Here is a 288,358-nt window from a genome sequence, read left to right as displayed (position 1 = left end):
AACAACAAGAGCAACAACCACAACAGGTACTTATACAGGTACATACTGAGAAAATCCATTTAAAAAGCAACTGTATCAAAAGGAATTATTGTGAACAGGCGCACCAACTCTAGGGGGTGGCAGTGTCTTCAGCCTCCTCAATATCTGTCTGAATGGGGCCCAGTCCCCACAATGTTGAGGGGGCCCAGCACCATGTCACAGAAGGCCTGTACAGTGTCGAGAGATGTGTGTGCTGTTACGCATCGCATGCGTGATGTCACACACATGCGACGCATGCCACTGCCCCGCAATCTTAGGGGTAAACCAACACCTCTGATTGTGAAAATAATAAATATTTTTTGAGGAGGTGCCCAATTCTGTCCTCGCTCAGGGCACCATATTACCTAAATCCACCCCTGTTTCCTTATAGGTCTTGGTCTTCATTGCCTTCCCCTGGACACGTTCCAGAACAGAGTGTTATTGTTAATTTTTGCATTCCGAGTGCTATGCAGCAGAGAACTGCATCCTGTTTTTTATCTTCTGTGCCTCTAGGCTGACTCATGCTTAGCTTGTGATCTGCTAAAACCCCTTTTTTTGACATGTGCTTCCAGGTATCACCTATCCAGCACTTGTCCATCCACAGTGGGGACATAGGTTTCTGGACGAGAGTTGATCACGGTGTGGATTTGCCAAGCGTGCCTTCCTCTTAGCACGTTTCTCCCTTTCATCCTGAGTTTAAGCATCTTCAAAGCCCATGACACCTTTGGTGAAGGCTGTTCTCCAATTGGAGCGCTTGCAGGCCAGTGTTTCCCAGTTGTCGGTGATTATACTACATTTTTTAAGATTTGCCTTGAGAGAGTTTTATTCTGTTTTTAATATGTTGAGAGCCACTCAGAGTGGCTGAGGAAACCCAGCTGGATGGGCAGGGTATAAACAAATAATAATAATAATAATAATAATAATAATAATAATAATAATAAACCTCTTTTGTTGACCAGCAGCATCACACTTTCTATTTTTAAGTTCAGAATAGAGTAGTTGCTTTGGAAGACGATAATCAGGCATCCGAACAACATGACCAGTCCAACGAAGTTGATGTTGAAGAATCATTGGTGTCAAAGACAATGGTGATCTTTGCTTCTTCCAGTACACTGACATTACTTCGTCTGTCTTTCCAAGTGATGTGTGAAATTTCTCAGAGACACCGTTGATGGAATCTTTCAAGATTGAGTGTCATCTGCAAATCTAGTTGTGCCACTTCAGATTCTGAAGTGGTTTTATAATTCACAAACTACAGTGGACACTCGGGTTGCGAACGTGATCTGTGCGGGAGGCACGTTCGCAACCTGCAGCATTCACAACCCACAGCACCAGATCTGCGCACACGCGGGTCGTGATTTGGCGCTTCTGCGCATGCGCAAAGCACGATTTAGTGCTGCTGCGCATGCGCAAGCACCAGAATGCGGAAGTAGCCCATTTCGGTACTTCCTTGTTCGGTGTGGTGCGCAACCCAAAAACACCCAACCTGAAGCGTCTGTAACCCAAGGTATGACTGTATTTATAACATAGATATCATGTGGTTTTATAAATCGCAGGCCATTGTTTATTAAAATAAGCAATACCGCTCTCTTACTGGCTAATGATTAATGTAGCTAACGGGAGAGTAAATTACATAGCAAGGGCTCTTGTTTGTTCACAGCCATTAATAAACATGGCGGTCATTAAATGCTAATATCAGTGGAGCTGGCTGAATTTATTAAGGCTCCCTCGAGAAAAAAATGTAGTAATATCTGCCTTGCTGGTCTGAAAGGACCTTTTTCTCAATCTCATTTAGACTCCTGTGTGTTCCAAAATGTGACTGATATCACACGGCAGAACAGGATATGAGATGTGCTGATCTCATTTGAACCTCTTTGCTGGATGCACGAGTGCTCTGTTAAAAGGTACTCGGCATGTTGTGGCCACAGACACATCACCTAAAAGGAGAAAACATAGCACCAAAAAGAGATCAAAAGGTTTGCTGGCATAACATTTGCATATGCTAATTTACATGCACATTAGAAATTATGGGTTGTATCCAACGTTGCCTATATTCAGAGTCGACCCCTGGGCTCCCTTAAGTTCACTGATTTCAATAGATCTACTCTGAGAAGGACATCAGCCATTTTCTCCTCCCAGAGCTACAATTCCCAGAGTTCCCTGTGAAAAGCAATTGATTGTAAAACCACTCTGAGAACTGTGGATCTGGGAGAACAGGGGTCTCGAAATTCTTCATATTTTGCAATTCTCTGAATTTTTCAATGCAGTCTTCCAGCCATGTATAATGTGCATAAAAATGCTAGGGTAACTAGCACTTCTTAAATTTGCATATATCGCTGCAAATAACATGCAAAGGCGCATTCTCTTGGGGAAATCGGCTTTCCAAAATGCAAACGTTAGGCAAAATTTCACACAAATGTGTGTTAAGTAGGAGAAAATCACACTAAAACGCCGATGAATTTTCATGAGGACTTTTTTTTTTCAAAAAAGAAAGAAATCTGAAAACTGATGTGTAAATGCAGAGAAAGGAACTTAAATTTGGAATCAGCAGAAGCTGAGATAGACCAAAATCCAGCAATTTGCCCATTCCTGCATTTGACAAAGTAAAACATTGTTGAGCAGCTCTGTAAAACAAAATACTGAACGGAGGTTGACGCGTTGACATGAAATCTTTCAACTCCCACCCACTCCCAGCTTTTATGAGCCACTTTGAAACCAGTCATTCCAGACTAATTATGTAGCCGAAAAGAATAATAATAATAATAATAATACTCTGCCCTAAATAAGAACAGGAAAATCAGGACAGTGGTGATTGTACACGTGGATCTGAAGGTGCCAGTGTAGGTGTGTTGCTGTGAAGGTGGCATTTGGAGTCGGGCCATTATTCCCTGCAAGGGTTTCGCAAGAACGCATGATTCTAGCCTGTGGTTTTGATAAATACCACTAGATGGAGATGCCAGACATGATTTGAAGCAAAACTGAGGCAATGGCCAGTTCCAAGCAAAGGTCAGGGAAAGTCATACTTTTCTGTTTGGGTGAAGCTTTGTTCATTCTGATATTTTTTTATTTTAAAAAATCTGCAATTTGGTATTATACTGCAGCACCTTCTTAAGGCCGCATGCTGAAGCAGCAAAATCTCAAATACCAAGCATGGGTTCAATAAGGATGAAAGAGTAATTTTCATTTAAGGAAAATCTCTATCTGGGAAATACAAATTCTTTGCTAAGATTGGCTGGATTCTGTATCTTCTATGCATCGTGCAAAATTGCAGAAATGTTCTTGTAAAATTAAGGAATGTTGAATGATGCTGGATTGAAATTGAGTGGTTTCTAGCTGTAATGGTATAAAGGAACATGAAAAAATGGTTGGATAGAAAATAAGGTGTTTTTATAAGCTGTAATGCTTTGAGTTAAGGATTTGCTGAACAAATAATTTGAAATAGAATACAAGAAGGGGAGGTATGAGGAGGTCAGAGAAATAATAATAATAATAATAATAAATTTATATCCCGCCCTCCCCAGCCGAAGCCGGGCTCAGGGCGGCTAACAACAATCAAATAATCAAACAATCAAATAAACCAACATTCTAAAAATATTTCATTATAAAAATTAATTAAAATCAAGTTGATGGCAACCATTAAGCAAAACTCTGTGCAGGTTGCCAGAGGAGGGAGTCAGGCTGCGCCCTGACCAAAGGCCTGGTGGAACAACTCTGTCTTGCAGGCCCTGCGGAAAGATGTCAGGTCCCGCAGGGCCCTAGTCTCTTGTGACAGAGCGTTCCACCAGATTGGAGCCGCAGCCGAGAAGGCCCTGGCTCTAGTTGAGGCCAGCCTAACCTCTCTGAGGCCTGGGACCTTCAGGATGTTTTTATTTGCAGACCGTAGGTTTCTTTGTGGGGCATACCAGGAGAGGCGGTCCCGTAGGTACGAGGGTCCTAGGCCGTATAGGGCTTTAAAGGTTAAAACCAGCACCTTAAACCTGATCCTGTACTCCACCGGGAGCCAGTGCAGCTGATATAGCACCGGATGAATGTGGTCTCGCAGCGAAGACCCCATAAGGAGTCTCGCCGCGGCATTCTGCACCCGCTGGAGTTTCTGGGTCAGTCTCAAGGGCAGCCCCACGTGGAGCGAGTTACAATAATCCAGTCTGGAGGTGACCGTCGCATGGATCACAGTGGCTAGGTCAGGGCGAGAGAGATAAGGGGCCAACTGCTTAGCTTGGCGGAGATGAAAAAATGCCACCTTTGTTATAGCTGTAATCTGCGCCTCCATAGAGAGGGAGGTATTGAAGATTACACCCAAACTCTTAACGGACGGTGCTGGCACTAACTGCACCCCCGCAAGAGATGGGAGTTGCCCCCTCAATCCCATATCGTCCCGTCCCAGCCAGAGGACCTCTGTCTTCGAAGGATTTAACTTCAACCGGCTCCCACGTAACCATCCAGCCACAGCCTCCAAGCATCTGGTCAGTGTGTCTGGGGCCGAGTCAGGATGGCCATCCATCAACAGATAGAGCTGGGTGTCATCGGCATACTGATGGCAACCCAGCCCAAAACTCCGAACAAGCTGGGCGAGGGGGCGCAAAAAGATGTTAAAAAGCATCGGGGAGAGAATCGCACCCTGAGGCACTCCACACACCAAGGAGTGGCGCGATGACAATTCCCCCCCAAGCGCCATCCTCTGTCCCCGACCAGAGAGAAACGAGCGCAGCCATTGGAGGACTGTGCCCTGGATCCCCACGTCGGCAAGGCGGTGGTCTAGGAGTTCGTGATCAACCATGTCGAAGGCTGCTGACAGGTCTAGAAGAATCAGCAGCCCTGACCCGCCTCGATCCAGCTGCCTGCGGAGATCATCTGTTAGGGCGACCAGAGCCGTCTCGGTCCCATGACCAGCGCGGAAGCCGGACTGGAATGGATCGAGAGCCGATGTTTCATCCAGAAACCTACCAAGCTGTTCAGCAACCGCTCTCTCAATCATCTTACCCAGGAATGGGAGATTCGAAACCGGGCGGTAATTGGACAGATCTAAGGGATCTAATGATGTTTTCTTTAAGAGCGGACGCACCACTGCCTCCTTCAGTTCCCCTGGGAATATCCCGGTGCCAAGGGACAAATTGATGATATCCCCCAGGGGGGCCCGCACCTCATCTGGACACGCTCTAATCAGCCAAGACGGGCACGGGTCAAGAGGACAGGTGGTGGGCTTTCCAGCTTGGAGGAGTCTGTCCACATCGGCTGGAGATATCCGGTCAAAGTGGTCCAATACTGGACCCGAGGACAGTCGAGGGGCCTCCAGTTCATTTATTGTGTCCAAATTGGCAGGAAGGTCATGGCGGAGCAACAGGACCTTCTCCGCAAAAAAGCTCGCAAATGCCTCACAGCTGTGTGTCAGATTGTTATTTAAATTTGGCTGTCCTTCAAGGGACGTTAAAGACCTAATTATACTAAATAATTGCGCCGGGCGAGAGCTAGCGGATGCAATGGAGGCCGAGAAGTAAGACTTCTTAGCGGCCTTCACTGCCATCTCATAGGTTTTCATAAAAACCTATAGGGATAAGATGTTCTTGAGGCTCCGTCACGAGCACCCCGCCATACTCGCTCTAGCCGTCTGAGATCCCGCTTCATTTTCCGAAGCTCCTCGGTAAACCAGGGAGCCCGGTTTCTGTGGGGTCGCAGAGGGCGCTTAGGTGCGATCTCATCGATGGCTGCCAGGAGCTGGGTATTCCAGCCCTCAACAAGCTCAGTCAATGAGTCGCCAGGGGGAGCAAGGTCCCGCAAGGCCTGACGGAATCTATCAGGGTCCATCAGCCTCTGCGGGCGAGCCCAAATCGGCTCGCCACCTAAGCAGGGTGGGGGTGGAAAGTCAATCCTGGCTTTCAGAGCGTAGTGATCAGACCATGGCACTTTCATCAAAGGAGACATGATCACATCTATACCGGCGCCAAAGATCAAATCCAGCGTGTGGCCTGCTTGATGTGTGGGGCCCGAAACAAACTGGGAGAGCCCTAGTGTTGCCATGGAAGACACCAGGTCCAGAGCCTGTGAGGAGGGAGTGGCATCAGCATGGATGTTGAAGTCCCCCAATACCAATAGGTTAGGGAACTCCAAGGCCCAGCCAGCCACCGCCTCCAGCAGGCCTGACAGGGTGGCTGCTGGTGCGCTAGGTGGCCGGTACACCAGCCAGACAGCCAAGCTCACCTCAGAGCCCCACACTAGGCCAACACATTCAATGCCGGGGATCAATGGCGATGGTAGAGCCCTGAAAGAACAATCTTCCCGGATTAATAATGCCACCCCTCCCCCCCGGCCCACAGTCCGTGACTGGTGGAGGACGGAGAAACCCGGGGGCGCCATCTCTCGTAAGGTAACAGTTTCCCCTTCGCGCACCCAGGTCTCCGTCACACAAGCCAGATCGACCCCCTGCGAGGTAAAGAAATCTCGCAGGGTGGCGGTTTTGTTGCCTATAGACCTGGCATTGCACAACACCAGTGACGGAGGTGAGTAATCCTTGCTCACCCTACCCTCGTTACTGAATATGTTACTGAAAACTACGTATTATGAACTATATGTCTTTTTAACTTTTTTGTTTGTTTTTTGTTTGCATAAAAAATTTGAAAACTTTAATAAATATCTTTTTAAAAAAATTGCAGAAATGTTCTTTCGTTTAACTGCAATTATAATTATAACACTTGTATCTCAGCGCTTTCTCAAACGAGCTCCTCTTTATCCTCACAACAGCTCCATGAGGCAAATTAGGTTGAGAGTGGCTAGCCCACTTTGACCTTCCTAAGGCAAAACCGTGCCACGTGGCTTTGCAACTATTTTGCATGTTTGCTAGCTGTGTTTTAAAATATGGTTCCAAAGCATCTACAGTGGTACCTCGGGTTACATACGCTTCAGGTTACATATGCTTCAGGTTACAGACTCCGCTAACCCAGAAATAGTGCTTCAGGTTAAGAACTTTGCTTCAGGATAAGAACAGAAATCGGGCCCTGGTGGCGCGGTGGCAGCAGGAGGCCCCATTAGCTAAAGTGGTGCTTCAGGTTAAGAACCGTTTCAGGTTAAGAACGGACCTCGGGAACGAATTAAGTACTTAACCCGTCTTAGCGACAAACTTAGTTAGTTAGTTAGTCCGTCAGCTAGGTAAAGGGACCCCTGCCAGTTAAGTCCAGTCACGAATGACTCTGGGGTTGCGGCACTCATCTCGCTTTACAGGCCGAGGGAACCGCAGACAGTTTTTCTGGGTCATGTGGCCAGCATGACTAAGCCACTTCTGGTGCAACGGAACACTGACACCAGAGCAGCGCACGGAAACGGCATTTACCTTCCCGCCACAGGAAGGTACTTTTTGTGTGCTTTTGAACTGCTAGGTTGGCAGGAGCTGGGACTGAGCAATGGGAGCTCACCACGTCGCAGGGATTCGAACCGCCAACCTTTTGATCAGCAAGCCCAAGGCTCAGTGGTTTAGACCACAGCGCCACCCACATCAGCTAGTTAGACTTTAAAGTCCCATGGCAGATACCTAGCTCGGCTATGAAGTTAGTTATATTTTAAAGTCCCCTAGAAATTCAGCTACTTGTCTCAGCTACAAAGCTAGTTGGTTAGCTAGCTGTATTTTAAAGTCTCCTGGCAATTTATAGATCTGTCTCAACTACATAATATGCACTCTCCTCCACCAACACCCCCCCCCCCTGAGCTGGCTATGGTGTTTCTTGCTGCTATTATGAGTCGTGCCTTTAATGTACAGTTATTGCTTTTTAATTGCCTTCCACGGCCCACTCCATTTGTCAGTAAACAGAAAGAGCAGATCTGCCCCTCCAAAGCCCTTACATCTGGTTCTCATATTGCTTAGCCACCCATGGTGTCCTAAGCTATCCCCTACTGCTAGCCAGGCTACCAGTTTATTGCACGGTTTTCTCCCAGTGCCCTTTTTTTTAAAAAAAGATGAAAGTTCCTAAAAGCTTTGTGTGTGCATGTCTGCATTTGTGGCCGGGTTAGGTTAATGAACTTATCTGGAGTCCGGGGGACGGGGGCGTGGGGCAGGAGATGGGAGGCGGAGAACATGCCAGAAATAAATTGCTTTGGGGTAGGAAAACTTCCCTGCCGGAGAGCAAGGCCAGCGATTACTCAGCGATTAAATATGTGGTGACACCATCTTAAAGATAATTAGTTGACAATGAGTTGTGAGTCTGTGAACCCCTTTAACACCTCCTGCCTGTTTTACGGGCGGGATGGAAATGTTTTGGGACAGTGCAAGATGGATCTGAATTTCTCTACTGAGAACATGGGCCTCGAGATAAATAAATAAATCGCTCGGGGTTAGGGAAACCTCCCTGGCAGAGAGCGATTACTCAGAAATTACTCAACCTGATTTCTTTTTTTGATGGAATTACAAACTTGGTGGATCACGGAAATGCTGCGGACAAAGTATCGTATTTTTTGCCCTATAAGACTCACTTTTTCCCTCCTAGAAAGTAAGGGGAAATGTGTGTGCGTCTTATGGAGCAAATGCAGGCTGTGCAGCTATCCCAGAAGCCAGAACAGCAAGAGGGATTGCTGCTTTCACTTCGCAGCGATCCCTCTTGCTGTTCTGGCTTCTGAGATTCAGAATATATATTTTTTCTTGCGTCTTGTGCGTCTTGTGGTATATCTTGATTTCAGTAAGGCTTTTGACAAGGTCCCCCATGATATTCTCGCGAGGAAGCTGGTAAAATGTGGGTTGAATGAGGTAACTGTTTGGTGGATTTGTAGCTGGTTGACTGACCAAACCCAAAGGGTACTCATTAATGGTTCCTCGTCATCCTGGGGAAAAGTGACAAGTGGGGTGCCGCAGGGTTCTGTCCTGGGCCCGTTGTTGTTCAACGGTTTATAAATGACTTGGATGAAGGAATTTTCTCATCAAATTCACAGATGACACCAAACTGGGAGGGGTAGCTAATGCCGCAGATGACAGAATCAGAATTCAAAATGACCTTAACAGATTGGAGAACTGGGTCCAGGCTAACAAAATGAATTTCAGTAGGGACAAATGTAAGGTTCTGCACTTAGGCAGGAAGAACCAGGTGCACAAATATAGGATGGAGGACACCTGGCTTACTAGCAGTACATGTGCAAAGGATCTAGGGGTCTTGGTGGACCACAAGCTTAACATGAATCAACCGTGTGATGCAGCAGCAAAACAGGTTACACTATTCTAGGCTGCATCAACAGAAGTCTAGTGTCCAGAACAAGGGACGTACCACTATTCTGCCTTGGTCAGACAACACCTGGAATACTGTGTCCAGTTCTGGGCACCACAATTTAAGAAGGGTGATGGCAAGTTGGAACATGTGCAGAGGAGGGCGACCAAGATGATGAAGGGTCTGGAAACCAAGCCTTATGAGAAGTGGTTGAAGGATCTGGGTATGTTTACCCTGGAAAAGAGGAGACTGAGAGGAGATGTGATAGCCATCTTCAAATATCTCAAGGGCTGTCTCATGGAGGAGGGAACAAGCTTGTTTTCTCCTGCTCTGGAGGGTAGGGCTGGAACCCATGGCTTCAAGTTGCAAGAAAAGAGATTCCGAGTAAACAAACATTCAGAAAAACTTTCTATGAGATTGTGGGAGGGGCAACATCCCAACCACCCCAGCTAACATTCTGCATCCACCTCCAGCTTTTATTTGCTCCCACCAGAGCAAATAACCACCTTGGGTTACAGATGCTTCAGGTTACGTTTTTTCAGGTTACGGACCCGCCAAAACCCAGAAGTACCGGAATGGGTTGCTTCCGGGTTTCGGGGTCACGCATGTGCAGAAGCGCTAAATAGCACTTTGCGCATGTGCAGAAGCCCCGAATCGCAACCCATGTGTGTGCAGAAGCGCCGCTGCAGCTTGCGAATGTGCATCCCGCACGGATATCATTCGCAACCCGAGCGTCCACTGTAGATGCCACAACAAGCATGAAGTCGTAAGGACCTGAGCAGAGCCCTGCAGGATCAGGCCAAAGGCCCGTCTAGACCAGCATCCTGTCTTCATAGCAGCCAACTGTGGATGCTGGTCTAGCCCCAAATGCTGCCAGAGAGCATTTTTCTATTTGAAGGGCTGTTCGGTCCAAGCCCTGTTTAATGAAGAAGAACCCTGAGTAGGAAACTGTGCAAGCACACAAGTCAGCTGCTGCCCACAGCTTCCCCGCTATGGCAGGATGTAGGTGTGTTTCTATTTAAATTGCACAGCTATTTTTAAATCTGCATATGCAAATCTTATGCAGAGCAGGGCTTTCTTTTTGCTTTTGCATTTCCTGTATTTTGGCAGTGACTAAACAGCCACCCTTTTGCATACGTATGTATTAAGTCACTAATGTCACTAAACCATCGCCATCTTTAGTTATGAATGCCTGGGATTAGTAACAGTCCTTCGGGGAGTTATGGACACCCACCAATATTCTGGATATACGCTGGTGAATATAGACGCATGCCAAATCAGATGTCGTCACTCATTAATGCTGACAGTCCTAGAGAAGTGTGTTTCTGAAACAGTTGACGTTTGCCAGTGCAAAGCTAAGCAGAGAAAGCTGTGCCTGACATCTACTAGGGTGTTTTGGTACATGTGTGGCAGGGCTTTGCTTGGGCAGGGGTTGTTCCGCTCACATTTAATGCAAACCAATGAAGTTCACGCTTAGGGAACTCATCTATGAACCGAAACACAGCTGTGCTCTGAAATTCACACTTCTCCGAATTGTCATTGCAGTTCTTCAGTGGAAGAGTGTGTGCAAAAAAATGTGTTTATTAGTGCAAACAACATACCGAAATGCATTCATTTAAAAATGTGCATATGCATGTGAATATGCTGGTGAATTTTCACAAGGACTTCACATTCAACGTGAAATATGGCAGACTGCATTTCTAAGGTGGTGAGACAGAGAGAAGCAAAAAAGAGTGAATTGTATCCAGTGCTCACACTGGCATGGAAAAGTCAGATGAGCACTTTTAACTGGTGGTTCCCTCACTGCGAGAAGCCAAGTTACAGGGAACCAGGCAGAGGGCCTTCTCGGTAGTGGCACCCGCCCTGTGGAACACCCTCCCATCAGATGTCAAGGAAATAAACTATCTGACTTTTAGAAGACATCTGAAGGCAGCCCTGTTTAGGGAAGTTTTTAATGTTTGATGTTTTATTGTGTTTTTAATATTTTGTTGGGAGCCACCCAGAGTGGCTGGGGAAACCCAATCAGATGGGCAGGGTAATTATTATTATTATTATTATTATTATTATTATTATTATTATTATTATAATACAGTGGTACCTCCAGTTGCGGACGGGATCCATTATGGAGGTCCAGTCAGATCCCAAGGTTTCCACAACCTAAGCAGCACTTTTGCGCATGCGCACGTGGCGGTAGACTGCTTCTGTGCATGTGCAGAAGCGACCTACCACTTCTGCTCATGTGCGCGCGGTGAAACCTGTCACATACTTCTGGGTTTGCCACTTTTGCATCCTGAAGTTTACATAACCAGAGGGTTACGTATCTGGAGGTACTACTGTATTTGTACCCCGCTACCGTGAGCAGCTTCCATCATACAGTGGTACCTCAGGTTAAGAACGTAATTCGTTCTGGAGGTCCGTTCTTAACCTGAAACTGTTCTTAACCCGAGGTACCACTTTAGCTAATGGGGCCTCCCGCTACTGCCACGCTATTTCTGTTCTCATCCTGAAGCAAAGCTCTTAACCCGAGGTACTAATTCTGGGTTAGCGGAGTCTGTAACCTGAAGCGTCTGTAATCTGAGGTATAACTGTATATAAAAACATAATAAAACAGTAAACATAAAAAAAACTTCCCTTAACAGGGCTGCCTTCAGATGTCTTCTAAACGTTGCATAGTTATTTATCTCTTTGACATCAGATAGGAGGACATCCCTCATGGAGGGCACCACTACCGAGAAGGCCCTCTGCCTGGTTCCTTTGTAACCTCACTTCCCGCAGCAAGGGAGCAAATTAAAGAAATACCAATATGCTTATGATCCTGTATCCTTTCCCATCTCCTTTGCCTGAAAATATGCATTCCATTAGAAATGCACACCCAAGATGCCCCTAGCACACGTAGGATGGATGTAGGAGTTCCTGAGAAGGTAGGGCAAGGGCTGCGGAAGTTTCCATGAAGGGGGCGTCAGGCATAGGATCTCGCCCTCCAAGGAAACACCTCTGACTCTCCACCCTTGGAGATCTCATGCTTCCCAAGCACTGGTGGTGGTGGGGTGTTTGATGCAGGGTGTGTGTGTGTGTGTATTTCTTTTGTTCCACCACCACACAATAGGACCTTCACAGGAGAAATGGCATTCAGATGTGGGCATCAGCCATTGCTAATCTCCTCATTATAACTGTAACGTATCTGCTGGCCTCTCTGCCCGCCTATAGACACAAGATGATTGATAAGCGAGGGAAGAAGAAAGGGGGGGGGGACGAGAATGCGAGGAACAAGAGGACTTGAAACATAACCCCGCAGTGCAGCAGATATATTTCCAGGATGCTATAACATGATTTACTGCAAATAGTTCCACGGCATTAAAACAACTCTCCTTTTTTTTATTATTATTTTCTGTGTGTGCCGCTTCAAAGAGGAACGCTGCAGGCTCATAAAAATGCAAAAGAACAAATAAGGGGCCTCTAAGCCCAATTTATATGCCATGCCCACTGTGCGGTGGGACACATATAATCTGTAAAATGTCAGCTTCAAAGTTCTGCAGAGATTGGTGTTAGCCTCGAACGCTGACCCCGGCGACTCTAGCTGGGCCTGCATGCTCTTTCGCCCAGCTGTTTTAAATAAACGTCCTCCATTTTTTACAGAGATTGTTCTCAAGAGCTCGACACAAATAGCAGTAATAATATTAACTCTCATTGGAGACAGCAGGAGGGGGGGGGAGAGAGAGATCTCTAACTTTGTGGAGAGTCTTTGCAAAAATTTTTTTAAAAAAAGCCAATCAAAGAGTTACCTCATGGAGAGGGTGGTGGGTTAATAAATATGTCATTGTGCTTGAAAATATTTAAACAAGATTGAGGGGGGAAAGAGTAAGATATACAACAAAAGGAAAGCATATTACTGGGGCTTCCTGTCAAAATACACAAGGGAAGTACTTCGCTTTGACCATTTTCCTCATAAAGAGGCACAGTAGGCCAAAACAAACAAAGCGAAGGAATCTGGTTTATTCCACCGCTGGATACTGGAGTCTCTTGACTTCAGTGAAGTCAGGCGAAGAGGCCAAACCCGGTTCTCCATGACAAGAGTTATTCACTGAGTGAGGCCAATATGCTCAAAGTGACCCTGTCTTCTATGGCTCTGTAATGGCTCCTTTGGTTGCCGCCATATTGGATATCGTCCTCTGCATGATGAAGGCTCACGGCCATCAGGAACCCATTCACACCATACAATTAAAGTGCTACCATACTGTTTCAAACAGTCATGGATTCCTCCAACGAATTATGAGAGCTGTAGTTCCAAGGCCATACCCTCCAAGATTTCTCCGATGAAAATGCATATGTTCTTTTATTCTATTATTAGTGCACAACCCGAAGCAGAAAACCAAGAAACACCCATGTACAGGCCCTCCAAATTTTCTTTATTACATCTATATCCCGCCACATCTCCCCAAAGAACCCAGGTCCAAGGAAGGGATGGTTGATCTGTCAATTAGGGTTTCTCGTTTTTCCAGTCTGAAGTTCCTTTCGCCATAGCTGCACATCAGTTTTCCTTTTTTTAAAAAAAAAAGTTATTGTGAACATTAACCAATATTTTGGTGCACATTTTGCATGCAATTTTTCTCAACAGATGTAGATTTGCAAGCAGTTTACAACCCTAGAGTACTAGGGTTAGAGTACTAAAAGATATTAAAAGCCCTTCAACTTTCTAAGCATTTGAGTAGGCTCGTCTTAAAAAAGGATGTTTTCAGCAGGTGCAGGAAAGAGTACAACGAAGGCGCCTGCTTGATCACAATGGGCTGGGAGTTCCAAAGCTCAGACGCTGCTACACTAAACAATTAGGTAAAGGTAAAGGGACCCCTGACCATTAGGTCCAGTCGTGACTGACTCTGGGGTTGCGGCGCTCATCTCGCTTTACTGGCCAAGGGAGCCGGCGTACAGCTTCCGGGTCATGTGGCCAGCATGACTAAGCTGCCTCTGGCGAACCAGAGCAGCGCACGGAAACACCGTTTAATTTCCCACCGGAGTGGTACCTATTTATCTACTTGCACTTTGACGTTGGCAGGAGCAGGGACCGAGCAATGGGAGCTCACCCCGTCGCTGGGATTCGAACCAGCAACCTTCTGATCAGCGCCACCCGCGTCCCATACACTAAACAATTGGGTTCTTACAAATGTGGGACGGGTATTATGTGGCATCCGTAGGAGTGCCAATTCTGCCAATCAGAGCACACATGGAGTAAGGTTAAGGATGCTGAGGACTGTTAGGGGACCCCTGTTCCTAGGTTTTCCCAGTAGTGATGGATGGAAGTGAGAGCTGGACCATAAAAAAGGCTGATTGTCAAAGAATTGATGCTTTTGAATTATGGCGCTGGAGGAGACTCTTGAGAGTCCCGTGGACTGCAAGAAGATCAAACGTATCCATTCTGAAGGAAATCAGCCCCGAGTGCTCACTGGAAGGACAGATCGTGAAGCTGAGGCTCCAATACTTTGGCCACGTCATGAGAAGAGAAGACTCCCTGGAAAAGACCCTGATGTTGGGAAAGATGGAGGGCACAAGGAGAAGGGGACGACAGAGGACGAGGTGGTTGGACAGTGTTCTTGAAGCTACCAGCATGAGTTTGACCAAACTGCGGGAGGCAGTGGAAGACAGGAGTGCCTGGCATGCTCTGGTCCATGGGGTCACGAAGAATTGGACATGACTAAACAACAACAACAATTCCCCTCACATTTCTCCAGTGTTTCTAACCTTCCCCTCAGGGAACTCTGAAAAATAGTAGCTCTGTGAATGGACTAGGGGCCTCCCGACAACTCTCAGCCCCCCTTGGAAACTACATTTCCCAAGATTATTTGCAGGGGAGCTGTGACTATTTGTACTTGTGAACTGCCCTGGATCTTCAGAGGAAGGGCAGTATAATCATCATCATCACCTGTTACAAAGTTGTCACGCAAGATTTATAAGATTTATACTGAAGAGAAACCCGCAAAAGCCTTCAGGGAAATGATTTATAATGAGTTGAAAGAAATGGTGAAGATAACTTTTGTGGGGGGGAAACCCAGAAGTTTTTCTTTTCGGTATAATTGGTGGAGAAGTACCCAGCAAACAGGGGAAAAAATATGTTTATGTATGCTACTACAGATGCTGGAATGATTTATGCCCAAAGATGGAAGAAAGAAACAGTTCCCATCAAGGAAGATTGGCAATTAAAATTAATGGAATACGCAGAAACTGAGAAACTCACCGGAAGAAGAAATCAAGAAAAGAGATTTTTTTAAAATAGAAGGTGGGAAATTTATTTACTATTTGAAGACATGCTGTAAACAAATAAAAACATTAGCAAAACTGATATAAACACATGCAGTAAGGGACAATTAAAAGAAGGATAAGGGTAAAAGTGTAAATATATTTAAATAGGATATTGGATAATAAATAAAAATATTTAAAATAAATAACCACAGAAAGGAGGGGAGGGGAGTTGAGGGGAAGGTAAATTAGATTTTGTAAAGATTCTGGGTTTTGGGGGGGGTTTGTTAAAATATTTGTGAAAGGTGAAAATGAAAAATAAAATTATCAAAAAGCAAAGTTGTCGTGCAGATGGGGGCTTGAGACAACCAGGATTCCCCTCATTATCCTGCAGAGGGCAGCATTGCCCTCCAAACTTCGCCAGTTGCAAGGCAAGGAAGTCTTTCCCTGGAACAGAGAAGCTGGTATTTGGACAAAGGGTCATTCCCTCCCTCAAACATGTGGACAGAGAGCATCTAAACTGGGTTATCTATGTCCCAACACAGTCTTGCACGCCAGTCCTAAACCATAGGGCATAAAGTTAAAGGGACCCCTGACCATTAGGTCCAGTCATGACCGACTCTGGGGTTGCGGCGCTCATCTCGCTTTATTGGCCGAGGGAGCCGGCATACAGCTTCCAGGTCATGTGGCCAGCATGACTAAGCCGCTTCTGGCGAACCAGAGCAGCACACGGAAACGCCGTTTACCTTCCTGCCAGAGCTGTACCTATTTATCTACTTGCACTTTGACGTGCTTTCGAACTGCTAGGTTGGCAGGAGCAGGGACCAAGCAACGGGAGCTCACCCCGTCGCGGGGATTCAAACCGCCGACCTTCTGATCGGCAAGTCCTAGGCTCTGTGGTTTAACCCACAGCGCCACCCGCGTCCATAGGGCATACCTGGTACAATTTCTTCCTACTGATCACTTTCAGTTTCCACTCTGATCCCATCTGCTTTCGCTGTTCTTTATTGGTTAATTCTTGCCTTGTTTTATATATATATATATATATATATATAAAAACCTTAGTATCATGTCCTGTATTGTGATGCTTCATTGCTGGTAGGGCATCACCAAATACAAGGATATATATCACCCTACCCCCCTACCCCCCCCAAAAAAAGGAGGACAAAAGAAGGCATTTTCCTACATTGCAGGGGTTGAGCTAGATGACCCTCAGGGCCCTTGTATTTATGGGACCACCTCTCCTGGTCTGCCCCGCAGAGGACCTTAAGGTCCATGAATAATTTAGTTTAGAGGTCCTGGGCCCTAAGGAAGTCAGATTATCCTCCACCGGGGCCAGGGCCTTTTCAGTGATGGCTCCGACCTGGTGGAATGCTCTGTCCCATGAGACCAGGCCCTGCAGGATTTAACCTCCTTCTCTTGGGCCTGTAAGACAGAGCTATTCCGCCTGGCTTTCAATTTGAACTTAGCCTAATCTTTTATTCCCCTTCCCTTCCTTCCCTCCCCGTCCCCTTTTTATGAAGATTACCCGCTCTGCGATCCCTCAGCTAATTCTCCCCTGGTCTCCTCGCTGGCCCAAATAGGACTAATTTAGCCAGCTAGCCCTGGTGATCATCTAATGTTTATTGGATGGCTTTCCCCCCCTAAATTGATTTTTGAATTCTGAATTTATTGTTATTCACGTTTTATACTGTATTTTATGCTGTTTTTTGTTGCATCAACTGTTTTAAATTTGTTGTTAGCCACCCTGAGTCCAGTTTTCTGAACCAGGAAGGTTGGGGTATAAATAAAAAAATATTATTATTTATTATTCCAACTCTACGATTCTAGGTCTGGGTCTATGAACCTCCATTGGGTGAAGTCGAGCCAGCCACAGCCTCCTAGCCTAACCTACCTCGCACGGTTGTTGTGGAGTTGGAAGAACCTTGAGTGGGAAAGGTGGGATTTAAGTTCAATAACAAGGATAAAACTGTGAATTGTGTTAATGGATCAGAAAGATGCTGTAACAGTATAGGCAGTCTGTGACTTCCTGCGTACCATTGATTTGCAAAGTCTTGCTCGTTCTTTTCTTTCTTTCTTTTTAAATAGCTGCAATTTCGTAGCACCCTTTCCAAACTTTCTAGAAGTTAAATCCCTTGGATTTTGTGCTGGAATTGTAGGAGATGTATATCTGTAAGGGGTGGGGGTGGGATTGCTACCCCCCCAACCCTCCACCCCTCGCTCTTGGTGATTATGTCTCATTACCCCTGTCTGGCAAACCCATCGTCTCGCCTTGATTCTTCAACTTTTTCATGCAATAACACTTGTAAATGCTCACCACAAGCTTAAATATTTCTGCAGTGACTAATAAAATCCATAAACCAGATGCAGACACTTGCAATGCGGGATGAATCAATCCGTTGTGTGTGCGAGCGAGGGCAGAGAATATGCTGTGGGCAGCTAAAATACCGGGATGGGGGGCAGAGAGAGAGAGAGAAGGAGAAGCAACAGCTGATTTTAAATGCCTACATCCTGACTTTCTCCCCAGATACCGAAATGGGCGAGAATGTTTGCGGAATACATATAGAATCCTTGCCAAAACAGAACGCTTTAAATTAAAATTGCTTTGTTTCTTACTTAATGAAATGGGGGGGGGGCATTCCATTGTGAAATAATTTTTAAATATTTTCAGTAGAAAGATTAGATGTTTTCTTTGGGCGAAAAAAAAATCCAACCCCCAACCATTTCTGCTTAAAAACCTCCAAGGAAGGGGAGTCCACCATTTCTCTTAGGGGTCCATTCCACCGCTGAGCAGCTCTTACTGCCAGAAATTTCTTCCCAGTGGTGTAGCATGGGGAGAGGCTGGGGGGGGGGCTGTGGCCCCCGGCACATTTTTGGGATGGGGCGAGATCAGGCACCCCTGTGACAGTCTCCCTCGTTGAAGCCTGGCTCCGGAGCGCAAGGGAGGTGCCACGGAGCAGCTTTCTGGCGCATGACCGCAGCATCTCTGCCCACCTCTGCTGGGCTGCGGCATGCGAGGGACAGTGAGCTCCCTCTCTGCCCCCTCATAAGGCTTGGTTTCCAGACCCTTGACCACCTAGCCAAGCATCCTGTCCTCACAGTGGCCAACCAGATTACGTGAGCACAAGAGCGTCACTCTCCCCTCTCGTGGTGTCCAGCCACTGGCATTCAAAGGCTGTTGGGAAGTAGCCACCATGGCAAGTCGTCATAGATAATCCTGTCCTCCGTGAATTCGTCTCATCCTTTTTTTAAAGCCATTCACGTTTGTTGGCCACCACTGCCCCTTGTGCCAGTGAGTTCCACAGTTTAACTATGTGCTGTGTGAAGAAGTGTTTCCTTTGCCCCAAATCTCTCAACAGTCAGCTTCGTTGGATGCAGTGGTATAGCTTGGGGGGGCACAGGGGTGGTTGCCCCGGGTGCAAAATTCTTAGGGGCGCAAAATTTCAACACCCGGTGCTGCACGCTTCATTGAAAATGGCTTCTCCATGTGAACCAGGAAGTGACATCTCCAGGCAATGGCTCTTCTTTCCTTATCACTGCGGCTGCGATCTCCTGGATGACACAGATGCTGTTAGGCAGTTGAATGCCCATGCACACTCTATTGGTTTCCCTCCCTCTTTGCGGCCCCGGGCCCTGGCAACCCACGCTATGCCACTAATTGGATGCCCACGGGGAACAGATCATTGGCCATGCTGGATAGAATCACAGAATCATAGAATTGAAGAGTTGGGAGGGACCTCAAGGATCATGTAGTCCTGGGATCAGCAAACTTTTTCAGCAGGGGGCTGGTCCACTGTCCCTCAGACCTTGTGGGGGGCCGGACTATATTTTTTTGGGGGGGGGAATGAACGAATTCCTATGCCCCACAAATAACCCAGAGATGCATTTTAAATAAAAGCACACATTCTACTCATGTAAAAACACGCTGATTCCCAGACCGTCCACGGGCCAGATTTAGAAGGCGATGGGGCCGGATCCAGCCCCCGGTCCTTAGTTTGCCTACCCCAGATCTAGTCCAACTGCCTACAATGCAGGAATACGCAGCTGTCCATTTCCATTTCCAGCTGCAAAATGTAAATTAAAAGATGGTGAAGTTTTCCACATGTGGTGGACATGCAAAAAAATGAAAAACTTTTGGGATTCAATATATAACGAAATGAAAAAACTGTTTAAATATACATTCCCAAAGAAACCAGAGGCTTTCTTACTAGGGATAATAGGAGATGAAGTAAGAAAAGAGGATCGTAAGTTATTTATGTATGCTACGACCTCCACTAGGATTCTCATGGCCCAGAAATGCAAAACCCAGGAGATCCCAATGTTAATGGAGCGGCAGATGAAAATGTTTGAATATGCTGAGTTGGCAAAGATGACTAATAAGATTAGATACCAAAAAAGTAACAAAGTTTGAAGAGGAGTGGAGTAAATTTGTGGTGTATATACGGAATAATTGTAGAAGCTTAAAAACTGTAGCAGGGTTAACTTAAATCTTTTGACGTGGGTGGAGTGTAAATAAGAATCTGTATGGGTGGATGTTAATTTGGGAAAGCCGAAGCAGGGAAGGAAGGAAGTCCCAGCGCGACAAAGCGCAACGTAAATAAGAAAACATTAAGATGCTGAATGTAAGAGTATAACACCAGTCTTGAAAGACCTACATTGGCTCCCAGTACATTTCCGAGCACAATTCAAAGTGTTGGTGCTGACCTTTAAGGCCCTAAACGGCCTCGGTCCAGTATATCTGAAAGAGTGTCTCCACCCCCATCGTTCTACCCAGACACTGAGGTCCAGCACCAAGGGCCTTCTGGCGGTTCCCTCAACTGCAAGAAGCCAAGTTACAGGGAACCAGGCAGAGGACAATCTCGGTGGTGGCGCCCTCCCTGTGGAATGCCCTCGCACCAGATGTCAAAGAGAACAACAACTACCAGATTTTTAGAAGACATCTGAAGGCAGCCCTGTTTCAGGAAGCTTTTAATGTTTGATGTATTACAGTATTTTAATTTTTTTTAGGGTTGAATTTCTTTCTTTTGAAAATCCAGCGCTTGCCCTGCAAGCTCGGGGCTTCGTTTTCCGGAGATAGCTATGGCTTCCCTCAGCCCGCTTCTCCCCCTATCGGGGGAGTTACCTGACAGCCGGGAGGTCCGCGATTTCGGCTCTGTGGGAACCAGTGTGTCTGGACACCCTCCAGATACTTTTCAGGGGACCACGGCGCCCTGTGGAACCCCTATTTTTCTCCGAAAAACACGGGATTCTCCGCTAGGAAAAATCCCCGCTTGCGTCGGGATCGCGCTGAACCGGAAGTTGAGGCCGTTTCAGTATTTTAATTTTTTGGGGTGGAAAGCCGCCCAGAGTGGCTGGGGAAGCCCAGCCAGATGGGCGGGGTATAAATTATTATTATTATTATTATTATTATTATTATTATTATTAGGGGGGAGCAATAGGCAGCTGTCCCATACGTGGATCAAACCTGCAACCTTGGTCTAAGCAACTGATGGCTGGAGCTGATGTGAGCTGCTCTTCAGCAACATTTGAGGGTCACCAGTTCCCCTACCCCTCTGTCTTACAGAGTCTCCTCTGAACTCCTCAGAGGAAAGACCGAGCACACAAGCGCATGTGTGCGCATTCAGGGGAGGGGAATAATGCTATCTTTTCAAAAGGCATCTCCCCGTCCTGCTACCCCCCCCCCGGGAGCTGTGTGAATTCGTGGCCAGATCAAAACGAAGCCCTTCTGTGTGTGTGGTTTGCATTTTCCCGTATGGTAGATAGCAGGGAGGCCATTAACAGAATTAGCCGCAAGCCGGCTGCCCTGCCAGCCCATCAGGTTTACCAGCATTCTTAAGCTTGCGCCTGAATAATAAAGGTAGCCGGTGTGGTCTGCAGCCTCTTAAACATTCCTTGTGTTTTCGTTTTATTAGCATAACCCCTGTTAGCCTGAAAGAAAGAAAAAAGGCACCCCCAAAGACTTACCAGCAAGTTGCAATGTTCTCTATTTAACACTGAATTGGACTCCGGGGAGCATGAAGGACATTTTGGCAAGAGGGTAGGGGTTGGGGGTGAGGTTGGAGGAAGGAGCTTTAAAGCATTTTACAAGAGGGGCCTGCTAAACTGCAAAACTACCTGGTATCTAAGCGGCGGTTGAGACTGTGCCTGTCGCTCTCAGAAAGGGCTCAGGCATACGCTGGTACCCACCGCCGTGAAGTTAGACTTAACCTGCATGAGAAAATCCCCAACTGAGTGCAACTTTCTGTTTCTGATGGTGGGTGCTTTCAGGAAGCCCACAAGCCACCCTCCAACGTCCCAATTTTCCTGGGACAGTCCCAGAATTACGAGAGCCATCCCGGCTTCCAATGTGATCCTGCAATATCCTCGTGCTGCCACCACTGAGCTCAGAGAGGAGTATGAGCTGGTTCTTGTCCAGAGCAGCAGCGGTGAGGGAACGTCTTCTTGCCTCCCCATGGCCACTGCTGCCAGCCTCCTTCTTGTGGGCAGCTTGCAGCAGCTCTGGACAACAGGCGAGGAGGAGGAGAGGTTGCCACGACTGCCAAGGCCCAGCCCTGCATGGTGTGCCAGCTCTGAGGGGCAGACAGAGGGCAGGGCTGCCCTGGATGGGTAGAAAAGGGGAGCAGAGTGGAGCACAAGAAGTCTTGGGGGGAACCACTCTGCGTCCATCTAGTAAAGGTAAAAGGACCCCTGACCATTAGGTCCAGTCATGACCGACTCTGGGGTTGCAGCGCTCATCTCGCTTTTTTTTGGCCAAGGGAGCCGGCTTACAGCTTCCGGGTCATGTGGCCAGCATGACTAAGCCACTTCTGGCAAACCAGAGCAGCGCACGGAAACGCCATTTACCATCCCACTGGAGCGGTACCTATTTATCTACTTGCACTTTGACGTGCTTTCAAACTGCTAGGTTGGCAGGAGCAGGGACCGAGCAACGGGAGCTCACCCCGTCGTGGGGATTCGAACCACCGACCTTCTGATCGGCAAGCCCTAGGCTCTGTGGTTTAGACCACAGCGCCAACCGCATCCCTATAACCATGGTACCTTTTCTGAATTAAAGCTGGAACAAAGCATTCAGAGATGCAGCGGGCAACCTCCTCGGTGCACGGGTATGCTGAGCTCACAAGAGCCTCAGATTATGTAACTCATTCATTCATCCACCTGCTCTGGCTTTAATTCTCCCAGTTAGAGAATGACTAGCTCAGGGCCAAGCTACACCAGCCGTTAAACACACAGTATTGCATCACATTTTAACGTCGCTTTCATGTGTTTCTTTATCGCTTAATTTATGCATCACTTCCTGCGAAGCACCTTGAATCGATTTCATACCATGATGAAAGCAATGCACGAAACAATTTCGTATGTAAAAAAGTTAAAACAATTATGCACCACACACACATGTGCACACACACAAATGTATAAACTGTTACGTACTGAAGTTCTCACCCTGGGCCAGCAGGGGGATACTGTAGATAGTTATGCAAATGAAGGCTCGAAAGTGACGTTCAGTGATTGGATAGTTTTAGAAAGTTGCTACAGTTACGTTGTTCTGGAGCTCTATATAAGCAGGCTGACTGAGCTCTTCAGTTCAGTTCTGTTCCAGCTTACAAATAAAGAGCTGCTTTGGAAGAATCTCTGTGTCGTCTGATATGTTCACCCACAACTTAACATAAACATATACAGAATTCAAATAAATTCATATACAGAGTAGCATAAGAAATTCCACTTGGAAGTAGGTCTGATCTGCTGTCTCCAGGTTTGTCTGATCCCCTCCAGGTGGCAGGTGGAGGGATTGACTATCCAGGTAGTTGAGAAGGCCTTTAATAATCATGTTATTGAGAAGACAGTGCATGAAGTTTATAAGCTTAGGCCTGGCAGAAGCTGGCTACAGATAGACACCTGAGGTGGGAGGCTGCCCTCCTCCGCTCCTCTCTCCCAATTAACCTCCATCTCCTGGGCTCACTCTGTAATGTGACTACGGGCTTCCCCCTGTGACATCATTGGGCCTGGGGCCTGAAACTTCATGGGCTGAGAGTATTCAGGGACAGCCCCGAATTTACAGAAGCCATCCGGGTTTCTGGTTTGATCTCGGAATGTCCCGCTGTTCCTATTTTCATCAGAGGGTATGGAGTTGTGCAACCCCTGGGCCAAGCAGATAAGTAACTATACAACCTTTAGAAGAAACCTGAAGGCAGCCCTGCATAGGGAAGTTTTTTGAAGTTTGAAGTTTTTGAATGTTTGAAGTTTTTTTAAAAATGTTTAATGTTTTGTCATGTTTTTATATATGTTGGAAGCATCCCAGAGTGCCTGGGATGACCCATTCAGATGGGTGGGGCATTAACATTACAGTGGTACCTCGGGTTAAGTACTTAATTTGTTCTGGAGGTCTGTTCTTAACCTGAAGCATCACTTTAGATAATGGGGCCTCCTGCTGCCACCGCACTGCCGCTGCACAATTTCTGTTCTCATCCTGAAGCAAAGTTCTTAACCCGAGGTAATATTTCTGGGTTAGCAGAGTCTGTAACCTGAAGTGTATGTAACCTGAAGAGTATGAGTGACCAGGGAGAAGAGTCGGCAGAAGAAGAATGGAAGAAATTCAAGGACTATTTACAGAAATACAGCAATACTAATGAATGTTGAACGATGTTGGATTGAAATTAAGTGGTTTCTAGCTGTAATGGTATAAAAGAATATGAAAAAATGGGGTTTTTTTATATAAGTAAAAGTTTAAGCCACAATAATTTAAGATGTTGGATAGAAAATAAGGTGTTTTTTAGCTGTAATGCTATGAGATAAGGATTTGCTGGACAAATAATTTGAACTGGAATACAAGAAGGGGAGGTATGAGGAGGTCAGGGAAATATGTTACTGAAAAATAAGTCGTGAACTTTATGTGTTTTTATTATTTTTTCTTTTTACTTTTTTCTCTTTGTATAAAATGGAAAACTCTAATAAATATCTTATAAAAAAACCAGTATGTAACCCAAGGTACCACTGTATTATTATCATCATCATCATCATTATCATTAATTATTATTTAGTATGTACCTATTTTCATTGGAGAAATGTTGGGTGGTGTGTTCTCCAGATCTGGCAACCCTAGTTAGAAGGCTTATTGCAACTTAATTCCATTTTTAAACTGCAAATGCACCAGTTTGTGGGGCAAAGGAGTGAAAATAAGAAGATCAGAGCAGGAGAGGGTTATTGAGAGGTGGTAGACTTCAACATGTGTTGTTTGACTCTTAAACTAATGTAAAAACACAGTGCAGGCGGGTCCTTGTTCCTGACATTACTTTGCTTAAAATTAGACTGATCAATTCCTGCCGCCTGACCTCATGGGCCAAGTGTTTCCGAGTGAATTTACCTGTTGAGGTGCCAGTAACATTAATAGAAGCTGGAGCGATGAATAACTGGGCACTTCACTTCCCTCATCTCATCACAAACACATCCCTCTGGCTCTCAACCCTCCACAGATTATCTTGCACTCCGAAGGGCTTTGACGTCCTTTGTGCCAAAGGGGGCGGGGAGAATGATGCCAGCTCTGGAGGACATACCCTGGCAAGTAAATTGATTACCACTTGGGACTTCCGGGTTAGCGCCATCGACTAATGGCGGATTCCCTCCGAGCTCCGGAGGGAATCGGCGCCGCAGGATTTGGGTCTTGCCGCTGCGGCGACGCGGGGACCCTCAGAAATCACAGGCACTGAAGCCTGTGAACCTGGTGACTCGGCGGGCACCATTTGCGCCCCCCGACCCGCGAATGAGCCTTTTTAAAGGCTTCAGAACTTTGTTACAGTTACATTGTACTGGAGCTGTATATAAGCAGGCTGACTGAACCCTTCAGTTCAGTTCTGTCCTGGCCTGTGAATAAACAAGAGCTGTTTGAAGAATCGCTGTGTCGTCTGATATGTTCACCCATAACTTAACACTAATGGTCAGGGGTCCCTTTACCTTTACCTCTAAGCTTGGCGAGCGCCAGCCTGCTGCAGACTTGAAGCGAATCCCTTTCGCAGCAATCCTCTCTCTGCAAGCCTTGCAAGACCTCAGCGTAAGGAGGCGGCCTTGCTAGACATCAGCTGCTAAACGGCCCCTTATTTAACGGGGTTCAAGAGCGACCTCAGCTTGAGCAGGACATAGGAAGGGGGGAAATGGGGTGGGAGAGAAATGAAAAGAACTGCCTGTCTAGTGTGGCACTTCTCTCAAGCTTGATCTGGGAGCTGCAGTTCGTGCTGAATGCTGCAGCACAATTGCTGAGGGAACTGTGGAACTCCCTGCCTATTGACATCAGGCAGGCTCCTTCACTATGCTGTTTTCGGTGCCGGCTTAAAACATTTTCATTTAGGTAAGCCTTCCAAGACTAGTAGAATGCTGGCCTATGTTTCAGTCTGCTTTTAGTTTATTGCCGATTTTATCTTCTGAATGTTTCAAAGAATTGCTTTCGCTGGTAGTTTCATTCTTTTCTTCTCTTTGAAAGCAGCTTTGAGGGTGGTTTTCTTTTTTCCAATCAAGCAGTGTATAAATTTTATGAAACTAGTAATAAAATAAATTACGGCTTCACAGGCCAGATTGCAGACCCTCCAAGCGTTCCTATTTTCCAGGGACGTCCCTGATTTAGAGAAGCCGTCTCAGTTTCTGATTTGAACCTGTAATGTCCCACTTTTCCTTAGGACGTCCCTATTTTCACCGGAGAAACGTTGGAAGGTATGGAGTTATCCGACTCCTGAGCCTTCCGAATGCAATCCTATATAAGTAAAGGTTTTTTAAAAAATGTTTGTTTTATTATGTTTTTATATATGTTGGAAGGGACCCGGGTTGCGCTGTGGGTTAAACCACAGAGCCTAGGACTTGCTGATCAGAAGGTCGGCGGTTCGAATCCCTGTGACGGGGTGAGCTCCCATTGCTCTGTCCCTGCTCCTGCCAACCTAGCAGTTCGAAAGCACATCAAAGTGCAAGTAGATAAATAGGTACTACTCTGGCGGGAAGGTAAACGGCATTTCTGTGGGCTGCTATGGTTCGCCAGAAGCGGCTTAGTCATGCTGGCCACATGACCTGGAAGCTGTGCACTGGCTCCCTCAGCCAATAAAGCAAGATGAGCGCCGCAACCCCAGAGTCAGCCACGACTGGACCTAATGGTCAGGGGTCCCTTTACCTTTATATATGTTGGAAGCCTCCCAGAGTGGCTGGGGCAACCCAGTAACATGTGTGGGATATAAATAGAAAAATTATTATTATAGAATGGGACGTCCCTATTTTCATTGGAGAAACGTTGCAAGGGTATATTGGAGAGTTTTGGACCTATAGCAGGTGCTGTGACAGGATTGATCCTCTAAGACCACCTGATTTGGAAGACCAGGAAGATTGCGGTCTCCATTATTTGCACCACAATCTGAGCAGTTTACAGCGATGTCCTCCAGCCACTGGCCTAGCAGAGAAGAGCACAATTTTCGGGGATTTTGGCTGGGGCATGATGCCCAAAGTATTAATTGTGCAGACTCGGCTGGCCAAACTCTGAGCTCGGTGGCTGGCGGGGCCTGATTCTGCATAGCAATTCCTAATGTTCTTAAATGCAAATCTGTCCTATATTTTCCCGGGGCGGCTGCTTCTGCCATGCCTGCCTCGGTTACCTCACTGCCCTGTTTTTAGCTCCTGAAGACTCTGCACTCTGAATGGCCTGGGACGAATTTACGAAGCCCATATCTGTATATGGGATAAACGGTAGTAACTGGTCCAGAATTTTCCCCCTTCCAGCCAGAAGCCGGAGCATAAATCTTTGAAATATGTGTTGAGCCAGCTGCCGCATCATTTAAAAATAGTTAACTTGGTGCCAATAAGACAGATCACTCAACATGGGGGCCGTAAAGAGAAAATCAAAGGCATGTGCTTGTGTCCTGACGGAGGCAGAGCCTTCCAACCCCCCCAACCCCCATTGCAACCAGCCCCCTCCCGCTGAATACTTTACGGTGTTACACATCCCCCCCACCCCCGAGGAATTGTCTGCTGTCAAACATTGATTTCTCCCTGCCCAGGAGGGCACAGACAGCTTCATGTTGCACTGAAGTCTGGTGGCATCCGTCCCAATCCCTTTTGTCTGACATTATGCAGAGTCTCTTCTACAGCTTAACAAAGGCAGGAAAGTGGTTTTGAAGAGTTTTTCTGACAGTAAGAGCTGTTTATGAAGAGTTTTTCTGACAGTAAGAGCTGTTTGACAGTGGAGGCGGTGGGCTCTCCTTCCATGGAGAGTACTTTTAAGCAGAGGTTGGATGGCCATCTGTCATGGGTGCTTTGGTTGAGATTCCTGCTTTGCAGGGGGTTGGACTAGATGACCCTTGGGTCCCTTCCAGCTCTAAGATTCTACAATTCTGTGTAATGTAATAATAATAATAATAATAATAATAATAATAATAATAATAATAATTCATTTATTTATACCCCACCCATCTGGCTGGGTTTCCCAGAATATTAAAATACAATAATCTATTAAACATTAAAGCTTCCCTAAACAGGACTGCCTTCAGATGTCTTCTAAATGTCAGGTAGTTGTTTATCTCTTTGACATCTGGTGGGAGGGCGTTCCACAGGGCGGGTGCCACTACCGAGAAGGCCCTCTGCCTGGTTCCCTGTGACTTGGCTTCTCGCAGCGAGGGAACCACCAGAAGGCCCTCGGCGCTGGACCTCAGTGTCTGGGTAGAATGATGGGGGTGGAGATGCTCCTTCAGAAGCGTACAAAATAATAATACTGAGAAGGAGGAAGATTAGTAATTATCACATGAGCATAAGGTGAGCCTTGCTCCCAGTGGTGAACTTAGAACCTAGCCACTGCAACTAGTAGCCTTGTGCTTCCTTGATAAATAATATTTTTACGTAGCCACATAAACTATTTGCCATAATGAAAGGGGGGGACTCCCACATGATATTCATGCAAACTAAACTGCAATAATAATTATTCTATCTATTCCCCCAAAGTAATTTGGCTGATTGTGTCTTGCACCTTATTATTCCAATATTTTATAAATAACGTTTTGACAAATGTGTTCCATCTTCTTGGCATATAAGCTAAATTCACAAATTCTTAATAAAAAAAAATTATATTGTGGCTGCCCCCTTCCCCATCACAATTCCTCATATTTGAGCAGCTGCTAATGAATTAATACTCTTTCTGAGGCCACATTAAAGACAAGGAAGTATTAAGGCGGCATTTGGAATGGGGTCCCCCTGCCCGCGACACAGAAAAAGGATTTTGGCAACAGGAGGGTTCTCTGATTTTTAATGCATAGCTTTGTGGCACTTTCCCAGTTTGAGCCACTGGGATGATTTATTGGTCGGCAGCAGAGCCAGCAGAGACACTGTTCATGGCTCAGGGCAGCAATATCTCAAGGACCACCTTTCCATATGAGCCTATCCAGACCCTGAGATCATCCTTTGAGACCATTCTTCATGTGCCTCCTCCGCAAGAGAACCAGAGGGTGGCAACGGGACCTTTTCTGCAGTGGCTCCCCATCTGCGGAAGGCTTTCCCCAGGAAGGCTCACCTGCAGACCCTCCGAGTGTCCCTACTTTCCAGGGATGTCCCTGATTTAAAGAAGCCGTCCCAGTACCTGATTTGATCCTAGAATGTCCACTTTTCCTTTGTTGTTGTTGTTTGTTGTTTAGTCATTTAGTTGTGTCCGACTCTTCGTGACCCCATGGACCAGAACATGCCAGGCACTCCTGTCTTCCACGGCCTCCCGCAGTTTGGTCAAACTCATGCTGATGGCTTCGAGAACACTGTCCAACCATCTCGTCCTCTGTTGTCCCCTTCTCCTTGTGCCCTCCATCTTTCCCAACATCAGGGTCTTTTCCAGGGAGTCTTTTCTTCTCATGAGGTGGCCAAAGTATTGGAGCCTCAGCTTCACGATCTGTCCTTCCAGTGAGCACTCAGGGCTGATTTCCTTCAGAATGGAGAGGTTTGATCTTCTTGCAGTCCATGGGACTCTCCAGAGTCTCCTCCAGCACCATAATTCAAAAGATAAATTCTTCGGCGATCAGCCTTCTTTATGGTCCAGCTCTCACTTCCATACACCAGGAGCCACTTTTCCTTAGGACGTCCCTATTTTCATTGGAGAAATGTTGGAGGGTATGGAGTTATCCAACCCTCAAGCTGTATGAAGGCAATCCTGTATGGGGATTTTAAAAAAATGTTTTATGATGTTCTTATATATGTTGGAAGCTGCCCAGAGTGGCTGGGGCAACCCAGTAAGATGTGTGGGGTATTAATAGTAAAATTATCATTAAGAAATGGGACATTCCTATTTCTATTGGACAAATATTGGAGGGTGTGCTCTCCTGGTGCCATCATTATACACCTTTAGAAGCCAGGCAAAATTGTTCCACTTCAACCAGGCCTTTCATTGATTGACATCTATAGCCCCTTTAAATGTGTTGTAGGAGGGGGGGTTATTGGTTTGTTGTTGTTGTTGTTGTTGTTTACTATGTATCTTGTTGTTTTTATATTGTGATCTTATGTTGTAGAGCACCCTGAGATCTCTTTCTTTTAAGGCTATTCCTTTGGTCTCAATTATGAGGGAACTCACAGGCGGAGAATAATACTTTCATATATATATATATATATATATATATATATATATATATATATATATATAAAATCTGTGAAGGGAATTTTCCTAGGAGCTGATATTTTTATCATTCCCTTTGGAGCTGCGTTGTGCCTTTGCCCTTTTGTCCTTGTGGGCTGCTTATGGTTAAGTTTTTTTTATTCTTTCCTTTCTTCCTTTCTGTTATGTTTGCACTTCTTAATTTTTGTTAACAAATCTATAAAATAGCTTTTAAAGGAGTGTCTCCAACCCCATCGTTCTGCCCGGACACTGAGGTCCATCTCCGAGGGCCTTCTGGTGGTTCCCTCACTGTGAGAAGGGAGGTTACAGAGAAACAGGCAGAGGGCCTTCTCAGTAGTGGCACCTGCCTTGTGGAACACCCTCCCATCAGAAGTCAAGGAAATAAACTACTCTCTGACTTTTAGAAGACATCTGAAGGCAGCCCTGTTTAGGGAAGTTTTTAATGTTTGATGTTTTATCATGTTTTTAATACAGTGGCACCTTGGTTTAAGAACAGTCCTGCTTACGAACGATTCGGTTTACGAACTCCGCAAAACTGGAAGTAGTGTCCCGGTTTGCGAATTTTACCTCAGTCTATGAACAGAATCTGAACAGTGGAAGGGCACCGGCAGCGGGAGGCCTCATTAGGGAAAGTGCGCCTTCTGGAACAGATTAAGTTTGTAAACCCAAGGTACCACTGTATTCTGTTGGGAGCCACCCAGAGTGGCTGGGGGAACCCAGCCAGATGGGTGGGGTATAAATAAATTATTATTATTATTATTATTATTATTATTATTATTATTATTATTAATTATTATTATTATTATTATTATTATTATTATTTATTCAATAGGATGCCTGCATTTGCAGGGGTTGGACTAGATGACCCCTTGCTTGGGGTACCTTCCAACTGTGTGATTCTATGATATGGCGTTGTTATATAGCATTCACTGACAGATAGATCTGAGGTTGGCTCTGATCTCTCCCCTTCCCCCCCCTTCACCGCAGTATGTGCCATTTGTTTCAGCAGTCCTGATTAAGTCATGAATTTACAAGCAAGCGTTCCATCAAGACTGAATCAAAGCAGATGTTTGGGTTTCCTGCAGTCAAGAAGGCATCAGTCAGAGAGAGCCTTGTGCATGTCTGGTTGGGTATAGCTCCTCAGGCCCACCCCACTTTTCGCAGCGCTTCAGGAGGTAAGTTCACTGCTGCAAAAGTTTAATTTCAAATCAGGCTCCTTAATAAAAAAAATGCATATAGTCTTTGCATTCTGTCACACAGCGTCCAAATTTGGTACCAAACTCTTTTCTATCCTGTAGATGGGGAAAGAGGCAGAGTGGAAAAAGTTTAATAATATTCTGTGGTAGGTTAGGAGACCAACACACACACACAAAGGAAGGCTGTTGCCAATGCTCCGGCTTTGGGAATTTTCTAACAGCTGCTGCTGCCAAAAACATAGGCAGGGAAACATTTTTTGACGGGAATATTTATGAGGAGAGTAATAGATTTGCACAATCTTAGGAATAATGGAGTGGGGTAGAGGAGAGAAAGGGACGCGGGTGGCGCTGTGGGTTAAACCACAGAGCCTAGGACTTGCCGATCAGAAGGTCGGCGGTTCAAATCCCCATGACAGGGTGAGCTCCCGTTGCTCGGTCCCTGCTCCTGCCAACCTAGCAGTTCGAAAGCACATCAAAGTGCAAGTAGACAAATAGGTACCGCTCCAGCGGGAAGGTAAACGGCGCTTCCGTGCGCTGCTCTGGTTCGCCAGAAGCAGCTTAGTCATAATGGCCACATGACCTGGAAGCTGTACGCCGGCTCCCTCGGCCAATAAAGCGAGGTGAGCGCCGCAACCCCAGAGTCGTTCACGATTGGACCTAATGGTCAGGGGTCCCTTTACCCCTTAGAGGAGAGAAAAGACATATAAAGTCTACTGATACCAAACCATTGGTCCATGTTGTTCCATCCTGCCTCCTGCAATTGGCAGAAGATGTCCAAACTCTCAGGCAGGGGGAGAAAGATCGTTCCCAGGCCTCTAAGTAATGGGAGACACTCCATTCAGTTCACCTGTAAAAGCAAACCTACCAGATTAGCATTTTTCTAAACTACATACAAACCAAAACACAGCCATCTGCCCAAATCTGCAATGCACAAAGCGGTTCCCCAGCCAAGCAGGTTAAACAGTCCTGGTTTCCCTGAAAGATTCTGGGATCTGTAGTATGTTAAGGGTGTGAAGGTTGTTAGCACACCCGTTGCCCCTCTCTGAGCTGCAATTTCCAAAGCGATTTACATATCCTCCAACATTTTGCCGATAAAAATAGGGATGTCCTATTCCATCATCATCATGTTATTATTTATACCCCCACCCATCTAACTGGGTTGCGCCAGCCACTCTGGGAGAGTTCCAACATATATAAAGGTAAAGGGACCCCTGACTATTAGGTCCAGTCTTGGCCGACTCTGGGGTTGCGGCGCTCATCTTGCTTTATTGGCCAAGGGAGCCGGCGTACAGCTTCCGGGTCATGTGGCCAGCATGACTAAGCCATTTCTGGCAAACCAGAGCAGCGCACGGAAACACCGTTTACCTCCCGCCGGAGCGGTACCTATTTATCTACTTGCACTTTGACGTGCTTTCGAACTGCTAGGTTGGCAGGAGCAGGGACCGAGCAACGTGAGCTCACCCCGTCATGGGGATTCGAACCACCGACCTTCTGATCGGCAAGCCCAAGAGGCTCAGTGGTTTAGACCACAGCACCACCCGCGGCCCTCCAACATATATAAATACATAATAAAACATCAAACTTTATTTTAAAAAAAATCAAATCCCCATACAGGTCTGCCTTCAGATATCTTCTAAAGGTTGTATAGTTACGTACTTATCTCCTTGGCTCGGGGGGTCACATAACATTTCTCTGATGGAAATATATAGTAGTAGTAGTAGTAGTAGTAGTAGTAACAGTAGTAGTAGTAGTAGTAGTAGTAGTAGTTGTTTTATTTCTACCCTGCCCGACAGAGTGGGTGGCTCCAGCTACTCTGGGTGGCTTCCAACATATATAAAAATATAATAAAAGTGTAAACTTCCCTATGCAGGGCTGCCTTCAAGATGTCTTCTAAAGGTTGTATAGTTACTTATCTCCTCAGCTTGGGAGTCACATAACTCCATGCCCTCCAACGTTTCTCCGATGGCAATAGGGACATCCTAAAGAAAAGTGGGACATTCTGGGATGAAATCAAAAACAGGGATGGCTTCTGTAAATCTGGGACTGTCCCTGGAAAACAGGGACACTTGGAGGGTCTGGGTTTAACCATCCCTCTTCCCAGGGAACTTTGAGACTCTTCCGAAGCATTTGATTGTCAGCAGCTGGAAACGGCATCCGGTCCAGATGGGCTTTACCTTGGTCAGATCCAGCAAAGCATTATCAGGCCAGGAATCTGAACAGCTTTAATTAAATTGCTTTAAGAGCAGACTTAACCCTAAGCAGGCCATGTCTCCCAGCCGAGAAGCATTTTAAGTAGATGTGCTGGCCGTGCCGTCCAAATAAACAGAGCTTCCCCTATGTTCCGAGCGCATGGCCCCAGGGAGTGCGCCAAGCAAGCACGCCCGATGCTGAGATGGCCTCTTGACTCGTAAAAAGGCTAATTGAAGCCACTGCGTGCTGCTGAAGGCCGAGATGGCGGGCTTACATAGGGACCAGGAAGCGGAGAAGTGGGCGGCAGAAGGGGAGGGCAGGGGATCTTCAGGGCAATTTAACAAAAACTGCCTTCCAGGTGGTCCGCAGGCCAGAGGCATGACCCAGGAAAGAGCAATTGGGAGCTGTTCACCTGCAATCAATCGGAGGGGGGCTGAGCTGCCAAGGCTTCTGATGGTGAAGTAATCCAGGTTCCAGTTATTAATTTGGAGCCGGCAATTTAGGACTGTTCCACTAAACGGTTTGGAGAAGAAAGGGGGAGAACAAAACAGAGGAAGCAGCCCAGATCCGAGGGGGAAGCCCCGACCTCTCGGCTGCAGCAGCTTATGCGCCGTGGCTTAGAAATAACAGAAAGCCCAGGGCTCTCGCTGACACACCGGCAGCTAAACCAAACAGGCATTAGGGAAATGAAAACATGTGTGTGCCGTGCAGATTCTTAGCCCACATTTTGTGCAGATCCATATACCAATAGCTATCAACTATTTTGGGACGTGGGTGGCACTGTGGTCTAAACCACAGGGCCTAGGGCTTGCCGATCGGAAGGTTGGCGGTTCGAATCCCAGCGACGGGGTGAGCTCCCGTTGCTCCTGCCAACCTAGCAGTTCGAAAGCACATCAAAGTGCAAGTAGATAAATAGGTACCGCTCCGGCGGGAAGGTAAACAGCATTTCCATGTGCTGCTCTGGTTCGCCAGAAGCTGCTTAGCCATGCTGGCCATATGACCTGGAAGGTGTACGCCGGCCAATAAAGCGAGATGAGTGCCGCAACCCCAGAATCGTCTGCAACTCAACCTAATGGTTTTACCTATCAACTATTTTATTTATTTGCTGGGTTAAGGACTTGCCCTTTTAGGAGATGTTCTTTCTTTAACATGTAACTGGCCTTCTGCAAGATCCCATGTGTGAATCATCCAACCATCTAAGGAATTAGTTAAGTGCCACAAACATTGGACAGGGAGAGGCTGGGTGAATCCTCTGTCTCTGTAAGATAGCCTTTCCCAAGCTGGCGCCCTCCAGTGTCAAAGTGTGAGCTGGCAGTAAATCACACTGTTCAAAGTTGGAGTTGTATTTTTCGCCCCATAGGGCGCACCGGCCCATAGGGCGCACCGGCCCATAGGACGCACCTAGGGTTTTTTTGGGGGGGGAATAAAGAAAAAAAATTATTTCCCCCCCAGGCCCGAGCTTGCCCCCAGAAAAGGCAGCTCTCCACAAGCCTTGGGAGATCGGCGTGACTTCCCGCCAGGCTCCCATGCCTTGCGGATATCTGCCTGAAGCCCAAACCAGGTCGGGGAACAGCGGGATGGCGGCGCTCTGCCTTCCCGCTGTCCCCCAGCTTGTGGGGCTGGCGACGGGGAGAAGCACTCTCTCCAGGCTTCAGCAAAAGCCTGCATTTGCCGCATAGGACGCACACACATTCCCCCTTCATTTTTGGAGGGGAAAAAGTGCGTCCTATAGGGCGAAAAATACTCTTTATTAGGAAAAGCACCCTCTTCACCGATTTTGCTGAGTGTCAGGCCTGATGAGCGCAGCGGCTCATCCCCAGTAAGTCTGGCCACATGAATCAGTTGCCGAGACAAAGCTCCTGTCTCCCTAGGGCCTTTTACAAGCGATCGGAGACTGTACCTGCATGCAGCCAATCTCTCCGCTGCGCTCTTCATGCCTCTTCCGGTTCTGGGAGAGAAGGAAGAAGGGGACCTTGTAGCAGTAGGAGGGGGAGACAACTGTGACCCTTCCCCAGCCTGACTCATCTCTGCCTCTTGGCCTCCCTCTTCCCCTGCTTCAGCTTCTGCCTCTGATTCTGGACTGCTCTCTGCCACAGGCTCTCCCCGCTCACTAAGCCCAGTTAACATGGAGTCAAAATGGAGCGAAGGGGAATTCCCCAGCAAATCTAAAATTGGCCTGCTCCTTTGATACATTTCCCCCATTGATATATGGATACAGTGGTACCTCGGGTTACATATGCTTCAGGTTACATACGCTTCAGGTTACAGACTCCGCTAACCCAGAAATGTTACCTCAGGTTAAGAACTTTGCTTCAGGATGAGAACAGAAAATCGTGCAGCAGCAGCGCGGCAGCAGCAGGAGGCCCCATTAGCTAAAGTGGTGTTTCAGGTTAAGAACAGTTTCAGGTTAAGAACAGACCTCAGGAACAAATTACTTAACCTGAGGTACCACTGTATTTTTAAAGTTTTATAAGGAATTGAATAGTTAATTAAATTTATTAAAAAATATAAAAAGTATTTTGCGGGAACTGAAAGAAGTATACAGTCGTACCTTGAAAGTCGAACAGAATATGTTCCAGAAGTCCGTTCGACTTCCAAAATGTTCGTAAACCAAACCGTGGCTTCTGATTGGCTGCAGGAAGCTCTAGCAGCCAATCAGAATCTGTGGAAGCTCCATCAGATGTTTGGCTTCCAAAAATAGCTCACAAACCGAAACAGTCACTTTCAGGTTTGAGGCGTTCATTAGCCAAAACATCTGAGAACTAAGCTGTTCGAAAACCAAGGTATGACTGTACAACTACTGGATGCTAGTCAGAAGAAGAAAAGGATACAGTCCTTTCAGGTATTAAAAGTTGCAGTTATCTCAAACTTTTGAGTATTTAGTGGTTAAACAAAAATGAAAATCCTCCCCTCAAAAAATATTGAATTCTAATGCTTATGTTCTGCCAAATGTCTGCCAAATGTTGTCTCCCCTCCCCCTCCATTCCTTTACTCAACTCTACGAACACAGCAGAATCGGACAAACAAGAAAGGAAGCAATCAGAATTGCTGGCACCTTCATTCCAGAAGCCAATAATAAGGTCAGGGAAGGTGGAGTCCTTAAAAGCCAAAGGGTAAGAAGCCTCTCCTCCCCTCTCTCAATGACTTTTGTTCTGCTCTTTTGTCTACCAGTCAATTAAAGCCCACTTCAAGGTGACCCGGCCAGGTGTGCTCTCAAAGGGACTTAAAGATCCTTTTCACTCTAGGCTTCCATTGGTTGGCCTTTTTTTAAAAAAAGTATCAATAAGTCCTTTCATGCTGAAACAAGGACCGGAGAAATGCTCTCCAACGAAAACACTTGTAACCGAGTGCAAAGTTACTGGATATATCAGCAAGGCAATTTTTACGTCAGGAAAAAATATATGAAAGCAGGAGTCCTTTAGGCTAACTGAACAATGCAGATGGGAGAAGGGAAGGAAGGAAGGAAGGAAGGAAGGAAGGAAGGAAGGAAGGAAGGAAGGAAGGAAGGAAAAGAAAGGAGGAAAAGGAAATGAAAAGTCAAGTACTTGCAATGTTTAAGTGTTATTCTTATATTGACAATATGGGCACATGCAAAGGCACACATATGAGCAGGGTTTGAGCCCTCCAGATTAGGGTTGCCAGACCTCCAGAACTGATCTGGTGGCAGACTTGAATTTCTAGGTAGGTGGGAGCACCTTAAAAAAAAAATTAGGAAGACTATGCATGCAGTTTTCAAGCTTCTATCCCATCCTCCCATTCTGTCCACAAATCATTCGAATCCACTGATGGCTGTCCTGTTTGAGAGAGAAGCAGCAGCAGCTGCTGCTGCCAGTTTCAACTTTGAAAACAGGAAAAATCACCTGTGCCAGGAGTCCTGCGGTTACTCTGAATTTCCACTCCATCTGCAAACTTGAAAAGCACAGGCTCAGATGCAGAGCAGCCTGCAAGATCAAAGGCCCTATTCATTTAAAAAAACAAAAAACAAAACCAAAATTGCTTGCCAGGGTTTCCCCTTTCCTAAAATCTTCAGGCATGTGAGGCACTAGAAGCAATGCTTTTATACGAAAATGCACTAGATGCACAATACACTTGGGTAAAAGGTAAAGGTAAAGGGACCCCTGACCATTAGGTCCAGTCGTGACCACTCTGGGGCAGCGGCGCTCATCTCGCTTTATGTGGTCGGCATGACTAAGCTGCTTCTGGCGAACCAGAGCAGCGCACGGAAATGCCGTTTACCTTCCCGCCGACCTTCTGATTGGCAAGTCCTAGACTCTGTGGTTTAACCCAAAGTGCCACCCGCGTAATACACTTGGGTACCAGTGTGAAATTTAGGTGCCAGTTTTCCAGTGTGCTCATGGCATTCAGCTAGGAGACAATAAAATACAATTGCATAGGGGCATGCGTCCTCATAAAGATTATATCCAACGGTGGATCTTTAAGTGAAAACAGGTGTTTTGCAGGGCTATTCCTAAACTCTGCTTAAATGATAATCTGCAGCTTTGGGGGCATCGAGACTGAGTGCTAATTTAACACGCTTGGGGGCAGATACGGGGAGCCTGCTGAGATGAGCATGCAAGTTCTGCATCCATCACCATTGCTGTCGGTCTCTGTAAGTTGGAAGGTGAGTTCCTGAAACTGGGAGCCTCTTGTGCCTGTGGAAAATCATCATTCCAACACACGTGAGGTGCCTATACAGAGTTCCCCCATCCCCTTCAACTCGCTCAAGATGCAACCTGAACACCTGAAGAAGGCAGAAATCAGAAGTGTGCTTAATGCAGGATGCTTCCAGGCTGGTTTTTTTAAAGAAGTATTTTTTATTGAATTTTTTCCATATTGTTGTTGTTGTTTAGTCGTTTAGTCGTGTCCGACTCTTCGTGACCCCCTGGACCAGAGCACGCCAGGCACTCCTGTCTTCCACTGCCTCCCGCAGTTTGGTCAAACTCATGCTGGTAGCTTCGAGATCACTGCCCAACGATCTCGTCCTCTGTCGTCCTCTTCTCCTTGTGCCCTCCATCTTTCCAAACATCAGGGTCTTTTCCAGGGAGTCTTCTCTTCTCATGAGGTGGCCAAAGTATTGGAGTCTCAGCTACAGGATCTGTCCTTTCAGTGAGCACTCAGGGCTGATTTCCTTAAGAATGGAGAGGTTTGATCTTCTTGCAGTCCATGGGACTCTCCAGAGTCTCCTCCAGCACCATAATTCAAAAGCATCAATTCTTCAGCGATCAGCCTTCTTTATGGTCCAGCTCTCACTTCCATACATCACTACTGGGAAAACCATAGCTTTTACTATACGGACCTTTGTTGGCAAGGTGATGTCTCTGCTTTTTAAGATGCTGTCTAGGTTTGTTATTGCTTTTCTCCCAAGAAGCAGGCGTCTTTTAATTTTGCGACTGCTGTCACTATCTGCAGTGATCATGGAGCCCAAGAAAGTAAAATCTATCACTGCCTCCATTTCTTCCCCTTCTATTTGCCAGGAGGTGATGGGACCAGTGGCCATGATCTTTGTTTTTTTGATGTTGAGCTTCAGACCATATTTTGTGCTCTTCTCTTACACCCTCATTAAAAAGTTCTTTAATTCCTCCTCACTTTCTGCCATCAATGTTGTGTCATCTGCATATTTCCTAAGAGGCTTGTGGAAGAGGCAAATGTAAAGTTTCCCTTTTTTTAACGTACAGTGGTACCTTGGGTTAAGAACTTAATTCGTTCTGGAGGTCCGTTCTTAACCTGAAACTGTTCTTAACCTGAGGTGCCACTTTAGCTAATAGGCCTCCCACTGCCACCGTGCTGCTGCTGTGTGATTTCTGTTCTCATCCTGAAGCAAAGTTCTTAACCTGAGGTACTATTTCTGGGTTAGCGGATTCTGTAACCTGAAGTGTCTGTAACCCGAGGTACCACTGTATTCCCACCAAACTGAGACCAACGAGGTTACCTTTGATTTTCCTTTAAAAAAACCCGGTGTGCCCAGTAAGATTTTCATGCACTGTAATTTTCCATATATTACTCCATCATAATGAGGTGTTAATTTCAGATAATGTTTTCCACCTTTGGACAATTGATAGACACCCAGCAATACAGAGGTAATTTTACGAACTTGCTATTTTTTGTGGAATCAGTACTTCCTGTGCATGCCAGTTTCTTGAGCATGCAAGATGATTGCAGCATTGGCATCAAGACACCAGCCAGTATCCTGCCACCAAATTTAATCTGGATTTCCCCTTTCTCTAGGAAATTTGATTCTTAAAATATTTTTTTATTAAAAAAGAAAAACCTCTGTTGCCAATGACCCATTTGCGGTATCCCTGGGACCCCTTTGGAAATTAAGCCCCTACCTGGAAGCACCAGTTGATTACGGGTGGGGTGCTGTTGTTTTTTAACATTTTTAACAATACTTCCAGATCCATGGGTAACAGGGACCTCTGTAGATGAGGATTTCCTCTTCCCCACTCTGGTCTAATCAGGGCTCCCATCTGCGTTTTCCTTGTCTGCACATGGCTTAGCCCTGATTGGTCCATACCAGTTGTGTCTGCCATGTGTCACGTCTGGAAACGACTCTGGCAATTCTTCTGCAATGCATAAAATATTAACCAAAACATAACAAAACACAGAGGTAATAGATGTGATCTTATCCTCTGCTGATATTATCTTTGGGAAATCCAGGATTTCTGACAGATAGATGGATAGATAGACATATAAATTTTCGCCTTGCCACTTTATAGGCAGAAAATCACTAATTGATTTCACACTCTCCAAAAAGAATGGCTTGCGGCAGCGTTGGCAATGGGGAAATATTCGTACATATCTTAGGAGTCATTCCCGGCACGAGCAAAACTATGAATAGAAACTGTGTCGAGTTAAGTTTCCTCCTCCGATGCTCGTTCCCTGCCCACCTCTAGCAATATATCATCGTAATAATGGAACCAAAAACCTTGGTGTAATGCACTCTGAAGCATGCACTGGAGAAAATGTTGTATTTCCCATTGATTTCCCATTTGATCCATTATCTTTCACACTGGGGCATAAGAAAATGCCAGTCGCCGGAAATCTCTTCACATCTCTGTTGATCGATGGTCAACCGGCTCCAATCTCTACGATGCCTCACTATCTTGGAGGCCGTTCCAGTTTTGGTAAGAAGCTGCCTTATAACAAGTGAAATCGTCTACACTGACCGGCAGTGGCTCTCTCTCACCCCGCCCTAACTGGCGATGTTGGGAACTGAACCTGGGATAGTCTGCATGGAAAGCAGGTGCTTTAACCAATCAGCTATCCCTTCCCCTAGTTAAGGATGGAACAAGACGTGACACCTGACACAGGGATGTCCCTGAAAAAAGGCATCCTTTGTTGCTTTCTCGCCTCCTGTATCATTTAGTTAGATGTACCCATGCTGTTTCCCTGCAACTTCCTGAACAGCAAAAGCCAACAACACTGAATGGAGTTGGAGAAACAACACAGAAATGTTAAGCTAAATGTAACAGGACGGTAGGAAATAATTTGACACAGGGCTACCATTTTTGGTGTCAGATCTGTGTCAAGTCTAGTCCCCCCCCTTAAATTTAAGACTGCGTATCTCCATCTTTTTTGGGGACGCGGGTGGCGCTGTGGGTAAAACCTCAGTGCCTAGGACTTGCCGATTGTATGGTCGGCGGTTCGAATCCCCGTGGCGGGGTGAGCTCCCGTCGTTCGGTCCCAGCTGCTGCCCACCTAGCAGTTCAAAAGCACCCCTAAGTGCAAGTAGATAAATAGGTACCGCTTTATAGCGGGAAGGTAAACGGCATTTCCGTGTGCTGCGCTGGTGCTGGCTCACCAGAGCAGCTTCGTCACGCTGGCCACGTGACCTGGAAGTGTCTGCAGACAGCACTGGCTCCCGGCCTCTTAAGTGAGATGAGCGCACAACCCTAGAGTCGGACACGACTGGCCCGTACGGGCAGGGGTACCTTTACCTTTACCTTTATCTCCATCTTTCACTCTTCTCCCATCCCTGACTTTCTCTTTCTTTCTCTCTCTACTTGTCATGAACTGCCTGGATGCTGAGGAGTGGTGGGAGGCCCAGCCAGGGAACATTCAAGAGAACCCACAGGGGAAGAAGACTCAGAGCCAGGGGACTGGTGGTGGGACGACAAGGAGCAGTCAGAGGGAGAAGAGGGAGCAGACTGGGAGGAGGAGGTGTTGTAAGCTGAAGAGGTAACAGGTCTTAGTGAGCTGGGAGAGTCTGTGGCAGAGAGCAGTCCAGAATCGGAGGCGGAAGCAGAGGCTGGTGAGGAGTGGGGCCAAGAGGCAGCTGCTGAAGAATCAAGGGAGTCTTCCCCCGCTGCTGCAACCAGCTCCTCTCCCCGCTGGTCTCCCAGAACTCACAGAGAAATGAAACTGGCAGAGCAGAGGGTGGTTGTGTACAGACACAGCCTGAGACTGCATGGGAAACACCCTGGAGAGGAGGAGTTCTAGAGGACACTGGGAAGGCAGCGTCAGGCTTCGGGGAATCTGCTTTCTCCCCCATGGCCATAAATGAACAGATCAAACGAAAGGGAATTCTTACCAGTTAATTTCTTTAATGAACACAGTGAAGGACAAAAGTAAGCCTCTAACCAGAATGGCGGTGCTCCCAATTAAGGTTCTCACTCTTCCATCCCTATTAATCTACGTCACTCCTACGTCTTGTAATCTGAACTTGTAGCCACTGTGCTTTCTGTTCTGAAACTTTCTGAGCTCTCCAGGACTTTGAGGAAGGGGGTTGGATACTATCCAGAAACTGAAAATTTGTTAACTCTCTTCTAGTGTTTCTTCTGCTAGCTTTCCCCCCCATCCAGTATTTCCCAGCTTCTGCCTTCTGAATTATGCCCCTCTGCAAACCACTGTTCCAAATCTATGCTGTCCTCCTCCTCCTGGGAAGGTTCAGGATCAGGATCAGGACCAACATTCTTCCTCAGTGCAGCCCTCCTCAGCACGGTCCCTGACATGCGGGGACCTTCAGTCCTTCATCGGGACTCCTACATCAGGATGAGACCTCCTGGAAAGGGTTGCTGAGACCATTAGGCCTGGCTGTGGTTTGTTTCCTTGAACAAAGCTTTAGCTTCACTGGCCTCGAGTGAGCTATTCTTTTTGCTGCTGACTCCAACCATTACAGCGTTTTCTTGTCTTTCTGGTAAACCGGGTGTGATGGCCTGGGATTCGGACTCGGAGGCTGAACCTGAGGAATCCCAGCCTGCACAGGAGTCCCCGCCTCCAGAACCAGCTGAGCCGGGGCTGGGGCTTGAGTCTGAAGGGTCCTCACCTGTGCTGGATCCTCAGATGCAGGCACCAGCTGAGTCTGCTCTGGCTCCTGAGGTGATGGAGGACCCATTGCCTGCAGGTGCTCCACTCTCAGCCCCGTCAGGGGAAGAGGAGGTTGCCTCTGGGTCCGGGAACCCTCCAGCCTCTCCTGAGCTGCAGAGGCTCAGGGCAGAGAGGCAGAGGGAACTAAGTTCCCGCAGGAGGAGTGCTCGCCTCCAGGCCAGGAGAGACAAGTCACCTGTGGACTGGGGCCACCCTATGCCTCGGGGCAGATAAAAGCCAGCCACCCCCCAGTCCCAAGTTGTGGGAGCAACGTTGTCGGTAGCCAGTTCTTGCCTGCACCCTGTCTTGCCGGATCTCCTGACCTCGCCCGACTCCCTGCTTTGGACCCAGCTTCAACTTTGACAGACGGCCTCAATACTGCACCCTCAACCTCGGAGTGGACTCAGACCTTGCCGCACGGAAACCCCTGGGACCAGCACACTGGGGCATCTGGTTGGCCACTGTGAGGACAGGATGCTAGGGTAGGTAGGCCCTTGGCCTGATCCAGCAAGACTCTAATGCGCTTACAGGGCTTCAGGAAGGATTTCTGAGCTGATGTCTGCTCCAAACACTCAAAAAGGGTTGTACAAAATGCAGAGTCTGCATGTTGCTGAAACTATCTGTGTGCATAAATTCAAGCCTTATGAGGGAGGGTCACGGAGAACTGCAAGGCCGGGTGTAATTTTAACTCTGCAGCCGGCCAATGGAGAGCCCTTCTGCGATGCATTATTGCATTCAAGATTCCTCCCTAGGACAGGTGACCTCTTCTTCTTCTTGTGACCTTTAATACTTTTGATACTCTTGCTGACATCTGTGACTAATGGATGATCTATGAATCCAAGCTGTGACCAAGTCAAAAAATCTTCATGAAAAATTCTCCAAGTGCATTAACCTGCCATGCTGACCTGTCGCAGAGGTTTGATGTAATAATAGCCCGGCACACACAGAGAGGCACACAGATCGGTTGCATGTGCCCCTCTTTGTTGTCGTCTGCACATTTAACCATTTACTTGGTGTTGGTGCAAGGAAAAAAACCAGGGATAAATATAGAAGAAGTCCCTGGATGCAAAGATCTAGGTCTGGGGCAAGTACTCTTGGGTGAGAGAACTCCGCTAGAGAATTAAAATCACAAAATATGCAGCAAGGTAAAACATAATATAGATTGTTAAACCTTTAAAATATGCCTTTGCGAATTCCAAAACTTCCTTCTTCCCTAGCATTGGAAAAGACCACACGTTTGGTAAGTTAAAATTTGGTTTACTTACAAACTCTTTAAAAGTCAGGTTCATGTGCTTTTCCATACATCATTCAGAATAGGTTGCACAGGCAGTAAAACTTTGCTTAGTTACAGTGGTGAAAGTTCCTAAACCATTGGTATAGGAACTCAGGAGTGACTTGCAAGAGCCATGCAGTCAAAGCTTGGAGCATCTAGCTCAGACCTGACACATTGAGCTTCTCAGGTAGACTAAGGTGCAACAATAGGCTTGATTACCTCCCTCCTAAGGTGAGGGGGGATGACCTAGCTAAGGCTGGCAGGACAGCTTACTCTATGGAGTTAACCCCTTCAAGCATTGATTAGACTTAAGCATGTTGGTTACATCAAGCTCAACATGTAAAGCCTGAGCTGGTTGCTGCAAGCACAGACCGCATGGCGCTTACAAGCCACTAAAAGGAACAAACAAGCCAGATCACATACGGCCTCCATAACAGCATTCTAAGAACACATTCCTGAACACACCTTTCTGAAACTTTCAAAGGGTGTTGCTTATGGGGTAATCCTGTTGTTGTTTGGTCGTTTAGTCGTGTCCAACTCTTTGTGGCCCCATGGACCAGAGCAAGCCAGGCACTTCTGTCTTCCACTGCCTCCCGCAGTTTGGTCAAACTCATGCTGGTAGCTTCGAGAACACTGTCCAACCATCTCGTCCTCTGATGTCCCCTTCTCCTTGTGCCCTCCATCTTTCCCAGCACCAGGGTCTTTTCCAGGGAGTCTTCTCTTCTTATGAGGTGGCCAAAGTATTGGAGCCTCAGCTTCAGGATCTGTCCTTCCAGTGAGCACTCAGGGCTGATTTCCTTCAGAATGGAGAGGTTTGATCTTCTTGCAGTCCATGGGACTCTCAAGAGTCTCCTCCAGCACCAGAATTCAAAAGCATCCATTCTTCGGCGATCAGCCTTCTTTATGGTCCAGCTCTCACTTCCATACATCACTACTGAGAAAATGGGGTAATCCTATGGCACCACTAAACTTCTTGCAAGGCTTCCATATCTGCAGGTACCTGCTCCTGTTCACCACTACTCTAATAACTGGGTAGTGGGGATTTGAGAGATCACGCGAGTGGTAGGTGAGAAATCCTAGCTCCCTTGTTCTGAGCAGTAAATCAGAACACATTTTACAACTGAGTGGTCTTATTCCTTCACTTTCCTCTCTGTTGCTGTAAATCACCGAACCCTGTAAAAGACAACAGGTGGTGAAACTGAGGTGTTTTCACTTGGTCTTTGAAGGAGAACATTGTCTCTTGTCATCCTGATGGATGGTTTTGGTTTCTAGCAGTTAGTAGAAAGGAATGGGGATTGTGTTGCATTATTACATAGATTGCCAATGAGTTGGAGCTACTACAATGTCTTGCAGTGTGGAATGCTCCTGCTCAGGGTTCCAGATTACTTAGCTTGGTGGTTTTGTTCCCCACAGTGGCTAAGCAGGTACCTTCAGGAAGCCCACAAGAAAGTCATGGAAGCAAGAGCCTTCACTATGTTGTTGTTGTTGTTTAGTCGTTTAGTCGTGTCCGACTCTTCGTGACCCCATGGACCAGAGCACGCCAGGCACCTCTGTCCTCCACTAGCTCCCACAGTTTGGTCAAACTCATGCTGGTAGCTTCGAGAACACTATCCAACCATCTCGTCCTCTGTCACCCCCTTCTCCTTGTGCCCTCCATCTTTCCCAACATCAGTGTCTTCTCCAGGGAGTCTTCTCTTCTCATGAGGTGGCCAAAGTACTGGAGCCTCAGCTTCACGATCTGTCCTTCCAGTGAGCACTCAGGGCTAATTTCCTTAAGAATGGATGCGTTTGATCTTCTTGCAGTCCATGGGACTCTCAAGAGTCTTCTCCAGCACCATAATTCAAAAGCATCAATTCTTCGGTGATCAGCCTTCTTTATGGTCCAGCTCTCACTTCCATACATCACTACTGGGAAAACCATGGCTTTAACTAGACGGACCTTTGTTGGCAGCCTTCACTATAATAATACCATATTTACTCGAATCTAATGCTCACCTTTTTTGGCCAAATTACGCTGCAAAAATTAAGGTGCACATTAGATTTGATGGCCCATTTACATTCACCAGCCAATACTTTTTTGGGCTTCAAGGTTCTGAAAACTGAGCTGTGCATTAGATCCGATGGTGCATTAGACTCAAGTAAATATGGTAATAATTTGATATTTATATGCGACCATCTGACTGGCATTAAACACAGTAAAACACCAAATCTTCCCTATACAGGGCTGACTCCAGATATTGCTGAACCAAAGCTCCCATCATCTCTACCCATTGGCCTCTTTTAAATGGAAAAGCCATCACGGGACAACTGCGATTTTGAGAAAAGTAGAAGAAAAGCAACTGCTCAGTCCTTTCCCTTAAACTGTTTCTCCCACTCAGCTGTACCCATCTATTAATTTTTCCCCTTTAAGGAAAAGATAAAAGTAAAGGTAAAGGGACCCCTGACCATTAGGTCCAGTCGTGACTGACTCTGGGGTTGCGGCGCTCATCTCGCTTTATTGGCCGAGGGAGCCGGCGTACAGCTTCCGGGTCATGTGGCCAGCATGACTAAGCCACTTCTGGCAAACCAGAGCAGCGCATGGAAACACCGTTTACCTTCCCGCCAGAGTGGTACCTGTTTATCTACTTGCACTTTGACGTGCTTTCGAACGGCTAGGTTGGCAGGAGCTGGGACCAAGCAACCGGAGCTCACCCTGTTGCAGGGATTCGAACTGCCGACCTTCTGATCGGCACGTCCTAGGCTCTGTGGTTTAACCCACAGCGCCACCTGCGTCCCTAAGGAAAAGATACAAGGAGCTATATTCTTTTCCCCAATGAGAAGAGAAGCACCTTGGGGGGGGGTTGAAAGCGGGGAGGGCTATGCAGCCCTTGACCCTCACCTCCTGGTTGCAGCTGTTTTGAAAAGAAAAATCTGGGGAAGCTATGCACAACCGTCTGTAGCATGTCATTTTGGCCCCCAGGCAGTCTTTCCTCGAACTCCCAGCCGGATCAAAATCTTCTTAGTTGGAGCTTCTCCATACGCCAAGGAGATCTGCGTGTGCACATGTAGATGATACAGAATTTCGCCCTTTTCCTGGGGAACAGATGGAGAATGGCAAGCCGAAGAGGCAGAGCAGTGAGGGGCTCAGTTTACAGCCTGAGGAAGTGCTTTAAAGGAGGGAGTCTTAATAACCAGACGCCACCAGGAAACCGCAATTAATTGGCCCTGCTTTTGCGTTATCTCCACAGATGTGGGGGGAGCGGGGAAATAAAAGCAACTCCTGCTGTTGACAACTCTATCTATAGCGTAATCCCCGAGCGAACTCATCCATCACCCTGCTCTCTCCTGTGGCAAACCAGGGCTGTAATCCTGTTTTTCAGCTGTGGAAATCAATCACTGGATTGCAGAAGTGATCATTCGCCATGGGCTGTGTGTGTGCGCACGCCTGTGTGCGCGTAATTTTATTGTGCCAATGGGCAGAACGACAGATTTATTTCTTTTTTATATATGAAGCATTTTGCTTTTAGCAGTGTATTTTCCCACTGGTATGGGGAACGAAACCAGACTTGATCCTGTGTAACAATGGAAAGGTGTACGCTATGCTTTATGGCAGGAGCAGGGAACATTGTTCGGCAGTTAGGGTAAAAACAGGAAGATGGACCAATTGCCTGACTCCGTGTAAGGCATCCTCCCATGTGCTCCTGTGGCTCCTCCGGATGGCATTTGCAGGAGACAATCTTGTTGGCATCCATCTGTCTTGAGAGACAATGGAGTGTGCTTCTGGGGGTGAAGTCAAACCACTGCACTAACCTAAACGACCTTCCTGGGGTGCAAGCCTGGGCAATGTGTATGGAGGTCCTGAACTGCCCAGATGACAAGACTGTTAAGTTGTGTGTGAACATATCAGACGACACAGCGATTCTTCAAACAGCTCTTGTTTATTCACAGGCCAGAACAGAACTGAACTGAAGGGTTCAGCCAGCCTGCTTATATAGAGCTCCACTAGAATGCAACAGTAACCATTTTCTGTAACTATCCAATCACTGAACGTCACTTTCAATCCCTTATTTGCATATGTGGACCTGAGTGAAAACTATCTACAGTATCCCCCTGCTGGCCCAGGGTGAGAACTTCACTACATAACAAAGACTCCCCTGTCAGCCTCGCTGATGTGGTCCAAAGGAAAGCGGAGCAAGACGTTTGGCACCAGCTTGGTTGCCAGAAAGAAGTGCACATCCAGCCATCTTACGGACTCTGGATTTCTGCACGGTTTATGCCTTCGCCTTTTCTTCTTCTCCTGAAGATATCTCACAAGGCAGCGGAGGTTTAGGATCAGTGAACAAGAAAAATGCAAAACACAACTGCATAGAAAAGAGGGAAGAGAGAAAAGACTGCACTTTCCCAAGGGCAGAGAATTCTGTTTCTGTATCACAGAGCCACAGTGGTTAGACCTCGGAGACCAGGGTTCAAATCTGCACTCGGTCATGGAGCTCGTTGGGTGACCTTAGGCCTCTCACAACCTCTTTTAGCCTAGCCTACCTCCCACGGTCCTTGTGAGGATAAAATGGAGAAAGACAGATATCAAGGCTTCTTCAATATAATGTTGTTTCCTTTATTTTACTGTCATTGGGGTTGTTTTAATATTTACTTTAATCCCATTGAGTGAAATGGGGCTCACTCCCCAAATAAGGGCTGCAGCACTAGAGATCTCCCCCCCACACACACCCCTTGCTCCCTGTTGTTGCTTTTTTGACCCAGACTTTCTACCAGCTGCTCACTCATGGATGTGGAAGGCTGCCAGCTGATTGGGCTTGTGAATGTGGTCGCTTGCGGAAGCCTGCCCCAAAAGCTGCCATTGAAGGGGGTTGAAAAGTTGGCAACCTTATTGTCTCTGGTCATTCACCTTGGCTGTTGCCAAGTAGGCCTTTCAACCCTGCGAGTCTGACCAGTTCCCCCCAATACTTGGCAGCAACTGCAGAAATCAGATCTATGACGTGTTCTAAGGTGAAAGACTTCTGGGAAAAGATTTATAATGAGTTGAAAAAAATGTTGAAAAATACATTTATTAGGAAAGCAGAATAAGAAGAATACTAAATAGGAATAATAGGATTGGAATTGCTCAAAAAAGATGTTAGACTGTTTTTGTATGCCGCTGCAGCGGCAAGACTTTTATTAGCCAAAAACTGGAACTCGCAAGAGATACCAACAATAGAAGAATGGCAGATGAAGATGTTGGACTTTTTGGAGCTGGCCGACCTGACTGGAAGAATCCGCGACCAGAAGGAAGAGGAGATACAAGAGGACTGGAAGAAATTTAAAGAATATCTAGCTAAATATTGTAATATAAGATAAATAGAAAATTCTTGGAAGAAATTAATAGGCTTAGGGGTAGAACAAGAATATGTGCTAGTAAATATTAAGGATTAGAATATTAATAAAGGAGAAGAGAATAGTAAATGAAAGGAGTTAATATTATTAGAAATATGAATTTGGAGAACAGTTAAACAGGTGATATAATGAAATTCAGTTGGAAGGGATTTGAGGAAGTCAGTTATCAATATAATGAAATTGGGGATATGAAGTAATAATTCTTTTTTGTGTCTTTTTTTGGTTTTGTGTTTTGTAATGTTTTTCTTTTTTCTTTATGTTAAACGTGAAAATCAATAAAAAAAAAGAAATCAGATCCACGGGTCTCTCCACCCATAGGGCAAGGTGAGCAATTGTCCTGGATCCCACCCATTTAGCGTTAAGCTGCTGGCTTCCTCCTCTACTCCCCACCTTATTCCCCAAGCAACCTCTCTATATTTTGCTACCCAAGCTGCCTCTCTAGGTGATTTTCCCGGCTGGAAGCTTCTCTCTTGCCCTGGTGCTTGGAGAATTCTGGCCATTGCTGCCGGATTCATCTCGGATGAACACCAGATGGCTTTTCAGGGTTCCACAGCTCATGTGCTTCGAGCCCAGCAGCTGTTGGCCGAGAAAGCAGCAGGGCTCACCATGCCTTCAAAACCAGCCTTCATTCTTCACGTGGGGATTAGTGGTTCTCCCTGGCAATCTTGCGTGCCTCGCCAGCTTTGTGTTTCAGCCAACTCTGCCCCCAGCCCTTTGGCAGCCTCTCCACTACCTGTCTGTTAATGGTGCATTGGGGTGTTATCTTGGGAGGAGCAGCCCCCTAGCACACTACAGTCTTTGCCCTGCTGCTATACGCCACAAGCATAATTGACTTTGCTTCTCCTTGGAATATACTTGCATGTGAGCATCCCACTATATGTCATCCAAACTGAAGGCGTGATGACTGAACAGTGGTTCACTTCAAATCTCCTTCCCCCCAATGCTCAGGGTCAGTTGTTGTTGTTGTTATTTAGTCGTTTAGTCGTGTCCAACTCTTCGTGACCCCCTGGACCAGAGCACGCAAGGCACTCCTGTCTTCCACTGCCTCCCGCAGTTTGGTCAAACTCACATTTGTAGCTTCGAGAACACTATCCAACCATCTCGTCCTCTGCCGTCCCCTTCTCCTTGTGCCCTCCATCTTTCCCACATCAGGGTCTTTTCCAGGGAGTCCACTCATGAGGTAGCCAAAGTATTGGAGCCTCAGCTTCAGGATCTGTCCTTCCAGTGAGCACTCAGGGCTGATTTCCTTCAGAATGGAGAGGTTTGATCTTCTTGCAGTCCATGGGACTCTCAAGAGTCTCCTCCAGCTCCATAATTCAAAAGCATCAATTCTTCAGCGATCAGCCTTCCAGGGTCAGTTACGTTGGTTATTTTATCTTTGTTTCTTCCCCCTTTTTTCTTTGGAGGCCTAAGCTTGGGGCTTTTAGTAAGGTACAGAGACTGTATACTCATGAGGATAGTACAGGGTTGATGGAGAACCCTGGGTGAGAGACAGAGAAACGTTAGGCTCCCATGGCTGGGAGGAGAAATGGCAGATCTCAGGTGAGAGGCTGGGAGGAGATGCTTAATCTTCTGTGGGTGGTAAGGGCCAAGAACTACTTTTAAGAGAGGACTCCATATCCTATTTATTTATTTTTTGTAGTTGCTATTTCATTGCATTATGAAAAACTTTATAAAAATCTTATTGCAAAAATTGACTTTGGCAAGGGATGGGAATATAAGAAAGAGAGAGTTTGCATCCTGCTATATCTCTTTTACACTGCAGGCATGATGACTGAGCAGTGATTCCCTTTCCCCAATGCTCAGGGGTGAGTTTCATTCAATTAATTGCTCCCTGAAGTTCTTTCTTCAATGGGAGAAGTCAACCTTTGGCAACCTGGTGGCCTCTGGCTGCTTTAGACTACAACTCCCATCAGCATATCAAGATATCTCTGCAAGAGGAACGTAGTGGCGCAGCTGATCTCTACACGGGGAATCTGGGCTCAGCAGGTGCCGGGAGGCTCTGCAGAAACAGCCTGCTAATTCTGCAAGGGGCAGGAATGTCTTCTGGAGCTCAAAGGTGGACGAGGCCTATTAGGTCATGGTCGGGCCTTCGCCAGAGCCAAGAGCATTCCTTGCATTCTGCTTCCTGTTGATTGTGGACTGAATCCTATGATGGGAATGGGATTGTCTCATTGGCCAAGAGGAGAGACTTCTTGGCTTGCGTGCTGTAGTCATAAAATCCTAGAATTGTGGAGTTGGATGGAACCACGAGGGTCCTCTAGTCCAACCCCCTGCAATGCAGAAATCTTTTTGCCCAACATGGGGCTCAAACACACAACCCTGAGTTTCTGAGTCTCATGCTCTACCAACTGTGCTATGGAAGAAGTTGACCATCCAGAACTGCCAAGAATGGCATGAGAATTATCTCCTCCTTCGCTTTTCTCCTGAAGCTTGGTGGCGGACTCCACCAGTCAGGGGAAGCAATTCAGCTTAGCAAAATGTTTAATGTTATACTGTGCAAGGAGACGTTGTAGCCTCATCCACATGGTTCTCCCACACTCAGGGTGCTGGGTGGCGACAAAGATTTAAGGTGTTGGCTGCTAATTGATCTACTCTATGTTTGGGGAGGGACACGGGTGGCGCTGTGGGTTAAACCACAGAGCCTAGGACTTGCCAATCAGAAGGTCGGCGGTTCCAAATCCCCGCAACGGGGTGAGCTCCTGTTGCTCAGTCCCTGCTCCTGCCAATCTAGCAGTTCGAAAGCACATGAAAGTGCTAGTAGATAAATAGGTACCGCTCCGACGGGAAGGTAAATGGCTTTTCCGTGCGCTGCTCTGGTTCACCAGAAGCGGCTTAGTCATGCTGGCCACATGACCCGGAAGCTGTATGCCGGCTCCCTCAGCCAATAAAGCGAGATGAGCGCCGCAACCCCAGAGTCGGCCACGACTGGACCTAATGGTCAGGGGTCCCTTTACCTTTACCTATGTTTGGGGAAGTTGTTGTCTATTTTGCTCTGCGTTTGGACACCACTTAAGTTATCATCACTGAATGTTGCACAATGGTTCCTGAGATCAAGGAGAATGGTTACACAAATGCATACATTAGGAGAAAGGATGCATTCAAAATGCATTTATTGCTGAAAATAGCACACAGCACTTTGTTGTATCAGGGACGATTGCTAGCAAGAAATATTTATATCAGGTTAAATGCACATTACGTGGAATGAACATTCAACACTGATGAATTTACATCCTATGCCCTCTGTTTTTTGGGGGGGGCTATTGGGTTGTTGTTTTTATTTTTATTATGTATTTTGTGGTTTTATATCTTGATTTTATTCTGTGAACTGCCCTGGGACCCTTCGGTATAGGGCAGTATATAAATTCAACAAATAATAATAATGAATTTTCAAGAGGACTATTTAATTTTAAATTCATTTTTAAAAATTCCATCATAAATTGATGCAACAATGCTGCAAAATGAGACAAAAACTGGAAAAATGTGACACTAAGAAATACCCAAATTTACAAATCCACCCACCCCTCTTAAAACATGCATCAAAATGATGTGTCAAATTCCTAAGACTGAAGGTGGCAGGAACACTATTAATTCTCTTACATATAAAGGTAAAGGGAACCCTGACCATTAGGTCCAGTCGCAGATGACTCTGGGGTTGTGGCGCTCATCTCGCTTTATTGGCTGAGGGAGCCGGCGTACAGCTTCCGGGTCGTGTGGCCAGCAGGACTAAGCCGCTTCTGGTGAACCAGAGCTGCGCACGGAAACGCCGTTTACCTTCCCGCCAGAGCGGTACCTATTTATCTACTTGCACTTTCACGTGCTTTTGAACTGCTAGGTTGGCAGGAGCAGGGACTGAGTAACAGGAGCTCACCCCGTCGCGGGGATTCGAACCGCCAACCTTCTGATCGGCAAGTCCTAGGCTCTGTGGTTTAACCCACAGCGCCACCCGCGTCCCTCCTTCTCTTACATATAGATATAGATTTTAAAAACTGCAAGTGGAAGAAGAGGGGGAAATCAGAATTTGGGGGTTAGGGTGTCCTGAAGTGCCCAGTGCTGGGAGTTTATTCCTATTATTCATTTATTCCATTCATATCCCACCATTTTCCTGCAATGAGCTCAGTGTGACCTGCATCGCTTTCCCCCGCGTCATTTGACGCCAACAACAACCCTGCAAACTAGGTTAGAGTGAGAAGAAGAAGAAGAAGAAGAAGAGGAGGAGGAGGAAGAAGAAGAGTTTGGATTTGATATCCTGCTTTATCACTACCCGAAGGAGTCTCAAAGCGGCTAACATTCTCCTTTCCCTTCCTCCCCCACAACAAACACTCTGTGAGGTGAGTGAGGCTGAGAGACTTCAGAGAAGTGTGACTGGCCCAAGGTCACCCAGCAGCTGCATGTGGAGGAGCGGGGAAGTGAACCCAGTTCACCAGATTATGAGTCCACCGCTCTTAACCACTACATTACACTGGCTCTCATGAGAGGCAGCGACCACCCCATGATCACCCTATGAGCTTTGTGGCCGAGTGAGGATTTGAACCCCAGTCTCCCAAGTCACAGTCCAACACACTAACCACTGCACCTCCCTGGCTTCCCCAAAACAGCGCTTCGGCATAGATGTCCCGGGCGCTCCACCGTAGCCTGCAGATGATTACGGCAAGAGCCCCACAATGGCCCAGTTGAAGAAAAATCACCTGTCCAGCCTTGAACCATTCCAAGCATGTCAGAGGGGAAATTCAAGACTTCCAGAGCGCCCTGGCTTGTGCAATGCCAGCCCACGGGACAGGAGAGGACATTTTCCATCTTAATCCGAACAGGTGACCGGATTGTGCAAGAGGACCGCTTGCCCTTGCAACCCGATCCGCGCCGTCCCTGACAGCAGATGCTATTCTTACTCACCGCAAGGCCTAAGCCTTTTCAGCACCCAGGGATCTGCCACAATCATAAATCCCCAGCAGTAAATTGCCAAATAATTACTCAGTTTACACTTGCATGTCTTCAAGTGATTGTCAGCAACAGGTTAGCAACTTGGGTGCCCACACGGATTACGCTTGTGGGTGTGGGAGAATCTCTCTCCTCTCGCTACGAAAAAGGCTGGGGATTTTCCATAAAGGCAGTCTGGGGAGGTCTACATCCTCTCTGCAATGCATCTAAACAGGGCAGAGAGAGGGGAGGAGGGCTCCCATGCGGCTCCCTGGTCCCTGATTATCCAGGACAGTCCGAACTTTCCCGGTAAATCACTCCTGCTATGTTTTCCTTGCAGAGATGCCTCCGAAAATGTTGTCAACATGAGTTGCTAGAGGCAGAGGAAAAACTTGGTTCGGTTCACGTTTAAAAGTGAACAGGCGAAATCTGCATTTTCTGAAACAATATGCGAACCCAAACACAGCCACCCTTTGAAATCCACCTTTTTTGCAATGAAGTTCTCCAGCCAAGCAGTGTGTAAAGGTAAAGGTAAAGGTACCCCTGCCCGTACGGGCCAGTCTTGACAGACTCTAGGGTTGTGCGCCCATCTCACTTAAGAGGCCAGGGGCCAGCGCTGTCCGCAGACACTTCCGGGTCATGTGGCCAGCGTGACAAGCTGCATCTGGCGAGCCAGCGCAGCACACGGAACGCCGTTTACCTTCCCGCCAGTAAGCGGTCCCTATTTATCTACTTGCACCCAGGGGTGCTTTCGAACTGCTAGGTTGGCAGGCACTGGGACCGAGCGACGGGAGTGCACCCCGCCACGGGGATTCGAACCACCGACCTTTCCATCGGCAAGCCCTAGGCGCTGAGGCTTTTACCCACAGCGCCACCCGCGTCCCTGTGTGTACAGGAATGCATATCCTAGGGGAAAGGGTGCATTTAAAAAATGCATCTGTTGGTGAGAAGAATATACAAAAATGCTTTGGGGGGAAATGTGTGCCATTAGGCAAAAATGCATACAAGGATTATATTGGCTCTATGATGGTGATGAATTTTCATGAGGTCTTTCAAAAATATTGCAAACTGGGGCGGAGAATTGAATCCAAACTTGGGGAGGTGGTTCAACAAAACACTAAAATACAATAACCTATTAAAAATTAAAAGCTTCCCTAAACAGGGCTGCCTTCAGATGTCTTCTAAAAGTTTGGTAGTTATTTTTCTCTTTGACATGGGAGGTAGGAGGGCGTTCCACAGGGCAGGTGCCACTAATCAGAAGGCCCTCTGCCTGGTTCCCTGTAATTTGCCTTCTTACAGCGAGGGAACCGCCAGAAGGCCCTCGGCACTGGACCTCAGTGGCACTGGACCTCAGTGTCCCAGCTGGACGATAGGGGTGGAGACGCTCCTTCAGGTATACTGGACCGAGGCCATTTAGGGCTTCAAGGTCAGCACCAACACTTGGAATTGTGCTTGGAAACGTACTGGGAGATAATGTAGGTCTTTCAAGACCGGTGTTATATGGTCTTGGCGGCCACCCCCAGTCACCAGTCTAGCTGCCGCATTCTGGATTAGTTGTAGTTTCCGGGTCACCTTCAAAGGTAGCCCCACGTAGAGCGCATTGCAATAGTCCAATGGGGAAGCCTGAGTCAACAGCACTCTCCTTATTTGCGATTCCTAGCAAGGGCTAATTTTTTAGTCTGAGAGGATACAGCAACCCGGATGCAGGGCCAGATTCAATTAAACAATTCCTGTAGCAGAAACCAGCACAATGACTCCCACTAGCAGAACAGGGATTTCCCTCCCTCTCCTGCCCCTGCTGTCTCCCCAAAATCTGCTCTGAAGCTTTTGGGGAACCCCCAGATCAGCATATACAGAGTGGGAGAAGTGAGGAGGTTGTTCCATTGGGCAATCAGAAATGCTTGAATTGATGGAATAACTGAATTTCACCCCTAGTTCTCCAGATCCTTTCTGGATCCTTACCGACATGGGATGTTCTGAAAGGTGCTGTGAAGGGGGAACCACAGAATCTGGGGCTAGATTTGGAGTATCTTGAGAAATGATTATCCATGCAAAAAAAGTGCAAAACTGCTTTAAAGGGGTCCGAAGGTTTGCATGTGTCTGCAACGTTCATCTGTGACTGAGAGTGTGTTGCCCCCTTTGGCCACAGGATATTGGTTGCTATTAGGCTCGCTCAGGCAGCAGCTGATCTCCCCTGACTAGGCAAAGCTGGCAGCTGCCAGAGCAAACAACTGAACAACTGCTCTCGAAAGACAGCCACAGCTGCGGAGGAAGGTGGGGCAGTCCTTCTCCTGCCTAAGAATGAGGGACAAGCTGACAGTAAAGGAAGCCCTTCCTGTCTTGGCCAGCTGCCTCGACTGCTGCGGAATTTGCTCCCACAGTGATGGCCACCAATTGGATGGCTTTAAAAAGAGGATTAGATAAAGGAATGAAGGGAAAGGCTGTCAGTGGCTGCTACCCACAATGGCTGTGCACCATCGCTCCTATCAGAGGCAGCATGCTGGGACTCACCAGTGCAGAGCAGGAAGAGGAGTTTGGCTTTGATATCCTGTTTTATCACTATCCTAAGGAGTCTCAAAGGGACGTGGGTGGCGCTGTGGTTTAAACCATAGAGCCTAGGACTTGCTGATCAGAAGGTTGGCTGTTCGAATCCCCTCAACGGAGTGAGCTCCCGTTGCTCGGTCCCTGCTCCTGCCAACCTAGCAGTTGAAAAGCACGTCAAAGTGCAAGTAGATAAATAGATACCACTCTGGCGGGAAGGTAAACAGCGTTTCCGTGCGCTGCTCTGGTTCACCAGAAGCGGCTTAGTCATGCTGGCCATATGACCCAGAAGCTGTACGCCGGCTCCCTTGGCCAATAAAGCGAGATGAGTGCCGCAACCCCAGAGTCGGCCATGACTGGACCTAATGGTCAGGAATCCCTTTACCCTTTACCTTTAAGGAGTCTCAAAGCGGCTAACAATCTCCTTTCCCTTCCTCCCCCACAACAAACACTCTGTGAGGTGAGTGAGGCTGAGAGTCTTCAGAGAAGTGTGAGCAGCCCAGGGTCACCCAGCAGCTGCATGTGGAGGAGTGGGGAAGTGAACACGGTTCACCAGATTACGAGTCCACCGCTCTTAACCACTACACCACACTGGCTCCGAGAGCTCTTGCACCCAGGTCATTATGATGTCAGGTTGTTGGTACGTGGGTGCTTCAACCCACCCGCCAAATGTGGCCTGTGAGTTGTATAATCTGGCGAGAAAGGTTGCCCACCTCTGGGCTGGAACAAGGGTGGCCAACATGGTTCCCTCCTGATGTTATTGGACTACAAGCTCCCCATCCAAAGGAATACACATGCCAGATAATTAACTTCTTGTCAAAGCTGATAGTTGTTGCTATGGCTCCAAATACCCCCCTGCCCCCACACCAATCTAACTTCTAGGCCGCTATTCCCAGATCCGTGCTCTGCAGAGCAGTTGCAGCAATGGACTCCCCGTCCAATTGCTTAAGTAGCTCCCCGTGATGGGCTGCAAGACATGCAGCCAGAGACGATGCCTACATGGAAACTTCCTCTGCTCCTCCCCTTTTCAACCCGCTCCTGGTTCTGGGAGACAGCGGTGCAGGAGAGGGTGGGGAAGTGCCCGACCTTTCACTTGCCTAACCTGCCTCTTCCTCCTCACCTTCCAACCCATATTGAGCTCCACTCTCCAGCTCTGAAGCTTCCCCTGCCTCCGACTCTTGCCTTCCCCACAAATCACTGCCCCCCACTCCCAAGTCAGACTCCAGGCCGCTTCCCCCTGGCCATCAATGTCCTGCCAGTCCCCAACACCTGATCATTGGCAATGCTGGCAGAAGCTGATGGGAGTTGGGCGTCCCAACAGCATCTGGAGGGCCACAGGGTCCCCAGCTGTGGTTTAAACCATACTCTGCTCGGGACCTGCCAAGGAGGAAGCTGAAGGGAGAGTGCTCCGTCGTTGCAGCTCTTCAAACAGAGGGTGGGTAAGAGGTGCTCTAGCCCTGGGGCTCCTGCACAGAGCAGAGGAGCTGCACCCAAGGGTGCCAACTGGAATAAAATATTGTGGGGGCCCAGGTAAGCCCTGCCCTGCATAATCAATCCCATGATGCAGTGCAACCACACCATTTGAATGGCAGTGCCCATCAACTTTGGGGGGCTCCAGCCCCCTCAAATATCTTATTGTGGGGGCCAAAGCCCCCATGGCTCTTATGGCTGAACCAGATAGCCTACGAGGCTGTCTTTCACTCTTGTGAGTCTAGGCAGCTCAACGTAGATTTATGGAGAAAGCACTTTGAACATAAGGGGCAACAAAGCACAATACAGTATGACTGCATCTGATGCACAATTAATCTGTGTGATTTCAACCTTGCATGGTTGAAAGTCGACTCATTGAAATTGTCAAATTACATGCCCGCAAGGCAGAGAGCTTAAAGGCTCTTTTTGCACTGCATTTTCTCAGCGTGCAGAGCTTCTAAGCCAGCCTTTCTCAACCTGTGGGTCCCCAGATGTTGTTGAACTACAACTCCCATCACCCCTAGCTAGCAAGGCCAGAGCTGAGGGATGATGGGAGTTGTAGTCCAACAACATTTGGGGACCCACAGGTTGAGAGCCGCTGTTAAGTCCCGCTCCACACATGGGCTCTGGGATGCTCTTGTGAGAACGCCCTGCAAGATCTCCCGAGAACATCCTGGAAGCCTCACACTGAGCAGGACTTGCCCAGTTAAGCAAGCCGGGAAGTTTAAAACCTCTCTGCATTACTTGGGGGGTGGGTAAGGCCCCCTTGGCATGGAGGATGGTTCCAAGGGGGTGGTTGGGTATATGCATTTTTGTGTATGCCCCATCCCCAGAAGATAAACCCCTGCATGAGATGCAATGGTAAAAAGGTAAAGGGACCCCTGACCATTAGGTCCAGTCGTGACCGGCTCTGGGGTAGCGGCACTCATCTCGCTTTACTGGCCGAGGGAGCCGGCGTACCGGTTCCGGGTCGTGTGGCCAGCATGACTAAGCCACTTCTGGCAAACCAGAGCAGCGCACGGAAACGCCGTTTACCTTCCCGCTGGAGTGGTACCTATTTATCTACTTACACTTTGACGTGCTTTCAAACTAATAGGTTGGCAGGAGCAGGGACCGAGCAATGGGAGCTCACCCCATCGCGGGGATTCAAACCACTGACCTTCTGGTCGGCAAGTCCTAGGCTCTGTGGCCGAGGGAGCCGGCGTACAGCTTCCGGGTCATGTGGCCAGCATGACTAAGCCACTTCTGGCGAACCAGAGCAGCGCACGGAAACGCCGTTTACCTTCCCGCCGGAGTGGTACCTATTTATCTACTTGCACTTTGATGTGCTTTCGAACTGCTAGGTTGGCAGGAGCAGGGACCGAGCAACGGGAGCTCACCCCGTCGTGGGGATTCGAACCACTGATCTTCTGATCGACAAGTCCTAGGCTCTGTGGTTTAACCCACAGCACCACCCGCGTCCCAATGCAATGGTACTGTATGAGATGCAATGATACTGTATGATAAATCCCCACCAATAATACTGACAGGAGCTGAGAACATGCATGCAACAGCTGCACACATTTTCACGGCACCAGCTGACCGCTCCCTGCGTCTCTCCAAAGCCCATCGCCATCTCACGAAACAACCACCCACCTTCCCAGCCTTTGCAATCTCTCAGCCATGACTTTGATTAGCTACATGACATTTGCTACAATTTTCCGACCCGTTTTCCAGAAAAGTAGTTCCACGAGACCAGGCTGATTAGCCTCCGGGCAAGTAGCTCCCTGTTCGGTTTATTATAAATCTCGGGCCTCAGATTACATCATGCCCGAAAATTGAAACGCAAGTCAGATGGTTAAGGCATCAGCCGCGGCGGCTCTGTGGAGACTCAACAATGCAAGCCTTCCCCAAATGACCCATCGCGACCTTCCCTGGGCTGATAATAAAAAAAAGTGACATCATCTGCAAATGAGTTTTAAATGCAAACCAGGTGCATGGCCCAGGAGTATTATGGGCCACAGAGGAAGCTGACAACAGCCCGGGAGCTGGGCTCACTACCTTCAGTATTCAGAAAAGGCTGCCACCAGCCTTGATTTGAAGTCAAGTTCCGGTGGATGCGGTTTCCCCCCTTGAAATCCTATGAATTATGGTGCATCATTTGGACATGCTGCTTGGATGTGGAAAAAGCTCTCTGCATGTAGAAAGCCAGCCTGTCAGGGTGAAGGGCAAAAAAATAAAATGTGGTGGTAAAATTCTGAGACAGTAAGAGTGGGCTGTGCAATGTCCCACTTCAGGCTGCAGGTGGGGGCTGCCCACATTTTGGGATGTTCCTCCACGTTGCAAAAACAAAATCCCTGCAAATAAAAAGCTAGCACATTAAGGAGATGTCCCTATGGCAGTTTCATACCTGCAGGGAGGTGTATTTTGCTTTAGAAGCAGAACCACAGACGAGTTAAAAAGCATGGTTCCTCAACTTGCTGTGTGACCTTAAGTAGCCCATTCTGCAGTCTCTGGCACCCCTTTTCCATCTCGGTGGAGCTCAGCAACAGGTAAAAAGGTAAAGGTAAAGGTACCCCTGCCCGTACGGGCCAGTCGTGTCCGACTCTGAGGTTGCGTGCCCATCTCGCTTAAGAGGCCGGGGGCCAGCGCTGTCCGAAGACACTTCCGGGTCACGTGGCTAGCGTGACAAGCTGCATCTGGCGAGCCAGCGCAGCACACAGAAACGCCGTTTACCTTCCCGCTGGTAAGCGGTCCCTATTTATCTACTTGCACCCGGGGGTGGTTTCGAACTGCTAGGTTGGCAGGCGCTGGGAACGAGCAGCGGGAGCGCACCCCACCGCGGGGATTCAAACCACCGACCTGACGATCGGCAAGTCCTAGGCGCTGAGGTTTTACCCACAGCGCCACCCGTGTCCCCGTGTCAGCAACAGGTAGGGTTGAAATATTGTCACACCTGGCTGTCAGCTGCATTTGGCAGGGGAGGGACCTTGACACATTGGAAGACCACTTGCAAAAGCTCCCAGGTTTAATCTCAGCTAACATCTCCACATAAAAACAAGAATTATAGGGTGGCAAATAATAGAAATGAACCCGCTTGCTGGACCAAGACAGAGTAGGGAAGGCTGGACTCCATGGAGACAAAGGCAGCTGCCTATATGCCTACGGCAGGTGGAAGATGAATGCGCTTAGGCCAGGCCTGGGGAGCCTGTGGCCCTCCAGAATTTGTAGGACCACACCTTCCATCATGCATGGCAATTCTGGCTAGGGCTGATGGGCACTGTAGTCTAGCAAATGCCTGGAGCACCCAGCTACAAAAGCTTGCAATTCACCTGGGAGGTGTGTTGTTGTTTTTTGCAGTCCACGTGAAAGTGTCAAGTCCTACTGTTGCGAGTGGAGCCAGTGGGCAGAGGCAGCACAAGCAGAACGCCCCCCTTCACTTGCAGTCCTAGGGCTTCTATTTAAAAGTGAGGTGCTGTTATGTACTGAGTTGAACAGGAGCCAAAATGCAGCAGTCTGATTGGTCCTAGAATAGGATTCAGAATGCAGCAGTCTGGTTGGTACTAGAACAATGCAGCAGTATGATTGGTCTGCAGGAGCCACCCAATCCAGCTCCAGGTGGGAGTGAATCCGCAATCTGATTGGCCTACAGGAGAACCCTGGAATTAGCCAATCACGTGCGGCCCATTGTGTAAATAATGTATATAAAGGAGATATTTTGAGGAAACTTTCATTCCTTGCTACTATGAGCTGAATAAAGAGCATGAAATTCACTCGACTCAGAGTATATTTCAGGTGCCTTTAATTAATTTATTCTAGAACAGGTCAACTTGGAATCTCATAGCACACCATACTATGCGTGCAGCCTGGGATCTCTCCGCATCTGTAGGCAATGAAGATAACCTGTAAATCAGAATATGTCCCCCGCCCCCTGCCCAGCAGCACGATGGAGATTATATTGCTCCCATGAAGGTGTGACTTGCCTCCATTCCATTTAACAGAGTGTCAACTTCAAAGGCTTAGCCTAACCATTGAAACCAGCAGTTTCTAAAATGCTTGTCTCCCAAGATGCTGCCCATGATTGATTTTCGTTTACTGGCAGTGCCTTGAAATGGTGGGCTTCCCTGCAACGAGGCACTGAGACTATAAAGGAAGCTTCCCAACACTGTGATTTTGAGCCATTTTTACATCCCTGGGTTTGGACATCTAGTTAAGGCTTCTGGTTACGACTGCCAACCCACTGTCCTCCTTTTCTTGCAGGGCCAGGAAGTGTAGGCTGGCGGTTGAGCTTGTACGCCCATTCATGTTTACTCAGAGTTAAGTCCCGATGTGTTCAGTGGGGCTTACTCCCAGGTAAGTGTGCATCCGGTTGCAGTCTTAGCAACGGGGCAGCCTTCTGCCAATTTTGTTGTTGTTTAGTCATTTAGTCGTGTCCGGCTCTTCGTGACCCCATGGACCAGAGCACGCCAGGCCCTCCTGTCTTCCACTGCCTCCCACAGTTTGGTCAAACTCACATTTGTAGCTTCGAGAACACTGTCCAACCATCTTGTCCTCTGCCGTCCCCTTCTCCTTGTGCCCTCCATCTTTCCCAACATCAGGGTCTTTTCCAGGGAGTCTTCTCTTCTCATGAGGTGGCCAAAGTCTTGGAGCCTCAGCTTCAGGATCTGTCCTTCCAGTGAGCACTCAGGGCTGATTTCCTTCAGAATGGAGAGGTTTGATCTTCTTGCAGTCCATGGGACTCTCCAGAGTCTCCTCCAGCACCATATTACTTCCAATTACTCCTTCTTTTAAAGGTGCAGGAGCCAGTGCAGGGGAAAATGGGGACCACAGACAAATCCTAAATGCAACCAAATTAGTACCTTTTATTTCATGTAGTGATGGGAGAGAAATTTGGCTCTGTTTGCGTTTCTAAGCAAACCTAGTTGAACTGAAACACAGCCATCCTTTGAAATTCTCACTTCCCAGAATTTTGCAGCACCAGTAAAGTAATGCGTACAAAGAGCCATATAGTGGGGTGACGTAGTATGCATAAAAATGCTTCTATTGGAGGAAATAGCATACAAAAATGTATTCGGTAAGGGAAAATTGCTTTCAGAAAATGTGTATATTGGGGGGAAATGCACACCAAGATGTGTGCTTTAGGATAAATTTGCACCAAAATGCTGCTGGTTTTTCATTAGTATTTGCTTCTATTAAAAATGGAAACTGGTGTGGGATTGTAAAGAATTGAATATTGGGTGGGGGGAATGGAAAAATATAGAAACTGAGGGAGCTTTGATAAAGCGCTTATGGTTCTTTATCTTCTGACATTTATACCCCACCTTTCTTCCATCACAGAATCCAAAGCTGTGTAAACCCAGTGGTCTCCCATCCAGTCACTGACCAGACCAAGACCTGCTTAGCAGGAATAAGGCTTTGGCATAAAGTGCCTTCAGGCCATAAGAGGTTTTCTTCTTTTCTTCCCTGGCAGGTCTATTTCAATCTTCCAACAGCTGCGTAAGAGGCAGAAAACAGCAGGTTAAGCTTTTTCCCATCGCTGGATCTCTATGCCAGGGAAGCTTCACATCTTGATAGCCGAGAGTTACGCAGCCAACAAAAACAGTGGTGTGGCAGCAGCAAAATTTTGAAGCTCAGAGTGTCAGCACCTCCGGGAAAAAAGAGGGTGCATAGCCACATTCCCCAAGGAAAATCGAAAAATGCAGGCAGCTGTGTCTATCCATTATATATATATCTCCCCTCCCCCACAAAGAACAACAGCACATAGCATAATACTGGTTGTATTAATATCAGCTGACAGTCATAGAATAGTGAGCTGGCAAAGCGTGCTGGAATCTGACCAGCGAGTCTTGGTCCTATTGGGACTGGAAATCTCCAGATTTATCTCTAGATTTTAAAGATCTACAGTCCTACTGAGACTATAGGGGTGGCATCCAGCTAACATATCCCATCAGTGCAAGGATTAACACCGGCGCAACAGAGCTTTCCATCCCTCTCCTCCATCCATGCATGTCCCACACCTTGCAAAATCTGCTCTAAAGGGTTGGGGAACCCCGGATCATATTTAGCGGGTACACAGAGGAAGAAGAGGTGGGGTGGGTAGGGGAAGTCCGCGTGCATGTGTATATCTTTCCTCTAACAGGACACATTAGTTGGATGCCACCCAAGTTCTATAAAATCCATAGCACGGCCAATGGTCGAGCACTGAATCATAGAATCATGGGATTGAAGAGTCATCTGGTCCAACTTCCCTAAAATGCAGGAAGAGCAATGCAAGTCAATAGGAGTCAGGAGTTCATCATCTAAAAAGGTAAAGGGACCCCAGACCATTAGGTCCAGTCGTGGCCGACTCTGGGGTTGCGGCGCTCATCTTGCTTTATTGGCCGAGGGAGCCGGCGTACAGTTTCTGGGTCATGTGGCCAGCATGACTAGGCCGCTTCTGGCGAACCAGAGCAGCACACGTAAACGCCGTTTACCTTCCCGCCGGAGCAGTACCCCCCGCAACGGGGTGAGCTCCCGTTGCTCGGTCCCTGCTCCTGCCAACCTAGCAGTTCGAAAGCACGTCAAAGTGCAAGTAGATAAATAGGTACCGCTCTGGCGGGAAGGTAAACAGCGTTTCTATGCACTGCTCTGGTTCTCCAGAAGCGGCTTAGTCATGCTGGCCACATGACCCGGAAGCTGTACGCCGGCTCCCTCGGCCAATAAAGCGAGATGAGCACCGCAACCCCAGAGTCGGCCACGACTGGACCTAATGGTCAGGGGTCCCTTTACCTTTATGCCGCATGTGAAGGCTGCTTAAAATGTTTCTGTTCAGGCCAGCCTTATCCAGACATGTAGGAGTTGACATGTAATTTGAATGTTTTTAGCTCACTGTTGATTTTAATTATTGTTTGGTTTTTAACACCTGTCTTTTATTGACAATGTTAATGTTCCGTTTTTGTGAACAGGAATAGTGGAGGCAGGGGGAGAACGAGAGCCGCTGTGGGTCTGAAGTGCTGGCTTCCATCTAGGCTGCCAAACCCGAGGCAGATCTCCAGGCTATTTTAAAAGTGCTTTTAGCCCATGGCTAGATCTTGCGCATGCCAAGTCCTCAAGGAGAGGCGCACCTATTGACAGACAGTGCAAGTCCTGTAAGGGAAGCAAAAGGTCGTCCAACTTGGAATGGAGAAATCTCACAGCAGATCTCGGGGCATCGAGGGGGTTTTTGTGCTTTTGGCAGGAAGTACCAGCACGCAGGCAGGAGTGCTCCGGAGGCAGGGATGCTTTTGTAAGCTCTCAGCCAAAATTAAACTCCTTCCATCCATCTGGAAATAATGAGGAACTCCGCACTCTGAATTCTTGCCATTCCAGTATAAGGTTTAATGTCATAATTTCATGTTAAGCTCCTATTTTCTGGAGAAACTCGCTTCCTTTGAGCATACGATTTTCAAGAGAGATGAAAGGCTCTCTCGGTTTAAAATACAAACCATCCCTTGGGATGATTTCGGGGGAGAGAGGGGGAAATGTTGTTGTTTCTACTCCACGAATAATATTGGCTTTGCCCAGAAGTGTTCGCAGCATAGCTAATCTGGAGGTTCCCCCCTTGGCATAAACACAATAGAAGTGGTGTTTACAAATCAAGATAGTTTTCCCACGTTTGTGACATTGTTAATGCTTTTCAGAACTCAAAATAAGAGGCAATATTCTCCTGCCCTCTGGAACACTCTTGCACACCACACACACACACACACACACACACACACACACACAGTGGTACCTCAGGTTACATACGCTTCAGGTTTCAGACTCCGCTAACCCAGAAATAGTGCTTCAGGTTAAGAACTTTGCTTCAGGATGAGAACAGAAATCGTGCTCCAGCGGCGCAGCAGCAGGACGAGGCCCCATTAACTAAAGTGGTGCTTCAGGTTAAGAACAGTTTCAGGTTAAGAACAGACCTCCGAACCAAATTAAGTACTTAACCTGAGGTACCACTGTATATATATGCGTGTGTGTGTGTGATTTTCCAATATCATTCCTATAGCAGCCTCATCATAACAATACCAATTTTATCCAATACTGGCCACAATATTTTGGAGCCAACCACATTCATTTCATGCAGGTATGAGAAGGCAGGACAATACTTCTGACCTACCTTACAGAATTGCTGTAAGGATTACTGAGATAATGTACAGTGGTGCCTCGCAAGACGAAATTAATTCGTTCCGCAAGTTTTTTCTTCTTGCAAGTTTTTCGTCTTGCGAAGCACGGTTTCCCATAGGAATGCATTGAAAATCAATCAATGCGTTCCTATGGAGACCGTCCGGGGACAGAGGGGAAGCGCCGCGCACCTTCCCCTCTGTCCCCGGACCTGTTTTAAAGAAAGGGAAGGGGCAACGGGGAGAATCGCTTCTCCCCGTTGCCGCCCTTGGTTCAAAAGGGGTCCGGGGAGAGAGGGGAAGGTGCGCGCGCCTTCCCCTCTGTCCCCGGAGATTGCGGGGCTGGCAATGGGGAGAAGCGATCTTCTCCCCGCCGCCCCTTGCTTCAAAAGAGGTCCAGGGACAGCGGGGAAGACGTGCTGCGCTTCCCCGCTATCCCCGGAGCTTACAGGGCAAGCTTCATTTTGCGAAGCAAGGCCATAGGGAAATGCGTCTTGCGAAGCGGCTAAGAAAACGAAAAACTCCTTCGTCTAGCGAGTTTTTCGTCTTCCGAGGCGTTCGTCTTGTGGGGTACCACTGTATATGAAAAGCTTTGAGCGCGCTCCCTGATTAAATTCCAAGTACTGCTTCCACCCTCTGTTACGGTGCAGGATCTCTTGTGACATTGCCTTTTCTACAGTGGTCCTGAACTCTCTCCCTGGGGAAGTGCAGCCTGCCCTTTCGCTGCTAGCTTTCTAGGAGCGGGGGGCAGGCTGTATATTTTCCCCAAGTCTTTTTAAGCCTTCTGACTGTGGAGTAGACTTTTTTCCATTCGTCATTAGGCTACCCTTCAGCTCCCTCTTGGGATTTTGGCTTTGCTGCTTATTTGATGGTTGCTGCTTAATTTTTTTAAGTTTGCTGTCTTCAATTGCTGCATTTCTTTTTGTTACCCACCATGAAGGCCCTTTGGCACAAAAGGAGGAATATAAATATTTTAATGAATAAAAGTATTAGGAACACTACCGTATTTTTCGCTCTATAGGACGCACTTTTCCCCCTCCAAAAATTGAGGGGAAATGTGTGTGCGTCCTATGGAGAAAATGCAGGCTCCTTGGCTTCAGCGATAGCAACGCAGAGGGAACGCTTCCTCCGTGCTCCGGAGGCTTCGCGTTGCTTTCGCTGAAGCCTGGAGAGCGAGAGGGGTCAGTGCGCACCGACCCCTCTCGCTCTCCAGGCTTCAGGGATAGCTGCCTGAAGGCCTTCGGAGCGCAGCGCAAGTTCCCGCTGCGTTCTGGAGGCTTTAGGTTCCTTTCGCTTGTCTCCCGACTTCAGCAAAAGGAACCTGAAGCCTGAGGAGCGCAGCGGGAACTTGCGCTGCGCTCCGAAGGCTTCAGGGATAGCCGCGCACAGCCCCTCCGGCACGGAGAGGTTGCGTGCAGCCTGTAAGTAAGATTTTTTTTCTTGATTTCCCCCTCTAAAAACTAGGTGCACCCTATGGTCCAGTGCGCCCTATGGAGCGAAAAATACGGTAATTCTTGGGCGATTCTTTCCCCTTTGTCTTGCTTTGAGCTTCAGGGTGGCTGCTCAGCCTCTATTTTAATAAAATCTTCTCCTAGCCACCACATTGCTTTCTCCAATGGCACCCAATTCTCCCTTTACACAGTTCCTTCTGTTCTCTTCTTTAAAACTGACTCAAAATACATATTCCATTTTGGGCTATACAATTTCAGCCACGTAAATTAAGGGAAGGTCTCAGTGGCAGAGCATCCATTTTGCATGCCAGTTCAATCCCTGGCATCTCCAGATACGGCTGAGACAAAACTCCTGTCCCAAAACTCTGGAGAGCTGCTGCCAGTCAGTGTAGACTCTACTGAGCTAGATGATCTGACTCAGCATAAGGCAGCTTTCTATGTTCCTAGTTCCTAGTTTTCTAAACTTCAATGAATGCAGTGTTTGGACCAAATCGAACTTGGAAGGTTTTGAAGCGATGCAGTCCTAGTTTTGGAACAGACCAGCCTCCCCGAAACTGGTGTCCTCTAAATGTTTTGGATCGCAGCTCCCAAAAGATCTAGCCTGCACCGATTCAAGCTGGCTGATCTTCTAGATACTGTCTAATTGTCTTGCTTGAAAGTGCTCCCATAGAATGACACCCCTTCATACAGAATCATACAAGCTGGAAGGGACACCAGGGGTCATTTAAATGCCCGTTCAACCTCTACTGAAAAATCTCCAAGGAAGGAGAGTCTACAACCTCCAATAAGTTTTTCCTGGTGTTTAGTGGGAATCTCCTTTCTTGAACTTGAAGCCAACTACCTCCCTCCAGAGCAGGAAAAAACAAGCTTGCTCCATACAGTCCAGTATGCCTGAAGGAGTGTCTCCACCCCCATCATCCAGCCTGGACTAAGGTCCAGGGCTGAGGGCCTTCTGGCGGTTCCCTCACTGCAAGAAGTGAGGTTACAGGGAACCAGGCAGAGGGCCTTCTCAGTAGTGGCGCCTGCCTTGTGGTACGCCCTCCCAGCAGATGTGAAGGCAATAAACAACTACAGTGGTACCTCGGGTTAAGTACTTAATTCGTTCCGGAGGTCCGTTCTTAACCTGAAACTGTTCTTAACCTGAAGCACCACTTTAGCTAATGGGGCCTCCTGCTGCTGCTGTGTCACCGCTGCACGATTTCTGAAGCAAAGTTCTTAACTCGAGGTAATATTTCTGGGTTAGCAGAGTCTGTAACCTGAAGCATATGTAACCTGAAGCGTATGTAACCTGAGGTACCACTGTATTTTACTTTTAAAAGACAACTGAAGGTGGCCCTGTTTAGGGAAGTTTTAAATGTCTGGCGCTGTATTGTTTTTAATATTTGGTTGGAAGCCGCCCAGAGTGGCTGGGGAAACCCAGCCAGATGGGCAGGGTATAAATATTATTATTTATTATTATTATTATTATTATTATTTCCAGGTGACAGCCCTTCAGATAGTTGAAGATGATTATCCTATCTCATCTCCAACTTCTCTTTTCCAGGCTAAACATACCCAGCTCCTTTGACCATTCCTCATAAGGCTTGGTTTCCAGACTCTTGATCATCTTAGTTGCTCTCCTCTGCTGCAGAAAGCTTCTAATCCTGCTTTCTTCTCCACCACCCCAATCCCCGAACCACCTTCTCCTTGATGTGTAACATTTTCAAAAGCAGGGAAACTAGAGAAACTAGAGGTATCCCCCCCCCCAAACCTAGTTATATGTGAATTCTGAAGTGCCATAGACGTATGACAGGACTGTACCATGTCAATTTAATACATATGGTTTGAATTAGGTCTGTATTGACATTAAGGATGATTCATAAAATGGGAACTTTATCATTAATTGCACTGAAGTATAAAACGATACATATTTTACAGTTCAGTTATGAAGTCAGGACACGTTGGCAAGGCAGAGTAATTTCACCATCATATTTTACTCCTCTGTTGAACTGTAAATTGTCTCATATGGCAGGCTTTAATCAAACTTAAGACCGGGCCTGGTTTCGATCTGCAAATCTAAGCACTCTGGAAGAAGGCTGCAGAGGGTTTGCAAGCTGTTTCTGTGAAACTGACAGTAACAGGTGTAGAAAGATTTCAGCAATTTTCAACCAACGTTCTGAGAAGACCACCTGTCTTGCTGGATTTAAGCCATAACGATTCCACATTTTGACACGAGACACATGATTATTCACTAATCGGCAAGGAGCAATTCACAAATGATCTTCACACGTTGCAATCTCCACTAGGTCCCATTATGCACCTAAGAGCAGATCTTGTTGTTGTTGTTGTTTAGTCGTTTAGTCGTGTCCGACTCTTCGTGACCCCATGGACCAGAGCACGCCAGGCACCTCTGTCCTCCACTACCTCCCGCAGTTTGGTCAGAAAGAGCAGATCTAGGCAATGTTAACACAATGCCATTGGGCTCTGAGTTTCCTCACTTGATTTCATTAGCTACTGCATGCAGGGGGGGAAAAAAAAAAGAAATGTGGAAATCCTCCATCTTCTTTAGCTCCAGCATAAGTTTGCAGGATCACAAAGGCTGCTTTGGTGAATGAAGAGGTAATTGGTTGGGAGTTTGGTTTCTGGTGGTTTTCAAATCCCCAGACAGTCTCTTTCTGGCATCCAATTGAGTGATTTTGCTTTAGATGTAGCCGAAAATGTTCATTTGGGCTGCTGCAAAGGTGGCAGGGATTATTTCACTGATGAATCCAATCATAAATGATCAGTACTAAACTGACAATACCAAACAAGAGTCCGAGAACTAGCAGTGCACATGCCTGTGAAGAAAATCACACAAACGGTTTAATCCTAAACAGGAGAAACCAGTTTACTCTTCCGTTACACATACAGAGTGGTGGACAGAAAATCGTTTTACCTCTTAGGTGGTAGAGGCTTTTAAATGGTTTAAATCAAAACAAACAGGATAAGAACCTCTCCTTGGTATGCAGACATCACTGAGAATAAGACATCTATTCACAAAAACTGGGTTAGGAAACAATTACACCAAAGAATTTGCCCTTTCAACTGGGTAAGGCTGCAGTGACCTTCAAGGCAGTAATGGCTAGACATAACTGCATATGATCTGCTATTGGATGGGGGGGGGGAGAGCCTTCAGCATTATGATCCTAAACTCCTTGAAATGGCACAAGTCAGAGAGGGCCATGCGCTTTAGCGACTGCTTTAAGTACCTTCCACATTAGCATTCCAAAACAAAGAACTTAGGTTGGCATCTTACCCCAAGCTTCTGTCTGGATATAAAATCCTCTGTGCTAATCTTCAGATAAAACAGCCCAGGGTACACAAAGAGCAAGCAGGTGGATGTGGTTGAGCCTTTAAAAAGATGGGGAGGGGGAGTTATTTAGTCACGGCGAGGCTTGCGTGCAGATTTTTTTAGAATATAGGATTGGGGAAGATGAAAGCACACAAACTTACCAACCACTCCAAAAAGGTGTCTGATGTCAGGCACATACATAGCAATCAAGAAAACTGTCGCATTGAGTGCCAAAGTGACAAGAATGTGGCAGATCAGGGAGAAAGGAAGATGTGAAAAAAACACCATCATCACAGCCTTCCTTGCCTGTGGAATTCAAAGGAGAAAAATAAAAGCCTATCAGACCAGTAATAAATAAATCTGAAGTTCATTGGGTGGAATTCAACGTAGCGCTAAGAGGGGTATTGCATGCATGAAACGAGGTCCACTTGCACAATGCAACTTCCCTGTGCACTCCTTAAGCCTGTTCTGGGTCTCCCCCACCCCCAGGGTACATTTAGGAGAGGCAGGAGGAGTAGGGGGCAAGGCCTGCCGTGCAAGTGGACCTTGCTCCACACTTAACAACTTAATTGAATCCCGTCCATTACTGAATCCCCACAAAACAAAGCAAAACAAAAAGTTGGCATCTGGATTGTTGTTTCACCAGACTGTCGATTTGGACAAAGGACCAATATCTTAACACATTACACATAAATTGTGTGGAAGCCTGATTAGCTGCAGTTCCCTGTTGGGTATATAAAAAAGGTAAAGGAGCCAGAATCAAGCACTAAAAGAGTATTAGAACTGATTCAAGAATTTGGTCAGGTAGCAGGCTTTCAGTTGAATAAGATGAAAACTAAAGTTTTAGAGAAAAATCTAACTGAGATTGAGAGAGATAAGTTTCAGAAGGAGACAGGATTGACACTGGTTAAGAAAGTGAAATATTTAGGGGTAAACATGACTGCTAAGAATGTGAATTTATTTAAGGATAATTATGAAAAATGTTGGACTGAAGTGAAAAAGGATTTAGAAATATGGTCAAATTTGAAGCTATCGCTGTTAGGCCGAATTGCTGTGATAAAAATGAATGTATTGCCAAGAATGTTGTTTTTGTTTCAAACATTGGAAATTTTGGATAAAATGGATTGTTTTAAGAAGTGGCAGAGAGATATCTCTAGATTTGTCTGGCAGGGCAAGAAGCCTCGTATAAAATTTAAGATATTAACAGATGCTAAAGAAAGAGGTGGATTTGCCCTGCCAGACCTTAAACTTTATTATGAATCAGCCGCATTTTGCTGGCTGAGAGAATGGATGCTTCTTGAAAACATTGATGTGTTGGATTTGGAAGGTTTCAATAATGTATTTGGTTGGCATGCATATCTGTGGTATCAGTTACAGATAGGTAGCCGTGTTGGTCTGCCATAGTCAAAACAAAAAAATTTTTTTCCTTCCAGTAGCACCTTAAAGACCAACTAAGTTAGTTCTTAGTTAGAACTAACTTAGAACTAAGTTAGAACTGTGGTATGATAAGGTTAAAGCACATAAAGCGTTCAAAAGCCATATTGTTAGAAAAGCATTGTTTAATGTTTGGATAAGATATAAGGATTTGTTAGAAAATAAAACCCCAAGATGGTTGTCACCAATAGAAGCAAAGGCTCAGAAAAAACTCAATATGGAGGCTAAATGGCCGAAGTATTGGGAAAGTTTGGAACAAGAGGGAGACAGACTAAAATTGCAGAGTTTTGAAAAATTAAAAAACAGAGTGTGAGACTGGCTCCATTATTATCAAATAATGGAGGCATATAATTTGGACAAAAAAATAGGCTTCCAAGTGGAAAAATCAAAATTAGAAACAGAACTGCTAGACTCTAAAGTTAAGAATTTGTCAAGAATGTATAACTTGCTGTTGAAATGGAATACTCAAGATGAAACGGTGAAATCTGCTATGATTAAATGGGCACAAGATGTTGGACATAATATTATGATGGCTGACTGGGCACAGTTATGGACCACTGGTATGAAATTTACGGCATGCAATGCCTTAAAAGAGAATTTAATGAAAATGATCTATAGGTGGTACATAACACCAGTCAAGCTTGCAAAAATTTACCATTTGCCTGATAATAAATGCTGGAAATGTAAGGAGACCGAAGGTACTTTCTTTCACCTTTGGTGGACATGCCCAAAGATTAAGGCATTCTGGGAGATGATCTATAATGAAATGAAAAAGGTATTTAAATATACCTTTCTGAAGAAACCAGAGGCCTTGCTTCTGGGCATGGTTGGCCAATTAATGCCAAAGAAAGATAGAACTTTTTTTATGTATGCCACAACAGCAGCAAGAATACTTATTGCAAAGTACTGGAAGACGCAAGATCTACCTACCAGGGAAGAATGGCAGATGAAACTGATGGACTACATGGAAATGGCGGAAATGACTGGCAGAATCCGAGACCAGGGAGAAGAGTCGATGGAAGAAGATTGGAAAAAAATTTAAAGTATATTTAAAAAACCATTGTAAAATTAATGAATGTTAGAAAGATGCTGGAATGAATTTACATGGTTTTAGCAGAAAGGTTATAAAGAATTAAGTAAAAATGGATTGTTAATGGGTCAAAGTGTAAAATTTAAGGTTAAATTGCGTTAAGATAAATTATGGAACAAAATCTGAGAAAGAGGGAAAGGACTTGCTGAAACAACTAATTGAATTAGAATACAAAAAGGGAGGCGTGAGGAAGTCAAGGAAACAAGTAAATGAAAGATAAAGATATGAAAATACTGGATGTTAGTGTTTTTAAATGTTTTTGTTTTGTTTTTTTTCTTCACTCTTATTGCTTAGCTGTACTGTTTTTGGGTTTTTTCCTTTGTTTTTTTTCTTCTTAGTATTGTATTTTCTTTTATTTTTAAAGTATTGTAATCTTTTTTATTATTATTGTCTGCTTTTCTTTTTTCTGTAATTGTTAAACTTTAATAAATATCATTTAAAAAATATATATATATATAAAAGGTAAAGGGTCCCCTGACCATTAGGTCCAGTCGTGACCGACTCTGGGGTTACGGCGCTCATCTCGCTTTATTGGCCGAGGGAGCCGGTGTACAGCTTCCGGGTCGTGTGGCCAGCATGACTAAGCCGCTTCTGGAGAACCAGAGCAGTGCACGGAAACGCCGTTTACCTTCCCGCTGGAGTGGTACCTATTTATCTACTTGCACTTTGACATGCTTTCGAACTGCTAGGTTGGCAGGAGCTGGGACCGAGCAACGGGAGCTCACCCCGTCGCAGGGATTCAAACTGCTGACCTTCTGATCGGCAAGTCCTAGGCTCTGTGGTTTAACCCACAGCACCACCTGCGTATATACTAGGTTGTAAACAGAGGCAAGGGTGATTTGCCAGGGGGCGGGGCTGACATCACATGTGGAACTTCAGGACGTTGGGAGGAGCCAGGGGACGAGCTGAGCACGGTGGCAGCTTCAATGGCCAGTAGCTCCTCCTCCTGCCGCTGCCACCGGAAATGACCTTCCTTCATCTTTGTGGCAGGAGGAGAGGAAGGAGTCAATCCCTGAAGCCATGCTGTGCTCTGCTCCGCATTCAACCTCTTGCACCCGCTGATTTTTTGGGACACTCAGGGGGGCCTGGCACCCTCCCAAAGTAATTGGGGGGGGGCAAAGGGCACAGCCCCCAGGAGATGGCACCCCTGGTGGGAATCCTGGACTTGTTACTACATAATGTGTGAGCTGGCCATAAGAGCACTTGCACTCTTCTTGCTCAAGAGTGTTTCCTGATCTGCTTTTCCAAACAAAGGGAGGAAAGGTATGCCATGGGGGGGGGGGTTTAAAACAGCTTTCAGGAGTCTGAATAAGTAATGAAGCACAGCATTTCCCTCGGCTGATACTCTAATCAAATGTGCAGCCACCTCCCATAAACGCTTTTTTTTTTAAAAGAGGTTTGGAGCCAATGTCTGTGTGACATCTAGTTTGGCCCCAATACAGCAGGGGATTTCAGAAATGGCTGCGGCCAGCAGCAGTTTTGTGGTTTTCTACAATCCCTGTTAAAAACTTAAAGTAAACTCCATGTCAGGAAGATCAGTTTTGAGCTTGCTTGCAGGAAATCATTAGCAAAGGCCACTTCTTGCTGACTCCTATTTACATTAAAATGCACACTTGCTTGAAAACCAAATATGAAGAAAACAGAAACAAAACAAAACAAAATCAAACCAAATAAACTTTAGGAACGCCACATTCTGCAAACTGCAAGCAATGCTGTGAGTCAGCTCAGATCTAAAACTCCTTAAAAAAGAAGAAGAAAGAAAGAAAGCACAAATTAGCTTAGCGGTTTAGGCCTTGTTCCTTTGCCGCTGTTAACGGAACATACACAAGCACAGCACTCTGATCCACCGCAAGACAAATGGATGAGACAGCCAAGACTAGGATGGCGGAGCCTGCAAATAATTAAGGGAGCCACTTTTGCTGGGCCAGCAATCAGGTCTTTTGCAATACTTACAGGGAAGTGGATTAGGGGCACCGTCAGCAACACCGCAAAGAGGATGCCCAGTTTTACAGTCATGATTACAGTGTCATGGGGCAGGTACGTGCTGTATCCCTGCAACAATTCTGAGTCCACATGGTCTGAAATTTTGGAGGGGAAAGGTTATTAAAATTGCAAGCCGCAATCTGAATTGGACCCCACCCATACAATAAACAGCAGGCTCGTGATTTGCAGGGGTTCTTAAACTGTTTGGAGATTGCTGGCAAGTAAGCAGGGGTTCTTAAGGTGAAGATTAGTCAGGGTATACAAGCTTCCCTGAAAAACTGCCCACTACTGTTTTAAACCTGCAAAGAGTGATTGCAGAAAAGATATTGGCACATTTTAGAGACTTGTTCAAATGGGATAGTAGCACCAGCCCCACTGTTAAGACAGTGTTAAGCCTAGTGGGTCACACAATTGCACAGGCCTGCACCATCACTTATGAAGAAACAGGAATTAATACTTTAAAAACGTACCATAAAAAGTGAGGTATCCAAATAGCGCTGACACAAAATAAACCAGAAAGCTCAGGCTAATCCCAGTGTTGGCTACCTTCTGCATCCTGCTTTTGGATGGACTACAAACACAGAGAGAAAAATAAGACATTATTTAAGGAGGAGTATGAAAATGCAGAAAAGAATTTGCTATTGACTGTTTCACATCTTCCCAATGCGCATATGAAACAGGTTTCTGGGCTGGCCTACCACTAAAACCATGAAACAATTCTGAACCTTCAGGGGATTGAAAACTGTCGAATCTTAATTAGTCAACTGAATGTTACTTTCAAGTTCTCAATAACTCTTTATCAGGGAAGATGTTATACAAAGCGAGGTGGGGGGGGGGAGTAGAGGAAAGAGAACAAAACAAAAATAACAATAACAAAATTGCCTGCATCCAGACTTAGATTCAAGAGGGAGAGTACAGTCAGTCTCTGCTAAGTCCTGCAGGTCTCAGGACACACCTAGAAACGATGGGTGACAGGTAATTTTTTGAAACATAGGACCGGATGCAGTTAACAAGACCCACCAGCAGAAGCCAATGCAAGTTTTTCCACTAGTTCAATGGGACTTTCTCCTCTCTTCCCCCCATTGGCCCTGGGGGGCAAGATAACCCTCAGAACAGCAGGGTGGGAAGAGAGAGGGAATTGCTCTGTCTGTTAAGCTGAAATGCTTATGCTGAGGGAATGATTGCTATAGTGCTACGTTGAATACCTCCCAGAAAGTCTACCAATTATGCAATCTGTTTCCAGCCTTAAGTGAAATACGTTGGTCCCTTGCTGGGCAGAGAGCAGAAGTAAAGAGAAACAAGGCAGGCTTTGTGCTAGCATAGCTAGAGATTAAAGTTAAAGTTAAAGGTAAAGGGACCCCTGACCATTAGGTCCAGTTGTGGCTGACTCTGGGGTTGCGGTGCTCATCTCGCTTTATTGGCCGAGGGAGCTGGCGTACAGCTTCCGGGTCATGTGGCCAGCATGACTAAGCCGCTTCTGGCAAACCGGAGCAGCGCACAGAAACACTGTTTACCTTCCCACCGGAGCGGTACCTATTTATCTACTTGCACTTTGACATGCTTTCGAACTGCTAGGTTGGCAGGAGCAGGGACCGAGCAACAGGCGCTTACCCTGTCACGGGGATTCAAACCGCCAACCTTCTGATCAGCAAATCCTAGGCTCTGTGGTTTAACCCACAAGTTAGGTGATGTTTTATTCAAATAAGGCAACAAATGGGGGGATGTACCTACTGATGGGAGAGAACATAACCCTCAAAAAGCAAAGTCCCTGTTCAAAAACATCTGCCTTGGATCTGAACTGATTTAATGTATGTGTTGTTGTTGTTGTTTTACGCTGTACCCACACACACACATGCAATTGCTTTGACAGGTTTTAAATATGTAACTGCCCTAGGTAAATTGCTTCGAGATATCTCATGGGAAGCAATTCATAAATGAAGCAGTAGTCCAACAATATCTGGCGACTCAAGGTTTGGGAAGGCAGCTTTAGAGGACTGGTCCAGTGTATCGGGAGAATCAGACATATAATAAATTTGGCATTCCTTTTGGACATGAACACTAAATGAAACTGGAAGCTTATGTTTAGACAATGGCAGCAGTCACAGTCAACAACAATTTTTTTTTAAAATGGTAAGCGTTTACAAATCACGTTACCTTTGGAGCTCGCAATAAATTGGCAACACTGATGTATGGCAGAGAAATGAGAAAGCCATCGTTGGAATGGCATATGCACTCTGCCAAAAAAAGAAAAGAAATGCGGAAGAAAAGTCACGCAGCTGAAATGCAACCTATAAATATTTGATACTCATTTCTAAAACCTTCCTGGATGGAATCTAGACACATATTAAAAACATTGTGAAAATCCTTAAAAAAAAAAAAAGTTGTGAAAAATATATTGAATTTTCCGTAGCTCACGATTGCCATCTAGTGCCACATTTTTATAATGCACTTTACAACACACTTAAAACGTTTTATTTGCAGCTGTATCGCTGAGTCCATAGACTATCCCTCAAGAGTTATGATGCTTTAAAAAAACCTGACTGTTTTTAATGTTATATTTTGTTGTTACGTACACCCTGGGCATTTTTTATAGGAAGGTAGGATACAAATGTTTATAATAAAATAAGAGCTGGGTTGCACAGATTCTTAAAGGGCTGCTGAGGAAGGACTACAGCCGAGTGGCAGAGCAACTGCTTTGTATGCAAACAGTTCCAGGTTCACTCCTTGGCACCTCCAGGTAGGCCTGGGAATGTCCCGTCTAAAACTATTCTGCAGAGCCACCGCCTGTCAGGGTAGACAGTGCTAAGCTTATTTTTATCACCAGAGCAGGGTGCAACGCACACGAGGAGACACACAAACTGAGAAACCCTGGCTTAGCCCGATGCTTAAATACATTATTGCAAACTCTTGCGATCTGTTAAGAGGATGATTTAAGATTACCTCTGCGGAAAAGTTAAACAGCGCTGCTTTACAATCTTCAGTAGAATTTGAGACCTGTGTAGGACAGAGAGGCAAGAAATGAGACTCATCGGCTGGCTTCCCACCCCATAATTTTGTAACAAATACTCTGAAATCCATAACTCCAGTTCACAGTAACATTGCTTCAACACTCATGCACCTCCAGTTGTGCACCTTCACTACACCACAACCCAAAACACATCAGAAATGGTTGCAAATGTACGTATGGATGCTTCCTTAACCTCCCGCTTACCCCTAGACAAGCTACTATGGAGGAAGTCATCCTTCCATTATAAGAAGCACAACTTTCTTTGCAAATCACTCAGTGCAGGCATGTCAGCATAAGAACATAAGAAGAACCCTGCTGGATCAGGCTGGTGAAACACACACACCCAGTCCACCATCTTGTTCTCATGGTGGCCAACCCAAAGCCCATGAGATGCCTTCAAGCAGGATCTGAGTGCAACTGCACTCTCCCTTCCTGTGGTTTTCAGCAACTGGCATTCAGAAGAGTTGCTGCCTTTGACAGTGTAGGCAGAACATGGCCATCAGCACCCATGAATTTGTCTAATCCTCTTTTAAATCCATCCATTCAGGGTTATATAAACTTCTGTATGGACTTCTCATAACAGACGAATGTATGCCTCCAGAATAGCCTGCACCCAGATGTCTGTCATTTATTATTTTCTGACATTTATACCATGCCATTCTTGAACATGGAACTCAAAGTGGTATACATGGTTCCCAGGTAGTTGCCCATCCAAACGCCAAACCTGCTTAGCTTCAGCAAGAAGCTGACATTATTGGACACATACTATACACTGGGTCTTCAAGTCTTTCTGGAACCTGAAGCTGTGCAACATTCAGGAGTGGAGGGCACAGACATTTCCTGCAGTGCCACTAATATGTTATTTTTCACAAATACGTCACAGTCATAAAATAAGAGCCTTGGATATTACGACTATAATCGCTGTATGGATCCGAAGTTCCCACTACATCAATGTAAGGCATTTCTGCCGTTTCTGTGAAATTTCAAAGAACGAAAAATAATTGACCAACTTATCACTTTACAGTCGTAAGCTCTTTGGCAATCAAATATTACAGATAAGTCAGGAAAGGTGCATACCTGGGAGAACCCCATAGCGAGCTTTGGTGGCAGAGGGCAAGGAATGGACCACTTTTTAATTATGACCTGCAGAGAAAGAATACAGTTAATACTTTGCAGACAGTGGGCAGGATTCAACTAAGTTGTTGCATGCACAGAATAAGGTCCACTCACATGCTCTGGAGCAGGCATCCCCAAACTCAGCCCTCCAGATGTTTTGGGACTACAACTCCCATCACCCCTAGCTAACAGGACCAGTGGTCAGGGATGGTGGGAATTGTAGTCCCAAAACATCTGGAGGGTCGAGTTTGGGGGTGCCTGCTCTGGAGGGTTGGGGAGGAATCCAGAACAGGTTTAGGGGGTGCAGGGGGATGGAAGGGTGGCAAAAGTCTTATTGTGCAAGCAGACTTCATTCCCAGTGTGCATATTCTGCTCTGTGCTATGCTGAATTGTATCCTGAGGTAGGCAGAAGTATAGCTAAGTCACACCTTAGCTTTAAAATGTAGCAATAAGCAGTGGAAATAATGACTTGTCCAGAGAGCAAGATTGGAGATCTAGAACAATGGTGCTCCATTAGGGAACAGAATGTTGGGCTCTCTACGCATTATTCTAATATGCTAGTGACTCTAGAGCACTTTTGGAGCACAGCTCTGTCATTCTTAGATCATACGTACTCTCAACAACCCTGCAAGGTAGCTTATTGTTACTCGTGTAATAAAGATGGGAAGCAGGCTGCCAAGATCTCCCAGGTGGGATTTCAACCCGCCTGATGGTCTCTCAGGGCTAAGCCTATTTCTGTAGCCAATATTCAGTCTCTCTCTCTCTCTCTCTCTCTCTCTCTCTCTTAGAGGCAATAATCTGAACAGATGGCTCGCCCTAGAAACCAATCACAGAAAATTACAGTAAATGTAAAAGTATTGCTTCCATATGCCTGGTGAAGATTTCCCCTCCGGAACACATTAAAGTGTATCTGCTTGTGACAGCAACAGATGATATGCAAACCGCCGTGTGCATTTCAACATGACATTTTTCCAGCTTCAAAAAGCAAAACAAAAAACACCAACTAGTTTGGAAAACTGAACTGCATTTAATACACCTTCCAGTATTTCAGTGCGGCAAATGGAAATTTTATATAGATGTGGATTTCCAAGCAGCAGCGTAATATATAATGATAAAAAACGGGTGGGTGCCCATACTTGTCTCCTGGTGTGCCACATCAACACTTTAGGATACACAAAATGGCTCTAGATTCATAAGAAACCCCCCTGACTCATTGGGGCCAGAGATAACTTTCTGCATCTGTTTATGGCTCAATGGAGATGGAGATTGAAGATCACCTTGAAGAACGTAATTTTCTTTAAATCTAAAGCTCCCTCCCACCCCCATTTGTAGGTATGGCCTCACTGGTTTGCACAAAGGAGTGTGAATAAGGAGCACTGGATTAATTTCAGATACTAATAAAAATGCTGCATTAAATTCTAAGCAATAAATACAGGCAGACACAAGATCGTGCTCCTGAATCGAACTCCATGCAGACGCATGAATGCTTGAAGAACACATGAGTCTCACTTTACGTTTAAGGTCAGCAACCTTGGGCTCATTCTCTTAGGGCTAAGTTTTCACTGAACTCTGTGGGATTCACTTCTGAGCAATGATTGATAAGGTTGAACTGTTTTCAATAGCATTTGTGGTCTTGACAGTACACTCTGCTCTTTCGTCTCTCGCCCATTCCTTCCTGCAATCTTCATTCTTCATCCTCCATGTTTACCCTTTCCTCTGCCACATGCACACGATCACACCTTTTTAGGCTGCATTCATTCATCAACCTGGAAGAGCTGCGAAACAGGAGTCAACAAATATCGTTGCCAGGCTGCAGGTGGCGAGCTCCTTTCCCCACCCCCCACCCCACCCCCAGTCTAGCAACTGCCTGTCTCCCTATGAAATGAGAGATGGATGTTATCTCCAATCTTCTGCTGGGCTTCTGCTTCCCAGTGACTCTGAAGCTCAGCATATGAAAGATGAGACCCTGCCCCTCTCCTGGGTCCTCTGTGCAGGGGAGTATAGCAGAGGTGGTGGCAATCGCAAGTAATGGTGAGCTGGCAAGGCCAGCCAAAATGTGTGGCACCCCCCTCCCTCCCCTGTGCCTAATCCAGTTCTATACTGTTACGGAAGGGGGGGGCATGTCTTCTTCACCTTCTTCTTCGCTACAATATATCCATTTATTCCCAATTGTCAATGTCAAAAGGGACTAAAATCTATAAAATCCATAGAAAATCAATGTGCCAATTTGCTCAATTTCTCTAGGACTCTATGACACCTCCCCTGTCCTCCATAATCCCTCAAGTAAGGTGCTCTGCCAAGCCTTTCCTCCGGGCAATGCCAGGTGGCAGACTATGCATACATGGACCATTGTCTTCCCATCACCGGCACTCAGGAAGCGCTTATCTGCGCATATCTCCAGCTCTGCATATTCCCCCCTCCCTCCTCCATATGTTAATCCGGTGTAACCCAACCTCTCCTTAATGTATTCATGATGTAACTGGGATGTATTTTGCACTGTATTCTGGGACATGGAGGGAGTTTCAAAAGTTCATGTCACCCCTTTCTCGCTGTTCAATCTCGCCTTGAACCTGTTGCGCAATAAACCTTGGATCTCCGCATCTTGCTCCTGTCTCCGGCTGAGCTCATTTTCTTCCGCAGGGACCCACGGACTTAGTCCGATGAGCTGGGTGGCAGAGTAGCCCCGCACCCAGATTTTAGCCGTAACAATACTGAAGCCAAATGCATCGTATGGCTGCAGTCCTACACCCACTCACTAGGGAGAAAGCCCTGTTCAGCAAAGTGAAACCTACTTCCAAGCAAATGTCTATACGATGCCTTTGTACAATGCCCAGTCGTGCAAGGAGGGAATCCCTTTTAAGCTTCAAAGAACACAAGGTTTGTAAGGAATGCAAAAGCTAAGGATGCAGTTCTATGAACTCATAGAATCATAGAGCTGGAAGGGACCACAAGGACTGCCTAGTCCAGGCATGTCCAACTCCCTAGAGACTGCGATCTACTCCCACTAAAAATTAACTGGCAGTGATCTACCCATTGGATTGACCAAAGTTGTTGTGTTTTTTGGTGGGAGTATTCATCAAAGTTGTTGAGCGATCGACCACGATCAACCAGGGACGCCCCACGGTCGACCGGTAGATTGCAATTGACCGGTTGGACATGCCTGGTCTAGTCCAACCCCTTGCAATGCAGGAATCTTTTCGGCCAACATGGGGCACGAATCCACGAGCCTGGGATTTCAAGAGTCTCATGCTCCACCACCGACTGAGCTATTCTTCTTAACTGAGAATAAGACCGATGAGAGCACAATGGGACTTTCACAGAAGCATACACGGAATCAATAAAAAAGGAACCTTGGAATGCAAACAGCAAACCTGCCTCCAGTGCCATATATTAAGTCGCTTTTGAAACAGAGAGGAGTCTGAAAAACAGACTGACATGGAAAAATGGCTTGTTGTTCTAAGTTTAAAATCTCAAAACAAAACGAAAACACAACCCATTGGGAGAGCTCAAGGAGATGAAACATGCTGGGCGTAAGTAGACCAAAGTCCATATTACTGAATGGGGATTCAGTTAAGAGGAGGCTGATGCTGAAGATTACCACCTCCTAGACCTCTACGAAGTATTTTGGAATTCTTGACAGACACTGCCCTTAGGGAGCTGCTTCGACAGCTTTGAAGTCTGATGTTATCACATGGTTCAGTTCCTTAATGGGTTGGTTGTCTTGCACTCTGCGTGGCATTTTTTTTTTTTTTTTGCTGGATGCCCTATACATGATTTTTATCTTCTTAAAAAAAAAACCTAAGAACAAAATTGGTGCATGTTATCAAAGACCTGCACGCAAGTCAATGCAAGCTAAGGGCATTCCTTATGCTGCTAAAATAACAACACTGAACTCTTAGCACAGAAGGCTTAGGAGTAAGGCAGTTCAGCTCCTATTAAGTGCAGGCATTATTTCATTCATTCATTTACTTTCATTTCTTTCTCAATCCATCCACAGGGCAGGTAGCGGGCTTTTAAAAGAAAGGGGAGGGGGTAACAGAATAAAGCACCCAATTAAGTAACTAACACACACACACACACACACAAACACACATATCAGCCTCTGTTTTAAGTGTAAAAATGCCTTCTGAAATTAAAAAGTATGTTCTCTACAGCGACAGGGCACATGGCACCTCATTACCATGTTGCTCCTTAATTTGAGCCATTAAAAGACAGCCAATCTTCTCCCCTCCCCCAGCAAAAGAAGAAAGAAAACCACAGTAAGTCAAAACAGCAAGTCCAGACCACTCAGCAGGTGGTGATTAATCTCATCCTGGGCCTTAGGCTAGATACCCCAAAGGGAAGAGGAGGGGAGAGGCCATTTGTTAGGGGGTTGTTTACTTTTGGAGAGTCCCAAAATAATGGGGGCAAGGCAGCTGACCTTCGCATTCAAGAGTCTGCGCAGCTGCACAGCGACTTGAGAGATGATGCACAGGCAGCCAGTCTTGCACAAAACTTGGTTTAATCACAAGGCTCAAACTTACACAGAGGACAAAGAAGAGGAAGAAAAGTGTGCCACGCACAAAAAGATGTGAAGGGTGAGGAACAAAGCCACTATTTCACAACTGCTGGTGGACCCACTTTCATCCAGACTGCCATGTGAAAATATTCATTATGCCGATTATCCAATTCAATTAAACAGAAGCAGATTCCTCTGCAGGTAGGGGAATTCCGAGCACATCAGGACTCCCGTGTTTGCAATAAATCGCTGGACTTCTCTGAATTTTGAATATGATTATTATTAATCATATTTGTATCTCACCCTTTCTCCAAGAAGTTCAAAGCAGGGGATTTACAGTGGTGCCCCGCAAAACGAATGCCTCGCAAGACGAAAAACTCGCTAGACGAAAGGGTTTTCCGTTTTTTGAGTCGTTCCGCAAGACGAATTTCCCTATGGGCTTGCTTCGCAAGACGAAACGTCTTGTGAGTTTGTTTCCTTTTTCTGAAAGCCGCTAAGCCGCTAATAGCCGCTAAGCCACTAATAGCCGTGCTTCGCAAGACGAAAAAACCGCAAGACGAAGACACTCGCAGAACGGATTAATTTCGTCTTGCGAGGCACCACTGTACCCATTTTTAACCCCTCAGGTTAGGATGATAAATAGCGACCAGCCTAGAGATTTGAACCAAGTTTCCCAGGTCCAAGTTCAGTGCTCTTACTATGCCGCACTGCACAATGTCTTACAAGTGTTATTGTGTTTTCCTTTAACACCCTCCTCGTTTTCTCTCTTTCTACAGATAAGAAACTGTGCCTGATAAGTGACCAACTGAAGGCCGCCATAGTGAATCTATGGCACAGGTGGAACATGAACTGAGTCAGTCTTCCAGATCCAAATCTAAGCGCTGGCACTTGCCATATGTTCCCTTTGTGGCCTGGGTTGCTGTTTCTGTGTGGCTTCTTCCCACACTATTAGGGAAACAACCTAGAAATATATGCAACATACCAACTCCACACTCCAGTGCTACTCAACCCTGGGAGCTGGTTGCTTTGCAGTGGAAGGAAAAAAATGTTATAGGTCACCTCCAGGTGTGTAATCCTTGCTGCAAGTCACCAGAACCTGTTGGAAGCAGCCATGCAGAAACTGCAATTATGCCAATAAGGTAGCATATGAAGTGCTATAAATTCTATATTCAGTTCTCCAAAATAATGAGCTTCTAGCACGGGGAAATCTGCTTTGCTCTATCATGCTCCAAGGCTCTGTGTTCCCTTTCAGTTGTTTTCCAGCATCAAATCCCTCACCTTTAAAATAAACACCATCATCTTGCATCTTACGTTATGTGAGGGGTTTGCTTATGCTAAGTTTATGGTAAGCCCTGCCCAGCTCAAAAGGCACAGTGGCCTCGCAGAATTCATTCATTTTAATTGTTTTTGAATATTTACAATAATTGCTTTTAAGTGCCTTTATTGATAATCTCATTGCTTTATTCTTATTGTAAACCGCTTTGATGTTTCTTTGTTTTTACTATCAAGCAGTATATGACTTTGGTGAAATACAATAATAAAAGAAAAGAAAATACTCCATGCCATTTGTGGGCAGTGAAACTGGGGGAGGGGGAATTTGCCAAATATTTTGTAGGGAAGTAAAATTCTCAAAGGTTTTCTTTCTTCTTCGAAAGGAGTCTTCTAAGAAATTTCAGCTCACTTAATGTTGAATGAAACTCTGTTGCTGGTTCATCTTGGCAGATGAATAAATCAGTGCAATAAGAGATGACGGGAAAGAGCAAACTAGATCCACAGTTGCACCCAAAATTCACGGATGGCGAAATTCGGGAAACCATTTTGCTGAAATTCCGGGTAGGACTGAAATTCTCCAAGGGAGTCAGAATTCACAAAAGAAAAATCGCACACCGGTCAGGAAAAAAAATATTCTGAGAAATTGGTAGAGCATGAGACTCTTAACCAGAGGGTCATGGGTTCAAGCCCCACTTGGGGCAAAAAAATTCCTGCATCGCAGGGGGTTGGACTAGATGACCCACGGGTCCCTTCCAACTTCACAATTATATATGATTACGGCTTCACAAAATGGAAATCTTGCCTTAGTATGTTACGCTGGGTATTTTACATCGGTTTAGTAATATTTAACATTATATGGTTTTAAAATTGCACTGCGATTACTTGGTGTGGTCAATTTTAAACTACTTTCATGGAATCAGAATTGTAGCGTTGGAAGAGACCCTAAGGGTCATTTATACAAGTTCCTGCAATGTATACAAGTTCCTGCAATGCAATCTCAGCTTTTTAGAGCTTGTGATCAAAAAGGGACTAAAATGGTTTTTTTATTATGAAGTTCTACCTCCACTGTTGGAGGCAGTTATTCCTCTGAATATCAGTTTCTGGGAACCACAGGTGAGGAAAGTCCTTTTGCACTCAGTTCCTGCCTTCAGACTTCCCATGTGCATCTGGCTGGACACTGTGAGAATAGGATATTGGGACTAGATGAGCCTTTGGCCTGATCTAACCAGCTTTTCTCGTGTTTCTAAATAAATACGATCATTTTGGAAATTCTCTAGAAACCATGGGGCAAGGGCTGGTGGACTGCCCATGAAATGCGAGCTGTATAAATTCTCCAGCTCCCTTCTGGAGAGTAACATTACTTACTTACCTATCTCCTTGATGAAATCTGGCGGCAATTTAGACATAATGTACCTCTGGTGTGCAGTGCTGCCGCAAAGGCATTAACATGCTCAGGATGTATGGGCCAGGGACCAGCAAGCTAACCTATGCGCTCTGCAGCATGGATTAAGAACTTCTTAAAAACGTTACGGCACCTGCAAGACCCACCACCGCAGATAGCGGTTTTGTGGGCACCATACATGCCGTCTCGGAGATGGAATCATGCCTAAAATGATTGTGCCTGCTAAAAACACTTCCAAATACTCCCTCATTTGCAGAAACCACTAGCAAAACAAATCCAGACCAAATGTGTTCCAGTACTCTGCTTTCCATATATCATATAGGAATCAATGGCTGCAAATATCAGCACTGAAATGCCCTACTTGGCTCACACAGAGATAGAGAGAGAGAGGAGGGGAGGGAAAGTATTGCTTTCAGATGGAAAGAATAAGGCTTTTGCTATATTAATATATACATTAAATTGCTCAAAAGAGATTTGCTGCGTCTTGTGCTTTTTTACTATTAAGCAAACACGTACATTCAATTTTACTTGGAATATATGACATTTTCTTCTGCACGAATTGCAGTAAATGGTGGTTGGAAGCAAGGACAAAAAATAAAAAAATTCCATTCCACACGTGGAGAAGGGGAGGGGAAAGTGCTCAGGCCAGTATTTTTCATTGCCCTGTCAGCAAAACAAATACACTCCAACTGCATTTTACAGTCCAAACAATTAATGATGGCAAATCTTTTCACATTCGTGACTTTTCAGCCAAACCAACTTACCCAAAAGCAAGAAAATACATACCACCACACTTAAAGGAGAGGAGAAGGAACACTACGTTTGAAGAGGCAAGCTTTTAAAGCACAGACATCCGTTTCAAAGGAACTCTGAGATCCATCAAAATAATAAGAAAACTTAACATAAGCTGCGATCTGGGTTGGGTTGGGTTTTTGTTTTTTTTCAGACTTACCACAAGAGCAAAGTACACCATAAAGAAAAATGATAAACTACTTGTGTAGCCAAGAAAGCCTGTAAAATAACAGTAAAAATAAGAGGCAATTTATAAGGAAAGTGATCCTGGTGCAGGGCGAAAGGAGCTTCATGCTCTAGGTATGTTTTGCATTACCGGGCTCGGTATCTGGGGCTTAAGATTCAGAATAACAACATTCCAACTTGCCTGTCACAGATCATTTATGTAGTTTTGTAGGGCAGAATTAGAACTGGCTTACCACTAATGGCATGCTGTAAGTAAATGCAGCTCTTTAATGTTCTGTTGTAAAGGTTTTATTTTAGTAGAGCAGACACAGGACTACGGCAATCTAAGTAATAGGTTAACTAGGCAAAGCTGGAGGACAGACTAGGTTGCAAATAAACCTGCCTCCCCTCCCAATCTTTCCTCGAATCTTTAAAAAACACACACCACCACCCATTAAGGCTTTCTTTTTAAACTCCTCAATTAAATTGCTACTAAAAGAGAACACTACTGCTAATAGTAATTATGGCAGCAATAATACTCCCTTTAAAATTACTTACCAATTTTAGGAAGAAGTGCTAGAGGGAAGACAATGCAAACTGAGGTAAGAAGCAGCAGCAATCTCCCATCAAGATACCAGGAGCTATTGGAAAAGACAGTAGGGTTTCTGTTATTATCCTTATCGCCCTGGTTTTCTCTTCGTTCTCTTTCTTACATATTTGCTGTTTTGTTTATTGTATGTTGAAAAGTCTTAATAAAATTAGGTTTTTTTAAAGGAAAAGATAGAGACAAACACTATTTAACTAAACACATACAAATCATGGATAATTAAGCATCAAAAAACAAGAATCACCTTCTTTCAGTCTCCCTAATAACTTCCGAAGAGTGGTCTTTTAAAGGCTGCATTTATTTAGAGTTTAAAAAACCCGTGACCCTACTACTCGCAGACTGTGAACAGGTTAGAAGCGCTGTTACCCTGTTAAATAATTCTTAGCTTGCAACCCTACACACATTTACTGGGGAGTAAATCCCATTGAACTTAACAGGATTTACATCTAAGTTAAAACAAGTAAGTTATTAAAATCCCATGCCTAATTCATCAGGGAAATGTGCTTCATGTAGCAACATATAGTTTTACAGTGGTACCTCAGTCTACGAACAGCCCTGTTAACGAACTATTTGGTGTACGAACTCCGCAAAACCAGAAGTAGGTGTTCCGGTTAGCGAACTTTACCTCGGAAACTGAACAGAAGCCAAACGGTGGAAGGGCACCAGCGGTGGGAGGCCTCAGTAGGGAAAGCACGCCTCAGTTTAAGAATGGTTTCGGTTTAAGAACGGACTTCCAGAACGGATTAAGTTCGTAAACCGAGGTACCACTGTACAGTCATAACTCGGGTTGAAGTAGCTTCAGGTTAAGTATTTTTGAGTTGCGCTCCGTGGTGACCCAGAAGTAACGGAGCGCGTTACTTCTGGGTTTCACCACTTGTGCATGCGCAGACGCTCAAAATGACGTCACACACATGCATGGAAGCGGCGAATCGCGACCCGCACATACACACGTTGCGTTTGCTTCAAAATTTGAACGGGGCTCCGGAACGGATCCCGTTCGCATCCAGGGGTACCACTGTACAGTATACTGCAAGCAGTCGAACCCAGGGCAGATGTGAGGACAATTGCGGCGGCACTTTTAACCGATACAGCTCTCAAGTCAGAGGACCTTGATGACAGGTATGGTCTGCTCTGCCGGGGGGGGGGGATCCCAAAAGGGGCTATTTTGACTGAGAGCTACAGAGCCACCAAGAATGTTCTGAACGCCACATTAAGAGCCCTCTCTGCTTAAAACCCCTAATGCTGATTGATGAGTGTCTTATGCATTATCCCTTATGGTTGTTCCCTATAAACACCTTGGCCTTTGGTCTCTGGTTTTATTTAGCCCAGAACATGGTTAGCACCTCGTAAACAGGAAGGGGCATCATGTTACCATTTTAAGAGTGCCAGTAACACTTATGGGCATGTCTGCACTGGTTGTTGAAATTAGGTGGGCAGTACTGACCTGAGACATATATTTACACACGTCTGACCTGCCTGAGCAAGTAACGTATTTAACAGTATATACACACAGTTGATATGAAGGGACGCAGGTGGCATTGTGGGTTCAACCACAGAGCTTAGGACTTGCCAATCAGAAGGTCGGCTGTTCGAATCCCCGTGACGGGGTGAGCTCCCATTGCTTGGTCCCTGCTCCTGCCAACCTAGCAGTTCGAAAGCACGTCAAAGTGCAAGTAGATAAATAGGTACCGCTCCAGCGGGAAGGTAAACGGTGTTTCCATGCGCTGCTCTGGTTCTCCAGAAGCGGCTTAGTCATGCTGGCCACATGACCCGGAAGCTGTACGCCGGCTACCTCGGCCAATAAAGCGAGATGAGCGCCGCAACCCCAGAGTCGGTCACGACTGGACCTAATGGTCAGGGGTCCCTTTACCTTTACACACAGGGCAATAGGCATCAGTGGCAAATTACAACTTGTGTAGCTGCTTCGGTTGTGGTCGCCCTACTTTCTCAATGACCCCCCCCCAACATGTGCACCTTGGCAGAGAGCCTATCAACACAACTCCTAAGTCTGTGCAGATAGGTCCACATTTTTGCACCTCTCAGCCAAGAGGAAACCACTGGTGAAAAGAGGAAGGGAGCAGGGGTGCAAATAGACTATTCTCCCATTGTTATCCAAGCCTACTGCCCCGCTTGAGTTACACAGATCCACCATCCCTACTCCCCTACGTAAGAGCTTGTGGCCTTGCCTGCTCCTCGCATCCCCTGGGTCTCTTCGTAATGCATAAAAGACTACGCTAAACCAACAGAGCCTACATTTATTTGATCACACCATCCCCTGATCCTTATATTCTGTAAACTGCATTCTATGAAGAACAGAGACATAAAAGGAGAGGGGGGTGAGTATTGCTGAAGGAGTATACCTGAAGTAGCATCTCCACCCCCATCGTTCTGCCCGGATGCTAAGGTCCAGCGCCAAGGGCCTTCTGGCGGTTCCCTCATTGTGAGAAGCAAAGCTACAGGGAACCAGGCAAAGGGCCTTCTCAGTAGTGGCACCCGTCCTGTGGAACGCCCTCCTATCAGATGTCAAAGAGATAAACAACTATCTGACATCATTTAGAAGACATCTGAAGGCAGCCCTGTTCAGGGAAGTTTTTAATGTGTGACATTCTAATGTATTTTTAATCTTGGTTGGAAGCCACCCAGAGTGGCTGGGGAAACCCAGCCAGATGGGCAGGGTACAAATAAATTATTATTATTATTATTATTATTATTATTATTATTATTATTATTATTGCTATAACAGGACCCAATTTCCCCAGAATCCTGATAAATGATTTTTCATCTGCTTCCCTGAAAACATGCCTACTCTTCCCAACACACTTTTAAGAGCATCCCTAACCCAATTTGCCCTCTCTCATAAAAACTAGAACTTGTGGACATCCAGCGAAGCTGAATTTTGGAAGATCTGGGGCAGATAAAAGGAAGTGCTTCAAGACACAGTGCATAGCTAGCCTATGGAACTCGCTCCTACACGAGGCAGTGATGGATACCAAGCTGCTCTCTTCTCATGTTCTCGTGGGTCTCGTGAGTTAAGTGTGTTTAGGATTGCAGCCTTAAGAGTGACTGACAGGCAATCCAGCTGGAGTAAAACCATCATTCTCCCACGGAATCTATGGAACAATGGCTTTACGCTAGCTGGATTGCCTGGCACAGATTAACAATGAAATTTTATACTGATCTGGCTCTGTGGTTTCATTTCTTTGGTCTCTGGGCTGAGTATTTTAATTTAATTGTTGTGCTTTTATTTTATTGTGTTTTACTGCGTTTTTCTTGAATTGTTTTTAAAATGCCAATAGAATATAAATAACGTAAACAAATAATGCACGCAGTCCCTTTGGCTCTATATGACACACCCAAGGAAACAAAAAATGAATCCTGTGCACAAGGCTTACAGTGCCTCTGCACTCACCTGCCTGAAATATATGAAAGATGCACTTTACTGTTTCTAAGTGTACTTTTTCTATTTTAATAATTTTTAAACGTAAAATACTGATTAGCAGCCAAGCATATTTAAACCCAATTTATATTGATGAACTATAATTAAATATCATAACCTCTTAATATTATGAACCAACCAATCTGTCATCCCATTTTATTACAAAAAAACCCCCCAACAACCATTACCCTAATATTGCAATTCCTTGCACATTTTGAAGCCTCTCCTTAGATTCAGCGTTGGATTGTATATTTTCCATTTCTAAGCATTTCCTCTACTTTAAAAATCCATTGCAAAGAGGTGCACGTGAAAGTTCTACTCCATCATAGATTAACTTAACGAAATTTAAGGCTCCTGGGAACTAGAATCTCTTTTTAAAATGTTATTTAGGCAATTGGGAATTCTGCCCTATCAGCACTTAGTCTTTGGCTGATGTTGACAAAAGCAGGAAAGATGCTTCTTGCTTATACAGCAATTTAAAAATATTTGTTATGGAAAGAACAATATTATTGGAGAAGGTAGCAGCTCCGAAGGTTGGCTCTATGTTCTCAAACTCGCTTTCAAAATGGCTGTAAATGAAGCAGATTCTCTCTAAAAAGTTCACTATAGGTTAATAATTTGGCTCCTTCAATTTTCAAAGTTGTTTTGGTTTGGCTCTTTTGGTGGGGGTGTAACTATTTTTACAAGGGCTTGAACACTGTTTCTGGTCAAGTGCTTTCTTTGGCAGTTTTGACCATCAGCTGCAGATGACTCCCAAATAAAGAGTTTACTATAGAACTACACAAGTTTTGGCACAGCCAGCTGTCCTCTGCAAACCTGGCACATGCTGCAGGAGCCTTGAGATGGGTCAATGTTCATTATTTTGGAAACTGTGGCTCTTGTTCCATATAGGTGAAAGCAGCCTGAGCAATGTTACGTGTGGCTCCTGTTTGTAAGTGTAGTACGAAGTTATCCAGAGCATCTTGGTACCCACCTGGCTGGAGTGGGCAGATAACAAAGCAGATGCGGATCTAAGAGGTGTGTGTCTAAGGTCCCGTGAAAAGCAGAGCATAAATGCTCAAACTGTGTGCTGTGAGAAATAGATTAACTCCTGTGAGCTCAAAGCATCATCAACAAAGAAGGCTGCCTGCTGTCTCTCTTTCTGATTCTGAAACAGACTGCATTAGAAACTATGTCTGGTTTCAATTCGGCCTCCAGTAGAAGATGGATTCTATCCCGTCTCTGCACTGAATAGATCCAATCGCTACCAATGCAGGTGAAACAGAATGGCCTGTCCTCAGAGCAGGCATGCCTAGAACTGAATGTAACTGAAACACAAGGAAAGGGCTCTGATGAGGGCAAGCGGTTCTCGCTCTTGCATGCCCTAAAAAAACCACAAAGCTTTCTAGCTGTAGGAGCGAAGTTTTACTTCTGAAAAAGTGCCGTGTCAAATATCAGGTTTCCTTAGCTTAAAATGTTTTTTTATCCATGTGCAGAAGGAGACTTCCATTTTTTAACAAAGCCCCTAAAAACAGCAATGAAAATCATTATCTGTAAAACAAAACAAACGGAATAAAAATGTGAAGTGGGGAAGCCCGATGGGATCATGTCTCACCAGTCCTGAAAGCACTGCACTGGATTGCCAGTGAGATGGACCCTGATCAAGGTGTTAGTACTAGTTTGTAAAGCCCTAAATAGCCAGGAACCGATTACCTAAAAGAGCACCAATACCAACCATCTTGGACCCTGTGATTGGCAGGTGAGGCCTTGTTGGTGCCAGTGCCGGGGAGGGGGCTGCCTGGTTGGCATGGACCAGCGACAGGGCCTTCTCAGTGATGGTTCCCCCATTTGCGGAATGCCCTCCCTGGCAAGATGTGTCTGTCTCCCTCATTACTGACATTCAGAAGGTTTACCCAGGCATTTGATGGCTGAGATACTGTTCCTAGCGATCCTGAAATCATTGGCTGAGTGTTTAAAAGGGGAAAGGGGACATTTTCAGAATGTTTTAATATTCTGAAGAGTGTAGTCACTAGGCAAATATTGAGGCATGGTCCTCCAAAACTGGGGCACCACCCATCACCATTTACCACTCATATAACCCACCCGAGTCTCCAGCACTCTCCACAACTCTCTTTTCCTTCCAGTACAGCAGCTGCAAACAAATCCTACAGAGAAGGGTAGTTCGACTTTTTCAGACACAGTGACTTATCTCAAACAACAGCCTTAACATAGGACCAATTCCTGCACCTTTAGCAGTTGTGAAGAAGAGCTCGTCAGAGAGGGATGGAAAAAGGCTAGCCCTGCCAAAACTCTATGCCTGTGTTTCCCAACCTATGGGTCATGACCCAAAAGTGGGCTGCAGGCTTTATAAGGAAACACAAAATTATTGTTGCTTGGAATCCGCAACTGGTCTATGATGCAACTTTTTGTTTCACTGGCAGATTGTAACGCTGTGTGTTGACACACGCAATCGAATGCCAGCAAGATTTACATTTTAACACTCAGGAATTCATGTGACAATTAATCTATGGGTCGCCATCCCAAGGTGATTTTGGACTTGTGGGTTACCATACAGACAAGGTTTAGAACTGCTCTTTTATACAACTATTAAAGGTTCAGGAAACCTGCCTCCCTCAATACTTGCTTTGTTCTAGAAGTAAACCAACAAACTATACTGATGTACATGCTGCAACCTACCTTAGGTTGGGGCACTTGTGGGTCCCAACCAACGAGCTGAACCCCAGTGCTAGCAAAGGTAATCAGGAGGGAAATATCCCAATTGTTTTTACAGCATGGATCACCCAGTGCTAGTGGATTGTGCCCTATTTTATTTCCAAACTTGACTAGAAACTAGGGAGAGAGAATAATGAAAATGGAACAAACGCTTAAGATAAAAAAACTGACCCCCTGCTGCCTCCACCCATAATCAAAAACACCTTTTTTGCTTTTGAAAAAAAGGTCTACTAAAAATGTTGTAGATTAACCTACAGTTCAAGGAGTACGTTTCGTGCTAAGAGTTCGAATTCATGGAAACCAGGAGATTGAAAAGACAGGCAAAGGACGCCCTGGAGTTATTGTAGGAGCAGGGGCAACTCCAGTCTATTCAAAACAAGAACAAGCTATTCAAATGTTGGAACATTTTTCTCAGCAAGCTGAACCACAATTTTTTTAAAAAAAGAAGTTTTGAGTCAGATCTAAAGATGAAGTGAATGCAGCTGCACAGCCAAATTGGAGGAATTATAAAACAAATATGAAAACTGGCACGTTTCCCAAAGACAAGTCCAATAACTACTCAGCGAAAACAAAAATATTTAAAATTTCACTAACTGCCAGATTTTGCTTTGTGGTTAGAAAAAATATGTTAACATGGTAACATGACAGCGGCAGTTTAAATGTTTCAGGGCTCAGGCAGAGGCCTGATTCTCATGCTATAAGTTTGGTGTGATTTCATTGGCACAAAGTGGATTTTACAAGTGACAGAAACCCATAGGAAACTAGCCTGTCTTAGTAAGGTAATACTGGATCCTACCGTGTGAAAAAATATATTCTAAAGTATTTTCTTGTGCAAAAATTAGGCAGTTAAAGCACCTTGTGAAAACGTCACACGTGTAAAAGTAAATGGTGATTTGCAACTTGGGAACGACACCACATGACCAAGGAATCTGTTTGGCTGCTTCTAGGTGGAGTTTGAAAATTCATCTAAAGTGCAACTGATTATAACCACACTCACACCATCCATTTGAAGCACTACTTTAAACATGGCTTCCACTAAAGGAGGCCTCTATTTCCCTCAAAGAGGTACAGTTCCCAGAGTGGTTTAACAATCAATCCCTCTTCACAAGGACCTCTGGGAATTGTAGTTCTGTGAGGGGAAGACGGGCCTCCTAACAACTCTCAGCGCCTTTAACAAACTACAACTCCCAGAATTCTTTGGGGAAAGCCGTGACCGTTTAAAGTCGTAGCATAATACTTCACATGTGTGGTATTAATGTGGCCTAAGGCAGAGTTAGGGAGGTGGGTGGCGCTGTGCGTTAAACCACAGAGCCTAAGACTTGCCAATCAGAAGGTTGGTGAGTTCCCGTTGCTCGGTCCCTGCTCCTGCCAGCCTAGCAGTTCGAAAGCACGTCAAAGTGCAAGTAGATAAATAGGTACCACTCCGGTGGGAAGGTAAACGGCATTTCGGTGCACTGCTCTGGTTCGCCAGAAGCAGCTTAGTCATAATGGCCACATGACCCGGAAGCTGTACGCCGGCTCCCTTGGCCAATAAAGCGAGACGAGTGCCACAACCCCAGAGTCGGTCACGACTGGACCTAATGGTCAGGGGTCCCTTTACCTAAGGCAGAGTTGCCTCAGACCTCTTGTTAGAAAACCCAATTTTCCAGAATTGGGGGGGGGGTTGAAAGGGGGAGGTTAAATCAATGGAATACAGTACTGACAATCAAGTAGGCAGGGCAGTGGGAGACTTGGCTTCAGTATAGCTGCTGTTAAAACCCAGTTCAGCTGCAATTTATATAACAAGCAGAATCAGTTGCTAAAGCTTTGCATGGAGTGCACCACTTCAGAAAAAGCAAGAATATTTGAAAGACCCACAATTCAGAAACTTTCTAAACACGGAAAGGTAGCACTTCAGCATGGCCTTCACCTCAACATTCCAACTTTCTATGTGCAGAGACGTGTGTGTATTTGTGCATGAAAACCTTCCATTTGCAGCCAGAAAATCTGCAATCCAAGAAATGTGTTGCCACTTGGTTCTGCTGACTGTGTAAGCTTTTCTGAAGAAGTATTCCGCATTTGGCACAAAGAAGAAACAACTATTTTTGTGTGAGCTGCAGATGTAAATATGCTGACAGCAAGTTATGATTTTCAGGCTCCTATTAATCACTATGGGAGCAATCAGTAATGAATTACACTTTTGAACAGTAGCACACATCTGCATTGCACAGGTGCAGGAATCTGCAAGGTCCCGTCTCTCTCTCTTTCACCTGGAGAACAGTGGGAAGCATCGTGGCCCCTATGTTTAAGAAGAAATGCCTTTGCTTGCCCTCGTAGGATGCTTTTACGTTTCTCCTTACCCGCTGTGGTCTCCGCTAAGGAATCCTGCAATGGCCCCAGGAAGTTCGGACTTAACAATGAAAAGATAGGTTGACATGGCTGAGAAATAAGAAAACAGGCATTGGTTGAGTTAGAAACTCGACATCTCTAGGCAAAGTGCAATTAGCATTTGTCCCTTTCTTATATTCTGGTGAAAAACTCGTACAAATGTTATTTCATAAGTACTGCAGTGGGTTCATTAGAATTGGGGGGACCTTACACAAAGGAAGGGAAGCGGGTGGCGCTGTGGGTTAAACCACAGAGCCTAGGACTTGCCGATCAGAAGGTTGGCGGTTCGAATCCCCGCAACGGGGTGAGCTCCCGTTGCTCGGTCTCTGCTCCTGCCAACCTAGCAGTTCGAAAGCACATCAAAGTGCAAGTAGATAAATAGGTGGGAAAGTAAACGGCGTTTCCATGCGCTGCTCTGGTTCGCCAGAAGCAGCTTAGTCACGCTGGCCACATGACCCAGAAGCTGTCTGTGGACAAATGCCGGGGCCCTCGGCCAATAAAGCGAGATGAGCGCCGCAACCCCCGAGTCGGCCACAACTGGACCTAATGGTCAAAGGTTCCTTTACCTTCACACAAAGGAAAAAAACGGGGGCGATTTCATTCCATGTTATCCCAGTGTACAACTTGGAGAGTCAGGGATACCTGAAAGAGAGAGCAGGCTAACCTCTTCCTTTTCCTTCATTACTTTCTCCCATGCAAGTGTCATGGTGCTCTATACTCTTATGGAAGGGGGTGGGGTGGGAACTGGCGATGAGACACTGCTGAGGCAGAGGCAAAAGGAGACCCCTGCGTTGGGTGAAGCAGTCTTGACCACTGGGTTTGGTGGGGAGGATGAGGATGCTGCAAAAGAGGTCTTCTCTCTGCCCTACCTGTCCTCATAATAAATTTACTAGTGACCAGATTGCTCACTGGAGCAAGACGGTTTGAGCATATTACACCGATCCTGGTCCAACTGCAATGGCTACCAATTAGTTTCTGGGCCCAATTCAAAGTGCTGGTTTTTACCTATAAAGCCTTAAACTACTTAGGACCACAATACCTCAAGGACCGCCTCTTTCCATATGAACCTACCCAGACCCTGAGATCATCTTCTGAGGCCCTTCTTCATGTGCCTTCTCCTCGAGAGGTCCAGAGGGTGGCAACATGAGAACAGGGTCTTCTCTGCAGTGGCTCCCCGTCTGTGGAATGCTCTCCCCAGGGAAGTTCGCCTGGCGCCTTCATTATACACCTTTAGGCACCAGGCAAAAGCGTTCCTTTTTAACCAGGCCTTTGGTTGATCTGATTGAAATCCTATAAAATGTGGCTTTTGGGGGGGTGTTATTGGGTTGTTGTTTTTATTTCGATTATATATATATTGTGGTTTTTAGGTTGATCTTTTCTGTGAACCGCTCTGAGACCTCCAGGTATAGGGCGATTAATTGCACACATCAAAACGATTCGATTTGTATCCCGCACCATTTATTATTGAATTCTGTTCTGCACCTTGCTCTGAAAAAAACCCCCACCTACATTCTTTTAAATAACCAGAAAGGTATTCCCAACTAATTCACTGAAGTGCATTTCCCCCCCGCAAGAAAACATAAAAATGCAACACATTTCTGTAAGTTTGTTATTCGTATCAATCACAAAAAAGGAGTAGAAAGTTAACTGCAGAATGCTGCAGCCCTGAAACAGTTAAAATTACAATTTTTCAAGCGGAGGAATGTGGCCTCCATAAAGAAAAGTGAATTGCATTAATCCAGAGTGGCATGTACCTACAGCAAGGTTAAATTAAAAACAGTTGTGAGGTCACTAAATAAGGAAACATTCACTTCTTTGTATTGAGATACTCAGGTTTTTCCAATCGACGCTGGCCTTCCCTGTTGACTAAGGCATGGGGAGACATTTTATTTGGTGTCTCCAATTTTATTCCTTTTTTAAAAGGAAATTTGATGGAGTGTTATAAGGTCATGTAATTTGAAAACCACCAGCATGACTGCAGGACAGTAATAACGATGCTGTACTTTCTGATGGTAACCAATAGGTGCCAATGAATATAAAGGAGATTTTTTTTCCCTTTTCCTTTTTTTAAAAAAATCTCTTGCAAAGAAATTCAAACTTCTTCTGTATCGAAACTTAAAATTTCTCTCATGCCCGTTTTGCACATCTGGAATTGAGAGATCAGGCATTTATCTCTTTCACAATTGTTTTTTAAAAGTCACATCGGTTAAATCACACAAAAACCCCAACCTTCAACTAATTTCCAGCTCAGATTTCTTGCTAATATACAATGTGTCACTCTTTCTCATGCATTTATTTTAGCCTCTGGCTAACCATTTGATCATTTTTATCCTTTGTTGTTTGATTGACTCTTTTTGTTTCCTAAATGGCAGCACTACTCCTTTGAATACCATGCTCCAGAGAGAGACCCGATCCCCTGTGCTACATTCGAGAGCTTTTATACAAAAACTAAAATGAAATTAGCACCCTCTCTTCCCCTTATATGCTGTTCCTTTTCTTCCTCTAGGTCATAAGGAAAATGGACTCGAAGCTCAGTGAATCTATTTCTACCCTGAAGCTTCCGTAAGATAGAAATCTCTCTTTTGGCAGCTCGTGAGAAAACAGTACAATTCAGACGTGTGCTTTATCCCTGAGTTTAAAAGGTTAAGCTATGGGGTTGGTCCCCCACCACCACCACAAAATGCTGAGCACTGAAGAGGGCTTTCACATAAAAGCCACCACCAAATAATAGTAATAGCTATTGGAAGAATAAAAAATCAGCCACTGTGCAGCCACTTAAAGCACTGAATTAAAGGGGAAGCACAAGGTCTGCATGTACTTGAAGTGTTTATAGCATGGGTAGGCAAACTAGGGCCCGGGGGCCAGATCCAGCCCAATCGCCTTCTAAATCTGACCCGCGGACGGTCCAGGAAACAGTGTGTTTTTACATGAGTAGAATGTGTGCTTTTATTTAAAACACATCTCTGGGTTATTTGTGTGGCATAGGAATTTGTTCAATATTTTTTTTCAAAATATAGTTCAGCCCAGTGGTGTAGCGTGGGTTGTCAGCACCCGGGGCAAGGCAAGTAATTTGCGCCCCCTAACCTGTGGATTTTAGCACTCGAGTCTCTTCCACTAGATTAGCGCCCCCCCAGATGTTGCGCCCGGCCCCCCCTGCACCCCCCACACTACGCCACTGGTCCAGCCCCCCACAAGGTCCGAGGGACAGTGGATCGGGCCCCTACTGAAAACATTTGCTGACCCCTGGTTTACAGGCACAAATTGCGATGCGCACAGTTGCAGAGTTAGCTACCATGGCAGTGCTTAAAAAAGCAGCACATTACATCTATTGTTAGACCTGCATTACTAGTTGTCAGCTGAACTGTGGTCAGAGAACTTCCTTGTATGCCTTTCCACAGCCACATAACTCAATTTATCAATGATGGAGTACTAACGGCAGAAATTAGCTCCTGCTTAGAGACGCTTAAAACTGATTTACAGCCCTTCCTTTCCGCATGGCTCTTAGACAGGAATTTTACACAAAAGATGCCAGCATGTGGGCATTGCTGGGGCATTTGGTTGCTGCTGGAGACAAGAGCGCTGGGCAGAGTAGCCTCTTGGTCTGGTCTGCAGTCAGTTCTCATGTATCAAACTGCCCTGCTCCCTGCAGATCCCTGACATTTCTTGGTGGATCTGCAAACAAAAAAGTGCCCCATATTTCCCTATCAGATGCCAGACTCATGTGACTACTCTCCCACGTTGCAGGGCTGTTAGGGGAATCAGTTTCTGGTCTGTATCCTTGTGGTGCAAGCGGGGAAAGTGAATTAATGCTTGCAAGAGGAACCTGGGAAATTTTAAGCAGCCTTCACATGCGGCATAAAGGTAAAGGTAAAGGGACCCCTGTCCATTAGGTCCAGTCGTGGCCGACTCTGGGGTTGCGGCGCTCATCTCGCTTTATTGGCCGAGGGAACCGGAGTACAGCTTCCGGGTCATGGGGCCAGCATGACTAAGCCGCTTCTGGCGAACCAGAGCAGCACATGGAAACGCTGTTTACCTTCCCGCTGGAGCGGTACCTATTTATCTACTTGCACTTTGACGTGCTTTCGAACTGCTAGGTTGGGAGGAGCAGAGACCGAGCAACGGGAGCTCACCCCGTCGCGGGGATTCGAACCGCTGACCTTCTGATCGGCAAGTTCTAGGCTCTGTGGTTTAACCCACAGCACCACATGCGGCATACATACATCCAATAGCCCAGTCTTGGTGGAAGTAAAGGCCCTAAAGCCACAGAAAGCCCAACACCCTGTTCCTTTCCTCCCTCCCAGAGTCTGCAATTGGTGCATTCAAATGTTAGGCCCGTTGCACTTCGCTCCTAGCAATTTTGAATAAATTTACCAATCCTGAAGTGGGCAGGAGTCAACCAATCACTATGCCCAACATGGTACCCTATAGACTTGTCTAACTTCTTGTTCCCCAATGTGGTTCAAGGCCAGAAGGCCTGCCTTCCCATTTGCTATTTAGAATACTAAATACTAAAACTAAATACTGAAATGTTTGCTGTTCATGGGGTTGGGCTTCCTGCGCAACTCCCATGAAATAACACACATTATCCCAGCGGAGATGCAGACAGTCCTCCGGTGACTCACTCATGTGGTAATCAGCTTATCATAGGCAAATTGTTTTTGCACTTTTGAAACTGGAGACACTTGACCGGAAGACAAAGCCACTAAGTGCAACCTTCACCCTCTCCAGTCATTCCAAAGTGTTGCAGTTTTAGATGCCTTGTCCAAGTTCCAGAAGCACTGAGGCACTCTTTGGACCCATCAGTGCACTACTGTAACCACCCAGAAAGACTAACAGAGAAAGCTGCGGGTGCCCAATGGTCTCTTTCCACCCCACACTCTGTATTGCAGGTGGCCGGACCCTGCCATGTATGTGGAATCCTAGCTGAGACTGGGAGCAACTCAGAAAAACGATCACATGACATTGGCCAGAAAGGAGGAGGAAAGGTCTGTGAGGTTGTGCTACCGCAATAAGTAACCACACAAATGATATTCATTTGCCGTTACTGGAGAGGCTCTTAGTGGGAGCTAGTTCATGGGTCACATTGTTCAGCCACTGCCAGACTCTGTAGAAAGGCACTAAGCCAGGCATACGCAAACTCGGCCCTCCAGTTGTTTTGGGACTACAACTCCCATCATCCCTAGCTAACAGGACGAGTGGTCAGGGATGATGGGAGTTGTAGTCCCAAAACATCTGGAGAGCCGAGTTTGCCTATGCCTGCACTAAGCTATGGCTGCTTGCTACCTGCCGTAACAATGACAAATTAGAACTGAAATGGAAGAAACGCAACTGGAAATTTAAAAAAACTTTGGGCCGCATCCGCCTAACTCATTTTGTCAGCACAAGGATTCACATTTGCGCAACAGAATCTCCTCCTAATGTGCGTACCCTGTACACTCCCCAAATATGCTCTGGAAGTTTGGGGGAACCCCCAGAACAGATTCAGGGTGCACACAGAGTTCCATTGCACCAGCATGAATCCTTGCACTGACAGAATGAATTACTCTGGATAAAAGCCTGTTTCCTAGAAGGAATGACCACTGGGGGGCGCAGAGAAGAAACCCCATGGTGTATCTGCAGCACCACAACCCAACACCTTCATCTGCCCCATCTGCAACAAAACATGTCTCTTCCGTATCGGTCTCTACAGCCACAGCAGGCGCTGCAACCTTCCATCCGTTTGACTTCACCCCCAAAGGTGCACTCTTCCATAGTCTCTTGAGACAGAAGATGCCAGCAACAACAAATTACCAAACAGAGTGTTAAGGAGACCATGTGGCAGCTTCCTGCTGCTGTTGCTCTGCTAAACTGCAGGACAAATAAAATGTGAATGAGTTTTTATTTTATTTTATTTTTAATGTGTGAATGTGAAAAAGCATGTGCATCATAGGGAGTCAGAATTCCCCACAGCTCCCTGTTGAATGTATCCTTAGTCCAGTGACTGGATTGAATTTCAGTCCAAAACATGGATGGAGAAGGCTGCTTTAGTCAGTGTTTGCCCTGAGTAATGTATGAAACAGGGACGCGGGTAGCGCTGTGGATAAAAGCCTCAGCGCCTAGGGCTTGCCGATCGAAAGGTCGGCGGTTCAAATCCCTGCGGCGGGGTGCGCTCCCGTTGTTCGGCGCCTAGCAACCTAGCAGTTCGAAAGCACTCCCGGGTGCAAGTAGATAAATAGGGACCGCTTACTGGCGGGAAGGTAAACGGCGTTTCCGTGTGCGGCTCTGGCTCGCCAGAGCAGCTTTGTCACGCTGGCCACGTGACCCGGAAGTGTCTGCGGACAGCGCTGGCCCCCGGCCTCTTGAGTGAGATGGGCGCACAACCCCAGAGTCTGTCAAGACTGGCCTGTACGGGCAGGGGTACCTTTACCTTTACCTTTTAATGTATGAAACAGTCAGGATTTACCCTGAGAGATATCTGAAATGATTCTAAAGGCATGTATCTGAAGAAGAAACGAAGAGCAGAGAAATTCAACTTAGACATCGCTTCCCAAACTAATCCCCAAATCATTAACAAGGATTTGCAAGAAATAAAGCACTAAAGAAAGATAGAAATATCTCCAAGTATCTCAGAAATCACAGAAAATGTGCCACTCCACACATACAAGGTGGGTTTTGTTTTTAAAGATTTGCAACCAGAGGCTCCAACTTTTCCTAACCACTCCGTCCACAGACAAGAGACCAGAGCCAAACCATTGGTTTGGTGACAAAAGGAGGATGTGTGTTTGTGAGCTTAGGGAGTTGTCAGAGAGTTCATGGGATCAGCCTTCCCTTGTTGAAGGGCTGGCAAGACACCCTTAGAAATATCCGGTGGTTGGAAAGAATGAACCTCATCCCCTCTGGCTAGATGTTCTTACCCAACCAGTTCAGTTCATGACACTGTTATTAAGAAGGACGCATGTCTTCCTTACGGGGCTTTATGGAACAGGCTAACAGAGCATTTTATAAAAATGCATATGGGCTGAGGGTGCATTTGGCGACTTCTGAAATCTATTTTCCCTACTGATCAACACTTACTCAGCATTTTTCATTTTCAAAGTGCCTTGCCCTCACTGTGGTTACCCTTATAACAAGTCTGTTATAACAATTCTTTTTGCAGATGGGGAAGCGAGGCTGATACTTGCTTGTCCTAGTCCACAAATCACACAGGCAGAGGCATCTACCAATCGTGTGATCCACTAGCCTGAAGTACAAGACAGGCAACTGAGGCTTGCTGGGCTCCTTCAGGAGGAACAGTGGGATATAAATTCAGTTAACAATAACAGCAGCTTTGCAATAATATTGCAACTGGGTGAATCATTTGCAACAGCTCCTGGCCAGGTGCTGTGTTTAACATCCCGTCCCCACCAACCTCACAGGTGGGCCAAGCCTCTCTGGGAACTGTTGCAGATCCTGGGTTTGTTTGAAGTTTACCTGGCCTCAGATTGTGGGACAGGTGGTCACAGGAGCAAAGAAGCATATGTAGATCTCACTGTGTATCTAGAGCAGGGGTCAGCGAACTTTTTCAGAAGGGGGCCGGTCCACCGTCCCTTAGACCTTGTGGGGGGCCGGACTATATTTTGGGGGGAAATGGACGAATTCCTATGCCCCACAAATAACCCAGAGATGCATTTTAAATAAAAGGACACATTCTACTCATATAAAAACACGCTGATTCCCAGACCGTCCACGGGCCGGATTTAGAAGGCGATTGGGCCGGATCCGGCCCCCGGGCCTTAGTTTGACTACCCATGGTCTAGAGCTTTGGAGGCCTTTCATAAGCCAGCACATTTTTTGGGGGGGTCCCATTCATGCCATCAGCAGGTCAAAATGATTAGGCCACCTAGATGCCTTTTGGCTACCACTTTCATCCTTGGTAACTAATTACTTTAACGATTGCACCGAACAACTTAAAAAGTGGGGGACATACACCTATCTCAAGTGTCAAAAGCCAGGGTAAAAATGTGACTTCAGCATTTGCCCAAAGTTGTAAACTGAAGGCACACTTCTCCAGGAACAAAGTTCCACATCTTAGCTTTATACAGTGGTACCTTGGTTCTCAAACACCTTGGTACTGAAACAACTTGGAACCCAAACACTGCAAACCTGGAAGTAAGTGTTCCGGTTTGTGAACTTTTTCCGGAAGCCGAACGTGCTCCGTTTTGAGTGTAACGCATCCGATTTGAGCACCACATTTCCATTTTAAGTGTTAAGTCTGTCTGTTTTTGCTATTTATTTTGCATTTTTGTAACTCTAACTGTGTGGAACCCAGTTCAGCTACTGACTGACTGGTTGTGCGACTGCAGCACATTGTTTATTGCTTTCATTTTATGGATCAATGGTCTCGTTGGAGAGTAAAATTCATGTTAAATTGCTGTTTTAGGGGTTGTTTTTAAAAGTCTGGAACGGATTAATCCATGTTGCACTAATTTCTATGGGAAAGCGCGCCTTGGTTTTGGAATGCTTTGGTTTCGGAACGGACTTCCGGAACGGATTAAGTTTGAGAACCAAGGTACCATTGCACCATCTTTACTGATTTATAAGGTGCCATCCTTAACCTGTAGATAAAGTTCTTTCTTAGTTCAGGTTCCATGGCATTTTTGGAAAGTATACTTCTTGCTGTTATTTTTTGCAGCCCAGTCTCCCCCAGCTCCGCAAACACACACCTGTGAAACTGAACTAGTTGGAATTTGCTCAGACAATTTCCAAAAGTGTAGAAAAAAACCCTCATGAAAGTATGGACAGTGCATATGGTTATGAAAAGCTGGAAATCTTACTGGGAACGATAGGGAAATTTAAGGGAGCCCAATACAAGGATGCAGGTACTCTTGACATTGGCAAAAGAAGAGATGATTTTAACACCACAGGGCACCAATTTGCAGTGGGAAAACACTATGAATTAATTATAAAAGTGGCTGATCCAAGCCCAGTTAGATTACGAGCTCAGAAGTGCTGCTTTTTATTAAGCCCATTCCTTCTCGCATTATTTCCTCTATGCATTCCTGCTAGTCAATATATATGGATGGAATGACACAACCCGCAGGCACATTCATTGTTTCTCTTTTGGAAAGGCCTTCCTGTCCTTAATTTTTTTTCAAAATAAAAATCCTGGACTATTGCCTTAATTATAAAAATAAAACGCAATTGACCTTAATGGGCCTGAATTGTTCAACTAGGACTGGAGATCGCAAGCCTGCCTTTAATTAAAGCAGAGCTGGAAATCGTCAATTTAAAACAATAAGGGTAATTAGCTTTCAGGCCAAACATAAGCTGCTGAAGGGGTGAGCACTCAAATTAGTCCAAATCCCTCTGTAAACAATCTACACTTGCAGCAAATACAGAAGTCACTTAAAAGATTAATTTAGGCAGATCTTTACCAAGAAATGGATGCCGCTTGGCAGGAAATTTGCTCCCACTTTAGGTGTCTGCTTATTTCAAACATGTTTGGAAAGTATGTACTGTGGTGAGAGAAGAAGCTATATATTTCTGGCTTCCTTCCCTGTATTTGCCTTTCTAATTCCTTGGATTAGCACTTTTTGAAGCACACTGTGCACACACGAATACAAAAAAAAATATTTTCTCCATGGCATCCAGGAGTCTGTGATCTGTGCAGAGATTGCCCCATGTCATCCTTTGCAGATAATCGAAGTTTATAAAGATAAAAAAATATTTTAGGTACACACAACATTTTTTGTGCCGTTCCCCCACTTGATCCTGTAGCAATCTTGCATAAAATTTGCTAATCTACTTGTCCTCAGATGGTAGTTTGTTGTTGTTGTTGTTGTTGTTGTTTAGTCGTGTCCAACTCTTCGTGACCCCATGGACCAGAGCACGCCAGGCACCTCTGTCCTCCACTACCTCCCGCAGTTTGGTCAGACTCATGCTGGTAACCTCGAAAACACTATCCAACCATCTCGTCCTCTGTCGCCCCCTTCTCCTTGTGCCCTCCATCTTTCCCAGCATCAGTGTCTTCTCCAGGGAGTCTTCTCTTCTCATGAGGTGGCCAAAGTACTGGAGCCTCAGCTTCATGATCTGTCCTTCCAGTGAGCACTCAGGGCTGATTTCCTTAAGAATGGATGCGTTTGATCTTCTTGCAGTCCATGGGACTCTCAAGATGTAATGCAGATGGTAGTTTACATTACATTAATGGGAAGGGGACAGGCAGGAAGGAAATGTACCCAATTTACAAAAGCTTCCCTACTTGCCATTATGGCAAATCTCACCACAGGCAACCTGGCAAGTGGATATTTACAAATCTGTCCTACACTCCTTTTTACAAAAGAAAAGGAGGTGAGGGAGTATGCAATAGCACAGCTCCCTGCACACAATCAGAAATCTGACCTGGTTTAGTCAAAGACCTTTAAGGATCTGAGTGAAGGTGTCAAAAGGACTTGGCTTCTGTCCTCTCCATCACCCTTTCAGGGCCAAATCTGACAGAAGTCCCCTATCTGTAGCAGGGAGGCTCCTTCCTTCCCATGCCACCAATCTGAGACACTTATGCAGGAGAAAAGCTTGTTGAGGCAACGATTACTCTGGAGTTATGTTGCTGCAATATGCCAACTGTTCTACAAATCCTCCACAGCAGACTGACCGCTTCCAAGTCAATGTAACTTGGCCACTTTCCCCAGGACAGACCCATACACTAGTGCAGATGTTTCAGGAGGGGTGGGTAAAAAAAAAGTGAAATGGCAGAAACATAATTTTGAACTCCTAGATGCCGGCACAAATTTGCATAAGCTGTCTGGGTCCTTTCTAAACAGCTTTTTAAATACAGTCATACCTCGGGTTACAGCCGCTTCAGGTTGCATTTTTTCGGGCTGCAGACTGCCGAAACCCGGAAGTACCAGAGCAGGTTACTTCCAGGTTTCGGCGGTCGCACATGCCCAGAAGCACTAAACTGCACTTTGCGCATGTGCAGAAGCGCCGAATCGCAACCCGCACATGTGCAAATGCGGGTTGCGAATGCTGTGGGTTGCAAGCGTGCATCCTGCACGGATCACGTTCGCAACCCAAGCATCCACTGTACATATTCTCATTGGGGGTTTTGTTTTGTTTTTGTTTTCATATATGCAATTGCTTTGGCTGTTTTTAGATACGTACCTGCTTTATATATGTTTTTATATTGTAAACTGCTTCAGAATGCCTCACTGAAAGGGATTCAGAAGTGAAATAAAATGACTCCCCTTCACCAAACAGCTACATAAACCCTGGCTGCACAAAGAATTCAGAGTTAAAAGGCTAAAACCATAAAAAGAAAAGGTTCTGCAAAGCAGAAAAGCTGCTCTCTAGATTGCTGCAGAGGAAATACAGATTAGACTAATTACAGACTTGCAAATAAAATTAAGCGTGAACCTAGTACAATAGGTTTTAAGATAATCCCCTCTCCCCCAAGGTCAGGATTCACACTGCTCTCTAATTTTTGCTTGTTTGTTATTTTTTGTTGCCTTCCTTCGAGAGAGAAAATCACAAGAGCTTGGCTCCAGCTCTTTCCAGATGCAGCTCTACTTCAAATGACCACCAGATGGAGTGACAACAGCACCGAGGGAACGAAATGTTCTCAAGTGTACCTGGGACTTTTTCTTATCCTCTTCTCAGAGAAATAAACACATGCAGCTCCTAATCCAAGCCACCTTTGGTTTCTTCCTACGTGGAAGGAATCTTGAAAAGCTGGACGGCAGATCCTTAATCATGTCTAAGGCCTAGAGACCAAAGGCTCTGCAGGTAGCCTTGCACACCCATGCTCCCTTTTAAATGGCCTGGTAAAAATGGAACAATATTAAGTGCTTGTTGTCCTCTGTCGTCCCCTTCTCCTTGTGCCCGCCATCTTTCCCAACATCAGGGTCTTTTCCAGGGAGTCTTCTCTTCTCATGAGGTGGCCAAAGTAGTGGAGCCTCAGCTTCAGGACCTGTCCTTCCAGTGAGCACTCAGGGCTGATTTCCTTCAGAATGGATAGGTTGGATCTTCTTGCAGTCCCTCCAGCACCAGAATTCAAAAGCATCAATTCTTCGGCGGTCAGCCTTTTTTATGGTCCAGCTTTCACTTCCATACATCACTACTGTGAAAACCATAGCTTTAACCATATGGAACTTTGTTGGCAAGGTGATGTCTCTGCTTTTTAACATGCTGTCTAGGTTTGTCATCGCTTTTCTCCCAAGAAGCAGGCGTCTTTTAATTTCATGACTGCTGTCCCCATCTGCAGTGATCATGGAGCCCAAGAAAGTAAAATCTCTCACTGCCTCCATTTCTTCCCCTTCTATTTGCCAGGAGGTGATGGGACCAGTGGCCATGATCTTAGTTTTTTTAATGTTGCGTGCTCTAGTCCATGGGGTCACGAATAGTCAGACACGACTAAACGACTAAACAACAACAGTGACTCTGCTAAATCCCTTCTGTAGTGACTGCTGCAGTTGCTTCTGAGCAGAAGGTAAACTAGGATCTACTGGAACATCGCTGGGTGGTTTCTGCCTTCCAATTGTTTAACAACAGGAACAACCATTTCTCCACATTAGGATTTCAGAATCCCTGCTCTGTAGTAACTCAAATATCGATTTATATTTGTATATGCAGGACATTGCAGTGTAATGGGCTGCCGCAGGAAAGCAGCTCCCAACTTCTCAGCCCCCATTTTCGTTCTAGCTCTGTTTGCTATCTGCTTAGCTCTTCTCATCGTTCCATCTTTTAACAATCTCCAAACTTTTGACGAGGAAGCGGCAGTAAATAACCAGTAAGAGAAAACAAGAGGAAAGTGGGAAGGGACCCAGCACTTCTGCCTGCGGGATTTTTCCTGGCTTCGAAAGGATCGAGAGGGGTCTGGCAAGGGCTCTCACGCAATGCATTTCTGGTTTCCAGGGAACATGCAGGTTCTCAGAGCCGGTTTCCGAAAGGTTGCCCTCACCAAAAAGGTTCACAGGTGTACCCATTACACTTCCTTCGTGCAAATGTCTAGTAGGAAATTATATCAAATCTGAAATTGTTCTTTTTCCTTCCAGCCTCTTTTTTAAAAAATTTGCAAGCGTTTACAATCAAAAAAGAAAGAAAAATGTAAAACCAAGTTAACTGCTACACAAGACAAAATCTGGTCAGAGGGCTGTATCCAAGGCTGCTGTTTCACTTAAGCGACTTCCTTTTCTTCCCCGGACAGCCCCTTGTTGTTGTTGTAGTTGTTTAGTCGTGTCCGACTCTTCATGACCCCATGGACCAGAGCACGCCAGGCACTCCTGTCTTCCACTGCCTCCTGCAGTTTGGTCAAACTCATGCTGGTAGCTTAGAGAACACTGTCCCACCATCTCGTTCTCCATCGTCCCCTTCTCCTTGTGCCCTCCATCTTTCCCAACATCAGGGTCTTTTCCAGGGATTATTCTCTTCTCATGAGGCGGCCAAATTACTGGAGCCTCAGCTTCAGGATCTGTCCTTCCAGTGAGCACTCAGGGCTGATTTCCTTCAGAATGGATAGGTTTGATCTTCTTGCAGTCCATGGGACTCTCAAGGGTCTCCTCCAGTACCACAATTCAAAAGCATCAGTTCTTCGGCGATCAGCCTTCTTTATGGTCCAGCTCTCACTTCCATACATCACTACAGTGGTACCTCAGGTTACATACACTTCAGGTTACATACGCTTCAGGTTACAGACTCCGCTAACCCAGAAATAGTGCTTCAGGTTAAGAACTTTGCTCAAGGATGAGAACAGAAATCGTGCTCCGGCAGCGCGGCGGCAGCAGGAGGCCCCATTAGCTAAAGTGGTGCTTCAGGTTAAGAAGAGTTTCAGGTTAAGTACGGACCTCCGGAACGAATTAAGTACTTAACCTGAGGTACCACTGTACTGGGAAAACCATACCTTTAACTATACGGATCTTTGTTGGCAAGGTGATGTTTCTGCTTTTTAAGATGCTGTCTAGGTTTGTCATTGCTTTTCTCCCAAGAAGCAGGCGTCTTTTAATTTCAGACATCCCCAAACACCCTCAAAATCTGCTTCAGAGGCCTGGGAGACCTTCCAGGGCAGATTTTGGGGGCATGCATTGGGAGGAGAAGAGGGGGAATATCCCATTCCACAAGTGAAACACCACGTGCACAGCTGGATATAAGTCAGGAAGCTCACCCAATTCAGCATCCTGCTTATAACAACAGCCCGGCTGATGTCTCTAGGAACTCCCTTAAGCCAGCTACAAATGCAGCAACCCTCTCCCATTTTTTGCCCCCAGCATGTTATTTAAAAGCCAAAAACCATTGACAGATCGATGTTGTATGTTCTGTTTAATCCAGCCACCTTATCCAGAAGTCATCACCAGATCTTGTGGCAGTGAGTTCTACAAATCAGTTATGCATCATGTGAAATAGAACTTAATTGTTCTGAACCTGCTGCTGATAAGTGCTTTGGGGGAGGGGGGTTAAAAACAAAATTAGGTTATGATACTCATATTTTGATACGACTGCCGTGGGTACCAGCACAAAATGGATGCAAAAAAAAGGTGCCAGTACTCTGTACTAGTGAATACTGACACAAAATAGCCCTGCTTGCCAATCTATTTAATCACAGCATTGACAATTTTAGAAACCTGTAACAGCACCACCACTGCTTAGCTCCTTATGCAGAATAATGGTTGACCGGCCCATTTCACAGTCCATAAGCCACCTCTCCACCTGGCTGTGCAATGTTCTGATTGGTTGGCCTATTTAGCAAAAATGCAGTTATGTTGTACCTTACTGGCATGTTTGCACTGTCCACAGATGTCATTAGCTACGTACAAAGGAAAGCAATACTGTCCATGTAACATGGGAACCATGCAAATTATCCTTTTGCGGTGACTTTAGAACAGGTTAATTTTGCGGTGGTGGTGGGAGGTGCAATACCCACACTTTGCAAGAGAAATGTGTGTACTCCTATGGAAAGAAAGCGGAACAAAAGCACCGAATGCTGAAGGAACATGGAAATTTCCATCTAGTGGTATTTAAAAGCTTGAAATAATATTTTCCAAGTGCAAATGCTGCTTCTTGAATTAATCAGAATGGGAGTTCTTGGCAGATAAGTCTTTGCTTTCTGACAGCCAGTGTTATTGTTGAGGACAGAATAAGTAGTTTGATAACACCCAGTGTGCAATAGCTCAGGCCTCTAGGGTTTCTCGGGGGAGTTTTATTAAAAGTGACACACATACAAGGTTATGAACTGTTGGAAGGAGAAGAAAATAAGACTCAAATTTCCTTTGACCAGCACACTCTTATAATGGGTCCTGGGTCTGGCAGACCCTTCACTGCTTAGACCCAACTTGTTTAATGACATTTATTTAGAGGTGCAGTCAAATAGGAAAGGAAATTAAAAAATTTGTTTCTCACTACGTAACGTCACCCCAAACCGGTATGAATAAATAATACTCGGTCATTGGGATTAGAGTGTTCATACTCCTGCCTGGAGTTAATAGCAAGAGTTTATTACACTTTAAAACATAGCTTGTTCTACAAAGGACACTAAATTGAATTATGAAAGCAAGCGACCTAGTTCTCAAGTATGTTTATAAAAAGAGCAGTCACTGGGCAGCGTGAGTCAAATTTATGCAGTCACAGTATAATTACGCCACTCAGCAACTCTCGTATGTGGTGCTTGGTCCCAAAGCTACAACAGCCTTTCCTAGGCAGGTAAATATATCTATAAATATATCTATGATCTCTAACAGAGGTGTCCACAAATTTAAGGACATAGAAACAATTTCAAGCCCAGTTTTCATATGTAGAATAACTAGACCATGACTGGAAGGATGGGACGATAAAAGACATTCAAGGAGACAAAGCAGTTGACCATAACTAGATCAAATTACTATATAATTGTTCTCAAGACAGCTCTGAAAGATCCTCAGTGTTAATAATTATTGTAGCTTAACATTTCTTACCTCCAACATTCTGTATAACGATTGTGCTGGCCACAAGAACCTACAAAAACAGTAGATGATGTTAGGAAAAGCAGAAATGTTATTCTCCACCAGACTATGTCTATAACAAAAAAGGAGCAGAAGTCATTAAATGAATGTTACAAGGGGAGGTGCTGGGTGCCCATATGGTACTGTAGAGAAGAAGGCTGTAAAAGCTAACCATCCCTACTGTCGCTAATCTTTTATTAAAAAGGAAGTGAAAAGAGTCAATGAAGTAAGTTCTGACTTGGGCATAATGCTTGGAAACCATGTAAGAACAATCTCATGTGATTCATGAAATATCATACAACAGTCCCCAAGCGGGTGGCGCTGTGGTCTAAACCACTAAGCCTCTCGGGCTTGCCGATCGGAAGGTCGGCGGTTCAAATCCCCGTGATGGGGTGAGCTCCCATTGCTCTGTCTCAGCTCCTGCTAACCTAGCAGTTCAAAAGCATACCAGTGCAAGTAGATAAATAGGTACCGCTGTGGCGGGAAGGTAAATGGTGTTTCCGTGCACGCTGGTTTCCGTCACAGTGTTCTGCTGCGCCAGAAGCGGTTTAGTCATGCTGGCCACATGACCCAGAAAGCTGTCTGTGGACAAATGCCAGCTCCATCGGCCTGAAAGCAAGATGAGCGCAGCACCCCATAGTCGCCTTTGAAAGGACTTAACTGTCCAGGGGTCTTTTACCTTTACCTTTTTACCTAAGAGAGCAACAGCCATAGCTAGATATCCTACATGCTACATCCCTCCAAGTGATGATGGACTTTTCTCTCTTAAAAATGAGCAATAACAAAACCAAAAGGAGATAAAGGAGAGTTTGGAAACTACCTTTCCAGGTGAGCCAAATGCGAAGAGACCGAGATCTTCATAAGAAGTAACAGCTGTTAGAAGGAAACAAATAATTCCACATTAATATTTACTGGAAAATTATATGCATGATTTATGCATGCATATCAAGTACAAATCATATGGTTATAAATCTAATATGTGCTTCTTCCATCAAAAAAGCACAAGGACTTAGAAATGCAGATGGGAAAAGTTTTGTGGGGTTAATTAAGGTAGTCATGGAGTGTGCCCAAAAATGCTAATTTTGTGGGTGCTGCATTACTGGTGAAATTACAGTTAATTGCCAAATATTAAATCTAGCCAAAATTAAGCTATTTTAAGTCTCACTGATTTAAATATGAACATAAAGCACATACATCTCTCTCTTAATGCTGAACTTTGCTGGAATTACTGAATCATGCCCTTTGTGTTTATAAAAAGAGAAATTAGAATTGCTGAATACAATCAATCAAAATACAGTGGAACCTCGGGTTGCGGACGTAATCCGTGATGGAGGCACATCCACAACCCACACCGTTCGTAACCCGCAGCGCCGTGTCTGCGCATGCGCGTGACACGATTTGGCGCTTCTGCGCATGCACGAGCGACGAAACCCGGAAATAACCCTTTCCGGTACTTCCAGGTTTTCTGCGGCCCGCAACCGGAAGCGTTTTTAACACAAGGTACCACTGTAACGATCTAGGTTTTTATTTCATTATTTTTCTGCATCACAGAAACTAGCATATTACATATTTGGGAGCAGATTAATGGGAAAATGCAGTTGGCATGATACAGAAAATTGCTGCACAATGGAAACAAACATTCTCTTAAACAAGAGGGACATGCACAACCTGTTAGTGCAAAAGTGTGTGAGATTCTGCATTCCATAAAACTCTTTGGCACAATGAAGACTCCTGCATAGCTCAAAGGTTGGGTACTCCTGTACCAACGGAAGTGACCCAATGAAAGGTGCCATCTTATTTTACATCTCGATACTGCCCTCCCCCAAAAATAATCACAGTGGGTGTAAAAAGGTGGAGATCAACTACTGCTCAATGTCCTAGCTAATCCTTTTTGCCATGAGTTCCCAAAAAGATTTAGGCGCCAAAGAAGCTCACTTTCTGCTCAAGGGTCTTCTGCTACAGTATTCTCTGCTCATTCTGCCAGAATTTAATCAACCATCTTGCATCTTCTATCTCTTTTTTGGGTCCATCATATTCATTATTTTTTCCAGACAAGTCTGTGCTTGCCTTAATACCGACTTGCTGTTCTTGTCATGATTTTAACATTTGCTTATTGCATTCTAACTGTTGACATTAAAAAAAAGACTTGGCCAGTTTTATGGAATAATATCCTTAAATAATAACCTCAAAATAAAAAAAATGTAACAATCGGACCCTACCTCTGTCCAACATTTAAGAGTGCAGGCCAAGAGGAAGTGGAAGACTAGGAGCAGCAGCCTCGGAGAAGAATCAGAGAAGGCCAGAGATTGACCAGAGACCGCTACGGCGAACAAAAGGAACAAGGAAAGAGAGAAGAAAAGTTTTCTCACAACATGAACCCCCCTCATCAGAAAAAGGCAGAGAGAGGAGTCAGGAAATAAACATGCAAGTGACGTGACAGAAGAGACTGTGGCCCAAGTATAGAGTGGTACCTTTGTTCTCAAACACCTTGGAACTCAAACAACTTGGAACCCAAATGCTACAAACCCGGAAGTAAGTGTTCCAGTTTGCGAACTTTTTCCGGAAGCCAAACATGCTCCGTTTTTAGTGTTACGCTTCCGATTTGAATGCTACACTTCCATTTTGAGTGCTACGCTGAGGTCTGTATGGTTTTGCTATTTATTTTGTGTTTTTGTGGCTCTTTTTTGTTTTGTTATTATGACTGTGTGGAACCCAGTTCAGCTACTGACTGACTGATTGTGTGACTGCAGTACATTGTTTATTGCTTCCATTTTATGGATCAATGGTCTCGTTAGATAGTAAAATTCATGTTAAATTGCTGTTTCAGGGGTTGTTTTTAAAAGTCTGGAACGGATTAATCCATGTTGCGTTACTTTCTATGGGAAAGCGTGCCTTGGTTTTGGAACGCTTTGGTTTTGGAATGGACTTCCGGAACGGATTAAGTTTGAGAACCAAGGTACCACTGTACTGGAAATCTTGCATTCAGAAGGTTGGGAGGTAGGTTTATGAGTTGGAATAATAATTATGGAGATGACACTGACTCAAGCCTCTTTTCACTCATGTCCCTGATGCAAATGCAGGCAAGACAATGTGAAAGTCAACAAGGAATACTACATGCATTCACATCATGCTTTAAGGCACAGGTGGCTAATCTTTTATGATCCGGGGGCCACATGCACCCGTTGTTAACTCTCTGGGGCCACATGCCACTAGGAAGTGTGGCACCCACACTCTTGAACACATGCTTTTGCATGTGCAGGGGAACACACAGGCTCATAGCAGGGGTCGACTGTGGTCTTTCAAATCTCAGTGGTGCCCTGTACAAGGCCAAAATTTGGTGCGCGCACCCCGCCTCTCACTCTGCTCAATCCACTACGCCATAATAATAATAATTTATTATTTATACCCTGCCCATCTGGCTGGGTTTCTCCAGCCACTCTGGGCGGCTTCCAACAGAATATTAAAAACAATACAGCATCAGACATTAAAAACTTCCCTAAACAGGGCTTCAGTTGTCTTTTAAAAGTAAAATAGTTGTTTATTGCCTTGACATCTGCTAGGAGGGCGTTCCACAGGGCGGGCGTCACTAACGAGAAGGCCCTCTGCCTAGTTCCCTGTAACCTCACTTCTCGCAATGAGGGAACCGCCAGAAGGCCCTCAGTGCTGGACCTCAGTGTCCGGGCTGGATGATGGGGGTGGAGACGCTCCTTCAGGTATACAGGACCGAGGCCGTTTAGGGCTTTAAAGGTCAGCACCAACACTTTGAATTGTGCTCAGAAACATACTGCCATAGTTGCGGCGCCCCCTAGGCTCAATGCCCAGTGTAATGGAACATCGCGATACCCTAAATCTGCCTCTGCTCACAGCTCCCCTCCTTAGTAGATCCATGCAAATCAGCTGAGGAGGAGAAAAGGTTGCTGCCCCCTCTACCTGTCATATGATTGATGACAAGACTGGGGAAAGAGATTTGCATCCCCGTTAGCAATTTCACTCCTCCGATGCGGCATTTGTGATTGGTGTAAATCACATGCCTATCTGAGAAGAGTGTGGGAAACGGAAGACAGTCTTATCTCTTCCGCTGTATGTACTTTGTAATGTACTTTCACTTTTACTTGTGTCTGTTTGTAGATAAATAAATAGTAGATTTATTTATTTAGTTAGTTATTTTTTCCTCCCGTGATGAGGCTGCATTTTAATGCTTTAATGTTTTAATGTTGTATTTTAATCTTGTTTATAAGTTTTATTCATTCAACTTGTTTTTATTATTGGTTGTTAAACGCCCTGAGCCTGGCCTTGGCTGGGGAGGGCGGGGTATAAATAAATTTTATTATTATTTTTATTTTTATTTTTATTATTATTATTATTATTATTATTATTATTATTATTATTATTATTATTAGATTAGCTTACAATGTCTCATGCTCCTTGCTGTGTTATGGAAGCTTAGTGTGCATACAGTGGACGCTCAGGTTGTGAATGTGATCCGTGCAGGATGCACGTTCGCAACCCATGTCTGTGCATGCGCAAAGTGCGATTTAGCGCTTCTGCGCATGCGCGACCGCCGAAACCTGGAAGTAACCCGTTCTGGTACTTCCGGGTTTTGACGGTCCATAACCTGAAAAAACACAACCTGAAGAGCCTGTAACCCGAGGTATGGCTGTAGATCATTATGATGTATGTCGCTAGGGAGCACACTGGAAGAGAAGGGAGATGCTTTTTCCAGAGTTGCGCGTCCCGGAGGACACTCAGAGTTCCAGGGGCTTGCAGGCACCCCCAGGGCATTTTCCACTGCTGTGTCTACCCTCCCCTTTTCACTAAAAAATTAGTGGGGTGGGGGGGGTGTCGGATTTGCTAGGTGATTTACTTAGAAGTTCTAAAACACTTGGAATACCATAGGTGCCTCTGCTTTGGATGGAGGGAACAGAAGCACAAAAGCAGTGTTAACAAAGAAGCCCCACTGTCCAAACCACTAACTCTTACTGCTTCTAAAGTTGCTGAAAGCCTGTTTGTTAAATTAAACACGCAGAACTAGCATTCCCACTACTCTTAATTTAAAATCATGGCATGATCCTCAAACCAAATTGGATGTGTGCAATATTCAAAGCAGCACACTGCAGCCTTTCCCCAAAAAAAATTCCTTTCCCTGCCTCCCGCCAAAAGAAAAAAGCTGGTTGATATTCTATGTCTTTTTAAATTTGTTTGTGGGAGAGGAGGTCATGGGTACACACACACCCCTTTTTCGTTCTTGTTTTTATTATGTATTTTGTATTTTGATGCTGTGAACTGCCCTGAGATCTTTGGACGCAGGGTCGTTTACAAATTTAATATAAATAAATAAACTTGGGTCCCTAGCTGCTGTTGGACTACAACTCCCATCATCCCTGACCACTGTTCCTGCTAGCTAGGGGGTGATGGGAGTTGTAGTCGAACAACAGCTGGGGACCCAAGTTCGAGAAACACTGATTTTTTTTAAAGAGTACAGCGTTACCTTTTAATGAGAAATTTTCAAACTGGAAAAACCTGGGTTTACAAAGGGGTTTCTAAATCTGACATTTAATAATGGCAGGCAAGCTTAAAAGCAGCTTGCCCAGCACTACTGATCTTCCCCTTTCCAGAGCACCCTTATAGTTCATGGGGAGTAGGGGAACAGCAGCAAAGAAGCCCAAGAAACTTGGCTAGCGCTTTGCACAAATGAGCTATACATTAAAAAAAAATATCCCCCAAAGCCTTTCGCAACACAATTGTGTGATTTCACTATCAGGCAGGACAACGTGGAAAGGGCTCTATGTTGCAATAACCAGATAAATCACTGCAATAACAAGTCACAGGACTTCCCCTGACAAAACCTCATGTGGTAGGTTAAGCTGAGAGATGGTGACTGATCTAAAAGTCTGCCAGTGAGCTTCATGACTGAGTAGGGATTTGAATCCTGGTTTCCCAAGTTCTAGCCCAACTCTTCAACCACTATGACACACTGGTTCTCATACGGCACCAGCCACAGCGATTGTTAGCCCCTGAAATGCACTTCGCAAATTCTGAATGTATTTCTAACTTGTCCATTCTAAAGGCTTCTCTGATTAAATCACTGCGTGCTGCCTTCACTTACCAGTATGAATGCACATAGTAAGCAGGAGAAATACAGAATAAGATGCAAGGATGGCAACAATCAGCAGCAACACACTAGGACAGAAGAAACGAATGATCAAGGCCACACTTAATATATATTTTATATATATATATATATATAATACATTGTGTTTTCCCAGAAACAAGCAGAAGAAATCGTTCTTTCCTCATTTTATGGTTCACATCGGCAGAATCTAATTCACGCCACGGTTGGTTACTCAATATTTTCCATGTTCTGCTTTTCTTTTGAATTTTCTGTGTCATTGAATTTGGAGTTTTTTTATATATGGGGAAAAGGCCAATTGTTGAACCATTTCACCATCTCTATGCTTTAGAACGTTCTAAAGAACGTTTCGGGTCACCCATTTAATTTGGTATTTGCCTGTTTGTTCATGGCAAATGACAACAGCACCTCTCCTAAGAGAATACAGCAATCGCACTCTGGCTGGGTGATCCACCACTATCACAAGACGCAGCTATTTAAACCTGGCACTTGCAATTTCCTGGTTTGCACACAATGCTAAACCACACATTGCTGATGATGCAACAAATCACAACTTGCCCCGCCAATCTTTGGCTTGTTTTCCAGCTGCCCTTTCCTCATGCCTTTGTAGCTTGGTAAGACGTGGATGGCGCTGTGGTCTAGACCACAGAGCCTAGGACTTGCCAATCAGAAGGTTGGCGGTTCGAATCCCCGCGACGGGGTGAGCTCCCATTGCTCGGTCCCAGCTCCTGCCAACCTAGCAGTTCGAAAGCACGTCAAAGTGCAAGTAGATAAATAGGTACTGCTCCAGCGGGAAGGTAAATGGCGTTTCTGTGCGCTGCTCTGGTTCACCAGAAGCGGCTTAGTCCTGCTGGCCACATGACCCAGAAGCTGTACGCCGGCTCCCTCGGCCAATAAAGCGAGATGAACACCGCAACCCCAGAGTGGGTCACGACTGGACCTAATGGTCAGGGGTCCCTTTACCTTTACCTTAAGCACCCGGTGTGGGATGGCCAGCAAGTTTGAGGAAGGGTGCTGGGTTCACACACAATGCTGAGCTATCAACATCAAGCCATGGTTTGTAAGCTAAAAACAAACCATGGGTTCAGGCTGTGGTTTGTTGGCAGCAAGCAAACCATAATGAACTCACTGGGCAGCTGTCAGAGGCTCAGGAGCAGAAGAGCAGGGGAGAGAGCAGATAGAGAGCGGAGGAGAGGAATCAGAGGGGAGCGTAGGGGAATATGACAGTGGACCGAGAGATTCCATGAGCTTCTCCAGCGAATCAGAAGATTCCCAGGAGAGGGCGCCTATGGTAAGGGCGAGGCGAATCCCAGAGGGGACGATCCATAAACAAGGAACCAGAGGGGAGTCCCAAAGGAGTAGCGGAGGAGTAGGGCCAGTTTCCCCACCAGAGCACAGTGGGGGGGAAGAGTCACGTGAGTCAGGACCATCTTCTCCTCCATCGGGGAGTGGGGAGAAGGAGGGAAGGCCAGGTCCAGCTAGCCTCCCCGAAAGGGGGAGCAGTGACACAAGTGTAACGGTCAGAAGGAAAGTGGGAGGCTGCGCGCGCGCGCCAAGTTCAAATGTGGAGGAGCGCGGGACAGCAGAAAACCCGGATTGGGAGCCAGGTCCTAAAGCCCGAAAGAGGGGGGGGGAGGAGTCGGGAGAATCAGCGTCAGAAGAATCTCGGAGGGCAGAGACTCCGACTAGCAGAAGGACCCAGAGAAAGAAGGAACAGAGGAAAAGGTGGAGTAAAGCTAGAATCTTAAGCTGGTGTCAGGGGGGCGGAGATTCAGATGGGACTTCTGCGGTCTGACGGATAGATGTAGCGTTGCGCGCTGCACGTCTGGAAATGAGACTGAACTTCAATAAAGACTTTTAAACTTGAGCAAGAAGCAGCGTTGGTCTTGTGTGAGCTGGGACCTTGGGCAGCGCTGACAGTAAGTCCCATCTCTTAAAAACTCTGCAAGCTCACGAAGATAGGCAAAGATGACTACAGAGGAAAAAATCAAGCAATTGCAGGAAGCGGTGTCAACGCTCTACGCAGAATTGGCTGCGTCTAAGAAAAAAGAAGGAGAAACAGCTGCGCTCTGCCAGGATCTGCAAGCCAGGTGGGACAAATGGGGAAAGGAGGGGCAGCTGGGAGCCAAGCCGGAGGGAGTTGCCCTCGGGAAAAGGGGGGCAAGCCTGGTGACCCATTTTGACGGGAACCTGCAGCAGTACCCTAACTTCAGAGCAGAAGTAGTTTTCGCGCTCAATTTGCTTCGGAAAGATTTTAGAGATGAGGAGGAGAAAGTGGGTTTCATAATCACTCATCTGCATGGGGAAGCTAAGTCGTGGCTGCGAACCTTGTTACGCGAAAATGACCCCGCCCTCAAAGATTCAAGCGCCTTTATTGGAGCCATGGACGCTTGCTTTAAATCAATGGTGGATGTGGATGTCGCTAGAAGGGAAATGCATGGATTGCGGCAAGGAAAAGCGCCAGTGCGCCAGTATCATTCCCGCTTTTTTGGGTTAGTAAATGTGCTGGGCTGGCAGAAGGACTCAGCTGCCGTCAGGGATCTGTTCTGGGAGGGGCTGAATGGAGCCGTGAAAGATGAGCTGGCGAGGGGAGAGAGACCCCAAAATACAACAGAAGTTGTCCAAAGGGCGCTCGCAATTGGGGTGCGCCTGGAAGAACGCCCGTGGAGCAGGGAGCAGGGGGGAAGAGCAAACACGTCAGTTAGAACGACTCCCTTCCTACCCAGAGAGACAGAGCGCGCTCAGTCCACGCCTGCTCTGATGAGGGGGGAGGAGCCAATGGAAATCGGAGGTGCAAGGGCTCAGACAGCAAGCAGAGCCCAAACACCAGGAGCAGTCAAGGCGAAGGCTCCTAGAGGGAGCAGGAAGTGTTACATCTGCGACAGTGCACTGCACATGGCCAAAGAGTGTCCCCAGAGGCTCCAGAAGCACACTGCAGCCTCAGCAACTGTTAAAGGAGCAATTCAGCAGGAGGAGCAGCCCCAGGGAAACGGAGGAGCCTGGTTGGAGACAGAGGCACTGGGGCTCAACCAGGCGAGTCAGTGAAGCAGTCCCCAGAGATTTTGCAGCCCACGGACCCCCTCCCACCCAAACCAGTGGTGCAACTCACTGCATCGCTCCAGCTGCCCGATGGGCTCACCCTGGAGGTCCCTATTACCATTGACTCTGGTAGCAACGCAGACTTTGTAGGGTTGGACTTCGTCAAGCAGCATCGCATAGCACTCCTGCCAGCCACGACGCCCCTAAATGTTGTCACAGTAGATGGCAGGAAGATACTGGGAGGAGAGGTGGTACAGCAGACACCGCCTCTGGTGATGCAAATTGGGAACCACCGTGAAGTCATCAGTTTCAACGTCACTCACCTGTCGGACACGCCCATAGTGTTGGGCATGAGTTGGCTGGATAGGCACAGCCCGGCATTAGCGTGGTACCAGCGGCAATTGACCTTCTGCTCTTCCTACTGCGCAGCGCATTGCATCCAGACCTGCCAGGAAGAGGAGGGGCAAGAGGATGCACCGCAGCTACACCTAGGCATGGTGCAAGCGGTGCCCAACAAGTACAAGGCCTTTTTGGAAGTCTTCTGCGAGAAGGAAGCAGACAAGCTGCCTCCCCACAGACCCTACGACTGCAAGATTGACCTCCTGCCAGGGGCGACGCTGCCGACTGGGAAACTGTACTCCATGTCTGAAGACGAAATGCAAGAACTCAGGGAGTTCATAGATCGCAATTTGAAGCGGGGATTCATCCGGGAATCCAAAGCAGTGGGGGGCAGTCCCGTGTTTTTCGTGAAGAAGAGAGACACGCCCGAACGGAGGCTCATAGTGGATTATAGAATCATCAATTCCAGGACAAAGCCCACAGCATTCCCCATGCCCAAAATTGACGACCTGCTCGCGACGGTGAGGAAGGGGCGGATCTTCACCAAGTTGGATCTACGAGGGGCCTACAACCTTATACGCATGCGGGAGGGCGACGAGTGGAAGACAGCCATGTTTACGCCTTTAGGAACCTATGAATACAGAGTCATGCCGTTTGGTCTCCAAAATGGCTCCCATTGTTTCCAAGCTTTCATGCACCACGTGCTAGCGGGACTCCTCTACAAGAAGTGCGTCTGCTTCTTAGATGATATCCTGATCTTTTCGGACTCGCAGGAGGCGCACGAGGAGGACGTCAAGGAGGTCCTGCAAAGACTACGGGAGCACAGACTTTACGCCAAACTGGAGAAGTGCCAGTTCGACACGACAGAGGTGGATTTCCTGGGCTACAAGCTGTCCGACAAGGGACTTGCCATGGACAGCGCCAAGGTCCGCTCAGTGTTGGACTGGAAGAGCCCGCGCAACCGGAAGGAGGTCCAGAAGTTCGTCGGTTTCGCCAACTTTTATCGCAAGTTCATCAAGGGGTTCGCGAAGGAGACAGCAGCCATCACGGACACCCTCAGCTCCAAGAAGAAGAAGTTCACCTGGACGGACCAGGCGGAGCAGTCCTTTCGGAGGCTCAAGCGTCTCTTCGCGTCCGAAGAACAGCTGCTACACGTAAACCCCAGCAAACCGATGAGGGTTGAAACGGACGCCTCGGACAGAGCGGTGGGGGCGGTCCTGTTGCAGCAAGATCCGCAAGGGGACTGGAGACCGTGCGCATTCTACTCCAGGAAGCTCAGCACGTCGGAGCAGAACTACACCATCTGGGACAGGGAGTTGCTGGCCATTCATGCTGCTTTCAAGGCGTGGCGGCACTTCCTCGTCGGAGCCAGACACACAGTGCAGGTTCGCACGGACCACAAGAACCTGGAGTACTGGCGCACGGCGAAGTTCCTGAACCAGAGACACATCCGCTGGGCGGAGTTCTTTGCAGATTTCGATTTCCGGATAGAATACATCCCGGGAGACAACAACGTCATGGCGGATGCGCTATCCAGGAAGCCGCAGTATCTCGAGGAAGCGGCACCGGCAGCGGCCAAACACATTTTCGCACCAGAGGTGTGGGCGTGCGCTTCAGCCGCAGTGGACCTGGACGCAGTCCGTCGTGCGCTACAGGCGGATTCGTTTGCGCAATCCAAGATGGAGGAGGTGCGAAACGGCACAGCGAGGGACGACGAGTTCCAGATACGCGACGGACTACTCCTCCGCAAAGGGGCTCTCTACGTACCGGGAGACGACCTTCGCGCGAGAGTCTTGCAGCAGCTGCACGACGCGCCCAGCGCTGGGCACTTCGGCAAGGACAAGACGGCGGAATTAGTCACCAGGGACTTTTGGTGGCCCAAGGTGCGGGGAGAAGTTGCAGATTACGTTTCCAGGTGTGACACCTGCCAAAGGGCCAAGCCAGTACACAGGAAGCCGGCGGGTCTGCTGGAACCGCTGCAGACGCCGCTCGAACCATGGGAGAAAGTGGCCCTGGACTTTGTTACAGATCTGCCCAGTTCGCGCGGCAAAACAGCGGTACTCGTGGTCGTAGACCTCTTCACCAAGATGGCGCATTTCATTCCGTGCGCGAAGGTGGCCACAGCGGAACAGACCGCCAAGCTGTTCATAGACCACGTTTTCAAAGCTCACGGCCTGCCGCGGTCCATCCTGTCCGACCGGGGTCGCCAATTCATCTCGAACTTTTGGCAGAAGCTGCTGGGCATCCTGAACGTCAAGATCAACTTAGCGTCGGCACGACACCCGCAGACCAACGGACAAGCGGAGAGGGTCAACGCCATCATGCAGCAGTACCTGCGATGCTATGCCAATCAACAGCCCTCGACCTGGGTGGACTACCTACCGCTAGCCGAGTTTGCCTACAACAACACGAAGCACGGGTCTACAGGGGTGACACCGTTCTTCGCCAACAATGGGCGCCACCCCAGAACCTTCCCGGGGTTGGAGACCGAGGCAGAGGGGGAGCCACGGGGGGCAGAGCACTTAGCCGCAGAGTTACAGGAGGTCCATGAGCAACTCCGAAGGCACTTGGAACTCGCGAAACACGCCTACAAGATGCAGGCAGACAGGCACAGGAGGGTTGGGGAAGACATACAGGTAGGGGACTGGGTCTGGTTAGCAGCTCAGGCAGTGCCGGCCAGAACGCTAGCTAAGAGGAAGCTAGGACACAAGCAGCTGGGACCTTACCAGGTCGCGGCACAAATCAATCCAGTGGCCTACCGGTTGACACTCCCGGAGGGCTCCAGAATGCACCCAGTCTTTCACAGGTCAGTGCTCACGCCTTACAAGGCGCCCCACAGGTTTCAGGCGCCAGGGAACGCACCAGCTCCACGTAGCCCATCGCCAACAGGGGAGGGACCACAGAGGGCGACGCCACTCAACGAGGTCACAGAGATTTTGGACTCCAGATGGGGGGAAGAGGGAGTTGAATATCTCCTCGCCAGGGAGGGTACTCCGGCCAGCGCCAACGAGTGGGTGCCTTGCTACGCCGTGGAGGAGCACTATCTCAAAGACGAGTTCCATTCGATCTTCCCACACAGACCCATGCCGGCGGAGTATTTCGACGACTGGCTTTTCACACCCACACTGTCAGCCAGCACGTTCCAAGGTTTCTCCTCAGATGAGGAGCCGACGCCGGGGATGAGCTCCCCGGAGGGGTCGCTCTCGGGGTTTGCCACGGACCGCTCCTATTGGTGGGACACTCAACCAGAAGTGGGGTGGAGCAGGGAACTGCTGAGGGGGCCCTTGCACACAGCCTCACCCGAGGGACCGGGTGGAGAGGAGGACATGGACGTGTGGGGGGAGGATCTTGGTTTTGAGCACGACAGCAGAGAAATGGAAGCAGGGGAAGTCGACGTCGACGAACCCATCGTGGGGGGGCCTGATCCCGCGGGCCGGTTGCACACCAGGGGGAGAGAACAGAAGCCAGCACTCACACCCCCAGCGCTGGAGCACCTGGAACCCACACCCGAAGAGGGGGAGGGGGGAAGGGGGGGCTTCGAGGGGGGGATGGATGTCAGAGGCTCAGGAGCAGAAGAGCAGGGGAGAGAGCAGATAGAGAGCGGAGGAGAGGAATCAGAGGGGAGCGTAGGGGAATATGACAGTGGACCGAGAGATTCCATGAGCTTCTCCAGCGAATCAGAAGATTCCCAGGAGAGGGCGCCTATGGTAAGGGCGAGGCGAATCCCAGAGGGGACGATCCATAAACAAGGAACCAGAGGGGAGTCCCAAAGGAGTAGCGGAGGAGTAGGGCCAGTTTCCCCACCAGAGCACAGTGGGGGGGAAGAGTCACGTGAGTCAGGACCATCTTCTCCTCCATCGGGAAGTGGGGAGAAGGAGGGAAGGCCAGGTCCAGCTAGCCTCCCCGAAAGGGGGAGCAGTGACACAAGTGTAACGGTCAGAAGGAAAGTGGGAGGCTGCGCGCGCGCGCCAAGTTCAAATGTGGAGGAGCGCGGGACAGCAGAAAACCCGGATTGGGAGCCAGGTCCTAAAGCCCGAAAGAGGGGGGGGAGGAGTCGGGAGAATCAGCGTCAGAAGAATCTCGGAGGGCAGAGACTCCGACTAGCAGAAGGACCCAGAGAAAGAAGGAACAGAGGAAAAGGTGGAGTAAAGCTAGAATCTTAAGCTGGTGTCAGGGGGGCGGAGATTCAGATGGGACTTCTGCGGTCTGACGGATAGATGTAGCGTTGCGCGCTGCACGTCTGGAAATGAGACTGAACTTCAATAAAGACTTTTAAACTTATGCAAGAAGCAGCGTTGGTCTTGTGTGAGCTGGGACCTTGGGCAGCGCTGACAGCAGCGTTCACACATGATGCCAAGCCACAGTTTGGTTGCCACGCCATGTTATGTGTGGACCAGTTCAATGTGAATCACCCCAGTTCGGGTTTCTGAGCCAGAAATAGTGAGGTATGGCTTGCAAATTTATTAACACATCACAATAGATAACTGCACTATTTGTCAAATGGTGGTGGTCTGTTCCTGGGGCCACCCTACCTGCGGCACCCTACCAAGCACTGCTGTCGCCCAAACCTGGCATTTGAAGTGGTACTGTCCAATCTACCACCCCAGGATTCTGCAATTTCACAGAATGACAGGAAGAATTCGGAATCGACGAGATCAAAGATTTACAGAAGATTGGGAGAAGTTTATTTGCAAAAACTAAGTGATAACCAGATTACGTTTGTAAGTTTTAAGGAAGCTCTGTGATGTGAAAATCTAATAATAAGTATAAACAATGAAATTGAAGCTACCAGAATAAATAACAATAAGTAGGATTGTGTTAAAAGTTATAAAATGAAGGAAGTTCAGACAAATTGAGGGGGAAAATGGAATTAAGAGGTAATTAAGAAGTTTGAATGTACAACTTTGTTTTCTTTTTTTTGTATTTGTAAACCAATAAAAATATAATTCAAAAAGGATTCTGCAATTTTCATACTGCCGCATGGATAGACCAAGCAGACAAGGGTGGCACACTGAGGAAAGTTGAGATTTTAGCACAATTGCATTCCCCTCCCCCATGTTATATGGTATTTTTGAAGCTTACTTTAACTTTTTTAGTATCACATAGTATATTTCTGACTATAAAAATACAGCATTGATATTAATTAATCTAGAACTATAAGTCTTAATTTATAGCATTACTAACCTCAGTTCCCGAACACCTCCATTTTGGAACATTTCGGCTCCTGAACATAGAAAACCCAGAAGTAAATGCTCCGGTTTTCTAACATTTTTCAGAAGCCAAACGTCCAACGCGGCTTCCACTTGACTGCAAGAAGCTCTTACAGCCAATCGGAAGCCGTGCATCGGTTGTTGAACATTTCGGAAGACGAACAGGCTTCCAGAACGGATTACGTTTGACAACTGAGGTTTAACTATATAAAACTCTTACACGCTACTTGAAAATATAGTACAATATAATATGAAATATAATTGACACACACAAAACTTACCTAAATCCAAGGATTCCCGTCTTAGCCATGGCATATGCCAATCCGAGTATCCCACTGCCCATGATAGCATTCATTAAATTAAATACCGAGAAGCCAAAGGAAGCCCCAGACGATGTCTGGTTCAAAAATGTCTGTAAATGACAGAACCAGATTGTTAACACTGTGAATTCTTCATCTGGGCAAAAGCAATCACACAAGCCCAACGCAAATGGGAGTGGAAAAGTAATTTAATTCATAGACAAAGACTCTCGACTACCGCTGACAATCCACTCAGAAGTTTTATTACAGTCAAGCAGTATATTTATTTATTTAATATTTATTATATTTTTATTTTATAAATTTCATAAAATTTATACACTGCTTGATTGGGGGGGGGGCTCAAAGAAGTTTACAAAAAGGTAAAACAGTAAAATCAAGAAAAAACTGCAACCACGCCTAAAATCATACGAATGTTAAAATACTGTATTAAAATAGATTTTAAAAATTACCTCAACTTTTAAAACACCTGGGTAGGCTTGTCTAAACATGAATGTTTTAGCAGGCACCGAAGAGAGTATATGCAGTTAGTTAGTTGGTTAGTTAAAGGTCTGAGTTTGAACATACAAAAATTATTTAAAACCTAACAGTTACTAGAGATGAATCAGGGAAGACCAAATTCTAATAACTGTTCATCTAGCCAGTAAAAAGAAAAATGTCGTAATTTATTTGTTTTTTTAGATTTGACATGGCTATGAGGGTGGAAATCTCAGCCTCATTAGGTTTTCTAACTCGATTTCTTTTTTAACCAAGTACTGTAAGTTTAGGGACTTCTTAGAGCCAGAACTTATGAAATACGTAATCAAAATGTGAGCTTTCCAACTTTATTTTTTTCCTTGGTCTCAAAAGTGGCAATAAAAACAGAAAACGAAGCCAGGTCATGCCTGCAAAAGACTGTACCAGAGCCAACACTGTTCCATCTACTAAAACTCAAACTTAATAACATTACTGGTAGAGTTAGTGGATCTCTAGTCTAGTTGAATACTCTCACAGTCTATGGGGAGAGTCACTGATAGTTTTACAGTAGTGAATTTTTGGGGAGGAATGCTACGGTGCTTAGAGGATGGCTGTTGTTGCTTTTAGTTCATTTACTACGTTATGATTTTGTCTATTTAAAAGGCATCCAGAACCTGTGAGACATAAGAGGTATACATGCTCTTTGATTTGGGCTGCAATCCTAACCCCACTTACCTGAGAGTAAGCCCCACTGAATTCAATGAGACTTACTTTTGAGTAGAAACAGGGAGGGTTGCATTATTCTCGCTTTCCTCTCCCCAACACCAATGCAAGTATCTTTTCTATCCAACAGGGACCCTGTGGAATTAATATCCAGTCCACAGATTTCTAGGGCTGGAAGAACCATCTTTGGTGGGTCAAGATGGATTCCCAGGACCACCACTACAGCTGTAGGAGTAATGCTAAATTCTGGAACTATGAGATTGTGAGAAGTGGGATGGAACAAAACAAATGGGCGGAGAAACCTGTTCTACAACACTTTTTCTAAAGAATGTAGTGGACAATCTCATTTATAAGAGGACTGTGTGCCATGACCTGTATATAATTGGGGGGGGGGGTGAGAGAGAGAGAGAGAGACATTGTACTATGGGGCCTTCTGGGGGGACAGGTGACTTCCAAAGGTTGCAAAAAGCATTTGAACATGGGCATGCCCTGTGCGATGATGTTGGTGCTGTGAGGCCCTATGGAGATGCAATTGTGTTACAAATAACACCGGCGGCTTGGGAAAGTATGTGGGTCCATTCTACAGGACTCTATGGGGCCGAGTCTTCAAACCCACGTGAGGAACTTCTGTGCCACCAAGCTGAAAGATAGAGGAGTATGTGTCCATTCTGTGGCTTCTATGGGGTTGTGAAGTTCTATGAGAGAGCCAAATGCAGTTTTAAAATGCTTAAGGCGAGGCCTGGCTGGGGGGGGAATTCACAAACAGTATTAGGGCTAACTTCACTACGATGTTTCAAGGGTGGCAGTGTATGCATTCAACAAGGCTTCCTAGGGTTGCAAAGTTTCATGGGTCTGTGCTGTGTGCTTCTACGGCACTAGGAAATGCCACTTTGCCCGTGGGGCTGTGAGCAAGGTGTGCTGGGAGCCTCGTGGAGCTGTGGAAATGCAACACAGACCTGGGAGCGTCATCAGGGGTAAATGATGTACAGTCATACCTCGGGTTACAGACGCTTCTGGTTCCATGTTTTCGGGTTGCACGCTGCGCCAAACCCGGAAGTACCGGAACAGGTTACTTCCAGGTTTCGGTGCTCGCACATGTGCAGAAACACTAAATAGCGCTCTGCGCATGCGCAGAAGCGCTGAATCGCAACCCGCGCGTGCGCAAACACGGCACTACGGTTTGCGAACGTGCCTCCCGCACGGATCACATTCGCAACCTGAGCATCCGCTGTAGTCTGTCCACTTCCTATAGGTTTCATTAGCAGCCAGGCAACATGGGGAATATCTTTTGAATATATGGCTAAATATCATGGAATGAGAAGTACCATGAGTATATGTTATGGTGCTGTGCAAAGCGAGACGTAAAATGCTGAGCTGGGAAAATCTTTGTGCCCAAACTACATGGCTTCCGATTTTGAAAACTGAAAAAGTGTTCAAAGAAGAAGTGGTTTCAAATCCTTACTCAGCCATGATGCCCAACTCAGCAATTTGGAGGTCACCCTCCCTCTCTTAGCCTAACAACAGGGTTGTTGCCAGCATGAAGATAAATTCAACAGCGTAAATACGTTTTCATGGATATAATAATGGAATATTTAGTTTATATAAAATATGCAGGGGTTTGTTACGCAAAATGAACCATGGAAAGAGAAGAAGGGAAGTCATTGATATTTTAAGGTTGTTTAAATGAGTATTCTAAATTGTAAAACAGAACATTTAATAAAAATTATGGGGGGGCGGGGGAAGCCAATAATACAAATAGCACTGATTTAGATCTGCAAGGACTTGGCAGTCATTAATGATTTCTATGGCAATTTCGCACACGTTTTACTCACCAAGCCAAGCCAAACTGGGAAAGCCAGCCAGATGGGCGGGGTATAAATTATTATTATTATTACTATTATCGAAATATCTTTTGAATCCCCAAGCCATGTTACAGCTGCTTCTTCTTTTTAGCACCCCTCACTGTGAGGGGATTTGAAAGCGGGACGCGCCAACCCGCCCTGCTCTGCGGGGCTGAGCGAGGAGCCGCCCTACAACTCGGGGGAGCCCGGCCCCACCGCCTCCCCTCTCGCCCCCCACCGCCCCAGCCCCACACACACCCTGCCCGGGGGCGGCGGCGGCGGCAGGAGCGGCGCTCCGTCCTCCAGCTCCTGCGCCGACAAGTACCATCCCCGCGGCTCGCAGTTGACGCTGCCGACGAGCCGCGGCTCCTCCATGGCGGCGAAGGGAGCGGAGAAGTCCCAAGAGCGGCGGGAGGCCGACCGAAGCCCCGTCCTCAGGGCCGGGGAGGAGCCGGCGGGCGCTGAGAGGAAACAGGGCGGAGCGCGCTACTCGAGGGCGGCGCTTGGGCGGGGAGGCTGGGCCTCGGCGAGCTGAGGGGAAATGCGGCGCGGCGAGAGGCCGGCATGAGGTGAGGCGCCCCGTTTTTTTAAAAATGAGGGGCTGGGGGCTCCCCGCCGCTTCCAACGGGGGCTGGGGGGGGGTGTGGGGAGCCGGTTTGGGCTTGGTTTTAATACTTGACTTTTTATTGTTTTTATGGAGGCCGCTGCGGAAATCCAGCCAGATGGACCGGCGTATAAATATTAATTTTATTTCTTCCTTCCCTCGTCTGACTAGGCAAATGCACTCTGCGCGCGCTCAGAGGCACGCGTCCCTGCAGCGTGGAGGAAGAAGGGCCTTTCTTCTTGTAGGTCAGCTAGGCCTCTGCTCCGCGCAGCAACCGCAGGGCGAGAACACCCCTAGCAGGCCTTAGTCTCATCGCCTATTGCAGGGTTTCCCCAAACTGGGGTTGTGTTTTTTGTTTGGACTACCATTCCCATCGTCCCTGGCTTACTGGCCCTGCTGGCTAAGGATCATGGGAGTTGTAGTCCAAAAAACCAACAAGATGCTGGAGCCTCAAGTTTGGGAAACGCTGATCTGTGGTGTAGTGAAGAGGCATTGGGACATCTTTTAGAGCGCTGGTGATGGTTGCAAAGATATATTAATGAAACGCGGAGTTCATAGATTCGCAGAGTTGGGAGGGACCCAGAGGGACATCTAGTCCAACCCCCAGCAATGCAGGTATCTCAGCTAGATTATCCGTGACAGATGCCCCACCTGAGCTCTGTTTGAAAACTTCCAAGGAAGGAGATTGCCTGAGGGAGCTCTTACCGTCAGAAAGTTCTTCCTGATGTTTAGTCAGAATCTCATTTATTTTAACTTGAAACTGTTGGCTCAGGTCCTAGCCTCCAGAACAGTTGTCACTATTATTATTTATTAAATGTGTTTGTCACTTTATCTCGCCCAAGGCAACCTAAATTGACTTTGGCTGTTATGTTCCCCCATTTAATAAATAGGTCCTTGTTTTGTTTTTCTTTTCTGCTTTTTCTTCTTTTTATTACACACTCTTTTTTTGCATGAGAAGCAAATATTTTTTAAAAAATTATTATTATTATTGCCCCACCCATCTGACTGGATTGCCCATTATATGATGTATAATGGGTTTTGCTACATATTGTCAAAAGATAATATTAATACAAAAAAATTTAAACGTTGGTTGAAGGTTGAAGATCCCAAGCCAGGGAGAAGCCCAGCGACCTTCTAGGCTGAATTGGCTGCATTGCCACAACTTGCTATTGGCCTCAAGGTGTTTCATGTAATGTGCAGGCAAAAAGATATTATCCTTCTGCAACTTAAGGTAAGAAGAAAAGAAGAGCCCTTCTGGATCAGGCCAAAGGCCCATCTAGATCCAGCATCCCTGTTCTCAAAAAAATGGCCGACCAGATGCCTGTGAAAAGCCAGAGTGGAGGACCTGAGTGAAACAACACACTCCCCACTTGACATTTTCAGCAACTAGTGTTCAGAATCATACTGCCTTCGATCCTGGAGGAATAATATTATTATTAATAATAATAATAATAATAATAATAATAATAATAATACAGTGGTACCTCGGGTTAAGAACTTAATTTGTTCTGGAGGTCTGTTCTTAACCTGAAGCACCACTTTAGCTAATAGGGCCTCCTGCTGCCGCCAGGCCGCTGCTGCACGACTTCGGTTCTCATCCTGAAGCAAAGTTCTTAACCCGAGTTAATATTTCTGGGTTAGCGGAGTCTGTAACCTGAAGCGTATGTAACCTGAAGCGTATGTAACCCGAGGTACCACTGTAATAATAATATATTGCTTATATCCCTATGGGTGGCTTCCAACAGAATAAAAATAAACAGAATACAGTGGTACCTTGGTTCTAAAACGGCTTAGTTGTCAGACAAATCGGCTCCCAAACACCGCAAACCCGGAACTAAGTGTTCCGGTTTGTGAATGTTTTTCAGAAGCTGAACGTCCAACACGGTTTCCACTTGAGTGCAGGAAGCTCCTGCAGCCAATCAGAGGTCACGCCTTGGTTTTTGAATGGTTTTGGGAGTCGAATGGACTCCCGGAATGGATTAACTTCTTCTAACTTTTTATTACTGTAGTAATAAAAACAGCGAAACATCAGACATAAAAAGCTTACCGATACAGGGTATTGGTAAGAATATAGCCATATTGGGAACTATAGTTTATCCTCTCCCCCACCCCAGCTACAATATGCAGCACCCTTAACAAACTACGGCTCCCATAATTCTTTGGGAGGAAGCTGTGGTGGTTGAAGTGGTATAAATAATGTCTTAAATCTATGATGTGCATGTGACCTAAGTTCTTTGCCTTCTCCTATATGGCCAACTTTTGAAGAGTGCTGGCCCATTCTCTCTCAGTCTTCTCATCTCCAGGCTAAACATACCCAATTGTTTCCATTTTCCCTCACATAACTTGTTTTTCTACGCCTGATCTTCTCTTAGGAGTTTGTTTACTTAAAATACCCATCTACCCCATTTCATTTCCCAAGGAGATAACCAGCGACAGAACAGTTGTGTGTGTGGGAAAACAATCTCCAAATTAAACCCAAATCACACAATCAAAATATTTCATAGAATTGCAATACAATAAAATATATTTAAAAAGAAACAGAAAAACAATTAAAATCCATGTGAATCCATGTGAATATTTAATGCATTTTCAACCACAAATCCATCGACATTCTGTGGGCTACCTGCATGAAGTTCACAAACCGGTTTGTAGGAAGTGAGTGTATATACACATCTGAATGTTGCAAGGTGTGGACAGAGTAGGTAAGGCTTTTGCCTTTCTACCCTATCTGTGGGCATGTCAAAAACATCTGGTTGGCCACTGTGTGAAAAGGGATGTGTGGTTTTGGACAGATACAGGAGGGCTCTTCTCGTGTTCCTTAAATCAAGTTTTGCTTTAAAAAGAAACTCGGTGAAACACAAAGCTATTTGGAAGTTTTATTTTCTAACCATCCAGGAGGCCTATTGCCCAAATTAAAGATCCCTGTGTTTGTGACCAGAGGCACCTTCTTACTTTACTTAGTACAAGGATAAGGCTGACGGTTCTTAGGATGTGGTTATTCAGCTGCTGAGGGAAAGATCCTCTGCACATGTTTAGTGAGGCCTTCACCTGTTATGGCATACATTTCAGGGCCAGGGCTGCAGTCCTAACTTCAGTTATTTGGGGATAACTGATTTCAATAGGTCTTACTTTTGATTAGACACAGTTAGGTTTGCACTCTGCCATTGATAACAGGGCTAAAATCTCAGGTACCAGATTTGCTCCACAGGGCTGCAGGAACCCCTAGAAGAGTTGTAGGTGGCGTATGGGGGAAAACAGGAGGAGATGGGGAGAATATTCTGTTGCACAAGCAGGAATCCTTGTGCTTAGGAAAGTTCACATAGCACTACTTTGGATACAAGCCCAAAACTCCTTCCTCTGCCAAGCTTCTAATTCGTTGCTGCATCAGTGTTATCTTTGGGTTATGTAGGACAGTTTCGAATAATCTCATACAAGTGCTAGTGATTTTATGAGAACTGTACAGACATGTGGATTTGTAGCATTCCCCCCCTATTTTTTTATTGAATGCTTACATAATGTCTATAAAGTGAATGATTTCCCTTCTAGGATTTTCAGGCGATTAAACAGCTTGCCTGCTAGCCTCCTGAAAGTGAAATATTTTGGAACAACTGCCTCAAATACATCATTTCCAGCAGTCTGGACGTTTTGCGGTCAGCCTCTTAATAGGTTGCCTGGACATCTTGCAGTAGCTCGTAGAAATAGTTTGTGCACTATGCCGGAGGTACCTGAGCAGAAATTTGACCTTGACCTGCATTCGCCACATCCCAGGGTCCGTGGAATGACCACCCTTGACCGAGCTGCTTTCAAAAGGAATGTTGTGATCCCAGCTGTGAAGGTTAACAAAGACCTCCTGAGCAAGCTGGAAAAGCCTCTCAAACGAGTGCTGTTGAAGCGCCCAGGTCTCAAAAGAGTTGTTGAAGACCCAGAAGATGAAAGCAGAAAGTTTCTTTTGTTAGATCCTCATGCCATATCCGACAGCTGTTCCCTGGGCGAATCTGAGCAACAGATCCTGAAGAGCTTTAACATTAGCCCTGAGATTGTCAAGTATAACCAGGAACTGACATACGACCATTTCAAGGTGGACGAAATTCTGCAGGCAGTGCTTCCTGAAGGTCAGGAAGTGACCACTGCATTCAGCAGAGTTGGCCACATCATTCACTTGAATCTGAGGGACCATCAGCTGCCGTACAAACACATAATTGGTAGGTTAAGACTTACATCAGAGAAGTCTTGTTTGGTTATTTCCTAAGAAATGACTGAGCTATTTTTTTCTGAAGCAGGGTTAAGTATGTCTGAAGTATGTATTTAAATGTACTTTAAATACATGGAGTGGCTATGACTAGATCTAAGCTATAATGTTGCAAAAATTCTGGAGAGACAAAAATGATCTTTCCCATTTGTAAAGGCCTACTGATAACTCATTAATGGCTGGAGGAGGGCAAGCATTGTGCCACATTCCTTGGAAAGGGCAATCAGCATTTCTTCACTAAAAAAAATTAAGCGACAGCCTAGTGGAAATGGAGTGTAGTATATTTTATATGTTCTTTGTGAGTCTGTATCATAGACGTTTAAATCACATGCCTGCTTTTTTGAAAAGCAAATTTCACAGCCCGTTTCTCTGCCTTTCAGGTCAAGTTATCCTTGACAAGAATCCAGGAATCACCTGCGCTGTAAATAAAACCAATACCATAGATAATGCTTATCGGAATTTTCAAATGGAGGTATTAGCTGGAGAGGAGGCCAATATGATCACAAAGGTACCAAGAATTTTTAATAGTATTTTCTTTCAACAACAAAAAGGGGGGATTAAAAATCTAACATTGAGAAAACAGACAAAGCAAAGAGCAGACATTGCAGAAAGATACAGTCTGACATATTAATTCTTTATTCCTCTTTGCTCCATAGACTTGGCAGTCTCTGTGTGTTCCCAGATGTCCCAAGTCTAGCCTAAATGAAATCACAATTGTTCATAAGACTTTGGTAGGATGAACGTAGCTTAGTGGTGGTCAAATATTTTTAAAAAACCACATAATCAAAGATGCTAATGAACTCTTGAATTTTAGAACCAGCTCAGAAACCAGGTGCTGATTTTGCTTCTTTGGGAAAACAATGTCTTGTGCATTAGTTTGAAGAAACTGTGGGTGGTATTCAACTAAATTATTGTCCAATTTCACTTGCACATCAAGACCGGCTTCCATGCAGTCCCCAAATATGTTCTAGAGAATTGGGGGGGGGACCCAGAACAGATTTAGGACTTATGGTATGTCTTCTACTTGGGATCTGATTGCTGATTAGAAAAGGCAAACATACAGCACCATTTCTGAATGGCACCCACATGTATCACAGCTTTCACCCATGGAGTACACTTGGCTAGGGGCATGATCATTTCTCAGTCACTGATAGTAGGTTTTGCATATGCAAAAGATATTTCATGGGATAGATATTGATGCCATTCATAGAAGGTGATGCACATATATGTATTTTATCTTCAAAAGCAGCTCATGAATACAAAATAAAATGTGTGAGGCATCCTTTACTGGGGAATTCTGGACCAGAGAGATTCTAGCCTGCTAGAGATCACCCCAATATTTTGAACTCTTGCAGGTTAAGGAGCACCATATCATGTACGAATTTGATTTCTCCAAAGTTTACTGGAACCCCCGCCTCTGCACAGAACACATGCGCATCGTCGGCCTCCTCAAGCCAGGCGACCTTCTCTTTGATGTCTTTGCTGGGGTGGGGCCTTTTGCGATTCCTGCAGCGAAGAAGGGCTGCATTGTGTTTGCAAACGACCTCAACCCTGATTCGTACAAGTGGCTGCAGCACAACTGTAAGCTAAACAAAGTGGACAGAAAAGTCAAGGTCTTCAACATGGATGGCAGGCAGTTCCTAGAGGAGCCAGTGAAGGAAGAACTGACCAGACAGCTTTCTTTGAAGGAGCGGAACAGCTGCCTGCACATCGTCATGAACTTGCCAGCCATGGCAGTTGAATTCTTGGATGTCTTCAGGCACCTCTTGGATGGAGAGCCAGGCAGCACCAGTCTTCCCACCGTGCACTGCTACTGCTTTTCCAAGCACGACAACCCTGCGCAAGATGTTCAGGAGAGAGTCGAAGCCTGCTTGGGAATCTCCTTAGAGGGCCTTTGCTCTGTGGAGCTGGTGAGGAACGTAGCGCCTAATAAGGACATGATGTGCATCAGCTTCAGCCTCCCATCCAAGGTGTTGTACAAGCCGCACTCTTCTCTGAAAGGTAATAGAGTCAAAGAAAAAGGCAGGACTACTGCAAGCTTTTAGGGTCCCCTGTGAATCCTTTGCCTCAGATCGGACATTGAAATGGGGATTAGGGCTGGGCGATACCTGGTTTTCAACATTGTGATATATCACCAGTTAAACACTGTGATATATCAGTATATCACGATGTCTGAAATAAGGATGGAGATATGCAGAAGCATTGGCTGGCTTCACAGTTTTTCCTGCATCGTGGTTTTTGCTGGTGCCTGCATTTGTGCAGGAGGCAGAGGAGAGCTGAGCAGGCAGAGTTAGCAGGGCTGTAGGAATCAAAAACAGCATTGGCTGGCTTCATGACATGGACTTCAAACCGGTTTTTGATGATAAATCGATATATCGCCCAGCCCTAATGGTGGCCCTTAACCTGCATAGGAGGACAAGGGGGAATGTACAGTGGTACCTCGGGTTAAGTATTTAATTCGTTCCAGAGGTCCGTTCTTAACCCGAAACTGTTCTTAACCTGAAGCACCACTTTAGCTAATGGGGCCTCCTGCTGCCGCTGCGCCACCGCTGCACGATTTCTGTTCTCATCCTGAAGCAAAGTCCTTAACCCGAGGTAATATTTCTGGATTAGTGGAGTCTGTAACCTGAAGTGTATGTAACCTGAAGCGTATGTAACCCAAGGTACCACTGTACTTCTAGGGAGGAAAAAGCATAAAGGTCACAAACAAATAATGTGTTACAGGTGCACATGCAACTGTTTTGTTGCTGTGCATGCATAGGGAAGCTGCAGCCAGCCCTGGTTTCTCAGCACATGAATACATAGGGAAACGAATTTGTGTGTATTCACACATGACCTCCTATGTGCAGTTTTCCCTGTGGGAAGTTCACAACCTGTGATGCGGCTGCATGTCTTAGGGCATGTTGCAAGTGTGTTGTCAGTGCCTGGGATGCTTAGTAAAATCCTTTTGCTTTGCTCCTGCTCAAGTTTTGTGCTGCAGACGACCCCAAATCCTAAGAGCTTTGCAGGTGTGCATTGAGGTGTCACTGGTGGTTGCTTTCCAACTGCAGGCCCTTTGCCTCCCATTGAGTTCTGCTACTGCAGAGGGTTCCTGAGCTTCGGGAGCAGCAAGAAAGGCTGTGGTGGGAATGGAGGCAGAGCTACAATTCCTCTACATCCTGTCCCCGAGTCCCTTTATTGTACCTCACCTGCCCCTCCTTTCTCCACAGCCGCTTTACGTGAAACAAGTTTGAAAGTGTGGTTTTAATTTTGCTCCCTAGTTCCGGCTCCCCCCCCCCAGCTTCCTTTTTTAGGACCCTTCCCCACCTCCAGGCAGCCTCTTGACTGTGCTGCCTACATTATCACACAGCCTGCTGTCGCTGTACCATGTGTATCCACTGCCACACACAGAACCAGGCTGCTTTTCATGCCACATCAAACCCACTTTGAGACGTGTTTTGCGATGCCAACAAAACTGCCCAGCCACAGGCAGGCAACTGGCACTTGCATGAAAGTCAGGGGGCTGCTGTGTGGCAGGGGACTGGGAGAAAAACTTAAGGGTCTCCCCCTAAACTGTTAGAAATCCACACATGCCTCCAGAGCCATATTGATTCAGACAGTCTGTCATCTTTTACTTGTAGGTGCAGATAATCCCCAGGAACCAGCATCTAAACGCCTGCGTCCAAATGAAGAGCCCCTTGAAAAAAAGAATAACCTGATGCTCTAGGAGATTTCGTGGGTACCATTCCAGAAATGATGTCTATGCAGAACTTTTAACTCCCATCTTTCAAGGGAGGCAAGCAGATTGCATTTGTTCATCAGAACTTGTAAGGACAGCCTCTGAAAAATGGTATTAACAGCTGCTGTGCTGATTATGCCCTGATCATCTTTGCTTCTTTTTAATTCTGTAACAGTTGGATGGGGTACATTATTTTTTTTTAAAAAAAAGAATATTAAATGTTTATTTTGCCACACTTGGTAGCATCTTCTGTTTAGGTTGCGTGCAGACATTCCCCAGCCAATGAGAAACTGAGGTGAGAGGTTAAAGGAACCAGGTGAAACAGTATGTGTCTTTGGTAGGAAAGGCAGGGTATAAACTGAATAAACAGATGAACATGTTTTTAGACTGACCACCTCCTGCACAGGTTCTCTTATGAGGTGAAACCCAGGCCATCACTGTGTTCATGCTAGATGAGCAGGTGACAAAAAGGTGGCGACAGCAGCAGGTCAAGAGAGCATCAGGAATTGGCAGTGGGCTCCCAGCTGGGATATAGACTACAGAAAGAGTGCAACTAAAGCTGACTCCGGATTCCAGCCCTGCCCATGTTTGAATCATGACAGAAACACATTCTGGGTCTACTTCTGCAACCCAGACCTACCCAAGCCAACCGGTTCTCTCCGCATCACACACAGTGTGGAAGTGCTGCTGTAAGCCTTTAAAGCCCTCTAATGACCCAGAACCAGATTTTTTAAAGGACCACCTTGAACTATATGAACCTGCCTGGGTCTTCAGCTTGGCATCAGAGGACCTGCTCTCTAGCCCTTTGTTAGCAGATATTTGATAGCTGGGTACTAGCAACAGAGCCTGGTTGACAGTGGCACTATAACACTGGAATTTTCTCTGGGAAATTTATCCACATATTTCCCTTCCCATCTTTAGATAGATACAGAAAGTCTCTCTCTCCCCACCTTTTTATTTTGTTTCAGAGAGCACTGTGAAATTATTATTTTTAAATGTTGATATTAATGCTGCTGTGTTTTATATTTTAAATATAGTTATTTTTATTAGTGAATTTTATTTTTGAGCAAGCCACTTTTGAGGTTTTTGTGGGGAGAAAGCAGGCTGTAAAAGTCATTTAAATAAATAAACATCATCCCAAATTAAAATCAGCAGTCATTCTGAACACAGTGCTTATCTACACCAATCTGCCTTGCCTGAGAAATGTCCAGAGGCACATTTAGGTGCTGCCTGCACTGCTGTCCGAAGTAACTCATTGTCATCATTAAATTTCTTTCTTTCATTATTTTATATTTTCATCAATTTCAAAGCAATGTACAATATAATAAAACCAATCAAGAAGCTGCTTTGCTGTTTGTGAAGAAGCAAGAACTTTCCAAACAGGCTTGGAGTGGCTGAGTTGCAATTTATTGTATTCCCTGGGAGAAAAGAACAACTGGTACAATTATGAGGTTATGATGCAAGCTGCAGACTCTGAATAGCTTTTCTGTTCTGTTGGGAGGAAAGGGAGAAAATATTTTCGATACTTGTCCTTCTGACACTATGCATCATTCCACTGAATTAAAATTAGCATATTTAGTGGTATGGGGTTGTGGCTAAGAGACTGGGTTGCAAATCCGGAAGTTGCAACCGCCATGAATTCAGGCATTGGGCTTAGATACGAAGCACTTGCAACTCTCCAAAGTACTGTCTAAATCAGTGGTTCTCAAAAGGTGTGGTGCGGCACACTGGTGTGACAGGGGAGGAAGGCAGGTATGCAGGAAGATTCAAGGACAAACATTTAAACATTTCAGCATAGTATAATATAATACAGTATCAAAATATTTTTTTTATTTGAAGAATATGGATAGATATATTTTCAAAATGAGAGCAAGGGTATCAAGTGATACTGATGACAATTCTAGTTGTGTTTTCCAATGTACTCGTATGCTGCTAAGGCCGCAACAGTGGCGCTCACGTGAGTGTGATGGTGGCAAAGGAGCTGCCCTGTCCTATCCTGTCTGTTCCTCTGTGGCTTGCCTGCCCCCACTACGGTTCTGTCATCATATAGGCAATATATCATATAGGCAGCCATGCAAACTGCAGCATGATGGCACCCTTGCAATTTTATTCTACAGCAGGAAAGATGAGACATTCTTAAATCAGTCTCATATCCAGTTCTTGTATCATACTTCAAGGAAGGAAACTCCCATTTGCCAGTTTTATGAGATGAAAGAACTTTGCCCTTACTGCAGAGCTACAATATATAAAAGTAGCATTTCAGTGCTTGTGCAAATAAAACCCTGAAGTGCAGCGGCAGAATCTGCAGAATTTAATCACAACAATCTGACTTTATTTTAAAAATCGTTTACAAGTCTGGTTCTGAAACCTCAAAACATACAAAACAAAATCATTATCTCTTCCAATAGCCTCTAGCTACAAAGTGACTAGAGCCTTTCCCACCCTTACCCTCATTCCACCAGAGAAGAAGAAACATGACCACCATTTTAAAAAGAAAGTTTCTGTACATCATGTTTTTAATATTTAAGCGCAGCTGGCTTCACACACACAAAAGGAAGGAAAGACGGCAGCCTGGCCAGAGTGCAGACGGCAGCAATTTTCACCTGAGGTTTTTTGCTTTGCTCGCTCCGCTCCAGTGTCTGTTACTCCCAACCTAGCCAGGATGCCAAAATAGCCCACTGAAGGCATCTTGAAGGGCTCGATGACAGGCAAGGGAGGAAGTATAGCCACCAGCGAGATCTTGCGGGGAGGCAGCTCGGACGTGGTTTAGATACCTAGAACAAAGAAAGGCATTGTCTGAGCTGAGAAACAAGCATTTCATGCTCCGGGATGGGAATTGAAAGAAAAGCCAATTTCTCTGGTTCCCACCGCTGGATACACTGCCACAGACACTGGACACTTCTCAAAACCTCGGAATCAGAAACTGCCGGAATCGGAAACAGAGACCAAATCTGATTTAACTCTCCTTGTTGGATTAATCATTCCCATAATTAGAGAGGCTGAACGGATTCGGTGCCTCACCTGGTTCAACCACCTCCTGCCCGGAGTCAGGATGCCCAGTACCCAAAACTTCAACAGATGCCTGCCCAACATTTTCTCGCATATTCAGGAAAGGAGATGGAAAGTTTAAGCTGCTCCCAAATCACTCCCATCAGTACAATATTCATATGAATGTGATTGAAATGGTTTCAAAGCTGCTACGCAGGAAAGAGCCCAACAACATGAAATCTATTCATCTGTTGTGTAGCCCAGCTTTGGGAAGTCTTTAAAGCACTCGTTACAGTTGTAAAGAGATACTAATGACACACAGAACTCACAGAATCCTAGATTTGCAGAGTTGGAAGGGCACCTGAGGTTAATCTAGTCCACCTACTGGTGAGTAAATGTCAAGAGCTGGACATCCACCCCACTGGGGATCTCACATCGCCTCTGTCCCAACATTTGCAACTGGTGGGTCCAATCTGCTTATTTCTCCTTTATAACCTATAGCATGGCTCTCATATTAACAATGCACAGATACTATTGCTCAGTAACGCTGTCACCCCATAAATACAGCCTGAGCCTTGATGAGCAGCTGGTTTTGTTACTATCTTTTCAAAGGGATGGTGTTTTGAATCGAGCAACACCTGAAGGGTCACCTCTGACTCACTCCCATACCAGCTGAGACAGAGGCAAAGGGATCTTGGCCACCTTCCCGCTCTGCTTTGGCGCAGCAGTGCCCTTACGATGCACCATGGATGCCCGTACCCAAGGGTTCCTCCGTGTGGGAATCAGCAGAGGTGAACCTGGTCAAGGCCTCAGCTGCTGTTTTATGCTAGGAAGGGAATAATTAGAGGAGCCCTTTTGGGGTGGGGAGCCTGTAGCCCTCCAGGTGTAGCTGGACTACAACTCCCATCATCCTTGACCACTGGCCACATTGAGGCTGATGGGAGTCGAAGTCCAACCACTTCTAGAGGACCACAATTTAAGGAGGATATTGGTAACTCGGAACAGGTGAAGAGGGCAACCAAGATGATCAAGGGTCTGGAAACCAAGCCTTATGAGGAAAGTTAAAGAAGATAGGGATGTTTAATCTGGAAAAGAGGAGACTGAGAGGAGATAGGACAGCCATCTTCAAATATCTTAAGGGCTGCCCCATGGAGGATGCAGCAAATTTGTTTTCTCCTGCTCTGGAGGGTAGGACTCGAACCCATGACTTCAATTCACAAGAAAGGAGATTCCAACTAAACATCAGGAAAAACTTTCCAATGGTAAGAGCAGTTCGATGGTGGAAGAGACTCCCTCGGGAGGTGATGGACTCGGGAGGTTTTAAAGCAGAGGTTGGATGGCTACCTGTCAAGGATGTTTTAGTTGAGATTCCTGCCTTGCAGGGGGTTTGGACTAGATAACCCTCAGGTTCCCTTCCAGCTCCATAATTCTATGTTTTCACAGCCCACGCAATATCTGGGTTTGGGAGAAAGTGGCTGGAAGTTAATGAACAGAGATGAGGGAGTATATTGGGGGCCAGACGGGAAGCCCATGGAAGACCTGACTCCCTCCCTCTCCCTGCTCCCTGGCTGTCAGTTGCTTATCTCTATCATAAGGCGTTATCCTTTCATAAGTGGGCAGCTGATTGTCTCAGCCCTTCACAGACACCAGAATCCCAAATGAAAACCAGCTTTCGCAGTTCCACCTCAAACCAGCAAGATTACGACTCGCTGTTTTGGTTTCACCCCATCTTAGTCCAACTTGCTCCTGGGAAGGTAGAGTCATTCCATCTCTCCACTTGGCAGCTCAAGCGTAAACTTGCAACCCACCCACAGATTCTCTCGTACGCTTCCCCGAGAAACCTGAAACAGCTGCAGCGCTGGCTGGGGAGAGAACATGGGACCACCAGTAAAACAGGCCAAACAGTTGCATCTTCTAATTTACAGCTAGTTTCCGTGAAGGGTGCTTAAACGAAGCCTGCTTTTACAGGGCAGATGTCATAAGCAGGAAGATCCCACCAATGTTGTAAAAGCGGTAAAGAAAAAAAGGTCTGTCCACTGACTTTAGACATAAGCTTACATACATATTCAATGTTCAAACCTATTATTTAACCTCTCCACTGAGAAAATAACCCGGTCTTGATTTCGTTCGTTTACACAAATGTGCTGCTGGATAAGTGTTTAATGGTTCTTGTATTTGTTTCAAAACGAATAAATTTTTGTTTCTTTGTGGTTTTTTAAGGTGGGGGGCTTTAAAGGATGAATTGATTAATTACAGTTTTCCAAAAGTCTGTGCCTTGCACCTAATAAACAGAACAGGCAGACACGAGCACTATTTCTAACCTGGTTATTTTTGTGAAGATGCTACGTAGACAGAACGGGGAGGGCGAACGCCCAAGGTCAGTTCTGCTGCAGTGTCTCGGCGGAAGAGGCAGAAGGGGGTCGTGCCCCTACACTTGCCGAGGCACCCAGAAACCTCTGCGCTTCCTTCCAAGGGAAAGGAAACTCGTCACTCCCTTGGAGTACTTAATCTGCCCACAAACAAATGCTAAGGGGATCACAAGGCACAGCTTCCTAATCCCAAATGGAAGAAAGCTACCTGTGATTACTCGCTGGTAGGCGTGCCAATTCGGTCAGAAAGGGAGACTGGAGCGGAAATGGCCACAAAGCACAAGTTCATCAGAGATCAGGAATGGAAGTCACACAAGCGAATCCCAGCGGTAGTCACTATTGCTTTTTTTAGTCCACAAGTGTCGTGCAAATGATTAAGTTATTTTCTTCAATCACTCCAAGAGGATAAAACCTTTCTCGGTTTTGCAGGGCCCTCAAAATCCGATTGCCAGCACTGCCTCCAAACACAAAAAGGTGTTGTTTGGCAAGCAGCCATCAAGAAACAGTTTCTCTGTTAATTTATCAAATCCTTTCCGATAGCCATCTGAGTAAGAGGGCAGCCCCGGATCTGGAAGTGGCAAACTCCCCCAGTTAATAACATACGATGAGGGTCAAATGTATGCTGGAAATGTAAGGAAAAAGAAGGCACCTTTTATCGTACGTGGTAAGGTAGTAAAAGAATTTTTGGGAATGATATATAATGAGTTGAAAAAAAATGTTTAAAATAACCTTTTATTTAAAAAACCCAAAGCCGAGCAGAAAAGACTATTTATGTATGCAACCACGGCTGCACGGATGCTATTGGACCAGAGATGGAAAGAAGATAAAGTCCCTACCAGAGAAGAAGGGCAGATCAAGTTGATGGACTGTGCTGAAATAGCTAAAATGTCCGGAAGAATCAGAAATCAGGAAGACCAAAATTTGAATAAGAAATGGGGAAAATGTATAACTTATCTTAAAAATCATTGTAAACAGTTAAAATCGTTAGGAGGATTGGAATATCACTTGTAGTTTAATGGTGAATTTTGGATATAATGGAGAGATAAAAGATTTGGAGTATTATAAAAGATGCAGGAGGAAATGATTAAAATAGGACCCACAAAGGGGAGGAAGGAAGTCCAGGAGATTCTCTGGAATCTTGTTTTATGTTGTTCATTGGATAAAGTAAAGGTAAAGGGACCCCTGACCATCAGGTCCAGTTGTGACTGACTCAGGGGATGTGGCGCTCATCTCGCTTTATTGGCCGAGGGAGCCAGCGCACAGCTTCCGGGTCATGTGGCCAGCATGACTAAGCCGCTTCTGGCGAAACCAGAGCAGCGCACAGAAACGCCGTTTACCTTCCCGCCGGAGCGGTACCTATTTATCTACTTGCACTTTGACGTGCTTTCGAACTGCTAGGTTGGCAGGATCAGGGACCGAGCAACGGGAGCTCACCCCATTGCGGGGATTCGAACCGCTGACCTTCTGATTGGCAAGTCCCAGGCTCTGTGGTTTTAACCCACAGCGCCACCCGCATCCCTATTCATTGGATATGTGACTGTAAAATTCTAATCTGGAAACCAAATAAATAAATTTATATAAAAATAACAACAAAAGCAGCAATGAAGGGCAGTCAAGCCATTCCTCCACCCAACTGCCATGCCAGCCTTTGGGCATCTCTCAGGCATGCTTCAAAAATCTGCTTCCTCACATGCAAGACTCTGTACACGGGAGGCAATAACATATCTCCACCCCTTAAAAATTAAATTTGCTTTCCTGCTAGCCCAGGAAACATTTTATCCTTTCCTTTGGTTTCTCTGGGAAGAAAAAAAAAAACCCAAAGGCGCCCGCTTCAAATGGCAAAGAAATTGGTTTTGGCACATTTCTTAAAACACCCCAACAGAAAACCTAGTTTGCTGGCAGGCATCTTGAATTGCTCAAGATGTGCGAATTGTGAATATTTGTTTTGAGCAGCCAAGTAGGAGGTTTAATCCAATATTTATTCGTTGGAATAAGTGAAGTGCTGCCTAGGAACAAATGCCAGCCGTCTGCTGCAAACTGGGGACCAGTCTTGGGGGGCCTCTTCAGCTGTGGTTTTACCAGTCCAGGACTGGTGGGGAAGGCACCCTCACTCTCAGTGGGTCCCATTCATCTGTGACTACGTAGGTGACAGCCCGAAGGACTGGGGAACAGGGCTGAGAGATATGGTTTGAAGTCCATATTGTTATATCGGTTTCATAATTGTTGACCTGGCAATATATCGTGAATCATGATGTGTTTCTGTGTGCTGTGCAAAAATAACAATGAGGGGAAACTGTGAGGCCAGCCAATGACTCTGCATAGCTCCATCCTTATTTCAGACATCGTGATATATCGGTATATTGCGATGTTTAGCTGGTGACACTGTTAGAATTCCTGCTTCATGATTGCAGTCATGGGATTTTTGTCTATCCCATGACGGTGTATGTTTTGACTCCACAGAGTGGGAAGTGACGGAGACAGGATGTTTGTGTTACTGTGTGGGACTATTGTCCTTTGTTCTTTTTCTCTTTGCTGTCTGATGCTAAAGAGAGAGGGCGCCATGTCGCAGTAATCCATGTGTATTTATATGTAAGGAAAGTAGATTAGCCAAAATGCTGAGTTGCTGAGGTCTATCATGCATGATGCACAAACTCTGCGGATCCCTAAGTGTGCCGGTGTTGGTTGGCATCGGTCGCTGTGATGTTCGGGCTGAGAAAAGCTTATGAAGCTCCCGAACAATCGACCAGGAGGGAGGGGTCATGCCAGTCGGGCATGTGTCTCTGTCAGGGTCCTACTCGAGTGTAGGCTGAACTCCTGGCAGACATATCGTGATGTTGAAAACCAGATATCGCTCAGCCCTAGTAGGGAATAGCTGGTGTTAGTGCAAAATTGACAGGAGGTCTTGAAAGCCTGTGTTCGGGGAAACTGATGAGAAGTGCCACGTGACAGTTTTTTGTCTCTCTCGGAGCAGGGCCCAGACCTATCCCTGAAAAGGCAAAGCAGTTCTTCCTGGAAACACGGGCGATGGAAGCATCATTTGCCCTATCCTGTCCTCGCTTGGGCAGCCTGAAAGCGTGCGTTACACACAGACTGTCGACAGTGCACCATACATCTGCAAGTATTTGGCATGCAGATGTTTCCCTCCTCAAAATCTGCTGTCCAGATGTCTTAACAGGCGGCATGGGGAAGATAAGATTCATTCATTTGCCGGTTGTTTGACAGGAGGGGAGAAAGTTGCACACCCACTCAAAAACATTGCTGGCTCCCTGATTTAACCTCAGCATCACAAACTGGGGGGAGGGACAGTACGGCAGCTTATTAAAGTGGGAGAAAAATGCAGAAATACGTTCTTCCTACCTCCTGCCCTCTCCCTTGGGGTAGGCTCATAGAACTGGAAGGGATCCCAAGGGTCATCTAGTCCAACCCCCTGCAATGCAGGAATCTAAACTCAAGCATCCACGGCCAATGACCAGCCAACTTCTGCTAAAAGACTAATAATAATAATAATAATAATAATAATAATAATAATAATAATATTGGTTCCCTGCCCATCTGGCTGGGTTTCTCCAGCCACTCTGGGTGGCTTCCAACAAAGATTAAAAATACATTAAAATGTTACGCATTAAAAACTTCCCTGAACAGGCCTGCCTTCAGATGTCTTCTAAATGTCAGGTAGTTGTTTATCTCTTTGTCATCTAGGAGGCCGTTCCACAGGGCAGGCGCCACTACCGAGAAGGCCCTCTGCCTGGTTCCCTGTAACTTGGCTTCTCGCAGGGAGGGAACTGCCAGAAGGCCCTTGGCGCTGGATCTCAGTGTCCAGGAAGAACAATGGGGGTGGAGTCGCTCCTTCAGGTATACTGGACCGAGGCCGTTTAGGGCTTTAAAGGTCAGCACCAACACTTGTGCTCGGAAATGTACTGGGAGCCAATGTAGGTCTTTCAAGACCAGTGTTATATGGTCTTGGCGGCCGCTCCCAGTCACTAGTCTAGCTGCCGCATTCTGGATTAGTTGTAGTTTCCAGGTCACCTTCAAAGGTAGCTCCACGTAGGAGAGTCCACAACCTTCCACTGTCAAACAGCTCCCACTGTCAGAAAGTGCTTATTGGAGTTTAGTCGGAATGTGCTTTCTTGTAGCTTGAAGCCATTGGTTTGAGTCCTACCCTCCAGAGCAGGGGAAAAGAAGCTTGCTATGACGATTGATCAAAACCTGCCTTGATCCTGGACGTAAACAGCCAACACAAATCAGCAAAAAGCCTTACAACGCATTCAAGCAATGTTCAGCCCTGCTTCCAGGGGAGGGAGCACCGCAACTATTATTACTGTCATCATTGCCATGATCATTATTTTATAGAGGAGGGTCATCAATATACATCTGCTGGTGCCCATTGGGAAAGGTAAGGTGGAAGGCAGGGAGGTCAACACGATTTGGAGCCAGTGCCAATGAGAAGTAGAGACCATTAATTCTAGTTTACCTCCCAAACTCTTCCTCCTTCCTGATGAGTTCTACAAGGGGCGACATAGAGACCAAGGAAGAAGAAGGAGACAGGCAGGTTGGCCCCTGCACTCAGGCCTGGCCCAAGACTCTTGTTGGAACAAATGGAACTTTTAGCACAAATATAGGATAAAAAAGACCCCCATGGTACAAACAATTGCGGAGTTTTTCTACCTTGTCCTCGGCAGGTCTCCCACTGTTGATCTCCTGCCCCACGTGCTTCTGCAACCCCACATTCTTATTAATGTTTCTATTCTACTTCCAGGGACGTGGGTGGAGCTGTGGTCTAAACCACAGAGCCTAGGGCTTGCCGATCAGAAGGTCGGTGGTTTGAATCCCTACGACGGGGGGAGGTCCTGTTGCTCGGTCCTTGCTCCTGCCAACCTAGCAGTTCGAAAGCACGTCAAAGTGCAAGTAGATAAATAGGTACTGCTCCGTTGGGGAGGTAAATGGTGTTTCTGTGTGCTGCTCTGGTTTCGCCAGAAGCGGCTTAGTCATGCTGGCCACGTTACCCGGAAAAACTGTCTGAGGACAAACGTCAGCTCCCTTGGCCTGTAAAGCGAGATGAGCACCGCAACCCCAGAGTCATTCACGACTGGACTTAACTGTCAGGGGTCCTTTACCTTTTTTTAATATTCTACCTCCACAACCTGTCCTGTTGGTTGGTTGGTTGGTTGGTTGATTGATTTAAATGTAAACCTAAGATCTCAGGGTGGTTTACAAGATAAAAATACAGGCTAGAAACATAAAATAAATAGTTAAAAGAAAAACAAAACAATACCCCCCTCCCCACAAACACATTTAAAAGGCTGTGGAATATTGATCGGCCCAAAAAGAGGAACGTTTTTGTCTGGCGCCCAAGAATATACAGTGGTACCTCGGGTTACATACGCTTCAGATTACAGACTCCGCTAACCCAGAAATAGTGCTTCAGGGTAAGAACTTTGCTTCAAGATGAGAACAGTAATCGTGCTCTGGCGATGTGGGGGCAGCAGGAGGCCCTATTAGCTAAAGTGGTCTTCAGGTTAAGAACAGTTTCAGGTTAAGAACGGACCTCCGGAACGAATTAAGTACTTAACCCGAAGTACCACTGTACGATGAAGGCACCAGACGGACTACAAGAGGGAGAGCATTCTGCAAATGGGGAGCAACTGCAGAAAAGGCCCCTTCTTGTGTTGCCACCCTCCAGACCTCTTGTGCAGGGGGCACACAAAGATTATCTATCCATCCTAGCCCAGATACTGCAATGATTTCATAAACGTGTCCAGGCAAAACCAGAGGAGGATTACAGAAACTGCCATTCCCCTCCTAAACACGTTTACTGGGATAAAAGTCGAAAGAGATCAAACGTACCTCCAAGCAACTTGTTCTGGGGGTTGCACCCCAGAGTGATTTGCATAAAACTACTGATTTGCATAATTCAACTTGAAAGCAGCATTTGAGTTTCCTTTAGTCACCGGCTTCCTCACTCCACAATTCCTGTGCTCCTGTTTCGACATGCAGGGAGTGCTAACTTTACATTTCCTTCCAGATTTTCTTTTTTTAAAGCGACTGAAGTTTTCAACAGGTGCAAATGCACCCTGCTGAGAAAGGCCCATGGGTTATGCTGGGTAACAAATGCCTTTTTAATTTCTTTCTTTCTATATATATGTGTGTGTGTGTGTGTGTGTGTGTGTGTGTGTGTGTGTTTCGAACTGGTGTCTTAGATTACAGCGGTGATCTCATCCCTACAACATTCCGCATGCCGTCGCTTGGCTGCGCAACAAGGTCGGCTCCAACCAGCTTTTTCAGCGCGACAAAGGAAGGCAGAAATGTGCCTCTCCAAATTCACAAGGGAATCTGCGTCCCTGGATGCCGAGCCTCTGAGCACAAGCCTCTGCCTGTTCATCAGGAACGGCAAAGGGAGCTCGCTGGGGGCCTCCTCTCGGCCTGAGCTCCTTCCGCCCACCCTCCTCCAAGCTGAGGCCTGGCTTAGCTGGAGGCATTCTGTAGCGGACCGAGACACCTGGCCTTGCATTTGTCATTCTCCTGAGGTCATCGGCCAGCTGTCTGTCCTCTCAACACCCGGCTCCGCCAAAACAGCCAGCGCATTTTCTGCTGCACTCGGGTTTCCAGGTCCGAAAGCCTCCAGATAGAGCAAATCAATCATCTCTCCGCAGAAAACAACTGCAAGTAAGCATTTTCACATCCTTGAGCAGCTCGTCTGCCTGGCAAGGACACTGCAGTCAAGTCCCCGGGCCGGAATCCGGCAAACGCACTCCTGCTGCATGGTGGGGATAGATTGCATGCTCGGGGACCGCAGAGCATTTCGGCCATGGCTAAATCAGGCTTCGCATGCATCTCACTCTGCAGGGAGGGGAATGCCAGGGAGCGTGAGGGACACTTCTTCATCCCCATTGGCTCTCCCTCGGCTTTCAGCTCCCTCTCAGCCACGTACACGACTGGGCAGAATCCAAAAGCTTGGGTTTCTCATTAGACCGGTGTTGCCATTCCCTCCGTCTCTGTTGAGCAGGGCACTCAGGAAAGCAGGCGGCCACAGGAGCAGGCCACAAGCCATGCAGCTTTTGACATACTTCTGAAGGAGTCTCAAAGACTTCGGAGGAAATGGAACAGAGAAAAATAGGTTGCGGGTCATGTTCAGCAAAGCCAACCGCTGGAACTCAGATCCTGGCTTGATTCCTTTCCTGATGAATGGCGAAAAATGCAAATATGACACCTTTAACTGGCTTTTGCATCCAAAGTTTGTGGCAGATCCACCAAGGTGGTGTTGGACGTAGGGCAAGAAAAAACCCTGCTCAAATCTCCCTGGGCCCAATCACTGCCTTTCAGTTGAACTTAGGTTGGTGGGGAGCGTTATCCTATTTGATCCTCACACGTCAACCTGAGTTCCATGGACAGGCACCACAATACAGTATAGATAAGCAATGGTAACATACAGGATGATCTCAGAAATAGTCTGGGACTGTGAGAAATGGCAACTGCAATCCACAATGCAATGCGGTTGCTTCCCCACATGCCACAATGCAATAATTTTAGCACAAATTCCCTTTAGATCTATAGATCACCCTTGCTGAAATTAAGGTCCTGCAAATTCCCCCAACCTCTTAAAGTGTTTTATAAATCCCGCTGCTGCGCAGCACGGACTCCACCTTGCATGACTGGTCACAATCACTCACGTACTCACCATGTATTGAATGAGCACCAATGTAAATTTGCCCCCCCCATTATTATTTTATTTGCCCCCCCCCATTATTATTTTTTAGGAAAGGTTAACAACAACCTGTGTAGGTTGGCATTGCCAGCATGACAAAGTGCCATTTTGCTTTAGCTGCTGTGAGAGGACAGCCAAGGATAGGTAGCCTGAGCTCAGAACCCCAGGCAAACTCACCTAGGTCACTTGCCCCATCAGTTGGTTACAGCATGGTGCTGATAACGCCAAGGCTGCAGGTTCGATCCCTGAATGGGACAGCTGCACATTCCTGCCTTGCAAGGGGTTGGACTAGATGATCCTCAGGATCCCTTCCAACGCGACAATTCTATTATTCTATTAGACCTGATTCCAAGCGCCGCATGCTTAGAGCCAGCGAGCAGAAAACAGTCCAGGCAAACTCACTGCCTCCCTTTTGGTCAATGTATTATGAGCGCCATTATTCTTTGGCTTCTGTTGCGCCAAACACTGCGCCTGTTTTTCCTATTTGTTACAAAGTCTGTACATAACTCACTGCGTTTTATTGTCCCGCTCCATCTCGCCATGATAGACTTTCCAGAGAAACGCAGTTAAAAACACAAATAAGTAAGGGGGGGAGGAGGGAAGCAGACAGACAGAGACGTTCAGCTTCCTTTTAGAGTGAAGACAACAATGAATGAGGATGCTATAGAAAGGAGGGCATAAAAAACAACAACACAGAATCCAAATCCATGTTTGTAGGCGATACGGTTCTGTGGGGCTAATACGATTTCCTGAAGCCGCAGGAGCCAAGCCATCAGGACTGAAGTGTGCAGATCTCTATTTGTGACTTTGCACCTGGGAAAGGAAAAGACCTAAGAAACTTGTTGTGCAGAGACAGCGTTTCTCATCCGCTGGAATTCTTCACGGTTGCAGGAGGAAACCGTGAGACACCCATTACGAATTGCAGCCTCAACAACAAAGCCGTATTAGGGTAAAATCAACAAGACGTTATAGATATAAAAACTAAACAAGTTGTTTTTTTAAGGACAACATCTTCTTCTGAGAAAAGGGCTGCATTTTCCAGCTGGTGCAAAGGGTACTGTTGAGATAGAGCCAGCACATTCAGTGACCAAATGGAACATTTGTCCCTGGAACCAGGTACTAGAGAGGGACTCAGCCAATTGCTTCAGTGCTTGCCCAGGCCAAAGGGCCCCTCATGGCTGATCTAGTGTTCTTTGCTAAATGGGAAGAATGTACTCAGGGCCGGCCCAAGACATTTTGGCACCTGAGGTGAACTGCAATATGGCACCCACCTCCCCGCTACAGAAGGGGTGAGTGAAGATCAACATTAGGAACAAGGGGGGAATGAAGATCTGCACTAATAACTGCTGCCCCTGTGGATCCTGCCGCCTGAGGCAGTCACCTTGCCTCATGGGTGAGCCGGCTCTGAATGTACTGAAAGATGGAAGCATCAATTGACATGTCAATGTCGTGCAATTTTATTTTGGGGTGGGGGAGAACTACCTGTGCTAGTCCCCCCCAATCTGCCATCCGGACTGGCAGGGCTCATCACCAAAATTACATGGAAAGAACCCAGAAAAACGTCAGCCAGGGAACAGGTTTAGGGCAAACTTACACAATATGTCTGGACTAAACCACTTCAGCCTGAAGGGGAATGCATCAAGCGCTTGTATGTCCCTTAACCTCAAAACAGCTTCTACGTATGAAAGCTCTGAGTTATGTTTATACAGGGAATTTCTGTTTATATGGGGGAACGTCTGAACATTCAACGACCCATCTGCAACTTCAATTGATACTGCCTGGCAACTGATTATCAAGTGAGACTGATGATCAATGGTTCCATCTCCCAGGCTTGGGGGATTTAGGGAACAAGAAAGCTGATGGCCTGCCCTGAGCTCCAAAGAGGCAAGGCAAGAGCTGAGGCTCAATACTAAAGGAGAGGAGAGTTTAGATGATGGGTAAGCAAACTAAGGCCCGAGGGCCGGATCTGGCCCAATCGCCTTCTCAATCCGGCCCCCGGACGGTCCAGGAACCAGGGTGTTTTTACATGAGTAGAATGTGGCCTTTTATTTAAAATGCATCTCTGGGTTATTTGTGGGGCATAGGAATTCGTTCATTTTCCCCCCAAAATAAAGTCCGGCCCCCCACAAGGTCTGAGGGACAGTGGACAGGCCCCCTGCTGAAAAAGTTTGCTGACCCCTGCTTTAGATGTTGCTTCAGAAACAGGCAGCCTTACACTGAGCCCTATATAGAGGCAGTAGGTCTGTCCAAGCTACAACCTCCACCTTTGCTGAAAGGGGGCTCTCTGGCTAAAGAGGCCCCGCTTGCTTCCAGCAGTCTTACTCTGAGGAAGTAAGAGAGAGTCTGGTTGTCCTGGGGCTTCTGCAATAGAGCATTCTTAAGTCAGAAGATGGCAGTGTGATATCATCAAGTTGTACTAGCACCAGAGGCTCATCTTGCAAAGGTGCAATTCCTCTTCTGATTAAGAGGGAAGAAAGGGAATCTTAGCATCACAGAATTGTAGAGTTGGAAGGGATCCCAAGGGTCATCTGGCCCAACCCCCTGTGATGCAGGAATCTCAACTAAATCAGCCATTGACAGATGGCCATCCAGCCTCTGCTTAAAAACCTCCAAGGAAGGAGAACCCACCACCTCCCAAGGGAGACCGTTCCACTGTCAAACAGCTTTTACTGTCTGCAAGTTCTTCCCGATGTTTAGTCGGAATCTCCTTTAACTTGAAGCCATTGGTTCGAGTCCTACCCTCCAGAGCAGGAGAAAACAAGCTTGCTCCATCTTCCATGTGACAGCTCTTTAGATATCTGAAGATGGCTATCATATCTCCTCTTTTCCAGAGTAAACATCCCCATCTTCTCCGACTTTCCTCCTAAGGCTTGGTTTCCAGACCCTTGAGCATCTTGGTTGTCCTCCTCTGCACATGTTCCAGCTTGTCCACTGCCCTGACTCCAGGGCTATGGCACTTGAGTTACCTGTCTCACTCTCTCTATGTGGCCTCCAAAAAATAAGGGGTGTTTGAATGTCTGGTGGAACCAGTGTTGCTTATGTACACAAGCTTTTGCAGCCTTGATCTGATTATCAAATTCCAGCTCCTACTTGAAAACTCACACACATCCGAGTGCAGCCTGGATAGCTCAGTAGGTTAGAGCAAGGTGCTGATGATGCAAAGATTGGATTGCCGGTTCAATCCCTGCAATCAGGGAAGTTTTTAATGTGTGACATTTTGATGTATTTTTAATCTTTGTTGGAAGCCGCCCAGAGTGGCTGGGGAAACCCAGCTAGATGGGCGGGGTACAAATAATAAATTATTATTATTATTATATTCCTGCTTTGCAGGGGGTCAGACTAGCTCATCCTCAGGATCGCTTCCAACTCTACAATTCTGTGATTTAATCCAGTATTCCTTATACAGTTGATCACAATTTTCTTAAATAGCCTATAGTTTTAATTATTGTTCTGCACTGCTTTTAACGGGGGGTTTTGTGTGTGTGTGTGTGTGTGTGTGTGTGTGTGTGTGTGTGTGTATCGCCCTGATATTTTGTGAAAGAGCAGTATAGAAATACTTGTGTAAAGAAAGAAAGGTTGGAATCGTTGCATTTTCTTGAGCACATGAACATCTCGAAGAAAGCATGGATCTCTAAGGAGAAGGAAAGAGCAAGTTGACGGCCATGTAGAGGCTGCCTGAATGCCTGGCACCATGAAAACTGCTTGCTGTAAGCTTTCCGAAGGCACAGAAAGTGCCTCATCAAACACTAGGTGGCAGGAGGATCTGTCTCATCGGGGCCACCTGCAAACAGACATGTGCTTGCCGAATAACTTATCCTCAGGCAGATTTTCAATGCATTGGAGGGTGAGGGAGGCAGAGGCCAGTCAGGAAAAGCTATTTTTGTGCTACTGGTTCCTTCTGTCAGCAATGCGGAGTGTGTTTATGTGTGTTGCTGTTCGGTGCACAAAGCACTAGAACTGCCGGGACAAACAGCAGTATTGCATTCATAACCAGCTTTGCATTTTGAGCCTCACCCTAGGAAAACATGGGTGCATGGCTAAGGATTCACACCTGTCCACACAAACGCCCTGGGAGACCACCTTTCCCCCATGCGCTCCATTCAGAACCCACTCTAGAGCGTTGTTTTATAGCACGGCAAGTGCATGGTTCTTACTGTAAGAACAAGAGACCTTCTATATTCCCTGGGTTATTCACATTATCCCAGCACTCAAACCACAATATAACGTCGCAGGAAAAGTGAGGTTGCTCCCTGTAGCTTTCTATTGTGAATTGCAGTGTGGCTACAGAAGAAGGTTGTGCAAGTATCACAGGAACATTTGTCCACGCCTGTGTCGGACTGTTGCTCCACCTGGCTCAGGATCCTTGACACTGGCTGGCAGCATCTGTCCAGGATTTCAGGATTTCTTACCCCAACCCTACCCGGAGACACCGCAAATGGAACCTGGACCTCCTGCATGCGGAGTAAATGCTCTACCCCTGAGCTACAACGTTTCCCCAAAAGAGAATGGGAAGCTCTGGGTTCTTGACACTGACTGGCAGCTTCTCTCCAGGGTCTCAGGCAGGGGTCTTTCCCAGCCGTGCCTGGAGATGCCGGGGATCAGGAGGAGTCTGGTACCCTTTGGGACTGGTAGGGCAGAAAGCAGGGAGACCAACAGCAGGTGGCGCTAGAGCCAATGACAGCAGAGCCGGCTGGTTCTGGCTTTATCCCCATCCTCTCCCTCCCTGCTGAGTTCCACAACAACAACACTGAGGCTGAAGAGGAGGAAGCCGGGAGCCAGGGCCAACGCCTGGACTTATTGGAAGTACAAAGGAAGGCGGGTGAGGGCTGGCTGGTGGCAGAATGAGGGTGGTAGTGCAGAGACCCATTCACCCTACTGGAAAAGCCCCCATTGAGGAGGACTGAACCAGCCAGTATGGGGAATTGACAAGGATGATGGGAGTTGTAGTCCAACAGCATTATAAGCAACTATCCTACTTTTAAACAACATCTGAAGGCAGCCCTTTTAGGGAAGTTTTTGATGTTTAATGCTGTATTGTGTTTTTAATATTTGACTGGGAGCCGCCCAGAGTGGCTGGGGAAACCCAGCCAGATGGGCGGGGTATAAATAATAAATTATTATTATTAATTATCCTTGGGGTCCCTTCCAATTCTATGATTCTGTGCTCTAGAGAGTGTCCTGAACTATTGTACATTTCATTCCAGTAGCACCTTACAGACCAACTAAGTTTGTTATTGGTATGAGCTTTCGTATTTGAAGAAGTGTGCATGCACACGAAAGCTCATACCAATAACTAACTTAGTTGGTCTCTAAGGTGCTACTGGAAGGATTTTTTTTTTATTTTGTTTCGACTACGACAGACTAACACCTACCTGTAACTAGTATTGTAAATTTGACTAGGAAGATCCAAACGGGGATGTGGATCAGTAGTGAGCGCCCATCTTCCCAACCTACAGCTCGGGCTTCGTTCCAGCTCTTCCACAAACTTGCAGAAGACTTACAGAGAAAGTCCAGTCCCCTTGCTCTGCCATGACTTTATCTGGAGCTTTGCTACTCCTCTGCAGGTATACCGGGGAAGACAGTCTAGCGAAAATAAGGGAAAGCCGTAACTTGCTGGTAGAGCTTTCCTCCGGCATCAACAGGCAGGAGACTGGTTTGAAACCCTGGAGACCTGCTTCCAGGCAGTGTGGGCAACACTGAGGTAGATAGATCAATGGTCTGACTCTGAATCAGGCAGTTTCCTCTGTTCCTAAATGCTGTCATCTTTTGTGTCGCTTAGAATGGGTAAAATGGGTTAGCCCCAATTTAAGGTGTGTTCTGCACTGAAAGAAAATCATATGAAAATGATGTACTGGTGGGTATTTGACTCCAACAAAGTTAGCAAAAATGCTTAAGACAAGTTCAAATATCTGCTGGAAAAGGTAAAGAAAAGGAAGGTACCTTTTATCATATGTGGTGGAACTGTAAGGTAATAAAAGCTTTCTGGCCCAGAGTTGGACAGATGATAAAGTCCCTACCAGAGAAGAACGGCAAGCCAAGTTGATGGACTACGCCAAGATGGTAAACCTGACTGGAAAACTCAGAAACCAAGAGGATAAAAACTTTATAAAAGAATGGGGAAAATTTACAAATTATTCAGGAGACCACTGTAAGGAGATGAAAACAAGAGAAGGATTTTGACACGCTTGTAGTGTAAAAAAACATTGTGGATAATATGGTTTGATATAATAACTGGAGTACAAACTAATACAGTGGTGCCTCGCAAGACGAAAATAATCCGTTCCGCGAGTCTCTTTGTCTAGCAGTTTTTTCGTCTTGCGAAGCAACCCTATTAGCGGCTTAGCGGATTAGCGCTATTAGCGGCTATTAAAGGCTTAGCGGCTTAGCGGCTAAAAGGCTATTAGCGCCTTAGCGGCTTAGAAAAAGGGGGGGAGCGAAAAAAATCGCAAGACTCGCAAGACGTTTTCGTCTTGTGAAGCAAGCCCATAGGGAAAATCGTCTTGCGAAGCAACTCAAAAACGGAAAACCCTTTCATCTAGCAGGTTTTTCGCCTTGCGAGGCATTCGTCTTGCGGGGCACCACTGTATGCAGTTGTAGATGTTTTAAAACAAGACTCCATGGATGCGACGGGGTGAAGACGCGAGATTTGAAGAATCTCCATATATTACACATGTTACTTTATCAATGTGTGTTTATTTGTATTTTTTTATTCGTAAAATTAATTTTTAAAAAAAAAAATTAAAAAAGGAACGGGTTAGCCCCTTAAGCAAACAAATCCTGTCTCAAAACAGTATTTTATAGTTTGGTGGAAATCAGACTTAGGTAAAGGTAAAGGAACCCCTGACCATTAGGTCTAGTCGTGACTGACTCTGGGGTTGCGGTGCTCATCTTGCTTTATTGGCCGAGGGAGCCGGCGTACAGCTTCCAGGTCATGTGGCCAGCATGACTAAGCCGCTTCTGGCGAACCAGAGCAGCACACAGAAATGCCATTTACCTCCCCACCAGAACGGTACCTATTTATCTACTTGCACTTTGGCGTGCTTTTGAACTGCTAGGTTGGCAGGAGCAGGGACCGAGCAACGGGAGCTCACCCCGTCGCGGGGATTCGAACCACCGACCTTCTGATCGGCAAGTCCTAGGCTCTGTGGTTTAACCCACAGTGCCACCCGTGTGTTAAAGAGCTTATTTGGTGTTAAAGAGCTGCTACCCAACTGCATCCCTTGGGACAAGGTGCAGTAAAAATCCGAACAGGTGCAGCTCAGTCGCAGAGCACCTGCTTGGCATGCAGAAAGTCCTGTGTCCAATCTCATATAGGGCTGGGGTGTCCCCTGCCTGAAGCCCCCAGAAAGCTACTGCCAATGTGGGGAAAATAATGGGACCAAGTCTGGCTCGTGATAAGGCAGCTTCCTAAGTTCCTGTTTACAACGGTGCTTCATTCAGAACCATGGGGACTAGACTCTTGCTTTATATAGGGAAGGGCCATATAGCCCAGTGGTTAGAGCATCTGCTCTGCAGTCAGCGGGTCCTGCGTTTAATCCCTGGCATCTCCGGGCAAGGCTGAAGCCCTGTTGCCAGTCAGCGTAGACCAGGGTTTCCCAAACTTGGGTCTCCAGCTGTTTGGGGACTACAGTTCCCATCATCCCTGACCGCCAGTCCTGCTTGCTAGGGATGATGGGAGTTGTAGTCCCAAAACAGCTGGAAACCTTGGTGCAGACAATGCCAGGTGAAGGTGCTTCAGTGGTTTGACTTGGTATAAGGCAGCTTCCTATGTTCCGATTTAATAAAAATTCTAATTGTTGCCACGCTTCCCCCCTCCCAACTTTGAAGTGAGGGTCACGGGGGGGTGTGCTTTGGTCAGACCCCACCCCCCTTTGTTGAACCGCCTCTGTCGCTATAACAAGAAATGCAAATGATATGCCAGGCCTGGGAGGAGAGCCAAGTTCTGATGAAGAACATTGAATATTTACGGCATAATTATATGTTATAACACTGATTGCCAGAAAGGGTAAGGCGGCCGAGGGGGGGGGGAGAGTATCAACATTTGAGCATCTTGAATAAAACTATGTCCTGCTAAGCTGAAACAGATTTTGAAAACCAAAAACTGGGAGGGGGAGGAGACAAGAAAACAACATGTGATCCTAAGACTTAGGCATGATCTTCAAGGGGCTAAATTTTAATAAGTGCACTTACTGGTGTGTATGTTGTGGTGGCAGTGGGGAACCTCTCAGAAGTTTCCCCCATAAAAATGAACAATAATTTGCACCGGCTGCCCAGAAAGCCAGAAATTAACAGCGCAACGAACTGCCCCTGTCATGTTTAAATTACTTTCTGCTTTTCACTCTTCAACGCTAACAAGAATCAATATGCTTCAAAAAGGGAGGATTTCATAAAGTTTAAGTATAGAAACGCAAAGGAACTCTATGCTCCTAATATGATTTGGAGGCAGAAGACAGGCTTTTAAAGTACGAAAAGATGGCAACATGGGAAACTTTGCAAGAAGAAAATCAGCCTCATAGTTATGAAAATGGTTCTGTTTCCACAGTTTCGTAAGTGTTTATTTTTACTCCAAGGATAGCATTCAGCATTTTCCCCCAACCGCAAAAACATGTAATCATAACCCCATGTTTTCATATATATTGTATTCTTTTCAAAAGAAAGCTCTTGAAGCAGAATGGGAAAGGAAAGAAAGTTGGATAAAACAACAGAGAAGGATCCAAATAAAAATTAAGATGACCCAAGACAAGAAACCCAACAGTGGCTGAAAGCAAAATGGAGGCCAAAAAAAGAGAGGAGAAGGCAGCAAACGTTTGGAGTTCCCTTTACAGAAAGTAGGGACGTGGGTGGCGCTGTGAGTTAAAACCACAGAGCCCTAGGACTTGCCGATCAGAAGGTCGGAGGTTCGAATTCCCGCGATGGGGTGAGCTCCCGTTGCTCGGTCCCTGCTCCTGCCAACCTAGCAGTTCAAAAGCACGCCAAAGTGCAAGTAGATAAATAGGTATCATTCTGGCAGGAAGGTAAATGGCATTTCCGTGCGCTGCTCTGGTTTGCTAGAAGCAGCTTGGTCATGCTGGCCACATGACCCGGAAGCTGCACGCCGGCTCCCTCGGCCAATAAAGCGAGATGAGCGCCACAACCCCAGAGTCAGTCACGACTGGACCTAATGGTCAGGGGTCCCTTTACCTTTACCTGACAGAAAGTAAGGCTATCCAAATGAAATGTCCTTTAAGAGGATGCTAACCCTGGATTTCAGGCGTCCAGTATAAATCGGCAAACATACACACAAGGCGCTGCAAAGCCTATGTTATCTGTTCCGGCTCTGAAAGGGGAAAAGTCTCTTTCTGGAGAAAGGATGCAACTCAGTAGCAGAGTGTGCAAAGGGCTCCAGGAAAGAGGAGCTGCAAGGCAGTTCAGGACAATAAATTAATACTGTAGAACAGAGTCGTCCTGGTCCCGGGGTCAAGTGATCCCAGCTAGTGGGTCCTGTGTCACTCACTGCCTGTTATACATAGTCTGCTGCCGTCCTCAGTCTAGGCAATTCATCACTGAGAGAATCTGCACTTGTTTGGCTGGCTGGATTCAACTTCTTCCTGTTTCCTCCATGCTCTTGAACCCCAGAAACTGAGGTCTCCTTTCTGGGCTATGCTTACTACCTTGGCTCACCTCGTCTCCTTCCTAATACCAACAAACCCAGCTTTACCAGCATAAGCACCCAAGACCTCCAAATCTCATTTGTGCAAAGAAACTCGACTGTTGTCTTCGCAAACCATCTTTGACCAGGACGGTGCCCGTTGCAGTCTAATAATTCTTCTTTCCATTTGGGACCAGCCAGTATTGTGCATTGATGACGTGTGCTATCTTGCTACCTGGTTTCTTTAGATTGTGTGTTATCTACAGTGGTGCCTCGCAAGACGAAATTAATTCGTTCCGCGAGTTTTGTCGTCTTGCGATGCACGGTGTCGGAAAAGTTTTGGAAAAGCTTCAAAAATCACCAAAGTCTTTAAAAACCTCAAAAAAGGCTACCACACCACGTGCTATGAGTTGCTCCTCGAAGTCAAGTCGCAACTGTATTAACGGTGTTAAGAAAAAGGAAACAAACTTGCAAGACGTTTCCGTCTTGCGAAGCAAGCCCATAGGGAAAATCGTCTTGCGAAGCAGCTCAAAAAACAAAAAACCCTTTCGTCTAGCGAGTTTTTTGTCTTGCGAGGCATTCGTCTTGCTAGGTACCACTGTACGTCACTTGGCTTTTTTGGGGGGAGAAACAACCGAATGTCCGCTCTCATCTCCGTAGGGACGAAAAGTAAGTAAAGGTAAAGGTACCCCTGCCCATACGGGCCAGTCGTGTCCGACTCTAGGGTTGTGCACCCATCTCACTTAAGAGGCCGGGGGCCAGCGCTGTCCGGAGACACTTCCGGGTCACGTGGCCAGCGTGACGAAGCTGCTCTGGCGAACCAGCGCAGCACACGGAAACGCCGTTTACCTTCCCGCTAGTAAGCGGTCCCTATTTATCTACTTGCACGTCGTGCTTTCGAACTGCTAGGTTGGCAGGCGATGGGACCGAGCAACGGGAGCGCACCCCGCCGTGGGGATTCGAACCGCCAACCTTTCGATTGGCAAGCCCTAGGCGCTGAGGCTTTTACCCACAGTGCCACCCGCATCCCTAGGGACGAAAAGTAGGATATAAATAAATGAACAAATGAACAAATAAATAGACACGTGCATTAGTCAAGAATACAATACCATTCAGTGAGAGGACGTACAATGCTGTGATATCCTTACTGAGCCAAGTGCCAGATCTGATCATATTTTATGACAACTATAATTCACGTCCATTGCTTTCCCACCCCCAGCAAAAAAGGGTTTCTGTTCATACCAAATCAATGGGCAACATTCCCAATTAAAGGCAACAGAGAAGACGAGCAATCGCACACATACTACAGTTTGCAGTGAAAACAAAACAAAACCTAAAAGGAAGATTTTATTAGGAAAAGGTTGATGGAGCCAAGCGACTATGCCATGGACATTTGGGAAAGGCTTCTGATAGGATATAGCAAACCAGGCTAATATGGAGCCGAGATTGAATATGTGAGATGAAGGCAGCTTAAAGAACAGTGCATTGCCTGAAGTTGTGTATGATTTCTTCTTGTTTTTAAGAACAAAGTCGCTTCAGGGTCTTATGAATCATATAGAATCGTAGAGTTGGAAGGGACCACGAGAATCATCTAGTCCAACCCCCTGCAATGCAGGAATCTTTTGCCCAACGTGTGGGTCAAACCCACAACCCTGAGATTAAAAACCTTATGCCCTACTGACTAAGCTATCCCATGTCCACATTACGGTACAGAAACGGTATACATAAAACAATAGATAAATGCCCTCCAACTTGGCCCCACAAATTCTACTGCCATCTGTGATTTAAACAAAACTGGCCCCACAACCATAGGGTCAGGGGGGGAAAGCTATACTTAAAGAGAGAAAGGGATGTGAGGGTTTGCAAGGCTCCTTTGAAGATGGAAAGGGAAGGGGAGAGAGCTAGCTTGCTAAATTTAAAGGTATGGAAATTTAAATAGATTTAAAGAGTATGTATGCTGTGCAGCCTTGCTTTCATTTGTACTTCTTGCCTTAAGATGCTGTTTTTTGCTTTCTTAGGAAAGCTGGCAGCCAGGATCCTGTTCTAAAAACAGGTCGCAAAACATTTCACGGAGATACCATTTCCACCAAGGCTCGGCCAAAATAGTGCGTGGCAAGACTCTGCTGTTTCAGCTGCCGGAGACCTCGGAAAGGGCAAATATATGCTGAATGCAAGCAGAAAGAAATGATGATTCTGGCTCTGCAGCCCATTGCTGGCCTCTGGTATCATCAGGAATATAAGGAGCCAGCTTAAGTAGCCCTTTTGGGCTGAGAACATGGAGTAGCAATGGAATAAATAATCAAAAACTAAGCGGAGGACAGAAATTACTCCGTGCTTGGGACGGGGGGCTGCGGGGTGTCATACATTAAAGAAGGAAGAGAAAAAGCTAGAGGTCGCTTTAAAACCAAGCATATACTAAAACATTCAAACCAAGCCAAACAATGGATCCATTTAATAGTTTTATAGTTCAAATTAATTCTCCTATGTGGCTTAGGCAGAAACAAACGTATGAGATTTTCCTTTCCGTCCAGCCCCCCTTTTGGGTTGACAGCAAGATTTGAATCTTAAGTACAGAAGCAGACATGCTGTTAAACCAGCTACCAAGTTGTGCATCAGGGTAGCAGACCAAGGGCTCGGCACGGTTTTGCAACGCTGCTTTCTTGTTGTGAAATACGGGCCGAGTGATGGGGAGAAGCCAGGGCTGTGGGTGGCGAACTGCCAACCTCCGGCCTGGAACCTTATCTGCTCTCCCACCCAAGACCTCCAAGCTCAGTCACTGGAGCTGGACTCAAAGCCTCGAACTGAACTCCTGGCAAGAACTTCAGCTAGAAGCCAGGGCATAAAGTGCCATCTGTACTGCTTGTAGTTACCGTATTTTTCACCCTATAGGGCGCACCTAGTTTTCAGGGGGGGGAAATCAAGGGGAAAAATATTATTTCCCCCCCCCCGCAGCTCTGGGAGCAGCGGACAGGCTGCACGCAGCCTGTGCACTGCTCCAAGACCTTCTCCCTGCTTTTGCGGGAGGTAGGCGGAATTCCCCCACCTCCCGCAAAAGCCCACAGGAGCCGCGCACGTCTCCAGCGGGCTTTTCGACCAGGAGGGAGAAGGGACTGTCCCTCCTCGGGGAAAAGCCCCGAAGAGCGGCGCGCTCTTCAAAGGCTGCGCGGCTCCTGCGGGCTTTTGCGGGAGATGGAGGAATTCCCCCCCCCTTATAGAAAAGCCTGCAGAAGCCGCGCAACCTTGAAAGAGCACGTGGCTCCCGCGGGCTTTTCGACCCAGTTTGTGTGGCTGGCGGTGGGGGGAAGCGCTGCTTTCCCCCACCGCCAGCCTCAAAACCAGGTCGGGGAGTAGAGCGAAGGCGTTGCGCGCCTTCCCGCTGCCCCCCGAGCCTGTGGGGCTGGCGGTGGGGGGAAGCGCTGCTTTCCCCCACCGCCAGCCTCAAAGAGCAGACTCTCCCGGCTTCAGGGAAAGCAACACGAAGCCTCCGGAGTGCAGGCTTCAGAGGCTTCGCATTGCTATCGCTGAAGCCAAAGAGCCTGCATTCGCCCCATAGGACACACACACATTTCCCCTTCATTTTTGGAGGGGAAAAAGTGCGTCCTATAGGGCGAAAAATACAGTAATCGGGCAGACATACTTTCTCTTTAAATGTTATAATTGTGTGTCATTAAAAGCATAATTGTTGCTTTCAAAAGGAAGACGGAGGTGATTTCTCATGCGCTGTCTCCTGCAATTGTTGCATAGGCTTAAGAAAAGCGGTTTTCTTCAACCCGTTGCCTAATTGGGGATACCCTTTTAAGTCAGTCAATCAAAAGGTTTTTAGTCAATTCATCAGACTGATTAATCAGCTATATATTGCAGCCCTAGTTACCTGCCCCTCAAAAACCTTCCTTTAGACTTCATTCAAGAGGGCGCGAACTCAGCATGGGACAAATAACTATCCCCCGCTTGGCCTATAGAGTCAATCAAGTTCTATTGAACTTTCAAGTAAGAGGAAACGGAGTGAAATTGAGTGTGAATTACCAGCATCATTAAAGCGAACAATAAAACCCTCTGCTGACTTCACTGGAGACAAGATTTTGGCGAGGGGCTAAAAAAATAAACCCAAACGTTACTTAGAAATGGTGCGTAGCGGTTTATTTGGAGGGGAGGCGGCTGGGAGGGAGATCCAGGGAAGGGCCTTCAATGGTCCTTTGGCCACAACAGGTACATGATGAAATATGCTTAGTGAAGCCGCACAATGAAGCCTCCACATTCAAAGCCAGTGGGCCGTCTGAAATATCGATGTGGGAGAGGGCTTTTGCATCCACAGTTTTTGTGGGATTCCCAGAGGTGCATGGACACCCACTAATGGATCGAGGATGCTGGGCTAGATTGGCTTAGGAAGCCTCTTCTTGGCGCTAAATTTTACTTGCACAAATCCTACTAAAACAGGAGCAGGAGCTAAGCCAAGAGCTGCCGTTCTCTTTAGCAGGGCTTGTGCAGGAGAATTTCTTCCTCGGTTGTGCCTTTAGTATGGGTGCCATTTAGGCGGTCCAAGAGGCAGAGAGCGGAGCAAGGTTGATGTTGTTGTTGTTTAGTCGTTTAGTCGTGTCCAACTCTTTGTGACCCCCTGGACCAGAGCACGCCAGGCACTCCTGTCTTCCACTGCCTCCCGCAGTTTGGTCAGACTCATGCTGGTAGCTTCGAGAACACTGTCCAACCATCTCGTCCTCTGTCATCCCCTTCTCCTTGTGCCCTCCATCTTTCCCAACATCAGGGTCTTTTCCAGGGAGTCTTCTCTTCTCATGAGGTGGCCAAAGTCTTGGAGCCTCAGCTTCAGGATCTCTCCTTCCAGTGAGCACTCAGGGCTGATTTCCTTAAGAATGGATAGGTTGGATCTTCTTGCAGTCCATGGGACTCTCAAGAGTCTCCTCCAGCACCAGAATTCAAAAGCATCAATTCTTCGGTGATCAGCCTTCATGGATCACTGCCTTGCCATGGCGAAGGGGCTTGAATAACTCAGAAAAGCTATGAACTATGCCGAGCAGGGTACCCTAGATGGACAGGTCATAGTGGAGAGTTTTGACCAAACGTGATCCACCTGGAGCAGGAACCGGCAAGCCATTCCAGTATCTCTGCCAAGAAAACTCCATGGACAAAGACAACAGGCAAGGTTCATGGGGCAGTTCAAAAGCCTTCCCCTCTTAGAATCTACTGAAGAATGAAACTGCCCCAAAACAATATTCAACGTAGTGCTAAGAAGATCACTCCATCAGTGCAAGCATTCCCCTCTACTCCCGCTGTGCGCTGTTCTGGGGATTCTTCCAACCAACGCCACCCCGAGCCAGCTTGGGGGGCATGGGGGCAAAGAAGAGGGGCAAAGGCCCATTGCACTGGCTGAAGTCCTTGGGTAGGCTTCCACTAGCGGGACCCATTAGTTGAATGCAACAAAACTTGTGGTCCCTTCGTTACATAACATTATAACGGGATAGGGAAGCATCCTGAGGAATATGCATGCGTGCTGAACATGCAAACTGAAATATGCAACGTATTTCATATACTGAAATGTATTTCATAAACTGAAAAATGCATATATTTCATATATTGAAAAACACGAAACATGAAGAGATGAAATATAAGGAGTGGGCAACACACCTCTCTGCTCCCCCTGAACCTGGAGTGCCTAATTTCTAAAGGTTTGCAAAATACAACACAGATCAGAGACATTTTGCATTCAACGCAGGAGCTGAACGACGGACTTAGCTTTTCCAAAATGAAGGAGTTCCTGACCCTTACTCGTAACATGGCTCGCAAAACCATCCGCAGACATTTATACTAGGAGTGATGGATACTGGGGAAAATGTTAACCGAAGAATGAATTAACAGAAACATATTAAAAAATCCAGAAAATACAATTTCTATAATGAAAAGTCAACCAAAGTAAGCAAAGCAAACGCAAACCCAAGAACTAACAATAAATCAGAATCAGCTATTATCATCAACCTAACGCTCTGGCTCTCTTTTGAGGTATTTTCAAACAAATCTTTTTACAGTGTGAGGTTTTTTGTTTTGCTTTGTTTTGTTAAATGCAATTACTTTAGGTAGTGGAAAAAGTCTCTGGAAGGTACACTTTCACAGACATCAATATTGCTGGGGATTTATTTTTTTTTAAGACTAAGAACCCATTTTTTAAAAAGCAAAAACAAATTAAAGCGTTCAGCTTTATTTTTTTAGTGGTTTTTTTTTTCTTTTTTAAGAAAAAGATTGTGTACACACACCTGCTGCAGGTCTATCAATCTAGAGCAGGAAAACATTTCACCTCTGCATCATAAGTAAGAGCAAAAGTGCTTATTAAAACATTAATCACAGTCCATTATATTCTGTCTCTCTGCCAAACGTTTCCCATTACATCACTGAAAAATATCTATTAACTAAAACTTGATTCTGACAAGTTGCAGAAGTATAGAGTTCCTACAGCTCAGTAATGTACAACCCAGGGATTTTTTGGTGTGTGTGTGTGTAAGGTGAAGTGGGGAAAAAGTTACACAATTGATTTTGCAGTGGCATGCAAGGTAGGAAAGAGATTGGCGACATTTATGACTGCAAAGGGGGGCTGATTTAACTTGTGATTTTACTGTGAAATAATTCAAAAATTATTTCAGACCTCACCATGCTTTATTAAACACATTCACCGAGATTGTACGATATACCCAAGGCTGCCTAAACAAGTTTCAAATATTTCAGATGCATGCTGCTGAACGCAAAACTGCATTGTCTTGCAAAAAGGTAGGCCTTGCTTGGAACAGTGTCTCACAGGAAATTATAGCAAATGAAAACCACACCACCCTGCCGTCTCCTCTCCAACGAGGTAGGATTTATGTTTTTACATTTAAAGCCAGTTGTGCAAAGGAACAAAAATACAGCCGTGTTACCTTCTAGCCTTGACAATGGCTAATCTGTAAATTCTGCATATGTTCAAGTCATTATTTTATTATTAGAAACATTACAAGACTTTGAGACGTTCCGAGTCCAAAACTCAAAAAACACATTTCTTGACATTGCAGGCAAGGCCAGGAAATGTATTTACTTACTAACTGCCTGGAATTTGTTTGACGGTATTAAAGCCGAATAAAAAAACACACAAACACAAATACACCTCTGCTTTACCAAGACATAGTGGAGCAACCACTTCAGTTATTAGTAGAGTGAATTTTTCGTTCCTCTCTCATAATGCTAGAAGTTGGAGGCGTCCAATGATGCTAAACGTTGGAAGATTCAAGACAGACAAGGTTAAACTAGGAAACTCACTCTCATAAGAAGCAGTGGTGGCCACCAATTTGTTGTTGTTTAGTCGTGTCCGTGACCCCATGGACCAGAGCACGCCAGGCACTCTTGTCTTCCACTGCCTCCCGCAGTTTGGTCAAACTCATGCTGGTAGCTTCGAGAACACTATCCAACCATCTCGTCCTCTGTCGTCCCCTTCTCCTTGTGCCCTCCATCTTTCCCAACATCAGGGTCTTTTCCAGGGAGTCTTCTCTTCTCATGAGGTGGCCAAAGTATCGGAGCCTCAGCTTCAGGATCTGTCCTTCCAGTGAGCACTCAGGGCTGATTTCCTTCAGAATGGATACGTTTGATCTTCTTGCAGTCCATGGGACTCTCAAGAGTCTCCTCCAGCACCATAATTCAAAAGCATCAATTCTTCAGCGATTAGCCTTCTTTATGGTCCAGCTCTCACTTCCATACATCATTACTGGGAAAACCATAGCTTTAACTATACGGACCTTTGTTGGCAAGGTGATGTCTCTGCCTTTTTTTGAAAGGGGAATGGGCAAATTCATGGAGGGTAAGGCAATCAATGGCTACTAGCCATTGGCAACTATGTTCTTCATCTGATTGTGACTTGTTGGGATTTAGAAGTGGAGAGAGAGATGTTGCACTCAGGTCCTGGTTCAGGACTTCCTACAGACATCTGGCTGGCCAGTGTAAGAACAGGGGGGTGTTGGGACTAGTGTTGGCAAGCACCTAAGGAAACGGGGGCAATTGGCAGGCCCCCGGCTTTCTGCAGCCCACCGGCCAGTGTGCTGGGTGAACTCCGGTCCTTGGTGCAGCATAAATCTGTGGCCCCAGGTTTTAGAAGACTGAGCACGCTATGCAGCAGAGCAAACGCTGCACAAACAGAAGTGGCATGAGAGGCTGTGTGAGCATATTTACATGCAGGTTTATTCAGCGTAGATCAGGACAAAAGGAGACATGTCTGATCTCCTTCGTATCCAAAGCAAAACAGCATAAGTAAAAGCTATACACAAAACAGAAGTACCCAGCAAGCTGTGCTGGAATATAAACAGATATGTGACATGGAACAATTCCACATGCCTGTTCCTTAAGGTGGAACAGAATTCTCAACAACTAGATAAGCCATTGACCTGATCCAGTAGGTTTCTTCTCCTTGATTTTGTATTAAGGAACCAGCCACTTTGCCCTTTGCACAAACACGGTACAATTTAGATCTCCAGGCTTGCGATCACGCTAAATGAAAGACTGCTTTATGCCCGGCGCCTAAGTGTATTGGTCAACCAGCTATCTGTGTGGCAGAGCAACAGAGAAATCTCTCTCCCCAACATAAGGAACATAACAGGCTGCGTTTGTAAGAAAGCTCTTCCCAAAGAGAAAAGACTACCTCTGAACATGCCACTAAGGAAGGAAAGCTTACAACAGGGAGGCCAATGTCTGTATGATACGGACACCTGAAACTTTTTGAAGACTGGAAAACTCTTTTATTGCCAAAGGACTCTCAAACTGGGCTTCTCAAAGTGCAGGAGAAGGAAGGTTGCAGGGGGTGGACCAACTTTTTGCCATTCTTAGTGGGGAGTCCAACGGGTGCCCTTGCGCTCAGGGAAAAGCTTTTGGTCCCGCCGACACCTTTGTTAATGGAAGAGGAAGGGGTTCACTCTTGCCACTATGGCCCCCCCCAAACCACCTCTACCCTGTCCCAAAGGGTGGTTTTAAGAGGTGGCAGGAGATGCAGGGAGGAGAGGGAAATTGGCAAAAATCGCCTCCTTTCCCCTCCAGTTAGCAGAGCATCCACTGGGTCAAAAGCTCACCTGTGAATACAAGGGCATATTGACTTGGTTTTCCTGCCCCAATTTAGATGATAATGTTTAGCCCAGCTGCATTCGGGGCCCTCCTGCTCATTCTGTAGGGGTGGCAGCTGAACTTCTGCCCCAAAGTCCTGCCCTGATAGCACCACCATTCCATGACTGATCTTTTCATAAAATTTCGAAGGAGCCATCAAAATGCCTTGGAAGATGTTTTGAAAGCCACTAGCTTTTCAGTGCCATCCTACCCCAATGTACCATAAACCCATTCCTTTCTTGCCCTGAATTTCCAACACTTTTGGCCACTGAAAAGTGACTGTCCGTAACTTCAGCAAAACACTAAGACCGAAGATTCAGTAGGCCTTGCTACCCTCCTACAACATACACAAAAACCCAGAGACCATTCCAGAATAAAATGGTATAATTACATTTCCTACAGTGACCTTGTAATCTCTGGAGTATTTACTCTAGACTAAACAATCCCCTTCAGCTGCCCTGCGTCTGATTGTCAATGAAAGAAGCTTGTTTGACAACTGCTCAGAGCAGAAACGTTTTGTTTTTTTCCATGATTGCTTTTTTTCCTTTTTTTTAAGTGAAGGGTTGGGAAAAGCACATATTACTGGAGAAGCATTCAGAGCACACCGGCTCATGTGAGATCAATGAGTTAATTCTGAAGCCGAACGCCAACAAAAACAATTACTGGGGACATTCTCCTGTCAGGTTCAGGCTTTTGAGGTTAATTTAGTGGTAACATGCACAGCTGAAGCCAACTTGGAATATAAGTAACTACACGGTCTGGTGTAGGCTTCCTTTTTCGCCCCCCTTCCTTTATACATTTTCCATATTCTTGGGTTTTATCATCCTCCCGGGGCCGTTAACAGCTACAGAACCCACACTAGGCCCACAGGTGGGCGGACAGGAAGGAGAAAAATTCTGTTTCATAAGCGGCCCGCTCCTAACATATTCCGTTAACGACCTTGACAGAAGTGCTCCTTGAAGAGAAAAGGGGAGAAAGCTCCATATACTGCAGGGTGCCATTTGAAAAGCCCAGAAGACCTCTTGCCAGAAACGTCCCAGCTTCTCCAAACAGCTCCGGGCTTCCTGCAGGAGGCCACGTTGCTGTCCTTGGTTGCTGTTCAGCTGGCCAAGCCTCCGCTATCTGCTTCCCTCGTTATTTGGAAAGAAAACAGGCCCACATTGGTTCCAAGCCACCACCTCACCATCAAAGCGGGGTCACTCCAAACATTCACGAAGGCCAAATAAACCCGTTCCTAGAAATCAGGAGTTGTGATCCAGCTCCTGCCGTGCAAAACTCATCTTTTCGGCAACGCTGGGTGTCCCTGGAGAGGAGTCCACAAACCCATCAGAAAGCCCATCCAGTATGTTCAAAGGGGCAAGGGACTGTGAGGTGGTTGCACATCTCCCGCCAGATGTGTATCTGCACCTCGTTCCCAATGTGTGCATTAGCCCAGCTTCTGCACCTGATTCACTCTCCATTGCTGGCCTGGGACAATTTCACTGTTATTTGTTGATGCCTATTGAATCCTTCCAATGCTTGCTCTTCCATAGTGCTATCCATATGGAAAGTGAATTAAACATATTTTTCACATTCTCTTCCCAAGTGCAGTGTAGAGGTAGGACAAGGAGGAGGAGGAGGAGGAGGAGGAGGAGGCAGTTTCATTGGGCTGATCTCATGGTGTGAACCATTTGTTCAACCATGGAGTAGCAAGTCGTACTGATTCAGAGAAAGCTCCGGGTCCCTAATTCTGCCTTTTGCACCACTCTCATGATGCCACTGGCTGGGGATCTTGTGGTCCTCCTGATGATCATAGAATCAGAGTCCCATGGACTGGAAGAAGATCAAACCTCTCCATTCTGAAGAAAATCAGCCCTGAGTGCTCACTGGAAGGACAGATCCTGAAGCTGAGGCTCCAAGACTTTGGCCACCTCATGAGAAGAGAAGACTCCCTGGAAAAGACCCTGATGTTGGGAAAGATGGAGGGCACATGGAGAAGGGGGCGACAGAGATGGTTGGACAGTGTTCTCGAAGCTACCAGCATGAGTTTGACCAAACTGCGGGAGGCAGTGGAAGACAGGAGCGCCTGGCGTGCTCTGGTCCATGGGGTCACGAAGAGTCGGAAACGACTAAACGACTAAACAACAACAAATTGGTGGCCACCACTGCTTCTTATGAGAGTGAGTTTCCTAGTTGAACCTTGTCTGTCTTGAATCTTCCAACATTTAGCATCATTTAGAGTCGGACACAACTAAACAACAACATAGTTGGAAGGGACCCCAAGGGTCATCTAGTCCAACCCCCTGCAACGCAGAAATCTCAGTTAAAGCATCCCTGACAGATGGCCGTCCAACTTCTGCTTCAAAACCTCCAAGGAAGGAGAGTCCACAACCTCCCAAGGGAGACCGTTCCGCTCTCAAACAGCTCTTACTGCCAGAATGTGTTTCCTGGTGTTTACTCAGAATCTCTTTTCTTCCAGCTTGAAGCCATTGGTTGGACTACAACTCCCATCAGCCCCAACCAAAATGGGAAATGGTATAGGATGGTGCGAACTGTAGTCCAACAGCATCTGTCAGGCCACAGGTCCCCCAGCCTTGCATTTCAGCCTGGAAAGGCTCTTGATTTCCATTTCAGCCTAGATCCTCGGGTAGCAGCTGTGGCTAGGAGTGCTTTTGCTCGGCTTAAGCTAGTACGACAGCTGCAAGGAGAAGACTGATTTGGCCACTGCCACTCATGCCTTACTTGTTTATTTATTGGCCAGTCTTCAATCATGGCTCTCAGCGTTGCTCCCAATAAAACCACAAAAAGTACAATAAAGAAGAAAACGCAACACAGCATACAAATCGCAGCAGGAAGATAAAAGCCAGAAGCACATCACAACAGACACAGTCCTAGCCACATCCAAGCTGAATTAGTGGAGGTTCCTTTGAAAAGGTGGTGCAAAACATGGCAGTAAAGAAGCAGCACATGCTATAACCTCCACTTTTAAAGCAGTTACGGAGGCTTAAAACAGTTTCTGAACCAAAATTCAAATGGTTGATCTACCACACCACCTTCAATGCCCTAAACCAGCCTTCTCAAACGTGCTATCTTCAAGATACTTTGGGAGTCCCTGGCTGGGGCTGATAGGAATTGTAGTCCAAAACTGCAGGAGAATGAGCCTGGAGAACACGTCCCTAAACAGTTTAGGACCCGGATACTTGAAGGACCTTCTCCGAAATGAACCCACTGTTCACCACGTTCTTTGGGTGAGGTCCTGCTCTATGTTTCACCACTGATGGAAGACTGGCTGGTCTGCAATGGCCGTGTCATTCAAACTCTGGGAGAGTGGCTGTGCCACTCTCTTTTCAGTCCTTCCTTTGATGTTATTTTGATTCAAGATGGAAACAGTATTCTTCCAAACGACTTTTGGCCTCTAATCTGAAGTCACTTTCCATTTGTTACTGATGCTTCATTAAGCATGTCAGATGTGTCAGCATCGCCCTTGAGCCAGTGCCACCAACTGGACTCATCCACTTCAGCCCCAACTGGGCTAGGCGAGCTAGGTAGCACTTCCAGAGACCACCTTCTGCACAGGAACAGGTCTAAGTGCTGTGGACTCACACCTTAGAGTTGTGAGCACCGGATTCACTCCAACAAGAAGACAGTCATCGCACAGCAGAGTATAGCAGAGTATAGCGGAGCATAAACGACTCGGAGAGCAGCTCTGTAGAATATCTTCTTTTATTCTATCTACAACTATAATACACAACTGTATACAGAGCTAAATGAGGTCTAAACGAAAAATACTGAACTGCACTGAGTGTCTGCAGCTGCTCTTAGCAGCAACCTTATCTATACACACGATCTCTCTCTAACACTCAGTCTCTCTCTCTCTCTTTGATGTGAGGCTGGAGCGGAATAAGTAGAGAGCAGAAACCGCCCCCTCCTCTCTGGAGAATCAGCAGAAAACATCAGCATTTTCTTGGATATGGGAGGGGTGAAATCTCTTCAAGATGCCTATCACAATAGCTCAGTGATGCAGATAGAACCTGTAGCTCTTGAGACAAATTAGGCCCAGCGGGGCCCCCAGTTTGGCCCACAAGGCCACTTCCCCCAAACCACGGCCACGTGCCCCACACCTGACATTGTATGAGCAGTCAGGGGTGGGGCAGGTAAAGACACAGCTACAAAGGAACAACTGGGTGTCTTGAAGCATGTTCCTGATTGTTCCTTGTCAGCGCTGATCAGTGCTTACAGCAAGCAGCACAAGGGAATACTTCCTTTAGCTGTGCAACTTGAAATCAACCCGTGTGGGCAAAGGAGCATTTCATATGACATCACTGTGATGTCACATGTTTGACAAAGTGGCCTGTGGGCTTGGAGGACACCAGGATCCTATCCAACATCTGGATCCAGTTCTCCATCCCTGCTGTAGCCTCTAGGCAGTTTACAATAAAATATTAACAGTTTGCTGTTGTTCTTTCTGTCCTTTTTTCATTGTTGTTACTGGGCTACAGTAGTTTTAATCTCATTTCGCTAAGGTGCTTCAGAATGCAAAAAACAGAAGAAGAAGAAGAAGAAGAAGAAGAGGAGGAGGAGGAGGAGGAGGAGGAGGAGTTTGGATTTGATATCCCGCTTTATCACTACCCTAAGGAGTCTCAAAGCGACTAACAGTCTCCTTTCTCTTCCTCCCCCACAACAAACACTCTGTGAGGTGAGTGAGGCTGAGAGACTTCAGAGAAGTGTGACTGGCCCAAGGTCTCCCAGCAGCTGCATGTGGAGGAGCGGGCAAGCGAACCCGGTTCACCAGATTACGAGTCCACCGCTCTTAACCACTACACCACACTGGCTCCCCAGTGTGTAACTAAATGGCAGAGCAAGGGTGGAAGCCCCAGCATGGCTGAGATCCTACTTTGTAAAATGCTAGGCATATTGATCCACTCTAAGATGGAAGAGTCAACAGAACCACCCAACACAAACTCTGGATTCCAAAAGAGCGCCAGATGGCTACTCAAGAGTGGAGCGGGGAGCGGACGGGAATATTTATCTAAATACATAAAAAGGATAAGCTTACGTTAGTAGCATAGGAAAATCTCAGCTGCCAACAGAGCAGTCTTGGGAACCTCATTCAGCACTTAGCACTGGGAAAACTCAGCCCTCATTGGCAAAACATTAACTTGTGTTTCCATCTCGTCTGGAGCAAATTAGTGTAATTGGCAGTGCCAGAGAGAGAGAGCGGTGCCACTTGGGAGTCGCATGGATATTGCAATCCTTCTTTTTATCCCGCAATAGAAAATATTCTGCTGTATTTTAGAAAAACCATAGGCAACGTGTTAAAATTATTTTGTTCTTCTTTCCAAGTAAGACACAAACAAGAAAGCGACAGAATGCTTCAGTCATCAACTACCCTGTTCATAAAATGTGATAAGCAAATGTTTTGGCTACACAAATTTATTTGACTAAAAGAAGACTATTCACACACAAGAGGGAGGTTTTCAGAAGAGTGTGTGCATGTGCCTATAAACAATTGGGGGGGATTAAGAGGGCAAAAAACATTCAGTCAGGGCTAAGCACACCCAGTGGGCACTAAATGATGGCTGTCAAGGGGGAGGGTGGACGGAACAGGAGGGCAGGAAGTGGAATAGAGTATTCTGGAATAGGGCGTGGTTACCTGCTTGGAACCCCGAACAAGCATGGCTTTATTGCAGGTCTTAAAGGTAAAGGGTAAAGGGACCCCTGACCATTAGGTGCAGTCATGACCAACTCTGGGGTTGCGGCGCTCATCTCGCTTTATTGGCCAAGGGAGCAGGCGTACAGCTTCCGGGTCATGTGGCCAGCATGACTAAGCCGCTTCTGGCGAACCAGAGCAGCACACAGAAACGCCGTTTACCTTCCTGCCAAAGCGGTACCTATTTATCTACTTCCCTTTGATGTGCTTTCGAACTGCTAGGTTGGCAGGAGCAGGGAGCGAGCAACAGGAGCTCACCCCGTCACGGGGATTCGAACCGCCAACCTTCTGATCGGCAAGTCCTAGGCTCTGTGGTTTAACCCACAACGCCACCCGCGTCCCTTTCATTGCAGGTCTTACCTTAACCTTACCATTTAATACTAAACTTTTCCCTCTCTCGCCTTTGCCCTGCCATCTTGTCCACGCACAAGATCTGCAAGTTTCCACATTCTCTCTCTAGCTTCAGGAAATCCCTTCCTTTGCAACTGCCAAGAAACCTGTGTGCATCTGCCACCTGCCCACCCACAGATTCTGGGGCACGTTGAAGGGAACACAAGTGCGCTGGGCCTCATGGTCACCTTGCATGAACCGAGTGAACCCCTGGGGTGCATCTGGTAGTCCCCCATGGCTGTGCAACGCAGGGGTGAACAGCTTGGCTGGAGCAGGAGTCCTGAGCAGCCAGGAAAGTCTGTTCACCGTTACTGACTCTCTCATTGAGGAATCCTTGACTTGTCTCCGTGGAACCCCAGGATTCCTTTGGAACCTTGGCTTGAAAACCACTGCATTAGAAGATCAAGACTGGTGCCATTTCACTTTGCTGTCTGTTCTTTCTCCCCTTTTTAAACAAATATCACTGTTAGTCATTGGCTACAGCAAAAACTTCACATTCCTAAAATAATATTGCAACTTGATTACTACAATTTATTGCTTACTAGCCAGTTTCCCAAAGCGATGTGCAGACCTCAGCTTCTTCAAGTCTCAGGAGCAAAGGACTCCCTCCCCCCCCCTCTGCCCCCCCTTCCCACCCACCCACCCACCCCTTTTTGCTGCCAATGCAGCGTATTACTTTTGTCCTGTAGCTTTCTGAAAAAATTACTTCTGGTAGCATTTTCTATTGATTTTTGGAGACATTGTTTATTACTTTCAGGGCATTTCATGAGATGGGTCTTTCAAAAATATATTTCTGCCTGTCTAATATCCTTTCACAGCGGACTTGCTGCAGCCTTATCAGCAAAATCACTGTACCTTTCGCTGAACAGTTCGAGCCAGGTGGGGAGGAACAGAACTCTTAGGGACTTAGCTACGGGGCCATGGATGATGGAGCCAGTGTTGTAGTGTAGTGGTTAGAGTCCTGGACTGGGACCTGGGAGACCAGGGTTCAAATCCCTACTCACCTATTCATTCATTCATTCATTCATTCATTATCTATGCTGGCCTTCATCTGTAAGATCTCAAGACAGTTTGCAACACAAAAATACAGTCATACCTCATGTTACGTCCGCTTCATGTTACGTTCTTTCAGGATACGTCCCGCGGTGACCCGGAAATACCGGAAAGGGTTACTTCTGGGTTTCGCCACTCGCGCATGCACAGAAGCGCAAAATGACATCAAGAGCATGCACATAAGTGGCAAATCACAACCCGCACGTGCGCAAACGCGCCACTGCAGGTTGCGCTCTTTTCATGTTGCAAACGGGCCTCCGGAACGGATCCCATTCGCAACCAGAGATACCACTGTACAAGATAAAAACTCAAAATTCACAATAAAAACGAGAACAAAACACACACACAAACCAATAAACCCCCATCCCCTTAGTGACCTTGGGCCAGTCACAGTTTAGGCCAGCCTGACCTACCTCAGAGGGTTGTTTCAAGGATAAAATTGGCAAGGGGGGTGGGGCAGGGACAAGAGAAAAGAGAACCATGTACACTGCTTTGAGCTCTTGGGAAAAAGAGCAGGATATAAATAGAATGAACGAAGCTCTGGAGCAGGAACAGCCAATATGACGCTTTCCGGGTGTTCAAAATTAGATGGGCACCAGGCACATTTTGCACCTGGCTATCGGCCACTTGCAACCAAGTGCAGGTGCCAGGAGGGCGCTTGACATCTCTACCACCTGGAGGTGCATGTCTAGGGATCCATGGATCCTAACCATTTTCACACACTGATACCACTTCCTGTAGAATTCTGCCTGTTATATTTTATTTGCACAATCAGAATGCATTTCAGGAACCAAAATGCTTTTTCTGTGCAGCCTGAGCAGGAGCAGTGAACAACATTATAGTGAATTGTTGTCGCTTGTCTTCACTTACCACAGCCCACTGCCCTTCTCACAATTGTGAAGACTATCCCTACATTATGAATGGTATTCTGTGTCACCATTCAGAAAAAGAGGTCAGAATAGACCAATCAATATATATGGGCTGTCCCTGGATCAAGTGACTTTTCTTCTTTAAGTTCTCAAAGCTCTTCACCTTCTTCTCTCCTTTCTTTGGGGATCACTCGTAGCTGAGTAAGATGGTCTTCCATGAACAAGGTCTTAACAGTGAGTCCTTAAGTGACTGTGGAGGCCAATTCTGGATCCACACATCCTTCCACAGTGGGGACATAGGTTTCCGGGCGGGAGTTGATCATGGTGTGGATTCACCACGCATGTCTTCCTCTTAGCGTATTTCTCCCTTTCGTCCTGAGTTCAAGCGTCTTCAAAGCCCATGACACCTTTGGTAAAAGCTGTTCTCCAACTGGAGCACTCACAGGCCAGTGTTTCCCAGTTGTCTGTGTTTATACTACTTTTTTTAGATTTGCCTTGAGAGAGCCTTTAAACCTCTTTTGTTGACCACCAGCATTAATGCTTTCTATTTTTAAGTTCAGAGTAGTTGCTTTGGAAGACGATAATCAGGCATCCGAACAACATGACCAGTCCAACAAAGTTGATGTTGAAGAATCTTTGCTTCAACACTGGTGATCTTTGCTTCTTCCAGTACACTGGCATTGGTTCGCCTGTCTTCCCAAGTGATGTGTACAAATTTTGGAGACACAGTTGATGGAATCTTTCAAGGAGTTGGAGATGGTCCATGTTTCACAAGAGTACAGTAAGGTTGGTAGTACTACAACTTTGTAAACAAGGATTTTATTTTCTCTGCGAATGTCCCGGTTTTCAAACACCCTGCACTTCAATCGGGAGAAAGCTAGCTCAAGGTCATCATCTGAACTAGCCAGATGTTTAATGAAAATCAATCACTGACAGTCCATCATTTAAAACACAAGACTTCAGAGCTGTCTTGCCCCAAAATGGCAACCAGGCATTCCATTTTGGTGACTGGAACCTTGGATTAAAGAGCCACTTGGCGCCCAGGATATAGCTGAGTTTCTAACAATGCACCTTCCAGATGGCACTGGATGCCAACTCCAGCTAACCCTGCCAACAGGGCAAATCATCAGAAATGATGAGAGCTGCAGTCCAGCAACACGTGGGGTGTCTCATGATGTCTCCCCGTCTCCTAGAGTCTTGAGGTCCTGATGCAGATACCCGCAACAGCTAGCAAAATCGGCAGGGTGTGCCTTTTGACTCATAGTCTCTTACCCATGTTAGTTACAGTAAGACGCACTCCATAAGACGCACCTTTTTCCTCCTATAAAGTAAGGGGAAATGTGAGTGCGTCTTATGGAGTGAATGGCGCTGTGCAGAGAGGTAGAGCTGCGCAGCGCCCCTTCAGCGAGGCGCCTGTCCTGCGAAGCTGGAGGAGGAACAGAAGGGACTCCTTCTGTTCCTTCTCCAGCTTCGCTTGAAGGGGTGCTGCACAGTTCTCCCTCTCTGCGCAGCGCAGAGAGGGAGAACTGCACAGCGCCCCTTCAGCAATGTGCCTGTCCTGGCTTCTGCCCTTAGCCCCGCGCAGCCTTTTCCGGCAGGGGGAGCCCTGAAGAGGCTTGGCACGGTCATCCCAGAAGCCAGAACAGCCACACAGTATCCCAGCAGCCAGATCCCTCTTGCTATTCTGGCTTCTGGGATTCAAAATATTTTTTTTCTTGTTTTCCTCCCCTCCAAAACTAGGTGCGTCTTATCGTCTGGTGCGTCCTATAGAGCGAAAAATACAGTATTTGTTACATGTACTGCTTTTAGGCAAGAGCAAGGACATTTAACAAACAGCGAATGTCACATGATGACTTCAGGCCCTGTGCCAACAAGCATGACACAGGGAGGCTGTTTCATGTTTGGCTGCTGAAAGCCGGTTCTCAAAACTCTAGTGGAAAACACGAAATGCCAAGAGCTGAGAGATTCCTGATGCGGAATGAGAGGCCCATTCCTTACCACCGCACATTGCAACTCGTCGTTCGAAATCCCAGGGCTTTGGAGGCCCAAGCAGCTGTTCTGCTAACAGGTGGCGTTTGCAAGCTCAGGCTGCGCCAGGGTTGGGAAAGCTCATTAACATTTGCCTCTAATAACCTGATACACCACATAGTGAGAAGATGTGAAACCCAAAATGTAAAGGGCTTCTCAAATAAAACAGTTGGGGCAGACCCTCAAGAAACCAAAGCAAACCCTACACAATGACATCATAGATTAATTCCTTCACCAGTTTAGTGATTATTTACAATACTTATTACTGCTTATCTGTTACCTTTATATCCTGCCTTTCCTACCCAAAGCAAAAGAGTGAGGAACGGATCTCCTGAACTGCTTTGTTGCATATGAAAGGATCCACATTTAGTCTCAGCTCATCAACTTGAAGGACAAAGGCTACTGGAACCAGCGGATTATTATTATTATTATTATTATTATTATTATTATTATTATTATTATTATATAATTATTCCACAGAGACCAAAAATACACTAAAATGTCACACATTAAAAACTTCCCTGAACAGGGCTGCCCTAAGATGTCTTCTGAATGTCAGGTAGTTGTTTGTCGCTTTGACATCTGATGGGAGGGCGTTCCACAGGGCGGGCGCCACTACCGAGAAGGCCCTCTGCCTGGTTCCCTATAGCTTTGCTCGGATGAGGCCAGGCCCTAGATTAAGATAGCTATTATGCCCCCCCCCCCAGATCCTGCTATAAACTGGCCGTGAAACTGTTGCCCACAGACTCTGAAGCCCTTGAAGAACAGCACTGTCAATGAGACATTTGCTGGTGTCAGGGCTGGCACACGTTTGAGAACGGCCCTCTGCCACCTCCTCTCCAAGCACCAGGGCCAAAAGAAAGCCTGCTTTCCCACCCGCCGCAACCAATATTTATAATGTGGGGGCCCAAAAGTATCTTGGGGCAAAATGAGAATGACGGAAAGCAGCATCACCCTCAACCCACCCAATTTCCTGTAAGGTGATGGCTGTGCGTTTTTGAACCTGGTTGCTGAATATGATGAACCACAGATACATTCTGTGTTTAGGATAGCATTTTATTCCCTTGCTAATTATGCTGATTCTATACTACACCTTCCTTTGCGATGCCTTATTCTGAAATCTTTAGGAGAATCTTTTAGTTTCCTGTTAAAGTCATCCAAACTGGCAGCCGTCACTTCTCTCTTGCAAGAGCGAGTTGCAAAGTTTTACTGTGCCGTGGGAAGAACCTCCTTTTGTCTGTTCTGAACCTTCCAACATTCAGCATCATTTATTTGTCTTGTTTTGTTTTTTGAATTTACCGTATTTTTCGCCCTATAGGACGCACTTTTCCCCCTCCAAAAATGAAGGGGAAATCTGTGTGCGTCCTATGGGGCAAATACAGGCTTCAGGAAGCTATCAGCAAGCCTGGGGAGCCCGCGGGAGTTCCCGCAGGGCTCCCCACGCTGCGGATAGCAGCCTGCCGCCCAGGGCACCCTGAAGCAGAGCGCCCCTCATGCTGGGCAGACATCGGCCAGCCCCACAATCTCGGGGGACAGCGGGGAGGCGCAGCGCCGCCATCCCGCTGTTCCCCGACCTGGTTTTGGGGGGGGGGAATAAAGAAAAAAAATTATCCCCCCCCCCCCAAAAAAAACCAGGTGCGTCCTATGGGACGGAGCGTCCTATGGGACGAAAAATACGGTATATACCACCCTATACCCAGAGGTCTCAGGGTTCTTCACAGAAAAGATTGCAATATATAAAATCAAAATAAGAACAATGACCCAATAACAACAACACCCCCGCCCCCCAAAAGAGCCACATTTTAAAAGGGTATAGGATGTGGGATGCCAATCCAGTCAACCAAAGGCCTGATTGTTATTGTTATTATTTTATTATTATTAATACCCCACCCATCTGGTTAGGTTTTGCCAGCCACTCTGGGCAGTTTCCAACAAAATATTTAAAATACAATAAATCACCAAACATTAAAAACATCCCTAAAAAGGAATGTTTTTGCCTGGCGCCTAAAGGTGTATAATTGAAGGCGCCAGAAGAACTTCCCTAGGGAGAGTATTCCACAGATGGGGAGCCACAGCAGAGAAGGCCCTGTTCTCACGTTACCACCCTCTGCACCTCTCGAGGAGGAAGCACATGAAGGAGGGCCTCAGAAGATGATTTCAGCCATTTAAGGCTTTATAGGTCAAAACCAGCACTTTGAATTGGGCCCAGAAACTAATTGGTAGCCAGTGCAGTCGGAGCAGGATCGGTGTAATATGCTCAAACCGTCTTGCTCCAGTGAGTAACCCAGCCGCTGAATTCTGCACCAACTGAAGTTTCCGAACCCTATAACACATTGCAGTAACCTAACCCTGAGGTTACCACAGCACAGACAACAGTAGGTAGGTTATCCCTGTCCAGATAGAGGTGCAGCTGGACCACCAGCCAAAGCTGATGGAAGGCACTCCGGGCCACTGAGGCCACCTGAGCCTCGAGCGACAGCAAAGGATCCAGGCGTACCTCCAAGCTGCGAGCCTGCCCTTTCAGAGGAAGTATAACTGCATCAAGAACAGGCGATCTCCCACCCATCTGGTCTAGGGAACCACCCACTAACAGTGCCTCAGCCTTATCAGGATTGAGCTTCACTTTGTTGGCTCTCATCTAGTCCATTACTGAGGCCTTTGAAGGTGACCCGGAAACTACAACTAATCCAGAATGCAGCAGCTAGACTGGTGACGGATGCCGAGACCACATAACACCGGTCTTGAAAGATCTACATTGGCTCCCAGTACGTTTCCGAGCACAATTCAAAGTGTTGGTGCTGACCTCTAAAGCCCTAAATGGCCTCGGTCCAGCATACCTGAAGGAGCGTCTCCACCCCCATCGTTCAGCCCAAACACTGAGGACCAGCGCCGAGGGCCTTCTGGCGGTTCCCTCCCTGCGAGAAGCCAAGTTACAGGGAACCAGGCAGAGGGCCTTCTTGGTAGTGGCACCCACCAGATGTCAAAGAGAACAACAACTACCAGACTTATAGAAGAAATCTGAAGGCAGCCCTGTTTAGGGAAGCTTTTAATGTTTAACAGACCACTGTTATTTTAATATTTTGTTGGAAGCCGCCCAGAGTGGCTGGGAAAACCCAGCCAAATGGGCGGGGTATAAATAATAAAATTTATTATTATTATTATTATTATTATTATTATTATTATTATTAGTCTAGCACTTCCACTGCCTCACCTGCAGATGTAAAGGAGAAAAAGAGCTGAGTGTGCCCTGGCTGCTGGTATTAGGAGAAAGGGAGAAAAATCTGCAAAAGGGCCTTTCATTTTTGAAGCCATGGGAAAGACCTTTCATGCAGTTGGAACTATCTCACAAATTGCACGGGGAGGCGAGCCAGTACTCCCAAACCCGGCTCAAATGGAGCTTGGACAATGGATGCTCTCCTGATGGATGCAACACACCACTGAGCTTTGGATCAGGGAGCCAGGTCTATCCCCTCTCATGGCAAAGGGCCAGCCCCGTTATTTTTCCTGGCCTCCTACGGCTGGACAAATCAAAGCGCCCCCCCCCCCCCATTTTTGGAGGGGTTTTGCTCTTTAATGCTGTGCAACTGAAAATGAACAGCTACTTCTCCTTAGCTGCCAATGGCAACCTTGAAAACATGAATGCGATCCAGCCGAATTCTCAGCTGATCTATAAAAGACCAGAAAAGCAGAAATAGAGCAAGAGAGAAACAAAACAAAACAAAAAATTATATTCGGCCACCCAAACAAAACATTGATTTGGGCAGGAAGTCTAGTATTTCATTAAGGTCTGTTTTGCTTTCACTCCCCCCACCTCCCTTTATTTGGGGGATAAAGTGGCAAGTTTCCTGCCTGAATACCATTTCACTGACAGTGACGTTGGTTAAAATAAATAAATAAGGAAAAACTTACCCAAATTTCCCCAACACTTCAATATCTGGAACTGGCGGCCCGTAGGTCTCCACATGCAATGGCTGGTATTCATAGAGCACTTCCTCGATCTTTGGAACAGGTCCCAACGAAATATGCTGACCCTGTTGGGAAGTTACACGAGGATGTAGAAGACTGTTACATTTTAGGGCTTTGGTACAACGAAGGTAATGTTGACCCTTAGAACAACGATGGACTGAAAACATCACATCCAGCACATGCTAGCTATTATATGATCCATTTCCTGCTTCTAACTTGGCATTCTTCCCTAGGACTTCAACAGTATGGGAATAATGGTTTGGTAAGGATAATTCTTCTGGAAGGGGAGGGGCGGAAAATAAGATTTACTAATGTCAGATTTACTGTAACTGAGTGCAGCTGCTTCCCAATGAACTAATTAGGTAAAAACTTATCATTAGCAATATCAAGCAAACATTGTGCAGCAAGCCTGTTGCAATTTGTAATCAATTATTTCCTGAGAGCCCTAATTAAGAAGGGGAAGCTACTTTTAATTAATCTCTGCAGGGCTTTTTAAGCTACCATGCATAATGGTTTTCAGGATGGGCTTTTACAATGGAGTAACAATTAATTCATTCAGCAAATTCCCATTTGTTTCACAACTGAAAAGGAGGAACACAGAGACATAATAGGTTAACTTCAGATGGCACATTTGCAAGCTAACTGCCTTGAGAAACAATAAGGACTCATTTAAAATTCCCATATCATCTGTACCATAAACTATGGTTAATCTTAACCATGGTTAGTTGAAACATGCCTGCTTCATAAACTATGGTTTGAAGTTGGCTTGTTTAAACGAACTGTAGTCAAGATTAACCACAGGTTGTCTTGGTTCAAATAACACGGCAAACTGCAGGAAATTTAGGACACTAGGAAAAGCTTCCAATCTTTGCATCACAGCTATGCTAGGAGGGAGAGGAGAGCATGCAAGCCCAGGATTCACTGCAGCTGATTCCTGAAACGCTAACCTATGTTTTTAATATCATGTCCAGAGAACTCACACCTAACTTGGCATCTGCCAGCCACGCAATCTTGTCCAATATATCACAATGGCTTCTAGTACTGGGTCAGCTTTTAAGATGCAGCTGAAATGCTACCTCCTGGCCTTTTGGTGGTTTCCACATCTCCTTAAGGAGACCAACCTCATACTTTGAGAGACATTGGATCTGTAACATCAGAGGCTATGGAGTTTATGGGGACCAGAGGAAGGTGAAGGCTGGTGATGGAAAGGTACTACTGCATACGAGTTCACTGACATTCGAATTTCTCGCCACCAGAGACCAGCTCCTTTGGCAGAAGAGCAGATTATATTGCTCTGATTCCTCCTGCTCACGGAAAGAACTCTAGAATTTACAACAGGGATTGCCCATTCAGACAGTGGCATGTGTCCCCTCCGTTAAACCTGGCTGGCTGGGCAGCGGGGAGAGGGAACCCACCAGTAATCGACAATGCTAAATGCTAGTAGTATACTCTAAGTACATTGGCTTTCCCTGAACTTGAAGGTTGGTGGGTCTTCATGAAAGCACAGCTTCAACGTTGCATCCCTGACTCTGTGAGTTGACAGGAAGCTAGGATAGAGGCAGGAGAAAGGAGAAATAGGAATAGAGGAAGGAGAAAGGAGAACGTAGGAATTAAACTTTAGCTCGGGCAGGTTTGGCCTGTCCATCAAGACAGCAGGGTGTCTCTGCAGGCCTCAAATTTGCCTTTGCTTTGCTTTACCGTTTCAGGCCTAGCATTTGATTCTGTGGTCACAGGTAAAGCATGTCTCATTCCCTTTGGATGCTGTAATGTTTGCACAGGGGAAACTGACAGACTCCAAATGGTACATGGAAAAAATTCCAAGAACATAGACAACAAGGATAAGGGGTCGTTGTTGGGGATTTGCAGGGGGGTGTTTCATGTCTTATCATGGTCTGCTTCATTTACTGTACACTGTCCATTCTTTGCAACTCTGGGAACCGCGAAACCATCCAAAGGTTTATTACGAGACTGCTTGCATAGGACTTATATTTTCCACACTGCGTGTAAACGAAGATTCAAACTTAACTCAGGAGGATAATGGCAGCAAGGATACGATCTGGCCTGACACTTGGGAGGACGAGGTGCAGAATGGTGGCGCAACTGGTCAGTGCGTCTGGCTGTTAACCAAAGGGTTGGCGGTTCGAGCCCAACCTGAGACGGCTATGGGGAGGATTCCTGAATTGCATGGGGTTAGACTACATGACCCTTGGGGTATCTTCCAACTCTACAATTCTATGAATCTTAGATAGGCCTGAGAGATCTGCATTGGCTCCCAGTACGTTTCTGAGCACAATTCAAAGTGTTGGTGCTGACCTTTAAAGCCCTAAACGGCATCGGTCCTGTATACCTGAAGGAGCGTCTCCACCCCCATCGTTCAGCCCGGACACTGAGATCCAGCGCTGAGGGCCTTCTGGCGGTTCCCTCATTGCAAGAAGTAAGGTTACAGGGAACCAGACAGAGGGCCTTCTCGGTAGTGGTGCCCACCCTGTGGAACACCCTCCCTTCAGATGTGAAGGAAATATGTAGCTATCCTATTTTTAAAAGACATCTGAAGGCCACCCTGTTCAGGGAAGTTTTTAATATTTAACGCTGTATTGTTTTTAATACTTGATTGGGAGCCGCCCAGAGTGGCTGGGGAAACTCAGCCATATGGGTGGGGTATAAATAATAAATTATTATTATTATTATTATTATTATTATTATTATTATTATTGCACATGTTTACCAGCCCTGAATCAGTTTACCTCCCAGAGGCTTTGCAAGTCTCACTGGTAGTTCTAGAGCAGCAACCGTGGGGGCTTTGAGGCAGCTGAGATGGATTCAGGGTAACAGAAAACACACCAGCCAACAGTTACGCTTTAAAAATGAACACTTAGGGACTTCCCAGGTGATCCAGATTTTCAGCATTCATCTTGATTTGCAAAGTTTACATGCCCATTAGGTCTTTTACCAAGACTCCTTTCTGACTTGTTTACAGAGCAGTTACAGGACAGTGGGCATTCATTCTGCATCCATCCCAGTTTGCTTACGGGGTGTTTACACATCTTCCCATTAGTCATTTGGGTGCGGGTGGTGCTGTGGGTTAAACCACAGAGCCTAGTACTTGCCGATCAGAAGGTCGGCGGTTTGAATCTCCACGAAGGGGTGAGCTCCTGTTGCTCGGTCCCTGCTCCTGCCAACCTAGCAGTTTGAAAGCACGTCAAAGTGCAAGTAGATAAATAGGTACCGCTCCGACGGGAAGGTAAACGGCGTTTCTGTGCGCTGCTCTGGTTTGCCAGAAGCAGCTTAGTCATGCTGGCCACATGACCCAGAAGCTGTACACCGGCTCCCTTGGCCAGTAAAGTGAGATGAGCGTCACAACCCCAGAGTCGGCCACGACTGGACCTAACCGTCAGGGGTCCCTTTACCTTTACTTTTACACACCACACTTTTCAACGCATTTCCTAGGGGAGGCGGAAGAATCAGCTTGCCACGCAAAACCCCAACCCAAATTTCCATTCTATCCCATCCTTTCCACCCCAAGTCATATTCCTGAACGTCCAACGCTCTCCCCAAACCCCGCATTCTGCTCAGGCTGCTTACAATAACACCCAGGAAGAGGAGAGTAAAACCGATAGATGAGGAAGACCCCGTTTAGTATTATTTTAACCTCTAACCCTCCCCATCTTCTGCAGCCTGTGAAAACAAACAAGTGTCAAGCTGAAATGTGCAATGCAATCCCTGCCCTTTTAATTCCCAGGCAAAGAGGGATTGTGGCCTCGCAGCGTAACTCAGGCTCCTGCTCCTCGCAATTCATTCAAGTTTGTTGCTGTTGTTCTGCTTTTTAAGTACAAGCAAGTGCCAGCTGGAAAAAGCATTGGCTACTTCACAATTTCTCAGATCTGACGCCTGCTGTATTTTTCCTTCCATTGTTACCCTGGCAATAGTAATTACCCACAGACAGACAAACAGACGCACAAACAAACATACACATGGGACCTCTCCAAAACACAAAGACAGCATAAAAATCAGAGGAGAGAGAATAGATGAAACACATTTTTCCCCCAGAAAAGAGTCACAGGAGTTGCATGTATGGAGGGAACCTCAAATCACCAAGCTTCCTGATGCACATTTTATAGTTTGTTTTAATGAAGGTCAGGAGTTGAGGGATTTTGAAATATGAGTTATAGAATTAACACAGGAGGGAGGAGGGTTTTCATCTATCTATCTATCTATCTATCTATCTATCTATCTATTTAGTATATTCATCTGAAGATCACAGGGAGGTTCACAGCATAAAAATTTTAAGCTGTATTTTAAGCCGTATTTTAATTAATAGTTTTTTGCTTTTTTTCTATTACGTTTTATTGTAATTTATAATTATAGTTGGTGTTAGCCGCCCTGAGTCCAGCCCTGGCCGGGGGAGGGCAGGGTATAAATAAATTATTATTATTATTATTATTATTATTATTATTATTATTATTATTAACGAGAACAAAACAAATCAACACTACCCCCACATAACAGATATATGCAGCTAAAATACTGCATTCATTTGTCACAAAATAGTTTTAATAGCATCTGCTAACAGACTAGGTGTGAGAGTAGGAACGTAAGAAGCTGTCAGGCCATTGGTTCATCAAACTCAAAGTATCCTACACTGACTGGCAGCAGCAGTCCAGGGTTCGAGAAAAGAGGCTCACTCAGCCCTACGTGGGAACTGAACTTGGGGGTTTCTGCAAGCAAGGAAGATGTTCTACCACAGAGCTATGTCCCTTCACCCAAATGAAATGCAGGGATGCAGAGCAAATGCAGCCCCCTCAGGCCTCTGTATCTGGACCTCAGAATTTCCTGGGGGCTCTGACTCCTCCCCAGGGCACACCCCACAGCAGTCCAGCCCCATGGCCGCTTCAAGTGTTTTTGCGTTGCTGGAATGTGCCCTTTGCACCGTGAGATTGCCCCTTGTTTGCCTGGACAGACAGATGTAGACCTCTGGCACTTCTGTAGCTGGAATGCAGCCTTCTGTACAAAGGTCAAATTCTCACCCCTTGCCCCACCCACTTTTTGCCTCTGGTCCCACTCACCAGTGGCACATGGGCCCTGCAAGGGCATGCGGACGTCAGGATGAAAAATATATCCCCCCACCATTCAGCATTAATATCTAAATCCAAATGCTCTAGGCAGGTGGTTCATCTCCTTTATAGCTGCTAGGTTCACACCATGGGTGTAAACACCCATTGCATGTAACAGGATGAACAGATGATCTGGAAAAAACTCTGAGTTAGAAATATAGACTATTATTATTATTTTATTATTTGTACCCCACCCATCTGACTGGTTGCCCCAGCCACTCTGGGTGGCTTCCAATAAATATAAAAGCATAATAAAACACCAAACATTAAAAACCTCCCAACACAAGGCTGCATTCTGATGTCTTCGGAAGGTCGTATAATTGTTTATCTCTTTGACATCTGACGGGAGGGTGTTCCACAGGGCGGGCGCCACTACCGAGAAGGCCCTCTGCCTGGTTCCCTGTAACTTCACCTCTTGCAGTGAGGGAACTGCCAGAAGGCCCTCAGTGCTGGATCTCAGCGTCCAGGCTGAACGATGGGGTGGAGATGCTCCTTCGGGTATACTGGACCAAGGCTGTTTAGGGCTTTAAAGGTCAGCACCGACACTTTGAATTGTGCTCAAAAATGTACTGAAAGCCAGTGTAGATCTTTTACAAATTGTCAGTATTTGGAAAGCTATATCCTTTATCTCTACATGGATCAATATTATTTCTTTCTTAATTAATATTTTTCCACTCACGTGCATGATGCGCTAGAAGGAATGAGCTGTCAGGTCCCTGCCTCAAAGAGACTACAGTCTAGATGCTGACACAAGGCTGGCATTGTAGGAAAGGGAGGGAAATGGAGACAAGGCTAATCCAGCAAGAATATGCCATTATTTCAGTTGCACATACTTAGGCTTAGTTACAATAACGTATGTGGTGTTACCAAAGGCTTCGTACTTATTATAAAACTTTATATATGCCAATTTATGGGGTATCAAATACCATCTGGATAATGTTTTAAAGGTGTCAACGTACTAAATATTGCTAGAAAATATGCAGAGGGTTGGGACTTTTCACAGGAGGTATATCCCAAACTCCAGTGATGTTGGCTGAGAACAGCAGCCCACAGCAAAAACAAAAACAAAAGCAGTGTGATCAGGGATTGCCAACCCAAAGAGTTAGCAATAGTTCTTCATTCAATAGCAATTAAGTTTCAGGACGCTCAGAAACTGAAGATCATGTACCTCTACGCAAACACCCTTAAATCAAACAGTTTGCACGATGGCATTTTGGGAATCCTTCCGATGGATAAATAATAATCTCAGCTAAAGATCACATCTAACCTCAGGCACTCCAATGGCTTTCCGAATAAGAGACCTCCCCTTCCCAGCTAAAGCAGACTTTGCGGGCTTTCAGTTCAGTTCAGCAGTTTGGGTCCTCTGTTTCTCATTTTTCCAAACTTCCCCCCACATTTCTGCAGGAATGTACAATTTAAAATTTTGAAAAAATCCTCATGAAAATTATTTAGCGCTATAGCACTAATTTTTCCTAGTAACCTTTTTAATGTACACTTTTAAAGCAATTTCTCCTAATATAGTGCATGCTATTTTCACCCATAACGGGTGCATGCTATTTCACCCATAACAGGACACAGGTGGTGCTGTGGGTTAAACCACAGAGCCTAGGACTTGCCGATCAGAAGGTCGGCGGTTTGAATTCCCACGACGGAGTGAGCTCCCGTTGCTTCGTCCCTGCTCCTGCCAACCTAGCAGTTCGAAAGCACATCAAAGTGCAAGTAGATAAATAGGTACCACTCCAGCGGGAAGGTAAACGGTGTTTCCGTGCGCTGCTCTGGTTCGCCAGAAGCGGCTTAGTCATGCTGGCCACATGACCCGGAAGCTGTACGCCGGCTCCCTCGGCCAATAAAGTGAGATGAGCGCCGCAACCCCAGAGTCAGTCACGACTAGACCTAATGGTCAGGGGTCCCTTTACCTTTACCTGTTTTCACCCATATATTCGTTCTATGCCAATGTCCCCCAATGTATTCATTTTTGTAAATATCGTTTGGTTGGAGTACCGAATCGTGAAATAAGTATGAGTAGGAATTTCAAAGGGTGCACGTGTTTTGGTCCTCATTTAGTTTTGTAGCATGCAAATTTGGCAGATACATCTTTAAATTGGAATTAAATTTAATGTTTCCCCTGTCTTTACTCAGACTTTGTTGGACTCCGACTCCCATCAGTCGACATGGCCAATGGTAGTGGATGTTAAGGGGATATAACATTTAATAAACATTTGAAGGCAGCCCTGTATAGGGAAGCTTTTTAAGATTTAACATTTAATTATGTTTTTATATATTCTGGAAGAGTGGCTGGAACAACCCATTCAGATAATAAATTATAATTATAATAAGTCCAACAAAAATCAGGAGAGCCACATGTCTCCTAAAGTTTTTGATTTTCTCCCCAGTCTTTCCCCACTTTGTTTGGTTGATCTGGGGATATTTTTTGTTCTTGTTGGTATGAGACAGGGCATTACTTTTAAAAAGTAAAAACCCTTCCAAAATTCTCTAAAGAACGAAGAGCTGTGTTGCTGCTGTTTTAACTGAGTCCCGCTACCTTCCTTTAAAACCGATGCCATTTCTGCAGTGTCTCTGAAGAAAGCAAATGTCTGTTTAATAATATATGGCAATATCCGTCTGCTTGGCTGCGGAGCAAGTTTCGGGATTACACGGCATGGAGCTATCGAGCATCTTTCCGCCCATTCACATCAATACATCGAAACTTCCTGGACTGCAGTGCCAGATGCGGACAGGGACAGGAGGGGGGAGAGGGAATTTGTGGATGTTTCTTGGAACCAGCCACTGATTTAGCTTTCAGCAAAAATTCCAGAAGGAGTTCCAGAAGGAGCCATCGAATTCTCCTTTGAATCCCATCTGCCAGGCACAAAGGTCTAAGATAAGAGGAAACCACACAATTCTTCCCATTACATATCAGACAAGGGCCGTCGCTATTGTCTCTCGGGCGCCTTGTGAAGCCCTTCATTTTCCAACAAGGCTTTTAAGTGGAGATTCTTATCCCAGTCTGTCTATGGTTGGATTTGAAACTGTTTTTGTTATGTGTTTTTCTTATGGGTGTTTTTTATGCCCTATTTACTGTTAAATCGCTTTGGGGTGTTTTGTGGGAAGTAGGGCTGAGCGATATATCGTCCAAAACCGGTTTGAAGTTCACATCGTGATAATGGTTTCATAGTATCTGAGCTGGAAATGTATCGCGAATCACAATGTGCGTAAGAGCTGGGTGATATCTGGTTTTCAACATCGCAATAACTCGCCAGCTAAACACTGCAATGTTACCAGCAGCTATACCTCACAATGTCACCAGCTAAACGTTGCAATGTTATCACCAGCTAAACCTCATATTATCACCAATATTGCAATCTACCACAATATCTGAAATAAGGATGGAACTATACAGAGGCGAACAGGACAATGTCCTGACAACTGCTACTACTTAGGGGACGGATAAATGACAATAATATCCAATATAAAACGGATAAATGACAATATTATCCATTATCACGCACCCAGTTTCATCAGCAGGCAAGCCTGGCAGGCAAGTGACAGGTGATGGCAGCGGTAGCGGCATCCTAAGGATTGGTTGAGAGCTGGGCAAACTGGGGCTTCTTCAAAGCCTCATCTAAGTTCATAGCTGTTTCCTTAAGCTTTGTGTAATACATTTTTAATCTAGTGGGTTTGTTTTTTTAAAACCGTCTGTCATGAGAAAGAAAAGGATGATTAAGAATCAAAATGACAGGCATTTGCTAGTCAAAAGAGAAGCCATAGAGGGAGGTTCTCTTTTCTTTGACGATGTCCTATGTGGCATTTCCATAAAGGAAAATCTGCACTAAGCTCTTGGCAGTCGATGCAAATGGCCTTGCTGTGTTTCAAGGTACCTCTTCTGAGAAATAAACCCAATAACATCAATCAGTATCCGCCTTTCCATCTGAAGAGACGGGGGGGGGACACCCACTTCATAAAATGAAGCCTCTCGCTTTAACAAACCGTATCCTGAATCTGCAGGCAGTTGGTACTGAAGCTTAATTAACTGTGCAAGTTAAACTACAAAACATTCATTTTTCACCAAAAATCTGAAGCGCTCAGATAGACTCTCTGGACCAGTAGCACTCAGCAGGTTTCAAACCTTTAGCATCCTCTTAACCTGGGGCCAAGGACACGGGTGGTGCTGTGGGTTAAACCACAGAGCCCAGGACTTGCCGATCAGAAGGTCGGTGGTTCGAATCCCCGCGACGGGGTGAGCTCCTGTTGCTTGGTCCCAGCTCCTGCCAACCTAGCAGTTCGAAAGCACGTCAAAGTGCAAGTAGATAAATAGGTACCGCTCAGGTGGGAAGGTAAACGGCGTTTTCGTGCACTGCTCTTGTTTGCCAGAAGCAGCTTAGTCATGCTGGCCACATGAGCCGGAAGCTGTATGCCACCTCCCTCAGCCAATAAAGCGAGATGAGCGCCACAACCCCAGAGTCGGTCACGACTGGACCTAATGGTCGGGGGTCCCTTTACCTTTACCTTAACCTGGGGCCAGAGGGATGACATTCAGGGATTGGGTCAATGTTCCACAATGCACTTCTGGCCACACCAGCAAGGAGACCTCTTAACATCAAGAGGCCATGATGGGTCACAGCTGGTGCCCCTTGACTTCTATGGTGACTTCCACATCAGATTGGCCTTGATTCATCTCTGCATCACACTGCTCTGCTTCCACCTCGAGAGGAGCAGCACGTGACGGACATTAAAACCAGCAGAGCTTGGCACAAATTTAGTCAATGTGATTTTCGTATCCCATTTGTTGTAGACGCATGTGCACGGTATGTATATTTTCTCTGCTGGCCTTGGAAAATTCTGTTTGCGTGGAAAGGCAACAGGCAGAGAACACTTATTTGCATTATTAAAAGCCAAGTAATCCTTCATGACAAGGCTTGTAAAGCACCTCTGTAAATAAATACTTCATCAATTAACACAATGCAAACTGTCTTTTGCACACTCCTTCTCAGACTACTTCCAGGTGCTCCTTCCAAGAGCACCTGGAAAATAAGATTTTTAAGATATAGCAGCCTAGGTAGAAATTGCTTTCAATCCTACAGGGTTTGTTTGTGTTTGTTTGTTTGTTTGTTTTGCATTTCTGGACCCATTTTTCTTTGACACAGAAATTCACCGATGTATGGTACTTTGAACAAACAAGTCACTGTTGCGAGCGAAACCCTGTTGTGTTGGGGCTGGTTGTACATCTCTTATCATGTTCCCTCTTTCTTGCCATTTCTCTAAACTAAAGGTAAAGGTAAAGAGACTCCTGACCATTAGGTCCAGTTGTGACCGACTCTGGGGTTGCGGCGCTCATCTCACTTTATTGGCCGAGGGAGCCGGCGTACAGCTTCCGGGTCATGTGGCCAGCATGACTAAGCTGCTTCTGATAAACCAGAGCAGCGCATGAAAACGCCGTTTACCTTCCCGCCGGAGCGGTACCTATTTATCTACTTGCACTTTGACGTGCTTTCGAACTGCTAGGTTGGCAGAAGCTGGGACTGAGCAACGGGAGCTCACCCCGCCGCGGGGATTCGAACCGCCGACCTTCTGATCGGCAAGCCCTAGGCTCTGTGGTTTAACCCACAGCACCTCCCGTGTCCCACATTTCTCTAAACTAAATAACTGTATAAAAGATAAAGTATCACTACTGCGTTGGAATCAAGACTTAGCCATCTCCAAATGGAGGGGTCCTTCTGTCCACAGAAAGCCTCCCACTGTCAGAGGAAGGGGAAGGGGTTTTCCCCTTTCCAAGTCCCTCCTCTGTGTGTGAGGGAGTCCTCCAATTCTGAAGAGCAGATTTTCAGAGGATGCAAGGAGCTATTGGCAAAAGTTGCCTCCCCTCTCCCACCAGCAGAGTCCCCTGAGCAAAACGCCACACTTTAGGTATGCGCCTTCCCCAGGGAGTAAAAATTCTAGATCCAAGCCATGATCAGCTATTACTTAATTTAAGCAAAGTTCAGGGGACGGGATAAGATCTTCTGAGTTTTACAAGTTGAAGGGTTTTGTGGCTTAATTGGATTATTTTTAACAAAACACACACACACACAATGCCTCGAAGGGGCTTGCACGCCAATGGCAAGTTATAAATAACATAAATAACTGATCAATCAGTTAGCAAGCAGTTAGGTTACTATCTATGCACGGGATTTCCAAAGGTTTACGAGTAAGCTTAAATTTATACAGCGCTATGAGCAGTTGCATTAAATCTTCGCAACCACTGGACTTTGCTTCGCAGCAAGTGATTGATAAATCTCCACGTATGAAATTTTGCAGCTGAAATACAGGAGAGTTCTTCATGGACTTCTAAAAGTTCACTTGGGGTTTGTTGCAAAGGCTGCCTGTCACTGCTCCATGAACCTATTTAGCTCCCATCGATTCTGCCCCAGGAATTAACACATTTTGACTACACTTATAAAAGGGAAGGGCCAAAGCTCAGTGGCACAGCATCTACTTTGAATGCAAAAGGCACAATTCCTGGCATCTCCAGGTGGGGCCGGGGGAGACTCAGTTTGTAATCCCAGTTTGTAACCCCAGAGAGCTCCTGCCAGCATAGACAATACTGAGCTGGGTGGACCATTGGTATGACTCAGTAAGGTGGCGTTCTTCTTAAAGAGAAGGTGGCATTACTCTTAAAATAAATATTAACTCAGCCTCTAGTGGGACTTACCGTATTTTTCGCTCTATAGGCCGCACTGGACCATAGGATGCACCGGACCATAGGAGGGGGAGAACAGGGGGGGAAATTCTCCCCCTCTCTGCTCAGTGCCCCGTCAGCGAAGCAGCAGGAGAAACGGAGCCCCTTCCATTTCTCCTCCTGCTTCACTGAAGGGGCGCTGCGCTGCCCTCTCGTTCTCCAGGCTTCAGGCGGCTATCCGCAAGCCTTCAGAGTGCAGCGGGAACTCCTGCTGCGCTCTGAAGGCTTGCGGATAGCTGCCTGAAGCCCCCGGAGCGCAGCCTTCGAAGCCTCTGCAGGGCAGCGGGGTGAAGGCAGCCTGCTGCCCTGCGGAGGCAATGCGCAGCTATCCCTAAGCTTCGGGGACAGCCTTTGTCGCCTCCGCAGGGCAGCGGGGTGCCTTCATCCCACTGCCCTGCGGAGGCTTTGCGCAGCTAACCCCAAGCTAGAACTGCAAGACAGAGTGCTGCGCAGCGCTCTGTCTCCCTGTTCTGGCTTTGGGCTTAGCCGCGCAGCCTGCATTCACTCCATAGGACGCACACACATTTCCCCTTAATTTTTGGAGGGGGGAAAGTGCGTCCTATAGAGCGAAAAATGCGGTATTCCTCTTCTGGGGTTGCTGGATGAGCAGTTTGGGAATGTTGTTTTGTACATAGTTGCTTAGATTTCTGGCTTTTCATTCATCTCTTTGCATGTTATCTTGTTATGTCGCTTTGAGACCTCTTTTTTATATAAATCAACTTAAGAAAAGATATAATTAATTTAAAATAAAAATTAAGTGTCTGAAGGAGCAGACTTCAGGAAGCCAAGATGCGGGACAGGGGAGTGCTTGACAAACCCGACCAAACCCTCCTTTTGGAATACCTGGAAGTTTAGCAAAAGGCTCTGTACATAAAAGGTAAAGGGACCCCTGACCATTAGGTCCAGTCATGACCGACTCTGGGGTTGCAGCGCTCATCTCGCTTTATTGGCCGAGGGAGCCGGAGTACAACTTCCGGGTCATGTGGCCAGCATGACTAAGCCGCTTCTGGCGAACCAGAGCAGTGCACGGAAATGCTGTTTACCTTCCCGCCAGAGCGGTACCTATTTATCTACTTGCACTTTGACGTGCTTTCAAACTGCTAGGTTGGCAGGAGCAGGGACCGAGCAACGGGAGCTCACCCCGTCGCGGGGATTCAAACCGCCAACCTTCTGATCGGCAAGTCCTAGGCTCTGTGGTTTTACCCACAGCGCCACCCCCGTCCCTAAAAGGCTCTGTGGCCATGACATTATCTTTTGAACCAGAGGCACACTGCCCTGGGCCCTTGCACTCACATCCGAGGCAGGGAACTGGAGTGGCAGCTTCCACACCCAAACTCAGCCTGCTTTTTCTCTTCCGCAGCAAATCACAAAATCAGGCTAGGAGCCACCTATTTAAATATTTTCCAAACAGCACATGTAAACATTACTGCTTAGTCTGGCAAAGGGCAACAAAGATAAATCAATACGGAGGTTTACAACTTTTTTGGGAGGATTTTTCAGCCTGCCTTACATCCCAGATCAGGCCCTCGAGGCAGCCAAAACATATATAATAACGAAAACATTGAAGTCCCGTAAAAATAAAGTTATATTTTAAAAAACAGAACAGCAGACGTAAAACAAACAATCTTAAAACGTGAAGACATAAAAACGGTAAAGGGTTTAAAAAGCAATGGGGGGGGAATCATGCTGAAAGTCCTTCAACGGTGCTGGGTACCCTTTTCTCTGCAGAGGGCAACATTCCCTTGAGCAGGAATCTGCTTAGAGCTGTGTGCTGGCAATGGGAGGAATCAGAATCAATGACTGGGAGAGCCAAGAGACAAAAAACGTGGTGGAAAAATCAGCCCAAATTAAGACCACCCTGCTTCCTTTTTCTTCCCAGCTATCCAGATTAGAATTCCCAATCCTAGGCTGCTCTATGCAGAAGTTCACTCCACTGGGTTTGATGGAGTTACTCTTAAACAAACAGATTTTTTTTTATTTATACATCCCTGACATACTATACATTGCTGTGCACTGAAGTTCTGTGCTGCTGTGCTATTATTCTGATAGTGGCTGTTTTTGTGGTTTCTAATTGCACTTTTTTCTTCTTCTGCAACTTGGCCTGTGACCGTTTGGTGTGGGGCAGGCTACAGAAATACAAATAAGTTCAGCTACACACTGACAATTTGCTTTCAGGCTGCTTCCCCGCCCCGGGCCATTAGCCATCAGTAAAAATATATATAGAGAGAGAGAGAATGGGTGGGATTCAACATCACATTTTGATAAATGTTCTGTCTGCGTAAGCAACTCAGTTTTGCCAGACAGAACAACCCCCACTTTCCTCCTCCATGTGCAGTTCTGGGGGTTCTTCCAACCCCAAGCCCAAAACCATATCCCTGATTTTCTATCCTTTTGGTTTTAATTGAGATTCTGTACCCCACAGATATATATATTTTATATGCGTTTGAAGCAGAGTGGTGAATAATATAAAATGGCCCTGATCCACCTTCAGCTGCATATATCAACTAGATCAGAGTTTCCCAAACTTGGGTCTCCAGCTCTTTTTGGACTACAACTCCCATCACCCCTAGCAAGCAGGACCAGCAGTCGGGGATGATGGGAACTGCAGTCTGAAAATGGCTGGAGACCCAACTTTGGGAAACCCTGAACTAGATGCACACTCCAGGTGGGTATGTATATAAAACAAAATATACAGGCAGTTCAGTGAGTATCCGGATGTTCCTTTGCATAATAATCCACACACAGAGAGAGTTCTCCCTTGCTGGATTGGGGGCAAGTTCTTCTTTTCCATTAGTGGGTCTTATTTTTATACAGCATGTGGAAGTCCAATTATTTTTTTAATCTTCTCATAACGCCGAGCTTACTCCGTAAAACTTTAAAAAGGAAGTTCCCTGCGCTAACGAACACACTGCTTTGAAGCAATTAGCACAGATCCGCTTGGAAGACTTAACGCACCTCTGAAGCCTTAAGCCTTTTTGGAAATAGCTGCCCCAGAAGAAGCACCCTCTTTCCACCAGTTGCCGCCACACATGCTGATGCCACTCAGGAGAATCTGCCGGAGCACATTCCGGAGTTTGCTAAGTAATCTCCCCACCAAACTCGCCCCGCCCCCCCCCATTGGCCATGTGCAGTTAGAAGCAATCCCCTCTTCTTTTTAAGGAATAGAAAGCACAGCAGTCCGCGGGGTGGGGGGTGGGGAGCCCGGAGCCCAGCTTTTGCTTTCCTTTTTCCATTTCAGAAACGTTGCCGTAATATCAGCCAAAGATAATATATAGTAAACTGCTGAGGAGGGCGGGGGGGGGGGGGGGAGAAATGAATCTCCAGGGTCTATTTTTACAAGAAGATAAGAATCGTGGTGTTGGACGAGATCGCAGCCTATCTAGCTCAAATTAAGTAATCAAGTCAGCTAAGTGTGAAGAAGTGGTGAACCTATCGCCAAATCAACTTCACTGGGTGACCCTACGCCCTTGTAATATACAGCGAGGGAAGGGACGCACTTTGGAGCGTTCCTAAGGTGGACAAGGGAAGCCGCTGGATCTTCGGATGGTAAGGGAGTCAAAGGTGCGCTAACAGAGGAAAAGGTGGCTACAGAGAAGCTGAATGAGTTATTTGCATCTGTCTTCACAGGAGAGGGACGTGGGTGGCGCTGTGGGTTAAACCACAGAGCCTAGGACTTGCCGATCAGAAGGTCGTCGGTTCGAATCCCTGCAACGGGGTGAGCTCCCGTTGCTCAGTCCCTGCTCCTGCCAACCTAGCAGTTCGAAAGCACGTCAAAGTGCAAGTAGATAAATAGGTACTGCTCCAGCGGGAAGGTAAGCGGCGTTTCCGTGCGCTGCTCTGGTTCGCCAGAAGCGGCTTAGTCATGTTGGCCACATGACCCGGAAGCTGTACGCCGGCTCCCTCAGCCAATAAAGCGAGATGAGCGTCGCAACCCCAGAGTCGGTCACAACTGGACCTAATGATCAGGGGTCCCTTTACCTTTACCTCACAGGAGAAGATGGAGGGGCAGATCCCTGCACTTGAACTTTTTTCCCCCCAGAAGGGAGTCTAAGGTGATTCTGGAAATTACAGATTGCTTTACCTTAATGTCTCTTCCAGGAACAGTGGTGGGAAAGCATTGTTAAGGAAACCAAGCATACTGAAGAGCAAATCTTGCTGAAGCACAACCAGTATAGCATCTTTAAGAATGTCAACAAGCAGATATAGATATATATAGATATAAATATAGATGATATAGATATAGATGTTTAGACTTGATATCCCGCCTTTCACTCCCCTTAAGGAGTCTCAAAGCGGCTAATAATCTCCTTTCCCTTCCTGCCCCACAACAAACACTCTGTGAGGTGAGTGAGGCTGAGAGACTTCAGAGAAGTGTGACTGACCCAAGGTCACCCAGCAGCTGCATGTGGAGGAGCGGGGAAGCGAACCCAGTTCACCAGATTACGAGTCCACCGCTCTTAACCACTACACCACACTGGCTCTCTATATCTATATAGATGTAGATGTAGAGGTACATGATATAGATATAGATGATATAGATATAGACACTGCATATATAGACTTCCAAAAAGCTTTTGATAAGTTTAAAGTGATACACATTGGGACAAAAAACCCTAATTTCACATATACACTAATGGGCTCTGAACTGGCAGTGACTGACCAGGAACAAGACTGCCCGGTCTCAGTGGATAGCTTGATGAAGATGCTGACCCAGTGGCAGCCGTGAGAAAGGCAAATTCCAGGACAGGGAAGACCAGGATAGGGAAGAGTGTTTAGTTCTGGTCTTTTCATCTCAAAACAAGGAAAGGGTTGAGAAAGAGGAAGAGGAAGCATGAGAGAGGTGAGTAAAATTATGCATGGCGTAGAGAAATTGGGTAGAGAAAAATTTATTCTCTCTCATCAAACTAGAACTTAAAGCCATCCAGTGAAACTGAACACTGGAAGATTCAGAACAGAGAAAATAAAATACTTCCTCGTGGAGTTAAATTATGGAATTCGCTCCCAAAAGACGGCTCGGATGGCTTTAAAAGAAGATGAGACAAGTTCGAGACAATAAAGTGATCAATGGCTACTAGCCACAATGACTAGGCTGTATGTTCACTGTCCAAGGCAATAGGCACCAGTTAGGAATCACAAATGGAGGGACAGCTCTTGCACTCAGTTCCTGCTTGCGGGCTCCCAAATGATCTGGCTGGGCACTGTGAGAACAAGAAGCTGGTTTAGATGGGCCTTTGGCCTGATGCAACAGGGCTCTTTATGTGTTCCTATCTTGTAATGGCCCTGGTTTAAGCCAGTATCTTTTTAAACCAAAAGCCCCAAATGTTTTAGCAGTCAGTAATTCCCAAGCCCCCCTTCATGGATCACTGCCTTGCCATGGCGAAGGGGCTTGAAAGCTGATCACCGAAGAATTGATGCTTTTGAATTATGGTGCTGGAGGAGACTCTTAAGAGTCCCATGGACTGCAAGAAGATCAAACCTCTCCATTCTGAAGGAAATCAGCCCTGAGTGCTCACTTGAAGGACAGATCGTGAAGCTGAGGCTCCAAGACTTTGCCCACCTCATGAGAAGAGAAGACTCCCTGGAAAAGACCCTGATGTTGGGAAAGATGGAGGGCACAAGGAGAAGGGGACGACAGAGGACGAGATGGTTGGATAGTGTTCTCAAAGCTACCAACATGAGTTTGACCAAACTGCAGGAGGCAGTGGAAGACAGGAGTGCCTGGCGTGCTCTGGTCCACGGGGTCACGAAGAGTCGGACACGACTAAACGACAACAACAATTCCCAAGCCAAGTGTTCCAAGAATTGCATTTATGCTGCAAAAAACTGAGGATGAAGGTGATGAAACCTAAGTACACATCCGCAGAGGAGGCTGCCCACTGCAACTCTGCATGAGCATCAGGCTCAGATGGGGGTGGGCATTTTTGCCGCATCTCTGCACCGAGTGTAACTGAATGATCTAATCGCACCCAGTGCAAAGATGCAGAATAATCGCTTGCCAGGAAGGTGCCGTCCACCCCGGTGACTCAGACGAGAACAAAAGAGGTAAGCCGTTTTGCAGGTGAGGTGCTTTAAAAACCGTGATCTCCATTTCGGGGAAACGCTTTCTTCGGCCTTTCCTCCCAGCTCCTTGGGCCATTTCAATTGCCAAATATACGTGGTCACGAAACCAGCTCGGGGAATTAAAAAGTGCAGTTGTTGTAAATGGGTTCCACTCCGTAGATCAGATGGGGAAAGCAAAACTATGGATAACTTTGCAAAGTTGTAATTCCTTCTTCTTTTTTCCCCCCAACAAGTAAATCTGACCTGCTTCAATCTCCATTTTCACATCAGGTTTTAAACACAACCCCCGCCCGCCCCCCCGGCTGCCATAAAGCTGCTCTCATTCAGTAACGCAAGCTAGCTCCATGACCTTCCCAACGACCTCTGAAAAAACAGTTGTGCGTACTACTGTGGTGTAAATCCTCGCAGACAAGTCGAACCTGTTCTTTCTGGCATCTTGCCCTTCAGACGAATATTCCCTTAAGATTTATTATGAAAGGGGAACGAAGGGGCGTTATTGCACAACATGCGTCTTCCACGTACGAGTCAAGTTTAACCCTCCTACGCCTTTTTTTTTAACCCACTTTTACATATCTGGGGGTCAAATAGAGCCCGATAAAATCAAATTTTTTAAAATGAGACGTATTTGCTCCAATTAAACATTTTTTTAAAAAAAACAACAACCTGTATCAACATGGGTATAAATACCCCCAAGGTAGTGGTTAGGATATGCAATGAGCCCCCTAAGTAATTTCCAGGGGGGTCCCCCGATACTTTTGTTCATCCGCTTTTTCAATGAAAGGCTTCCGGGAGGTATGAACAATTCTTTAAAAAGCACCCAATGGTTCACACCTTATCATCTTAATGCAGGGGTAGGGGGGCCTTTTCAGCCTGAAGGCCGGATGCCTTTCTTGACAACCTCCCAGGGGCCACATCCCAGCAGTGGGCGGGGCTAAAGGCAAAAGTGGGCAGAGCCACAGAGGTGAATTTTACCTTTGTGTTGTGGGCTGCTTTCTACAGAGATTCAAATACCCGTGTCCCTAGCCTCCATAAAGGTAAAGGGTAAAGGGACCCCTGACCATTAGGTCCAGTCGTGGCCGACTTTGGGGTTGCAGCACTCATCTCGCTTTACTGGCCGAGGGAGCCTGCGTACAGCTTCCGGGTCATGTGGCCAGCATGACTAAGCCGCTTCTGGCGAACCAGAGCAGTGCATGGAAACGCCGTTTACCTTCCCGCTGGAGCAGTACCTATTTATCTACTTGCACTGGTGTGCTTTCGAACTGCTAGGTTGGCAGGAGCAGGGACCGAGCAACAGGAGCTCACCCCATCGTGGGGATTCAAACAGTCAACCTTCTGATCAGCAAGTCCTAGGCTCTGTGGTTTAGACCACAGCGCCACCTGCGTCTGCTTTCTACAGAGATTCACACACCCGTGTCCCTAGCCTCCATCCATGCAAGCAAAAGGCATTCGCAGAGTTCAAGGAGACGTTTCAGCCACGCAAGGACATTCATGGAGGGCCCACAATGGGCATGGCCTGCGGAGAGGGGCGTACTGAGTAAGGAGAGCCCTGGGGGCCAGATAGAGGCTCCAAGGGGCCACATTTGGCGCCTGGACCTGAGGCTCCCCACTCCTGTCTAGTATTGTGTTTGTTCAATGACAACCTGTGCCACAGTGGAGTCATTTAGATTCCCAACATTTTGTGGATGTGCGCTGTTTTATTTCACCGCTACACCTTTTCAGTGGAACCGCCAAACCATCACAGAGAAGTGAGGTCTGAAGCACTGCAAAACCGACTCTTTTTTTATCAGATGAGACCGTACCAGTTATGCAGTGGTATATATGAGAAGAAAGAGTTTTCTGTTTTTATTTTATACCTGAGCTAGGGACTCCAAAATGCGTACAAACGGTTAATCCCTTTTAGCGTTTCCAATGGCTAAATCCACAGGATCTTTGGTGATTTATGAAAGATCTTTTGCTGCTGTGTTTTAAATGCCAGGCTTTAATGTCATTATGGATGCAGAGAGATCACACGAGACGGTGCCTGCAAGTATTGGAAGGGCCTTTTATTAATAAATTAGTATTTCCTGTAACCGGACTCGGGGGATTCAGCAAACCATTCAGCTGTTTATCTGAAGTATATTTCCATGCTCAAACAGCATCGGATTCCCCTAAAATGATGCACTTTAATGTGATTAAACATGAGCGCTCAGGGATCATTAACAGCACGAGCCTAACTAGGTTTACTCAGAAGTAAGCCCTAGCTTAGTAGGGTTTGGACTGATGCTATTTTCATGGGAAACGTTCCCCACATCTGACAGCCTTGGGCACTGGAATTTTAAATCTGAAACTCAAGGGGGGACGAGAAAGACGTATTCTGAAGCCTCCTGTTATAAATTGCCAGTGACATGAACAGTACTCAAGCACTAAGCCTTACGGAAACTGCATGTAAAGTAAGTTGAGGACTCACATGCACAGCTGCATGCCTCTTGCCGGTAAAGCAGTAAGGCATACGAAACATATGTTCCTGCAGAGCGACAGCATGACTAAATTATTCTGCCAGCTAAATTAATGCATTACAACAAGAGGGTTTCTTTCCCACCATTCGAGGCGATGGCCATGAACAAGCTACTCGGTTTTCACGAGGCATCTCCTATTGCAGGGTATCAACAGCCTCTGACATCCTTGGTTTCAGAATGTAGGGCTTCGCAGAATTCTACAGAGCGGAAACTAAATATGTATCATCTCTCCCCTTGCACTCGAAGCGTCGATCCAGAAATCCCACGGAAGTAGTATGTCGATACTGACATTTGTCCTCCAAGGCCAAAGGTGTCCGTGTGACCACAACCACCCACAGGATGCTGTTGCCTGAGTTTATCGCTAGGGGGGCCAGCTTCCTTCGTCAGATCTGCTGTGTGTGCTACTCAGACCTACTGCCAAAAATGGTGCATGAAAACTGGGACTCAAGGCTGGGCAGAGATAAACCCACCAAAAGTTAACGGCCCCAAATCCAGGACCATGCACGTGCCAAGAAAAATATATTTTACCATTCTATCTGAATGTCTTCAAAAAACTGAAATCAAAAGATAATTGCCGTATTTTTCGCTCTATAAGACGCACCAGACCATAAGACGCACCTAGTTTTTGGAGGAGGAAAACAAGAAAAAAAATATTCTGAATCCCAGAAGCCAGAACAGCAAGAGGGATCGCTGCGCAGTGAAAGCAGCAATCCCTCTTGCTGTTTTGGCTTCTGGGATAGCTGCGCAGCCTGCATTCGCTCCATAAGATGCACACACATTTCCCCTTACTTTTTAGGAGGGAAAAAGTGAGTCTTATAGAGCAAAAAGTACGGTAACTTTTTTTTACCATAGGCGATTAACTAACAGTAAGGCATAACTGCATGAGCCAGCAATGCGTGTATGTCAAACCCAGGAGGAGAGGAGATGAAGGAGTTGGGCTGGCGGGGGACATAGCTCATGCATGCTAAACTACATCAAACTTAATCACAGAAACATCTACATCCTTTACATTAACTCCAGAGCTCTAAGCGATCAGCCATCAAAACATCTCTTTGTTGAAAAGAGAAGGGAAAGGAAACAGAAAGGAGCTAATGCAACCGGGTTGAGTATTTTCATCTGGGGACTTCAGGTTCAAACTAGCTTATCAGAAAAATCACTCTCCTTTGCCAAAACTGAAATATGTTGATTCAGGTGACATTCCCTTATCTGACCTCCCTCTCCCTCTCTCCCCTTCCAGCCTCAACATTGGCTGTCACAGGCAATTGAAAATTCATGAACGCACCAATAGAACTGAAAAATAAGGAATTGGGACATTCCCAGCTGCACGCGCACACACACACACACACACACACACACACACAGAGCCATCTGGGGGAAATACTTTTCTCCTAGTGCAGGGATAGTGAATTCATGGCCCTCTCAACAAGGTTGAATTCCAGCTGAAAAATCTCTGCAAATTGGAGTTGGGGCATTTAAAGCACATTTAAAGCACATTACTTCCCCCAAAGTCTGGGAACTGTAGCCCTGTGTGGGATAAACTACAGTTGCCATGATTATTCAGAGGCCATGGTGTAATTTAGAAATATAGTGTGTGTGCTGTCCTTGTCTCTAACCCGCCACTTCAGGTCCACTTCTATTTATGTTTTGTCGGAACAGAAAGGATCCTGCACTTAGCAGCCACCATCACCCACACCCAGCATCTAGTTGTTAAATGAAATCATGTCAGTGCTCAAGGCTACGCGGTCTCAAAATCCACACCTCCCCCTCGCCTCCCATTTTTACGGACTGGTCATCGCTATTCATTAGTAAAACAAAAGCACAAGACAGGAGGTGGCTTTTTCCTTTATTTCTACTCTGCATCTTCCACGTCTAGCCCTTCCCATGGATCAGTCCCTCTGAGCAGCCAATGATGTGAACCAGGGACACGGCAATGGGGGGACACTGGGATGGCCCCATACTGGAGGGCGGCCATTTTGAGTGTCAACTTAGCCAAAGAAATTGGCCGGTGGTGAAATGGAGGGGAACTGACAGTGAAATGTTCATAGAACTGTAGAGTTTGAAGGGAGCACGGGGGTCATCTAGTCCAACCCTCTGCAATGCAGGAACCTTTTGCCCCGTGTAGGGATTGAACCCGCAACTCTGGAATTAAGATATTGAGGGGCTCCATACATACATGGAGATTACTTGGTGAACCTTAGCTGACTGTATGAACAACCGCCACCTAAAGTATTAAATGTCTGAGCTGAAATAAAACATATATACAGTGGTACCTCGGGTTACATACGCTTCAGGTTACAGACTCTGCTAACCCAGAAATAGTGCTTCAGGTTAAGAACTTTGCTTCAGGATAAGAACAGAAATTGTGCTCCGGCAGTGCGGCAGCAGCAGCAGGAGGCCCCATTAGCTAAAGTGGTGCTTCAGGTTAGGAACAGTTTCAGGTTAAGAACATACATCCAGAATGAATTAAGTACTTAACCCGTGGTAACACTGTAATGTGGAAAATAAGCTGTCCATTTATTTACCCATGAAATTAACAAACACAGGTGCACCTCTTAGCTGGGCTTCATTAGAGTTGAAACACACATTTCTAGCCATCATCATAAACAGAGACAGACAGACTTGCACCTCCCGCAGATTCAAACACACACACACACACACACACACCCCGAATGTGTTACAAACTACAGCAAGTGTTCTCATGTCCCATTAAAATACTAAAAGTTTTATTTACAGGTAAAGGATTTGCAAAGGTTCTGTAATGGTATACTTTGAAACTGGATTAGCTGAGTTAATTATCTGAGAGGAAATAAGAGCTGATACAATAAAACAAAGATAAGCCATTAAACCTTTCAAAGGCTGAATATTCTTATCCCTTTAAACAAACAGGTATGTTTCTTTCAAGAGTAACCACTGGGTGAGTGCATTTGCCTCAGTTTTGTCTTCACGGACATACCAAACCTGTCCTGGGTGCAAACCGGGGATGCCAGCGTTTGATGTCTGACAATGGTTGCAGGGAACAATAATCTCTTCTCCGCCCCTGAGCACCTGAGCAAACACCCTTCATGAAAACCATCATTAGGACATCTTCCTCACTTTAGTTCATTGTCTCTTTGATGCAAAAACCCTTTTCACCACAACACATGAAGGCAGGCACTCAACGCTTGTACAGTGGTACCTCTGGTTACGAACAGAATCCGTTCCGAAGGTCCGTTTGTAACCAAAAACCGCTCATAACCTGAGGCACCATTAGTGAAACCGTGCCTCCCGCTGCGCATGCACCTCCAGCACACAATTTCCGCTCGCATCCCGGGGCAAAGTTCACAACCGGGAGCGGCTACCAGTTACCGGAGCTTGTAACCCGCAGCATATGCAACCAGAGGCAGTGGCAACCAGATGATGATGATGATGATATATTTATACCCTACCCATCTAGCTGGGCTTCCCCAGCCACTCTGGGCGGCTTCCAACAAAATATTAAAATACAATAATGCATCAAACATTAAAAGCTTCCCTAAACAGGGCTGCCTTCAGATGTCTTCTAAAAGTCTGGTAGTTGTTGTTCTCTTTGACATCTGGTGGGAGGGTGTTCCACAGGGCGGGTGCCACTACCGAGAAGGCCCTCCGCCTGGTTCCCTGTAACTTGGCTTATCGCAGGGAGGGAACCGCCAGAAGGCCCTCGGAGCTGGACCTCAGTGTCTGGGTAGAACGTTGGGGGTGGAGACGCTCCTTCAGATATACTGAACCAAGGCCAGAGGTACCACTGTACTGTACCTGATTAAGGCCAATTCCCAAACATGCATTGGGCACCCAAATAAATTCACTCTTCTTTAGTTCCCCACAGGAGGAGGAGCACCTCTGGGGGGGGACACATCATGCTCCTTCTGGAGTAGCTTGTCCACCTTTGGTCTCCACCCTGCACTCAGCTCTGACCTGTGGCTCCTAGAAGCTGTCAACAGCCACACCCAGGAAACAACTTCGACTGGGTGGCAAAACCAGGGGAGGGTAGCCAATGGGTCTCAAACCCTTAGTGAGTTAGGACTTCCCCTGCATGCGAAGACAGGCTCTACTGGATTGGACCCAACAGCGGTTCCAAAGGCCAAAACCTCTTATCCCAAACCTCTGCTGCCCTGCTTGATAACTAAGGAGTTAAAGGCTAAGCTACGGTCTTCAAACAAAAACATCTTGGAGATCCTGGGCCACAGGGAGGTTAGGTTGGCCTCAACCAGAGCCAGGGCTTTTTCGACTGTGGCCCCGATCTGGTGGAACGCTCTGTCACAAGAGACTAGGGCCCTGCGGGACTTGACACCTTTCCGCAGGGCCTGCAAGACAGAGCTGTTCCGCCAGGCCTTTGGCCAGGGCACAGTCTGACCCCCTCCTTTGGCAATCCTCATAGAACTCTAGCCCAATGGTTGCCATTAATTTGATTCTGAATTGATTTTAGAATGAATTGATTTTAGAACGTATTTCAATTAATTGATGGTGATTTTATGTAAACTGTGTTACTTTTACTGTTGTTTACTGTTGTTAGATGCTCTGAGCCCAGCTTCGGCTGGGGAGGTAAAGGTAAAGGTAAAGGGACCCCTGACCATTAGATCCAGTCGTGGCCGACTCTGGGGTTGCGGCGCTCATCTCACTTTATTGGCCGAGGGAGCCGGCGTACAGCTTCCGGGTCATGTGGCCAGTATGACAAAGCTGCTTCTGGCGAACCAGAGCAGCGCGTGGAAACGCCGTTTCCCTTCCTGCCGGAGCAGTACCTATTTATCTACTTGCACTTTGACGTGCTTTCAAACTGCTAGGTTGGCAGGAGCAGGGAGCGAGCAACAGGAGCTCACCTCGGCTGGGGAGGGTGGGATATAAAATAAAATTATTATTATTATTATAAGCAGTAAACCCTACACATATCCAGGGGTCTTGTGGTCTGGGCAGCCCAGGACCTCCGTACACACTGCCCTGGCTTGCGCCCCAGGGAGGTCACTTTGATGCTGCTAACACAGTGGTTAGACTTCACCCCTGGAAGTGTACTCCACTGTCTCTCAGGGCAGATGGATGCCAATGTCTCAGGACCGCAATACCTCAAGGACCGCCTCTTTCCAAACTATTTCAGAGCATACAGCAGCCACATGCCTGTAAGACCTTGCGACTTACACTTCAAGGGGAACAGAGGAGGCTACAGCCCCTTAGTGCATCTACCTCAATGCTGTTCACACTGACTGGTAGTGGCCCTCCAGAGTTTCGTACCAGGAGCCCTTCCCAGTCCTGCCCGAAGGCTCCTGGGGACTGAATCTGCCACCGCCTACGTTCAAAGCAGATGTTCCCAATGAAAAGCAGACACTCTACCACAGAGCTGCAGCCCTTCTCCCAGCTTTTTTTTTAAGAAATACAAAAAACCTGCAACAAAGCACACAAAATACTGCTTAAGCTAAGCTGCAAGCAAATGGCGCTCCTTGCCAAAGTTGCCGATGTTCTTACAGGCTGCCCACTTCCTCCCCGGCTGTGGCTATCCTGGAAAATGCCCCTGCGACAGAATGAGGTTTGAAACCAATCGGTTCTATTGAAGCCAAAAGCAGGCTGTTTTCAAGACCTGTGGAACTCCTTGCCAGTAGAAGTCCAGAGGGAGACATCCCTGCTTTCTCCCAGGCATCTTTTGAAAACTGCACTGTTCAGGCAGGCCTTCGCAACGAGAATTCTTTTTTCCCCAATCCGTTTACTGTTGTCTTCACTGATGCTATTGTTGTAAGGCTATGTTTTCTATGCTGAACACTGCCTTGCTACGTTTTCTAGGAAAGCGCCTTTTTATATACCGTATTTTTCGCCCTATAGGACACACTTTTCCCCCTCCCAAAATGAAGGGGAAATGTGTGTGCGTCCTATGGGGCGAATGCAGGCTTCAGGCAGCTCTCCGCAAGCCTTGGGAGCCCGGTGCGACTTCCTGCCGGGCTCCCAAGACTTGTGGACAGCAGCCTGCAGCCCAAAACCCGGGGAGCGCAGGGGAGCGCTCCCCGGGCTTCAGGCAGCTCTCCGCAAGCCTTGGGATAGCTTGCGGTTAGAAGCCTTTCCTGGGGGCTAGGGTCAGGGGAAGCTCGGGCTTCCCCCCCCCCCCAGCCCCGCGCCTGGGGGGGGAATAATTTTTTCCCCTTTATTTACCCCCCCCAAAAAAACACACCTAGGTGGGCCCTATGGGCTGGCGCGCCCTATAGGGCGAAAAATATGGTATTTAAATAAAGAAATGCTCAAAAGCAGTGGGATCTGATCTCACGGCCACCAACATTTGCCAGCCATTAAAACTTCATCCAAGTTTCTTTTCTCAGCCATTTCACTTTGAATATTAAAAGTTTATTACCAACATTCTAGAGCAGTAAAAGTTACCACTCAAAATGCATCTTTCTATTATATTTATATAGTGCAAGATTTTATTGCGTTTTTTGGCCCTCCGTGATTTATTCAGCACATGGTCAAAAAAAACCACACGGTTAACAAAAGAAGGAATGCAATAGACTTCGTCTTTAAAAAAAAAAAAAATCCAGACAGCAGAAATGAGAAGTTATATTGAGATAATCTATTAAATGTGCTTGCATTGCACGGATGATGTGCTGTTCCGTCAGAAAGCATGTAGGAAGTCAGCATTTATCCAAAGTGTGAAGTACTTCCATGTGCTTAAAACGTGATCTTTCCAAAGCAAACAATAGCGGAAAGAGGAGGGAAAAACAAAGAGTATGTATTCCCCGCCAGCTATTTTTTGGCTAGTTCTATGGGACACCTTCTGTCTTTCAGTACTCGTCGTTCTTGCACAGCTTAGGCGAACAACACAGGAAGAGACAGCAAAAAAATCAGCACTAAAAACCCTGGGAGTCCACTGATGAGTATTTACTTACTAATGGATATGCTGGTGCCCTGTCTTCTGGTCTCTAAAGATATACAAGGTGGTTAACAACATGTTGGAAATATTAGAAAATAATAATAAACAAAAAGAAGACAGGCACAGAGAAATGAAAGCAACAGAAAACTGCAGGGAACAGGGGCACCATACCAAAGCAATGCCTTTTTCCAGCATCTAAAGATCAGCAGAGGGTGGACAGAACAAACTTCCCCCAGGGAGGATGTTCCACAGCCATGGTGCCACTGCTGATAAGGCCCTGCCCTCATCCTGATGCTGATGATGGTGATGATTTACATTTGTTTATCCTGCCCAGCACAATCCATAGCAACTTACAAAAAAAAGCCCACATTAAAACCAACTGGAAAAAGAAGTACATTAAAAACATCCCGCCCACTTCTAAAAAGCCACAGCTAGTTAAAGACCAATGGCCCGGTGACAGAGGAAAGTTTTTGACTGGCACCTAGGTTGCAATTTTCAGCTGAAACCACTTGAAGCACCCGTTGTGTTGAGCTATTTCAATTGCTTTTGTTTGATTTGTTCATTGCAAACAGCTGAAAGTCTGTACATTTTGATAACAAACCTGATTTGCAAGGGGTGTTGAATAATTTCGATTGCAACTGCATATAATGATGGTGCCAGGCGAGCCTTCCTGGGGAGAGCATTCCACAAATGGGGAGCCACCACAGAAGAGGCCCATTCTCATGTTGCATCCTCCGGACCTCTTGTGGAGGGGACACACAAGAGTCTCAGGGGATGATGAAACCCCCCATTATAACCTTGCCAGCAGAGGGACCTAAAGTATCATGGATACCATATACAGCCTGCAACAAAGCATACATTGCAACCTAGTCTGTGGCTACAACAGAACGTTTCTTTTCTTTTTTGGGGCGTGTAGAGGGCTGAGAGCGGGACGCGGGTAGCACTGTGGGTTAAACCACAGAGCCTAGGACTTGCCGATCAGAAGGTCGGCAGTTCAAATCCCCGCAACGGGGTGAGCTCCCGTTACTTGGTCCCAGCTCCTGCCAACCTAGCAGTTTGAAAGCACGTCAAGTGCAAGTAGATAAATAGGTACCACTCCAGTGGGAAGGTAAACGGCGTTTCCGTGCGCTGCTCTGGTTCGCCAGAAGCAGCTTAGTCATGCTGGCCACATGACCCGAAAGCTGTACGCCGGCTCCCTCGGCCAATAAAGCGAGATGAGCCCAGAGTCGGTCACGACTGGACCTAATGGTCAGGGGTCCCTTTACCTTTACCTTAGAGGGCTGAGAGCACTAGGGAAGCTCTTTCTGGAAACACCCTGGTGAGTCCTGAGTGAGTGTTTGCATATCCCATAAGCCAGGGGTAGGCAACCTAAGGCCCAGGGGCCGGATGCGGCCCATTCGCCTTCTCAATTGGAATCAGCGTGTTTTTACATGAGTAGAATGTGTCCTTTTATTTAAAATGCATCGGCAGATGAAGATGATGGACTATATGGAACTTGCCGAACTGACCGGGAGACTCCGAGACCAGAGAGCAGAGACGGTGGAAGAATTCTGGAAGAATTTTAAGGAATATTTGGAAAAAATATGTTAATGTTTAAACCTTAGAATAGCTTTGGAAGTGGATATAGGCGTAGGGTTAGAAGTAAAAGATAGGGTATTTTAAAATAGTATTATTTGTAAGTGATAAAATGTGAAGTTCTTTTAAGTATGATTTTTTAAAAAAGATGGTTAGAAATTATGATATATATAAATGAAGTAAAATGAAGTATATATAGATGAAGTAAAATGAAAATCATATAGGTGGGACTTGGGGAAGCCCACTTAACAATGTTTAGAAAAATAAGGATATGACAAGAATTTGTTTGTATTGTTTGTCTTTTCTGTTTGTCTTTTCTGTTTGTGTTTTTTATTTGTGTTATAAAATGAATAATTTTTTTGAAAAAAATAAAAGAATAAAATGCATCTCTGGGTTATTTGTGGGGCAGAGGAATTCATTCATTCCCCCCCCAAAAAAAAATATAGTCCGGCCCACCACATGGTCTGAGGGACGGTGGACCGGCCCTTGGCTGAAAAAGGTTGCTGACCCCTGCCATAAGCTACTGAAACCTTGGTGGATGACTTGGGTGGTCCAGCTGATGTCAGGGACTGGACTGAGGAGGAACCTTCCAGAGAAGAGGAAGACAGTATAGATTTACAACAGTGGTTTGCAGAAGGTCACAGCTCAGAGATAGATGAGGGGCAAAGCTGGGAAATAATTGGAGGGGGGAGCAGAGCCAGAGCAGCCGGCTGACACATTATCACTAGAAAGCATTCCAGACCCGCCCCCCTTCTCCCAGAACCTGGCGAGCATTGAAAGTAGGAGAGCAAAGAGTTAAGAGACAAGTGGCCCTAAGCAGCTACGGGAAGGGAAGTGGGGTGGAGATTACTCTGAGCAACGCCATTACTCCAAGAGGCTGCCTTTCTAAGCCTCTCTCTGTGAATACTGAATAAAAGACTTTGGTAAGAGCTTTTCTTGTTTATCTATCCCTGGCAGCCTGCTGTGGGGGGGATCGGATTCCCTGACGCCTGACAGTTGTGCAAGTACTTGCATAGCTGTCAACCGTCCCTTATTTGGCGGGACACTCCCTTATCCCAGCGCCGTGTCCCGCTGCTGTCCCTTATTGATGATGTCCCTTAAATTTCCCGGGTTTCAAAGGAAGCAGCTCCTCTCCCTCCCTCCCTGCCGGCCAGGGAGGAGGGAGGCTCCAACTGTGTTGCTTGGCTGCGTTGCTCACCCAATAAGGAGTCTAAGAACGACTGGGGGGGTGGAGCTTGCATGCCTTGTGCCGATCAAATCGGCCGCGTTGTCTGAGGACTCGCCTTTGCTCAGCGCTTCCCAGCGGAGAGATGGCGGTGGTTTTCCTTGCTGCATCCCCTTTGCCAGGTTGCTGCGCTGTGGGAACCACCGCTTGAGGCTTCGTTTGGCTGTTGGCTGGGCTTTCTGCCTTGTGGTCGGAGGGGCTCAGAAGTTGAACATACCTGTGCTGGGAAAATCCCTTATTTTGGCTGCTGATCCCTTATTTTCAAGGCTGCTGGTCCCTTATTTTCAAATCTGTAAGTTGACAACTATGTATTTGGTGCAACACCAGCACAAACTGGAAGGCTGCGGTGTATTCTGTTGAAGTTCTGCTCACCTTGATGCCCAATGGCAATAGCTGCCCTGCTACTGGACCGTCCCCAAACAGTTGTGTTGGGGGACTTCAATATTCACACCAAGTCTCTATGGGAGGCTCTTGAGTTTCCTGGTGAGTTCTGTGTAGTGACAATCACAGAGTTGTAGAGTTGGCAGAGATCCTTAGGATCATCTAGTCCAAGCACCTCCAATAAAGCTCTCCCATATGGGGATTGAACCTGCAACCTTGGCATTATCAGCAGCACATTCTAACCAACTGAGCTATACAGTGAATCCTTGAATCCAGTGGATCAATGAACAAGCACAGGATCATTATTTGCCTACCAGGTAGCAGTGCCAAAGAATGCTTACTTCTCCACCACCATTACATCCCGGAGTTGCTCCCTAGCTGGGCTATTCTGTACAACAAACTACCTGATGAAAACCAGTCCCTCATAAGGGGCATCAGAGCCCCTGGAAGCCAGCTGTGCCCAATCTGCAGAGCATCTTGTGGGCTCCACTTTTGGTGGGGTCAACCAGGAGTTTGGAACTTGCTGTCATCAATATGCCGACAGCCTTCAGCTCAGTCTCAGGCTAGTGCATGCAAATCAGGTGAGGCTGTGTGGATGCTGGGCCTCTGGCTGGAGGCGGAAATGGGCAGGATGATGACCAATAAAATGACTTATTAGTCACTTACGATTTTTAAAAAAAACTAAACTAAAAACTGAATCCAAGCTAATTGAGCTGAATGCTTGAACACTTTGAAAGATGGGCAATTACATAGTAATCCCCAGGCTAATTAACATATCTTATGCACTAGTTGGCAGGTTAGCACTCATTTAAAAAAAGAAAAACTGATCCAATGACAGGCTGCTTTTCAACACACTCTGTCTGGCTTACACTTCAAATATCAAAAAAAGAAGAGGGAAAAGGAAGAAATATTCCAAACCTCTCAAATGTAGCTAAACATGTTCCTACTTGAACCTTTTCTTTGCTAAGAACGTTTTAATTTTCTAATGTGGCTGAAAGGTCTTTGTTATATCCACAACAACAACAACAACAACAACAATAAACTCCAGGCTTTGTGTCTGGCTTGAGACATTCCAGTGCACAAGAGAAATCTACAAACTCTTTCCAGAAGGGAGAGTCCCATTGCCCCAGCTTCTGCTAGCTCAACAACTTGGTTGAATCCAGCCCTATATTTTTCAGAAAGTTGTTTGCTCTGCAGTTGTACAGCTCTTAAGATTCCACAACCAAATGTTGCATGGCAGTTCCTGAGATGGAGGAGCAGGTTTTCATCTATATTCAGATACAGTTGGGCACCATTTTGAATCAAGACGGTGGACTGAACTGTTCAAAAACTTTGAAACACTGAATTTAAATACTCCCAAGCAGCACTGGGGAGAGAGACTGATAATAAGAACGTAAGAAGAGCCCTGCTAGTTCAGATCAAAAGCTCTGTCTGGTCCACCATCCTGCTTCCCATAATGGCCAGTCAAAACCAGATACCTCATGGAAGCATACATGATGAAGGCATGAACTGCACCTCTACCCTGCAATTGTTTCTCTCCACAGGGACGTAAGATGTTCTTCTATACCCAATCACCCCAATGGTATGCGTAGTTCTGTACTTTCTACAAGGATAGCCAACATGGTGGCCTTCCAGGTGTTGTTGAAACAAACCTCCCTTCATCCCCAACCACCGTGAAGTGTGCAACTGAAGCTTCTTCTTCTACAAGAAGATAGCGCAGCTAGGGGAATTGTGCCAGCACACAGATGTTCCTTGCAAAATATCCAGAAAGTGCCCATGCCATCATCTCCCATATGAACTTCCTTCAGAGGCCTTCTCCGGGGGTCCCCATCTACAGAGGACAGTTGAGAAGTGAATAGGGACAGTGCCGTATCAACCATGTTGCCCGGATTGTGGAATGCTCTCCCCGACACCTTTCCTTTATTAGCTTTTAGGTGCCAGGTGATGTTTTTGTGGATAATATTTCAGGGCAGCTTTATCATTTCACTGCTGACTTGTTGCTGATGGTTTTATTGCTGGCCTCCTCTCGCTGCTGTTTGAGACATTTTTATTGCCACATTTGTTTTAAATTTAGAGCTTTAATTTCTGTTGTTAGCTGCCTGGAAAGCTGTTTTGCCGAAAGGCAGGGGGAAATTAATATTTTGAAATCAGTAGTTTCATACCTCTCTCCTGGAAACAGCTCGCCCGTCAGAGAGAGCTGGAAGATAAGTGGGACATCTAGGCCCTGTAATATCTTCTGATAGAAAGAAGAGGAAGAGGGGGGAAGAAGAAGAAGAAGAAGAAGAAGAAGAAAAGAAGAAGAAGAAGAAGAAGAAGAAGAAGAAGCAGCAGCTCCTCCATGTTTATTGCTATCCATTTCCCAGCAGATGCCATTTTTTAGATCGACCTTCCAAGGACCACATGCCAGTAGAAGGGAGGGCCAGAGGCAAAAGTGTATCGAGTACTAAATGTTAAGTTTATGCTTGTACAGAAGTCGAGTTTCTACACACGCTCACACATCCCTGTGTAGCCTCAGCCCAATGTCAGGGCGGGTGCCGGGTGCAGCTCTGCAATAACTCACAAGGTGTCACTGATGTTAACTCTTTATTCAAAGAAACAAATCAGCTCAGGCCTAGTGAACACAGCAACCAATGAGGCCCTCGCCTTCCCACAGCTCCTTAAATCTCCTCCTCCCCGGATCAGAATGGATAGGTTTGATCTTCTTGCAGTCCATGGGACTCTCAAGAGCCTCCTCCAGCACCATAATTCAAAAGCATCAAATCTTCGGCGATCAGCCTTCTTTATGGTCCAGCTCTCACTTCCATACATCACTACTGGGAAAACCATGGCTTTAACTATACGGACCTTTGTTGGCAAGGTGACGTCTCTACTTCTCAAGATGCTGTCTAGGCCTGTCATTGCCCTTCTCCCAAGAAGCAGGCGTCTTTTAATTTCGTGGCTGCTGTCACCATCTGCAGTGATCATGGAGCCCAAGAAAGTAAAATCTCTCACTGCCTCCATTTCTTCCCCTTCTATTTGCCAGGAGGTGATGGGACCAGTGGCCGTGATCTTCGTTTTTTTGATGTTGAGCTTCAAACCATATTTTGCGCTCTCCTCTTTCACCCTCATTAAAAGGTTCTTTAATTCCTCCTCACTTTCTGCCATCAAGGTTGTGTCATCTGCATATCTGAGGTTGTTGATATTTCTTCCGGCAATCTTAATTCCAGCTTGGGATTCATCCAGCCCAGCCTTTCGCATGATGTATTCTGCATATAAATTAAATAAGCAGGGAGACAAAATACAGCCTTGTCGTACTCCTTTCCCAATTTTGAACCAATCAGTTGTTCCATATCCAGTTCTAACTGTGGCTTCTTGTCTCACATAGAGATTTCTCAGGAGACAGATGAGGTGATGAGGCACTCCCATTTCTTTAAGAACTTGCCATAGTTTGCTGTGGTCGACACAGTCAAAGGCTTTTGCATAGTCAATGAAGCAGAAGTAGATGTCTTTCTGGAACTCTCTAGCTTTCTCCATAATCCAGCGCATGTTTGCAATTTGGTCTCTGGTTCCTCTGCCTCTTCTAAATCCAGCTTGCACTTCTGGGAGTTCTCGGTCCACATACTGCTTGAGCCTTCCTTGTAGAATTTTAAGCATAACCTTGCTAGCATGTGAAATGAGTGCAATTGTGCGGTAGTTGGAGCATTCTTTGGCACTGCCCTTGTTTGGGATTGGGATGTAGACTGATCTTCTCCAATCTTCTGGCCACTGCTGAGTTTTCCAAACTTGCTGGCATATTGAGTGTAGCACCTTAACAGCATCATCTTTTAAAATTTTAAATAGTTCAGCTGGAATACCATCACTTCCACTGGCCTTGTTATTTGCAGTGCTTTCTAAGGCCCATTTGACTTCACTCTCCAGGATCTCTGGCTCAAGGTCAGCAATCACACTGCCTGGGGTGTACGAGACATCCATATCTTTCTGGTATAATTCCTCTGTGTATTCTTGCCACCTCTTCTTGATGTCTTCTGCTTCTGTTAGGTCCTTTCCACTTTTGTCCTTTATTATGGTAATCTTTGTACGAAATGTTCCTTTCATATCCCCAATTTTCTTGAACAGATCTCTGGTTCTTCCCATTCTGTTGTTTTCCTCTATTTGTTTGCATTGCTCGTTTAAGAAGGCCTTCTTGTCTCTCCTTGCTATTCTTTGGAAATCTGCATTCAATTTCCTGTATCTTTCACTATCTCCCTCGCATTTTGCTTGCCTTCTCTCCCCCGCTATTTGTAAGGCCTCATTGGACAGCCTTTTGTAAGGCCTCATTGGACAAGGGAAGCTAAGTGCTATGCAAAAGCTAGATCCCCAGGAAAAATCAAGAATCCTGGGTAAGATCCCTTTTGCCAAAATATGGGCTGGACACATGCTGACACAAGACTTTGGCCAACATGTCTGTAAGGGTAAAAAAGTTTGCAGCTTGCTTTAGCTGCCAATTATCTGAAGTGTTCTTACAGAAATCACGCTGAACCGCTTCACCGTTTACAAGATTGACGTTCCAGATAAAACTGCTCCAAATGGCATTGGGATATTTGAGGAATTAAGTAATTATCTCCATACAATGCATTTTGCTACAGGGAACCAACAAAAATGTGTTAAAACAAGCAAGGAAAGCTTTGGAGGGCTAACATCGAGGGAGGAAAGAAAAAGAAAAGCATTTCAAGATTGCATGCAATCGGCCCTATTTTGTATTTTGAATTAAGAGAGCAAGGAGTGTTTAAGCAGCACAGAAGATTAAGTCATCACCCAAACAAAAGCTACTTGTGGCTTTGTTAACTACTGAGCAACTAGAAAGTACGGCAGAGTCGCTTGCGCAATCATGGAGTTCTTGTGTACCTACGGATTGTGCAAACACCACTTAGACTCATTGGGTTGTGTCCAATGAAGTTGTTTGGTTAACACAAGGATATCTACTTGCACAACGCAACTTCCCATCCTCTCCCTGCACATCCCTGCATGCCCCCCTCCAAATCTGCTCCAGAGCGTTGGGTGGAACCCCCAAAACAGTTTGGGGGGGCATGGAGAGCACGCACTGAGAGGAGAGGGAGGGGAAGCTCTGTTCTGTGAGCGGAAGCCCTTATGCGAATTGAACCATTTTGTTGGGTAAAACCCAAAGAATGTTGGAAGGGATTCTAGTTCAACACACACACCCGCCCGCCGATCACTCTAAACAGAGGGCTGCCTACTTCCACCATCACAAGCCCACTCAAAATAGGCGACACACATGTTCACAATAACCACGTGGAAATCTGGTTCACACCAGATTGCATGCACCAGTGTAGAACATAATGTATTTTAGGGGGGCTTATATTGTAAACCACCCTGTGATCTTCAGATGAAGAGTGGTATTGAAATTTAATAAATAATAATAATCCCCCTCCTTTATTTATTTTTTAACCACCGCCTTCAAATTTACATTATACCAACACTATTTAAGTGCAACCACAAAGTTTGATGCTGGCATGGTGTTAAACGCAAGTCAAATGTAGATCTCAAAGACCAAGACTGAAGCAGCTAAAGACTGCGATGCTGAATGCAGAAAACTCATCCCTCTCCCTCCACACACACACACACACACACACACACACACACAGAAAGATGTCTGGCCTTACCATTTTGATGCCAGTCGAAAATGCAACTGGCTTGACTGGTTTGGGAATCTCCAGTTGCATTTCGAGTTGGGTAGACCTGTCTTTGTGCTGGGCCAACAGCAAAGAAGCAGGAAGATGAGAACTTTCCTGTAAATGGAATTAAGGAGAGAGAGAAATAAGAGAGAGTAAAATATTTAAAAGGCATAAACAATTCACCATTAGTGCCGTATATTCCTAGAATGACAAATTGCATCTCAAAAGGCTGTTTTCAGGAGAACAGGACACGGCTCGATACTCCTGGTTTACCAGAAAACGATCACTTTCAGTAATAAGAAAAAGCTGCATTAGCCTCATAAATCAGAGGGACTTGCAAACAGCCATTTTTATAGATTCCACATTAAATGACAATATAACAAGCTCCTTATTTCAGAAGGCCAAATGCAGCCATTATGTATTAAAAAATGTTTTTTTAAGTAATAATAATTAGAACTTAATCACAAAAACAAGCAGCACAGAAAGTCATCTAACTTGGATCAGATGTTTATCTAAGACGCATTCTTTCGACCAATGAACTCCATCCAGTTTCAAATTGGTTCTCCATTAGATTTCACCTGAGGCCGATTGGAGGTGATCCTCGCTCCCCCTTTGCACAATGGCGCTATTGTACACGAAACCAACAGCATATTTATTTTCTCCTTTAGTGACTCCTTTTTAGGGAGGCCAGTCAAAACCTTTCCTATTTTAAAAGAAAATGGGCGTGCGTGCACATACGAAGCAATGAAAGTTGCTCAAAAACAAGTTAAAATTACTTAAATTTTTATGAGCAAGAGAAACAACAGAAGGATTGTTAATGCGGGCAAACACTCTGCATACCAAGGAACAAGAAATCAAATTATTGGCTGAACTGACTCCCGAGCTTTGACGGGAACTAGATGCAATGCCCGCCGCGGGCTTGAGACCAAAAATGGCAGATTCCTCCCCTCCTCCTGATACGCAGTTAAGAAAATGAATTATGTAGTATCACAGTGCACATTTTTCTGCTCCACTTCTGTAGGGCAGGACAGTGCATGTGATGATATGGGTTAAGGAAAAACTCCTGGAGGATAAGGTTAGGAATTGCTGCGACTCATGATGGTATAAACAATCATCTCGCCCTAACCTAGCCACTGTGATCCACGCGACGGTCACCTCCAGACTGGATTATTGTAACTCGCTCTACATGGGGCTGCCCTTAAGACTGACCCAGAACTCCAGCGGGTGCAGAATGCTGCAGCGAGACTCCTTACGAGGTATTCGCTGCGAGATCACATTCACCCGGTGCTATACCAGCTGCACTGGGTCCCGGTGGAGTACAGGACCAGGTTTAAGGTGCTGGTTTTAACCTTTAAAGCCCTATACGGCCTAGGACCCTCGTACCTACGGGACCGCCTCTCCTGGTATGCCCCACGGAGGACCTTACGGTCTTCAAATAAAAACATCTTGAAGGTCCCAGGCCACAGAGAAGTTAGGCTGGCCTCAACTAGAGCCAGGGCTCTTTCGGCTGTGGCTCCGACCTGGTGGAACACTCTGTCACAAGAGACTAGGGCCCTGCGGGACTTGACATCTTTCCGCAGGGCCTGCAAGACAGAGCTGTTCCGCCAGGCCTTTGGCCAGGGCACAGCCTGACTCCCTCCCTCGGCAATCTTCGTGGAGCTCTGGCCCAATGGTGGCCAGTGGCTTGAATTTAATTAATTTTATAATGAATGATTTTAGAGTGTTGTTTGTGTTGTACTTTTGCACTGTTTTATTGTTGTTAGCCGCCCTGAGCCCAGCTTTGGCTGGGGAGGGCGGGATATAAATAAAATTTATTATTATTATTATTATTATTATTATTATTATTATTATTATCATCATCATCATCACCTCCATTTTCAGAGGCAGACTGCTGGCGAACACCAGTTGCAGGAAAACACAAGTGGGACGTAGGGCTGGGCAATATTTGGTTTTCAACATCATGATATATCACCAGCAAAACATCGCAATATACCAATATATCACAAAGTCTGAAATAAGGATGGGGGCATTGGCTAGCTTCCCAGTGTTTCCTGCATCGTGATTTTGGCCGACACCTGCTCTTGTGATTCGCTGTCCTGACAGAGTTAACAGGGGCTGCGGGAATCAAGGGAGGCATTGGCTGACTTCACGTTTTCCCCTACATTGATCCAGCCGCAAAGCTCTTCTTATTTTCCTACTGCTCATACAGAACAGATTGTGCCAGTTTTGGAACAGCGACACTGGAAACCGGTGCATTTCTGAGCACAATTCAAAGCGTTGGTTGTACCCTACAAAGCCCTCAATTGCAAGGGGTCAGGGTACAAAATTTTAAAGGACCACATTCTCCTGGATGAATCTGCGTGGCTTCAAATCAGCTCCAGAAGCCCTGCTTTGGGTGCCCATCTGCATCAACACACAAGTTGGGAATGGGGTGAAAGGAGACAGGGGCTTTTCAGTGGTGGCCCCACATATTGCAGAACTCCATTCTCCTGGCAGTGTTTTTATTTTCAGCACCAGGCAAAAATTCAGTTTCCAAAGCTCTTTAGTTCTGTCTATATTTTTTGCTGGATATTCTAAACTGCCCGCTCAATTCTCTCTTTGTTTCATTTTAATGTCACTTTGTAAACCCCTCTGAAAGCCACGGCTGAGTAAATATGTTAAAGAAATAAACAGTGCACTGCGTGAAGCAGCAGTATATTTTTTCCCAGTCCGGAGCTTACCTGCCAATCAAGCCTTGTTCCAAACCTCTCGTTTGACATGTGAGTAAACGTGTATATATAAACACCATCCACTCAAGCTCTCAGCTGCCATCTCCCAATATTATTTCACAGAACAATTGAATCATCAAACTTAAAATGACCCCGGAGATGCTTCCGCTTCTGTTCTCTACAGCGTACAGAGGCAGAAATAGCCAGGCAAGGAGACATGGGAGAGGAGACAGGACTGGCCATCGGCAAGGCTAGAGTGCTTGCCTCCAGATGCAGCAAGGCTCCCATCAACCCCCAGCAGCAGGCCATTGGCCGGTGATTATGGGATTATGGGGGTTATAGTCCAGTGACATCTAGGGACTGGATTGGCCCAGTTGTGGCACAGAAAGTGCTTTGGTCGCCCTATATGATGACCTCTGTCAAGAGAGAGACATAGGAAACATGTCCCTGTTAATTTTTCTCGACCTCTCAGCGGTTTTCGATACCATCAACCATGGTATCCTTCCGGAGCGACTGTCCAAACTAGGGATGGGTGGTGCCGCTTTACAGTGGTTCCAGTCCTACTTGGATGGTCGTTCCCAGAGGGTGTTGCTTGGAAAGCTTTTCATCCCCGTGGAACCTTCGATGTGGGGTTCCGCAAGGCTCAATCCTATCCCCTACGTTGTTTAACATCTACATGAAACCGCTGGGGGGGGGTTATCCAGATGTTTGGAGTATGTTGCCAGCAATATGCTGATGACTCTCAGCTCTATTTCTCCTTTACATCTGCAGGTGAGGCAGTGGAAGTGCTGGACCAGTGTCTTGCCTCGGTAATGGACTGGATGAGAGCCAACAAACTGAGGCTCAATCCAGATAAGACTGAGGCACTGTTAGTGGGTGGCTCCCTAGACCAGATGGGTGGGAGAGCGCCTGCTCTTGATGGGGTTAGACTTCCTCTGAAGGAGCAGGTTCATGGCTTGGGGGTACTCCGGAATCCTGTGCTGTTGCTCGAGGCTCAGGTGGCCTCAGTGGCCCAGAGTGCCTTCCATCAGCTTCAGCTGGTGGTCCAGCTACACCCCTATCTGGACAGGGATAGCCTAACTACTGTTGTCTATGCTCTGGTAACCTCAGGGTTAGATTACTGCAATGCATTATATGTAGGGCTGCCTCTGAAGACGGTTTGGAAACTTCAGCTAGTGCACAATTCAGCGGCCAGGTTGCTCACTGGAGCAAGATGGTTTGAGCATATTACACTGATCCTGGTCCAACTGCACTGGCTACCAATTAGTTTCTGGGCCCAATTCAAAGTGCTGGTTTTGACCTATAAAGCCTTAAACGGCTCAGGACCTCAATGCCTCAAGGACCACCTCTTTCCATATGAACCTGCCCAGACCCTGAAATCATCTTCTGAGGCCCTCCTTCATGTGCCTTCTCCACGAGAGGTCCAGAGGGTGGCAACACGAGAACGGGCCTTCTCTGCGGTGGCTCCCTGTCTGAGGAATGCTCTCCCCAGGGAAGTTCAGCTGGCACCTTCATTATACACCTTGCGCCAACAAAGGTGTATATACATTTTGTGCCAGGCAAAAACGTTCATTTTTAACCAGGCCTTTCGTTTATTTGGTTGACATCCTATGCCCTTTTGAAATGTAGGGTTTTGGGGGGGGGGTATTGGGTTGTTTTTATTTTGATTATGTATTTTCTGGTTTAATATTTTGATTTTATTCTATGAACTGCCCTGAGACCTCCGGGCATAGGGTGGAAGAAGAAGAAGAAGAAGAAGAAGAAGAAGAAGAAGAGGAGGAGGAGGAGGAGGAGGAGGAGGAGGAGGAGGAGGAAGCAGCACCACATTGTCTACCTCTGCTATGAAAAGGGACCATCCCCTCTAGGATGAACCTGGAAATTTAAAAACACAGTTTATGAACAGAAAGGGGAAATTTCCAGATCATACAGTCACAAAGAGAGAACCCAAAAAGCATGTGGGCAATTTCTGAATAATGCAAGGAAGTCATACAGAGACGGACACTAATAATAACCAACAATAACTTTATTATTTATATGCCACTCATCTAACTGGGTTGCCCCTGCCTCTCTGTGCAGCTTCCAGCAAAATACAAAAACACAATAAAACATCAAACATTAAAAACTTCCCTAAACAGGGGCGCCTTCAGATGTCTTCTAAAAGGTGTGTAGCTCTTTATCTCCTTGACATCTGATGGGAGGGCGTTCCACAGGGCGGGCGCTACTACCAAGAAGGCCCTCTGCCTGGTTCCCTGTAACTTCACTTCTTGCAGTGAGGGAACTTCACTGCAAGGGTGAACCTCCATATCCGGGCTGAACTTGGGGGTGGAGACTATAAGAGGGATGCTATCTGGAATGCAGAGGGCTTGTTTATAGATTCAGAAGCATCCCAGAACTACTTAAGATCTATCCCATCAGAATGATAACCTGCACTCCATAAGGCATGAGGTTCTCACCACCAATGCAAACTGAGATTTTTTTTCTTTTAAAGAAAAAAAATTAATTGAGAATTCGCAAAGGAGATTGTGAATATTCCCTTTAGGGTGGAAAGAAACACAAACAAGAACCTTCTTTCCCCCCTGCCCTTCGCATTACCTTTCAGCCATTAACAACATATTTAGATATGTTTAGTAGCAATGTGTGCACAAATGTCATTAAGTTACCTATTTTGGTCATGTTATAAAGATTATTTATAACTGCTCTTTTTTTTTTGCAAGCCATCTGGCAAAATGGATTTCCAGTAAAACCAACTGCTGTGTAAGAAAACAATGTCCGCCCCGTATAAATTAAAAGAGCATTTAAAGCTGAGTTGGAAACACTTTGGTGACTCAGTTTAACCCTCCCCCCTTCCACTCCAGCCATTAAAAGAAATAAACTGTTAGTACTGGAGCTGTTATGAACTTCAGACTACGTATACCTTACAGCTTGCCTCCTCCATGTATTCCTCCCCTGCCACTTCAGATAAAGAGATAGGGCTTTCCGTCGTGTTTCCCCATGTACAGGGGGAGATGTCTTGCCTACTGACCATGTGTAATGATTAGAGGGTCCACTACAATTGGGGACAACTGGATTCAAATCCCCATTCAGCCATGGAGCTCAATGGGTGACTTTGGAACAATCCCTGCATCTCAACCTAAATTACACAACTCCCGACCAAGTAAGGACCATGTGGCCCCTTTTCTGCAAACCACTGGAATACCAGCAAAGACTGTGGTTGATTAGTTAGTTATTTTCATTTGTATACCACCTTTATCATCTGTGGATTTCAAGGTGGGGTAGATCAGAGCTTTCCAAACTGTGTGTCGCGACACGATCGTGCGTTGGCCGCAGTGTGCAGGTGTGTCGTGCAAACACTCCCCGTGCTTCCCGGGACTGGAAAGGGGTTAGTTTAAACCTCCAGTTTACTAGTAAAACCGATCTACTGTGTCGCGAAATGATGCATGTCTAAAAAGTGTGCCAGCGACATGAAAAGTTTGGGAAGCTCTGGTGTAGGTGGCTCTCCTCCTCCCCCCCATTTCACACTCACACCAACCCTGTGAGGTAGGCTAGACTAGGAGAGGGTGACTAGTCCAAGGCATAGCTGTCAACCGTCCCTTATTTGGCGGGACACTCCCTTATCCCAGCGCCGTGTCCCGCTGCTGTCCCTTATTGATGATGTCCCTTACATTTCCCCGGTTTCAAAGGAAGCAGCTCCTCTCCCTCCCTCCTTGCCGGCCAAGGAGGAGGGAGGCTCCAACTGTGTTGCTTGGCTGCGTTGCTCACCCAATAAGAACGACTGGGGGGTGGAGCTTGCATGCCTTGTGCCGATCAAATCGGCCGTGTTGCCTGGGGACTCGCCTTTGCTCAGCGCTTCCCAGCGGAGAGGTGACGGTGGTTTTCCTTGCTGCATCCCCTTTGCCGGGTTGCTGCGCTGTGGGAACCACCGCTTGAGGCTTTGTTTGGCTGCTGGTTGACTAAAATCCCTTATTTTGGCTGCTGGTCCCTTATTTTCGAATCTGTAAGTTGACAGCTATGGTCCAAGGTCACCCAGTGAACTTCATGGCTGAGTAGGGATTCGAACCCTGCTCTCCCAGGTCCTAATCCATTGATCTAACCATTACACCGCGCTGGCTCATTTGGTGTGGATTTTCTCTTCGCTGGGTTTTTGTTTGTCTGTGCTGCTGAATTTTCATCTATTCCTCTTTTCTGCATTAGGTAATATTGGTTGTTTACTTCCCATCATGTTGAATTTACTTGGGCTCTCATGTCCAGTCAATTGCAACCAATGATATTGGGGAGGGGGTTGCGGTGGGGGGGGGACTGCAGAAACTCCCGAAGTCAGGCTATGGGAAAAATTATCTCAGACATTACAAAAGGAAGGGGAAGGTAGTGAGCAGCGCAGCTGCAGTTTTCTTCAACAGCTGTGGGTTTCGGACAGCCCCAGAGTTTGGCTTGATTTTGCTTATTGCCATAACACAGCATTCAAAAGCATTATTTCAGTAGCTTTGTTGTTAGGCTTTGGAATGTCCTGGTCTGCTTTACGTTTTTACCAGAGGCTGCTTTGGAAATATTTTACACACAAGGACGCATCTGTGAAGGTTTCATGGGGGAGGGCAGGGAGGAAGTCTGCCCTTCAAGACCCTCTCGTGGGACCTTTAAGCTTTTTTTAAAAAAAAAGAACCCCAAAGAGAGAGAGACTAGGCTCAGAGGCAACTTCCCCCTTAGCCCACCCAGATTCTTTTAGCTGTCATAGCTTAAAGCGGGGGTGGCCAATGCGATACTATTGAGATGTGGCTGTACTACGACCCCCATCAGCCAGCAAGGTCAATGATGATGGGAGTTGTAGTCCAAAATGTCTGGAGGGGCCCACATTGGCTATTCCTGGCTTAAAGGATGCTATTGCTTGAGATTTGGCTCTCAAAAGGTACCGTATTTTTCACTCCATAAGGCGCACCTGAGCATAAGGCTCACCTAGTGTGTTTTTTTTGGGGGGGGATTCAAGGGGGAAAAATTATTTAAAGGGAGCGCTGAGCAGAGCCTGTATGCATCCCAGGCTCTGCTCAGCGCTCCCTTTCACGAGCCGCGTGGAGCGTGTGTGCGGCGCTTGCAGGCTTTTCCCCGAGGAGGGAGAAGGGCAGCCCATCACTGATGGGTTGCCCTTCTCCCTCCTCAGGGAAAAGCCCCCAAGAGCCACACACACACTCCATGCAGCTCTTTAAAGGGAGTGTGGCTCTTGGGGGCTTTTGCGGGAGGTGGGAGAAGTGAGAAAGCCTCGCTCTGTCCCTTCCCCCACCTCCTGCAAAAGCCGCACACTCTTTAAAGGTAGCGCGGCTATCCCTGGCTTTTGCGGGAGGTGGGGGAAGGGACAGAGCTTGTCGGGGCTGGCGGGGGAAGCCCGGGTTCCCCCCCCCCAGCCCCAGGGACCACACATTCGCTCCATAAGATGCACAGACATTTCCCCTTAGATTTTAAGAGGGGGGAAAGTGTGTCTTATGGAGCAAAAAATACGATATGTGATCGCACCATCTAAGTCCAATTCCTTCTACTCTTTTGGGGTGGCTGTAAGGAAGAAAATGCCAGGCCAGCATTCCTAGGCCAAACAACTGTGGGCTTAAGACTTCGAGGCTGCTCTCTGCTGCCAGGGGTACTTAGCACAATGCATATACAGTCTATGAAACCTGTCAGTTTTGAGGAGAGAGAGGTTTGCTTAGACCTCCCCAATACTTTCCTACAAGATGAGCAGAAAATGCAGCAGCTTAGTTGTAAGAGCATCTGCTTTGCAAGCAGAAGGTCCCCAGGTTCAATCCCGGCATCTCCAGGAAGGGCTGGGAATAATATCCCCTGCTCCAAACCCTGTAAAACCGCTGCCAACCAGAGTTGGCAATGTTGAACTAGATGGACCAGTGGTAAGGCAACTTCCTAAGTCTCTGCCGAGTGAACAGGACCATAGTTCCATAGTAACCTCTGGCATCATCAAGCAGACCTGGGGAAAGACTCCTGCCTGAAAACCTGGAGAGTTACCTTTGTAAAAAAAAACCCCGGAAGCTTTCTTACTAGGAATTCTAGGTCCAGAAAAGCCTAAGGATCAGAAGAGACTATTCATGTATGCTACAACAGCTGCGTGGATGCTACTTGCCCAAAGATGGAAGGAGGACAATCAAGTACAAAAGAAGAATGGCAGATAAAGATGGTGGACTATGCCGAATTGGCAAAAATGACCAGGAAAATCAGAGATTAAGAGGACAATAAATTTAACAAAGAATGGGGAAATTTTCTAAGTTACTTGAAACAACTGAAAACATTGGCAGGATTATGAAAACACTTGCAATGAAGCGAGAACTATGATAAAAACTGAGTTTTAAGAAAATATGGAGAATATGATCGAATGCAGTTTGAAAAGAGGATCTGGGGAAACCATGGAGGGAAGTTCCGGGATTCCGAGAATCCTTTTTGTAAAATGATCATGATTTATGTATGGTAATAAATGTTAAAAGTGAAAATGAATTTCAAAAATGTTTAAAAAGAAAACCTGGAGAGCAGCTGCCAGTCAGTGTAGACACAACTAAGCCAAATGGATGAATGGTCTGACTCAGCATAAGGCATGTAGTGCGTTCCTGCCTTGCCCTCTAACCCACCTCTTTGGGCTCTAAATGCATCCATACGCTCAATACCCATTTGGATAATACAGGGGAAATGACAGAGACTATAGACTTAAGAAAAGAAGAAGGGAAGGAGGGAAAGCAGCCAGATCCTGAGCAGGTTGCAAGGTCTTTAAAACATTATATTGTTCTGCTGCCTGCAAGGTTAAAGGCTACACAGGAATTCCTTTTTCTGTCAACTTCCAAGAAGGGGAGCATGCCGAAATATCTAGGCCCGTGGCCTAGGAATAATTAAAAAATACAATACCTCCCCTTTAAAAAAAGTTAAAAATCCACTTGCTCCCAGGCGAGGTTCTCCTTGGGTATAGCCACCCGCTCACCACCTCTTAAATCACCTGACACTAAATCTCCTTCTCGTTTCAGTGGCTATCCCTCAGGGTCAGATAAGGAGTTCAGATGCTCAGCCTTCCCAAAGGAAGAACGGAAGCAGAACAGAAATAAAAACACATCAACAATTGGATAGGACTATTAAAGCAAAACAATAAAAAGTGTTGTTGGGTTTTTTGGGGGAGGGCGTGCAAGACAGGAAGAAAGTGAAATCCAGCTGGTGGGCTCGTAACAAGAGACCCAGAGGAGAGGAGAAGGGGGACGGGAACATTATGGGATGCAATGGAGGAACCATGTGACCAAAATGAAAATTCAGGTTGGGCCATGATGCCAATAGAGTAGCCAGGGTGTGTTTTTTAAGAGATCTGACACAGCCCGATGACCAGTCCTGTACACAACTGGCAGACTGACGAAATATCTTCTTTGGTGGCAGGGGGCAAAAGACAGAAAAAGAGCCAGTCTCCAGAATAAATCAGTCATTCTCCTGCTCCTGCTCCAGTGTGGGATAATTGGTTACCGTATGGGACTTGGACCAGAAAGGCTGGGGTTTAAACCCCCATCAGTGGTGAGACTTGCTGAGCGACCTCTGTACTCTGCCTAACCTACATTGCAGGATTGTTGAGAGGAATAAAACACAAGGAGACATGCGTCACTCTGAATTCCTTGGGAGGAAGGGTGGGATACAAAGCGTACGCACCGAGACAAACTGTGTGTACAAACTGACAAAAAGAGCCACTGCCAGATGGGTGGCTCCTAATGCAATCTAATTGCCGCTCTCCCATTGCAATCTGCAAAAGGAATTGCAATCAACTTCCCACAATATCTGGCGTGTTGCAGTTTTTAAGAAAAGAAGAAGGGAAGGAGGGAAAGCAGCCAGATCCTGAGCAGGTTGCAAGGTCTTTAAAACATTATATTGCTCTGCTGCCTGCAAGGTCAAAGGCTACACAGGAATTCCTTTTTCTGTCAACTTTCAAGAAAGGGAGCATGCCGAAATATCTAGGCCCATGGCCTAGGAATAATTAAAAAATACAATACCTCCCCTTTAAAAAAAGTTAAAAATCCACTTGCTCCCAGGCGAGGTTCTCCTTGGGTATAGCCACCCGCTCAATAAATCCTGCTGTGGTCTGTGCAACCCATTCTTCTGGGGAAGAAGGAAAAAAATCAGAGTTGCTGCAGTCTGCGAAAAGGGAGATCCTCAGGGAAAATGCAGAATCATCATCATTGGAGTTTGGTGGTCATGTTTTAACCTTTCAAGCCCTATACGGCCTAGGACCCTCGTACCTACGGGACCGCCTCTCCTGGTATGTCCCACGGAGGACCTTACGGTCTTCAAGTAAAAACGTCTTGGAGATCCCGGGCCACTGGGAGGTTAGGCTGGCCTCAACCAGAGCCAAGGCTTTTTCGGCTGTGGCCCCGATCTGGTGGAACACTCTATCACAAGAGACTAGGGCCCTGCGGGACTTGACATCTTTCCACAGGGCCTGCAAGACAGAGCTGTTCCACCAGGCCTTTGGCTGAGGCACAGTCTGATCCCCCTCCTTCTTTAATCCTCATAGAACTCTAGCCCAATGGTTGCCATTAATTTGACTCTGAATTGATTTTAGAATAAATTGATTGTAGAATGTATTTCAATTACCGTATTTTTTGCTCTATAAGACTCACTTTTTCCATCCTAAAAAGTAAGGGGAAATGTGTGTGCGTCTTATGGAGTGAATGCAGGCTGCGCAGCTATCCCAGAAGCCAGAACAGCAAGAGGGATTGCTGCTTTCACTGCGCAGCGATCCCTCTTGCTGTTCTGGCTTCTGAGATTCAGAAAAAAAAATTCCTTGTTTTCCTCCTCCAAAAACTAGGTGCGTCTTGTGGTCTGGTGCGTCTTATAGAGCAAAAAATACGGTAATTGATTGTGATGTTATGTAAACTGTGTTATTTTTACTGTTGTTAGCCGCTCTGAGCCCGGCTTCGGCTGGGGAATGCGGGATATAAATATAAATTTTATTATTTATTATTATTTATGTGGATGTCCCATCAATAAGTGACTGAACAAAGCATGGCAATAATAATAATAATGTAATTATTTATACCCCACCCATCTAGCTGAGTTTCCCCAGCCACTATAAGTAGCCTAGTGTGGGAACATCATCTTTCTGGGAGTGGAAGCTAGGAGAAGGTCATTTGTCTTTGGTGGCATGATATAGGAATAAGCCAGACAAACAAAGAAAGCCAAAGAGAAATGTGTCTCAACAAGGACCATCGCAGGAGAAAAAAGTAGAGACATCACCTTGCCAACAAAGGTCCGTATAGTAAAAGCTATGGTTTTCCCAGTAGTGATATATGGAAGTGAGAGCTGGACCATAAAGAAGGCTGATCGCCCAAGAATTGATGCTTTTGAATTATGGTGCTGGAGGAGACTCTTGAGAGTCCCATGGACTGCAAGAAGATCAAACCTATCCATTCTGAAGGAAATCAGCCCTGAGTGCTCACTGGAAGGACAGATCGTGAAGCTGAGGCTCCAATACTTTGGCCACTTCATGAGAAGAGAAGACTCCCTGGAAAAGACCCTGATGTTGGGAAAGATGGAGGGCACAAGGAGAAGGGGACGACAGAGGACAAGATGGTTGGACAGTGTTCTCGAAGCTACCAGTATGAGTTTGACCAAGCTGCGGGAGGCAGTGGAAGACAGGAGTGCGTGGCATGCTCTGGTCCATGGGGTCACGAAGAGTCGGACACGACTAAACGACTAAACAACAACAACCCATCAAAAGTGACTGAACAAAGCATGGCAATAATAATAATAATGTGATTAATTTATACCCAACCCATCAAGCTGAGTTTCCCCAGCCACTCTAAGTAGCCTAGTGTGGGAACATCATCTTTCTGGGAGTGGAACCTAGGAGAAGGTCATTTTTCCTTGGTGGCATGATATAGGAATAAGCCAGACAAACAGAGAGAGAGAGAGAATCTGCCCATTTCCGTATTAAGTAATTGAGATGCCCTTCTGGGTGCTGCATCACCTACCAGCTTATCAAGAAGGTCCTGCTTGTTCTTCCTCTTCAGCATCTGTTGCATTTGCTCCTCCTTTTGTATAAGAAGCCGCCTGATCTCGCTTTCCTGCCGCTCAACCTCCAGAGCCTCTTCCAGCTCCTCTTGCTCTCGTGACTAAGAGAGAGAAAACAGGGAGCACTTGGGAGATGAAGCCAAAGAAAAGGGTGTCTCAGCAAGGACCATCGCAGCAGAAAAACAATGGGAAGAGAAAACCTTTGACTGAGCCGTGTTTTGGAACATCACAAAGGCTCGTTCCCCAGAGGTAGTGAACTTGCGCCTAGGCTGCACCACTTCAGACCACCCTTGCCGGGCAGGTAACACAATGGAATGCAGCTCAACAGAAACAAGCAAAAAGGTTTTCCTCCAGATAGAAAGCTAGGATATCCGGGGAGAGAATCCAGCCTGAGATGCTAGTTTTCTACATGAAGGGATTTTTAAAATTATTTTTTGAGTAGAATTCGCTGGGTCCCCTCTATCACCCACTTGCAAGCTGAAGTGACAGAGGTCATGTACACACACAAAATACATCAGAACTAAGCTGAGTCTCAAATACTCTAAAGCAGCCAGGGAATTGCTGTCTCCCCTTCCTCAGTATGTTTAGATTGATGTGTGGGCTAAGCTTCAGACTTGCAAAACAGCAACAGGTACTGAAGCACAACTCCCTCACATGTCTCTTTACTCGTTCTGAATATGGGTGTCAGCACAGCTTTCCTGTGTGTTTGCTCTAATTACAAGACAGACTCAGAATGCTGCATATAAAATTTAAAAAACCCACTGCATATAATTTTTGCTTTTGTTCTCCAGCCCAAAGAACATGCCTTAAATTTGTTCAAACTTAGCTTGCTTTATTTAAGCCACTACTTTACCCATTCAGAAGACAGTCTATAGCGGACCAAGACTTTTTTGCTCTAGCAAGTCTACTATTTTGTATAATGGACAGCACTAGGTATTTTTTTTTATAAAAATGCCATTGTTTCTTTTGGCAAATAATCCAAAGAACTGTAAACAAAACAAAACAAAAGCCAACCCCAGGCAACTTACCAGTTTGATCTTATTTTTCTGAATGACTTCCTTGTTTTCCTTCTGATACATCTCCATCTTCTTTCTTGTATTTTCTACATCAATGTTGTTGGTCAGGTTGAACACTAGATCAACGTTTTATAAATTAGCAGTGGGGAAGAGAGGGGTGAAGAAAAGAAGCAAAGCTTCATATTAAACAGCAGTCATAACAAAGCATTACTTTTACTCAAGGACAATGTTTTCTAAAAATATATTCCCACCTTAAAATTAAGACTCCTGTGATGGGATGATGAGCTGCTTGTGCGTAAAATCCTAATCCCTCAGAGTTTGGCTACGTCCCCAAACCTCTGTCTGTGATGGAGCTCCTTAAACATGACTCCATCAATCGCTCGTTGAATCGGACGGTGGGCGTTTACGGAACTTCTTCCAGCATAAAAGCTCCTTAACGGAAACGCGTCTTCTGGACTCTCGGCGTGACAGTTTCCGCCGAGGAGTGGGTGTCCCTACAGGAGGTCCTGAAATCTCCCCGCTGCTCCCGCTTGAAGTGTCTCTGAGCCCTCCCTCCGACTCACTTTCCCTTGGAACTCCACTTCTCCCCCTGCTGGTCCCCTCCTCCGCTGAATGGTCTCTCTCACCCTCCATGAGCCCTTTCACCTCCTTAGCCTCAGATGGCAGTTCCCTGACATCCACCTCCCCTCCAGGGCCCCCTTCACCCCCTTCCCTCCCCTCCTCTGCGGGAGGCGAGGGAGCAAAACCCCTGAAGGAACCTCCCTCATCTTCCGAAGTTTCGAACACTTCCCTCCACCTTTTGCTGTCTCCGGTTTCCAAGTACTCCTCCTCATCGGAGTCCGTTCCTCCTTCCAACTCCGATTCCCTGAATCCCTCCAGTTCCTCCTCATCGTCGGTGGTGCCAAAGTACTCCCTCCGAAACCTCGCTACTGGCTGAGGTTTCCTGGGGAACCTTTGGTGAAACGTTTCGATCAAGATCTCATCACGGACCTCCTCTGCCTTCACCCAGGTGTTTTCCGACTCCGGTTCCCCTTCCCACGCGACCAAATACTCCACCTGATTACCCTTCCACCTGGAGTCGATGATTTCCGCCACATGGTTGCGGCTTTCCCTTTCTTCTATGGCTGGCCCCCGTGTGGATACCCCTTCACCTTCCCCCCTGTATGGTGACAGTAATGACCTGTGGAATACTGGGTGCAGTTTCATGTGGTTCGGTAACCGGAGTCTGAACGCCACTGGGTTGACCTGTTGGATGACCTCAAATGGTCCCAATCTTTTGGGTCTCAATTTCTTGCAACCCCCCTTGAACGGCAACCCTTGGGTTGATAGCCAGACCCGACTCCCCACCCTAATTGTTTCACCTTCCCTTCTGCTCTTGTCTGCCTGCCTCTTATATTCTTCCTTGGCCCTTTCTAAGTTGAGTTGGAGTTGACGATGGATCGCTTCCATTTCTTCTACAAAAAGTTCCGCGGCCGGAACACTCCATCTTTCCCCTCCTTCCCCTGGAAACGCCCTGGGGTGGCACCCATAATTAGCCAAAAAGGGGCTCATCCCGGTGGACACATTCTCAGCATTATTGTAAGCAAATTCCGCTAGTGCCAACTTTTCGACCCAATCGTTCTCTCTGTCATTGACATAACACCTCAGGTATTGTTGGAGAATACCGTTTGCTCTCTCCGCCTGCCCATTGGTCTCAGGGTGCCTGGCAGTCGAAAAGTTGACCTCTACGTGCAATAAGCTCATAAGTTTCCTCCAGAATCTGGACGTGAACTGTTTCCCTCTGTCGGAAACCACCCTCAAAGGGGCGCCATGCAGTCTGAAAATATGTTCTACAAACAATTTCGCTGTTTCTTCCGCCGTGACTGCATGTGAGCAAGCTACAAAGTGACCCATCTTAGTTAACAGGTCTACTACGACTAGTATGGCGGTTTTCCCCTGGGATTTGGGCAGATCAGTCATAAAATCTATCGACACCGCCTCCCACGGTCGTTCTGGTGTGGGTAACGGTTCTAATAACCCCGCTGGTGCCCGCCTTTCTCCTTTGGCTCTCTGGCATTGGTCACACCTTCTCACATACTCCCGTACATCCTCCCTCACCTTGGGCCACCAAAACTCCCTGGTCACCAACCACATGGTCTTGTGTTGCCCAAAATGCCCCGCTGTGGGATTGTCGTGCAGCTGTTTGAGTACTCTCCCCCTCAATTCCCCTTCGGGTATATATAGCGCCCCTCTGTAATACAATGCCCCGTTTCTTTCTTCAAAACCCCCGGGGTCTTCTCCCTCTCTCCTTAAACCTCTGAGCTTGTCCTGGGCGTACTCATCATTTACCGTTCCCTCTACCAGTTCTCTTTGCCCCACCCAGGCCGCACCACACACCCAGTGGTCCTCTGGGATAATATGTCTCTCTTCCGGCGCTCCCTCCCCCTCCAAATATTCAGGTTTGCGAGAGAGAGCGTCCGCTCTGATGTTTTCTGGACCTGGCACATAGCAAATTTCAAAATGGAATTTGGAGAACTCCTGGGCCCATCTCACTTGTCGTTGGTTGAGCACCCGTGCCGTTCTCCAATACTCCAAATTCTTGTGGTCCGTACACACTTGCACCTTATGTTGTGCGCCAATTAGTAAGTGTCTCCATCTCCGGAACGCTTCGTGAATGGCGAGTAGTTCTCGGTCATATACCGTGTAGTTCCTCTCGGATTTGTTCAGCTTACGCGAAAAGAAGGCACACGGTCTCCATTCCGACTTATTGCTCCCTGGCTGAAGCAGCACCGCCCCCACCGCTCGGTCTGAGGCATCAGTTTCCACTCTCATGGGTTTTTGTAAATCCACATGCAGGAGCTGTTCTTCCGAAGCGAATGCCCTTTTCAATTCCTCAAAAGCATGCTCCGCCTCCGCCGTCCAAACGAATTTCTTCTTGCTGCTTAGACAGTCCGTGATGGGAGCCGTTAAGTGGGCAAAGTTCTTGATGAATTTACGGTAAAAGTTCCCAAACCCTAAGAACCTTTGCACATCTTTTTTCGTTTTCGGTGTCTTCCATTCCAGCACCGCCTGGACCTTCCCTGGATCCATGGCTAATCCCTTGTCTGATAAGCGGTACCCCAGGAATTCCACCTCCTTGGTGTGGAACTGACACTTCTCCAATTTCACCCACAACTGGTTTGCTTGCAGCTGGCTCAGCACTTCCCTGACATCCTTTACATGCTGCTCCTCATTCTCTGAATATATCAGCACGTCATCGAGGAAGGCCACGCAATTCTTGTAGAGCAAAGGTCCCAGTACGTGGTTCATGAGCGATTGAAAACAGGCGGAGCCTGATTGTAATCCGAATGGCATAACGAGATATTCAAACGCCCCCAAAGGGGTGAACATGGTGGTTTTCCATTCATCCCCCTTCTTTATTCGTATCAGGTTGTATGCTCCTCTCAGGTCCAGTTTCGTGAATATCTTTCCCTTCCTCACCCTGGTCAAAATGTCATCAATCCTGGGCATGGGGAAAGTCACTGGTTCTGACACGGCATTTAGGGCCCGGTAGTCCACGACCAATCTCGGTTTATCCGTGTTTTTTTTGTCCACAAAAAACACTGGGCTCCCCCCCACCGCTCTGGACTCTCTGATGAAGCCCCTCTTCAGGTTTTTATCAATAAACTCCCTTAACTCCTGCATTTCCCTGTCTGACATGGCGTACAGCTTGCCCACAGGGAGCTGGGCCCCAGGGACCAGATTAATTTGGCAGTCAAAGTCTCTGTGCGGTGGTAATTTATCTGCTTCCCTTTCACTGAAGACCTTGCTCAGGTCAGCGTATTGTTTGGGCACCTTCCCTTTGTCCGCCACTTCCGTCCCTGCTAGAGAGGCTTTTGCCCCTTCTGGCACCTTTCCCTCTCTGCAGTGTTCCAGACAATGTGCTGACCCAAAGGAGACCACTCTCTGATGCCAGCCCACTAGCGGGTCATGCAACGCTAGCCAGCTCATTCCCAAAATGACTGGAGCCCCTCCCAGGGTGGCTACATTGAACGCTATTCTCTCAGTGTGCCTGGCCACCCTCATAACCATTGGGACGGTTTGTAGGCTGACTTCTCCTCCCAGCAGCTCCCTCCCATCGATCGTGGTGACCTGCAGGGGGTTGCTTAAAGGGAGTGTCTGTATCTGGTGTTCAGCTGCAAACTCCTTGCTCATAAAATTACAGGAGCTGCCTGAGTCCAGCAGCGCCTTAGTCTTTAGTGGGTATCCGTTTGCCAGCTCTAGCAACACCTCTATTACTAGGGCTGGTCTTGGAGGTTCCGGAGTGGGCACTTTTACTGCTCCTTGGCCTGTCTGCAGTGCCCTGACAGAGGCAGACAGGCGTTGGCTTTTACTGGCTCCTGGACTTCCTCCTCCTTCCCCCCAACAGCTCCAGCCATCCCTTGCCATTCCTTTCTTTGCGGGCAGACTCTGGCAAAGTGACCGGGCTGCTGGCAGAGATAACATTTCTTGGCGCTCTTTCCCTCCTTCTTCCTCCCTTCACTGGGATTTGAAACTGCGCGCGCGCGCGCTGTTCCAACTTCCATCGGCTCTCCTGGCGGGAAACTTGGTTCTGGAATCTCTGGAATGCGGAAATCCCTCCAACGCTCTCCTTTCCCCTCCCGCTTCTCCAAGGCTCTTGCCTCCTGGCGTGCTCCAATGGTCAGCGCTGATTTGGTCAGCTGATCCATAGACTCCGCCCTGGGCGCCCGGGAAAGTTCATCTTTCACCGCCGAAGAAAGCCCCTCTTCAAAGAGCATTTGAATGGGTTCCGCCGAAAGGTCCCACCCCAATCTATGTATCAACATTGTAAACTCAGTCCAGTACTCACGAACCGATCGGCTCCCCTGTTTGCACGCCATCAATTGTCTGCGCACCAGCCCCTGTTCAATCTCGCTGGAAAACATCAAATCCATGGCGCGAAAAAACTTCCTCGCGTCCTTCAGCATGTCACTATTCCCTGCCATCAGGGGTCTGACCCAATCTCTCGCCCCTCCTTCGAGATGGCCAATCACAAACGCCACTCTCGATGCCTCGTCGGGAAAGTCATTAAACTGCAGTTCAAGAGCATACTGCATCTCTGTCCTAAAGGCTTGGTAGTTCCTGGGGTCCCCCCCAAACTTCTGCACCATTCCTGGCATCTTTCTTGCTAGTGTAGCGCCTTTTGCCTTTTCTGCATCCTGCGCCCTCCTTTCTTCTAGCCTCGCCGTTTGCATTGCTAGCTGGAGTTCCAACACTCTGTACCTTTCTTCCAGGCTTGGACCCTCTCCAGCTCCTGCTGCTCCTCCGGCTCCGGCTGGGTTACTCATGATGCCTCTCTGCACAAGCTGCTTTCAGGGACTGTCCGATTGCTGTGATGGGATGATGAGCTGCTTGTGCGTAAAATCCTAATCCCTCAGAGTTTGGCTACGTCCCCAAACCTCTGTCTGTGATGGAGCTCCTTAAACATGACTCCATCAATCGCTCGTTGAATCGGACAGTGGGCGTTTACGGAACTTCTTCCAGCATAAAAGCTCCTTAACGGAAACGCGTCTTCTGGACTCTCGGCGTGACAGTTTCCGCCGAGGAGTGGGTGTCCCTACAGGAGGTCCTGAAATCTCCCCGCTGCTCCCGCTTGAAGTGTCTCTGAGCCCTCCCTCCGACTCACTTTCCCTTGGAACTCCACTTCTCCCCCTGCTGGTCCCCTCCTCCGCTGAATGGTCTCTCTCACCCTCCATGAGCCCTTTCACCTCCTTAGCCTCAGATGGCAGTTCCCTGACAACTCCGTTTCTATCATCAGAAATCTTAATTTCTGCTACTATTCCCCCGCACCCCGAAATTTGAAAAGATTTAAGTAACAACATACCTCATGCATAATTATACACAGTGCTTTTTGGGGGGGACGCAGGGGTACGCATACCCCTAAACATTTTGTGAATCTAAGTTTGGCCTCATTGAGGGGCAGTATTTCAATATGAGTAGGAAAATGAGAGTGCCCCTAAACATTTTTTTTAGAAAAAAAGGACTGATTATACATATAGATGTATTTAATTTTCTAGTTTATCCTGGTTGCAAGACAATTGTTCACAAAAAGGCAATCACAAAAGGATTTGAGCGTGCGCGAGCGACACAAATTCAAATGCAACGTTTGATATCTGCATTAAGCAGAGCAGCAAACCTTTTGAACTGCACTTATTTTCTTTAGCAAATAGGAAGGCAACGACAAGCTTTCATCTTCAGTTCCTAACTGGCATATTCAGGTTTTTAACAAGCTTGTCCACAGACCATAAGCCAGGTCCTCCAACCTCCCACATTGACCCTATGTGTTTCGTGACCTGTGTATTCTTCGCTGCCCTGGCACCCTTGACCTCATTGGCTTAGCTTCTCTGATGTCAAAGAAGGGCTGGGCAGACAACAGCTCAGCAGCTTAGTACTAATGGAGGGGCGAGGGAGGGGGTGCTTGGGATTTTCCTGTTTCATTGTTCACGGGATACCACTGGCTAGCATTCAGAGCCAATGGCTGGAAACGGACAGAAAACACTTGCGGTTATGTATGAAAAGGGATATAAGACTGCCAGCGTTTGTGTATGATTGGTACTTTTAAAAAATTGGGTTCTTCCTATTTCAAATGGTGTTTATGTTTTCTTTTCTAAGCTAGGAGTATCCGTTGTCAGCTTCAGCTTCTACGCAGGGTTTTTTAGGGGGGACATAAATCAGGGCTGGGGAACCTCAAGCTCAGAAGCTGAATTCCGCTGGAATGTAGCCTAGTATACAACAGTTAAGTGTCACCCTAACCCTAACCCACCATTAGCATGACACACACACCCCAGACAGCTACTCAAGAGGGAATGTGGCATTAAAGGTAAAGGTAAAGGGACCCCTGACCATTAGGTCCTGTCGCGGCCGACTCTGGGGTTGTGGCGCTCATCTCGCTTTATTGGCCGAGGGAGCTGACATTTGTCCACAGACAGCTTCCGGGTCATGTGGCCAGCATGACTAAGCCACTTCTGGTGAACCAGAGCAGCGCACGGAAACGCCATTTACCTTCCCACCGGAGCGGTACCTATTTATCTACTTGCACTTTGACGTGCTTTCCAACTCCTAGGTTGGCAGGAGCAGGGAGCGAGCAACGGGAGCTCACCCCGTCGCGGGGATTCGAACTGCCGACCTTCTGATCGGCAAGTCCTAGGCTCTGTGGTTTAACCCACAGCGCCACCCGCGTCCCCCAGTGTGGCATTAGGGCCCCCCAAAAGCATTTTTTAAGAAATAAAAACTAAGCCAAGCCTTGTTATATTGCAGAAAAACTTTGGATACCAGTCACTGGGGTTCACAAGTGAGATGGGACTATTGCACTCATGTGAAATAAGTGAGATTGGACTATTGCACCCAGGTCCAATATGTAAGTGGGCTTCCCAGAAGAGGCACCTTGTTAGCCATTGTGATAGAAGGAACCTGGATTGAATGAGCCTCTCTGGCCTGATCCAGCTACAGGCCTGCTCCACTTACGTTCTTATGAGCAGGTGGCTGTTTTGCAGGGATTTTAAAGAAGCCTCTCTTTTGCGTTCAGACAGAAGCATACTGTACGTTTCCAAACAAGAACCTGCCCACAGGGGCTGGGAGAGCAAGAAGGAAAATAGACTAGTGTGCAGCCGCTCTTTATCTCCTGGCCCATCTCTTATTGGCTGGGCTTACACACTGGCCTGCCTTTAGACATCTGTCAAAATATAATACAAAAAGCCCATTGTTTCTGAAGCCCAAAAGGTTTACTGCTCTTTGAATAGCAATCCCACTTCTGAAAAGCCATAATTTCTTCTGCGGAGAAAGAAAAATGCTCTGAATTGAAAGGAAGGAGCATTTTCCAAGCCACTATCCAAAAAGGGAGGGGAGCGGCCTGATGCAAGAACTGCAGGTGAACTACTATGCTGTAGCTCAGAGCCACAAGCTCAGTGGTGGAACATCTGGCTAAAGCCCTGCATCTCCAGGCAGGACTTGGAGAGAACCTTGCCTGCAACTCTAGAGAGTGGCTGCCAGTCAGTGTGGACAATACTAAGCTAGATTGTCATGGTTTTGATTGGATGGATAGAAGATAGGGTGCAGCAGAAGGGGAAAAACAACAGCTCCGTAGAAAAAGGAGTGTGAAGTCAACAAAAATGAGAAAAAGACGAAACCGTGTTTTGACTGTATATGTTTAAAATATTGAAACTTAATAAAATATAATTTGGGGGGGAGCACTAATCTAGATGGACCAGTGGTCTGATTCAGTATAAGGCAACTTCCTACATTACTATATTTCTGAGATGCACTGTTTTTCCACCTGCTACTGCAGCCCAGGCCTCAAATTTAAGACTCAGGCACCCAGTTCCAGACAACCTCACTGTTTGGGTCACCTCGCCAGAAGAAGGAGCCACTGGGCTTCTATCCAAGGCACCTACAGCTTACAGACTCACAAGTTGTCAGGTGACACAAGGAACCAACAGGACTCCACGTGGCCCTAAAAACAGGGTCTGGGAACCTGTGGCCCTCTAGACGTTGCAGGACTCCAGCGTCGCCGACCACTGCCCATGCTGGCTGGGGCTGGCAAAAATTGGGAGCCCATTAATCGGCACTGAGTCCTACAAGACCTGCCCCCTGTTTTGTCTGGCCCGGGAGGGTAGGATTTGGACTGACTCCAGCTGCAAAGGCGGCTTCTGCTGTCCAAGAAACTTACAGGGTGAGGCTGTTGCTGGCGTCAAGATGGTTTTTAAGATGCACTGGCTTTTTGCTATTAACTGCATTGTATTCCTGTAAATTTTGTTCTGAGACCTTATTGTGAGCTCCTTCTACTCCTCCCTAGACAGGGAGAGGGAGAAGGAAGGAGCTACCCAGCCATGATTCCTGCCTTGAACAAAGACTCCGCGGTTACAGGGAGGCACCCAGGCTGGGACTGTTCCGCCATCAGAGGGGATCGGTAGCCAAAAGGGAAGGCAGGCATCCAGCCGCCAGAGGACTCGCAGCTCTATCGCCTCCTGGAGTTTTGATGGCTGTGCTTCGCAATACATTGCCAGCTCAATCATTTTGAAATGGTTGAAATGGTGTTGGACGAGGTGTCACGAGCTCTACTTCCAATAATGGGCAATAACTACTCTGGCAGCACTAGTATCACTGGGAGGACAGATCCTGAAGCTGAGGCTCCAATACTTTGGCCACCTCATGAGAAGAGAAGACTCCCTGGAAAAGACCCTGATGTTGGGAAAGATGGAGGGCACAAGGAGAAGGGGACGGCAGAGGACGAGATGGTTGGACAGTGTTCTCGAAGCTACCAGCATGAGTTTGACCAAACTGCGGGAGGCAGTGGAACACAGGAGTGCCTGGCGTGCTCTGGTCCAGGGGGTCACGAAGAGTCGGACACGACTAAACAACAACAATGCCCACAGTCACTTGCCCAAGACACCCTGATCACTTTAATAATATAGTTTCCTACCACTATTAAGGCTGGCATGATTGTACAATATTCTCAGCCACAAGGGAAATTTCCCCTAAATGAAAAGCTGGCTACATCTTCTCCAGGCATATTTTTATTTTACAACGTTTTTATTCTGAATCTTTCGACATTAAAAGCAGAGGAAAACAGCAAAAAAAAAGTACAATGAACCAATAAATAATAATAATAAAAAGCAGGGCGGGGGGGACACAACCCAGGGTAAGCCAATGAAGCAAACACACAGTTTAATGAAACTAATCCTTTAATGCCCTTGGAACAAAAAGGTTTTAACACTCGGTAGAGATGTGGGACAGAAAACTTTCCACTGCTTTATTTTTCCATAGAAAATTTTCCATTTCGTAAGTTCATTAGTAGCAATGAACAGGTGCCAATTATAAATACAGCAAGGGACAAGTTTGGCAGTCCACAAAATACAAGTAGAATCATATACCGGTAATTCTAGAGCAGGAAGGGACCCAAGGGTCATCTAGTCTAACCCCCTTGCAATGGAGGAATCATGCTAAAAAATCCCCAACAGATGGCCTTCCACCTGCTGTTTAGAAACCTCCAGTGATGGAGTCCAACACTTTCTGTCTGTTCCACCACTGAATAGCTCTTAACATTAGAATAAACAAACTAAATTAATTCACTCCCTGGGACATCAGAAAAAAGTTCCAGTGCAATCTGACAATTTTCTGTTGCAAATTACCCTACGCAAATTAGTCTAATCTGCATGGTGGAGAATCGATTCAACATTTTAAAAAAACAGCAACACCCAAATCACTGACCCTGGGACAGAAAGCAAAAGTAATGCACCAGACACATGGATGGTTCTATATAAATAAATAAATGCATTATAAGAAACACTCCTGTCTGTTCTCATTTTCTGCGCAATGGAAATTTCATTTCAAACCCTGGGTCTATTTGAGTTTGTTTGTTTGTTTGTTTGTTGGCTTGTTTGTTTGTTTTACACCCCACGTTTCCCCAATGCAGGACACATGGAGGCTCACGACATAAATTAAAAACAGATACATCAAATAAATAAATAAAAACAATCAATTATAAAAAATAAAAAGTTACCATACTAAAAGTAGCACTGAATTAAAAAAAAAAACTTTAAAAGCACAGCAAAAGGGGGAGAAAATATATAACACCCACTATTAAAATACCCTTCCGCAACAGCCAATTAGTGGCCAAAGGCCTGTCTAAACAAAAAAAGTATTTGCCTGCTGATGAAAGGAAAGCAAAGGGGACATCAGTCGAGCCTCCTTCAGAAGGGAGCTCCACCACCTGGAAGCACCCACTATTATCCACTCCTGCATTATGCAACTATATCCTTGGATAGCTCAGCTGGTAGAGCATGAGACTCTTAATCTCGGGGTTGATGGTTCAAGTCCCACGTTGGGCAAAAGTTTCTGCAATGCAGGGGGGTGGAGTATTCGATCCTTGGGGTCCCTTCCAACCCTACAATTCTGATAACCCAACTCTTTCACCTCACTTGCCCACCACCTCCCCAAATAATCTACCCGGCAACCCTCTGGGGTGGCTGATTTCTCTTCTCTCGCCAACATATTCAACTCATCTGCCACTCTCTTGCCCTACCCAAAAATAAGTACGAGCTCCCCACCAAAGCTAGAGAGCCCTCGGGCAATGGCATCTGTAGACCTGAAATCCAACCAGAGAGAGAGAGAGAGAGAGAGAGAGATCCGGGCCTGCTCTTAAGCCTCCCTCACTCTACATTAGCACCATAAAAAACCCGTTCCCAAAGTGGTATGCAAGGTCAAATGCTTCAAAGTGCTCCAAGCTACTGTACTTGGAGAAGTGAGAGGATGAAAAAGGGGCCATATGGCTTGTGTCATAGTAAACAAAGCCAATGGAAGCACAGATCCCCCTTTCTTTTTTATTTGATCTCCCCACCATCTCTGTTTCTTCAGCATCCCTAGTGCCTTGACAAAGCGTTTTCTTTGGGTCAATTTGCTCCCTGCATCTCGCACCCACTCCCAATCAATTGATGGGCTCCTGACAGCTAGAGACAAGACACGGCGCTCCAGTTGAAGAGTTTCCGATTAAAAAATGTAAAGAGATAGTAATTAGATAACTACTGGGTACCAAGATAGAGACCCGACGGAAGAGATTCAGCTTTAATATTCTGCAGGGCCTGCGAGAGACGAAAGCACACCATGCATCAAATATGCAAGCATTAGTACTTACCAATTTCTTCAACTTCTTCTAGGAAATCATTATATTCCGTTAGACTGCGGAAGTCATCCTCTCTTTTGTTGTATCTGTGAGAGAAGATGAAATGAAATCAGCATTATGCTTGCATGCAATCGTGCCAAGATGACGACTCCTGATGCTTCACCGTTCTTCCTGAGGGTCCAAGTGCCCTGGGCGCATTTGAATTGAGCTCTTGAGCAACTTCAGGATCAGGATCAGGCCAAAGGCCCAGTCGGTCCAGCATCCTGTTCTCGCAGTGGCCAGTCACATGCGAGACACAAGCAGGACCCAAGTGCAAGAGAACTCTCCCTACCTGTGATTCCCAGTAGCTGGAATTCAGAGATAAAGTGCCTCTTACTGTAGAGACAGAACACAGCCAGTTTAGAAGCTAGTGAAAATATTTTTCCTGAAAGACGACAAAGCACAGCAAGGATCGAGATCCGAAGGGCAGTATGGCACCACTAAGACAACTGTGATTTCGAGTGTAAGATAAGCTTAGAGAAGCCTTTGCCAGATGTTCTGGACTGCTGCCAGCTGGTGGGAATTGTAACCTCAAACATCTGGAGGGCCAACCATGCAGTTAGAACTGATGTCTATTATATTTTAAAAAGCTGTTTCATAAGCACTTGTTATAACACAAATATCTGTAAATTAATTATTGGCATTAGGGGTTCCTCTAAGTTTGAATGTTATCAATCCAGCTTTTAAATCTTCCAACCCATGGGGTAAAAGTTATCAGCCCCGTTTAAAGAACTGAGAGGGTCGTTGTATGCAGTCATCAACCATACGTGCAATTTAACTATATTCTCTGAAACAAGCAGGCGATGAGATCACTGGCAACCATCAAAATCTCCATTTGGTCTGTCTCTACTGAAAGATGCCTTTCTTTTGTATCTCTGGAGATCAACTCGGCAAACAGTTTAAGCAGACACCCTTCCAGAAGCACAACCAAAGGGAATCTGGCCTTGACCGGCGGTGCAATGGAGGCAGCCTCCCTTATTTGGGGCTTTGTGACACTAACATTTTCAACACCTTCTTCCGGATTTCCACCTCCTTGTCAACAGCTGGGTCCTCAAAGAGCTGCACTCTGAAGTTGCTCTTCCGCAAAGGGGTGTCGCACTCCTGGCAGTTCCCAGCCCCTCGGACAAACAGCAGCTCCACGCAGCTTTCACAGCTGAAAGAGAGAAAACAGCTGAATGCAGAAACTGGTGCTCTTTTTTTTTTTTTTTAAGAAAGGAAGAAAGGGGGGTGGGGAAATGAAACTTCAGCCTCACATAGTTGCTACTGAGGGTTCTTGCATTTGTTTCCTGCTCTTTAGGGCCCTTCGAAATGGGGGCTTTTTCGTGGGAGCATTCTGAAGATGGCTTGAGCACATGACACTGATCCTAGTCCGACTGCACTGGCTACCAATTCGTTTCCGGGCCCAATTCAAAGTGCATGTTTTGACCTATAAAGCTTTAAATAGCTCAGGACCATAATACCTCCATATGAACATATTTGGACCCTGAGATCATCTTCTGAGGCCCTCCTGCAACACGAGAATGAGTCTTTTCTGCAATGAGTCCCCAGGGAAGGTGCCTTCATTAGGCGCCAGGCAAAAATGTTCCTCTTTCACCTGGCCTTTGGCTGAGGAACATCCAATGCCCTTTTAAAATATGCATGGAAGGGGAGGATTATTGGGTTGTTTTTGCTTTTATTATGTATTTTCTGGTTTTTTTTAATATTGCAATTTTATGTTCTGAACCACCCTGAGATCTACAGGTATAGGGCAGAATACTAATTTAATAAAATAAAACAAATTCTGCAACATGTCATTGGTGATTTAGTATTGTCATGGTGGTAGATTTATACTGGGCTGTCTACACACCATTAAGAACATAAGAGCCTGGTGGATCCAGCCAATGGTCCATCTAGTCCAGCATCCTGTTCTCACAGGGGTCAACCAGAGGCTCCATTGGGAAACCAAGAGCAACTCTCCCCTCCTGCAATTTCCAGCAACTGGTGTTCAGAATCATTACTTCCTCCGAACCCTTACCCTTGCCAGCCACCCTGAATGCAATGTGTAGAAAAGTGGGAATTCAATGTAGTTTAAATAAATGAATTAATAAATGAAGAGGGAGCATACCAGGATGTGCAGTCTAAAGAAACAATCACAGACCACATTGTAATTGACTGTGAGGCTACACTGGAGTGATGGCAAGCTCCTCTTCCACAAGAGGCTGTTATGCGCAATAGATAAGCAGGCAAAGCGGCTGATTTCGCAAAGGCTGACCCAACCATATAACAAAATGCTCCTCACCCCTGATCTACAAGGTTAGGAAATGAACGACAACGACTAGTTTTAAATGAAGGTCAGAACAAGCGAGTTGGACTGGATTTTCAGAAGGAAGCAAAACTTCTTGAAATACGTGAATACGTGTACTCAGGCTATTACAAACGAAGGCAGCAGCAACAGCAACAACAGCCACTTTGGCCTGGGGGTTGAGGGGTGAGATTAGATAACCAACGCTGGGCAGGTCAGAAATCCCTGTTTTACAAAGGAAATCTCCACACAGAGCTTAGGACGAATGTATGGAAACCAAGTGGTTTTGCACAGCTTGCAAATCATTGCTAAACTTCAGATTTATTTATTTTTAAGGAAAGGAAAAAAGGTTGGTGGAAGAATGGCATTTAGGTCTGGGAAAGGCCTACAGAGCCACTGACAGTCAGTGTAGACAATACTGGCTTACACATCATGGTAAGCCAGAATGGAGTTTACCCACTGGCGGAGGAAGAGGAGTGCGGGGGTAGCGCACCAGCCCTGGCAGCACAATCCTGGTGGGGTGCCACCGCAGCAGCCACCCCTGCCCGCGGTGGGTGCCCCGCCCCCACAGGTGTCGTGCCACACCCCCAGGATGCGCACCACGCCCCTTAGGGCAGCGCGTCACACCCCCGGGACGCACACCAGCCCCGCCTCTGCCTGCTCTCCACCCCCCCGGTGCCGGAGCATGAAGCTCCACCACTGAGTTTACCATGACCACGCAGGCAGGTTGGCACCCAAGGAGGGAACAGCTTGTACCAACTAGGCTTTTCTCCAGGCTTAATAGGTCAGAGTGGGAGGAGAGCTAAGCCAACACCTATCACAGCGGATCATCTGAACTTAGGATCACAGTTAAGGTGTCTGCTCCTTAACCACACCTTTTAAAAATTGTTTTTATATTGGACGTCAGCATCCAAAGACGTGCTCTATGTGAAGTTGGCTTTTGGTACCAGGCATGTTGGCAGACCAACTAGGCTTTACGAAGATATCTGCGAATGTGATGTATGAAGGCTGGCAACATCCCTGTGGGAATCCCTTGAAGACGACCGCAGCGCCTGGAGACAGACAGGTTGTGCATCCACACGAATGACCAGAGGAGGAATTACCGCTGGGAGGAGCAGAGAGAAGAAACGCCATGGTGCATCTGCAGAAACACCACCGGACGCCTTCAACTGCCTCAGCTGCAACAGAACATGTCTCTCCCATATTGGATTCTACAGCCGCGCAGGTGCTGCAACCTTCCAACAGTTTTACGTCACCCCCAAAGGCGCAATCCTCCATTGTTTCCAGAGACAGACAGATGAATATACAGAATTATTTTATATATATTAAATGGGGTGAGCTCCTGTTGCTCGGTCCCTGCTCCTGCCCACCTAGCAGTTCGAAAGCACATCAAAGTGCAAGTAGATAAATAGGTACTGCTCCGGCGGGAAGGTAAACGGCGTTTCCGTGCGCTGCTCTGGTTCGCCAGAAGCGGCTTAGTCATGCTGGCCACATGACCTGGAAGCTGTACGCAGGCTCCCTCGGCCAATAAAGCGAGATAAGCACCACAACCCCAGAGTCGGCCAGGACTGGACCTAATGGTCAGGGGTCCCTTTACCCTTTACCTTGGGAGCCACCACGTGCATGCCAAGACACAGTCTGGCTTTGCGTGTGCTCCAAACACGACTGCAGGGCTAAATGGCCCAATGGCCTCACTCTGCATAAGGAGGCTTCTTCCTAAGCTCCCATAGAAAGCTGAGGAGGAAAAGGTCACGGAAGAAAAGTGCTGGGAAACAAGGGCCGAGAGATTGTGCGGAGAAAGTCCGAGGGAAATACTTGCACCCGACCACCACCTGCCACACTGCAGATACGTGGTTGAAATGTCGTGTCTGTAGGTGTGGGATCCAAGGGAAAGAGAATGGAAGGTTACGGATTCCCCGCCCCCCCCCCCCGCCCCCAGTTGTCTAGCAGCAGCAAAGCCCTGTTTGAGCAACACTGCGGTACATTTCACTCAGGCTACATGCCAGCGCTAAAGACCAGGACAAATAACTACAAAGACATTGTTGGCTAAACTGTCCCAGCCTGAAAAGGAGAACGGGAGTGTGTTGGGGAGGCAGGTGAGAGAGAGGGAAATGGTTGGCCGCAGCCTGTTCAACCCCAATAACCAAAGCCGGTCTCATCTAGAAGAGGTCCTGGAGGCAGCGGGTTTGTTCCAACATCAATGCACACTTCTCTGCCAGAAATCTTGTTGCAGGATTCATTTTGCAAGCCTGAAATTGAGAGAGGGACAGAGGGGGAGGCAGGCATGCTACAACTGGGTCTTTCTGTGCCCCCCCCCGCACCCTTTTCCCTCTCCAGCACGCCAAGGATATAAATAGGTCCTCTTTGGACAATAGGAAGTGACCGCAACAGGTGTAGCCTTGCTTCCTTTGGCAGAGTGACATTTTTCCATAAAGGGCAGAGTTCCTTATGCCTGCAGAGCTCTGAAGTAGGATAACATCTAACAGGTGTGCTTTGCCCCACAGCCAAGTAAGTGGACGGTGATTGGGGGTGCTGGGAGCAATGCTTGACAAAACCTCCTTTATTTTTTTATATTCTTATGCCAGCTTTCAGGGGATACGGATACTAACCCGTCCAAGGCAGCTCGTAGCTAAAATACAATACACCCCAGCAATAAATTCATTAAAAGCCTACAGAAAAAGGCCAATGAACAGTCCACATACCCCAAAAACACAAAACACAACAAAAATCTGCAGAATGCAGCTTTAAGGAAAAGTAGTCGGGGGGGAAAGAACAGAGTCTCTGGGGCTTTCCAAACCCTTAGCAGCGATGGGGCTGCCAGAGTGCAGCTGGCAAAAGGTTCCAGAGACCGCTTTTTAAACAGACAGCTGCTCTGCCTTCTGGGAAGAAGAGAAGGCCAATATTTACACATGCATACAGGATTGCAAGCTTACACAGGCATTACTAGCCGACAAAAATGTTTATTGCCCATACATTAGTCATTTGTGGCACAGGAAATAAAATAATAATAATAATAATAATAATAATAATAATAATAATAATAATACAGTGGTACCTCGGGTTAAGAACTTAATTCGTTCTGGAGGTCTGTTCTTAACCTGAAACTGTTCTTAACCTGAAGCACCACTTTAGCTAATGGGGCCTCCCGCTGCCGCTGCGCCGCGACTGCACAATTTCTGTTCTCATTCTGAAGCAAAGTTCTTTCGGTGTGCCTGGCCACCCTCATAACCATTGGGACGGTCTGTAGGCTAACTTCTCCTCCCAACAGCTCCCTCCCATCGATCGTGGTCACCTGCAGGGGGTTGCTTAAAGGGAGTATCTGTATCTGGTGTTCAGCTGCAAACTCCTTACTTATAAAATTACAGGAGCTGCCTGAGTCCAACAGCGCCTTTGTCTTTAGTGGGTATCCGTTTGCCAGCTCTAGCAACACCTCTATTACTAGGGCTGGTCTTGGAGGTTCCGGAGTGGGCACTTTTACTGCTCCTTGGCCTGGCTGCAGTGCCCTGACGGTGGCAGCCAGGCGTTGGCTTTTACTGGCTCCTGGACTCCCTCCTCCTTCCCCCCAACAGCTCCCGCCATCCCTTGCCATTCCTTTCTTTGCGGGCAGACTCTGGCAAAGTGACCTGGCTGCTGGCAGAGATAACATTTCTTGGCGCTCTTTCCCTCCTTCTTCCTCCCTTCACTGGGATTTGAAACTGCGCGCGCGCGCGCTGTTCCAACTTCCATCGGCTCTCCTGGCGGGAAACTTGGCTCCGGAATCTCTGGAATGCGGAAATCCCTCCAACGCTCTCCTTTCCCCTCCCGCTTCTCCAAGGCTCTTGCCTCCTGGCGCGCTCCAATGGTCAGCGCTGATTTGGTCAGCTGGTCCATAGACTCCGCCCTGGGCGCCCGGGAAAGTTCGTCTTTCACCGCCGAAGAAAGCCCCTCTTCAAAGAGCATTTGAATGGGTTCCACCGATAGGTCCCACCCCAATTTATGTATCAACATTGTAAACTCAGTCCAGTACTCACGAACCGATCGGCTACCCTGTTTGCAAGCCATCAATTGTCTGCGCACCAGTCCCTGTTCAATCTCGCTGGAAAACATCAAATCCATGGCGCGAAAAAACTTCCTCGTGTCCTTCAGCATTTCACTATTCCCTGCCATTAGGGGTCTAACCCAGTCTCTCGCCCCCCCTTCGAGATGGCCAATCACAAACGCCACTCGCGATGCCTCGTCGGGAAAGTCGTTAAACTGCAGTTCGAGAGCATACTGCATCTCTGTCCTAAAGGCTTGGTAGTTCCTGGGGTCCCCCCCAAACTTCTGCACCAATCCTGGCATCTTTCTTGCTAGTGTAGCGCCTCTTGCCTTTTCTGCATCCTGCGCCCTCCTTTCTGTTACGAAAAAGGAGCAATGCAAAAGCAAGCACCAGGTGGCTGGAATGGTAAACAGGATGTGGGTGTTATTGGATTGTACCGTGGGAACCAGGAACAGTCTATTCACTGCTCTGAGAGCCGGATGTTACCTCAGAGCAGCACATGACCCTTTACTGGAAGTACATGGGTGGAGTTTATTCTCTCTCTGCAGTGGGGAAGCAGAGTGTGCAGACATGTTTTCTCTGTACTGCTGAAAGACAGAAACAAAGACATGTAGATATATTTCTGTCTGTCTCTTTCCCCCTCCCTGGGAGAGGAGTGGGGGAAGAGTGGTGTGTTCTCCTTCACGTTGAGGAGGATCGCCGAAGAGACCTCCCTTGATCTTGCCGGCAGACGCTGGCAGGGGAGGTCAAGGATTCAAGCCGGGCACCTGGAGGGTGGCCAAATTCCTAAGAGCTGGAGGCTCTGCTTGCTTGAATCCCGACAACTGGTAGCATACCGATGGTTATCTGATCTATGAGAATCTGCATGAGAGGTGAGAGGTCGATGAATCGTTGCCATCCTCTGCACCTAAGAAGATAAACAAATGCGTCTGCCTGCAGCCAGAGGCTAAACAGAACAGACAGCTGGACACCGAGAGGAGTGTGTTTCAAGGCAACGGAGCCCCAAAAAAGGTATGCTGCATTTTGGGGGAGAGAAAATGAACGCAGAAAGATTAATTTCTGGTTCACAAGAAAGAGCTGCGTTTGAAAAAAACAAGCTCTGAAAGAGCAAGCTTGCATACCAGGAATTCCTGTGGTGAGATAAGGAGTTCCGTCCTGAGCAGGTTGCTAGGCAACGTCTGCCAGTTACTGAGTGGCCTAAAAAGAGCCTGGGAAATCGAAAGTGTATCTGCGCAGCTCTGCAAGGGTTTTGAAAAAACAGCCCAAAGGCTTGCCTGCCAGTGAAGCAGTAAACAAAGACTTTTGGAGTTTTACTGGCTTGAAAAGTAAAAGCTGGCTTGGGATTGAGTGTAAAGCTGACCCTTGGATTCAGCATGGATGCCAAGAAGGGGGGAGTGCCCCTGAATGCCGTGGTTCTAGAAGAACACAGCCGGCATGCTGCACTGGAAGAAAAGGACAGGGGGAGGGAGGAACGGAGTTCTAATTCCCCCACCGATGAGGCTACTGGAAAGGATGCTGTAGCTTTGAATGTTGTCCAGTGTTACAGTTGCGGACAGGCTGGGCAGCTTCAGCGGAACTGCAAGAAGCCACGTCAGCCAAAAGGAGCGAAGGGCCGCTCAGCTAAGCCTGAGGCGTCAGGCAAAGGTCGTACCAAGCCTATGGTGAAACCTGGAAAGGCTTTGATGGCGAAAGGAACCACGCCAGATGTTGGGAACGCGTTTATTATCGACACTGCAGCGACGGTTCATATGTCCCCACACAGAGGACTCTTTTCAACGTTTAAGAAGCAAAGCTTCACTGTGACACAGGCCAACGGTCAGGAGCTGGAAGCGGCCGGCGTGGGGACTGTCTATCTTAAGAGTCTGGACTTGACAATAAACAATGTTTACTTGGTTCCTGAATTGAAGTTCAATCTGCTGAGTGTTTTGCAGATTGCAAAGAAAGGACTGAAACTGTCCTACGATGCTGAGAGCTGCGAGATCTACAAAGATGGAGAGTTATTTCTTTCAGCCAGGGAGAAGGATGGACTTTATTTGTTGACTTTTGCACAAAGTGATTACATGGAATGTAATTCATCTGTGTCTAACCTAGTTTCTCTTGCAGGTGTGAGCAAGAAGAAGACCGGAGTCAACAGAGCATTTCAGCGGGTGTATGCTGATGTGATTGGTCCTCTAGAACCATCTAGAGGCAATGCAAGATATTATCTTGTGTGTGTGGATCATTTCTCTAACTATGTCTGGGTTTATGTGTTGAGAAAGCCACAGGAAGCCTTGGAGAGGTTTCAGGAGTTTTGTGACAAAGTTAAGAGTATGCATGATGCTAACATTGATTGTCTATTCACAGATGAGAAGCAGATTTTTCTTTTACAGGATTTCCAAAGGTTCCTGCAGAAGAAGGGGATCAGACACAAGATTGCTGTTTCAGCGGAAGCGTGGAACAGGGGTGTCTGTGTACGGGTGAACAGAGAATTGCAAAAGGGGATGGAAGCGCAATTGCTTAGTTCACATCTGCCACATGAGTACTGGGCCGAGTCTCTAATGTCGTTCTGTTATACGAAAGTGAGAAAGGTTTCAAAAGAGTTGGGAAGTTCTCCTTTTGAGAAACTGTTCCACAGAAAACCTTCTGTTGCCCATTTCAAGGTTTTTGGGTCTCATGTGAGAACAGAAGCTCCAGGTGGAGTAAAGAATGCCAGAGGCATTTTTGTGGGGTATGAAAAGGGTCTCTACAGAGTAATTTTGTCTGAATCTGGTCAGGTGATTCTCACAAAATTTCTAGAGAGTGCTCCTGAACAGGAGAGAGTGATAGTACACACATTTCCCACTGAGGACGATTCAGATGATGATGATTTTACTGATTACAGCGATTACAGCTGTACTGAAAATGATGACACTGATAGCTCGGAGAGCTCAGTTGTCACAGTCATTGAGAGGAAGTCTCACACAATGGATAGGCCTTCACAACTGAAGGATGAACCACTGTTTACCATTGGAACTAGTTCTCCAAAGAGTCCTGAGACTGGACCAGTGAGCAGAGAGGATCAGCACCTCATACGTAGGTCTGAGAGAGTTACAAAGGGTCAACCACCCAAGAGGTACTCAAAAGAGTTTGCTAACTTAGCTGTTGCATGTGTTGCTGTTGTAAACAACCGAGGACAGGTTGGAGCTGTGTCTAAGTCAGAGACAAAGACACAACAGAGAGTTGCTAGCCAAGGTAATGCAGATGCACTCATTCCTTGGAAACCAGACAACCAGAGAGGTACACTGGGGAAACCAGTGGCGGGGAGTTCCAAGGGTGGAACTGAAACAACAGGGGAGTGTTATGTGTATAACAACTGTTTGTTTTCTTCTCTGGATCATGCTTTGCTTGCTGCAACACGCATTGATTCTTTTGGGGGAGGATGTTATGAAAAAGGAGCAATGCAAAAGCAAGCACCAGGTGGCTGGAATGGTAAACAGGATGTGGGTGTTATTGGATTGTACCGTGGGAACCAGGAACAGTCTATTCACTGCTCTGAGAGCCGGATGTTACCTCAGAGCAGCACATGACCCTGTACTGGAAGTACATGGGTGGAGTTTATTCTCTCTCTGCAGTGGGGAAGCAGAGTGTGCAGACATGTTTTCTCTGTACTGCTGAAAGACAGAAACAAAGACATGTAGATATATTTCTGTCTGTCTCTTTCCCCCTCCCTGGGAGAGGAGTGGGGGAAGAGTGGTGTGTTCTCCTTCACGTTGAGGAGGATCGCCGAAGAGACCTCCCTTGATCTTGCCAGCAGACGCTGGCAGGGGAGGTCAAGGATTCAAGCCGGGCACCTGGAGGGTGGCCAAATTCCTAAGAGCTGGAGGCTCTGCTTGCTTGAATCCCGACACTTTCCTCTAGCCTCGCCGTTTGCAGTGCTAGCTGGACTTCCAACACCCTGTACCTTTCTTCCAGGCTTGGACCCTCTCCAGCTCCTCCTGCTCCCCCGGCTCCGGCTGGGTTGCTCATGATGCCTCTCTGCACAAGCTGCTTTCAGGGACTGTCCGATTGCTGTGATGGGATGGTGAGCTGCTTGTGCGTAAAATCCTAGTCCCTCAGAGTTTGGCTAAGTCCACAAACCTCTGTCTGTGACGGAGCTCCTTAAACATGGCTCCATCAGTCACTCGTTGAATCGGACAGTGGGCGTTTACGGAACTTCTTCCAGCATAAAAGCTCCTTAACGGAAACGCGTCTTCTGGACTCTCGGCGTGACAGTTTCCGGCGAGGAGTGGGTGTCCCTATAGGAGGTCCTGAAACCTCCCCACTGTTCTCGCTTGAAGTGTCTCTGAGCCCTCCCTCCGACTCACTTTCCCTTGGAACTCCACTTCTCCCCCTGCTGGTTCCCTCCTCAGCTGAATGGTCTCTCTCACCCTCCGTGAGCCCTTTCACCTCCTGCGTCTCAGATGGCAGTTCCCTGACACCGAGATACTATTTCTGGGTTAGCGGAGTCTGTAACCTGAAGCGTCTGTAACCTGAAGCGTATGTAACCCGTGGTACCTCTGTATACCATGATCAATGGTAGTGAAAGCTGCTGAAAGGTAGGGCTAGGGAAGATTTCCCCACCTGAACCCCTGGAGAGCTGCTGCCAGTCAGAGCAGACAACAGTGAACTAGGTCAGGGATCAGCAAGCTTTTTCAGCCGTGGGCTGGTCCACCATCCCTCAGACCATGTGGTAGGCTGGACTATATTTTGAAGAAGAAAAAATGAATTCCTGTGCCCCACAAATCACCCAGAGATGTATTTTAAATAAAAGCACACATTCTACTCATGCAAAAAATACCAGGCAGGCCCCACAAATCACCCAGAGATGCATTTTAAATAAAAGGACACATTCTACTCATGTAAAAACACACTGATTCCCGGACCGTCCGCGGGCTGGATTGAGAAGGCGGTTGGGCCGCATCCGGCCCCCGGGCCTTAGGTTGCCAACCCCTGAACTAGGTGAACCAATGGTCTGACTCAGAATAAGGGGTTTTCCTGTGTCCCTATGTTCCCTTCTTAACCGAAAAATGGAGCGACCACTCACACTGATGGAGGGGCCTCTTCTACTCCTCCACTCCCAGCCCAGAAGTGGCAAGAGCTGGTGATTCAGCAAGGAATGTGAATTAAAGGTTTGGGAAGATTATTTCAAATGTTTGTTCTACCCTCTCAGATAACATAAGAGTGCATGTTAAAGCAATACGGCTTGCTTGAAACTCAGCAGTTGTTCTGGGTCAGCTGCCTATAAAAACAGAAATGACGGTACAGCAACGATAGGACAGGGCCTATTTCTACCAAAAATCAGTATTGGCAAGCTCCTGGGCAAATGAATTAGCCTCTGCACAGCCGGACACCTCCATCTGCCCCAACTGCAACAAAACATGCCTCTCCCACATCCATCTCTATACCCACAGCGGGCGACCTTCCAACAGTATGAGTTTGACTTCATCCCCAAAGGCACACTCCTCCATTGTCTCCCGAGATGGACGGATGCCAACAACTCATCACAACATGCCTTTCAAGGACAGCTCATAGTTCAGTGTAGAGCACGTGCTTTCTGAGTTCAATCCCTGGCATATCATGGTAAAATTGACAGTAAAGCCCTCTGCCTAAAACCCTGGAGAGATGATGGCAGTCAGTGCAGACCAGCCTTTGCCAATGTGGTAATTTCAAGATGTTCAAGATGGTCTATATGGAGAAATGGCCTGACCTACTTTACGGAAGTTTACAATGTTCCCTACAGGCCTGCCATCATCACACCTCAGACCAGAATTGTTCCTATCCAAACAATTTTTATATTCCTGGGGGTGAGCCAGTGAGGCCCAAATACACGCTGTTTGTTTTAAAAAGAGCTAATGCTCTATGAGAAAAGCAAGCACTTGCACAATATGTACGCACTGCCAGATTAAACACAAAATTTACCAAAGGTGCAAGAAGGACCACTTCAAAATCCATTAGCATGTTGGGCAAAAAGATGTACTTAATGCACCCAAGTGGGGTGGGGGGGAATGTCCACAATCTTCCAGTATGTCGTCCTGGCATGGGAGCGTTGGCAGCGGAAGGAAGCTCTTAAAAATGAGTAAGGATCGTTGCAAACGTCTTTACCTTGGTCCGTCCCCCCCGATGCATCACCTCCAGTTCATCCGAGACAAGTTCCTAATACCAGTTGCCTCTGGGCTGCCACAAGCCAAGACAAACAGCTTTGACAAAAGGCAAGTTGGGGGTGGGGGGGATAAAGAACGCTGGTTCAAGGAACAGGCCAGTTCATTGCTCAACTTCCTGCAGAGTGAGGAACTCACAGCCTACCCTTCAGTCTGAGTGTTTTGTTAAGACTCTCAAGGGCCGTACAGCTACCTACTTATTTCACCCACGCTGTATGAGAAAGACACCCCACCCCTGCACCCAAGGCACTGGTTTTTCTAAAGGAAAGGAAATCCATGCAACTTATGATGATTTTTGAGATTCCGTCATTCAGGGCTTGTCTACAACTAAACACAATGCCAAAGGCGTGTCCATATTTACCTTTCTCATTCTCCCAAACAATTGCATCTGGATCTGCTTCCAGACTTCCTTTCTACTCTGCATCAATCTGGGAAAGAGCTACGGCTTAGTGGGGGAAAGGTTGCAGTTCAATGGCGGAGCATCTCTTAGGATGCAAAAGGTCCCAGGTTCAATCCTGAACATCTCTTGAGTAAGAATGGGACTACCTGCTGCCTGAAGCCCCAGAGAGCTGCTGCCAGTCAGATTAGATAATAATGAACTAGATGGACCAATGGTCTGTCTCAATATAAGGCTGTTTCCCCTGATTCTAACTTCTCAAGTGCATCGCTCTCCAATGATACCATTTGTCTTGTGTTGTCTTTCCCTTACGCACTCAACAAAGAAGAACGATGAAGGCCGGTGCTCAGAAGAAGAATATACTGTACTAGAAAAGGAGTTTTAAAAGGGGGTCCGGACTTTCATGTTGGGATTTGGTGGTCTAGTGAGATCTGGAAAGACTCAATGCTACAACTGTCCATCAACTGAAAGCGCTTCTCCAAGGTCAGAGCTGCCCGTCAACATTATATTTCAAAGTTCCCCTAACTTCCCAAGATTTCACAAAAGGCTTTGTTTTCTCTTCAAGCGCAAAAAGGTCAGGAGTCAGGGCTCTAGATCAGACCGTATGGAAAATTTTGACATCCCCATAATGCTTTGCGTTCAAGTTCTTATCTAAAAATCTTGCTCAGAGTCACTTTTGCAAAGTGAGGGCTATTCAGCTTCAACTTCAAGATATACAAGAATTGGGGACACACACACACACACACACACACTTTCTTTCCTTTGATACTGCACAAAGCACTAAGCCAAGAGGAGCTATATACCCTACCTGAGTGATGAGGCACGAAAGAAGGAGGGCTCTCCTTCCTTGGAGGTTTCTAAGCAGAGCTTTGATGGCCACCTGTCATGTTTGAGGTGGCTGAGATTCCTGCATTGCAGGGTGTTGGAAAAGAGTGGCTGGGGAACCACAGCCAGATAGGCGGGGTGTAAATAAAACTACTACTACTACTACTACTACTACTACTACTACTACTAACTCCCAAAAAGGAAAGGGAGAGAGCATCTCCAGCAGGGGCTTAACAGAAGACTTATTAATAATTGGTTAACTGGAAAGTTTTGAAAAACCCACCCACCTTACTTGTACAACAGGTTGCACAACTTGTGACCTCTCAAGCCACAGGTCCTTCCTTCCCCCTCCCCTGCCACGTGCTGGTTTCTGTGGTCCCACACAGGGACCAAACACAAAGGGTGAACTGAACCCATAGAAGGCTGCCAGTGGTCCTTGTTCCACTTCGAAAACCACTAGGGCTGGGCAATATAACGATATATACAGACATACCTTGGTTTTCTAACAGCTTAGTTCTCGAACGTTTTGGCTCCTGAACACCGCAAATTTGGAAGTGGCTATTCCGGTTTGCAAACTATTTTTGGAACATCCGACGGGGCTTCCACGGCTTCCGATTGGCTGCAGGAGCTTCCTGCAGCCAATCGGAAGCCGCACTTTGCTTTCCGAATGTTTTGGAAGTCAAGCGGACTTCCGGAACGGATTCCATTCAACTTCCAAGGTACAATTGTACTACAAAGGTGAAAACCAGCTCAGACATTGTGATATATCAGTATATCACGGTGTTTAGCTGGCGATGCATCACAAAGCTGAACACCAGATATCGCCCAGCCCAACAAGCCACCAGCTGGCAAAGGCCAGCTCTGTAGGAAAGGAAGGTTGGGTACTTCAACCCGGCAGGCCAAACGAGGCTCTCCTCTTTATCTGGCCCTCGGAAGTCTCTCTTGGAGACACTCACAGCCACACTTGCCCGCTGGGGTTTCTTCACACCCTCCTGGAGTGCCTTTTGGCCCACAATGAACTCTGGCAATGCCTCTGGAAGGTGCCTGAGTGTGTGTAGAAATTAGCCTATCATGCAAAAGTAATATCTGCTTAATTGCCCAACCCATCTTTGCCTGCCCAGCACAGGCATGTTGGCCCTCAGACGATCTCCCAGCAGGGAATGGGAACCCTGGAGCTGAGAAAAGTGTCTATCCCCCATGGTCCAGAACATCCCTCTTGCTAAACGGACGCGGCAACATTTCCGAGCGGGCGCCTGAGGGCCACATAAAGCACCTTCAGAGGCCCTCCCTCCAGCTATACGCCATATGTCGCCCACCCCTGACGTAATTCGCTCCATCCATTACTGGCAGCAGCACCCACTCCCCTGCCATATGCCACCCTTGCCTAGAGGGAAACCCTTTGACTCCCGTCAATCATCATTAGCAATCTCAAGCTCTCACATGCCTTCTTTTAAACGTCTGTGATTTCAAAGACTCTTTTCATAAATCTTTCAGATCCCCATTAAGGAAACCCGCTTCCTTAATTTTCTGGCTTTTATCTAGAGCCGAGCTGCTTTCAACCTTTATAAACCACACGCAGCGGGGCGGACAGGGGGGGCGGTGTGGAGAGAAAGGTGCAAGGATTTACACTGTTACGTCAAGCTTCTAAAATCGGAGAACAGGGCTTGGCGTAAGAATGCGTCTCGCCTTCCCCTCATGGTCTTGCAAAAGGGCAGGCAAGACTTGAAAAGAGCACTGGGTGAAGTTACACAGGAATATTTCCGGCTTCTCTACCCTAATATTCTTTTAGAAGTACTTTGGTTCTTTGGAATATGAAAAATAAAAACGGGTACCGCCGTATCCTACACAGGAGTTCTGAACTCAGAAGTCCAATCGACACCGAGGGAATGATCCAATGTTATTATTTTTTAAGGAAAGATTCTCTTTTTGGCCAATTTGAAATGCACCAAATGTCATTCACAACAAGGGCACCCTATAAATACAGTGGTACCTCGGGTTAAGTACTTAAATCATTCCGGAGGTCCATTCTTAACCTGAAACTGTTCTTAACCTGAAGCACCACTTTAGCTAATGGGGCCTCCTGCTGCCGCCGTGCCGCAGGAGCCCAATTTCTGTTCTTATCCTGAAGCAAAGTTCTTAACCTGAAGCACTTTTTCTGGGTTAGCGGAGTCTGTAACCTGAAGTGTATGTAACCTGAAGCATATGTAACCTGAGGTACCACTGTATATGGGTGCATGAAAACCAAAACTGCAATTACTGCCAGCAGACAGCTTGGAAAAGGCACACAGCCCTTTACGAAACCCATGTCAGTGTTTGCATGCGCAGTTCCTAAAAAGTTTCGAAAAAGGCGGCAGATGAAATCTTTGGCAAGTGCAGCAGAAATGACTGCCCCAACCCAGGTGCTTCACTCCGTAGCCCTGATCCAGTTCCTTAACACCCGCAAGTCCCCTTTCATCTTTCTCTCTCTCTCAAAAAGTTTCAGAAGTGGAATCCAAAATAAGTCTTGGTTCCCTGTATGTCAGGCAGCCAACAATTTTTGTAGCTCAGGAATTTGAAGAAACAAAAGGAAATCAGTGCAGTTTTGAAATCAGTGGTTAAAATCAATGTGGTTTTTAAAGGTTCAGTCTACTGCCTTGATTCAAAACAGTATCTAAACAGAAACACCTGCTTCTTGATCTCAGGAATAGGATCTTAGGAGATATCCAAATTCATAGCAAACAGCCAGCTTTCCAAAATATATAGCAGATTTGTATGTATGTAAACTGCCTGGGAGGTCCTTGCCCTGAAAGGTGGCACTTAATTCTTAAAACTACATAGATAACCTCTGTTTTTCATTGCTGGTTTGTTTTTAAGAGTCTCTCGCATATTTATTTACGTATTTCCTTTTTGTTTATGAATCATTTCCTATGAAACAACTCAAAGCGATTTAACAAAAAAACATCGGCGTTGAAATACACACAGAGGACTATGTCACATGTTTAACAACTGCTCCAAATCCAACACAGATTCAGACTGGGATAAAAAAAAAAATCTCCACTTTAAAAGACTGGTTGAAAAAAGGAAATTCTCCAACAGGCGCCGAAAGGACAGAAGAAATTGTGGCAACAGGAGGGAGTTCCACAGAGTAAGTGCCACTACGCTAAAGTCCTGATTCAAACAAGATACAGAACAGACATCCTGGTGTGATGTTATCTCACAGTGGTCGGCTGGGTATATAAGGGGTGAGATGATATTTTAGGTATCCCAGCCCCAACGTAGCAGGACCCAGATTCCTGACCCCCAAAATCCCTGCTCAGCACATGCAGGTGCAGCTGCAGAAGCATCAAATGGAATCTACTGCTGCTTCTGCATCAGGTTCTCCACGGCATTGCCCTTCTCCCTCTTAGTGCCTGGCAGTGCCCTGTGGCATTGGGAAGCTAAATCAGCAACACAGCTCTACTGCGTCATCACGCCACCAGCAGCTACTGTGTTTGGGTCTCTGTGCCCCATGATTCAGGCACCAGGCCCATTGGAACCAGCTCTGCACTACAAAGATGTCTGCAAACGTGACGTGAAGGCTGACAACATCAACCCCGCCGTGTGGGGAATCCCTTGCAGATGACCGCAGTGCCTGGAGACAGACGGTCAGGTTGTGCATCCACAGCAGTGAGCAGAGGAGGAATGACCACTAGGAGGAGCACAGAGAGAATGCCGTGGCGCATCTGCAGCGGCACAACTGGACACCTTCATTTGCCCCAGCTGCAACAAAACATGTCTCTCCTGTATTGGTCTCTGCGGCTGCAGCAACCTTCCAACAGTTTGACTTCACCTCCAAAGGCACACTTCTCTTTTTTTTTTTATAAGATTTTTATTGGTTTTTCAACATATATTATAAGACATTACAAACAACAATACACAAACAAACAAACATATAAACATGTATAATTTCATAATCTTTTTTTCTTATACCCAATTTCAACTACTTCCCCATGCCTCCCTTTTCTGCATCCCTGTTTTAAACTTTTTCAGCAACCCCTGATCTAAATTACTTATAAATCCCTTTCTTTAACCTTTTTTTTTCTCTTATCCAATCATTTATCGCTGCAAATCTGCTATGCTTTACCCATGACATTTTAACACTCACTAATTTTACAACAAATTTTTAAGATAAAATTTAAATTTCTTCCAATCTTCCTCCACCGTCTCTTTCCCTTGGTCACGGATTCTGCCCGTCATCTCCGCCAGTCCCATATAGTCAATCACCTTCGTCTGCCACTCTTCCAGCGTGGGTAGTTCTTGTGTCTTCCAATACTTTGCTAGTAAAACTCTTGCTGCTGTTGTAGCACAAAGGCACACTTCTCCATTGCCTCCCATGACAGACAGATGCCAGCAACACCAGGACTGATACCTTGAAGCTAACTGGAAGCCAGTGTTTAACACAGGGGTAAGAAAGCCAGGGTACAAAACTAAAAAAAATTGGCTGTTGAAAGGGTTCCCCCCATCCCACCTCACAGACCCATGTAGGCTTTCTAGGGCTCTTCATGGCATAGCTTCTCTGAGCCACTCTCCCTCGGCTGCTGTCTCTTAGTTCTCCCAGGGGCTCCTTACTTGTCTTTCGAAAGAAATCTACTCTGCAAAAGACATCCGAAAGTTGCTTGGGAAAATATATTGCTTCATATCTCGTTTCTGTAAATTCAGCTACTATAACGTTCTTATTGATTGCCCTTTTTTATTTAGGCCTGATGTACTGGTCTAAGGAGACATTCACATTCAATCAAGTTGGTTATGTACAGTCTCCAAGGGCTTATGCAAGCGCTCATCACCAAAAGCAGGAAGCAAGCGGAGACACGTCAGCGACTCCCGGCGGCCGTTTGAATTTGAGAAGTCCATAGCTCTCAGCTGCCTCAAGCTCCAGATGTTATTCCCCCCTTGCAGAGGAAATATAAGGGCCTGTAATTTGGATGTTATGCCAGAAGCTGGGAACCAGAAGCAAAAGCCCTGTACTTGAGGAAAGCGTTCAATTTGGCCATTTCCCCAGGAAGTGGGAATATTCCTGCGCGTGTCCCTGGACTCTGATAATGCCTGAATGGAGGCTAGAGAGATGTGTAAAGAGTCTAGCCTACTGCACAAAGGTAATGTTTTCATTTGTTGCTCCACCCACTTTTGCCTCTGGCCCCGCCCATCACAGGCATATGCCCCCCCCCGCCCCGCCGGAATGATGCCCAGGAAAGGATGTGATTCTTAAAGATGAAAATGGTTCCACACCCCTTGTACTACAGTAACCATTCCAACGTTTCATTCTGCTCTGGAGCTATAAAGGAAAATGCATTAATCCATCAATTGTTTAGAGCAGTGGTTCCCAATGGTGGTCCGCGGACCCCGGGGGTTCGCATAACCTATGCAGGGGGTCCGTGGCACCATTCACATAACACAAACTACCATAGGGATATCGATATTTTCAGAAGTTGGGGGTCCACGGCTTGGCTTTTGGTTTAGAGCACTTATACCCCTCAGCCAAAAGGTTCTCAGAGTGGCTTCTTGTTGTTGTTGTTTAGTCATTCAGTCGTGTCCGACTCTTCGTGACCCCCTGGACCAGAGCACGCCAGGCACTCCTGTCTTCCACTGCCTCCCGCAGTTTGGTCAAACTCATGTTTGTAGCTTCGAGAACACTGTCCAACCATCTCGTCCTCTGTCGTCCCCTTCTCCTTGTGCCCTCCATCTTTCCCAACATCAGGGTCTTTTCCAGGGAGTATTCTCTTCTCATGAGGTGGCCAAAGTATTGGAGCCTCAGCTTCACGATCTGTCCTTCCAGTGAGCACTCAGGACTGGTTTCCTTCAGAATGGATAGGTTGGATCTTCTTGCAGTCCATGGGACTCTCAAGAGTCTCCTCCAGCACCATAATTCAAAAGCATCAATTCTTCAGCGATCAGCCTTCTTTATGGTCCAGCTCTCACTTCCATACATCACTACTGGGAAAACCATAGCTTTAATTATACGCAGTCAAAACAAGAAAGTCCCTACTCGCAGGCGTACAATCTAAAAGCATGACACACAAGAGGAAAGCAACAGGGAAGAGGAAAATAAAAACTGGGGAACCAAGTTCTGAAGAGTTGTTCCTACAATGATCGGCTGGCCCAGCTCAGGGGCAGAAGGTTCCTGACAGAGCTGGCCTCTCCCGCCAGAGCCAAGAGAGTGAACTCTACTTCTTAACTCTCCCACTGAGGAGGAAATAGAAGCTTACTTCTCCCAGACGGTATGGGGAAATGGTTTATCATGCACTCAGAAAACCCCAACCCTTCCTCCGCTCTCCACACTCTGGAGTGTTTGCAAACATGACGAATGCCAGGGTGCGTTTCAGCATGCCATCCACATCTCCCCCCCCCCAAAAAAAGAAACTCCTAGAGAATCGGCACCTGCCCCCTGGCACAAAAGGCTGACTCACCTGCGTAGCAATCATTACCAGGGACACAAAGACACAATGCGCTTCTCAAAGGCGGAACGGCTCTTTCTCCCCACAGCTGCACACACAAAAGTCACTTCCAGGGAAGAGACATTCTCAAAGCATGAAGAGCATCAGATGATAATTTCAGGGTTGAGGTCAGTTCATATGGGGAGAGGCGGTCCTGAGCCATTTCAGACTTTATGGGTCAACACCAGCACTTTGAACTGGGCCCAGAAACTAATTGACAGCCAGTGCTGTCAGGCCACAACTGCTGTTATATGCTTAAACCATCTCGGCCAGGTGAGAGCAAACTGGCCACTGATTTCTGCACCAGCTGAAGTTTCTGGTGCAGCTTCAGTTGTAGCCCCATGTATAACACGTTGCAGCAATCTAATCTAAATATAAACATCTTTGTATACAATTTTGCTTAACATGTTGTTATTAAAAATCTTATAACACAAAATATATACATTTTTGCAAAGCAACATTCCCTGACATAATGCATGTATAGATGCTATTTTCACTAATATATGCATTTGTATGTGCACATTGTCCTAATAAACACATTTTTTAACACACCGCTTGGCTGAAGTGTGACCTTTGAAGGCTGATTGTGTTTTGGGCCACGTCTTGTTTCAGAAAGTGTGAATTAGGTAGCTTCACTTTTAAATGTGAACTTCATTGAGCCCTGCCCCCCTCCAATCCCTACATCCATACCATAATATTTAAAGCACAAGGCTTCTCCCAAAGAATCCTGGGAACTGTCACTCACCCCGCAACAAGCTGCAATTCCCAGCACCCTTAACAAACTACAGTTCCCAGGATCCTTTGGAAGAGCGACGTCCTTTAAAGGTACAGTGCAGAGGTGACCTTAAGAGGGGTTCCATTATGAGCAGAGCTGCAATTCCATTAATGACAGCTGGCAACTACAGGGGAAGACTCGTAGCAGTGGGCAAGAATGTGCTCAGTTCACACGGGGCGATGGCTGATGCCAAAGAGGCCTGGGTAGCATTCCACATGACATAACAACAACAACAACAACAACAACAACAACAACAACAACAATAATAAATACCTCGCCCTCCCCAGCCAAGACCGGGCTCAGGGCGGCTAACACCAGGTATAAAAACAATTGATTAAAATACAACTTAAAAACAAGATTAAAATACAACATTAAAATGCAGCTTCATTTCAGTAGAAACTCAAATCAAAAACTTTTTGCGGATGAAAACGTCAAATCTTCACCAAGGCCAACTATCCAGACTGGTCCTACGTGGGCCAGAAGAGCCAGGGAAGTCCCCAAATAGGGGTTCCATTACAGAAGGAAAAGGAAAGAGGGGGAGGGGATCAAGTTGATTCCAAGCCAAAGGCCAGGCGGAACTACTCTGTCTCACAGGCCCTGCGGAAAGAAATCTGATCCTGTAGGGCCCTGGTCTCATGAGGCAGAGCGTTCCACCAGGCCGGGGCCAGTGTTGAAAAGGCCCTGGCTCTGGTTGAGTGTGCACGACCTAGAACATGCCCCATAATCCCAGAAGGTAAAAAGCAGGGAGTTGGAGGGGGAAAAACATAATACTATGCTAACTGGAGGACACCATGAATGGACTCCCTCAGAAGGTGGTGGACTCTTCTTTCTTGGAAGTTTTTGAACAGAAGTTGGGTGGCCATCTGTTATGGATGCTGAAATTCCTGCATTGCAGGGGGTTGGACTAGATTACCCTGCGGGTCCCTTCCTACTCTGCGATCCTATGATTTTGTGATAGTTGATCTGTTTTAAATTTGCAACACAGATTGGCCCTAATCTCCAGAGCCCCAGGACCACACTTTGAGATCTGCTGTAGTAGACACACACTTCAATACATCTTTTTACATGCATTTATAATAAAATATGACTTGCAAGCTTGCATTTCTCCTTAATGCCTCATTCATCTTTTTTTATACTGACACGAAAGAGGGTGGGCTGAATGGGGGGGGAGGGAGAGAACTAGGCAAGTAGAAACATATGTATGATTTCTGCTAAGAAAAGAACGAACCTCCCATTTCGAGATTGCACTTGAGATACCAGGACAAGGCTACATTAGCAGAGAATGTGCCTGGTTGTTAAGTTTTATGCTTCTGCATTCAATGACATCGCCTTATATGGGCCTCTCCTTCTTCGAATGCCTCTCCAAAATACAAATCAAACCGTGAATGGATATATGCCAGTTATAATTATGAGAAACCCTAAGGAGGCTATGAACTAAACAATGCAGTCAGTGGAACGAAAAGGGCTGCGTTCTATTTTATTGCTTAGAAAAGCGGGGAGAAACCTAGCCATCGTTAATACGCAAGCATGCATTTGGATACTCTGTTGGTAAATAAAGACAGCTACTGTGACCCGGAAGCTGTACGCCGGCTCCCTCCCACTAAAGCAAGATGAGCGCCGCAACCCCAGAGTTGTCCGCGACTGGACCTAACGGACCTAATGTATGTATATATGTATATAGGGACGCAGGTGGTGCTGTGGGTTAAACCACAGAACCTAGGACTTGCCGATCAGAAGGTCGGCGGTTCGAATCCCTGTGACGGGGTGAGCTCCCGTTGCTCAGTCCCAGCTCCTGCCAACCTAGCAGTTTGAAAGCACATCAAGTGCAAGTAGATAAATAGGTAGCGCTCTGGTGGGAAGGTAAACGGCGTTTCCGTGCGCTGCTCTGGTTCGCCAGAAGCGGCTTAGTCATGCTGGCCACATGAGCCAGAAGCTGTACGCCGGCTCCCTCGGCCAGTAAAGCGAGATGAGCGCCGCAACCCCAGAGTCGGCCACGACTGGACCTAATGGTCAGGGGTCCCTTTACCTTTACCTATAAGTCTCTAGGTTTCATTTTCAACTGAGAATGAAGAGCCAAGGTTGTGAGCACCAAAGAGTGGGGCTTTGGCGGGAGAGTTCCAAGTTCAAATCCACCCCCTGCTTAGAACGAAGCTCACCCTTCGAAGGAGAAAGGCAGAATCAATAAGCTCCACAGCAGCCAGCGGACATACACATTTTGTGCTTGCTGGTAATGTTCTGCAGCATCACCCTCTGTTATGGAAAGCCTGTCCCTTTTGAGGCTGACCCTTAGCCTCTTCGAATGAAACTGCACCACTTGTTCTTAACTAATAATAAAAAACCAAATATTTATTTCTTAATGTTTATTTCGTTTGTTTTTCATTATATTGTTTGGCTGCTTTGTTGCTCACCACTCCTGGGCTCCTTAGGGAGGAACAGCCGGGTGGGTATTGAATAAATGAAATAAACAACCAACCCCGTCCGCTGGCTATGCTGGCTGTGGTGGACTACAACTCCCACCATCCCTCACCACTCACACTGTTGCTGTGAACTGTGGTCCAAAAGGTCTGGAGAATAGCGAAGGCTGTACCTAGTGGCAGAGCAAATTACCACATGCTAAATCAAGCAAACCCTGCTCTGATGAAACACAGCAGGGCTTATCACAAGTAGCTGCCCAAGCCAGGACTGTGGTGTGTGAGTTTTAATACATGGTGCCAGATGAAAGTAGTATAGAATAGTTGGGGGGGGGGCAGGACTCCTTGGTGGCCAAATGAGTTGTATGCCTCAAAAGGCGAACCAATTCAATTTAGCCTCTGAATTGCTCTAAGAAATAACATTGTAGACAATGGGACATGCCTTTTCTAAACACATTAGCCATGGCCACTGGCAAGTTGCTCCTTTTACCCAAAAGTAGAAATTGCAGGCTCATGAAATATAAATAAATCACTGCAAAACTGCAGAGGCAATGCACCACATCGATAGAAGCATCATTAAATTTTCAGTAATAACTACTTCCGTATTTGGCTTTTTCTTTTTTCTTTTCTTTCTTTTCTTAAAGCGAAGCAACGGCATGTTTGGGGTTTATTACATTATTCTTCAAATTCAGCATTTTCTCACTTTCCACGCCTCACTCCACAAAATGTCTTTAAGATAATAATAATAATAATAATAATAATAATAATAATAATAATAATAATATAAAAACAATAAAAATAAAAATCAAATAATGTTTTGCACAACAAAAATTGGACCACACTGCTTTGTGGAAGCATGCTTTCATATGGTACGTCAACTATGGTAGAGAGGAGCCCATAACCTCAGTAATAAAGCTACTTTTATTGTTGTTAGCCGCTCTGAGCCCAGCTTCGGCTGGGGAGGGTGGGATATAAATAAATATCATTATTATTATTTCACATTCGTAAGACAGTAAGAAGAGTCCTGTTGGATCAGGCCAATGGTCCATCTAGCTCCCCATCCTGTTCTCACAGTGGCCAGTCAGATACCCTGAGTGGAAGCCCACAAGCTGGATTTGATCACAAGAGCCCTCCGGCCTCCTATAGTTTACAGCAGCTAACGTTCAGAAGCCTAGCTGCCTCCAACTGTGGAGGCAGAGTACAACATCGTGGCTAGTAGCCATGGATAGCCTCTCCATGAATCCTCTTTCAAAGCCATCTTTTTTGGTAGCCACCACTGTCTCCTGTGGGATTGAGTTCCATAGTTCAGCTTTGCGCTGTGCAAAAGAAGTCCTTGAATCTTCTAACACTCGGCTTCATTGGGTGTCCACGAGTCCTGGTGTTATGAAAGAAAGAAACTTTTCTCTATCCACTGCCTTGCATAATTTCATAAACTTCTATTGCATCAACTCTTACTTGCCTTTTCTCTGTAGCAAATAGTCCCAAATAATGGGAGTCACACCAACATCTTGACAGGGGCTTTTCTATGGGGTTGCCTAGAGAGACTGTCCCAAGGTCTTTTGCACAGGTCCCCATTTCTCCTTCTCATCCCACACACTCTTTGCTAACATGGCAGGTTGGCATGCAGGAAAGCCCAGTGCCAATAATAATAATAATAATAATAATAATATTTTATTTATATCCCACCCTCCCCAGCCAAAACCGGGCTCAGAGCGGCTAACAACAATAAAAGTAACACAGCATTCTAAAATCAATTCATTTTAAAATCAGTACAAAATCAAATTAATGGCAACCATTGGGCTAGAGTTCTGTGAGGATTACCAAAGGAGGGGGGTCACACTGTGCCTTGGCCAAAGGCCTGATGGAACAGCTCTGTCTTGCAGGCCCTGTGGAAAGATGTCAAGTCCCGCAGGGCCCTAGTCTCTTGTGACAGAGCGTTCCACCAGATCGGGGCCACAACTGAAAAAGCCCTGGCTCTGGTTGAGGCCAGCCTAACCTCCCAGTGGCCCGGGACCTCCAAGATGTTTTTGTTTGAAGACCGTAAGGTCCTCCGTGGGACATACCAGGAGAGGCGTTCCCATAAGTACGAGGTTCCTAGGCCATATAGGGCTTTAAAGGTTAAAACCAGCACCTTAAACCTGATACTGTACTCCACCGGGAGTCAGTGCATCAATGAGACCCCAAATTCCAGATATCCAACCAAACATCAGGAAGAACTTCTGACAGTAAGAGCTGTTCAGCTGTGGAACAGACTCCCATGTGAGATGGTGGACTCTCCTTCCTTGGAGGTGTTTAAGCAGAGGTTGGGTGGCCATCAGTCCTGGATGCTTTTGTTGAGATTCCTGTGTTACAGGGGTTTGGACTAGATGATCTCCGGGATCCCTTCCAACTCTAAGATTCTCTGACTCTATGCTTTCCAGTGAAATGTCCCAGCTTCAATCAGGTTGAGCTGAGGACTATCTGAAACCCTGGAGAGATGCCACCAGCCAGTGACAACACCAGGGTAGAGAGACCAATGGACTGACTCCCTAGATGGGAGCGTCTTAGGTTTCCAAGATAAACATTGGCATGAACAGATTTCCAGAGCTTGTTCTTTTACTGATAAGTTGAAAGACACAGCATAGATGCAGGAGCCTGAGAAGCGTAAGCCTAAAACTCTTTGTGTCATAACTACAGCAAGGAACAGTACTATTTTCATAACACATAAAACTTACACACATAGGCATACATATATACACTATGTACATAAAACCGCACACACGTATGTACCTCACAGGCGCAAGGAGATTTACAGCTATTTAATAAAAGTCATATTAATCACTGTTCCTCCAAGGCACACAGTTTAAGTAATGGGCATGGATGGCTTGAAGAAACAAATGAAGAGAAACGAAGAATAATAAAGCGGTAATTTCTGCTCACTAACACTTTCATGTCCCAACTACATAATAATTCAAGCATGCAATCGAAAAAGTTCAATCCTGCAAACAATTCTTCAGATATTACTCATCTCCCACAATAAAGAACATCAGAGTGATTATATGGCTAGGTAACACTAAAAGAGACCCTCCTGGATGTTTCACTCATTAATCACCTCAATAATAGATGTGTAATAGGCACTGGAGACACTTATAAAGGAGCAAGCGAAGTCTGCTCCAAAACAACTACACCAGCACAACACACACACACACACACAGAGAGAGAGAGAGAGAGAGAGAGAGAGAGAGAGAGAGAGAGAGAAGATGTTCATGATACATGAGCACTACCCACAGATCTAGCAATGAGAGCAAAGGTTTTTGGGGGGAGGGGGGAATTAAAGGTATATATTGGAATCTGGATCCCATTTGGGGGTTATTTTGATGATGGTTACTTTAAGCAGTTTTAAGTGATGCCTGCCCTCCTCAATCAAAATAATATTTTTGTGTGTGTGCTTATTATTTCTATTTTTTTAATGTAAATTTGTTTTTATTCACTTATTTTGAATTTTAAAAGCACCGATAATCAGTTCAAAGCATCTGTAATAAGAACAGACCTATCTCGCACATCCGTATGTGTTTATTTTAAAAGTTTGCCTCTTTGGGGTTGGGAGAAGAAACGGGAGGTCACTGGCAATGATTATGCTGACATTAACCAGTAGGGATGATTATCTTTGAAATGTTTGCTAATGTTCCTTTAAACTTCCAGTGAAATTTTTGTAAGACTAAGAAAGCATCACCATGACATAATCACAAGGATGGCCCCTTCAGTCCTTCAATACGTCAAAGGTCTCACACAAGGAGATGCACACAGTTATAAAATCCTACTGCTTGCAGTATGCCTCTAAATCAGGCTTCCTCAACCTCGGCCCTCCAGATGTTTTGAGACTACAATTCCCATCATCCCTGACCACTGGTCCTGCTAGCCAGGGATCAGGGGAGGAGTTGCTCTACATCATGGAGGAAAAGCTCTCTAACAACAGCCAAACCACACAGATGCACTGTAAAACAAATAAAGGTAAAGGTAAAAGACCCCTAGATGGTTAAGTACAGTCAAGGGAGACTATGGGGTTGCGGCGCTCGCCTTGGTTTTCAGGCCAAGGGAGCCAGTGTTTGTCTGCAGAAAGCGTTCCAGGTCATTTGGCCAGCATGACTAAACAGCTTCTGGTGCAATGGAAACAGCAAGACGGGAAGCCAGAGCGCGAGGAAACACCGTTTACCTTAACACCGCAGTGGTACCTATTTATCTACTTGCACTGGTATGCTTTCAAACTGCTAGGTTGGCAGAAGCTGGGATAGAGCAACGTGAAACAAATAGGACACAGACAAGAGAAAAGCAGGCAACACTCCCAGCACAAAAACAGGTTACACCCGTCTGTCTCAAGAGACAATAGAGTGCACTTCCATGGGTGAAGTCAAACCGCTGAGGAATCACAGCATCTGCTGTAGCTGCTGAGACCGGAAACGCGTAACCGCTGCCTCCCGTGTTGCTTTTGCTGCATTTAGCAGCACTGACATGACTTCTCTGGGGTGCAAGCCTGGACAGTGTGTCTAGAGGTCCTGGGCTGCCCTGGTGACAAGACACACACCCCCAGCCTTGCTGAGGTGGTCCAAAGGAAAGCAGAACAAGATGTCTGACACCAGCTTGGCTGCAGGAGTTCCCAGAAGGAGGCATACAAGGAACCATCCAACCATCTTAGGAACTGTGCTCCGGATCTGTGAAGGCTTTTCTTCTTCCAAAAATATCCCACAAGGCAATGGAGGCTTAGGATCAGAGTTTTCCTTCTTCTAGATGGGCTAACTTTCCAGGTTGACGAGCCCCACCTGCCCCTCATTTCCCGCTACAACACGTCCGCTCAATCTGCCAAAGCCTGTCTTCATGGGTATGCACACACATATATACCCAAATCAACTTAAAGAAACTAGGAGGGGAGCCTTGGCAGGTGCCCAAGAATATAAATATTATGATTCCGGTATGAATGATCCAGAGACATTGACGTACAGTGGTACCTCGGGTTACATACGCTTCAGGTTACAGACTCCACTAACCCAGAAATAGTACCTCCGGTTAAGAACTTTGCTTCAGGATGAGAACAGAAATCGTGCAGCGGCGGCGCAGCAGCAGCAAGAGGCCCCATTAGCTAAAGTGGTGCTTCAGGTTAAGAACAGTTTCAGGTTAAGAACAGACCTCCAGAATGAATTAAATACTTAACCTGAGGTACCACTGTATTATGGGGACGTGGGTGGCGCTGTGGGTAAAAGCCTCAGCGCCTAGGGCTTGCTGATCGAAAGGTCGGCGGTTCGAATCCCCGCGGCGGGATGCGCTCCCGTCGCTCGGTCCCAGCGCCTGCCAACCTAGCAGTTCGAAAGCACCCCCGGGTGCAAGTAGATAAATAGGGACCGCTTACTGGCAGGAAGGTAAACGGCGTTCCGTGTGCTGCGCTGGCTCGCCAGATGCAGCTTTGTCACGCTGGCCACGTGACCCGGAAGTGTCTCCAGACAGCGCTGGCCCTCGGCCTCTTGAGTGAGATGGGCGCACAACCCTAGAGTCTGTCAAGACTGGCCCGTACGGGCAGGGGTACCTTTACCTTTACTTTTTACCACTGTATTATGGCCCAAGTTTTTGCTTATTAGTGGTCAATTTGATACCTCCTAATGAGCTGAGGCATCTGAGCACCCAGCATCCCTGTGCTACATACAAAGAGATGCTCCCCACGTTACAGGAAAGAGAAGTTCCCGTCTGTCTGCCTTATGTCTCTATGCAGTGCATAGAAGAAGAACCAAGTATATCTATATTTGCATCCAAAAATACATTTGGCACTTGCTTTCAGCCACAACTCTTCGTCTCAGATATTACAGTGCTCTCTTTTTAGAGAAATGAGTAGGGCAAATGGGAACTTTCACTGTAATGGGTGGGATTTGATGCTAGCCCTACTCAGAGTAGACCCATTGACTGTAATGGACATTGCCAACTTAGAATCATTAGTTTCAATGGGTCTGGGCTCTGAGTAAGACTTCACTGAATACAACCCAATGTGACTTTGAGCTATATATAACCCATCATTCCACATGCAACAAACAGATTATGATTCATGCATTTACTAATGCATTTATTCTTCTAATATTTTCCAAAACTTAGAAGCCTATCTGAATTCCCAATCATTCTTCTCAAGCCAGGAATCTTTACAGACTGACCTTCCAAGCCCCACTGTGTCAGGTAGGGAAATGGCCAGCATCTTTTCAGAGCTGAGTTTTCATGTATGCGCCAGGCTGCCTGAAACAGGACTTTTTAAAAAATTAAATAAAAAAACGCCCACAACATACACCAACCTGCTTTAAGTAATCACCATTGTTTATCCAACTCCAGCTTTCACAGACAGCATCTCCCAAGAGTGACCACAAAAGATGATTAGGATGTTGCTACTTCTACAGTCATAGAAGTCATTGCCTCATCAAACGCACCATGAGGGCTAGAAAATTGCTGCCATGTTTTGAGAGAGAACTCGAATACAAATACTCTTCACCCCTGCACAAATTGCACAGACCTCAAGAGGAATAATCAAGGGAGTAGAATTAAGCATGCCCTTGGATGCCTCCAAGGGACACGGGTGGCGCTGTGGGTAAAAGCCTCAGCGCCTAGGGCTTGCCGATCGAAAGGTCGGCGGTTCGAATCCCCGCGGCGGGGTGCGCTCCTGTTGTTCGGTCCCAGCGCCTGCCAACCTAGCAGTTCGAAAGCACCCCTGGGTGTAAGTAGATAAATAGGGACCGCTTTCTAGCGGGAAGGTAAACGGCGTTTCCGTGTGCAGCTCTGGCTCGCCAGAGCAGCGATGTCACGCTGGCCACGTGACCCGGAAGTGTCTTCGGACAGCGCTGGCCCCCGGCCTCTTGAGTGAGATGGGCGCACAACCCTAGAGTCTGGCAAGACTGGCCCGTACGGGCAGGGGTACCTTTACCTTTACCTTTATGGATGCCTCCAAGACTGTTGCCTGAAATTAAAGCTGCAATTTAGACCTCTCAACCTCTAATGGCTTACTATACTGAGTACTTCAAGTCAACAGGAACGGTGAAATCAGGTCTGGACTAGCTGACAATAAAAAAGGTGTTTCAGATCAAGTAATCGCAAGCAACAGCACTATTAGCTTTGGCCCTTTTCTCAGTGCCAAAGACTTCTGCATTTAAGGTAATAGCTGTAGTTCAAAGTCCCCGTCTTCTTCTTTTTTTGAACTGTAGCCACAGAGAGCCACGGAAGATGTCAAAGCAATCAGATCGTCTATTTTTAAAACTGTACATCTTAGAGATTGCAACTTTCTCTCTCTCTCTCACTGGATCACATTTGCAGCTGATACAGCCTTCCTGAAACAATAGTGCTGCATCTGCTTTTGCTGACCGAGTGGTTGACCTTCAAGGAATATGGTACAGCAGTGCCACCCCCAAAAAAATCTGATAGCAAAAACATGCTTTTTCTTCTTCCTCCCGCATTAGAAAAAGCACAGGCCCACTTATTCTCAGAAAGTGTTGCTTTTAAGCATGAAAGAGAAAAGGCTACCAACCTGCCTGCCCCTGTACAGATCACATCTGGGAAAATTCTATTCATGGCAATACACCCTACAAAATACCACAGGGCAGTGATGGCTGTTTTGCAGAATGCCCTTTCATGTTCCATACGCGAAGCAGCAGCAGCCATTAGTCGCTTCAGACTTATCTTTTTGCCGAAGCTTTCCCCAATCCATAAGACTGGATCTTGCTTTATGCCTCTGATTTTTTTGTTTAAATTCACTTTTATATCCTTCGCTGTGTTTTCATATTGCTGGTTTTAGGCTGTGGGTTTGTTTGTTTTTTTATCATCATCAAACCTTTTATTGGCATCACATACAAATTTCCAAATCAGTTTGGTGTAAAAAGAAAATGTTGAAGAATTATTTGAGAATGCAGTCTACGGCCTCATCCAGTACCACATAGATTAAGCAGCCTTGTATGCTGCTGGAGCATCTTGGAGGAAGGACAAGATAAAAAAGTAATTTTAAAATTATAGAGTTTTTTTATTAAAAAAAAAGTGTTCCACAATTAGGCAAGATCAGACAAACCACACAGATTAATTTGATCGGCAGATTTTATGCAATCAGCAGAGTTCACCACCTCTTGGATCAGAATTTAGTGTAGGATTTTGATTTTATCATTTAAAATAAAGAATTATTCCTGACAAGTTTTATGGATGTAGTGGACCAGCCTTCTTCTTCCTCTTTGATGTGGAAGGAAAAAGGAACAGGTCCAATTTTTAACTGGTTGGTTTTTTAAATAAATATTTCTCTATATATTTTACCCCATGTAAGAGATCTGGCCCCTGACTTTTAGAGACCATGTGGCACATTTTACAACCAACCATAAACCTCATTTCCACAGTCCTGTTCAACACAACAGTCTTCACATTAATTAGATGTATTTTTCCCCCTTTGTGCAGTATTTCCTTTCCATTTTCTTTCTTTTTAGTGCCTGCAAGACAACTCATAAAGCTAAACTTTCCCAGCTAAGGTTCATTACAAGCAATGAAACTTAAGGAGGAAGTATTAAGAGATAAGCTTGTGGTCTTTCATAAAGCCAGCCTGGCAAGCACACACTCAGATGGGCAACCAGACGTTGTCCTGCTCATACACAGTTTTTTCCCTCTTGGTTAAACACAAAGGACAAGAACCAACCAAAATGTAAGGGCATTCAAGACCTACTGATTTAAACCGGAGAGACTCAAGCACAAGCTCAGCTCTCCCACTGAGTGCTTAATTTCTATTCCATCAGCTTTCCCCAGTCTACTTGCCTTGCAGGCAGCTTGGACTACAACTCCCACCAGTCTCAGCAAACACAACGCTGGCTGGGGCAGATGGGAGCTGTAGTCCAAAGCATCTGGAGGGCAGAAGGTTGGCAAAGGATGGGCCTCATAAGCTGAGTCCTAAAATTAAAGTGAAAGCGATGTACACAGAAAACTGGACCAAAACCCCCCAGTAAAAATGTACCATAAAACTGAACACTACCTTAAAATGCATGCTGGAAAAATACAGTTTTAGTCATGAACCTGAAGTTCAGCAAAGAGGGTGCCTGTCTAGGAGGGCGTTCCACAGGATTGGGCCCACTACAGTGGACACTCAGGTTGCGAACATGATCCATGCGGGAGGCACGTTCGCAACCCCCAGCGTTTGCAACCCGCAGCGCCACGTCTGCGCACGCACGGGTCGTTATTCAGTGCTTCTGCGGATGTGCAGAGCATGATTTAGCACTTCTGAGCATGCTCAAGTGCTAAAACCTGGAAGTAACCCATTCCGGTACTTCCGGGTTTGGCGCGGTGCGCAACCCAAAAGCACACAACTTGAAGCATCTGTAACCCGAGGTATGACTGTACAATGACTGCATATTCTTGCTGACCTTGTACTGAGCCACAGAGAGGTAAGCTCCTTCCCTGCCCGAGCTTGAAGCTGGGGAGGAGGAGAAGGCCTATCCCCGCAGCTGCACTGGTCCTTGGAAGAGTCCCGTGATGTCACAACCAGGACCCCAGCCCTACGCATTGTGCATGTTTTTAATGTGAGGGAGCATCCAGTTATGAAGGTCCCCGCATAGCTCACAAATTTTTAGTTGTGCTCGACATTGCCTGTGCCTCACTTGTAATACGTTATATTTGTAAATTTTCTGTTCTAGGGACTTCCTTGTCAAGCTCACCAGACAGCAGTTACCTGGGTCTTTCTTTTCTCCTTTTTGAAGATGGGGACAACTTTTGCCCACCTAGACAGCATCTTAAAAAGCAGAGACATCACCTTGCCAACAAAGGTCCGTATAGTTAAAACTATGGTTTTCCCAGTGGAAGTGAGAGCTGGACCATAAAGAAGGCTGATCGCTGAAGAACTGATGCTTTTGTTTTTGCTTTTGTTTTTATAAAGATATTTATTAGGTTTCCAATCTTATACAAACAAAAAGAAAAAAGAAAAAAGAAAAAAACACACATACAGTTCTCAATACTTAATTTTCAATGACATATTTCCCTGACCTCCTCATACCTCCCCTTCTTGTATTCTAATTCAAATTATTTACTCAGCAAATCCTTATCTCAAAACATTACAGCTGAAGACCCCTTAATTTCAATCCAACATCTTTCAACATTCTTTAATTTTACAATATTTCTGTAAATAGTCCTTAAATTTCTTCCAGTCTTCTTCCGCCGACTCTTCTCCCTGGTCACGGATTCTGCCAGTCATTTCTGCCAATCTCATACAATCAATCATCTTCATCTGCCATTCTTCCAGAGTGGGTAAATCTTGCGTCTTCCAATACTTTGCAATAAGTATTCTTGCTGCTGTTGTAGCATACATAAAAAACATTCTGTCCTTCTTTAACACCAATTGGCCGACCATGCCCAAGAGAAAGGCCTCTGGTTTCTTCAAGAAGGTATATTTAAATACCTTTTTCAATTCATTATATATCATTTCCCAGAAAGCCTTAATCCTAGGGCACGTCCTCCAAAGGTGAAAGAATGTACCTTCGTTTTCCTTAAATTTCCAACATTTATTATCGGGCAAATGATAGATTTTTGCAAGCTTGACTGGGGTCATGTACCACCTGTATATTATTTTCATAATATTCTCTCTTAAGGCATTACATGCCGTAAACTTCATACCTGTGGTCCATAACTGTTCCCAGTCAGCAAACATAATATTATGTCCAACGTCTTGTGCCCATTTAATCATTACAGATTTAACAGTCTCATCCTGAGTATTCCATTTCAACAGCAAATTATACATTTTTGACAAAGTCTTAGTTTTGGGTTCTAACAGTTCTGTTTCCAATTTGGATTTTTCCACCTGGAAGCCAACTTTCCTATCCGAATTGTAAGCCTCCATTATCTGATAATAATGAAGCCAGTCTCGCACTTTATATACTTCTTCATCTCTAAATAAAGTGTCATTCATCCTCCATCTAAAGGAACCGGGTGTTATTTGCTTCATCTCCATCTTTACAGCGTTATGGTCTGAGCAAGTTTTAGGGCAGATTTCCACTTTCTTTATCTTTGGTGCCATTCCTCTAGTAATCCAGATTTGGTCAATTCTAGTCCATGTCATCTTAGCTTCAGAAAAGAAAGTTCCCTCTCTCCCCAGGGGGTTCTTAGTTCTCCAGATGTCAATCAAGTCCATATTGTCAGTCAATTCAAAGAAAGTTTTTGGTAATCTACCATCTTTGGTGACTACCTGTTTTTGTGCCTTATCCATATTTGTAGAATTGATGCTTTTGAATTACACTTCAGGGCAATCATTGAAAGCAATCCCGTACAGAATGCACTGTATTTTCAGACTTTGAAGGCATTCAATAGTAGTCAGGAGATACAAATTGCTTACAAACAAATTGGCTTTTTTAAAAATATAAATGTCTTTGGGAAGGACAATCTGGGCCTAATGAGAGACTTTCGAAACAATTGTGTCTGGTGTTTGTTTGTTTCATTACTAGAATAGGACAATTTCAAAGGACAATGTAATACAAGTAGCGTTGACTTTGATTTAACCTGTTATAAATTGCTTTCATTTGATATTTGCTGATTGATTTTAAACCTGATTCAAGTAAAAAGATCAATCACATTAAATTGAAAAAGGGGGGAAAGAGGTCCAAACTGAAAAGAGAAAGCTGGCCACCATTCATCTAAAGACACTCCTCATATCTTTATTAGAGTTGGGCAACACAATTAGTCAGGGAAACTCTGGAAGAAAGACCATGAATAATCTGATTTTGCTCATGATAGATGAAGTGCTACTGGCTTGAAACTCATCATCTGAAGAAGTGTGCATGCACACAAAAGCTTATACCCAGAACAAACTTTAGTTGGTCTCTAAGGTACTACTGGACAATTTTTTAATTTATTTCAACTTCTTGATCAAGACAGAATCCCACCTGGAGAATCCAAGTACAATTTAACAGCAAGCATCAAGTGAGACACCTTCAGAATATTTTTTATTCAAGGAATTCCCTGGAATACTGTTGCCCAGAATGTTATTACTACAACTGCCATATGGGCTTTCAGATTGAAGCAACCATAATTATCTCCACCATTAGTAATACATTTGCATAGATCTAATATATTTGCTTCACATGTATTATACTGATTATCCACACTCTGCCATTGGCTCTCAAGACACACAGATGCCAACAAGGCAAGATTTGAACCAAGGGCCTCCAAGCTCATGCTCATAATTTGCATTGTATTGTTCTTGAGACAGGAAACTTGTAAGATGCTCTGGTTTCTCTTTAAAAAGAGAGTGGATCATACATTTCCCACAATTTCTACAATAAAGTAGTGCTTAAAGTGAAGGTGCTGTAATAAATAAGAATTGTTGGAATATCAAGCAACAACTAAATCTTACTTTACTAATACATCCTCTTCTATTCTATCAAGGAGGCATTGGCCTGGTTAACACATAATAACTTTAAGCCATTGTTTGTTTAGCCTAACTTTGGTTTGTCTCTATTGTTTCAGGCAGGAACCTTTCCAAGAAGACACCAGGAACTGAACTTGCGACCTTCTGCACCAGAGGCATAAAAACATCAGACGAACATACATCCACATGTGGTGGGAGTGTCACAAAATCCAACTATTCTGGACAACAGCCATACGAGAAATATGTAAAATAACCAAGCAAGTATTAGAAATCACCCCAGAATTGGCCCTACTAAACATCTTCCAAGACAACAATGCCCATTTACACCACAAAGAACTCATAACCCACCTACTCTCCGCAGCCAGAAACATCATAATCAGACACTGGAGAGACCTGTCAAGAATAAGCATGGACCCATGGTACCAAATAGTATGGGAAACAGCTTGACTAGAAAAATTAACCAATAAACTGAAACTGACACGGGGACAAATAGAAGAAGACGCCTTCACCCCGGTATGGCTCCCCTTTATCACATACACAGCCCAACAAGACAATGACAAAAATCCACCAACAGCATACAAATCAATATGGCTAACCTGATCCAAAACACACACACACACCGCACTCACACATGAAAACAAAGATCACCACAGCCAATCACAAACGAACAACCACACCCTAGGCCAACCCCAACCTCTCTCACCACCAAAGGAGCACAAGTGAACAGCAGAGAACCTGCACAAGCAACGCTGACACAAAACCCCACATATATTAAGTGAAATAGAAACATCACCACCCGACCCCACCCCCACCCATCTTCCCCCCCTTCCACCTCTTTCCCCCTATTCTTCCTAATGTCTCAACAAATGAAACCAATTTGTTTTTTTAAAAATGGGGGGGGGAAATATGAGAGAGAGAGAGATTGAATATACCTTTGTAAATCAAGAAAATATTTAATAAAAATACATTTTTTAAAAAAAAATCAGACGAACCCTGCTGGAACAGGCCAAAGGACCACCTAGCCCAGCATCCTGTCCTCCCAGTCACCAGCCAAATGCCTGCAGGAAACCCACAAGCATGACCAGAGTCCAACAGCCCTCTCCCCATTTGTGATTCTCAGCAAATGGTATTCAGAGGCATAATGCCTCTGACAGCAAAGGGAGATAATGCAGCCATCATTACCACTGAGTTCTGACCCTTCCCTAAAGACTGTGGCTCATAGCTAAGCAAGACACCCCATCATCCTAGTTTACAAAAACAACCAGCCAGAGCTAACTGATAAAACTTGATGAGATTACCTTACCCCTGCATTCGCCCACTCGACCACTTCAGTCAGCAGAACTGCTGGCACTGCTACAAGTGCAGCCACGTAATAACTGCTCTGCATCTGTATGAACTCAACTGTTTTTAGCATGGCAACACCCGCACTTTGGAACTCCCTGCCTATTGATATCAAGTGTGGGATGCCATCGCTGTGCTCTTCTCAGTGCTTGCTAAATACAGCTCTTCTTTAGGCAAAGCCTACCCTTGTGCTTATAAATGCTGGTGTGATTTTTTTTAAAAAAAACACCTGTTCAGTATTTTATTATTACTATTCAATCCGTCTCAAGAGAAGAGTGGGCCATCAGGGTGAAGTCAACCCATTGGAGAGTTACAGCGCCTGCTATGGCTACAAAGAACAATACAGTCATACCTCGGGTTGAATATGCTTCAGGTTGAGTGTTTTCGGGTTGTGCTCCGCAGCGACCCGGAAGTAACGTGTTACTTTCATGTTTTGCTGCTCGCGCATGCGCAGACGCTCAAAATGACGTCATCCGCATGCGCAGAAGCGGGTTGCATTTGCTTCAGGATGCGAACAGGGCTCCAGAATGAATCCAGTTCGCATCCAGAGGCACCACTGTATGAGAGAGACATGATTTATGACACTGAGGCAGATGAAGGCATCCGGTTTCACTGTTACAGACGCACCATGGTGTTTTTTCTCTCTGCACTACTTCTCTCTGCTATTACTATTAGTAATAGTAGTATTTATGAAATTTCTATAACGCCTTCCATCCAGGATCACAGCACAGTTTACAATATAAAAGCACAAAAATGCATAACATAGTAACAAACAAAAACAATAAACCCCCTCACGTAGTTTAAAAGGCCATAGATTGTTTAGTTAGACAAAGGCCTGGGAGAAGAGGATGTTTTTCGCACCTAAAGATATGTAACAAAGGCTCCAGGCAAGCCTCCCTGGGGAAAGCATACCACAAGCAGGGAGCCACCACAGAAAAGGCCCATTCTCATGTTGCCACCTTCCACAGAGGAGGGCCTCCGATGACTTCAGGGTCTGGGTCAGTTCAGTCCTTGAGGTATCACACTCCTGAGCCATTTAAGGCTTTATATATCTGTCAGGGGCTCAGGAGCAGAAGCACAGGGGAGAGAGGAAATGGAGAGCGAAGGAGAGGAATCCGAGGGGAGCGTAGGGGAGTATGACAGTGACCCGAGAGATTCCATGAGCTTCTCCAGCGAATCAGAAGATTCCCAGAAGGGGGCGCCGATGGTGAGGGCAAGGGGGGTCCCAGGGGGGACGCACCAGAAGCAAGGGGCCAGCGGGGACTCCCAAGGCAGCAGCGGGGGATCAGGACCAGCTCCCCCACCAGAGCGCAGTGGGGGGGAAGAGTCACATGTGTCAGGACCAGCCTCTCCTCCAGCGGGGAGAGAAGATGAGTCAGGGCTGACCACGCCCCCATCGGAAAGTGGGGAAACGGAGGGGAGGTCAGGTCCAGCTAGCCTCCCCGAAGGAGGGAGCAGTGACAGCAGTGTAACGGTCAGAAGGAAAGTGGGAGGCTGGGCGCGCGCGCCAAGTTCAAATGTGCAGGCGCGCGGGACAGCAGAAAACCCGGATTGGGAGCCAGGTCCTAAAGCCCGACAGAGGGAGGGGGAAGAGTCAGGGGACTCAGCGTCAGAAGAGTCTAGGAAGGGCGAGACCCCGACGGGCAGGCGGACCCAGAGGAGGAAAGAACAAAGGAAGAGGTGGAGCAAGGCTAGAGTCTTAAACTGGTGTCAGGGGGGAGGAGATTCAGATGGAGCTTCGGCGGTCTAAAGTTTGAGACGTAGTGCTGCACGCTGCAGCTGTGGAAGTGAAACTGAACTTCAATAAAGACTTTTATACTAAACAATGAAGCAGCGTTGGTCTTCTGTGAGCTGGGACCTCGGGCAGCTCTGACAATATCAAAACCAGAACTTTGAATTGGGCCTGGAAACTAACCGGCAGCCAGTGCAATCTGGCCAGGACTGGCATTCTATGCTCAAACAGCTTTGCCCGGGGAAGCAAGCTCATTGCTGAATTCTGCACCAGCTGAAGTTTCCAAACCCACTTCACATGCAGTCCCACAAGTCACAGAGGTAAATAACTACAATTTTTAGAAGACATCTGTCTAGGGATGTTTTTCATGTCTGATACTTTTTTATTATATTCTGTAAGCCACCCAGTGTGCCTGGGGCAACCCAGTCAGGTGGGCAGGGTACAAATAACAAAACTGTTATCATTGTTATCCTAATTGTGCTTTTATATTTGCTAGTAGCTGCCCGGAGTGGCTGGGGCAACCTGGTCTGGTGGGCGTGGTACAAATAACAAAATCATTATTATTATTCTAATGCCTTGCAGTAGTCTAGTCTACAGGTTTTTACCAGACCAGACGCAGTTATTAATAGCAGCATTTTAGTACCTGAACCAGAGGAGAGGCAGCTATTAATTTTAGTACCTGCCTGTTGTGATTGTACGATTCCCCTTGGCTCATTGCAAGGGGGTTTGGTGAGATGGCCTTTTGCGGTCCCTTCCACTCTATGCCTATATCTATCTATCTATCTATCTATCTATCTATCTATCTATCTATCTAACTAACTATCTATCTATATCTCTATAAACAACAACACCTGCTTGTTGCGACTGTACGCTTCCCCTTGGCTTTTTGCAAGGGGGTTTGGTGAGATGGCCTTTTGCGGTCCCTTCCACTCTACGCCTATATCTATCTATCTATCTATCTATCTAACTAACTAACTAACTAACTATCTATATCTCTATAAACAACAACACCTGCTTGTTGCGACTGTACGCTTCCCCTTGGCTTTTTGCAAGGGGGTTTGGTGAGATGGCCTTTTGCGGTCCCTTCCATTCTATGCCTACGTTAAGAACGGACCTCCGGAATGAATTATGTACTTAACCTGAGGTAAAGGAGACCCCTGACCATTAGGTCCAGTCATGGCCGACTCTGGGGTTGCAGCGCTCATCTCGCTTTATTGGCCGAGGGAGCCGGGGTAGAGCTTCCAGGTCATGTGGCCAGCATAACAAAAGGTACCACTGTATATATCTATATCTATCTATATCTATATAAACAACAACACCTGCTTGTTGTGACTGTACGATTCCCCTTGGCTTTTTGCAAGGGGGTTTGGTGATATGGCCTTTTGCGGTCCCTTCCATTCTATGCCTATCTATCTATCTATCTATCTATCTATCTCTATCTCTCTATATATAAACAACAACACCCCAGAAAATGTTATATATGTGTGTGTGTGTGTGTGTGTGTGTGTGTACACACACACACACACACACATATATATATATATATATACACACACACATAAACACACACACACATATATATATATTATAGAATTTATATAAAATGGGATCTCTCCCTGTGTGTCTACACACACACACACACACACACACACACACACACACACGTGTACACAGCCCATTTTATGCAGCAGCTAACAGACAAGGATTACTGCCGCCCCGAAGCAACCTCCCCCCCACAGAGGCCGGCAGCACTTACAGCGTGTGGCCGCAGACGTTGACCATGAGCTTGAGGGAGGGGTTCCTGTACTTGGTGGTCTTGCAGCGGGGGCAGCCCTGGTCGTCCATGGCGGCTGGGGCTCCGCTCCCTTCCTCCTCCTGGCGCTGCAGCTACTCCTCGCCGAGGCTCAGCATCGCCTGGCAACTCTGGCCAGCGGCGTCCCTCCGCAAACAACGTCCGGGCGGCTCCGAAGCCTCGGGAACGACAGTTCCGCCTGGCAGAGGGCGCGGGGCGGGGGAAGGAAAGCCGCGCCGCACAGAGAGCCCGACGGCTGACTTCTTTGAATTGTAGACTTGGAGGTTGCGATGGGCAGTTGTCTTTCCACAAGGGCCCAGGCTGATGCCAAAATCCAGCGCCGCCTGAGCTGTGCGAGTGCGGCTTTATTGAAGTGCAGAGTGTTTGAGGACTGGGACACTCGCAGGGAAACCAAAATGCTTGTTTACAAAGCTATTGTCCTACCAACCTTACTGTATGCTTGTGAAACATGGACCACTTATGAACGCCATCTCCAGCTCCTTGAAAGATTCCATCAGTGGCCATAGCTGTCAACGTTTCTCTTTTTTTAAGGGAAATTCCCTTATTCTGAATAGGATTCCTCGCAAGAAAAGGGAAAAGTTGACAGCTATTGTCAATGGCATCTCCGGAAAATTTTACACATCACTTGGGAAGACAGGCGAACTAATGCCAGTGTACTGGAAGAAGCAAAGATCACCAGAGTTGAAGCAATGATTCTTCAACATCAACTTCACTGGACTGGTCATGTTGTGCGGATGCCTGATGATCGTCTTCCAAAGCAACTACTCTATTTCAAACTTAAAAATTGAAAGTGTAATGCTGGTGGTCAACAAAAAGAGGTTTAAAGACTGTCTCAAGGCAAATCTAAAAAAATGTGCTATAAACACCAACAATTGGGAAACACTGGCCTGCGATCCCTCCAGTTGGAGAGCAGCCTTTACCA

At 46.3% G+C, this 288,358-nt stretch overlaps 3 protein-coding genes across 9 annotated transcripts; 1 reads left to right on the top strand and 2 right to left on the bottom strand.

Annotated features, from left to right (window-relative positions):
• Window positions 1–70,277: 70,277 nt before the first annotated feature.
• On the bottom strand, window positions 70,278–131,430 carry SLC38A6 (solute carrier family 38 member 6). 5 transcript variants are annotated; one of them, XM_053403213.1, is made up of 16 exons: window positions 131,341–131,430; window positions 127,960–128,090; window positions 119,067–119,140; window positions 113,781–113,833; window positions 112,934–112,973; window positions 97,013–97,091; window positions 88,477–88,559; window positions 87,914–87,972; window positions 79,751–79,816; window positions 78,607–78,660; window positions 77,821–77,900; window positions 76,137–76,237; window positions 75,637–75,761; window positions 71,321–71,465; window positions 71,124–71,218; window positions 70,278–70,665 (listed from the first exon to the last, which is right to left on the bottom strand). In XM_053403213.1, exons 1-16 carry the CDS (start codon window positions 131,341–131,343, stop codon window positions 70,585–70,587), a joined length of 1,269 nt encoding a protein of 422 aa, XP_053259188.1. In that variant the 5' UTR covers window positions 131,344–131,430; the 3' UTR covers window positions 70,278–70,584. The 5 variants fall into 5 exon arrangements, with proteins under 5 accessions (XP_053259188.1, XP_053258862.1, XP_053258930.1 ...); XM_053402887.1 differs by having other exon boundaries at window positions 131,268–131,390; XM_053402955.1 differs by having other exon boundaries at window positions 131,274–131,390.
• A 53-nt stretch (window positions 131,431–131,483) lies between these two features.
• TRMT5 (tRNA methyltransferase 5) lies at window positions 131,484–139,783 on the top strand. 2 transcript variants are annotated; one of them, XM_053402752.1, is made up of 5 exons: window positions 131,484–131,584; window positions 135,166–135,821; window positions 136,249–136,376; window positions 137,224–137,869; window positions 139,489–139,783. In XM_053402752.1, exons 1-5 carry the CDS (start codon window positions 131,580–131,582, stop codon window positions 139,572–139,574), a joined length of 1,521 nt encoding a protein of 506 aa, XP_053258727.1. In that variant the 5' UTR covers window positions 131,484–131,579; the 3' UTR covers window positions 139,575–139,783. The 2 variants fall into 2 exon arrangements, with proteins under 2 accessions (XP_053258727.1, XP_053258651.1); XM_053402676.1 differs by lacking the exon at window positions 131,484–131,584 and adding an exon at window positions 131,682–131,747.
• A 1,611-nt stretch (window positions 139,784–141,394) lies between these two features.
• MNAT1 (MNAT1 component of CDK activating kinase) lies at window positions 141,395–287,551 on the bottom strand. Of its 2 annotated transcripts, XM_053403330.1 has the most exons (8): window positions 287,380–287,546; window positions 247,867–248,019; window positions 246,840–246,913; window positions 235,205–235,308; window positions 234,137–234,277; window positions 221,440–221,565; window positions 185,326–185,447; window positions 141,395–142,360 (listed from the first exon to the last, which is right to left on the bottom strand). In XM_053403330.1, the coding sequence occupies exons 1-8, from the start codon at window positions 287,466–287,468 to the stop codon at window positions 142,240–142,242; spliced, it is 930 nt and encodes a 309-aa protein (XP_053259305.1). In that variant the 5' UTR covers window positions 287,469–287,546; the 3' UTR covers window positions 141,395–142,239. The 2 variants fall into 2 exon arrangements, with proteins under 2 accessions (XP_053259305.1, XP_053259386.1); XM_053403411.1 differs by lacking the exon at window positions 185,326–185,447 and having other exon boundaries at window positions 287,380–287,551.
• Window positions 287,552–288,358: the final 807 nt, after the last annotated feature.

The sequence above is a fragment of the Podarcis raffonei genome, chromosome 1, assembly GCF_027172205.1.
Source record: "Podarcis raffonei isolate rPodRaf1 chromosome 1, rPodRaf1.pri, whole genome shotgun sequence".
NCBI classification, from domain to species: Eukaryota; Metazoa; Chordata; class Lepidosauria; order Squamata; family Lacertidae; genus Podarcis; species Podarcis raffonei.
Note: the sequence above shows the minus strand (reverse complement) of the source record. Positions and strands in the feature narration are given on the sequence as shown.

What these genes read in the sequence shown, in the direction of transcription:
- SLC38A6 (XM_053402887.1), bottom strand. Translation starts at nt 131,390, where the DNA reads ATGGAGGAGCCGCGGCTCGTCGGCAGCGTCAACTGCGAGCCGCGGGGA. An exon ending in TGTTTAACTTTTCCGCAGAG is followed by an intron (nt 77,901 to 78,606) that starts GTAATCTTAAAT and finishes TTTTTTTGGCAG; the next exon opens with AGTGCATATGCCATTCCAAC. An exon ending in TGGATACCTCACTTTTTATG is followed by an intron (nt 75,762 to 76,136) that starts GTACGTTTTTAA and finishes CCAAAATTTCAG; the next exon opens with ACCATGTGGACTCAGAATTG.
- TRMT5 (XM_053402676.1), top strand. Translation starts at nt 131,710, where the DNA reads ATGGAGGCCGCTGCGGAAATCCAGCCAGATGGACCGGC. An exon ending in ATCCAGCCAGATGGACCGGC is followed by an intron (nt 131,748 to 135,165) that starts GTATAAATATTA and finishes TTTCCCTTCTAG; the next exon opens with GATTTTCAGGCGATTAAACA. An exon ending in GCCGCACTCTTCTCTGAAAG is followed by an intron (nt 137,870 to 139,488) that starts GTAATAGAGTCA and finishes TTTTACTTGTAG; the next exon opens with GTGCAGATAATCCCCAGGAA.
- MNAT1 (XM_053403330.1), bottom strand. Translation starts at nt 287,468, where the DNA reads ATGGACGACCAGGGCTGCCCCCGCTGCAAGACCACCAAGTACAGGAAC. An exon ending in AGGACCTTCTTGATAAGCTG is followed by an intron (nt 221,566 to 234,136) that starts GTAGGTGATGCA and finishes TTCCATTTACAG; the next exon opens with GAAAGTTCTCATCTTCCTGC. An exon ending in TTTCGACTGGCATCAAAATG is followed by an intron (nt 185,448 to 221,439) that starts GTAAGGCCAGAC and finishes ACTTCCCAACAG; the next exon opens with GGTCAGCATATTTCGTTGGG.